General features: G+C 43.0%; 2 protein-coding genes across 3 annotated transcripts; one reads left to right on the top strand and one right to left on the bottom strand.

Annotated features, from left to right (window-relative positions):
* Positions 1-1,085: 1,085 nt before the first annotated feature.
* Positions 1,086-19,892, bottom strand: acmsd (aminocarboxymuconate semialdehyde decarboxylase). 2 transcript variants are annotated; one of them, XM_014165471.2, is made up of 10 exons: positions 19,702-19,892; positions 12,872-12,916; positions 4,338-4,434; positions 4,127-4,176; positions 2,585-2,821; positions 2,293-2,386; positions 2,086-2,181; positions 1,793-1,965; positions 1,520-1,618; positions 1,086-1,403 (listed from the first exon to the last, which is right to left on the bottom strand). In XM_014165471.2, exons 1-10 carry the CDS (start codon positions 19,789-19,791, stop codon positions 1,341-1,343), a joined length of 1,044 nt encoding a protein of 347 aa, XP_014020946.1. In that variant the 5' UTR covers positions 19,792-19,892; the 3' UTR covers positions 1,086-1,340. The 2 variants fall into 2 exon arrangements, with proteins under 2 accessions (XP_014020946.1, XP_014020947.1); XM_014165472.2 differs by having other exon boundaries at positions 2,293-2,335.
* A 1,446-nt stretch (positions 19,893-21,338) lies between these two features.
* Positions 21,339-151,082, top strand: LOC106582396 (transmembrane protein 163a). The gene is made up of 8 exons (XM_014165469.3): positions 21,339-22,054; positions 39,433-39,552; positions 108,330-108,373; positions 109,327-109,418; positions 114,583-114,679; positions 149,124-149,235; positions 149,846-149,987; positions 150,853-151,082. Exons 1-8 carry the CDS (start codon positions 21,868-21,870, stop codon positions 150,911-150,913), a joined length of 855 nt encoding a protein of 284 aa, XP_014020944.1. The 5' UTR covers positions 21,339-21,867; the 3' UTR covers positions 150,914-151,082.
* Positions 151,083-202,487: the final 51,405 nt, after the last annotated feature.

Genomic DNA, 202,487 nt, shown 5'->3' with positions numbered 1-202,487 from the left:
AGTTAACCCACTGTTCCTAGGCTGTCATTGTAAATAAGACTTGTTAACTGACTTGTCTTTAAAAAAAAAAATAATAATTGTACCCCTGCACATTGACTCAGTACTGGTACCACAGGAGGTTGGTGGCACCTTAATTGGGGAGGTCAGGCTCGTTGTAGTCGCTGGAGCAAAATAAGTGGAATGGTATTGAATCCATTCAAGGCATTATTATGAGCCATCCTCCCCTCAGCAACCTCCTGTGTGTGTTAACCTTATGCAACTTTCCAAATACAGAAATCATCTCTGTAGGATGCATACAGGGATGATTTCTGTATTTTGAAAGTAACATATCCTGAAAACTTGATTGTTGACAAGCAAAATATTTTAGACTATGTCAACAATGGACTAATAAAACAAATACCAAAATATTGTTTTTGGGTGGATTTTTCCTTTAAATTAAGACCAAATAGCCAATTTTGACTTTGTGGCTGTGGAATCTGTACAGATTGGAGGCCAGGCAATGACAGTTCATTCAGTTTCTCACCGCTCTCTAATGGTGTCACGACTTCCGCCGAAATTGGTGCCTCTCCTTGTTCGGGCGGCGATCTACGTTTCATTGTCCATTTGTTTTGTCTTTATTGTACACACCTGGTTTCCATTACATTATGATTTATTCCCTATTTAACCCTCTGCTTCCCACATGGTTTTTGTGCGTGTTTGTTTGTTGTTAAGTGTTCACTATTTCTGTGAGCTGGAGTATTTTCCCTGCGTGGAATTATTGTTGTGGTTTATTCGACTAAAGCACGTTTTTTACTCAGTTCTGTGTCCTGCGCCTGACTCCGTCCTACCAGCTGCACTTTGACACTTGACAAATGGTCATGGCTAGAAAGGATACCGTTTTTGTCAAATTAACGTCAAACGTCTTTAGCTAACCCTTTTCCTTACCGTGGCCCAATTCTCCTAACCTGCTGCGTAAATTATCCTAACCTGCTATGAAAAGACTGATCTGACAAAAGCTGTATCCCATTTAGTCAAAATCCTCTCTCACCTGCTGGCTGGTGCAGCTGTTTGTTTGAATTTGAATGAACTGACTGAATATTTGAAGCTGTTTGAAATGGACATTCAATTTTATTTAGTCATAAACAGCAAAAAGAGTGTTGACCACAGATGACTTCCAACAGTGTAAACAAAAATCATGATAAATTATCTAAATAGATGAAAAGTATCTTCGTAATTAAATATTTACATTTTGGTCACACAATAGGTTGTATCTGTTTTATGGTCCTGCCAATACTCAAGAGTAATTTGAAAGTCAAACATTGTTTTCCATTTTTGTTTTGACAGTATCTTCATGCTGTAAATCACTGAAATTGTTCTCTTCTAATCCCCAAAAAGTCCAGTGCATTGCCTGCAAGCAGTTTGTCCTGAAAAGGAAAAGCAAACACATGAAAATTCATAAACCAACATGTTCCCGCTCTTATTCTTTTATCACAGACACTTTTTGCAAGAGAAAGAAAGCACATTCAGTGGGTTACCTTACCTTTAAACCACCATCAAACTCCTTCATGGACTCTATTAACGCTCCTGGCTGCAGCTCACCCAGTGGGAATGGATAGTCTGTTCCTAACATCACCTTATCCTATGGGAGAAAATAATAAGAACTGAGACTGTAATAAACACTTGTGTAAACTCTACCAATACAAACTTCAAACCTTCAAGCCATTTAAACTACTTACTAATGAGAAATATAATTTGTCTAGATCAGTGAAGATAACTACATTGCCATTTAGAAATTAGACACATCACTGCATACCTTTCCAATCACATCAATAAGTAGCTTGAGGGCGATGGGGTCATGCACTAAGGAGTCAGTGTAGAAGGAGCCCAGGTATTTCCGTGGGTTGACTTTGTTATCCACAGCACAGAGGTCAGGACGGACCTGGAACCCATGTTCAATTCGGCCAATAGTGAACGGGAAAGAACCCCCTAAGGAAAAAACGTTGCTTCACACGTCAATCTTTCAAGGGTGATTCTTGGATTCTCCTAATTCATACTTCTACTGTTTACTGAATGTCATTATTTGTTCCTCTATATATTGTAAATTACCTCCATGAGCAAAGCAGACCTTCAACTTGGGAAATCTCTCAAAGACACCTCCGAAGATCATTGAGCAAATGGCCATGGTAGTCTCGGATGGCATACCTGTACAAAAAAATAAATAATGTTTACTCATTTGTGACAATGTCATCCAGGGAGGCTGTGACATGGCATTGATTGATCAGAACAGAGCTGAGTCTTTACCCTCTTACTCACCCACTAACCAGGGGAGCCAGTACTTGGCCATCCTCCCATCGATCTGCATGTCCCATGGGTGTACAAAAAATGAACAGTTCAGTTCCTCAGCAGCCTATAGAAAAGCGGGAATATCACTTTCTTTTCATAATCGACATCATTACACAGTCATGATGAATTGATACTCGAACTTCAAATGTGTCTAGTTCATAGGCCACTACTATCTGGTCCACAAACTATCTTAGGTTTAGTCTAGACGGAGCCAGAGTATGATTTTCAGTAGGGTTTCTATCTGGCTTTGTATGGCTCTTACAGCATAGATTGGGTAGAGTTCGGGGGCGTTAAGATCCCAGGTGTTAATGTGGGAGCCGATCTGGACACCAGGGAAGCCCAGCTCCCTAACACAACGCTTCATCTCCAGCACAGCCAGGTCAGGAGCCTGCATGGGCAGGGTACCCAGCCCCACGAAGCGCCGGGGGTGGAGCGCCACTGTCTTAGCCAGGTCGTCATTCAGGATCCCACACAGGTCCAGGGTGTCATGAGGTTTGGCCTGTCACAACAGGGAAGTGAACTCAACACAACCAAAGCCATAGTAATGCATTGGCAGCTATGTTTACAGTGAAGTAAGCACATCAAAGTCTTAGAAAAGGGAGAAGTGAGGTAAAAAAAAACATGTCAGAGAGTAAAAGTAAGGATATTTTTTTACATTTTTGCATTGTAACTTAAAAAGAATACCATAATATATCGCTAATAGTGGAATGATAGTGTTTCACAGTATTACTTACCCGACAGTGTTTATGATTGGCTGTGATATTTACCTGTTGATTTCTCCCACCAGACTTTTTGGCTGTGTGGTCTTGTGGAAATCGCTCTGTCATTTCCTGGTTGCTAAAATTCTACACTGTTCACTTAATTTCAGTGTGTGGTTGCAACCTGGTCTCAGAGCATTTCTGATTATTTTGTATGTTAATCAGATGATGCTCCAATTAGTATGATATGTTACATTTCATATGGTATGTAATAGTTTGTGGATGTCCATCACCTATTTCGTATAATAAGTTGTGAATTATAATTTGTATGATATTTTACTAATTTATCAAATGTACAATATGATATGAATTTGCTAAATGTATTATATGTTACAAATTTTGAAAATGTACAATATATTACAAATTTGAATATATGTGCAAAACCTATGATATGTTACAAATTCTAGCTAGGTGGCTAACATCGTTAGCAAGGCTAGGGGTTAGGGTTAAGGTTAGGGCTAAGTTTAGGAGTTAGGTTAAATGGTTAAGTTTAGCATTAGAGGAAAGGTTGTTTTCTCACATAAACTGAAATTGAGTGAACAATGTAGAATTGTAGCAACCAGGGAATGAGTGATTTCCGCTAGATATCACAGCCACAAAGCCAGAACAGATTTCACAGTTTGACAACAGATGCTGCTCTGGCGGGAGAAATCAATAGGCGAATATCACAGCCAATCACGACACTGGCGGGTAAGTAATGCCGCATTCAAAACAACCTGGAACTCTGAAAAACAGGAGGTCAAATCATGACGTCAGTGATCTTCAGGTCGGAAAGTCGGAGCTCTAGAAAGAGGCCTGAGTTCCTGAGTTGGAATTCCGAGTAGAAGCTAGTTTTTTCCCGAGTTCCCAGTTGTTTAGAACGCGCTGAGGTCAGAAGTTGGGGATTTCCGAGTTCCCATTTCCGAGATCCCAGTTGTTTTGAATGTGGCATAATAGTGTGAAACTATTAGCGGCAGATATATTATGGACATTTTCTGAAATATCCTATGTGAAGCATCTTTAACAAAAATCTATTGTTTATTTTTGCCACTTGCAGACAGACTTACCCAGTAGTTAAACATGACAGGCACTGTGGACAAGGCTTGGACCGTCACCCCTAAAGTAGAGCATCATCATCATCATCATCATCATCATCAAAACCCACAACATTCCAATACAGACTTACTTTACAGGCAACATGAATGACTCTGCCGTCTTCAAAATATGCTGTCAAGAGGATTTTGACATGAGGATGATATTGGATATGTGTGTATATACCGTGTGCATCCATGTCCCGAATCCTTGCGTCTGCATCCCAACAGTTCTCCTGGATCACACGGAACAACTTCCCGTCTTTCATCATTTTTGCTTCCCCCTAAAATATGGATTGGCACAAAACTCCAGAGAGTGAAGGACACTTGATTTGTCTTTTTTGGTTTCTATGCCTTCCATTGTCTTCATTGCTTCATGCCTACAATTGATGTTTGATGAGCAAGAACACTTCTATGGCCTCCCGAGTGGCGCAGTGGTCTATCTGTGTTACTAGCGATTCTGGGTCCGAGTCCAGGCTCTGTCGCAGCCGGCTGTGACCGGGAGACCCATGGGGCGGCGCACAATTGACCCAGCATCGTCCGAGTTAGGGGAAAGTTTGGCCGGGATCAATGTCCTTGTCTCATTGCGCACTAGCGACTCCTGTGGCGGGCCGGGCGCAGTGCACGCTGACACAGTCACCAGGTGTACGGTGTTTCCTCTGACACATTGGTGCGGCAGGCTTCCGGGTAAAGTGGGCATTGTGTCAAGAAGCAGTTGTGTTGGTTGGGTTGTGTTTTGGAGGACGCACGGTTCTCGACCTTCGCCTCTCCCGAGTCCGTACGGGAGTTGCAGCGATGAGACAAGACTTTAACTACCAATTGGGGAGAAAAAGGGGTAATAAACAATAGAAAAAAAGAAAAGAAAAAAACAAGAATACTTCTATGTCATATAAGAAGCAAATCACTCAAGTGGAATTGAAATGTGTATGTGTAATCAGCCACCTGATGGCAGCAAAGAGAAACATTTGGAAACTAGAGAGGGAGTTGAAAGTGTCTCATTGGCTATTACTTTACATTTAGGTGTCAACACACACAAAAGCAAGTACATGTACGCACACAAGTTATGTTTACAGGCAGCCCAAGTCTGATCTTTTTTTCACTAATTGATCATTTGATTAATCAGATCAGCTCTGAAAAAGATCTGATGTGAAAAGATCTGATGTGATTGGTCAATTAGACCAATTAGGGTAACAAATATTTCAACACAGCCATAGTGACACACAGGGGTGTTGCTGGACCCAGTGGGTGCCAGTGTCTGTATGACATCTTACTGTGCTGCCCACTCACTACCCACAGATGGCACCAAGAGGGAGGCTTGGCTTTGTGTTGGCCTCTCGAGAACCAGGCTTCGAGGCGTGACAACGATGTGATATTTGAGGTATGGCAACACTAGACTAGCTTTGTGTGAATGAGATCTTGTAGAGAGCCCAGGAGAGCCTGAGTAGAGGGCTGGCCTGCTCATTAGGCAGGATTAGGTGGTCGCCTACAGCCACAGATTGACAAGGGCGGAATTTTCTGAGCTAAACTGAACAAGATGTACCTACAACAATACATAAAACCTCACATAATTCTGGCCCAAATCAACAACAATTTCTCTCAACCAGTGGCATGTGGGTTTTTTAGGGGAGCATTGATGCCACGCTGTGATAAGCAGTGCCCACTTTGTCAAAGGCAGGGAGGCAAAATATTTATCTTGTCCATTCTCAGCGCGCCTCTCCAGGGTCCTCTTGGAGAGACACATCGCTGCAGCGCCCTACCAACATTCCGTCAAGAAAAAGAATGTAACATAAATCATGTAGCAGATATAGCATATGGTAGAATAGAGTATGTGGAGATACAATGTAATGAGACGGACACTTTTTACATCATGCAGGTTTCTCCGATCAAATAGCCTAACCTAAATGGCGCCCAATCAAATAAAAAATGCGCTGACATGTTAACAAACAACATATCCTAAAAACAGGACAGATCAAAGTAAAATGAACAATATGGGATGGAAAATCAGGCTACTCAACTGCTGTCCAGGAGTTTCATCCCGTGAGCTAAAATATGATCAGTGATTTCAAGTTTGTATCCTTACATTTTTATCCTTACATCCTTACAAAAAGAAAATACTTCTGCATTTCTCGCTGTGTAAACACATTGCAAACAGGCTCAGGATAACTCCTCCTGATAAAGTTAGGTAGCTGATATTCAGAGCTTAAATAGCCAAACTGATTAGTTACAGGATTCAGGACCAATCAAACCAATTCACATTTTATTTTTCACTTGCGCCAAACACAACAGGTGTAGACCTTACAGTGAAATGCTTACTGACAAGCCCTTTAATCAACAATGCAGTTTTAAGAAAAATAAGTGTTAAGAAAGTTTTTACAAACAAAACGAAAGAAAAAAATATATAAATTAAATTTAAAAAATAAAAATAAAGAAGAAAAATAGAAAACTAATAATTAAGGAGCAACAACAAAATAACAGTAGCGAGGCTATATAGGGGGTACCTGGTCAGAGGCACAGGTTAGTCGAGGTAATTGAGGTAATATGTACATGTAGGTAGAGGTAAAGTGACTATGCATGGATAATAAACAGAAAGTAACAGCAGCGTAAAAATGGGGGTGGAGTGGGGGTGACAATCCAAATAGTCCGGGTGACAATCCAAATAGTCCGGGTAGCCATTTGATGACCTGTTCAGGAGTCTTATGACTTGGCGGTAGAAGCTGTTAAGACGCCTTTTTGTCCTAGACTTGGCGCTCCGGTACCGCTTGCCGTGCGGTAGCAGAGAGAACAGTCAATGACTAAGGTGGCTGGAAACTTTGGCAATTTTAAGGGCCTTCCTCTGACACCGCCTGGTATAGAGGCCCTGGATGGCAGGAGGCTTGTCCCCAGTGATTTACTGGGCCGTACGCACTACCCTCTGTAGTGCCTTGCGGTCGGAGGCCGAGCAGTTGCCATACCAGGCGGTGATGCAACCAGTCATAACGCTCTCGATGGTGCAGCTGTAGAACTTTTTGAGTATTAGAGGACCCATGCCAAATCTTTTCAGTCTCCTGAGGGGGAATAGGGGTTCTTGTGCCCTCTTCACGACTGTCTTGGTGTGTTTGGACCACGATAGTTTGTTGGTGATGTGGACGCTCTCAACTTGCTCCACTACAGCCCCATCGATGAGAATGGAGGCACGCTCGGTGATCACGTTGAGGGAGAAGTTTTAGGCTGTCTCATCGTTGTCGGTGATCAGGCCTACCACTGTTGTGTCATCGGCAAACTTAATGATGGTGTTGGAGGCGTGCTTGGCCATGCAGTCATGGGTGAACAGGGAGTACAGGAGGGGTCTGAGCACGCATCCCTGAGAGGCCCCCGTGTTGAGGATCAGCGTGACAGATATGTTGTTACCTACCCTTACCACCTGGGGTCAGCCTGGCAGGAAGTCCAGGATCCAGTTGCAGAGTGAGGTGTTTAGTCTCAGGGTCCTTAGCTTAGTGATGAGCTTTGAGGGCACTATGGTGTTGAACGCTGAGCTGTAGTAAAAAAATAGCATTCTCACATAGGTGTTCCTTTTGTCCAGGTGGGAAAGGGCAGTGTGGAGTGCAATAGAGATTGCATCATCTGTGGATCTGTTGGGGCAGTATGCAAATTGGAGTGGGTCTAGGGTTTCTGGGATAATGACCAGCCTTTCAAAGCACTTCATGGCTACAGACATGAGTGGTACAGGTCGGTAGTCATTTAGGCAGGTTACCTTGGTGTTCTTGGTTACAGGGAATATGGGGGTCTGCTTGAAACATGTAGGTATTACAGACTCGGTCAGGGACAGGTTGAAAATGTCAGTGAATACACTTGCCAGTAGGTCAGCGCATGCTCCGAGTACACGTCCTGGTAATCCGTTTGGCCCTGCAGCCTTGTGAATGTTGAGCTGTTTAAAGGTCTTACATCGGCTACGGAGAATGCGATCACACAGTCGTCCGGAACAGCTGATACTCTCATGCATGCCTCAGTGTTGCTTGCCTTGAAGCGAGCATAGAAGTTATTTAGCTTGTCTGGTAGACTTGTGTCACTGGGAAGCTCGCGGATGTGCTTCGTCTTTGTAAACTGTAATAGTTTGCAAGCACGAGTTTGCAAGCCTGACGAATCTGGAGGATAGAGTTATGGTTAGATTTGCCAAATGGAGGGCGAGGGAGAGCTTTGTATGCATCTCTGTATGTGGAGTAAAGGTGGTCTAAAGTTTTTTTTCTCTGGTTGCACATGTAACATGCTGGTAGAAATTAGGTTAAGAGGATTGACGTTTCGCTGCATTAAAGTCCCCTGCCACTAGGATCACCACCTCTGGATGAGAATTTTCTTGTTTACTTTTGGCCTTATACAGCTCGTTGAGTGCCATCTTAGTGCCAGCATTGGTTTGTGGTGGTAAATAGACAGCTATGAAAAATATAGATGAAAACTCTTTTGGTAAATTTTGTGGTCTACAGCTTATCATGAGATACTCTACCTCAGGTGAGCAAAACCTTGAGATTTCCTTAATATTAGATTTCGTGCACCAGCTGTTATTTATAAATAGACACAGACTGCCACCCCTTGTCTTACTGGGGGCAGCTGATCTATCTTGCCGATGGACCAAAAACCCAGAGAGCGGAATGTTATTCATGTCGTCGTTCAGCCACGACTCGGTGAAACATAAGATATTACTATTTTTAATGTCCGGTTTGTAGGATTGTCTTGATTGGAGCTGATCCATTTTATTATCCAATGATTGCATGTTGGGTAATAGGACTGATGGTAAAGGCAGATTACTCACTTGCCGTCAGATCCTTACAAGGCACCCCGACCTACGTTCCCAATATCTCCGTCTCTTCTTCATGCGAATGACAGCAATTTGAGCCTTGTCGGTGTCTGAAGTAAATCCTTTGCGTCCGACTTATTATAGAAAGAATCTTTGTCCAGTACGAGGTGAGTAATCGCTGTCCTAATATCCAGAAGCTCTTTTCGGTCTTAAGAGACGGTGGCAGAAACATCATGTACAAAACAAGTTACAAATAACATGAAAAAACACACAATACTACAATTGGTTAGGAGCCTGTAAAACGGCAGCCATCACCTCTGGCGCCATCTTCTCCATCCGTTCTGGACCAGCCTTGATCCATAATAAAGCCAATACAAGGGTCTTTTTTACAAACGGTGGGCCTACCACATGGATGGGCATTCATAAAATTCCATTGAGGGCCAACATGGTAGGCTACACCCCAGTAAGCACGGGATGACGTCTTTGGAAAAGCATTCTTTTTTTTGTGTTTTACAAATGGTAGGCCTACCACATAGATGGGCATTCTCAAAATTCTATTTCAGGCGACACTGTAGGCTATACCTCAATAAGCACAGGCTGACACATTCTGGACATCATTTTTTGGTCCTGTCCGGATGGCCTTGATTTCCACGTCCACGGATGTTGGATTTTGGTACGATCTGACCCAAATAATGAACATATCATAGACGTCTATGTTTGGTTCAGATTCTGTCCGGTCTGGACCAGCCTTGATTTGTCCCAAACATAGACGTCTATAAATTACGGCTATTTAATTTTCTTTCAGAACTGAAAATGAACCTGATTTCAACGTCCGAAAAATACATATTTTCAACTTTCATTCAGAACTGAAAATGTATCTGATTTCGACATCTGGAAAATACGTCTTTTCACTTATAATTCTGATTGAAATTAAACCTAATTTCAACGTCTGTAAAAGTACGTATTTTAGAAGTCTTTTCAACTTAATTTTGCTTACTGGGAGTATTCTAGTAGGGGAGCCAATGTTTTTGTCTCGTCTAGGGAGGCAGAATGGCCAGGACCAGCCCTGCCTGTGTAGTAGCATTGCAGGCCAAGGTAACTGCTGTATGTGGCATTATCACATCTCATGGAACATGGGCAGGCAAGCTCTCATAACAAGGAGTTAGGTCACATCTCAATTCAGTGAGAACAATGTACACCACATACACAAATGGCAAGTACACTACAGCCCCATTCAACTTCGAAAGCTTGCTGATACATGGACTAAATAGGCTGTATGCTTGATACATGGACTAAATAGGCTGTATGCTTGATAAAAAAAAATATATATATTATTTCACCTTTATTTAACCAGGTAGGCAAGTTGAGAACAAGTTCTCATTTACAATTGCGACCTGGCCAAGATAAAGCAAAGCAGTTTGACACATACAACAACACAGAGTTACACATGGAGTAAAACAAACATACAGTCAATAATACAGTAGAAAAATACGTTTATATACAATGTGAGCAAATGAGGTGAGATAAGGGAGGCAAAAAAGGCCATGGTGGCAAAGTAAATACAATATAGCAAGTAAAACACTGGAATGGTAGATTTGTAGTGGAAGAAAGTGCAAAGTAGAAATAGAAATAATGGGGTGCAAAGGAGCCAAATAAATAAATACAGTAGGGGAAGAGGTAGTTGTTTAGGCTAAATTATAGATGGGCTATGTACAGGTGCAGTGATCTGTAAGCTGCTCTGACAGCTGGTGCTTAAAGCTAGTGAGGAAGATAAGTGTTTCCAGTTTCAGAGATTTTTGTAGTTCGTTCCAGTCATTGGCAGCAGAGAACTGGAAGGAGAGACGGCCAAAGGAGGAATTGGCTTTGGGGGTGACCAGAGAGATATACCTGCTGGAGCGCGTGCTACAGGTGGGTGCAGCTATGGTGACCAGTGAGCTGAGATATGGGGGGACGGTTGAAGAGCATGCATTTAGTTTTACTTGTATTTAAGAGCAGTTGGAGGCCACGGAAGGAGAGTTGTATGGCATTGAAGCTCGTCTGGAGGGTTGTTAACACAGTGTCCAAAGAAGGGCCAGAAGTATTCAGAATGGTATCATCTGTGTAGAGGTGGATCAGAGACTCACCAGCAGCAAGAGCGACATCATTGATGTATACAGAGAAAAGAGTTGCCCAAGAATTGAACCCTTTTGCACCCCCATCGAGACTGCCAGAGGCCCGGACAACAGGCCATCCGATTTGACACATTGAACTCTATCATAGAAGTAGTTGGAGAACCAGGCGAGGCAATCGTTTGAGAAACCAAAGCTACTGAGTCTGCCGATGAGGATGTGGTGATTGACAGAGTCGAAAGCCTTGGCCAGGTCAATGAATACTGCAGCACAGTATTGTTTCCTATCGATGGCGGTTACGATATCATTTAGGACCTTGAGCGTGGCTGAGGTGCACCCATGACCAGCTCTGAAACCAGATTGCATAGCGGAGAAGGTGCGGTGGGATTCGAAATGGTCGGTAATCTGTTTGTTGACTTGGCTTTCAAAGACCTTAGAAAGGCAGGGTAGAATAGATATAGGTCTGTAGCAGTTTGGGTCTAGAGTGTCCCCCCGTTTGAAGAGGGGGATGACCACAGCTGCTTTCCAATCTTTGGGAATCTCAGACGGCACGAAAGAGAGGTTGAACAGGCTAGTAATAGGGGTTGCAACAATTTCGGCAGATCATTTTTGAAAAAAAGGGTCCAGATTGTCAAGCTCGGCTGATTTGTAGGGGTCCAGATTTTGCAGCTCTTTCAGAACATCAGCTGACTGGATTTGGGAGAAGGAGAAATGGGGAAGGCTTGGGTGAGTAGCTGTGGGGGGTGCAGTGCTGTTGACCGCGGTAGGGGTAGCCAGGTGGAAAGCATGGCCAGCCATAGAAAAATGCTTATTGAAATTCTCAATTATAGTGGATTTATCGGTGGTGAGAGAGTTTCCCATCCTCAGTGCAGTGGGCAGCTGGGAGGAGGTGTTCTTATTCTCCAAGGACTTTACAGTGTCCCAGAACTTTTTTGAGTTTGTGTTGCAGGAAGCAAATTTCTGCTTGAAAAAGCTAGCCTTGGCTTTTCTAACTGCCTATGTATATTGGTTTCTAACTTCCCTGAAAAGTTGCATATCACGGGGGGCTGTTCGATGCTAATTCAGAACGCCACAGGATGTTTTTGTGTTGGTTAAGGGCAGTCAGGTCTGGAGAGAACCAAGGGCTATATCTGTTCCTGGTTCTAAATTTCTTGAATGGGGCATGCTTATTTAAGATGGAGAGGAAGGCATTTAAAAAAAAAAAACAGGCATCCTCTACTGACGGGATGAGGTCAATATCCTTCCAGGATACACGGGCCAGGTCGATTAGAAAGGCTTGCTCGCTGAAGTGTTTCAGGGAGCGTTTGACAGTGATGAGTGGAGGTCGTTTGACCGCTGAACATTACGGATGCAGGCAATGAGGCAGTGATCACTGAGATCTTGGTTGAAAACAACAGAGGTGTATTTAGAGGGCAAGTTGATACATGGACTAAATAGGCTGTATGCTTGATACATGGACTAAATAGGCTGTATACTGTATGACGTGAAATCTGTTGCTAAAGTCTGTAATAAATCATGCATCAAGTAAAACATTTAATCTCCATTATACTGTAGAATGTGCACATTTTATAAGTATATGGAAAGGTAACAGAAAACATATGCTTCAACATTAAATGTTTTTTTTCTTCTTTTTTTTCTTTCTATTGTGTTATTGACTGTACGTTTGTTTATTCCATGTGTAACTCTGTGTTGTTGTTTGTGTCGCACTGCTTTGCTTTATCTTGGCCAGGTCGCAGTTGTAAATGAGAACTTGTTCTCAACTGGTCTACCTGGTTAAATCAAGGTGAAATAAAAATATATATATATATTGTACTGTACTGTTGAGTAACCTAACTTGAGACTCACCTTGCAGTGATGGTGAAGCTGGATAAATCCATCATATCCATATCTCTAAAGAACAAATAAAACTGTCATTAGAGTGGGTTTATGCCGTCATGATAATGAATAATTAAGTGTTTTGCTAAGCATAGGACATTTTGAATTTCCTGATATTATTTTAATACATTCACAAAGTCATATCTCCTGGCTCCCATATATCGAAAGCTACAACTTTCATTACTTCTCATTATGCACCTTGGTTCGGTTTGTACACAAAGTAGGCCTGCAGAGATAAAAAACAGACCAGCCAATGTCATAAGCCATTTTAATTAGAATAAATTACCTATGAGCCACTTTCACAACAAATGGGAACAGAGACAGAAAGGGAGGAATCGGAACGCAATCAACACCATCCCATTTCAGTCCAGTGATATTTATGTAGGTGTGGCATGGGTCTTGAAAATAAGGGAGAGCCGCACACTCTAGGAGCTCAGATGCAATAATTTTAATATCCAACGTTTGGACAGCCAAGCTGTCTTCATCAGGGTATCATCACTAACACTGCGAGATGACTCGTTTATATAGTGTCAGAAGACACACAGGTGTCTGTAATCATGGCCAAATGCGGCCTAATATCATTGGTTAACTCTGAAATATAAAAACGGCATACAAAAGAACAAATGGATAGCATACGATCATAGATACATTTTAGACTACACAAGCTTACAAACAATTACAATGGCAAAGTCACAAAAATCACAAGAATGGCTTCAAATCAAAGTCTACATTGAGACCGAAGGGAGCAAGGGTCTTTAAATTAAAGATCCAGGCAGCCTCTCGTTTTAACAATAAATGATCAAGGTCACCCCCTCTCCTAGGGAGGGTGACATGTTCGATGCCAATATAACGCAGAGACGAAATCGAGTGGTTTGCTTCCATAAAGTGGGCCGCAACTGGGTAAGTCAAGTTTTTGCACCTAATGGTGCTACAATGCTCTGAGATACGTACTTTTAATTCACGCTTTGTTTTACCCACATCATTTTTACCACAAGGACAAGTTATAAGATAAATAACTGCCTTAGTGGAGCACGCGATAACACCTTTGATTGGGATCTGTTTCCCTGTTTGGGGGTGTTTGAAAGATCTACATTTATAAGTGCCATTGCATTGAGCACAGCCATTACACTTGTAATTTCCATCCAGTAGGGGAGCAAATAGACGTTGTTCAGGAATATCTTGGGGTGGTAAATCAGAGTGTACCAATTGGTCTCTGAGATTTCTGCCCCGCGAGAATACGACCAAGGGAAGGTCCGAAAACACATTACCGAGACTATCATCAGATTTTAGAATGTGCCAATGTTTGAGAACGATTCCCTTAATTTGTTCAGAGCACATTGAATAGCGGGTAGTTAGAACGCAAGAATGCGTCTTTGTAACGGCTGTCTTCATAAATGGACCAAGGCGCAGCAGGTATGTGAATACTCATATTCAATTACTAATAAGGAGTAAAGCATCCACTTAACATTACAATACAGGTGACAACAGCTACAGTTCTGCAGGCTAGAAACGCAGTGCAAAAACAACCACCCACAACCCCAGAGAAAAACACACACACCTATATAGGACTTCCAATCAAAGGCAACTCAACACACCTGCCTTCAATTGGAAGTCCCAATCAACAATACAAACATTCCCCATCCACAAAACTGCCACGTCCTGACCCCAAAACTAAAACAATAGCTCCATCTGCTGGTCAGGATGTGACATTACCCCCCCCCCCCCCCCCTCAAGGTGCAGACCCCGGAATGCACCTACCAACAGAAAACACCAACAAAAAACCCATAAACAATAACCCCTAAACAATAAGGGAGGGAAGGGAGGGTGGCTGCCGTCACCGACGGCACTGTGCTACACCCTCCCTCCCCAACCCACCTATCCTGGAGGTGGCTCAGGTGTAGGACGTGGACCTCGCTCCACCTTCGGCGTCGCCCACTTTGGTGGCGCCGAGCAGACGGGCCACTCGGGCTGACCCTGGCAGATGGACCACTCGGGCTGGGTCGGAAGGCATGCGGGCCACTCGGGCTGGGCCGGAGGGCAGGAGGGCCACTCGGGCTGGGCCGGAGGGCAGGAGGGCCACTCGGGCTGGGCCGGAGGGCAGGAGGGCCACTCGGGCTGGGCCGGAGGGCAGGAGGGCCACTCGGGCTGGGCCGGAGGGCAGGAGGGCCACTCGGGCTGGGCCGGAGGGCAGGAGGGCCACTCGGGCTGGGCCGGAGGGCAGGAGGGCCACTCGGGCTGGGCCGGAGGGCAGGAGGGCCACTCGGGCTGGACCGGAAGACAGGAGGGGCAGTCGGGCCACTCTGGCAGCTCCGGGCAGTCGGGCCACTCTGGCAGCTCCGGGCAGTCTGGCCACTCTGGCAGAACCGGGCAGTCTGGCCACTCTGGCAGAACCGGGCAGTCTGGCCACTCTGGCAGAACCGGGCAGTCTGGCCACTCTGGCAGAACCGGGCAGCTTACGACTGGCGGGCAGCTCTGGCGACTTACGACTGGCGGGCAGCTCTGGCGACTTACGACTGGCGGGCAGCTCTGGCGACTTACGACTGGCGGGCAGCTCTGGCGACTTACGACTGGCGGGCAGCTCTGGCGACTTACGACTGGCGGGCAGCTCTGGCGACTTACGACTGGCGGGCAGCTCTGGCGACTGTTGACTGGCGGGCAGCTCTGGCGACTGTTGACTGGCGGGCAGCTCTGGTGACTGTTGACTGGCGAGGCTGGGCTGACACACTAGACTCCTGATGCGTGGGGCTGGTATTGGACGTGCCAGCCTGGAGACACGCACCTCCATGCTAGTGCGTCTAGCGGGAAACACCGGACCGAAAGGGCGCACTGGCGGTCTTGAGTGCAGGGTTGGCATCACCCCTTCCGGCTCGATGCTCACCTTGCCCTGGCACCTGCGGGGCGCTGGTACTGGGCGAACTGGGCTGTGCGTCCGTATAGGCGAGATGGTGCGTACCTCAGTGTAACATGGCGCCCTCCACCTCATACGCACCTCCCTGTAGTCACGGGTAGCTGGCTTACGGCTCTTCCCTGGCCTGGCCAAGCTACCCGTGTGCCCCCCCCAAAAAAATTATTGGGGGTGCCTCTCGGGTTTCCTAAGCTCCCTTAACTTGTCCTCCCAGAATTGTCTTTCGTCCTGCCAGGTCCATTCCTTACGTTCCTCCTGGCGCTGCTCCTTCCTCTTCCGCTGCTTGGTCCTGGTTTGGTGGGTGGTTCTGTAACGGCTGTCTTCATAAATGGACCAAGGCGCAGCAGGTATGTGAATACTCATATTTAATTACAAATAAGGAGTAAAGCATCCACTTAACAATACAATACAGGTGACAACAGCTACAGTTCTGCAGGCTAGAAACGCAGTGCAAAAACAACCACCCACAACCCCAGAGAAAAACACACACACCTATATAGGACTTCCAATCAAAGGCAACTCAACACACCTGCCTTCAATTGGAAGTCCCAATCAACAATACAAACATTCCCCATACACAAAACTGCCATGTCCTGATCCCAAAACTAAAACAATAGCTCCATCTGCTGGTCAGGACGTGACAGTCTTTTTGCGAGACTGACCTTGAAAAAGGTCATGTCTCATTTTGTTTTGAATTTTCTCAATGGCAATATTAATCTGATCATTTTTGTACCCCCTCTCCTTGAACTTTCTGTGCGTCTCAGCCATATTTCTGTCGAAATCTGATTGTTTTTTACAAATTCTTTTGATTCGACAGAATTGGCTGTAGGGCAAACTATTTTTCAAGGGAAGTGGGTGACAACTATCAGCCCTCAACAAACTGTTACGATCAGTAGGTTTCCTGTAAAGATCAGTATATAGAACATTATTTTCACACAAGATCAGAAGATCAAGAAAACTGATTTGACGTGTATCAGATTGCATAGTAAATCTCAAATGTTCAGAACAGGAGTTAAGAAAAGCATGGAATGCCTGGAGCTGTTCTGCATCACCCCTCCATAGAACAAAAATATCATCAATATACCGTTTCCAAATAATGATGTTAGGCAAGAAAACATTTTTGAGAGGGTTGAAAATGGACTGTTTCTCCATGTAACCCACATAAAAGTAGCATAGTTAGGAGCCATGGGGGATCCCATTGCAGTACCCTCCGTCTGAATAAAGAAATCATTTAGAAACACGAAATAGTTATGTGTGAGTACTATTTCAGCCAATGTTATAATGCAGGCACTGGAAGGTAGTTCATTAGGGTCACGTTGCAGAAGAAAATGTTCCATGGCTTCAATACCGCCCTCGTGTGGAATATTTGTGTATAACGACTCAACATCAAAAGTAACTAACAAGGTATTCTCAGGGAGAGGATAAAGAGATTCAATGATAGAGATCATACTGCTGGTGTCCTTTACAAAGGAGGGGAGCTGTTCTGCGAATGGTCTAATAAAAAAGTCAACAAAAGTCGATAAAGGGGCCGTTACTGCATCAATGCCTGCTACAATAGGGCGCCCTGGAGGTTTTGTAACGTTCTTGTGTAATTTCGGCAAAGTATAGAAAGGGGCAATTTTAGGGTGTTGAATAGCCAGAAAGTCATGTTCTTTTTTGGTTATCTGACCAGAATTTAAATACCCATCTAGGACAGTAAAGATAGTATTCTGAAATTGGGAAGTGGGGTCACTTCTGAGTTTCTTGAAAAATGTGTTGTCTAGCAGCTGTCTATGACACTCATTTACATAAACTGTCCTATCCATGAGTACAACCGACCCACCCTTATCAGCAGGACGAATAAGGACTGACGTATCGGATTGTAAATCAAGCAAAGCTTGTTTTTCATCCTTAGGTAAATTATGGAAAGATTTGGACTCCTGTTTGTTCTGAAGGAGATGTGCAACATCTTTTTCAACAAGTCTGCAATATGTCTCGATAGAGTGATTGCGATTGGCTGGAGGTACAAAATAACTCTTGCTTCTAAAAGGAGTCGGAGTATGTAGAGGTGAGTAACCTACTGGTTCAATAGAAGTGTCAGGATTGGGGGAGCTAAAGTATTCCCTTAAACGGATGTTTCTAAAAAACTTGAACATGTCTACCTTAACATCAAAATCGTTGCACTGGGTTGTAGGCACAAAGATAACCCTTTATTAAGCAAAGAGACATGGGCAGGGCTCAATATCTTGCTTGATAAATTAAAGACACTCAGTCCCGTGGGTTCTGGGACCGTGTGAACGGTCTCCTCTGCCTCTGATAGTCGTTTCTTCTTACCCCATCGGGTGCGGCATCTCGTCGATGCGCGTGCCTGCGGCCACCTGCGCCCTTCCGTCGGCCCAGTCTCTCGTTGAATAAAAAACTGCCACTGGAAGCCGATGAGGCGCTGGTTGTAGAGTGTTGGTCAGACGGGTGTGGATGGAAGTAAGCGTCATCCCTCCTGCGTCTGTCATGGAGAGGAGCAGGGCGTCCTTTGTCAGGGTTTCTCCAGAAGTAGACTTTATCCTCGGCCTTGTCTTTTTTGTCTTGGTTGAATTTCTTGATTTTAAGTTCCTTTATTTCTGTGGACAACTTGTCCTGGAGCGCTTGGTTAGTGGCATGGGTCTTGAACAGGTTGCAGCCGTTTATCTGGTCCTAAGAATAATAGGTCTAACTACAATAAGGGATGGAATGGAATGGGATTTGTTCAGTCATTTTATTCAATGAGTCCACAGGTTGGTGCAAAATGCACAGGGCAGAACACATAACGCCTCTGATGCAGCCATGTTGTTTAATAACACTGTTATAAACATGTCTGTATAATAAACTAGGAGTGGCATGGGTCAATATTTTAATTTATTTTTAATTTTAATTTAACTTTTATTTAACTAGGCAAGTCAGTTAAGAACAAATTCTTATTTTCAATAACGGACTAGGAACAGCCTTGTTAGGGGCAGAACGACAGATTTTTACATTGTCAGCTCGGGGATTCAATCTTGCAACCTTTCGGTTACTAGTCCAGTGCCTAACCACTAGGCTACCTGCCGGCAATATGATGCAATTGGAGTCATGTTGACTACCAGGGTGACTGGGCCTCTGTCCTGACTGACTCCTGTTGTCCTCTGTGGCTTTCTCACCCCCACAAATGATTTTTTTCCCCAGGATAAAACATGGCGTTTGTTCAAAGTGGCTCCCTATATAGGGCACTACTTTTGATTTGGACCATGATTCCCACAAGCCCTAGTGAATGTTGGGAACTGGGTGGCATTTGGGATGCACACATGAACAATCATTAGCTAAGGTCAGGCCTATTGACAGAAAGACAGTCTTTAGAGGACTGGGTCACTGCCAAGCATTGATTAATGTTTAACAAGTCAGTGCAGAGATTTAATAGGGGTGGTAAAACTTTTCACAGGATTTCCTTACTGGCTGCATAGAAAATATAAAAACATTTCTTTAGAGTTCTCGATGATATTCTTGTTAGTTTCAAATGAACAGTCTTCATCAAGGACTTTGGTATTCTGACAAACACAATTATAACATGTTACTTCATTTATTTGAGGCCTTCATGATTTTGCTCTAAAACTAATGATACGTTTTTTTGCCAGATGCGAGGACTCAGTAAAAAAAAACACAATTAGATAACCAGATGTATTGATTGAGACAAGATATAACTCCTAGATCCACCACAGCATGTGCGGTGCCAAGCGGTGACTGTGCATACTGACATTATGTAAATCAAACGTCAGGTAGACTATTAATAATGCACCATGTACCGGGCACGAGAAGTAGCCTGATAGATTACATCCTTTCTATTAAAAAAATGTTTTTTAAAGTTGTCAATGCATCTTGTAAAGTAGTATGGTATCACATAGCCTACCTCTTTCAGATTGGGCCATTCCTTGGGTAAAATGTGATTATGAATATCAATCTTCATCCTGATGAATCTACTATGACAGGTGTTTTTCATACAATTCGCCTAATGTGAGACAGGTAGTAAACGGTGTCTATCATGAGCATTGAGCAAGGTTATTCTCCGCCCTACTGCCCTGCCCCCTAAACACTCCAATGAAAAGCAGGTGAATGACTGACAGGGCATAGTCTCTTCTCACAGACACCGTGCCAGGGACATGGGCGGACTGGGACAAGAAATCTAACACAGCGGACCATTTTTTCCTCGAGACCTCCATTATTAGCCGGATATTGTTGATTTTGAGGAGAAAAAAACAACAACTCAGACCAGCCCAGGGCTAGGGCCAGACCGCTTCTAGACTCACAGACAGGGCACAGACAGGGCACACAGGGTTTTACACACAGCACCCAAACAATAACTGGGGCTGGACAAAGAGATCCAATACATCAAGAAGAGAGGAATGTATGTTCACTTTCCTTTTCATCTAGGTTATCCTTCAATCAGCTTTTATTATCAGTGGGTCATAAATATTTGTGTAGCAGACTTATTGACTAATAGTTCAAATCAAATCAAACATTTGATTTCAACTGTGCACTGGGGACACAAAGGGTTTTGACCCCCCCCCCCCCCATTCTCCCAAATGCAGCATCTGTTGTGCTATAGGCTATCTACAGGAAGTCCTGCATTACAAGAACATGCTGAATCAGCAGGTTATACTATGAGCCTCATTTTGGATCCAATGTATTACAGACACATGCAGTAGTATAGAAAATGGTCAAATGAGTTAGGCTATTGGATAGTCTATAAGTTGCAAAAACAAAACCTATTTTTGGGTTGATGGGTTGAACCAGAGAGAGTATGCTAGTTTATTATACAGACATGTTTATAACAGTGTTATTAAACAACATGGCTGCATCAGAGGTATTATGTGTTCTGCCCTGTGCATTTTGCACCAACCTGTGGACTCATTGAATAAAATGACTGAACAAATCCCATTCCATTCCTTATTGTAGTTAGACCTATTACTCTTAGGACCAGATAAACGTCTGCAACATGGACTCAGGGCTCCACGTAACATAGTAAAGGTAAATCTGTCTCCCTCCATTTCCATTTAGTATGACGTGTTACATTTGTATGGTATGTATTCATTTGTGGATGTCCATCATCCATTTCATATATGTTACAAATGACAATTCGTATATGTTATGAAATGCAATTCATACAAAATGTTATGAATAAGCTATATTTATGATACTTTACGAATTCCAATTTGTTTTGGGTTATGTTGGCTAGGTGGCTAACATTAGCTAGCTAGGGTTATGTTATGGTTAAGGTTAGGACTTTGGGTTAGGGTTTATGGTTAGGGGAAGGGTTTTAGCTAACATGATAAGTAGTTGCAAAGCAGCTAAAAAGTAGTAAATAGTTGCAAAGTTGATGATTAGTTAAAATGCTAAAGTTGTCCATGATGTGATAAAAAAATGTAACCGTTGGGTTGCTAGACAGTCAGTCGTGTTATATGCAGACCCATACTCCCTGACCTTGGCATAAGTAACCTTCTGTCTTATGTAAACACATCAAACATAACATATAATACTGATGTTTTACAGAAAGAAATTAAATACATCGTTTATGGTATCGAAATCCAGGAATTGATTGACAGTTGGGTGTTTTCGAGCTATGTTCTTGCATTCTGCGCATGGTTGCGTGTGATGGAAGGATTTCGAGGGAGGGGTAGAAAAGTTGTCGCGTCAAAAGTCGACAATTTAGCATCACATGGCAGCCTTGTGTCTTTATAGCAAATGCATGTCGATAATAATCAGATCTATATTACAAAACTCAAGTAAATGAACCCATGTATGAATCTGAGCAAATTCACCTTGATTTATAAATCTTCTCACTGCAGTTCCCTCTATCGTGCGAAATCTCGTCGTCAGAGAGAGTGGAGAGAGAGGGGTGTGGCCGTCAGGGGTCTGTTGCTGCTGATGCTGTGGAGATTGCGTTTATCTCTCATCTCCGCCGTCTGCACTTCGTCCTGTCAATACCGGCGTCATTCGCGCCCTGGATGGCTGCATTTGGAACTCCGGTGTGAGTTATTTTTTTTCCCGAGGACTTTTGACTTATAAGTAAACAACCATGACTGACCCAATGACACAAGATTCATTCCCTGTACCGGATCCCACAATCGTGGATCCTTCGGCCGTACGGAACGGCGGATGCGCGTCTAATGCGAATCTATCCAAAATACCGAGTCAGGACGATCCTTTTAATGTGGACCGGGACCAAGAGATGAGAATCACCGACAGCGTTGATGGTCAAGGTAGTAAGTAATTCAGGGATTACAAACTTTATTGTTGTAAAAGTAAATCCTCACCTTGACGTGATTGATGGGCGCTTCTGGAGTTTATTTATAGCATCTGGAAAGTGGTTTTGATCAATTATTAATTTGATAAATTATTAATGTGTTGCTATAATAACTTACCTGCATAACATCAGAGACATGGCAATTTGGCAATGCAACTGGAGATAAATAATAGGCAAGCATCGCTGTCTCTATAGAGCACTCGTATTGTAAACATGTTGTGTCTGTAGGCTATTGTAGGCTATTTCTTCCTGATGATCACCAAAACCCTTATCTGAATTTGTAGAGGTTATCAAACAATAAAACAATGTATGTACATTTTGAGCCCGAACTCAATGTGTGAAATCTTTTTTACAGAGAGATAAGATGCAGTGGTTCTGAAAATGCCCTCAATATTCAGAAGTTTTGTCACACACACACACACACACACACACACACACACACAGGTCATACTAAATGGAAATGGAGGGAGACAGATTTACCTTTACTAAGGTCTGACATAAGGTCTATACATAACCTATGTTATACAGTATACTTGTGATCTCTTTCACAAGTCTTATCATAATCCTTTTGTTATCCCCATGGAGACTTGGATAGGAAAAAAAAACAACATCCCAACATGGATATGACCAAGACCCCAGTCATAACATCCCAACATGGATATGACCAAGACCCCAGTCATAACATCCCAACATGGATATGACCAAGACCCCAGTCATAACATTCCAACATGGATATGACCAAGACCCGTCATAACATTCCAACATGGATATGACCAAGACCCCTATCATAACATTCCAACATGGATATGACCAAGACCCCTATCATAACATTCCAACATGGATATGACCAAGACCCCTATCATAACATTCCAACATGGAAATGACCAAGACCCCTATCATAACATTCCAACATGGATATGACCAAGACCTCAATCATAACATTCCAACATGGATATGACCAAGACCCCAATCATAACATTCCAACATGGATATGACCAAGACCCCAATCATAACATCCCAACATGGATATGACCAAGACCCCTATCATAACATTCCAACATGGATATGACCAAGACCCCAGTCATAACATTCCAACATGGATATGACCAAGGCCCCAGTCATAACATTCCAACATGGATATGACCAAGACCCCTATCATAACATTCCAACATGGATATGACCAAGACCCCAATCATAACATTCCAACATGGATATGACCAATACCCCAGTCATAACATTCCAACATGGATATGACCAAGACCCAAATCATAACATTCCAACATGGATATGACCAAGACCTCAATCATAACATTCCAACATGGATATGACCAAGACCCAAATCATAACATTCCAACATGGATATGACCAAGACCCCAATCATAACATCCCAACATGGATATGACCAAGACCCCTATCATAACATTCCAACATGGATATGACCAAGACCCAAATCATAACATTCCAACATGGATATGACCAAGACCCAAATCATAACATTCCAACATGGATATGACCAAGACCCAAATCATAACATTCCAACATGGATATGACCAAGACCTCAATCATAACATTCCAACATGGAAATGACCAAGACCCAAATCATAACATTCCAACATGGATATGACCAAGACCTCAATCATAACATTCCAACATGGATATGACCAAGACCCAAATCATAACATTCCAACATGGATATGACCAAGACCTCAATCATAACATTCCAACATGGATATGACCAAGACCCCTATCATAACATTCCAACATGGATATGACCAAGACCCCTATCATAACATTCCAACATGGATATGACCAAGACCCCTATCATAACATTCCAACATGGATATGACCAAGACCCCAGTCATAACATTCCAACATGGATATGACCAAGGCCCCAGTCATAACATTCCAACATGGATATGACCAAGACCTCAATCATAACATTCCAACATGGATATGACCAAGACCTCAATAATAACATTCCAACATGGATATGACCAAGACCCAAATCATAACATTCCAACATGGAAATGACCAAGACCCCTATCATAACATTCCAACATGGATATGACCAAGACCCAAATCATAACATTCCAACATGGATATGACCAAGACCCAAATCATAACATTCCAACATGGATATGACCAAGACCCAAATCATAACATTCCAACATGGAAATGACCAAGACCCCTATCATAACATTCCAACATGGATATGACCAAGACCTCAATCATAACATTCCAACATGGATATGACCAAGACCCCAATCATAACATTCCAACATGGATATGACCAAGACCCCAATCATAACATCCCAAAATGGATATGACCAAGACCCCTATCATAACATTCCAACATGGATATGACCAAGACCCCAGTCATAACATTCCAACATGGATATGACCAAGGCCCCAGTCATAACATTCCAACATGGATATGACCAAGACCCCTATCATAACATTCCAACATGGATATGACCAAGACCCCAATCATAACATTCCAACATGGATATGACCAATACCCCAGTCATAACATTCCAACATGGATATGACCAAGACCCAAATCATAACATTCCAACATGGATATGACCAAGACCTCAATCATAACATTCCAACATGGATATGACCAAGACCCCTATCATAACATTCCAACATGGATATGACCAAGACCCCAATCATAACATTCCAACATGGATATGACCAAGACCCAAATCATTACATTCCAACATGGATATGACCAAGACCCAAATCATAACATTCCAACATGGATATGACCAAGACCTCAATCATAACATTCCAACATGGATATGACCAAGACCCAAATCATAACATTCCAACATGGATATGACCAAGACCTCAATCATAACATTCCAACATGGATATGACCAAGACCCAAATCATAACATTCCAACATGGATATGACCAAGACCTCAATCATAACATTCCAACATGGATATGACCAAGAACCCTATCATAACATTCCAACATGGATATGACCAAGACCCCTATCATAACATTCCAACATGGATATGACCAAGACCCCTATCATAACATTCCAACATGGAAATGACCAAGACCCCTATCATAACATTCCAACATGGATATGACCAAGACCCAAATCATAACATTCCAACATGGATATGACCAAGACCCAAATCATAACATTCCAACATGGATATGACCAAGACCTCAATCATAACATTCCAACATGGATATGACCAAGACCTCAATAATAACATTCCAACATGGATATGACCAAGACCCAAATCATAACATTCCAACATGGAAATGACCAAGACCCCTATCATAACATTCCAACATGGATATGACCAAGACCCCTATCATAACATTCCAACATGGATATGACCAAGACCTCAATCATAACATTCCAACATGGATATGACCAAGACCCCAATCATAACATCCCAACATGGATATGACCAAGACCCCAGTCATAACATTCCAACATGGATATGACTAAGACCCCAATCATAACTTTCCAACATGGATATGACCCACTCCCACTTGGTTCGTCGTCTGTGTAACAGTGTGGACTTACACACGTTGGCCCTTTTCCATGCCAAATTATTAACTCAGTTTCTTTGCTTCATGCTGTAGTATTTCTATTTAAGATGAATGTAATGGAAATCCATTACCGATTGGGTCATATGGTAGTGGTGTCAGTTCAGTTAAATCTATTGGGTCATATAGTAGTGGTGTCAGTTCAGTTAAATCTATTGGGTCATATGGTAGTGGTGTCAGTTCAGTTAAATCTATTGGGTCATATAGTAGTGGTGTCAGTTCAGTTAAATCTATTGGGTCATATAGTAGTGGTGTCAGTTCAGTTAAATCTATTGGGTCATATGGTAGTGGTGTCAGTTCAGTTAAATCTATTGGGTCATATGGTAGTGGTGTCAGTTCAGTTAAATCTATTGGGTCATATGGTAGTGGTGTCAGTTCAGTTAAATCTATTGGGTCATATGGTAGTGGTGTCAGTTCAGTTAAATCTATTGGGTCATATAGTAGTGGTGTCAGTTTAGTTAAATCTATTGGGTCATATGGTAGTGGTGTCAGTTCAGTTAAATCTATTGGGTCATATGGTAGTGGTGTCAGTTCAGTTAAATCTATTGGGTCATATGGTAGTGGTGTCAGTTCAGTTAAATCTATTGGGTCATATAGTAGTGGTGTCAGTTCAGTTAAATCTATTGGGTCATATGGTAGTGGTGTCAGTTCAGTTAAATCTATTGGGTCATATGGTAGTGGTGTCAGTTCAGTTAAATCTAGGGTCAAAGTAGGAATTCTTTGGGAAGTTGAAGCTCATTTACCGCATTTCTACACAATTTAAAAACTAAAAGGTTATTTGGAGAACAGCAAAAACAAACAAATATGACTCCAGCCTTTAATGATCACCGCAATATCAGGTTTAAAGGTCTGTGGAACGGCATATACAATGTCAACCACTACTCAACCTCATCATAAATTGACTAATTTACTTGTGGAACGGCACGTACAGTGCAACGTGAAATAAATGCATAATACACTCTATCAAGTCACAACAAGGCCGACTTCTAATGCCAAGTTTGGGGAAGCAATTTTTTTCAGCTTTATAATAAAAGATTGCATGCATCTATCATCGCATTTGCAGACTAATGTACAATATGACATCCATCTAACCTGGAGGAGGAAATTGTGCCCCTCAAATCTTTACAGTGGTACTGGACCAATGATAAAGACAGTGAATATGCATCACTCACTGGGGAAATGGCCGATGTTCTCCGCTGGTGCCTATAAGATAGACTACTGTTCTCTCAATCGGGAATTGAACATTTTGATAACTAGAGACAGATTAGAGTCTTTTCCTTGGCTTCTCTTTTCAGCATTTAATTTGCTTTCTAAACTATGTTTCCTACGATTGTATTTTGAAATATTGTGATAAGCCTAGGGCTATTTAACTGCTTCTCACTGACCGGTCTAACTCAACAATCAGCTAGCCTATTTGGTAGCAGTAACTCAACAATCAGCTAGCCTATTTGGTAGCAGTAACTCAACAATCAGCTAGCCTATTTGGTAGCAGTAACTCAACAATCAGCTAGCCTATTTGGTAGCAGTAACTCAACAATCAGCTAGCCTATTTGGTAGCAGTAACTCAACAATCAGCTAGCCTATTTGGTAGCAGTAACTCAACAATCAGCTAGCCTATTTGGTAGCAGTAACTCAACAATCAGCTAGCCTATTTGGTAGCAGTAACTCAACAATCAGCTAGCCTATTTGGTAGCAGTAACTCAACAATCAGCTAGCCTATTTGGTAGCAGTAACTCAACAATCAGCTAGCCTATTTGGTAGCAGTAACTCAACAATCAGCTAGCCTATTTGGTAGCAGTAACTCAACAATCAGCTAGCCTATTTGGTAGCAGTAACTCAACAATCAGCTAGCCTATTTGGTAAACTCTTTGCTGTGCGCTCTGCCCAAAGTGTGCACTTAAAACAATCCACAGTACATTTTTTAAATAAGCTAATGTGGCCATATCATGCTCTCTGGCGTAGCATTTTGAATGATTTCATTTATTTAAGTATAGGCATGAGTAATTATATAGCTACTTTTGGCAAATGTAATAAAATGTACTTTAGGGGAAGCTTATCATCCCCTAGCCTATTGGACACGCCACCTATGTCAACATCAATGTGAAGGTAACTGGTGAAAATTGCAGTTGCTGGCTGCAAGGCTTACAAGGCCGAGTTCAAATGCTGACATCAAATTCAATTTGTGCACTGCCTAACTGTCTGGCACGTCTCTGCTCTCTGAGAGAAAGGCATCAGGCTGGCAGCTGCTCTCTGAGCTGCTCTCCGCATGGTCCTAAAGCCAGCCTCTAACCAATGCTCTAAACAGCCGTTGTATTTTAATCGGGATTGGAATTATACCCAACTGAGGCCTCTGTCATAGGGTGACCAGAGCAGATGTAATGAGATGGTAACTAAAGAGACTCTATGTAGGAGGATTGTACACTCAGGAAAAAAAGGCGCTATCTAGAACCTAAAATGGTTCTTCGGTGGTCCCCATAGGATAACCTTTTGAATAACCCTTTTTTGGTTCCATGTAGAACCCTTTTGGTTCCAGGTAGAACCCTTTTGGGTTCCCTGTAGAACCCTTCCACAGAGGGTGTTAAATGGAACCCAAAAGGAGGACAGGCGAATAACTCTTTTGGAAGCTTTTTTTCTAAGAGTGTAGGTGCTGAAGCTCTCTAATGAGGCCCAGTCAATGTGTTAGAGAGCCTTAATGATGCTCGTTGCCCATAGGGATGAGTCTGAAACATACCGACTGGAAAGAGATGAGAGAGAGAGAGGGACATCAAGGAGGAAATGTTTTTGAACGGTTTGCATTAAAACAGTAGAGCCCCATACCCCCACCACCACTCCCTCCACATATGCTGCCTCCATCTCACCCCCATTTACATACAAGACTGTAGCCTTGCTGCCTTTCAGAACTGCAGTCATTTGAATATGCCTGTTAAGGCTGAATGCATAGTTTCAGAAGTAGGGCTAGAGAGGAGACTATAGCTTTATGGCACAGATTGTTAGAGCTGTCCATGTTGTTCACTACAGATATGCAGTACATGTTGGATGTAACATCTCTGTGCCTGTGTCTACAACTGTGCCTCTTTGCTTCTCATAGCTTTAACATGAGCTTTCCGAGTCTTCAGAACCCCCATCTGTAATATCATGTGTTACCTGGAATCACCCCAACCAATCAATTCAGTGCTTTGAATAATGTATGTGTTTTTAATTGACAGCTGGCAATATAGGAGACTGTGCGGAGGAGTGGAATGTCAGAGTGAATCGAGATTATGTTGGAACCACCTTTTAAAGCAGGTTGACGTTTATTGTCTTTAGTTTTGTCCTTGAGGCAGCACTGAGCGAGTTCCCCTTAGATTTTTATTTTTATTTAACCTTTATTTAACTAGGCAAGTCTTTATTTAGATAGGCCACCTGCAAAGTCAAAATTGTCTATATTTTAAAAAAGCATGTTTTTTTTGTTGTTGTCTAATTTTAGGTTAGGTTTAGGCATTAGGGTTAGCAGTATGGTTAAGGTTAGGCTTAAAATCAGATTTGATGACTTTGTGGCTGTGCTAGCTAGTGACCACTGAATAGCTGCCTCCAGAACAAGATTCATGATGAAAAATGCTAACCTGTCCTTTTAAAAGGGAGGGTTCCATGTTTTTTTTTTTTGAAAATGCATTAACATTCTATTAGAGATTACAGTCATAGCCTAGAGTGCCATGGGAATCTAATCACATATTCATTAGAGGGCGAAAATTGGAATTACTTCCAATTTGAGTACCGGTATGTTGAAGATTATGAACATGTAGTGAGGTAATCTAGTTAATCCACAAAACCAGCATAGATTGAAAATTAATGTATTTCTATGGGATGAATTAAACACACTCTTAAAACGAGGGTTCTTTGGAAGGCAAGGAGTTCTAACTAAGAACCTTTTTTTGAAGAAATTATCCTTTGGAAGGCAAGAAGTGTTCTACATAGAACCCTTCTGAATCTGAATAAGATTTTTGATAGTATTTTTTTCTTTCTTTTAAATAGTGCCTGAGCATGAGTGTTTACCTCAGTGTTTAAACTTTGAATAATCTGGTCAAGTTAAAAATATGTGTGAGAATGTTTTAAACTGTGGGAATATTTGTGCATGTATCTCGTATTCCCCTAATGATTTTTATGTATACAATACTGACATAGTATATACAGTGCATTCGGAAAGTAATCAGACCCCTTGAATTTTTCCACATGTTGTTACGTTACAACCTTTTTCTAAAATGGATTAAATGGATTTTTCCCATCATCAATCTACACGCAGTACCCCATAATGACAAAGCAAAAACAGGTTTTTAGAAATGTTTGCAAATTTATAATTTTTTTTTGAAAATATCACGTTTACATAAGTATTCAGACCCTTTACTCAATACTTTGTTGAAGGACCTTTGGCAGCGATTAAAGCCTTGAGTCTTCTTGGATATGAAGTTTCTTCTATTCTTCTCTGCAGAACCTCTCAAGCTCTGTCAGGTTGGATGGGGAGCGTCGCTGCACAGCTATTTTCAGGTCTCTCCAGAGATGTTCGATTAGGTTCAAGTCCAGGCTCTGGCTGGGCCACTTAAGGACATTCAGAGACTTGTCCCGAAGCCACTCCTGCGTTGTCTTTTCCTGTGTGCTTAGTGTCGTTGTCCTGTTGGAAACCTTCACCCCAGTCTGAGGTCCTGAGCGCTCTGGAGCAGGTTTTCATCAAGTATCTCTCTGTGCTCTCTCTGTTCATCTTTCCCTCGATCCTGTCTAGTCTCCCAGTCCCTGCCGCTGAAAAACATCTCCACAGCATGATGCTGCCACCACCGTGCTTCACTGAGGGGATGGTGGCAGGTTTTCTCCAAATGTGACGCTTGACATTTAGGCCAAAGAGTTCAATCTTGTTTTCATCAGACCAGAGAATCTTGTTTCTCATGGTCTGAGAGTCCTTTAGATGCCTTTTGGCAAACTCCAAGCGGGTTGTCATGTGCCTTTTGCTGGGGAGTGGCTTCCGCCTGGCCACTCTACCATAAAGGCCTGATTGGTGGAGTGCTGCAGAGATGGTTGTCCTTCTGGAAGGTTCTCCCATCTCCACAGAGGAACTCTGGAGCTCTGTCAGAGTGACCATAAGCTTCATGGTCACCTCCCTGACCAAGGCTTTTCTACCCCGATTGCTCAGTTTGGCCCCATGACCAGCTCTAGCAAGAGTGTTGGTGTTTCCAAACTTTTTCCATTTAAAAATGATGGAGGCCACTGTGTTTTTGGGGACCTTCAATGCTGCAGAATTTTTTTATGGAGCATTGCCTCGACACAATCCTGTCTCTGAGCTTTACGGACAATTCCTTCGACCTCATGGCATGGTTTTTGCTCTGACACCTTATATAGACAGGTGTGTGCCTTTCCAAATCATGTCCAATCAATTGAATTTACCACAGGTGGATTCCAATCAGGTTTGTGAAACATCTCAAGGATGATCAATGGAAACAGGGGCGCCTGAGACACATTTTGAGTCTCAAAGCAAAGGGTCTGAATACTTATGTAAATAAGGTATTTTTGTTTTTTATACATTTGTAAACATTTCTAAAAAACGGTTATTACTTTGTCGTTATGGGGTATTATGTGTAGATTGATGAGGATATTATTTATTTAATCCATTTTAGAATAAGGCTGTAACATAACAAAATGTGGAAAAAGTCAAGGGGTCTGAATACTTTCCGAATGCACTGTATCTTTGTCATTATTTCTTTCTTTCAAATTAGTATTTTCTGTTATTTTATTGAGCAGAGAATAGAATATTAGAATGCAGTCTGAGTGAACCAGCAGTGTATTGTATGGTACACAGAAAATCGGCCAGTGATACCTGTAATGAACACGATGGGAGACAGAGAGCTGGTTTCAAGCGCAGGGCGCAGCAGGTGTTTATTGTTAAAGGACCACAGGAGGAGGCAGGTAGCTGGGTCCAGAGGCAGGCAGAAGGTCATACACCGGGGGTCCAAAAAGGTACCAGTACAGGCAGGGAAAAGGCTATTAACGTAGGTTGATAACAGGAAATCAGATAGTCTAAAGTACAGGCAGGCAAGGCAGGCAAAAACGATCGTTAGTGAGGCAGGCAAAAACGATCATACACGGGAGGATTAAACTATGGGGCAAAACAGAGCTCCGAATAGAAGTGTGTCACAAAACAAACAATACCTCACAATGATGGGGTGCAAAGAACCGAACTAAATAGTGTGTGATAATGACATGCAGGTGTGTGAACAGGTGGTTAGAATTCAGGTGATTAGGATCTGGGGAGTGAGCTGCGTTCAGGGGATCTATGTGTTTAAGAGTGTGAGCTGGAAAGTGGGCTGGAAAGTGAGCTGCATTCAGGGGATCTACGTGTTTGAGAATGTGAGTTGGAAGCAGACGTTACAATACTTAGTTATTTATCTTTGTGTAGCATAAGATCAATCCAGTTTACATCATTTAGGTAGTCTCAATAATCAATATTCCCTACCCTGGCATTTTATCTGAATGCAGGTTGCAGGTGATTAAAAGTTCCAGTTGTTGGATACCCTCACTCTGGCTGGATTCCAATAGGAATTACACATCACTTTGCAAGCCAGCATAATGTGACTTGCAGGCCTGATGTGGCCTGTAAACCAGGAGTTTCTGACCTTCCGGCTCTAGGTAGAACCTTTAGAGGATCAAAGTGTTCTTGGTTGAACTCTTTTTAGAAGGCTCTGGTTAAAACCATTTACAGACGGCTCAATGAATAACCCTTCATAGAGGGTTCTAGATGGAATCATCTGCAAAGGGTTCTACCTAGCACCGAAAAGGGTTGCCTTTTGGCAGCGGTAGGCGACTAGATTCAGATTTTTGTCGTAGCAAAATGGTGGGGGGCTGGAAAATAATGAGAATAATTTGTACACTGCAAATTGACCACAACTAAGCCCAAAAAGAGATTGTATTTGAAAATAACAATAATTTCATATACCTTGATTACATTGAGACACGATCACTAATGTACATGTTTTTATTAAATCTTTTATTTGTGGGAATACTTGGGGACAGATTTCTTATATAAAAACATTGGGCGACCCAAAAATAGTTGTGGCCCGCGAGTCCCCTGTTGCTGACCTCTGCCCTATGGGGACAAACCGAAGAACACTATATGGTTCTACTTTGTAGCGAGTCTACATACTGTGATCTTTACCCTCCATAATTCTGGGAAAAAGAAAGTATGAATCATCCAATGTATGCAGTTTATCATCAAATGTAGGGTCAGTATCTATGATGTGTGTGTGTGTGTGTGTGTGTGTGTGTGTGTGTGTGTGTGTGTGTGTGTGTGTGTGTGTGTGTGTGTGTGTGTGTGTGTGTGTGTGTGTGTGTGTGTGTGTGTGTGTGTGTGGAGAACATCAGGGAAGAATGCAGCTTCGTTCAACTCACATGATCCACATTTAGGATCAGCAGTGGAAGCATATGCCCAAAAACCTCCCTCCACACGCACACACACACACACACACACACACACACACACACACACACACACACACACACACACACACACACACACACACACACACACACACAGAAAGAGAGAGAGCTGTTATTAACTCTATCCTATAAGAACTGTATGGAGCTGGGCCATGTGACTCTCGACCACCAACTAGCCTACTCTTCTTAAAGCTGACCTAAAGACCATAGAGGGTAAGGGGGATTTTGAATTTGACTTTCACCCCTGACTGACTTGTTTGAGACTCATCCCTGAGGACACTTGAACATGTGACTCCCTTTCATTTCCGTTTGGAAGAACTAATGCTGCTGAGACACAGCTTTACAAGCTGATTTCAGATCAGAGGTCAACAAGTTGTCAGATCTGTGTGGTCCTCATAACATTCCTGCCTCCCACTGAACTCAAATCAATGAGTAAAGGGAATGAGATATGAGCTGGTAAATATTTCACTACGATTTTTCCCCCAGGGAATTTCTCCCTTTTCCTCTTGTGGCTGTGACTGTAACACAACAATTCCTTGATTATGTCAATTGGTCGTCAGCGAGACGAGGATGAGAGTACAATGAGAGGAGGGGTTCCCTGTAGTTTTCTTCCATTATGATGTCTGTAGGTACGATCTCCTGTCAGTCAGTGTGTATAAAGAGCTAAGAGTCAGTGCTTATTCACACAAACCCCATGGCAATGAAGAAGGAAGGACTGCCGGATTCATAATCACAACATCTAGTATTGAGTTTGAGTTTAAGTTTATTTTTTATTTTTACAGGGACAGTGCACATTAATCAACATTTCAGTAAAAGTGCCGGTTTTAGCCAACCGGCTAATTTTCAACCGCAGTCCCTGGGCAGGTTTTTAAAAACAATTACAAAACAGACAATCAATAAGCAGTGAGCACACACACAGCAACACAGGACAAGCAAGACATAGCATGCAGACAGAGAAACATAGCACAAAAAGCAACAAGACATTGAGGGTCTCTGTGGTGTAAGTCTCTCTCTCTCTCTCTTTCTCTCTCTCTCTCACCCCTCTCTCTCTCGCTCTCTCGCTCGCTCTCTCCATTTTTTTTTTCAATTCCATTTCAGGGCTTTATTGGCATATGTTAACTTTGCCAAAGCAAGTGAAGTAGATAATAAACAAAAGTGAAATAAACAATAGAAATTAATAGTAAACATTACACTCACAAAAGTTCCAAAAGAATAAAGACATTACAAATGTCATATTGTGTGCAAATAGTTAAAGTACAGCGAAAATAAATAAACATAAATATGGGTTGTATTTACAATGGTGTTTGTTCTTCACTGGTTGCCCTTTTCTTGTGGCAACAGGTCACAAATCTTGCTGCTGTGATGGCACGCTCTGTTATTTCACCCAGTAGATATGGGAGTTTATCAAAATTGTTCTTGTTTTCAATTTCTTTGTGGATCTGTGTAATCTGAGGGAAATATGTTTCTCTAATATGGTCACACATTTGGCAGGAGGTTAGGAAGTGCAGCTCAGTTTCCACCTCATTTTGTGGGCCGTGTGCACATAGCCTGTCTTCTCTTGAGAGCCAGGTCTGCCTACGGTGGCCTTTCTCAATAGCAAGGCTATGCTCACTGAGGCTGTACATAGTCAAAGCTTTCCTTAAGTTTGGGTCAGTCACAGTGGTCAGGTATTCTGCCACTGTTTACTCTCTGTTTAGGGCCAAATAGCATTGTAGTTTGCTCAGTTTTTTTGTTAATTCTTTCCAATGTGTCAAGTAAATATATTTTTGTTTTCTCATGACTTGGTTGGGTCTAATTGTGTTGCTGTCCTGGGACTCAGTGGGTTCTGTTTGTGTTTTGGAACAGAGCCCCAGGACCAGCTTGCTTAGGGGACTCGTCTCCAGGTTCATCTCTCTGTAGGTGATGTCTTTGCTATGGAAGGTTTGGGAATCGCTTCCTTTTAGGTGGTTTTTAAAAGGTCTTTTCTGGATTTTGATAATCAGCGGGTATCGGCCTAATTCCGCTCTGCATGCATTATTTGGCATTTTACATTGTACACAGATTATATTTTTGCAGAATTCTGCATGCAGAGGCTCAATTTGGTGTTTGGTGAATTTTTGGTTGGTGAGAGGACCCTAGACCTCACAACCATAAAGATCAATGGGTTCTATAACTGATTCAAGTATTTTTAGCCATATCCTAATTGGTGTGCCAAATCTCTCAGCTCATTCACAGCGTTGTGGAAGTTGCCTTTGGCGCTGATGTTTAGGCCGAGGTATGTATCGTTTTTTGTGTGCTCTAGGGAAATGGTGTACAGATGGAATTTGTATTTGTGGTCCTGGCAACTGGACCTTTTTTGGAAGACCATTTTTTTGTCTTACTGAGATTTACTATCAGGGCCCAGGTCTGACAAAATCTGTGCAGAAGATCTAGGTGCTGCTGTAGGCCCTCCTTGGTTGGTGACAGAAGCACAAGATCATCAGCAAACAGTAGACGTTTTACTTCAGTTTCTAGTAGCGTGAGGCCGGGTGCTGCAGACTGTTCTCGTGCCCTCGCCAATTGGTTGATATATATGTTGAAGAGGGTGGGGCTTAAGCTGCATCCCTGTCTCACCCCACGGCCTTGTGAAAATAAATGTCTGTGTTTTTTGCCAATTTTAACCTCACACTTGCTGTTTGTGTACATGGATTTTATAACGTCATATGTTTTTCCCTCAACACCACTTTCAATCAATTTGGAGACCCTCATGCCAAATTGAGTCAAAAGCTTTTTTGAAATCAACAAAGCATGAGAAGACATTGCCTTTGTTTTGTTTGTTTATGAATTAGGGTGTGCAGGGTGAATACGTGGACTGTCATACGGTAATGTGGTAAAAAGCCAGTTTGACGTTTGCTCAGTTCATTGTTTTTACTGAGGAGAAGTACGAGTCTGCTGTTAATGATAATGCACAGGATTTTCCCAAGGTTGCTGTTGACATATCCCACGGTAGTTATTGGGGTCAAAGTTGTCTCCACTATTGTGGATTTGGGTGATCCCTTCATGGTTCAAAATATTGAGGAAGATGCCAGAGCCAACGATGATGTGAAAGAGTTTAAGTATAGCCAATTGTAATTTGTGGTTTGTATATTTTCTCATTTCGTTGAGGACACCATCAACACCACAGGGATTTTTGGGTTGGAGGGTTTGTATTTTGTCCTGTAGTTCATTCAATGTAATTGGAGAATCCAGTGGGTTCTGGTAGTCTTTAATAGTTGATTCTGAGATTTGCATTTGATCATGTATATGTTTTTTCTGTTTGTTCTTTGTTTCGGGTCAAAAAGATTGGAGAAGTGGTTTATCCATACATCTCCATTTTGGATAGATAACTCTTTGTATTGTTGTTTGTTTAGATTTTTCCAATTTTCCCAGAAGTGGTTAGAGTCTATGGATTCTTCAATTACATTGAGCTGATTTCTGACGTGCTGTTCTTTTTCCATAGTGTATTTCTATATTGTTTTAGTGATTCACCAAGGTGAAGTATTTGATCCCCTGCTGATTTTGTACGTTTGACCACTTACAAAAAAATGATCAGTCTATAATTTTAATAGTAGGTTTATTTGAACAGTGAGAAACAGTATAACAACAACAAAAAATCCTGAAAAACGCATGTCAAAAATGTTATAAAATGATTCACATTTTAATGAGGGAAATAAGTATTTGACCCCTCTGCAAAACATGACTTAGTACTTGGTGGCAAAACCCTTGTTGGCAATCACAGAGGTTAGATGTTTCTTGTAGTTGGCCACCAGGTTTGCACACATCTCAGGAGGGATTTTGTCCCACTCCTCTTTGCAGATCTTCTCCACGTCATTAAGGTTTCAAGGCTGACGTTTGGCAACTCGAACCTTCAGCTCCCTCCACAGATTTTCTATGGGATTAAGGTCTGGAGACTGGCTAGGCCACTCCAGGACCTTAATGTGCTTCTTCTTGAGCCACCCCTTTGTTGCCTTGGCCGTGTGTTTTGGTTAATTGTCATGCTGGAATACCCATCCACGACCCATTTTCAATGCCCTGGCTGAGGGAAGGAAGTTCTCACCCAAGATTTGACGGTACATGGCCCCGTCCATCGTCCCTTTGATGCGGTGAAGTTGTCCTGTCCCCTTAGCAGAAAAACACCCCCAAAGCATAATGTTTCCACCTCCATGTTTGATGGTGGAGATGGTGTTCTTGGGGTCATAGGCAGCATTCCTCCTCCTCCAAACACGGCGAGTTGAGTTGATGTCAAAGAGCTCCATTTTGGTCTCATCTGACCACAACACTTTCACCAGTTGTCCTCTGAGTCATTCAGATGTTCATTGGCAAACTTCAGACGGGCATGTATATGTATTCTTGAGCAGGGGGATATGAGCAGGGGTATATGTATTCTTGAGCGGGTGCTGCAGGATTTCAGTCCTTCACGGCGTAGTGTGTTACCAATTGTTTTCTTGGTGACTATGGTCCCAGCTGCCTTGAGATCATTGACAAGATCCTCCCGTGTAGTTCTGGGCTCATTCCTCACCGTTCTCATGATCATTGCAACTCCACGAGGTGAGATCTTGCATGGAGCCCCAGGCCGAGGGATATTGACAGTTCTTTTGTGTTTCTTCCATTTGCGAATAATCGCACCAAATGTTGTCACCTTCTCACCAAGCTGCTTGGCGATGGTCTTGTAGCCCATTCCAGCCTTGTGTAGGTCTACAATCTTGTCCCTGACATCCTTGGAGAGCTCTTTGGTCTTGGCCACGGTGGAGAGTTTGGAATCTGATTGATTGATTGCTTCTGTGGACAGGTGTCTTTTTTATAGGTAACAAGCTGCGGTTAGGTGCACTCCCTTTAAGAGTGTGCTCCTAATCTCAGCTCGTTACCTGTATAAAAGACACCTGGGAGCCAGAAATCTTTCTGATTGAGAGGGGGTCAAATACTTATTTCCCTCATTAAAATGCAAATTAATTTATAACATTTCTGGCATGCGTTTTTCTGGATATTTTTGTTGTTATTCTGTCTCTCACTGTTCAAATAAACCTACCATTAAAGTTATAGACTGATCCTTTCTTGGTCAGTGGGCAAACGTACAAAATCAGCAGTGGATCAAATACTTTTTCCCCCCACTGTAGGTCTGAGCTTTTTCAATCACTCCCTTGAGTGCTGTTGCCACACTTCCCTGCAGTGCTCTCAGGTTGTTTGTGCCTGTGTGTATTATTATGTGGCTAGGTGAACCTAGTTGGTCCTCAGACAGAAGGTCTAGGGCGCGCTTGGTTTTTGGTCACTGTGTGTTTGGGAAAGTTTAGACACTGTGTGTTTTGGAAAAAGTGTGTGTGTGTGTGTGGGGGGGGGGGGGGGGGGGGTTGTCAGGAGGGCTATCAGGGTGGCAGAAAGGAGGGGTGTTCAGAGGGGGTGGTATCCCGTGGGCTTGGGTTTCTTCATTTGTCTGTCGAGGCTATGGTCAGGGGCTATGGAGGTGGGCTGTTCTGTTGGCTTCTCTGTGGGGGTGGCCAGCTCTCTAATGGGTTGTTCTCTGCCACACAACATCCCCCTCACCCTCTCCTCCAGCACTCTGATCCTTTCCTCTAGTGCTCTGTTCTTCTCTTGCTCCTGCTGTTTCTCCTGTTGATGTTGCCTCACCACAGTCCAGAGTGCAGATATGTCTCTCTACACCTCCAGCTCTCCGGGTCTGGTTGAGGGTGTGTTGTTGTGTTCACCTGCTGTTCCAGCTCCACCTGTTTTACCTCCAGCTGGGTGAATTTATCCTTCATCCCCCCTCTCCCCCGATCTCTCTCCCCCTTTCTTTATCTCTCTCTCTCTCTCTCTCTCTCTCTCTCTCTCTCTCTCTCTCTCTCTCTCTCTCTCCCCTTCCCCTCTCTCTCTGTCTCTCTGTCTCTCTCTCTCCCCTTCCCCTCTCTCTGTGCCTTCTCTTGTTAGCAGTCTGTCTTCATGGATCGGCAATCACACCGCCACCTGTCAGCACTTAACTACCTTTGCAACAGCAAACTTAATTCACCCTTTATCAGAGAGAACAACAAATTAGTGAACCCTGGTGTCTCCTGAGAAGCTTTTAGTCAAGCTAATTATCTGTAGCTGTGTTGTAGCTCACTGGGATTCATCCACCCTTTACCTTCCTGCAACACTGCAAATTACATCTATAAGTGCTTTCTTGGCTGGCTGGGGGAAGGGGAAGGAGAAGAAGTAACTCCATTGTCGTTTGAAGCACTGTTAATTAGCCCTTGTTGTAGCATGTTGTTTACCTCCTGCCTTTGGCTAGACGTGCATGGGGGTAGCTATTAATCCCAGTTTCTCACCTCTCCACAGGCCTGCTGGAGAGCAGCATGCGACTAAAGCCCCACGAGGCTCAGAACTACAGGAAGAAGGCATTGTGGGTGTCTTGGATCTCCATCGTGGTGACAATCATCCTGGCAGTGGCAGCCTTCAGTGAGTACATACCATTTAATGGTGTCCTTTAATGGTGTTGTTTTATTCACTGTAGCCTGGTGTCCTTCAACAGTCCTATATTGTTAAGTGACTATCCCTGAGTGACTGTGGTTCTGGATGTTCCTCGATGAGCATTGCTATTAGGTTGCTTCAGGCCAAGGTAGTTATTCATTAGGTAGTGCCCTTCATCCAATGATTTCCAATGCATTTCAACCATTGACTAAACATTAGTTTTAAACCAAGTAAGTATAAAGTATATTATATTAAGTATATTTTCTAATCTTGTTACACTAAATTAGAACTCAGTCCAACAAGAAAAAGTTCAAAAGAAAGAATGAGTGGGAAAAAAAGCATTTGAAATCCAAACCAACCAGCTGCTAAAATTCTGGCAGATTGGCATTACTGTAAGAAAACAACAGAAAGAGAACTTGGCTATCAGAAAGAACAGAAGACCAAATCTAACTCCTGTTCATAATATTGTAAATTGTAGTTATTTTGAAGCCTTCACAATGCACTGTGAAAGAAAGCTGGCCAAATCACCTGAAATTCTTGAAAATAAGTTTGCAGTGCTGTCATTCATTGCTAGTCACCACATGTCAAAAAGTTCACTTCATGATGACTCATTCCCCTTGGAGTATTCTGGGGTTTAGATTCAAGAGAATAAATAAGGGTAGAAAAAAATCGTTTTTTTCACTGACAGATGTTTGACTGTAGACTTACAGACTGGCAGACTGACTGCAGACTTACAGACTGGCAGACTGACTGCATGCAGTAAGCCCGGAGCCACTTTGTGATTCACAATGACTGAACAGCAGGGTTAACGTGCTTTAAATGGGCTTGAACATTGTTAGTTTGTTATCGACCGGGGTAATTAATATTCTGTCCTCGCCACACACCAGTCTAAGGACCAGGGAATAGACAGATGAGCCGAGGCAAAGTCGCAGTGCATTATGGGAATTGACGGGACATCTGTGTTCAGCATCTAGGATATGGAAATGGAGTTTGTTGTCAGGGACCTTTCCTGTCCTATGTCCTATATCGCTCTAAGACATCTGCTCTAAGAACATCCTCAAACTGAACCCGTAGAATTCATTTCCCCAAACACCCGTTTTTCTCTGGCAATTGACGAGACTCTAAGTGACTAAATAGACCCAGAAAAAACTACAACTAAACAAAAATGATTTTTCAAATTACTTGACTAAAACGAGATGAGATGAAATTATCTCTGTAATTAAAATCTGACTACTGAATGGACTGGACAAGAGTTTTTGGAGAGATTGAGAGCTTTTCAGTGATAAGCACAATGAATATTAGCAGCACAGATGCGCAGCATGGTTCTGTTCAGCAGTGGGAAGGATACGCCACACCCGGTACACACAGCCTAACATTTATTTGGACTCTCGCCACCATAAGACACGTTCCTGTGTATTCTCACCATACCTGCTTTTTAGTGTAGCCTCATCACACAGCTGTGTGTTTTGTTAAGCTTGTTTGGTCCTTGTGTTGTTAAGACTTGAATTGAAATGGCCTCCACAAAGCTGAATTTCCAAATGGACCGTCCGATAGATAGGGTTTCACAGCCATAACCAAAGGATCACACACAATGCTCATATAATGGACTTGGCTACATACCGTATGATTGAGTGTGTTGTTCAGAGAGGCAAGATGACAATACAAAGATACAATCTGTTCTTGTCAAATGTCACTCTAGGGCTGAATTCTATCATAATTCTTCCATCATATCTGCCATATTACGGTTGATGTTAAATCCTCACATTCTGGATGAAACAGGAAGCATATCAAGCAGAAATTAGAGAGGGACATTTGGATCAAAACAGCTTGATTATCCACATAGTAATGCGTGTCTATGGTGGAAGAAAGTTTATCTATACTGAGTGTACAAAACATTATGAACACCTGCTCTTTCTATGACATAGACTGACCAGGTGAATCCAGGTGAATCCTATGATCCCTTATTGATGTCATTTGTTAAATCAACTTCAATCAGTGTAGATGAAGGGGAGGAGCATGGTTAAAGAAGGATTTTTAAGCCTTGAGACAATTGAGACATGGTTTGTGTATGTGTGCCATTCAGAGGGTGAAAGATTTAAGTGCCTTTGAACAGGGTATGGTAGTAAGTGCCAGGCGCACCAGTTTGTATCAAGAACTACAACGCTGCTGGGTTTTTCACGCTCAACAGTTTCCCCTGTGTATCAAGAATGGTCCACCACCCAAATGATATCAAGCCAACTTGACACAACTGTGGGAAGCATTGCCGGAAACATGGGCCAGCATTCCTGTGGAACGCTTTCGACACCTTGTAATTGAGGCTGTTTTGAGGGCAAAATCGGGGTGCTCAATAGTGTTCCTAATGTTTTGTACACTCAGTGTATATTCTGTTGTTGCACCTTCCAGACTAGTGACATTGATATTGTAAAAATAAAATATATATTGACAAAGAGGCAAATGAGGCAAGGATTTGAAAGGTATTTCACGTCTATTCAACAAATGCTAGGCCTGCGTTAAACTATTGGAGTTTAGCAATGTGTCGTTATTATCATAGACAGTATCTGTGGGATTGTGTGATGCCAGATGATAATTGAAAGCCTTTAAATTATTGTGCCTGATCTATCTTCAATTGTCTATGCCTTCAAAATTTTAACTGAACTTTCTTTGAGACCCACTCAGACACAACATTAACGGAATGGATATCTCATTAACAATATAACACAGAATATTCCGTTGTGCAAAGGCCAGGCATAATAGGTTAAGATATGGTGCATTACTGTTCTGTCTGCTGAGAGAGCATTGTATAATAGCAAAGCTGCTCAATATTCAAAGAGGGTGTTCTTCTCAACAAGCTGATTTAAGATAGCCTACAGCCCTGTTAGGGATTGTAGATGTATTCTGGGGGGTGACAAATGGTGTGCTGCTCGATACATCTGTCCCTCTGTCTGGTTCCATTTGATGTTATGTGAGGAGGGAGAGAGATATGCAGAGAGATAGGCAGAGAGAGAGGCAGAGAGAGAGGCAGAGAGAGGCAGAGAGAGAGGCAGAGAGAGAGGCAGAGAGAGAGGGGGAGAAGCAAGAGAGAGCAGGGAGAGGGAAATGAGAAGGAGAGAGATTGGGATAGAGAGAGGGAGAGACAGAGACAGAGAGAGAGACAGACAGAGTGAGTCAGATAGTGAGTGAGAGAGAGAGAGAGAGAGAGAGAGACAGAGAGAGAGAGGGGGAGAAGCAAGAGAGAGCAGGGAGAGGGAAATGAGAAGGAGAGAGATTGGGATAGAGAGAGGGAGAGACAGAGAGAGAGACAGAGACAGAGACAGAGTGAGTCAGAGAGTGAGTGAGAGAGAGAGAGAGAGACAGAGAGAGAGAGGGGGGAGAAGCAGGAGAGAGCAGGGAGAGGGAAATGAGAAGGAGAGAGATTGGGATAGAGAGAGGGAGAGACAGAGAGAGAGAGACGGAGATGGGGATAGAGGGAAAGAGAGACAGAGGGAGAGACAGAGGGAGAGAGATGATGAATAAAGCACATCAGTGCAGTCTCATGTGACTACTGTTATGGGTGGTCCAGATGATTCCTGTCTGAATGTGGAGAGAACTCTGGTTGGGCTTTAACTCAGTCTGAACACAACCACTGGAGTTAAAAATAAACACTCAACGATTCTGCTTATTGGTTATGCAGTTCTCATTAAAATAACTTTGTGCACACATGCAGGTATAAGGGACATACTCTCACAGGTAGTAAAACAGTTTAATCTGGTAGCTAGTGCAGGCAAATGTTCACAGAAATCTGTATATTAGGGCTGCACAATGAATACATTTTTTATCGAAATTGCAATATTGGCATGTGCAATATCCATATTGCAAGAAAAAAAATATCCATATTGCGTTTAAAATGTATTTTAAACTCCATGAATGTAACATTCAAATCCCCTGTGAAACTCTGACCAGTACTTTGGTTCGTACTCTGTCACAACATTTATGCCAAACAACACCAACCATAGAATCGGAATACTCATTTTAATTATATTATTCCAAAAGTTCACTCAAGTGTTTTGATCTAAATCTAAAATAAAATCTCAATATTTGGGAGAAAAAAAAAATGCTATTATTATTATTTTCCCGTATCGTGCTGTATATTGAACATCGGAAAAAATCTATCCAAAAGTGATGGATGATCTGAAGAATGAATGATCTGATTTGAGACCACTTATGTCGTAGAGGTAACCCTTCAACTGGAATCACTGCCCTCCAAGTTGGTGTGGTTTCCTACAGTATGTTGCTCCTAGACCTCCAGCCTTCCACCCTGGTTTTAAATTAAACATTAGCTGGTTTTCACAATCCGCCGTGCCTCCAGGCTCAGTGCACCTCACCTCCTTCTCCATTCCCTCAGTATTTTCTAATCAACTTTAAATCCAATTAGCTCACTTGCAACCAAAGTGCAGCATCAGAAGTGCTTTTAGAGCAGAGCAGGGGAATGAATGCATTCCCATCTTTAGAAGATTACCAGATTAAAAAAGAAATACATTTTTTTAAACCTTCATTTAACTAGGCAAGTCAGTTAAGAACAAATTCTTATTTACAATGACAGCCAATTGTGCACCACCCTGTGGGACTACCAATCATGGCCAGATGTGATACAGCCTGGAGTTTTTTTTATTTTACCATTATTTAACTAGGCAAGTCAGTTAAGAACAAACTCTTAATTTCAATGACAGCCTAGGAACGGTGGGTTAACTGCCTTGTTCAGGGGCAGAACGACAGATGTTTACCTTGTCAGCTCAGGGATTTGATCTTGCAACCTTTCAGTTACTGGTCCAACGCTCGAACCACTAGGCTACACTGCCACCCAGGTACTGCAGTGACACCTCTTGCACTGAGATGCAGTGCTTTAGACAGCTGCGCCACTCAGGAGCCCCTGATAGCTACAAGATTATTAGTTTTCCATTCTTATAAAATTACATTTTCATATAATATTCTGTTCTTTGTAGTGGATAAGGCATACATTTTCATCTGATGCTATTTTATTGGGTTGGTTTCTAATACAGTTTTTCCCAAGGTTTCTAATACAGTTTTTCCCAATTGTTTACACACTAAAACTGGCCCATGAAGCACAATGACCCAACCTGTAACTCATTTAGCAGAACCATACACCAAATCTGCAATACTACTGGCACATGTTTTGCTTTACACTCAGATTGCTATTCTATAACAAACGTTTGGCAAAACACAACACATAATTCTCTAGCTCCGGCACAACCTTCACAACTAAAATATATTGTGTCGAAATGAAAAGCAACACTGTTCAACAAGCTAAGCTCAATTACCAATTGATCACTTTCTCTCTTCACATGTTCACACACTAATTGCGTAAATGTTCATTTTGCAATCAAACCTTGGGTATGGATAAAAAGACCACAGGTGAGTACTCCTGTGTTTGGAGAACAATAGAAGCAAACTTGGCAGAGAGAGGTAGAGGTGGAGGTGGAGGAAGAACAGGGAGAGTAATCTCGGATGAAATTTGGGCAACTGTGGTGGACCATGTGGTCAACCATTGGTTTGACCTTGAGAGAGGCTGGGCAGAGAGTCCTTCATCGTAGCATCCATCATCAGGACATTCCAAAATGAGAATAGGTATGCACTACAGACATTGGACCTCTCTACTACTTTTACTACTTGACAGTAGTACAACATAAAGCACAGTAAAGACTGTAGATTCCAATACATACTGTAAGGGGAAACAAAGTCAATGTTTCATGTATTACTGTATGTATGAAATTGAGAGCTATACTACTTTGTAACATGTTTATCTTGTATACTGTATGACTGTAGTGTTTACTGTACTGTATGGAGGAAACTGGGAGCTATACTACTGTGTAACATGTTTATCTTGTGTACTGTATGACTGTAGTGTTTACTGTACTGGATGGAGGAAACTGGGAGCTATACTACTGTGTAACATGTTTATCTTGTGTACTGTATGACTGTAGTGTTTACTGTACTGTATGTATGGAGGAAACTGGGAGCTATACTACTTTGTAACATGTTTATCTTGTGTACTGTGTGACTGTAGTGTTTACTGTACTGGATGGAGGAAACTGGGAGCTATACTACTGTGTAACATGTTTATCTTGTATACTGTATGACTGTAGTGTTTACTGTACTGGATGGAGGAAACTGGGAGCTATACTACTGTGTAACATGTTTATCTTGTGTACTGTATGACTGTAGTGTTTACTGTACTGTATGGAGGAAACTGGGAGCTATACTACTTTGTAACATGTTTATCTTGTAAACTGTATTACTGTAGTGTTTACAGTACTGTATGGAGGAAACTGGGTGCTATACTACTTTGTAACATGTTTATCTTGTAAACTGTATGACTGTAGTGTTTACTGTACTGTATGTATGGAGGAAACTGGGAGCTATACTACTTTGTAACATGTTTATCTTGTGTACTGTATGACTGTAGTGTTTACTGTACTGTATGTATGGAGGAAACTGGGAGCTATACTACTGTGTAACATGTTTATCTTGTGTACTGTATGACGGTAGTGTTTACTGTACTGTATGGAGGAAACTGGGAGCTACACTACTTTGTAACATGTTTATCTTGTAAACTGTATGACTGTAGTGTTTACTGTACTGTATGGAGGAAACTGGGAGCTACACTACTTTGTAACATGTTTATCTTGTATACTGTATGACTGTAGTGTTTACTGTACTGTATGGAGGAAACTGGGACCTATACTACTTTGTAACATGTTTATCTTGTGTACTGTATGACTGTAGTGTTTACTGTACTGTATGGAGGAAACTGGGAGCTATACTACTTTGTAACATGTTTATCTTGTAAACTGTATGACTGTAGTGTTTACTGTACTGTATGGAGGAAACTGGGAGCTACACTACTTTGTAACATGTTTATCTTGTGTACTGTATGACTGTAGTGTTTACTGTACTGTATGGAGGAAACTGGGAGCTATACTACTTTGTAACATGTTTATCTTGTGTACTGTATGACTGTAGTGTTTACTGTACTGTATGGAGGGAACTGGGAGCTATACTACTGTGTAACATGTTTATCTTGTATACTGTATGACTGTAGTGTTTACTGTACTGTATGGAGGAAACTGGGAGCTATACTACTTTGTAACATGTTTATCTTGTGTACTGTATGACTGTAGTGTTTACTGTACTGTATGGAGGAAACTGGGAGCTATACTACTGTGTAACATGTTTATCTTGTATACTGTATGACTGTAGTGTTTACTGTACTGGATGCTATTTTGTTTTTGTAGAACTGAAAGACGACCACCACGTGGTGGTAGAACGCGTCTATTTACAGACAAACAGCAGGCTGCCATTGTGCAAATGGTAGTTGAAAATAATGCCATAACAACAGATGATTGAAAACCCTGCCATCTTCCATAACATCAGAGTGAGCTTATCAACCATAGCCCGCATCCTTAAGAAACACCATCTCCGGATGAAGCACATCTACAGAATCCCATTTGAACGTAATTCCCAAAGAGTGAAAGATAAACGGTACTAATATGTGCAAGTAATGTACTAGTATTATACTCTTGAAACATTAGAGACTCACTGATGTTGCCAGTGAACTTTACTATACAGCAATTACAGTATTTACTGTCATTTCAGAGAATCATGGAGTTGGATGTCAATCCCATGCCCCGGGATATTAAATTCATAGATGAGGCTAGATTCAATTTAGCGAAGACGAGGAGGAATAGAGGGGAAGGAGCATCATTGGTCAACGCGCCATTATTAAGGTACCTGGCCAGCGCGGGAAAATGTCACCATATGCGCAGATATGAGCCACAATGGGGTCCTCCACCGCCATGCCACCCTTGGACCATACAACACTGTCTATCTCCTTAATTTCCTAAACACCGTACATGACAATCTTTTTCAGCCAGAGCAGAGAGGTCCAGGTGATCCTGAGCTGCAAATGTATGTTCTAATTTGGGACAATGTGAGTTTCCATCGGACTGCTCAGGTCCGCAACTGGTTCCGTGACCATCGCAGGTTTACAATTCTCTATCTCCCACCATATTCCCCATTTCTCAACCCCATTGAGGAGTTGTTTTCAGCATGGCGGTGGAAGGTGTATGATCGCAAACCCCATGAACGTATGACCCTTCTCCAGGCAATGGAGGCTTGTGTTGACATTCCAGCAGAGTCATGTCAGGGGTTGATGCGTCATGCCAGAAGATATTACCCCCGCTGGCTGGCCAAGGAGAATATCGGCTGTGTTGTTGATGAAAATCTGTGGCCGGACCAAAACAACAATGACTGATTTTGTTTTCTCAATGGAGTATTTGTTTCTTGGCTTATGATTTAGATTGGAAAGTTTCTTTCTCTATTCCATACAATTGATCTAACATACAGTACAGTAGTACAAATAAGACTATTTATCTTGCTTTGCATATGCAAAATATATTTACTGTATGTTTGCATTTTTACTGAATGTGTGCTAACAGTCTGCTGTTTGACACGTATTGAGTCATGTTGAAATATAAAACATACATTTATTTGTGTTCCTTTCTTGTTTGAGTACACAAACAATATACACTATAACAACAATCTTAGTCTTTACACTGAAATAGGTTCTGATAGTAGTGTTTTGAATATGTCACATTAGTGGGATCTCATTTGTCACTAAGTTAGATTCATTACAGTTTACATTTTAGTAATTTAGCAGATGCTCTTATCCAGAGCGACTTACAGTAGTGAATGCATACATTTCATACATTTTTTTTCTTCGTACTGGTCCCCCGTGGGAATCAAACCCACAACCCTGGCGTTGCAAACACCATGCTCTACCAAGTGAGATGTGTGTGTCTCATTTGTATGCAGAGTTCCATCTTGAGCAGTGAGTACATGATTTTGATTGCTGTGTTTCATTTTGCAAGATGTCTGTGGGGTTTGGGGAAATTGTCTAACTGTTTTGTGTTTTGTGTTTGAGAGTTTTGAGTACCTGAGATATAGTTTCAGCGAATGTAATAAAGCTGTACATTCCATGATGAAATTACAATGTTGTGTTGTGAAAAGATTTAACCTTGTGAGAACATGTACACATAAATGTACCTGAGGTCATTACTCACACATTATTCAGGGATTTGACTGTGAGTGAAGAAGGCAGAAGTCTAGCTACCTTTCTGTCTGAAAGCTCCACTTAACCTGTGGTGAATATTACAAGGTGGGTCCCCCAAATGGCACCCTATTCCCATAGGGCTCAGGTCAAAAGTAGTGCACTATATAGGAAATAGGGTGCCTTTTGGGGGTCACAAAAATATATATACACTACCGTTCAAAAGTTTTGGGTCACTTAGAAATGTCCTTGTTTTTGAAAGAAAAGCAATGTTTTTTGTCCATTAAAATAACATCAAATTGATCAGAAATACAGTGTAGACATTGTTAATGAACTGCTGTAGGAAGAGATCAATGTGTTACTGGAAAAGCAGGGAGCAGTGAGCTCAAGGCTGCACAGCTTTAATATTCTAGTGACTTGTGTCCTAATATTGTATTCTTCCACAAAGGCTGCACACGTAATACAGTGGTCACCACCTCTTCACTGGGTTGACCCTGGATGAGAGAATGAAACACTGGCTGTCATTAGAGCTAATGAATTTGACCCATTTCTTGTCTTTTGCTGGGAGTCATTGGAGTGGACTGCATCTCTCTGAGTCGCTCTTTACTGCGGCAGGCAGCCAGGTAGAGCAATACAGACAGATGCAGTGGGCCCTGATCAAAGGCTGTGCTAATGTCTCGCCCCCAGCTAGCTCAGTAGAAAGTAGGAGCACAACTTTGACTGTCTCTTGGCTGCCTGCCGCAGTAATATTTGGTCCTGAACCATGGCCAGGGTCTGGTCTACTGTGGTGGACTGAAAGTCTGTGTGTGTGTGGAAGTATCACTGACTATTCATCTTGATATTATCAGGGTCGCCTCAGAGCACAGATTTGGTGGGGGAGAATAAATAAAAACAAAAAACAAGTAGAAACGTGCCTCTCCACTGTCTCCCGAGGTCTTGTGGTATGAATACCTTTTTGTTACATGTGTCTAGGTGACTGGGCTGTTGGCAGATTGACTGGAGATATCACTCCCCATGAATAGTGATGGGGTGTTGAATACCTTGGATTCTGGCTTCAGCATAAAACAAGCACAGTATCTAATGTGAGTGGTGGTACTTTTTCCACATTTTGTTGTGTTACAGCCTGAATTTAATATGGATTAAATTGAGATTTTGTGTCACTGATCTACACACAATACCCCATAATGTCAAAGTGGAATTTTGTTTCTAAAGTTAATACAAAATTAAAAGATGAAATGTCTTGAGTCAATAAATATTCAACCCCTTTGTTATGGCAAGCCTAAATAAGTTCAGGAGTAAAAATGTGCTTAACAAATCACATAATATGTTGCATGGATGCATTCTGTGTTCAATAATATTGGTTAACATGATTTTTTTGAATGACAGCCCTAGCTTTGTACCCCACACATACAAAAAAGCAGACACTGAATATCCCTTTGAGCATGATGAAGTTATTAATTAGGCGCTGGATGGTGTCTTAATACACCCAGTCACTGCATAGATACAGGCGTCCTTCCTAACTCAGTTGCCAGAGAGGTAGGAAACTGCACAGGGATTTCACCATGAGACCGATAGGGATTTTAAAACAGTTACAGAGTTTAATGGTTGTGATATTGTAACGCCCTGGCCATAGAGAGGGGTTTTTGTTCTTTATTTTGGTTAGGCCAGGGTGTTACATTGAGTGGGCGTTCTATGTTTATTTTTCTATGTTGGTTTGTTTTTTTGGTTTGGCCGTGTGTGGCTCCCAATCAGGCACAGCTGTAGTTCGTTGTTGCTGATTGGGAGTCACACATAAGTAGCCTGTTTTTCCTTTGGGTTTTGTGGGTGATTGTTTTCTGTGTAGAGTCAATCCTGACAGGACTGTTTTGCTGTCGTCTTTTGTTCATTTTTGTAGTGTTCTCTTTTTCAATTAAAATTCTAATGATGAACACATCCTCCGCTGCACCTTGGTCTAATTCTGACGACGGCCATTACAGATATGAGAAAACTTAGGTTGGATCAACAACATAGTTACTCCACAATACTAACCTAAATGACAGCGTGAAAAGAAGGAAGCCTGTATAGAATGAAATAATCCAAAACATGTATCCTGTTTTCAACAAGGCACTAAAGTAATACTGAAAAACAATCTGCAAAGAAATAAACTTTTTGTCCTGAATAGGAAGTGTTACTTTTTGTCCTGAATAGAAAGTGTTACTTTTTGTCCTGAATAGAAAGTGTTACTTTTTGTCCTGAATAGAAAGTGTTACTTTTTGTCCTGAATAGAAAGTGCTACTTTTTGTCCTGAATAGAAAGAATTCAAATCTACACTGGAGTTGCTTGCCAAAACAACATTGAATGTTCCTGAGGGGTCTGGTTACAGTATTGACTTAAATCGGCTTGAAAATCTATGACAATACTTGAAAATGGCTTTCAAGCAATGATGAACAACCAACTTGACGCACTTGAATAATTAAAAAAAATTATAATTGGGAAATATTGTACAATCCAGGTGTGCAAAGCTCTTAGAAACTTAGCCAGAAAGACTTACAGCTGTAATCACTGCCAAAGGTGATTCTAACATGTAATGTCTCATGGTGATTCTAACATGTAATGTCTCATGATGATTCTAACATGTAATGTCTCATGGTGATTCTAACATGTAATGTCTCATGATGATTCTAACATGTAATGTCTCATGATGATTCTAACATGTAATGTCTCATGATGATTCTAACATGTAATGTCTCATGATGATTCTAACATGTAATGTCTCATGGTGATTCTAACATGTAATGTCTCATGATGATTCTAACATGTAATGTCTCATGATGATTCTAACATGTAATGTCTCATGGTGATTCTAACATGTAATGTCTCATGGTGATTCTAACATGTAATGTCTCATGATGATTCTAACATGTAATGTCTCATGGTGATTCTAACATGTAATGTCTCATGATGATTCTAACATGTAATGTCTCATGGTGATTCTAACATGTAATGTCTCATGGTGATTCTAACATGTAATGTCTCATGGTGATTCTAACATGTAATGTCTCATGGTGATTCTAACATGTAATGTCTCATGGTGATTCTAACATGTAATGTCTCATGGTGATTCTAACATGTAATGTCTCATGGTGATTCTAACATGTAATGTCTCATGATGATTCTAACATGTAATGTCTCATGGTGATTCTAACATGTAATGTCTCATGGTGATTCTAACATGTAATGTCTCATGATGATTCTAACATGTAATGTCTCATGATGATTCTAACATGTAATGTCTCATGATGATTCTAACATGTAATGTCTCATGATGATTCTAACATGTAATGTCTCATGATGATTCTAACATGTAATGTCTCATGGTGATTCTAACATGTAATGTCTCATGGTGATTCTAACATGTAATGTCTCATGGTGATTCTAACATGTAATGTCTCATGGTGATTCTAACATGTAATGTCTCATGGGGGTGAATACTTATATAATAATTTATTTTGTGTAGATTGTTGATGACGATCAAAATGACAATTAAATCCCACTTTGTAACACAATGAAATGTGGTAAAAGTCAAGGGGTGTGAATACTTTCTGACGACACTTGCTGAGATTCACAGATCCACATGAAATTGGGAATTTACAGTGTCTCGTGAGGGTCATCCTGTTAACTATGCTGAAACACAATTTTTTTCAATAGTCATCAAATGAATGACACAACAGGCCCAGTCTCCTGATACACATTCCTAGAATGTATTGGGTCGCCCATTAGGATTAGGCCTGTATTGTAATGGTTTACAATGCCTATAGTGAGTAAACCTATGGCTAGCCTATAGCTATCTTTGAAACTATAGGCTATTTTTGCTAAAATCTACATACTAACCACAAAACCTTACACCAAACCGGCAAAACATTATACATCTCTTGAAAAAGCAAATAATTCTTGCAAAACTCTTCAAACTCTTTTAAAAATGGTGTTTTTGCATCAATACAGGACACACAAACCATCATTTGAATAAGCACACGAAGCACTAACTACGCACTGATACTATAAATGAAAAACACTTGTGGCTTTTGCTTTTTCTGTGTGCAGAGCATAGCAGTTTGCAATAAAGTTTTGTCATACATGTAGTAAACACACATACACACAGGTATCCAAATGTGTAAAGTATGGATGTGTATTCTGAATATAACACACTATCAATACAAATACAGAGAAAATATATATTTTTCTTCTCAAAATGTTCTATTACTCCTCAAACAACAAAAGTGCAGTAGAAGAACCCAAAACATTTGTGCTACAAAAAGATGTGGCTACATCTCACCTTTGTGGGTCTGGCCAGAAGACTTCATCCACATCACATGCGATGTTGTCTTGAGTTAGGCAGCGTGGGAAGTATCGCCTGGAGTCCTGTATCCAGGCCTGGCATGACCCCTGATCGATGTCTCCACAAGCCTCCTCCATTGCCTGTAGAGGGGGTATGCATTGGTGGGGCTGGCGATCATACACCTTCCAATGCCATGCAGATAAGAATTCTTCAATAGGATTCAAGAACGGAGAGTATGGGGGGGAGATTGAGTGCGATGAAAAGTGGGTGACCTGTGACCTGTGAACAGACCACAGCAGCCCGGTGGAAACTAACATTGTCCCAGATGATAACGTACCTGGACTGCTCTGGCCCCTGGTCATTAGGGATTAGTCTGTTGTGAAGGTTGTCCAGAAATGTGATAATGTGTGCAGTGTTGTATGGGCCTAGGATTGCTAATAACCGCACACATTGTTATGTTGCCACCACGTTGTCCCGGGACGTTGATGATGGCACGGTGTCTGATGATATTTCTGCCGCGGCCCCTTGTTTTTGCAAGGTTGAAACCTGCCTCGTCCACATATATTAGCTCATGATGCACTGCATCTGCTTCTAGCTCCATGACTCTCTGAAAGAGACAAGACAAAACAATGTAGCACAGTACAAAAAGACAGGGATCAGTCAATATGATGTAGCACCATGCACTTCCAGATCCAGTACCAATGATAGGATAGTATAGCTTACCTGCACATATTCATATCCCAGTTGTTTTACACGGTCTGAGTTTCTTTCGAAGGGGACTGTGTACAGCTGCTTCATCCTAATTCTATTGTGTTTCAGTAGACGAGACAGTGCAAAGGGACTCACTCTGTTGGTGTTTTGGAATATGGTGTTATCTGCCATTATGTGGTCCTGCAGTTCTCGGAGTCTGATGAAGTTATTTGCAATGACCATATTTACAATGTGGGTCTCCTGCTCTGGGATGAACAGTCGACCTCTTCCACCAGATATTGGTTTTCTTGCAGTTCTGTAAAAACATTTGAATTGTTTTAGTGATAGATCCTTCTCATTATGAAAGTACAGTACATATTACTGTACCTGTCACGTCCTGACCAGTAAAAGAGGTTGTTTGTTATTGTAGTTTGGTCAGGGCGTGGCAGGGGATGTTTGTTCAGAGTGTTTCGGGTTTGTTGGGCTATGTTCTTTGTTAGTCTATTTCTATGTTAGTTCTAGTATGTCTATTTCTATGTGGTGTTTTTTGAGTTGACCTTCAATTGGAAGCAGCTGCCCCTCGTTGCTTCTAATTGAAGGTCCTATTTAAGAGGGGTGTTTTTTCTATGGGATTTCTGGGTAGTTATTTCCTGTTTTGTGTTTGTTCACCTGACGGGACTGTTTAGTGTCGTTTGTTGTTTTTGTATACGTGTTTCTTTTGTTTTTCCTTCTTTAACCTCTAGAGGATACAATCCCGCTAAAGTGATTGGTTGGACAACAACCAGTGAGATAGCACGGCGCGAAATTCAAAACAAAATAATCTCAAAATTAATATTCAAGTATTATACGGCATTTTAAAGATACTCTACTCGTCAATCCAATCACATTGTCCGATTTCAAAAAGGCTTTACGGTGAAAGCAAAACATTAGATTATTTTAGCATAGCACCTTAGCAAAAAAATAAAAAATCAATTTTCCAAGCACGGATAGCCATCACAAACCAGATATACAGCTAAAATTAAGCACTAACCTTTGACAATCTTCATCAGATGACACTCCTAGGACATCATGTTAGACAATACATGCATTTTTTGTTCGATCAAGTTTATATTTATATCCAAAACCCCATTTCTACATTGGTGCGTGACGTTCAGAAAATGTTTTCTCCCCATAACCTCCGGTGAATAGGCACATTTAATTTTCAGAAGAACTCATAAACGTTGACAAAATGTAGAATAATTATTTAGGAATTAGAGATAATCTACTCCTTTATGCAACCACTCTGTCAGATTTCAAAATAACTTTACGGAAAAAGCACATTGTTCAATATTCTGAGTACAGAACTTAGCCTTCAATGCTAAGCTATACAGTTAGCCTACAACCACAGCATCGACAAATCTCAAAAAATATGTTCGAAATATTTACTTACCTTTGCTGATCTTTGGCGGAATGCACTCGGATGGGCACCCACTTCCACAAGAAATGTTCATTTGTTCTGCAAAGTCCATCATTTATGTCCAAATACGTCCGTTTTGTTGACCCATCCAGAACACTTTACAATGCCATGTGGCGTGGACGCAAATCCATAGACGAAATGGTCAAAGTTCCATTACCGTTTGTAGAAACACGTCAAACGATGTTTACAATCAATCCTTTAGGGTATTTTTTAACGTAAAATTGCGATAATTTTACAACCGGGCAAGAGGTATTCATCCCAGAAGAAAAATAAAAATCTATGAAGTCATGTGCACGCGCATCGTAAGACACCTGCCCTCAGACTGGCCAGTGATTGACTGAGCCTTCTGCCCGGTAACAGGTGACGGATGAAACCAGTTCCTAAACATTGTTGACAGCCAATGGAAGAGTTAGGAGGTGCAATGTAAATCCTATGTCATCTCCCGTCTGGATTATTGCAACTCGCTGTTGGCTGGGCTCCCTGCCTGTGCCATTAAACCCCTACAACTCCCGCTGCGTTTTGGTCCAATCCCTACGACACCCGTGACAGAACTACCCACCACCAACGGACCAAGCAGCGGAGGAAGGAGCAGCAGCAGAGCTATAAGGAGTTTTGGACTTGGGAGCAGATACTAGCGGGAGAAGGACCATGGAGGAAGGCTGGAGAGGACAGAGAACGCTATGCTGGGACACGGCTAGCAAGAAGCCTGAGAGGCAGCCCCAATAATTTTTGGGGGGGGAGGCACACGGGGAGATTGGCTTGGGCAGGCAGTAGACCCGAACCAACTCCCGTGCTTATTATGGGGAGCAGCGGATCAGAAGAGTGCCGGTGTATGCGGAAGTGCGCACGATCTCGCCCATGCGCACGTACAGTCCGGTGCGAGCGATCCCAGCCCCTCGCAAGTGCCGTGCTAGAGTGGGCATCCTGCCTGGAAGGAGGATGCCTGCGCAGCACATCTGGCCACAAGTGCGCCTCCTAGGCCCAGGCTACCCTACGCCTGCTTTACGCACGGCAGCCATCAGGCCTCTGCACAGCCCAGTTCGCCCTGTGCCAGCACTCCGCTCGTGCAGGGCTACTATTACCATCCAGCCAGGATGGGTTGTGCAGGAGGTGCGCTCCAGACCTCCAGTGCCTACTCATGGCCCGGTGTATCCAGTTCCTGCTCCTCGCACTAGCCCTGAGGTGCGTGTCTCTAGGTTGGCGCCTCCAAAGCCAGCAACACGCACCAGGCCTCCAGTGCGTCAGCCCAGTCTAGTACGTCCTCTTCCCGCTCCTCGCACTAGCCTTGGGGTGCATGTCTCCAGTCTGGTACCTCCAGTACCAGCCCCACGCACCAGGCCTCCAGTGCGTCAGCCCTGTCCAGCTCGCCCTGCTCCTGCTCCTCGCACTAGCCCTGTGGTGCGTGTCCCTAGTCTGGCGCCTCCTAAGCCAGCCCCACGCATCAGGCCTTCAGTGCGCAGTCCCCGTCCAGAGCTTCCGGCAACAGTGCCCCATCCAGAGTGTCCGGCAACAGTTCCCCGTCCAGAGTGTCCGGCAACAGTGCCCCGTCCAGAGTGTCCGGCAACAGTGCCCCGTCCAGAGTGTCCGGCAACAGTGCCCCGTCCAGAGTATCCGGCAACAGTGCCCCGTCCAGTGCGTCCGGCAACAGTGCCCCGTCCAGAGTGTCCGGCAACAGTGCCCCATCCAGAGCTTCCGGCGATAGTGCCCCGTCTAGAGATGGCCCACAGTCCGGAGCCAGCAGAAACGGCCCACAGTCCGGAGCCGGCAGAGAAGGCCCACAGTCAGGAACCGACAGAGACGGCCCTCCAGTCCGGAACCGGCGCAGCCAGAGTCGCCCTCCAGTCCGGAGCTCCCAGAGTCGCCCTCCAGTCCGGAGCTCCCAGAGTCGCCCTCCAGTCCAGAGCTCCCAGAGTCACCCTCCAATCCGAGGTCTCCAGCGACGCGCATCAGCCCGAGGTCTTCAGCGATGCGCCATAGCCCAGAGACTTCAGAAGGGGTAAAATATAATAAGCTTTTAGCGGGGGTGGACAGGTTAGTTTGGGGAGTAAGGCCGGAGCCTGAGCCACCTCCGTAGTTGGAGGTTGGGGGGGGGGTGTAGCACAAGAACCGTCGGTGACGGTGGCCACCCTCCCTTCCCTCCCTTTAGTTAGGAATATTTTTTGTTTTGGGGTTTATTTTTTTTGTGTTTATTTTTGTGTGAGGTGCTTCCGGGGTCTGCACCTTTGGGGGGGGGGGGGGGGGGGGGTTACTGTCACGTCCTGACCAGTAAAAGAGGTTGTTTGTCATTGTAGTTTGGTCAGGGCGTGGCAGGGGGTGTTTGTTTAGAGTGTTTCGGGGTTTGTTGGGCTATGTTATTTGTTAGTCTATTTCTATGTTAGTTCTAGTATGTCTATTTCTATGTGGTGTTTTTTGAGTTGACCTTCAATTGGAAGCAGCTGCTCCTCGTTGCTTCTAATTGAAGGTCCTATTTAAGAGGGGTGTTTTTTCTATGGGATTTGTGGGTAGTTATTTCCTGTTTTGTGTTCGTGCACCTGACGGGACTGTTTAGTGTCATTTGTTGTTTTTGTATACGTGTTTCTTTTGTTTTTCCTTTTTTAATAAAATAAGATGAGTTTACACGTTCCCGCTGCGTTTTGGTCCAATCCCTACAACACCCGTGACAGTACCAGTAAGACTACAGCACTTACAGTTACTTACCGGTTCTCATTTCGAAATATCCGGATGATACCTGCAACAGTATAGCGGCTCAGATTTGGTTGAACCCGTTGCCCAGCTTCCCTCATGCTCATCCCATGGTTGAAAACATGGTCAACCACAGTCACTCTGAATTCATCAGTTATTGTGTTCCTCTTCCTCTTCATCTTCCCCGTTCTCTCCTTCTCCCCGTCCTACTTCACCTCTTCCTTCTCCTCCTCCTCCTCCACCTCTTACTTCTTCATTAAAAAAAAATATTATTTCACCTTTATTTAACCAGGTAGGCTAGTTGAGAACAAGTTCTCATTTGTAACTGCGACCTGGCCAAGATAAAGCATAGCAATTCGACACACAACAACACAGACTTACACATGGAACTCTCCTCGTCCTCATCCTCATCGTCCTCCTCTTCCTCCTCCTCGTCCTCCTCTAGTCCTCTAGTTCTCACCACTGTCCAATATTGGCCTCCATTGTTGTCCAAACCAAATGTTTACCTGTGGCCTATTTATAGTGCTCAAGCTCTGATTTGTAAGTGAACTCATTATCTAAAAGTGTTTTCACATGTGTCAATGTGGAAAGTCAATTGGCGAAATAGTGTAGCAATGTGGAGACCAATGTTTACAGTTTTGCTAGAAGTGTGTTATTAAATTGCAAACTGAGTGTAAAGCAGTGAGTTGTGTTTACAGTTTTGCAGAAAGTGTGTTATAAAATAAAAAAAACTGAGTGTAAAGCAGAGAACGTGCATTCAGTTTGGCACACTTGGTATATGCATTGGCTACAAGTGTTTATGGTTTCAGAGATAGTGTTTCAAGAATCACTGTTAGTGTTTAAGCATTCAGAAAAAACTGTAATCAAACAAGGTAACCCAACTATGTTGAGTTAATTTTAGTAAGTAACAGAAAGTCCCCACTGACACCAAACAATTCCTTATTAAATACCTGGTAAATGTAATGGAAACAGTACTGTAAAATAACGTGATAAAGTGGAACCTAGTCAGTGAAGTAGCTCAACAATCCCAGGGCTGATTCCTGAAGAATGCTAGCCTGGTTAAACCAGACTGAATGAGCAATGTTGAGTGGTTTAACCAGGCTTGGAGAATACTGTGTTAAATAGCTCAACAATGGTTTACAGTGCCTGTAGTAAGTAAACCTATAACTAGTATCTGTTAATCAAACAAGGTATGGTATGATCATCTTGTTAGTAGCTCAACAATCCAGGACTGATTCCTGGATAGTGTAGTGTCACTATTAGACAGACAGACTCTCTCTCAGCTGGTCATCGTTGGAAAGCAGTGACTCAGTGCCCTCGACAGGAAGTTGTTAGCCTGCTCACATGCCAGATGTAACATTTCACAGTTCCCCCTATCCTCTCAGCACACCAAATCAAATCAAATGGTATTTATCAGCTTCGTAAATAAGAGGTGTAGACTTATAGTGAAGTGTTTACTTAAGGGTCCTTTTCCAAAATTGCAGAGTTAAAGATACAGATACAAAATTATAAACACGAGTGATAAATACAAAGTGAATAATAAATAACACTGACAAGTAAAAGTAACATGGCTATATACAGGGAGTTCCCTTACCCAGTCGATGTGCAGGGGTACGAGGTAATAACATGGCAATATACAGGGAGTTCCAGTACTGAGTCGACGTGCAGGGGTACGAGGTGCAGGGGTGCACCATATTATTTATATTTTATCTCTGAACTTTCTTCAAACTACAAATCTACCATTCCAGTGTTTTTCTTGCTATACTTTATTTACTTTGCCACCATGGCATTTTTTTGCCTTTACCTCCCTTATCTCACATCATTTGCTCACATTGTATATAGTCTTATTTTTTTTTTTCTACTGCATCATTGATTGTATGTTGTTTTACTCCATGTGTAACTCTGTGTTTTTGTATGTTGTCGAACTGCTTTGCTTTATCTTGGCCAGGTCGCAATTGTAAATGAGAACTTGTTCTCAACTTGCCTACCTGGTTAAATAAAGGTGAAATAAATAAATAAATAAATAAATAAATAACATGGCTATATACAGGGAGTACCAGTACTGAGTCGATGAGCAGGGGTACGAGGTAATAACATGGCTATATACAGGGATTTCCAGTACCAATTAGATGTGCAGGGGTACGATGTAATAACATGGCTATATACAGGGAGTACCAGTACCAAGTCGATATGCAGGGGTACGAGGTAATAACATGGCTATATATAGGGAGTACCAGTACTGAGTCAATGTGCAGGGGTACGAGGTAATAACATGGCTATATACAGGGAGTATCAGTACTGAGTCGATGAGCAGGGATACGAGGTAATAACATGGCTATATACAGGGAGTACCAGTACCAAGTCGATGAGCAGGGGTACGAGGTAATAACATGGCTATATACAGGGAGTACCAGTACTGAGTCGATGAGCAGGGGTACGAGGTAATAACATGGCTATATACAGGGAGTACCAGTACCAAGTCGATATGCAGGGGTACGAGGTAATAACATGGCTATATACAGGGATTTCCAGTACCAAGTAGATGTGCAGGGGTACGAGGTAATAACATGGCTATATACAGGGATTTCCAGTACCAAGTAGATGTGCAGGGGTACGAGGTAATAACATGGCTATATACAGGGAGTACCAGTACCAAGTCGATATGCAGGGGTACGAGGTAATAACATGGCTATATATAGGGAGTACCAGTACTGAGTCAATGTGCAGGGGTACGAGGTAATAACATGGCTATATACAGGGAGTATCAGTACTGAGTCGATGAGCAGGGATACGATGTAATAACATGGCTATATACAGGGAGTACCAGTACCAAGTCGATATGCAGGGGTACGAGGTAATAACATGGCTATATACAGGGATTTCCAGTACCAAGTAGATGTGCAGGGGTACGAGGTAATAACATGGCTATATACAGGGATTTCCAGTACCAAGTAGATGTGCAGGGGTACGAGGTAATAACATGGCTATATACAGGGAGTACCAGTACCGAGTCGATATGCAGGGGTACGAGGTAATAACATGGCTATATACAGGGAGTTCCATTACCCAGTCGATGAGCAGGGGTACGAGGTAATAACATGGCTATATACAGGGAGTACCAGTACCGAGTCGATATGCAGGGGTACGAGGTAATAACATGGCTATATACAGGGAGTACCAGTACCGAGTCGATATGCAGGGGTACGAGGTAATTGAGGTAGCAATGTTCATAATGGTAGGGGTGACACAACATGGACAAGCAGTCTAGTCATCCTCACACTGTAGGTTATGTGTGGTGGGGATTGAATAGTCAGTGTTTGACTAATGAGTGTGACCGGTCTGGTGGGGCCTCAGGCCTTGTTTCAACAGTACTCGTCGTCATCTTATAACTGTAACTATGTGGTCCATGGTACTTATCTTGGAGCTGTGGTGGAATTGTACCCTCTTCCCCTCCCCCTCTGGTTCTTCTGATTTGAGAACACAGAGGAGCATTCTCTTCCTTTTTTTATTGTAGTTCGATAAATACATCGCCGTCCCTCCGATGATGTGTTTGTACCTATCATATGACGGGTTTATTAAGTGCTTTCTTTATGCATGCTGTGAGAAGTCATGACCATTTTGCTTCAGCCGTGATGATTTCATATTTTCTAAGGCCACGGAAATGTCACAGTGATTAATCACTGTCTTATTTCTCACAGCAATAGACTATTCATAATCTGTTTCCTCTTGAAAGTTCACAGTTGTTCTGCTGCAATAGTCGACACAGTTAGACTTTGGTCAATGAGCTTTAATTTATGCTAAACTCAAACGAATTATAGATAATGGATTTTTGTTGATACAGTATTTAGATCAGTCTAATTGAATAGAAACCAGTGTTAGACCATGTCACTTGCAAATTAGCCAGATTCTGAGAAAGTTATAGAGAATAAATAGAAAAACAACGCTTCAGGTTATTGGTCCTGTTCCGAGGACACCACCAGTTTCCCCCATAGGATCTCATCAGGTCACAGACCAGACCAGCATGACCGGTGTCAAACAGTGGCACAGAGCATCTGGTTACTGTGTAGAGTGGCTATATGGAGGGATTAGGACTCAATCGTAGACCATTTCTAATGGGATTTGGTGCTAGATTGAGACAACATATGTAGCGTTTACTGTGAATGCAGTCTCCTCGGAAGCTGTGACATTGTATTTAAATATAAATTGCTCTAAAGCGCTGATCTTCATGGCTATGGATTGAATCCATCGCTTAGTCTAATGTTGACTTCAAGTTCAGGTCAGGTGAATCTGTATGAATCCTAGCATTTTGATAAGTCATATAACTCATCATTTGACCCTCTCCGCCTACTTAAAGGTTCAATATGCAGAAATGTTTGCCTAATTTCAGTTTATAAAACAAGCAGGTATAGAGAATCATTGTACTATCTAAACTGCTATGAGATATATTTTCCATAACCAACAATATTGTATTTTCAGCTGTTTGAAGCTGGTGGACATAACCGAAAGTAACAGATGCAAAAATGAAATTTAAGCAAGGGAAGCATAGAAATAGCAGACGTTGAACAGATGTACAGCTTCTTAGACTTGCTTTCAATGAGAATGACAGATCTATAACTCATATTTCTATGTGAAATTGTTTGGGTTGCTCAAAAAGTGACATATTGCAGCTGTAAGTGTTTATGTGGCCCTGCAGTCGAAGGTCACTGATGGCAACTGAGTGGACTGAGTGTGCTGATTAGATACAGCAGCTGATTTAATGGTTGGAGGGCTTTAGCGGTTTATGGGATGTAGAGGGGATGTATAGGGGATGTGTTCTTCAATATGTGCTTCACTTGTCCCAATCCAAAGGGATGTACAGCATTGTCTAAGTCATTGTATTAATGTACTGTATTTGCCTATTTATGGTTTATTTGAATAGGGACTGATACAAACACATTGACACATTGAATTAACAATCATCTGATGCATTCCACCATAGTGTATACAGCTTTCCTTCCATCAATTCTGTGTCTCAGTCAAATGCAATGTTCCTCTATGGGACAACACCTCAGTAATGGACACACAAAGAGGGTGGTTAGGACCAGATCATTTTTCCAGCCACACCCTGATCACAGACACTTCTCATGGGATTATGTGTATAATCCCACCACAAATCCACCAGATTGATCCCACCAGACTGTTAAATGCCTAGGTCAAACATCCATAGAGGCCCACTGACCGACCCAGCCAGCTAAAAGGCCTCTAAAAGCACCAAATCAGCCTCTTCATGACCTCCTAGCCTGTCAACTAATGCTAATCTCCTCATGGCAGTCAAAATAACTGCTCCATAATATGTTTTATTCAGAGTTTAAAGCAGATAAAAATAGATGTAATTTCTCTCGGGTTGTCAAAACAACAAAGTTATCTGTCATCAGTGCACAAATGTTCACTCTTATGTCCCTACGATAGGCCTACACCATGTGACTGTGTGTGCTGTGTGGCGTGCTCAGTAGTTCATGAACAAGGTGTATTCACCTGTGTATTCATCTGTATACGACCACCTGGAGCGTGTGTTCTGTACATTTAGTCATTGGCACAGGTGTACATGTTGTTGACCAACCCCTCTTACGTCACAGGTACTGGCAGCTGCTGTGCTGAGGTGAGTGGGCCATGATTTGATGAGTAGTCTGGCAATCCTGATCCTCTCTCTCTCTCTCCCGATAAGTACTCTGGTCAACCTGTTCACACCAAGACAGTGGTGAAGAGGGTACGACAAAATCTGTTCCCTCTCAGGAGACTGAAAAGATTTGGCATGGGTCCTCAGGGGCAGATAGGGCTTAAAGGCAGTTGTCAAGGAGATGATAGGCTATCTGTCCCTCAGCATCAGGAATTGCCAATGTCTTTCTCCTGTCTGAATGGATGGAAGCTGTTGGAGCATTAAACCAGATTTATCTCTGATCTGACATGTTGTTTGTTACGCCCAATTAGGTTTTATGAGGGGCGTGCTGCGATCCCAGTAGGCCCTGGTAATGCTCCTATCAACAGAGAGAGCAGTGCTCTAGCAACATCATCAGCAGTCACTGTCGCTTAGAGAGCTCTGCGTCTAGTCAGGGACTTCCCACACTAACACCTTCTGAGACCAATTTAATGGGAGATGAAAAGTCTACTGTTGACATGCTTTTGGTTGTGCATTTGATAGAGCTAATAATAAATACTGCTATAATGTGTCTTAACGTTTTATAGGATCAGCTAAGCATTGCTTCCTCTTTTATCAGCACAGTCCATATATACCACTCCCCTGCTGTCTGAAAGGAGAAAGTGACAGAGTGGTGTGAAGAGCGATATCTGGCAGAAGGAAGGGTAGGGGGTGAGGATGATGGGGATGGTGAGGTTGCCTAATGAGACCAACATAGCGTGGTTGTGATGGCCCACGTCCCCAAAGAGGAGGTGGTGGCCTTGTTATCACTGGGGCTGTGTGTGACCCTCTCACTCCCAACCAGTCAGCTTCAACCATGCTGGTGACGTTTCTCACTCAGTGAGCAGGTGCTACGCATGTTCTGTATGACGGCTCACATTTCAGTTGTACAACAACTGACTAGGTTTCCACTTTTTCCTTTCCCTTTTTTTCCACCTCCACAGCCACCTTATGCACCACGCTATCAGCAAGAGACAAGCACGTCTTACTCAATCAAATCCAGAGGGAAAGTATAGCTCATTTAAACACCTTTGCCCATATACACTTTGTCACACGTTTCAAGAATAAATGTCTTCTCTCTCTGTGCACACATACAGTTGAAATGTCCCTCCTTCCCTGCACTCGAAGCATCCCACCATGTTCTATGTCTCAATATTTTAGCTTGCTGTGGGAAGAAGATGAGAGTGCATAGAGCCAACTTTCTCTGCATCCACAGATAGATCTGTATAAAACATCCCAGAGAAATCACCAATAGGTATTGATCAATGGGCAGTATATGGTATCCGTTACCAACGGTCTGGTTCAGGCCTTGTGTTACCAATGGTCTGGCTCAGGCCTTGTGTTACCAATGGCCTGGCTCAGGCCTTGTGTTACCAATGGCCTGGCTCAGGCCTTGTGTTACCAATGGCCTGGCTCAGGCCTTGTGTTACCAATGGTCTGGCTCAGGCCTTGTGTTACCAATGGCCTCGCTCAGGCCTTGTGTTACCAATGGCCTGGCTCAGGCCTTGTGTTACCAATGGCCTGGCTCAGGCCTTGTGTTACCAATGGTCTGTCTCAGGCCTTGTGTTACCAATGGCCTCGCTCAGGCCTTGTGTTACCAATGGCCTGGCTCAGGCCTTGTGTTACCAATGGTCTGGCTCAGGCCTTGTGTTACCAATGGTCTGGCTCAGGCCTTGTGTTACCAATGGCCTGGCTCAGGCCTTGTGTTACCAATGGTCTGGCTCAGGCCTTGTGTTACCAATGGCCTGGCTCAGGCCTTGTGTTACCAATGGCCTGGCTCAGGCCTTGTGTTACCAATGGTCTGGCTCAGGCCTTGTGTTACCAATGGTCTGGCTCAGGCCTTGTGTTACCAATGGCCTGGCTCAGGCCTTGTGTTACCAATGGTCTGGCTCAGGCCTTGTGTTACCAATGGTCTGGCTCAGGCCTTGCGTTACCAATGGCCTGGCTCAGGCCTTGTGTTACCAATGGTCTGGCTCAGGCCTTGCGTTACCAATGGTCTGGCTCAGGCCTTGTGTTACCAATGGCCTGGCTCAGGCCTTGCGTTACCAATGGTCTGGCTCAGGCCTTGCGTTACCAATGGCCTGGCTCAGGCCTTGTGTTACCAATGGCCTGGCTCAGGCCTTGCGTTACCAATGGTCTGGCTCAGGCCTTGTGTTACCAATGGTCTGGCTCAGGCCTTGTGTTACCAATGGCCTGGCTCAGGCCTTGTGTTACCAATGGCCTGGCTCAGGCCTTGTGTTACCAATGGTCTGGCTCAGGCCTTGTGTTACCAATGGCCTCGCTCAGGCCTTGTGTTACCAATGGCCTGGCTCAGGCCTTGTGTTACCAATGGCCTGGCTCAGGCCTTGTGTTACCAATGGTCTGGCTCAGGCCTTGTGTTACCAATGGCCTCGCTCAGGCCTTGTGTTACCAATGGCCTGGCTCAGGCCTTGTGTTACCAATGGTCTGGCTCAGGCCTTGTGTTACCAATGGTCTGGCTCAGGCCTTGTGTTACCAATGGCCTGGCTCAGGCCTTGTGTTACCAATGGTCTGGCTCAGGCCTTGTGTTACCAATGGCCTGGCTCAGGCCTTGTGTTACCAATGGCCTGGCTCAGGCCTTGTGTTACCAATGGTCTGGCTCAGGCCTTGTGTTACCAATGGTCTGGCTCAGGCCTTGTGTTACCAATGGCCTGGCTCAGGCCTTGTGTTACCAATGGTCTGGCTCAGGCCTTGTGTTACCAATGGTCTGGCTCAGGCCTTGCGTTACCAATGGCCTGGCTCAGGCCTTGTGTTACCAATGGTCTGGCTCAGGCCTTGCGTTACCAATGGTCTGGCTCAGGCCTTGTGTTACCAATGGCCTGGCTCAGGCCTTGTGTTACCAATGGTCTGGCTCAGGCCTTGCGTTACCAATGGCCTGGCTCAGGCCTTGTGTTACCAATGGCCTGGCTCAGGCCTTGTGTTACCAATGGTCTGGTTCAGGCCTTGTGTTACCAATGGTCTGGCTCAGGCCTTGTGTTACCAATGGCCTGGCTCAGGCCTTGTGTTACCAATGGCCTCGCTCAGGCCTTGTGTTACCAATGGTCTGGCTCAGGCCTTGTGTTACCAATGGTCTGGCTCAGGCCTTGCGTTACCAATGGCCTGGCTCAGGCCTCGCGTTACCAATGGCCTCGCTCAGGCCTCGTGTTACCAATGGCCTCGCTCAGGCCTCGTGTTACCAATGGCCTGGCTCAGGCCTCGTGTTACCAATGGCCTGGCTCAGGCCTCGTGTTACCAATGGCCTGGCTCAGGCCTCGTGTTACCAATGGCCTCGCTCAGGCCTCGTGTTACCAATGGCCTGGCTCAGGCCTTGTGTTACAGGGTTATTTGTTACCTGAAAATGCATTTCACTGTGCTCCAAATTGGCCTCCGGAGAAAACTATGTTCCCCTAATGTACCTGTATGTTATTTTTTGGTTGTTGATATTGAGGAGATGAAAAGACAACGGCAGACCTGAGAGCAGTTTCTAGACAGGATGGATTGATTCCTGTAGAAATGGAAGGTGTATGGGTGGGTATTGTTAGTCATCCAAACAGGTGCAGGCTACTGTCCTTTACTCAGCGCCCCCTCACATATCAATTAAGCTGCTATATAATTGGTTATTCTTTTGTGGCTTGGTAGTTCAATATTCATTTGAGAAATAAGTTTCCAGCTATGGGTTGAGAGAATTTAGAACTAAGGTGAGAAGCAAATGTTTTTCGGAGCCGTCTGAATCCTTGAGACAGTGGCCTTCTCTGACACACAGACAACTGCTCTTGACACAGCACAGTAATTTCCACTCCATTTGAAGGCCATCACTAGGCACCTCTCTCCCAGATAGAGTTAAGGGTCCTTCAGTCCTTCAACCAGGGCTGTGACACATACCTCCCCGATTAGCTTTCAACACGAAGGCACTGGCTATATTCTGTGCATGTACACAAACAATAACCATAGAGATGTTTTATTGGCTCCCATCATGGGCATAATGGGGTCAACAACTGGGTTTACCTGTTACATAGAGACCCTTTCCAGAAAATGGCATTAGTTGAGCTCTATATTTTTAGTGATTAATGTTGATCATGACAAGCCCATGATCAGATCAATGTCAGACCATGGCTAGGCAGAAGATCATGTGGCTGTTGTTATGAGGACATTGTTGTGGTGTGATTTATCTGCCCTGTGGTACAGTTCATTTTAAATGACCATTCTTACTGATACTCCATGCCTCACCACATGTTGTTGACTGAGATTCTCTGAAATGCAGGGTTTGTCTTTGATATTTGACTAAATTGATTTGTTATTCCTTTTTTTTACTTCTCTGACCCTATCTTCTTTTCTTCTCTGACTGTCACTCTCATCCCTCGCTCCTCTTACCCCTCCCTCCTCTTATCCCTCCCTCCCTCCCTCCTCTCATCCCTCCCTCCTCTCATCCCTCCCTCCTCTCATCCCATCCTCCTCTCATCCCTCCCTCCTCTTGTCCCTCCCTCCTCTTATCCCTCCCTCCTCTTATTCCTCCCTCCTCTTTTCTTATCCCTCCCTCCTCTTATCCCTCCCTCCTCTCATCCCTCCCTCCTCTTATCCCTCCCTCCTCTTTTCTCATCCCTCCCTCCTCTTTTCCCTCCCTCCTCTCATCCCTCACTCCTCTTTTCTCATCCCTCCCTCCTCTTATCCCTCCCTCCTCTCATCCCTCCTCCTCGTATCCCTCCCTCCTCTTATCCCTCCCTCCTCTCATCCCTCCCTCCTCTTATCCCTTGCTCCTCTTATCTCATCCTCCCTCCTCTTATCCCACCCTCCTCTTTTCTTATCCCTCCCTCCTATCATCCCTCTCTCCTCTTATGCCTCCTCTTTTCTCATCCCTCCCTCCTCTCATCCCTCTCTCCTCTTATGCCTCCTCTTTTCTCATCCCTTCCTCCTCTTCACCCTCCCTCCTCTTATCCCTCTCTCCTCTCATCCCACCCTCCTCTTTTCTTATCCCTCCCTCCTCTTATCTCTCCCTCCTCTTATCCCTCCCTCCTCTCATTCCTCCCTCCTCTTACCCCTTGCTCCTCTTATCCCACCCTCCTCTTATTCCTCCCTCCTCTTTTCTTATCCCTCCCTCCTCTCATCCCTCCCTCCTCTTATCCCTCCCTCCTCTCATTCCTCCCTCCTCTTACCCCTTGCTCCTCTTATCCCACCCTCCTCTTATCCCTCCCTCCTCTCCTCCCTCCCTCCCTCCTCTCATCCTTCCCTCCTCTCATCCCTCCCTCCACTTATCTCTCCCTCCTCTTATCCCACCCTCCTCTTTTCTTATCCCTCCCTCCTCTTATCCCACCCTCCTCTTTTCTTATCCCTCCCTCCTCTTATCCCTCCCTCCTCTTATCCCCCCCTCCTCTTTTCTCATCCCTCCCTCCTCTTATCCCTCCCTCCTCTCATCCCTCCTCCTCGTATCCCTCCCTCCTCTTATCCCTCCCTCCCTCCTCTCATCCCACCCTCCTCTTTTCTTATCCCTCCCTCCTATCATCCCTCCCTCCTCTCATCCCTCCCTCCTCTCATCCCTCTCTCCTCTTATGCCTCCTCTTTTCTCATCCCTCCCTCCTCTTATCCCTCCCTCCTCTTATCCCACCCTCCTCTTTTCTTATCCCTCCCTCTTATCCCTCCCTCCTCTCATCCCTCCCTCCTCTTATCCCTCCCTCCTCTTATCCCTTGCTCCTCTTTTCTCATCCCTCCCTCCTCTTATCCCTCCTTCCTCTTATCCCTCCCTCCTTTTATCCCATCCTCCTCTTTTCTTATCCCTCCCTCCTCTTATCCCTCCCTCCTCTCATCCCTTCCTCCTCTCATCCCTCCCTCCTCTTATCCCTCCCTCCTCTCATTCCTCCCTCCTCTTATCCCTTGCTCCTCTTATCCCACCCTCCTCTTATCCCTCCCTCCTCTCCTCCCTCCCTCCTCTCATCCCTCCCTCCTCTCATCCCTCCCTCCACTTATCTCTCCCTCCTCTTATCCCACCCTCCTATTTTCTTATCCCTCCCTCCTCTCATCCCTCCCTCCTCTCATCCCTCCCTCCACTTATCTCTCCCTCCTCTTATCCCACCCTCCTCTTTTCGTATCCCTCCCTCCTCTCATCCCTCCCTCCTCTCATCCCTCCCTCCTCTTATCCCTCCCTCCTCTCATCCCCCCTCCTCTTATCCCTCCCTCCACTTATCCCTTCCTCCTCTTATCCCTCCCTCCTTTTATCCCACCTGCCTCTTTTCTTATCCCTCCCTCCTCGTATCCCTCCCTCTTCTTATCCCTCCCTCCTCTCATCCCTTCCTCCTCTCATCCCTCCCTCTTCTTATCCCTCCCTCCTCTCATTCCTTCCTCCTCTTATCCCTTGTTCCTCTTATCCCTCCCTCCTCTTATCCCTCACTCCTCTCCTCCCTCCCTCCCTCCTCTTATCCCTACTTTCTCTCATCCCTCCCTCCTCTCATCCCTCCCTCCCTCCTCTCATCCCTCCCTCCACTTATCTCTCCCTCCTCTCATCCCTCCCTCCTCTCATCCCTCCCTCCACTTATCTCTCCCTCCTCTTATCCCACCCTCCTATTTTCTTATCCCTCCCTCCTCTCATCCCTCCCTCCTCTTATCCCTCCCTCCACTTATCTCTCCCTCCTCTTATCCCACCCTCCTCTTTTCTTATCCCTCCTCTTTTCTTATCCCTCCCTCCTCTTATCCCTCCCTCCTCTCATCCCTCCCTCCTCTTATCCCTCCCTCCTCTCATCCCTCCTCTCATCCCACCCTCCTCGCCTGGGCCTTGTTCAGATCTGAGACGAGACAGAGACTATTAGACAGCAGAGACAAGATGAGACTTGAAAAAGACAAGATTAGACTTGGCAAAGGCTACTTTCATTCTCTCTGTCTCTCAGTTTTCACCCCCCCTTCAAAATTAAGGGCAGAGTATTGAAAAGTGACAATATAATAAAAATACATGTTGCTATGATGAGTCAATGAGGAATGTGCAACTTGAGGTTTGTTTGTGTGAAAGCCTTATGGGTGGGTGGAACACAAGGGTTTGTGATGAAACAATGTCTCAAACTTCTCCAAGTGACTGATTGGCTGCTCTACAACTATGATTGAGTTGAACATCCAATCGGTGTGGAGTAGGGGGCACTGCTTTTTGCTGTTGCCGAGGGAGATAATGAAACTACCTTGGGCTGACAGGATTGGTGTGGCTCAGGTATCAACATGGGAGGCCCATCCTCCATCCTCCAGTTAATCATCTTTCACTTTCACCACTTCAGCAGTTTCTTTGGGCTGCAGGAAAAGGAAGAAGTCAGAATCATCCATTTAGGATGTTAGACGTTTTGATGCTCACTGACATGACTAGATCAGATAGGGTGTATTGCGGATCTGATAGTTAGATCACCGTAAATACAGGTATAACTATATGACAAGACAATTTTGGACTTTAACAGGCTATATGTTATGTTCAACGTCAAAGCTTGCTTTGTAAATGGCCAAACATCGCTAATAAACTGTTAATTTGCATTTATAGCTTGATTTATAGATACTGTAAAGCATTTCATAACGATACATTTATTTAGCTACTCCCCATGTGTGTTCTCTGCAGTGCGATAGATAACCGAAGTGTTGTATTCAATGTTCCCTCTGAGCACATTTTAGGTCTTTGGAAACTTGAACATTGTGAGAATTTTGTGTAACTTCCGGCGTGCGTTTACAGTGAACACTTGGGTTGTACTCTGACAGTTTTAGAGAGTAGCCAATAGGCTATGCAGTCGAAGGCCATGCAGCCAAATCGCGTTGGATTTTGAAAAATGTGTTTCTATTGAACATGCCATACAAATAAAGGCATTTTGATTAATTATGTGACGAGTGCCTTGGTCCTCCTTTCTTTTTGATGACCAATTAACCCCTTTTACCAAAGAACAGCTTCTGTCTACCAAAATGTACTATTGTGTACCTTAGTAGTGCTTCCCTTCCTCCTCTTTCTACAGGCTATTGTGGCTATTTGAGCATAATGTAGACCTACCAACAAAACCAATGGAGTTAATCTCATAACATTTTCACATGGAAATAGCTTTTAATTTCTATGATATAGCCTACAGTAGCCTATATGTGTTCAATGCAGACCTACATTGCATGAGACTTTTAAAAACGTTTTTTACATTATGAAGGGGTTGATATTCAGAATTTTTTACTTGGTCTGTAACACCATGGGTCAAGTAGGTGACTGTAAATGGCATCTCTAGATCCAAGTTGGCGTAGCAGTCAGATGTCTTTTGTCCTCGTCTTGTCTTTTGTCCTCGTCTTGTCGTGTCCTGTGTTTATATCGTGTATATATCTTTTTATATCTGTTTTCTTCACATATATTTAAAAAAATATTTTTCTTAACCTCAAATTCAACATACTCTCATGCAATCCGCCTCACCCAATGTGGTATGGATCTGCTATTTTCTTTACTGCAGAACCGGAACCCCGAACAGAAGCTAGCCAGGTAACTAGCTACTAGCTAGTAGTCAGCTACCTTTAGCCCGGACAACTCTCGCCAGTCTGCACAGCGTGACTCAAACCAGAGCAAATCGGACTTATTTTTCTCCATATCTCCGGATTCCTACTGCAAGCTCTGAACCTTTTTCACCTGGATCATTGCAGCTAGCTAGCTGCTATCCGAGTGGCCACTCCTGGCTAACGTCTCTGTCCCGAAGCAAGAACCAATTAGCCTGGAGCTAGCCTTTGCTATGCCCATCTCCCAGCTAGCCGAAGAGGTCCATAAGCCAATCCTTGGGCTACAATACCTATTTTGCCAATTGGCCTGGACCCCCGCCGAACCATCACGACTGGACTACCAATGTAATTCGCCCGAGGGGGTTTTTCAACTGGCTCCTCCATCCCGACATCCCCTGAATGCCCATCTGCTAGCCTGCTAGCCGTGGCCCGCTAGCTGTCTAGAGCATATCGGACTGTTAGCTTAAGAGACCCATCAGACAACTTTTTTGGCCACTATACCTATTTTGCCAATTGGCCTGGACCCTTTTACCACACGGAGCCCTGCTGATCCACTACGACTGGTCTGCCGACGTAACAGCTCGAGGGGGCTACAACTGACTTCTCCCGTCACGACGTCTCTCTAAGGCGCTTCTGCTAGCTTGCTATCCCCGGCCCGCTAGCTGCCTGAATCGCCGTGTCTCTGGCCCGCCAAGCCACTCACTGGACCCCTATGATTACCCGGCTACGCATGCCTCTCCCTAATGTCAATATGCCTTGTCCATCGCTGTTTTGGTTAGTAATTATTGCCTTATTTCACTGTAGAGCCTCTAGCCTTGCTCAATATGCCTTAGTTAACCCTTTAGTTCCACCTCACACACGTGGTGACCTCACGCTCTCAATTGTTGACTTCTGTAACCGTAAACGCCTTGGTTTCTTGCATGTTAACATTAGAAGCCTCCTCCCTAAGTTTGTTTTATTCACTGCCTTAGCACACTCTGCCAAACCGGATGTCCTAGCCGTGTCTGAATCCTGGCTTAGGAAGACCACCAAAACCCCTGAAATTTCCATCCCTAACTATAACATTTTCCGACAAGATAGATCTGCCAAAGGGGGCGGAGTTGCAATTTACTGCAGAGATAGCCTGCAGAGTTCTGTCTTACTATCCAGGTCTGTGCCCAAACAATTTGAGCTTCTACTTTTAAAAATCCACCTTTCCAGAAACAAGTCTCTCACCGTTGCCGCTTGCTATAGACCACCTTCTGCCCCCAGCTGTGCCCTGGACACCATATGTGAATTGATTGCCCCCCATCTATCTTCAGAGCTCGTGCTGTAAGGTGACGTAAACTGGGACATGCTTAACACCCCGACCATCCTACAATCTAAGCTTGATGCCCTCAATCTCACACAAATTATCAATGAACCCACCAGGTACCGCGATAATTGAGGATTGCAATAAGCATTTTTCTACGGCTGGCCATGCTTTCCATCTGGCTACCCCTACCCCGGTCAACAGCCATGCACCCCCCACAGCAACTTGCCCAAGCCTCCCCAAATAAAAAAATAAAAAATGGTATTGTGTTGTATAATTCAAGAAACTATTTTACAAAATACATAAATGATTATTACCATGCAGAGAATTAGACAATGTAGGGTACCTCTCTGCCTATTGGCTTATTTGCATATTCAAGCCTGTCTCAAAATGCAACACTGCCCCTTTTAATTAAGACATAAGCTTTTTACTTGACTGGCTTTTCAAAAACATCTTGAAATGTGGCCTACACGTTTTGTGTTCTTATAGGAAGTAGTAACTCGCCATGGCTGACCTATACATATCTATAACTGGGCTAATAGATGACTAACTAGCAAAGAATATCAACAAATGTGCATACACGTGGTTCTGCGCTCTGATCTGGATTGATCTGAAAAGCCCATTCACTCGCTGGTGATTGAAAGACTGCTCCTTGGCGCGAATAGAACTGTACCCCATTGCGCTCTGGCTCTGCCTACAACAAAATCACACACTCAATCTTGCAACGTTAGATATGCTTTGGTTTGTTGCATTGAAAAGGGGCTGATATAATTTTGATTCGGTCACAAAAAAAAACACTTTAATCTATATAGGGTAAACTAATGGGGTGAACTCAGTGAAATTAAATCTGTTGCGTTTCTGTGTGACATGGCATTTCTTCTGCGTGGCAGTCCTGGTTGGAGGTGCGCGGCCACCCGCCCACGTGCGCTGTTTAGAGGGAAAATTGGTTGTGTTATATAATTACTGGTACTGTCATCCAAAGGGAAATGAAATGGTCATTTCCAACATTAGGAGGATTCATTTAGACATTGCTGGTGTGATTTAGTGTGTGACTCTATGCTTACAATGTAAGACAGGAAGTGCTGGAAGAAATGGCAGCCGTTTTACGGTGCCTAACCAATTGTGCTATTATATGTTTTTCTTTGTGTTATTTGTAACTTATTTTGTACATAATGTTTCTGCAACCATATCTTATGGCAAAAAAGAGCTTCTGGATATCAGGACAGCGATCACTCACCTCGGATTAGACTAAGATTTTTTTCTTCAACAAGCAGGATGCACAGGATGTACTTCAGACACCCGACAAGGCCAAAATCCCCTTAATTGGCAAGAGAAAGGGATGCAGGTATAGAGGACACAGGGCGGGGAGCCTCGTTAGGATCCGCCAACAACGAGTGGGAAATCTTCCCTTACCGTCAATATTACTTGCCAACGTACAATCATTGGACAATAAATTAGAGAGGTACGATCATGAATATCCTACCAACGGGACATCAAAAACTGTAATATTTTATGTATCACTGAAACGTGGCTGAATGACGACACGGAAAACATTCAGCTAGCGGGATATACGTTGCACTGGCTAGACAGAACAGCACACTCCGGTAAGACAAGGGGTGGTGGTCTGTGCATATTTGTAAACAGCTGGTGCACGAAATCTAAGGAAGTCTCTAGATTTTGCTCGCCTGAAGTAGAGTATCTTATGATAAGCTGTAGACCACGCTATTTGCCAAGAGAATTTTCATCTATTTTTTTTGTGGCTGTTTATTTACCACCACAGACAGATGCTGGCACTAAGACCACACTGAGTCAGCTGTATAAGGAAATAAGCAAACAGGAAACCGCACACCCAGAGGCGGCGCTCCTAGTGGCCGGGGACTTTAATGCAGGGAAACTTAAATCAGCCTTACCTAATTTCTATCAGCGTGTTAAATGCCCAACCATGGGGAAAACAATTCTAGATCACCTTTACTCCACACACAGAGACGCGTACAAAGCTCTCCCTCGCCCTCCATTTGGCAAATCTGACCATAATTCTATCCTCCTGATTCCTGCTTACAAGCAAATATTTAAGCAGGAAGCACCAGTGACTCCGTCTATAAAAAAGTGGTCAGATGAAACAGGACTGTTTTGCTAGCACAGAGTGGAATATATTCCGGGATTCTTCCGATGGCATTGAGGAGTACACCATATCAGTCACTGGCTTTATCAATAATTGCATTGAGGACGTACTACATCGGCTCCGATGCTTGTCGGATGTGGCAGGGCTTGCAAACTACTACAGACTACAAAGGGAAGCACAGCCACGAGCTGCCCAGTGACACAAGCCTACCAGACGAGCTAAATCACTTCTATGTTCCCTTCGAGGCAAGCAACACTGAAGCATGCATGAGAGCATCAGCTGTTCCAGACGACTGTGTGATCACGCTCCCGTAGCCAACGTAAGACCTTTAAACAGGTCAACATTCACAAGGCCACTGGGCCAGATGGATTACCAGGACGTGTGTTCCGGGCATGTGCTGACCAACTGGCAGGTGTCTTCACTGACATTTTTAACATGTCCCTGATTGAGTCTGTAATACCAACATGCTTCAAGCAGACCACCATAGTCCCTGTGCCCAAGAGCACTAAGGTAAGCTGCCTAAATGACTACAGACCCGTAGCACTCACGTCCGTAGCCATGAAGTGCTTTGAAAGGCTGGTCATGGCTCACATCAACACCATTGTCCCAGAAACCCTAGACCCACTCCAATTTGCATACCGCTCAAACAGATCCACAGATGATGAGATCTCTTTTGCACTCCACACTGCCGTTTCCCACCTGGACAAAAGGAACACCTACATGAGAATGCTATTCATTGACTACAGCTCAGCGTTCAACACCATAGTGCCCTCAAAGCTCATCACTAAGCTAAGGATCCTGGGACTAAACACCTCCCTCTGCAACTGGATCCTGGACTTCCAGATGGGCCACCCCCAGGTGGTGAGGGTAGGTAGCAACACACCTGCCACGCTGATCCTCAACACTGGAGCTCCCCAGGGGTGCGTGCTCAGTCCCCTCCTGTACTCCCTGTTTACCCATGACTGTATGGCTAGGCACGAATCCAACACCATCATTAAGTTTGCAGACGACACAACAGTAGTAAGCCTGATCACCGACAACGACGAGACAGCCTATAGGGAGGAGGTCAGAGACTTTCTCAGTGCTATGAAGCACAACACAAAATAAAGTGGGAGATGTGTTGAGAAGTCAATGGTACTGTGACTCATACATTAACAGTACATTCAAATCAAATCAAAGTTTATTTGTCACGTGCTCCGAATACAACAGGTGTAGACCTTACAGTGAAATGCTTACTTACAAGCCCTAACCAACAGTGCCATTTTTGAGGAAAAAATAGCTATTAGGTAAACAACATAAGTAAATAAAAATACATTAAGCAAAACAGTAAAATGACAGTAAAAATAACAGTAACGAGGTTATATATAGGTGGTACTTGTACAGAGTCAATGTGCGGGGGCACCGGGCTAATTAACCTCTTACATCTAGATGTTCCGCTAGATGTAAGAGGGTGTGGCGCGAATTACAAATTCCTAAAAAATCCCAAAACTTCAATTTTTCAAACATATGACTATTTTACACCATTTTAAAGACAAGACTCTCCTTTATCTAACCACATTGTCTGATTTCAAAAAGGCTTTACAACGAAAGCAAAACATTAGATTATGTCAGGAGAGTACTCAGCCAGAAATAATCACACACCCATTTTTCAAGCTAGCATATAATGTCACAAAAACCAAAACCACAGCTAAATGCAGCACTAACCTTTGATGATCTTCATCAGATGACACTCCTAGGACATTATGTTATACAATACATGCATGTTTTGTTCAATCAAGTTCATATTTATATCAAAAACCAGCTTTTTACATTAGCATGTGACGTTCAGAACTAGCATACCCACCGAACACTTCCGGTGAATTTACTAAAATACTCACGATAAACGTTCACAAAAAACATAACTATTATTTTAAGAATTATAGATACAGAACTCCTTTATGCAATCGCGGTGTCCGATTTTAAAATAGCTTTTCGGTGAAAGTACATTTTGCAATATTCTGAGTAGATAGCCCGGCCATCACAGGCTAGCTATTTTGACACCCACCAAGTTTGGCACTCACCAAACTCAGATTTACTATAAGAAAAATTGGATTACCTTTGCTGTTCTTCGTCAGAATGCACTCCCAGGTCTTCTACTTCCACACCAATGTTGTTTTTGTTCCAAATAATCCATAGTTATATCCAAATAGCGGCATTTTGTTCTTGCGTTCAAGACACTACCCGAAGGGTGACGCGCCGGCGTGTATCGTGACAAAAAAATTCGAAATATTCCATTACTGTACTTCGAAGCATGTCAAACGCTGTTTAAAATCAATTTTTATGCGATTTTTTTCCGTAAAATAGCGATAATATTCCGACCGGGAGACGTTTTTGTTCAAAGACTGAAAATGTAAAATGGACTCTTCACGTGCACGCGCACACCCGTTTCATTGTTCTCAGATCGACCACTATCCAAATGCGCTACTGTTTTTCAGCCAATAACTGCAGAGTCATCATTCAACGTTCTGGCGCCTTCTGAGAGCCTATGGCAGCCTTAGAAAATGTCACGTTACAGCAGAGATCCTCTGTTTTCGATAAAGATGCCCTAGAAGGCCAAGAAATGGTCAGAGAGGGCACTCCCTGTATGCAATCTTCTCAGGTTTTGGCCTGCCATATGAGTTCTGTTATACTCACAGACACCATTCAAACAGTTTTAGAAACTTTCGGGTGTTTTCTATCCCAATCAAACAATTATATGCATATTCTAGTTTCTGGGCAGGAGTAATAACCAGATTTTTTATCCGGCCGTGAAAATACTGCCCCCTATCCTAAACAGGTTAAGGTAATATGTACATGTAGGTAAAGCTTAAGTGACTATGCATAGATAATAAACAGAGAGTAGCAGCAGTGTAAAATAGGGTGTTGGCGAGTGGGGGGTGGCAGGACACAATGCAACAGTTCGGGTAGCCAATGTGCAGGGGCACCGGTTAGTCGAGCTAATTGAGATAATATGTACATTAATGTATAGTTCAAATGAGTGGCTTGGGGGAGGAGTGGCGGGACACAGTGCAAATAGTCCGGGTAGCCATTTGATGACCTGTTCAGGAGTCTTATGGCTTAGGGGTAAAAGCCTTTTGGTCCGAGACTTGGTGCTCCGGTACCGCTTGCCATGCGGTAGCAGAGAAAACAGTCTATGACTGGGGTGGCTGGGGTCTTTGACAATTTTTAGGGCCTTCCTCTGACACCGCCTGGTGTAGATGTCCTGGAGGCAGGCAGCTTAGACCCAGTGATGTACTGGGCAGTACGCACTACCCAATGTAGTGCCTTGCGGATGGAGGCATGAGCAATTGCCGTACCAGTCAGTGATGCAACCAGTCAGGGTGCTCTCGATGTTACAGCTGTAGAACCTTTTGAGGATCTGAGGACCCATGCCAAATCTTTTCAGTCTCCTGGGAGGGAATAGGTTTTGTCGTACCCTCTTCACCACTGTCTTGGTGTGTTTGGACCATTCTAGTTTGTTGGTGATGTGGACACCAAGGAAATTGAAGCTCTCAACATGCTCCACTACAACCCCGTCGATGAGAATGGGGGCGTGATCGGTCTTCCATCTCCTTTGTCTACAATAGGAGTCACTATAGAAATATAGTCCACATACCAAATGGCACCCTATTCTGATACGGCTATGGTCAAAAGTAGTGCACTATATATGGAATAGGGTGCCTTTTGGGACACAGCCATGGTGTCTGAGTCTGCTCAACCTGCGACCAATGAGCCTGTCTGCCTGTTACACTCTAAAGCAATCCATAGTGATTTAGCCCTGATTTGAGGTTGTTTTGGCACTATTTCATCTTGGGTCAACCAACCATTTCACTGAGATTAGACAGAGAGCCAAATGTTTCCCCTCAGTTGGGTGTAGCAGCTCTATCGTTTTTTTTAGGTTAGTGGCTGTGGCCTTGCTAAGGGAAGCCAGTGGAAGACTGACTGAGTAGGTAGTGAATTGGTTCAAAAGAGCAGGGTCATTCTGCTCAGAGTCAGACAGTATGATACTCCTATTAGCACTACAGGCCACTGTGTTTTGTTGATATTAATTGGTACAAAAGAGCAGAGTCAGTCGATTTCATACACGTACTGCCAGGCTGAAGTACAGGTTGATAATTATTGTCATGAATCTTGCCCTGGAGATAGAATTGAGCGATTTCTGCAGAGCTGCCTCCAGGGCAAGATTCATAACAATAAATGCCAATCTGCTGGCGAAGGCCACTGTATTTTGTAGATGATATAAATAGCAAGACTGAAGATTTGTACCTCAACTGGGAGTGTGTGTTGTAAAAACCCTTCTAAGGAACTTTATTCTTGGAAGAATGTATGAAACATTGATATGCAATTTGACGTTAACATGACTTATTTAGACAACATTCGCTGTCTGTCTTTGCATATAATATTAACTACCTTAATTCAACATAGTATATTTAAATCAGAGTGTGTGTGTGTGTGTACTATGCGTGTGTGTGAATTGATTTAAAGTGAAACCCTAAACAAAAGGCAAATCGCCATCTTCAATTTGCCCAGGAAATGAATCCTATGTATTACCCAGAGTTACTTTGAATCAGCATCTCTGAAAGGTCAGCCAGGCTAGGTCAGAATGCAAGACAACAACAATGAGGCTGCCACTTTGTATAATTCCAATCATTCTGTGAGAGACTCACAGAGATCCTCACACACAGAGCTCTCTATTTTTCGCCATTCAAGAAGCCTTATTTTGTGTGGTTATGTGAAGATATGTCCACCAAGGACGTATATTTAACATACCTTGCTACATGTGATATTGCTAAGGTTTAATGGTGACTGTAGGAAAATCAATTTGTTCTATGCATTCTGCCCTTGTGTGAGAATTGTGAAATCCAGTCACAGTATTGTCACAATTGTATGGGCCTTAAAGGTCAGCTGGATGACTGTTAACAGCCCCAGCAGATCTGCCCTTGGCTTTCTTTCATTGCATATTTCCCCCATCAACAGACCAGACTGCCCAGAGACCAGTAACCTGAGCAGGTCTGTCAAGTGCTGTCCAGACAGCTATCTACCTTCTGCCCCATTAGAGACCAGTCTAACCATGTTAAGCCCCAGTGCTGAACTCAGGTCAATCCAATCTATTAACCCACCACTGCAGCCAGGCCCCCACCACCCACTGCCACAAGGTTGCTCTTTGATTAGAGGAGAAAGTCTGGGAGTTCCGACGATAGCCGCCATCCTAATGTCAATCAATCAATCAAACCTAATACAGATTAGAATAACAGCTCCTAATACAGTATGCTTTTCTCCCCCTCTGAAACGTGTATCTCTCTCTCTCTCTCTCTCTCTCTCTCTCTCTCTCTCTCTCTCTCTCTCTCTCTCTCTCTCTCTCTCTCTCTCTCTCTCTCTCTCTCTCTCTCGCTCTCTCCCCCTCTCTCTCTCTCTCTCTCCTCTCTCCTCTCTCTCTCTCTCTCTCTCTCTCTCTCTCCTCTTTCTCTCTCTCCTCTTTCTCTCTCTCTCCTCTTTCTCTCTCTCTCGTGAATGACACATCTTAATAGAGACGTTTGTTAAGCTATGTTATGTCAATTTTCTATCAAATTGTGTAGATAACGATGGTCGTGAGGAAGGAGGACATGTCGGTGGCCATTTTAGGACACACCTTAGGACGAGGACCTGAATCATGACATCAGTAGATAAACACACTGCTGGTTCAGCTGCTATGGAAACACAATGACTAACCACGTTAATGTATTCTTACCCTGTTTCTTGCCACTAAAAGCCAGAGCAGCAGCGGGCCCCAGAGCTCCCCTCAGTCTAAAAATAAAAGGATGATGCAGGCCAGCAGGTTTAGACTAGCCCAGCCATCCTCCCTCCTCCTCCTCTGGACTAACCCAGACACACCCCTCCTCAGGAGAGGCACTGCGCTGCCTGCTCCCAGGGCTGGCACGAAGCTGGCACCCACGACCTGGCCACTGATGAAGGTCTATTGACTGAAACATTGGTTCTACGGAGAGATCCATTACATTGTTTGGGGACTAGTCAGGATTGCCACTGTGCTGGAGTTATCTTCTGCTGGTATGTGCCAATCCTTTATCTTGGAGTGAATTATCACTGTAAAACCTTAGTTTGATTGGTAACTTTGGGCCTGTACTCCACCATGGGCTATTCAGTCTGATTGTGTCCTGTCAAAAAGATCTTGTTCTTCAGGGAATCACAGACAAACCTCTTCTCCCACCCCTCCTATGCCCAATGGGTTGGACTGGCTGCTCATATCTCCCTAATCACCCTAAGGAAAGACATTGTAAGCAGATTTCTGCTATTCAGTTGTCTAGGCTGATGGATTGCGAAGCAGCCTTGGCTCCCAGGCCTCCCTAGTGACCTGGACAGAGTCCAGACAGAGAATTCACTGTGTCGATAAACACCGTGTGGAATGTACCAATCGTGCCTCAAGAGCTGGATGAGGCTATAGAAATCTTGTTGATAGTCTGGCTGGCAGGATGCAGTTATATCAATTCAGGACTGACCGAGGACTGATACTTGGTGCTGATAGTCTTCTTATGTCACTCATTTGCCTTCTGGAACACTGCAAATAGAGGAGATTAATAGTATAAGCAGCATTAATAATGTTTTGTAGTAACAGACAAATTAAGGGGAGGGAAGGGTGTGTGTTTTTTGTTTTGTTGTGAGGACCCCAATTTTCAGGTCCTGAATTTGTCCAAATGCTATTTTAACCTTAAGGGTTAGGTTTAGGGTTTTGGGGTTAGAATTAGGGTTAGGTTTTGGGTTAGGTTTCATGTTAGGGTTATGGGGGTTAGGGTTAAGGATAGGGTTAGGTTAAGGGTTAGGTTAAGGGTTAGGGTTAGGGGTTTGGGAAAATATGAGTTTTAATGGTCAAACATTTTTACACTCCAAAAAGTCCTGAGTATAGTGTCCCAGTGATCAGAGCTGTGAATACCTGAGTCTAGTATAGTGTCCCAGTGACCAGAGCTGTGAATACCTGAGTCTAGTATAGTGTCCCAGTGACCAGAACTGTGAATACCTGTGTTCAGCGGATATTTTCCTGGTCAACATGTATGCTATATGTTCCTGGTCAACATATACTGTAGGCTACTGCAGCCACTGTGGATAAACATGAGTAAGAATGAACCTTCCAGGAATGCAGTGAATTGCTAGCCATTTCAGGGTTCCGTAACACCCCTATTGTTTATCAGTATTAATCATTGCTCAGTTTAACTCAATCTTGATAATGTAGGCTATATTTCCCAAAGATTGGAAAGCTGCCGCGGTCATCCCCCTCTTCAAAGGGGGTGACACTCTAGACCCAAACTGCTACAGACCTATATCTATCCTACCCTGTCTTTCTAAAGTCTTCGAAAGCCAAGTTAACGAACAGATTACCGACCATTTCGAATCCCACCGTACCTTCTCCGCTATGCAATCTGGTTTCAGAGCTGGTCATGGGTGCACCTCAGCCACGCTCAAAGTCCTAAACAACATCATAACCGCCATCGATAAGAGACATTACTGTGCAGCCGTATTCATCGACCTGGCCAAGACTTTCGACTCTGTCAATCATCACATTCTTATTGGCAGACTCGACAGCCTTGGTTTCTCAAATGACTGCCTCACCTGGTTCACCAACTACTTCTCTGATAGAGTTCAGTGTGTCAAATCGGAGGGCCTGTTGTCCGGACCTCTGGCAGTCTCTATGGGTGTACCACAGGGTTCAATTCTCGGGCCGACTCTCTTCTCTGTGTACATCAATGATGTTGCTCTTGCTGCTGGCTGCTCTCTGATCCACCTCTACGCAGACGACACCATTCTGTATACTTCTGGCCCTTCTTTGGACACTGTGTTAACTAACCTCCAGATGAGCTTCAATGCCATACAACTCCCCTTCCGTGGCTTCCAACTGCTCTTAAACGCAAGTAAAACTAAATGCATGCTATTCAATCGATCACTGCCCGCACCTGCTCGCCCGTCCAGCATCACTACTCTGGACGGCTCTGACTTAGAATACGTGGACAACTACAAATACCTGGGTGTCTGGTTAGACTGTAAACTCTCCTTCCAGACTCACATTAAGCATCTCCAATCAAAAATGTAATCTAGAATCGACTTCCTATATCGCAACAAAGCATCCTTCACTCATGCTGCCAAACATACCTCGTGAAACTGACCATCCTACCGATCCTCGACTTCGGTGATGTCATCTATAAAATAGCCTCCAACACTCTACTCAACAAACTCGATGCAGTCTATCACAGTGCCATCCGTTTTGTCACCAAAGCCTCATACACTACGCACCATTGCGACCTGTACGCTCTCGTTGGTTGGCCCTCGCTTCATACTCGTTGCCAAAACCACTGGCTACAGGTTATCTACAAGACCCTGCTAGGTAAAGCCCCGCCTTATCTCAGTTCACTGGTCACCATAGCAGCACCCACTCGTAGCACGTGCTCCAGCAGGTATATCTCACTGGTCACCCCCAAAGCCAATTCCTCCTTTGGTCGTCTTTCCTTCCAGTTCTCTGTTGCCAGTGACTGGAACGAACTGCAAAAATCTCTGAAGTTGGAGACTCATATCTCCCTCACTAGCTTTAAGCACCAGCTGTCAGAGCAGCTCACAGATCACTGCACCTGTACATAGCCCATCTGTAAACAGCCCATCTATCTACCTACCTCATCCCCATACTGTATTTATTTATTTATCTTGCTCCTTTGCACCCCAGTATCTCTACTTGCACATTCATCTTCTGCACATCTACCATTCCAGTGTTTAATTGCTATATTGTAATTACTTCGCCACCATGGCCTGTTTATTGCCATAACTTACCTCATTTGCACTCACTGTATACAGACTTTTTGTTTTCTTTTGTTCTACTGTATTATTGACTGTATGTTTGTTTATTCCATGGGTAACTCTGTGTTGTTGTATGTGTCGAATTGCTATGCTTTATCTTGGCCAGGTCGCAGTTGCAAATGAGAACTTGTTTTCAACTAGCCTACCTGGTTAAATAAAGGTGAAATAAAATAAAAAAATAAGAAAATTCAGTAGGAACAGACAAGCAGTCAATGTGTCTGTGGGCAGTAGATAGAGAGAGCCTGGCTTTCTGGGCAGGAGTGAGAGACAAAGAGAGGGAGAGGGAGAGGAAGAGAAACAGAGAGAAAGTGATAGAAGAGATTGCACAGCATACACTGGACTCTCTCTGTGAGATGTGTTGTTATAGAGAGAAGAAACTCACCAGAGACTCTCTGTGGAGAGCTGAAGAGGAGCACTACCGCAGAGAGCTGGCAGACGGTAACTGTTTAAATTTCTTCAAGGGCCACTGCCCTCGGTATAACTGTCAGCTGGGCATCAGCCAGCCAGTAACCAGATGCTGTTATTTGCCCTGGAGTAGGTGAGGGAAAGAGAAGAGTCAAACCCAGCAGAATCTCAAAAAGGGACTGAGAGGAACGATAATAAAGTGGCAGAGAGAGAGAGGGAAGGTGAAGGACAACTGAGGCCAGAAACATGACACATCTGTGCCTGCTGACAGTCATCTATTTGAGACTGACAAACCCTCTGGAGAAAGAGCCGTAGAGTGATGCTGCAAACCCTCTAGAGAAAGAGCCGTAGAGTGATGCTGCAAACCCTCTGGAGAAAGAGCCATAGAGTGATGCTGCAAACCCTCTGGAGAAAGAGCCGTAGAGTGATGCTGCAAACCCTCTGGAGAAAGAGCCGTAGAGGGATGCTGCAAACCCTGTAGATACAGAGCCGTAGAGTGATGCTGCAAACCCTGTAGCTACAGAGCCGTAGAGTGATGCTGCAAACCCTGTAGCTACAGAGCCGTAGAGTGATGCTGCAAACCCTGTAGGTACAGAGCCGTAGAGTGATGCTGCAAACCCTCTGGAGAAAGAGCCGTAGAGGGATGCTGCAAACCCTGTAGATACAGAGCCGTAGAGTGATGCTGCAAACCCTGTAGCTACAGAGCCGTAGAGTGATGCTGCAAACCCTGTAGCTACAGAGCCGTAGAGTGATGCTGCAAACCCTGTAGGTACAGAGCCGTAGAGTGATGCTGCAAACCCTCTGGAGAAAGAGCCGTAGAGTGATGCTGCAAACCCTCTGGAGAAAGAGCCATAGAGTGATGCTGCAAACCCTCTGGAGAAAGAGCCGTAAAGTGATTCTGCAAACCCTGTAGATAAAGAGCCGTAGAGTGATGCTGCAAACCCTCTGGAGAAAGAGCCGTAGCGTGATGCTGCAAACCCTGTAGATACAGAGCCGTAGAGTGATGCTGCAAACCCTGTAGATACAGAGCTGTAGAGTGATGCTGCAAACGCTGTAGATACAGAGCCGTAGAGTGATGCTGCAAACCCTGTAGATACAGAGCCGTAGAGTGATGCTGAAAACCCTGTAGATACAGAGCCATAGAGTGATGCTGCAAACCCTGTAGATACAGAGCCGTAGAGTGATGCTGCAAACCCTGTAGATACAAAGCCGTAGAGTGATGCTGCAAAGCCTGTAGATACAGAGCCGTAGAGTGATGCTGCAAACCCTGTAGATACAGAGCCGTAGAGTGATGCTGCAAACCCTGTAGATACAGAGCCGTAGAGTGATGCTGCAAAACCTGTAGATACAGAGCCGTAGAGTGATGCTGCAAACACTGTAGATATCAAATTTCAATCAAATTTATTTTTATATAGCCCTTCGTACATCAGCTGATATCTCAAAGTGCTGTACAGAAACCCAGCCTAAAACCCCAAACAGCAAGCAAAGCATGTGAAAGAAGCACGGTGGCTAGGAAAAACTCCCTAGGAAAAACTCCCTAGAAAGGCCAAAAACCTAGGAAGAAACCTAGAGAGGAACCAGGCTATGAGGGGTGGCCAGTCCTCTTCTAGCTGTGCAGGGTGGATATTAAAACAGAACATGGTCAAGATGTTAAAATGTTAAAATGTTCATAAATGACCAGCATGGTCAAATAATAATAATCATAGTAGTTGTCGAGGGTGCAACAAGCACGTCCGGTGAACAGGTCAGGGTTCCATAGCCGCAGGCAGAACAGTTGAAACTGGAGCAGCAGCACGGCCAGGTGGACTGGGGACAGCAAGGAGTCATCATACCAGGTAGTCCTGAGGCATGGTCCTAGGGCTCAGGTCCTCCGAGAGAAAGACAGAAAGAGAGAAAGAGAGAATTAGAGAGAGCATATTTAAATACACACAGGACACCGGATAAGACAAGAGAAATACTCCAGATGTAACAGACTGACCCTAGCCCCCCGACACATAAACTACTGCAGCATAAATACTGGAGGCTGAGACAGGAGGGATCAGAAGACACTGTGGCCCCATCCGATGATACCCCCGGACAGGGCCAAACAGGCAGGATATAACCCCACCCACTTTGCCAATGCACAGCCCCCACACCACTAGAGGGATGTCTCCAACCACCAACTTACCGTCCTAAGACAAGGCCGAGTATAGCCCACAACGATCTCTGCCATGGCACAACCCAAGGGGGGGCGCCAACCCAGACAGGAAGACCACGTCAGTGACTCAACCCACTCAAGTGACGCACCCCTCCCATGGACGGCATGGAAGAACACCAGTAAGCCAGTGACTCAGCCCCTGTAAAAGGGTTAGAGGCAGAGAATCCCAGTGGAAAGAGGGGAACCGGCAAGGCAGAGACAGCAAGGGCGGTTCGTTGCTCCAGCCTTTCCGTTCACCTTCACACTCCTGGGCCAGACTATACTTAATCATAGGACCTACTGAAGAGATAAGTCTTCAGTAAAGACTTAAAGGTTGAGACTGAGTCTGCGTCTCTCACATTGGTAGGCAGACCATTCCATAAAAATGGAGCTCTATAGGAGAAAGCCCTACCTCCAGCCGTTTGCTTAGAAATTCTAGGGACAATTAGGAGGCCTGCGTCTTGTGACCGTAGCGTACGTGTAGGTATGTACGGCAGGACCAAATCGTAAAGATAGGTAGGAGCAAGCCCATGTAATGCTTTGTAGGTTAGCAGTAAAACCTTGAAATCAGCCCTTGCCTTAACAGGAAGCCAGTGTAGGGAGGCTAGCACTGGAGTAATATGATCAAATTTTTTGGTTCTAGTCAGGATTCTAGCAGCCGTATTTAGCACTAACTGAAGTTTATTTAGTGCTTTATCCGGGTAGCCGGAAAGTAGAGCATTGCAGTAGTCCAGCCTAGAAGTAACAAAAGCATGGATAAATTTTTCTGCGTCATTTTTGGACAGAAAGTTACAGATTTTTGCAATGTTACGTAGATGGAAAAAAGCTGTTCTTCAAAAGAGAGATCAGGGTCCAGAGTAACGCCGAGGTCCTTCACAGTTTTATTTGAGACGACTGTACAACCATCCAGATTAATTGTCAGATTCAACAGAAGATCTCTTTGTTTCTTGGGACCTAGAACAAGCATCTCTGTTTTGTCCGAGTTTAATAGTAGAAAGTTTGCAGCCATCCACTTCTTTATGTCTGAAACACAGGCTTCTATCGAGGGCAATTTTGGGGCTTCACCATGTTTCATTGAAATGTACAGCTGTGTGTCGTCCGCATAGCAGTGAAATTTAACATTATGTTTTCGAATGACATCCCCAAGAGGTAAAATATATAGTGAAAACAATAGTGGTCCTAAAACGGAACCTTGAGGAACACCGAAATTTACAATTGATTTGTCAGAGGACAAACCATTCACAGAGACAAACTGATATCTTTCCGACAGATAAGATCTAAACCAGGCCAGAACTTGTCCATGTAGACCAATTTGGGTTTCCAATCTCTCCAAAAGAATGTGGTGATCGATGGTATCAAAAGCGGCACTAAGATCTAGGAGCACGAGGACAGATGCAGAGCCTCGGTCTGACGTCATTAAAAGGTCATTTACCACCTTCACAAGTGCAGTCTCAGTGCTATGATGGGGTCTAAAACCAGACTGAAGCGTTTCGTATACATTGTTTGTCTTCAGGAAGGCAGTGAGTTGCTGTGCAACAGCTTTTTCTAAAATTTTTGAGAGGAATGGAAGATTCGATATAGGCCGATAGTTTTTTATAATTTCTGGATCAAGATTCGGCTTTTTCAAGAGAGGCTTTATAACTGCCACTTTTAGTGAGCTTGGTACACATCCGGTGGATAGAGAGCCGTTTATTATGTTCAACATAGGAGGGCCAAGCACAGGAAGCAGCTCTTTCAGTAGTTTAGTTGGAATAGGGTCCAGTATGCAGCTTGAGGGTTTGGAGGCCATGATTATTTTCATCATTGTGTCAAGAGATATAGTACTAAAACACTTTAGTATCTCCCTTGATCCTAGGTCCTGGCAGAGTTGTGTAGACTCAGGACAATGGAGCTTTGGAGGAATACCCAGATTTAAAGAGGAGTCTGTAATTTGCTTTCTAATGATCATGATCTTTTCCTCAAAGAAGTTCATAAATTTATTACTGCTGAAGTGAAAGCCATCCTCCATTTGCAAAGGCTGCTTTTTAGTTATCTTTGTGACAGTATCAAAAAGAAATTTCGGATTGTTCTTATTTTCCTCAATTAAGTTGGAAAAATAGGATGATCGAGCAGCAGTGAGGGCTCTTCGATACTGCACGGTACTGTCTTTCCAAGCTAGTCGGAAGACTTCCAGTTTGGTGTGGCGCCATTTCCGTTCCAATTTTCTGGAAGCTTGCTTCAGAGCTAGTGTATTTTCTGTATACCAGGGAGCTAGTTTCTTATGACAGATGTTTTTAGTTTTTAGGGGTGCAACTGCATCTAGGGTATTGCGCAAGGTTAAATTGAGTTCCTCGGTTAGGTGGTTAACTGATTTTTGTCCTCTGACGTCCTTGGGTAGGCAGAGGCAGTCTGGAAGGGCATCAAGGAATCTTTGGGTTGTCTGAGAATTTATAGCACGACTTTTAATGCTCCTTGGTTGGGGTCTGAGCAGATTATTTGTTGCAATTGCAAACGTAATAAAATGGTGGTCCGATAGTCCAGGACTATGAGGAAAAACATTAAGATCTACAACATTTATTCCATGGGACAAAACTAGGTCCAGAGTATGACTGTGGCAGTGAGTAGGTCCAGAGACATGTTGGACAAAACCCACTGAGTCGATGATGGCTCCGAAAGCCTTTTGGAGTGGGTCTGTGGACTTTTCCATGTGAATGTTAAAGTCACCAAAAATTAGAATATTATCTGCTATGACTACAAGATCCGATAGGAATTCAGGGAACTCAGTGAGGAACACTGCATATGGCCCAGGAGGCCTGTAAACAGTAGCTATAAAAAGTGAGTGAGTAGGCTGCATAGATTTCATGACTAGAAGCTCAAAAGACGAAAACGTCATTGTTTTTTTTTTTGTAAATTGAAATTTGCTATCGTAAATGTTAGCAACACCTCCGCCTTTGCCGGATGCACGGGGGGTATGGTCACTAGTGTAACCAGGGGGTGAGGCCTCATTTAACACAGTAAATTCATCAGGCTTAAGCCATGTTTTAGTCAGGCCAATCACATCAAGATTATTATCAGTAATTAGTTCATTGACTATAACTGCCTTGGAAGTGAGGGATCTAACATTAAGTAACCCAATTTTGACATGTGAGGTATCACAATCTCTTTCAATAATGGCAGGAATGGAGGAGGTCTTTATACTAGTGAGATTGCTAAAGTGAACACCGCCATTTTTAATTTTGCCCAACCTAGATCGAGGCACAGACACGGTCTCAATGGGGAAAGCTGAGCTGACTACGCTGACTGTGCTAGTGGCAGACTCCACTAAGCTGGCAGGCTGGCTAACAGCCTGCTGCCTGGCCTGCACCCTATTTCATTGTGGAGCTAGAGGAGTTAGAGCCCTGTCTATGTTCGTAGATAAGATGAGAGCACCCCTCCAGCTAGGATGGAGTCCGTCACTCCTCAACAGGCCAGGCTTGGTCCTGTTTGTGGGTGAGTCCCAGAAAGAGGGCCAATTATCTACAAATTCTATCTTTTGGGAGGGGCAGAAAACAGTTTTCAACCAGCGATTGAGTTGTGAGACTCTGCTGTAGAGCTCATCACTCCCCCTAACTGGGAGGGGGCCAGAGACAATTAATCGATGCCGACACATCTTTCTAGCTGATTTACACGCTGAAGCTATGTTGCGCTTGGTGACCTCTGACTGTTTCATCCTCACATCGTTGGTGCCGACGTGGATAACAATATCTCTATACTCTCTACACTCGCCAGTTTTAGCTTTAGCCAGCACCGTCTTTAGATTAGCCTTAACGTCGGTAGCCCTGCCCCCTGGTAAACAGTGTATGATCGTTGGATGATTAGTTTTAAGTCTAATACTGCGGGTAATGGAGTCGCCAATGACTAGGGTTTTCAATTTGTCAGAGCTAATGGTGGGAGCCTTCGGCGTCTCAGACCCCACAACGGGAGGAGTAGAGACCAGAGAAGTCTCGGCCTCTGACTCCGACTCGCTTAATGGGGAGAACCGGTTGAAAGTTTCTGTCGGCTGAATAAGCGACACCGGTTGAGCATTCCTACAGCGTTTCCCTCTAGAAGCCATGAGAAAGTTGTCCGGCTGCGGGGACCGTGCGAGGGGGTTTATACTAACGTTACTATCTGTACTTACTGGTGGCACAGACGCTGTTTCATCCTTTCCTACACTGAAATTACCCTTGCCTAACGATTGCGTCTGAAGCTGGGCTTGCAGCACAGCTATCCTTGCCGTAAGGCGATCGTTCTCCTGTATATTATAAGTACAACGACTGCAATTAGAAGGCATCATGATAATGTTACTTAGCTTCGGCTGTTTGAAGTCCTGACGAACCATGTCCAGATAAAACCTCCGGGGTGAAAAAGTTGAATGAAAAAAGTTGAGTGAGGGAAAAAGTAAAAATATGAATGAAAAAAGTTGAGTGAGGGAAAAAGTAAAAATATACGGTAATGAAAAAGTAAAAACCGTCAGGTAGCAAAGATCGGCAACAAAACGCACAGCAGCGTAAACAAGTCTGCAAGTTGTGACCGGAAACCTGGAAACTAATTTAACCATATAGAGCTGTAGAGTGATGCTGCAAACCCTGTGGATATGGACCTGTAGAGTGATGCTGCAAACGTTTCCTTCTCCATCAGACTGATTACCTGATGAAAAAAACAACCTATTGCCTTTTCATCCCTCACACTGGACAACAGATTCACCTGCTGAGCAGCACTGCTGCATTTCAAGATGAGCTGAGAGTGAAATTGGTGTTTTGTGTGTGTGTGTGTGTGTGTGTGTGTGTGTGTGTGTGTGTGTGTGTGTGTGTGTGTGTGTGTGTGTGTGTGTGTGTGTGTGTGTGTGTGTGTGTGTGTGTGTGTGTGTGTGTGTCCTGTGTGTGTGTGTGTGTGTGTGTGTGTTTATGTGGCTGTAAAGAGAGGGTTAGGATGGAGCAGGTGTAGTACGGAGGACCACTGCTGGTCGGTCTGTGTGTAATCTGAGCTCAGCTGAATAATGTTATTCATGAAAGAAAAGGAGGTGACTCCACAGCCAGTCCCAGTTAGTTAGCCTGGTCTCAAGAGGCACCGTGGAACCATGGAACCTACATGGAGCTGGGAGGAGACGGCACTAGGCTGCTGTTAGTGACCTCGATCCATCAGCCCAGATTAGACATGCCAAGGTAGCGCTGGTTACAAAGCGTACCTTTTCACACATCAAGGCAGGCACCAGGCAGCTGTCAGACTCAGCTCTGCACTCAATGGCTTCAACATAGGAACCAAACAGATATATCCAGGGCTCTACTCTGACATCCCCGCATGCGCCTAAATTGAAAAATGTAGGCGCATAGAAGAGATGTTTAGGAACACAATGAACATTTTTTTTATATTAAAGCTAGAATCCTGAATCTTTCCAGAAACACTGGTGCTCCTAAATAAAAAATTCCAGGTCGTACAGCAAAATATTTAGGTGCATATGCAAGTAAAATGGTCGCGCTGTAGAGCCCTGATATCCTGTTCTCATCCTGTCTAAAGGCTTCTTTCTTTTTAATATCCAGACTGTTTAATTACCCTACAGTAATCCAGGATAATGAATCATAAACTGCTTGATATCAGGCTGCGGCAGTGTAAATTCTTGCCACTGGCAAATAAACAGTCCTCAAAGATTTGAAAGCTAATAATAAGTTTGTTTAGTAAATGGTTGTAATGTTGTTTGGCCTTTAATGTGTTGGTGGCTAAGCTGAAATAGCTGCAAGGGAAAGGTGAATGTGTTTGTGTATTTACTACAGACTACAGTCTGTGTGTTTCTTTGTGTGTGTTTCTTTGTGTGTGTGTACGTGTGCTTGTGGGCGTGTGTGCTGGTGTGTATGTGTGTGGTATTAAGTCATTCCACGTGTGGGATTAACATAGTAACAGCAGAGCAACATCACACGCTGTAAGCCTCAACAAAACACTTTAATACACACAGGTCACACATCCTAAACTGTAACTGTACTATGTGTGCCTTTGTTTGAAGAAACCCCACTCTTATTCAGCCCTCTCCCCTTAAAGTTGAATTTATACCAGTGATTTTTCCATTAAACTATCCCACTGGGCACAGTGGTCAATTCAACTGCTATTCCACGTTGGTTCAACGGAAACATTGTTGATTTAACCAGTGTGTGCCCAGGAGAACATGGCACACATAGTTGTAACCATTGGCAGTGGTGGTAACATTGTTAGATCTCTAACCCTCTATTGCCATTGTTTCCAAAGGTTCTTACGGTCAAGGTCTGTCTTTCAGGGCTTTGATGGTAAAAACCAGACTGAGAAAATACACATCAATTATTTCTCTCCAAAATATTTGTCCTGAATTCTCCTAATTAAGCTGTTCCTCTGTTGGCTTCTCACTGCGCCCTCCCTCCCACGCACGGCTCAGTGTAAATGACATCAGTCAGATGCTGTAGATTGGACAGTTCTCCACCGGCAGATCTTTAATAGTGCAAAAATGCTTTTCAAATGGATATAACCGTAATTTGCCAGCTTACTGCATGGATTTGCAATAAGAGAAAACAAAGCAGACAAAACTAAATCTAATGCTGTGAGCTGTATGCGGTAGATGCAGTAGATTACAGTAGGCAGACGCAATCCCACAGGATTGAATTAGTACTGGAGTCAACAGCGAGTGAGTTTGTATTTATTGTAATGAGGTGCTGTAAGCCTTTGCAGACAGTCAATGAACAAAACAACCTGGGGGACTTTGAAAGGTGATGCTGTTGCTATGCTGTGTTTTCCTGAGAGAATGTTCTGAGATGTCCTTCAGCACACGGCATGATGTTACTCAGAGCTGTGAAGAAAATACTGTATATCATATGTACTGACACTGTAGAGACTGTTTTACCTCAGCATATAACATTTGTACCACTTTCCATGTCCTTTTTGTTGTTGTGGGTCAGCGTTGATACCACCAAGGACTGTCTCCTGTAATGTACTGTATATTTGTACCCTGCTTTAGTCCAGACACCTGCACCCCACTTTATTTGGCACAAACTCATCATAACAACAGAAGCCTCGGTGGCAGGCAGCCGAATCCCAGGTGGCACTTCCCTTACTAAAGGAATCGATCGTTTGCACTGAAATCGATGTGGGAGAGAGCCTGGGAGGTGCTGCAGGAAAAAGGGAGGCTGGGGGAGCCAGTGTGGACTGTGGATTGAGAGAGAGGGGGAGGGGAATGGAAGGGAGGGGAAGGCTGAGGGAGGCAGGGCAGGGGAGGGGAGGCTGGGAGGAAATAGGGAGGTGGGGGGAAATAGGGAGGCAGGGGAAGGAGGGGGAAGCAGGGGGAGAGAGGGAGGTGGGTTCTTCCCCTGGTTTTGCAGGCTGTGGACTGGAGTGCTCCTCTTAGCCAGAGCAGAGCCACCTAGTGCTGTAGGGTCTGAATTATTAAACACAACATATTGCAGCTCAGCAGTGGGGGAAAGCCATGTCGGATGTGTCTACTTTTAAATTGGGCCGCTGTGAAGAGGAGTGGTCTCAGGCTCTGTGAAGGGGAGGACGAAGGTGGTGATTTGGGAGGAAGGGGAGCAGTCTGAGCAGTCTGCAGTGGGAGCCTGTTAATTAAGGAGGAAAGAACCGGAAGCCAAGTGCTTTGTTTTAACAAGCTGCTGCTGCACCAGGGATTTAGTTATCTTTATCAACATGAGACAATTAGCTAACAGACCAAGATAAAGGACTAAATCACGTAAAATCAAATCAAATTGTATTTATCACATACACAGTTCACTGCAGGTATAAAAGTTACACTGAAATGCTTGTACGCTAGCTCCCTCAACACTGCATTACAATAATTAATTATTCTGAACAAATAAATTAAAAAATAACACTAAGCCATAGCTCTTAATGACCCTTTTCTCAACCTCACTCTTATGTAGTACATGCAGACGTGCACCAGTACACACACACACACACACACACCTCAGGGATCTGAATATTCATCATTTGGAGTTGCCTGCCAGTGATTTCTAGAGCATTCCCATTTCCATGAAAGTTTCAAAGTCTTCCTCTGAGCTAGATTACAGTTTTTTTCTCCTCATTATTTCAATGGAATCTGTGTTTTCCTGGAATCACAATGGCACTCACTTTGGTGATATGTGTTACATTCTGGGTTTCATTACTCTAATATCATTTTCTCTAAACCACCAAGAGTTAACAAATAACAACCTAGGGACCATTTAAACTACTATAGATTCAAATGCTATAGGATGTTCTCACTGAGATACAGTGTAATAGGACTATACTATAGGAATCAACCTCAGAGCATCAACATTAGCCTGACTAATGGAACAACCAGGCTAGCTAACAGTCTCTCCATGGCAAAGTGGATGAGTTCATGGAAGCAGTGTTCGTATTCTCCCACGTAATATCACTGGCAGTGAGGCTTTTGCCAAGCAGATTATTTCATTTCACATATTCATTGATAGCCATTGAAATCACAAAACCAATTACTGCTGCATTCTCAAGATCAGTTTCTTTCTTTCTTTCTTCTTTCTTTCTTTCTTTCTTTCTTTCTTTCTTTCTTTCTTTCTTCCTTTCTTTCTTTCTTTCTTTCTTTCTTTCTTTCTTTCTTTCTTTCTTTCTTTCTTTCTTTCTTTCTTTCTTTCTTTCTTTCTTTCTTTCTTTCTTTCTGTTCTCATTACATTCAGAGGAGAGTTTATGCATTGTTCTCTGACAGCACTGCATCTATACTGAACAAAAATATAAACGCAACAATTTTCAATGATTTTACTGAGTTTCTGTTCATATAAGGAAATCAGCCAATTTAAATAAGTTCATAAGGCCCTAATCTATGGATTTCACATGACTGAGAATACATACCTTTAAAAAAAAATGGTGCTCACAATGGGGCTCACAATGGGCCTCAGGATCTCATCATGGTATCTCTGTGCATTCAAATTGCCATCGATAAAATGCAATTGTGTTCTTTGTCCGTAGCTTATGCCTGCCCATACCATAACCCCACCGCCACCATGGGGCACTCTGTTCACAACGTTAACATCAGCAAACCGCTTGCCCACATGACGCTTGTGAGGCCGATTAGACGTACTGCCAAATTCTCTAAAACAACGTTGGAGAAGGCTTATGGTAGAGAAATGAATATTCAATTCCCTGGCAACAGCTCTGGTGGACATTCACCATGCCAAAATGCACGCTGCACCATGCCAAATGCACCATGCCAAATGAGACATCTGTAGCATTGTGTTGTGTGACAAAACTGCACATTTTAGAGTGGCCTTTTATTGTCCCCAGCACAAGGTGCACCTGTGTAATGATCATGCTGTTTAATCAGCTTCTTGATATGCCACAACTGTGAGGTGGATGGATTATCTTGGCAAAGGAGAAATGTTCACTAACATTAGAGAGAAGTAAGCTTTTTGTGCATATGGACAACTTCTGGAATTGTTTATTTCAGCTCATGAAACATGGGACCAACACTTTACATGTTGAGTTTATATTTTTCTTCAGTGTAAGATTAGAGATGCTATATGGATGCAGATTGCAGATGACCCTCCCCAATTCAGTTGGACTCTTCCAGGATCATTGACTGGCATTACAGGAGGGCTTGGTGGATCACCCCCGCCCGCCCCGCCCCTCACCTCTACTCCCCTCCTTATCGGGGCAGCAGGTAGCCTAGTGGTTAGAGCATTGGACTAGGTCCCTGAAGGTTGCAAGATCAAATCCCCGAGCTGACAAGGTAAACATCTGTTGTTCTGCCCCTGAACAAGGCAGTTAACCCACTGTTCCTAGGATGTCATTTGAAAGTAAGCATTTGTTCTTAACTGACAATTTGTTCTTAACTGTAAAATAAAAAAAGCCAATAAAAAGTGGCATCACTCTGCCCTGCAACTAAATTTTACACCCAGGAATCTGGGTCTCTCCACGGGAAAGATGAGATGTAATAAAATGTTGTTTTTTTTGCCACAAATTATTCCTGTGACTATTTGTCATAGTAGGGGGTATTATGGATTTTAAATTAAAAGGAGGGAGAGTTGGGGTTTAAAGGGGCGAGATGTGATGCTTGTCCCCTTGCTTTCTGTGACATGTCTGACAGAAATATATTTTGTTCTCATGGAATTAGTATTGATCCCCTCTTAGGGATTTACCCTAGGGTTCATTAAAAGTGCCTAGGACTGGGCACCAAGCAGACCACCACAGTCCCTGTGCCCAAGGAAGCGAAGGTAACCTGCCTAAATGATTACCGCTCCGTAGCACTCACGTCGGTAGCCATGAAGTGCTTTGAAAGGTTGGTCATGGCTCATATCAACACCATCATCCCGGAAACCCTAGACCCACTCCAATTCGCATACCGCCCCAACCTCCTGAACAAAAGGAACACCTATGTGAGAATAATGTTCATTGACTACAGCTCAGCATTCAACACCAAAGTATCCACAAAGCTGATCCTCAACATTGGGGCCCCTCAGAGGTGCATGCTTAGTCCCTTCTTGTACTCCCTGTTCACCCACGACTGCATGGCCAAACACGACTCCAACACAATCATTACATTTGCTGACGACACAACAGTGGTAGGCCTGATCACCGACAACGATGAGCCAGCCTATAGGGAGGAGGTCAGAAAGCTCTCCCTCAATGTGAGCAAGAAAAAGGAGCTGATCGTGGACTACAGGAAAAGGTGGGCCAAACAGGCCCCCATTAACATCGGCGGGGCTGTAGTGGAGCGGGTCGAGAGTTTCAAGTTTCTTGATGTCCACATCACCAATGAACTATCATGGTCCAAACACACCAAGACAGTCGTGAAGAGGGCACGACAACACCTTTTCCCCCTCAGGAGACTGAAAAGATTTGGCATGGGTTCCCAGATCCTCAAAAAGTTCTACAGCTGCACCATCAGGAGCATCCTGACTGGTTGCATCACCGCCTGGTATGGCAACTGCTCGGCATCTGCCCATAAGGCGCTACAGAGAGAAATGCATACGGCCCAGTACATCACTGGGCCAAGCTTCCTGCCATCAAGGACCTATATACTAGGCGGTGTCAGAGGAAGGCCCAAAAAATTGTCAAAGAATCCAGTCACCCAAGTCATAGACTGTTCTCTTTGCTACCGCACGGCAAGCTGTACCGGAGCGCCAAGTCTGGGACCAAAATGCCAAGCCATAAGACTGCTGAACAATTAATGAAATGGCCACCCAGACTATTTACATTGACACCCCCCCATTTGTTTTTTCACTGCCGCTACATGCTGTCTATTATCTATGCATAGTCACTTTACCCATAACTACATGTACAAATGACCTCAACTAACCTGTACCCCCGCACATTGACTCGGTACCGGAACCCCTTTATATAGCCTTGTTATTGTTATTTTATTGTGTTACTTTTTATAATATTTTACTTTAGTAAATTTAGTAAATATTTTCATAACTCTTTAACTCTTTAAAGGCTTGTAAGTAAGCATTTCACGCTAAGGTCTACACCTGTTTCATTTGGCGCATGTGACAAATAAAATTTGATTTGATTCACACTCTAGGATGCAGAGTTCTTCCTTTAGGAGGAGAATGGTTATCTTTCACCAAGAAAGAAAAAGAGGGTAGCTGCACACTCTATCGCTCAGATACAATAGAGTACATTAGATAGCAAGCTGCCTTCATCAGGACATCTTTCCACTAAGCCACTTCCTCTCAGTTCAACAGCTCACTGCGGTTGCCACATTTTGAGACATTGCTGTGGAGTAAAGTTTGTCAGCCCTCAGGACCATCCTAACGGCCACAAGCTGCGCGTCTGGTTCTGTGGATCTGAATGTACAACGTGCGTGTAGTCTGCAGCGCAATAAGCACGTTTTGGAAATGATAGGAAAGTGACAGGCATACCGTAATTCCACGGTTCACATGTGTGTTCATTTGCACACAAAAAAATCGCACAATGATGGAAAGACCTGTAAGTTGTCCTTGTTAATTCAGGCAGAGAAGAGCTCCAACTTCTTAATCATAGCTTCAATTTTGTCCCGTACATTGAATATAGTTGTAATCTGTCCCTGTAATTCTAGATTCGGATAATTCAGGCGAGAAAAAAAACATCACCCAGATAGGCCAGTCGTGTGAGAAACTCGTCATAATGCAAGCGGTCAGACAAGTGAAAATTATGGTCAGTAAAGAAAACTTTAAGCTCGTCTCCCAATTAAAAAAATGTGTCAATAATTTGCCCCTTGATAACCAGCGCACTTCTGTATGTTGTAAAAGTGTTACATGGTCGCTGCCCATATCATTGCATGGTGCAGAAAATACCCACAAGTTCAGGGGCCTTGGTTTAACAAAGTTAACCATTTTCACTGTAGTGTGCAAAACGCCTTTCAAGCTGTCAGGCATTCCCTTGGCAGCAAGAGCCTCTCGGTGGATGCTGCAGTGAACCCAAGTGGCGTCGGGAGAAACTGCTTGCACGCACGTTACCACTCCACTATGTCTCCCTGTCATGGCTTTTGCGCCATCAGTACAGATACGGACCGTTAGTGGAATTCCCGCGAGAGAATAACGGTTCATGTGATTGGATGTTAATTATTTGACTAGGCTACATGTATTTGACATTGTGTTGTTATTTCGCTGAACACTAGATTGTTCAATTTTATTTTTGGAACGAGGCTACTCAGGCGAGAAAAAAACCTTACCCAAGTGTATAGCCCCGTTGGAAAATATAAATAGACTGTTTGAAAATGTGAAAAAAAATGTGAATCACGTTTTTATTTGGCGTACCCCCGGCCGGCATTGCTCGCACCCGTGCCCCAGTTTTGGAATACCTGCGCTAGGGGAACGGGCCTGCCTGTTCTGCTCAGAGTTGAGGAGGAGGAGAAGACAGGTGGAGAACAGAGAGGAGGAAAAACGCAAGGAAATCAAGGTAGTGGCAGCTGCACAAATAACTGGGCTTTGACTTCTCAAACATGTCCGAAAGCTTACACAATATGATGCCCCGTCACCTTATTAATTCAGCCTCTTACTTAGATGAACCACTAAATTAAACTTAGGAGATGCATTAAAGCAGAATTCTGTGTTTTCACGCAGGACAAAAAGCTAAAACACATAAGAACTATCTTGCTACGTTTTGTAAACAGATGTAAAATCCTTCTTTATTGTAATCTCTGCTCGGTATCAGACTAATTTCATGCTTTAGTTGCACTTCTCACTTCTCAGTTGCCATCACTAACATTGAGTGGCTTCTGCCAACATACAGACTCAAATCTCTAGCCACTTTAATAATTAATAATTGGATGTAATAAATGTATCACTAGTCACTTTAAACAATGCCACTTTATATAATGTTTACATACCCTACATTACTCATCTCATATGTATATACTGTACGCTATACCATCTACTGCATCTTGCCTATGCCGCACGGCTATCGCTCATCCATATATTTATATGTACATATTCTTATTCATCCCTTTACACTTGCGTGTATAAGGTAGTTGATGTGAAATTGTTAGATTACTAGTTAGATATTACTGCGCTGTCGGAACTAGAAGCTCAAGCATTTCGCTACACTCGCATTAACATCTGCTAACCATATATATGTGACCAATAACATTTGATTTGATTTGAGCTACTTTTCTCTGTTACTTTTTCTTGTAGCCAGCCTACTTTTCTCCAGTAAAATGCCAAATTAACTTTAAGCAAAACGTTAGGAAATGTAGCCGGTTACATTCTTTCTATGATAAACATTGATAACAAACATGCATCATTTTTGCAGAAAATACTTGCTCTTTCATTGTAAGCTCATTTACTTGTGTGGCTACCAGCCAAATAACGATGTATATCTGTTGTCATCTGATGAAAATTAAGCTATTTTCTGCTAAATGTGTTGCCCTAATGTATTTTCTGTGAAGAAAAATTATAGTTGCATGTCCCTGATCATGCTATTGAAGCAAAAAACACTGTTTACTTTCAATATAAAACACGACCCCTGTCAATACACAGCTGGACTCACCTGCTCACACTGTCACCCGCTGTGTCATTTACAAACAAACACTTGACTGGCTCAACTGTTCTGGGGAACTACGGTAAGCTTCATCATGTAAAATAATGTGACAGGTTAAATGAAGAACGTGATCTGCTTTATCTCCTAACATTGCACAAGTTGACTGCAGGTATATACTTAAAAAGTAGCTACAAATATTAAAATGTATTAAAAAAAATTAAAAGAAATAGATTCAACGGTATTGACAGTATTGAAAAACCATCCAGTGGCTAAACGGTATACGGTATACCACCCAAGCCTAGTGTAGTGTTGCAGCTTGTGTCCCTGGGCTCAGATTAGCCACTCCTGCCAACTGAACGACCCAGCCTTGGCTTGGCTTCCACCCAGTCACAGTCTTTATATAACAGGCTGATAATTAGGACTTTACGGCTGTAGATAAAACCCTGACAGGTTCCTTAGAATTTACATTTTCTCTATCTCAGATCTTCTAGGGTCTTTGCAGGTGTTTAGGGCCAAGTCCGTAATCACTGTCTTTGTGAAGGTAGTCATTACAGTACTAAAATGAGACTTGATTTAATATATCTAAAAATGCAAACTGATTCTTGAGTGTGGTGTGACTGAGTGAGTGAAGGAGTGAGTGAGTGAGTGAGTGAGTGAGTGAGTGAGTGAGTGAGTGAGTAAGTGAGTGAGTGAGTGAGTGAGTGAGTGAGTGAGTGTGTGAGTGAGTGAGTGAGTGAGTGTGTGAGTGAGTGTGTGTGCAGTATATCACCAGATTGATATGTACACATTATGTCACATTACTATACAGTACCAGTCAAAAGTTTGGACACATCTACTCATTCAAGGGTTTTTCTTTATTTGTACTATTTTCTACATTGTAGAATAATAGTGAAGACATCAAAACTATGAAATAACACTTGTGATAACAAAAAAGTGTTAAACAAATCAAAATTGTTTTTATATTTGAGATTCTTCAAAGTAGCCACCCTTTGCCTTGATGACACTTTTAGCCATACATAATGGCACTAATACGGCGTTTATGCACTAGGCATATCACTTCTTCACTATGACTTAAAACATTTCATCTATACACAGCATGGCCTGGAATCTCTCAGTGAAAACTTACTTACTTACTCTAAGTTAATGTCTGAAGTTTTTCAAGATGCTGTGGTAAAGTCGTAGTCATATACAGTACCAGTCAAAAGTTTGGACACACCTACTCATTCAAGGGTTTTTCTTTATTTTTACTATTTTCTACATTGTAGAACAATAGTGAAGATATCAAACTATGAAATAACTCATATGGAATCATGTAGTAACCAAAAAAGTGTTAAACAAATCAAAATATATTTGAGATTTGAGATTCTTCAAAGTAGCCACCCTTTGCCTAAATGAAAGCTTTGCACACTCTTGGCATTCTCTCAACCAGCTTCATGAGGTAGTCACCTGGAGTGCATTTCAATTAGCAGGTGTGCCTTGTTAAAAGTTAATTTGCGGAGTTTCTTTCCTCCTTAATGCGTTTGAGCGAATCAGTTGTGACAAGGTGGGAGTGGTATACAGAAGATAGCCCTATTTGGTAAAATAACTCCATATTATGGCAAGAACAGCTCAAATAAGCAAAGACAAACGAGAGTCCATCATTACTTTAAGACATGAAGGTCAATCTATCTGGAAAATTTCAAGAACTTTGAAAGTTTCTACAAGTGCAGTCGCAAAGACCATCAAGTGCTATGATGAAACTGGCTCTCATGAGGACCACCACAGGAAAGGAAGACCCAGAGTTACCTCTGCTGCAGAGGATAAGTTCATTACAGTTACTAGCCTCAGAAATTGCAGGCCAAATAAATGCTTCACAGAGTTCAAGTACAGACACACCTCAACATCAACTGTTCAGAGGAGACTGCGTGAATCAGGCCTTCACTGTCGAATTGCTACAAAATAGCCACTGCTAAAGGACACCAATAAGAAGAAGAGACTTGTTTGGGCCAAGAAACACGAGCAATAGACATTAGACCGGTGGAAATCTGTCCTTTGGTCTGATGAGTCCAAATGTGTGATGTTTGGTTCTAACTGCCATGTCTGTGTGAGACGCAGAGTAGGTGAACGAATGATCTCTGCATGTGTGGTTCCCACCGTGAAGCATGGAGGAGGAGGTGTGATGGTGTGGGCGTACTTTGTTGGTGACACTGTCTGTCATTTATTTAGAATTCAAGGCACACTTAACCAGCATGGCTACCACAGTATTCTGCAGTGATACGCCATCCCATCTGGTTTGCACTTAGTGGGACTATTATTTGTTTTTCAACAGGACAATGACCCAACACACCTCCAGGCTGTGTAAGGGCTATTTGACCAAGAATGAGAGTAATGGAGTGTTGCATCAGATGACCTGGCCTCCACAATCACCCGACCTCAACCCAATTGAGATGGTTTGGGTTGAGTTGGAAAAGCCAACCAACAAGTGCTCAGGAAAAGCCACCAACAAGTACTCAGCATATGTGGGAACTCCTTCAAGACTGATGGAAAAGCATTCCAGGTGAAGCTGGTTGAGAGAATCCCAAGAGTGTGCAAAGCTGTTGTCAAGAAAAACTGTGGCTACTTTGAAGAATCTAAAATCTAAAATATATTGGATGTTTTTAACACTTTTTTGGCTACTACATGATTCCATATGTGTTATTTCATAGTTTTGATGTTTTCACTATTATTTTACAATGTAGAAAATAGTAAAAATAAAGAAAAACCCTTGAATGAGTCCAAACTTTTGACTGTGTACAAATGTGTATCTGACATGTTGAGAAATGAGGTAAAGAAATGAGATGTGTTTAGTTACCGCTGAGAGTGACACTGCTATTTGTCTCACTTAGGGAAATACCCAGTCACACTTCTCTGATCAGTGTTGGACATAGAGAGAAAGCGAGAGAGGGAGAGAGGAGAAGACGAGAAAAGGCTGTCTGAGTTAGAGGGGACGGTCGAAGATGAGGAGGGAAGAGTTACACAATTTAACTTTGATACTGCGGAGACAGAGGAGACACCTCTCTGTTGACTCAATTTTCTACAGAATACAACAGAATACATTTGATTCAAAACTCTCCTGTATGTTTCCCACAGAAGATGATGTATACATTGTGTGTAAGAATGAATCAGATGTGACTATGTCGATAGTGCAGTCATCAAGCCAACAATGGAAGCAGCCTCTATCAACTATAACAACAACCTCATCTGTATCTTTCTATATCTATGTCCTCTTCCCCAGCTACAGGGCTGCTTGTCTGCCAGGCCTGGTTGACTCCCTGATAAATCTGTATTATCAGCTGAGTACTGTGGTATCTCTCTTTGCTTTTACACTGAACTGTTTTTTTCTGAGATGCCGAGTGCCTCTGAAAGCAAAGCTGAGTAAACCAATTACTAACAGTATATCAGCAACAGAGAATAGAGCGAGATTGATGTTTTCATGTCTTCTCAAGAGTCTTATTCATCCTATAAATACTGAGCGATGTTTCTTCGACTTTCTTCAACTAACCTCACCAAGGCTACACTCATTAGAATGGCTCAATACCCTCACCCACTAGCCCCCTCCCTCTCATCACCCACCAGCCCCCTCCCTCCCTCCCATCACCCACCAGCCCCCTCCCTCTCATCACCCACCAGCCCCCTCCCTCTCATCACCCACCAGCCCCCTCCCTCTCATCACCCACCAGCCCCCTCCCTCCCATCACCCACCAGCCCCCTCCCTCTCATCACCCACCAGCCCCCTCCCTCTCATCACCCACCAGCCCCCCCACCTTCCCATCACCCACCAGCCCCCTCCCTCCCATCACCCACCAGCCCCCTCCCTCTCATCACCCACCAGCCCCCTCCCTCTCATCACCCACCAGCCCCCTCCCTCCCTCCCATCACCCACCAGCCCCCTCCCTCTCATCACCCACCAGCCCCCTCCCTCCCATCACCCACCAGCCCCCTCCCTCCCATCACTCACCAGCCCCCTCCCTCTCATCACCCACCAGCCCCCTCCCTCCCATCACCCACCAGCCCCCTCCCTCCCTCCCATCACCCACCAGCCCCCTCCCTCCCTCCCTCCCATCACCCACCAGCCCCCTCCCTCCCATCACCCACCAGCCCCCTCCCTCTCATCACCGACCAGCCCCCTCCCTCTCATCACCCACCAGCCCCCTCCCTCTCATCACCCACCAGCCCCCTCCCTCCCATCACCCACCAGCCCCCTCCCTCTCATCACCCACCAGCCCCCTCCCTCTCATCACCCACCAGCCCCCTCCTTCCCATCACCCACCAGCCCCCTCCCTCCCATCACCCACCAGCCCCCTCCCTCTCATCACCCACCAGCCCCCTCCCTCTCATCACCCACCAGCCCCCTCCCTCCCTCCCATCACCCACCAGCCCCCTCCCTCCCTCTCATCACCCACCAGCCCCCTCCCTCCCTCCCATCACCCACCAGCCCCCTCCCTCCCTCCCATCACCCACCAGCCCCCTCCCTCTCATCACCCACCAGCCCCCTCCCTCCCATCACCCACCAGCCCCCTCCCTCCCATCACCCACCAGCCCCCTCCCTCCCTCCCTCCCTCCCTCCCTCCCTCCCTCCCTCCCTCCCTCCCTCCCTCCCTCCCTCCCTCCCTCCCTCCCTCCCTCCCTCCCTCCCTCCCTCCCTCCCTCCCTCCCTCCCTCCCATCACCCACCAGCCCCCTCCCTCTCATCACCCACCAGCCCCCTCCCTCCCATCACCCACCAGCCCCCTCCCTCTCATTACCCACCAGCCCCCTCCCTCCCATCACCCACCAGCCCCCTCCCTCCCTCCCATCACCCACCAGCCCCCTCCCTCCCTCCCATCACCCACCAGCCCCCTCCCTCCCATCACCCACCAGCCCCCTCCCTCCCTCCCATCACCCACCAGCCCCCTCCCTCCCATCACCCACCAGCCCATTCCTCCTTCCCATCACCCACCGACCCCTTCCTCCCATCACCCAAAAGCCCCCTCCCTCCCATCACCCACCAGCCCCCTCCCTCACATCACCCACCACCCACCAGCCCCCTCCCTCCCATCACCCACCAGCACCCTCCCTCCCTCCCATCACTCACCAGCCCCCTCCCTCCCTCCCATCACCCACCAGCCCCCTCCCTCCCTCCCATCACCCACCAGCCCATTCCTCCCATCACCCACCAGCCCCTCCCTCCCTCCCATCACCCACCAGCCCCTCCCTCCCATCACCCACCAGCCCCCTCCCTCCCACCACCCACCAGCCCCCTCCCTCCCATCACCCACCACCTACCACCCACCAGCCCCCTCCCTCCCATCACCCACCAGCCCCTCCCTCCCATCACCCACCAGCCCCCTCCCTCCCATCACCCACCAGCCCCCTCCCTCCCATCACCCACCAGCCCCCTCCCATCACGCGTGGTCATGGTTCTGGAATGTAGACAGTCACACTTACAGGCTTACCTTGGTCCCTGACCCATTTCACAAGCAAGAAAGCCTCTCTTGCTGTATTCCTGATGTCCCTCTTCATTACCTCGCATGGTTTCTCTGCATGGATTAATGATTCCTCTTTGAGCCGTAACAAAGATACAGTTGCTATTGTTATAGGCTAGCTGCTGTGCTGGTTAGAAATTCTGCAGTCGGTGGTAAGGCTAATGAGTAGAATCCCTGTAGTGACCTGCTATACTATTAATCTTCTTCTGGGTTCTGTATCTGTTATGAGGAAGTGCCTTAAGTTGTGGCAGCATGCATCCCTGGTTCAGTGTCGCTGATGGTCTGTCTGTCTGCTAGTGTGGGTGCTGTGCTTGCACCCTATTCCCAATACAGGTTACTGAAGACGTGGATATTAATAAACCAACGCTGAGCTGTTAAGGCAGTTGGTGCCATCTGTGTTTCAGCAGAAAGAAACATCACTGTTTTGACCAGGGCACTGTATATGGAATAGGGTGCCATTTTGTGATGCAGACCTGGTCTGGGAGAGGAGAGTGTGGAGCCTAGGCAGGCCTTGACAGGCTATGTTGGCTGGCATCCTGGTGTCTCGATCCAGCCTCCCTCCAGACGGCCTGGGCTGGGAACACACTAAGCCAGGGCTCCCTGTAGAGGACTGGATGTTGACAGTACAGCCAACAGATCCACTCATCCTGCTTCATCCTGTTATGCTGTCGCAGCTAACAGACTGTTGTATCTCTTATGTTTTATGTGCAAGCGACACTGATGTTTTCATGTCTTCTCAAGACTCTTGTACATCCTATAAATACTGAGCGATGTATCTTCGGCTTTCTTCAACTAACCTCACTGAAGGTTACACTCATTAGAATGGCTCAATACCCTCAACCATCCCTCCCTCCCTCCCATCACCCACCAGCCCCTCCCTCCCTCCCATCACCCATCTTCCCCTCCCTCCCTCCCTCCCATCACCCACCAGCCTATTCCTCCCATCACCCACCAGCCCCTCCCTCCCTCCCATCACCCACCAGCCCCTCCCTCCCACCACCCACCAGCCCCCTCCCTCCCATCACCCACCACCCACCACCCACCAGCCCCCTCCCTCCCATCACCCACCAGCCCCTCCCTCCCATCACCCACCAGCCCCCTCCCTCCCATCACCCACCAGCCCCTCCCTCCCATCACACTTACAGGCTCATCTGTCACTCTGTCCTCCGGGTGTCTGTTTGTATTGTTAGTATCGACCTGGCCTACGGTGATGACGGAGGGGATAAGAGGTTGTTGGTATTTGTAATGTGGTGCCAGTCTGCCAGAGTGTCGTACCTTCATGCATCATGGGTCTGTCTGTCACCATGGAACCCTTCACCACAGAACCTTTTTAAGCCTTCTAAGACCCAGACCATCATATCCTTCATGGCAGCCATCGAGTGGTGGATCAAAGAGACTAAGATAAAAACCCTGGTGAAGACAAACAAACTCTCTTCCAGCACAGTTCGCCCTCAGACTGCCCGTCTCCATGGTGATCTTCCTAGCGACAGGGAGTCCTGTGTGACTGTTGTCGACCTGAAAACGAACTCATCATAGAGGAAATTTTAAAGCCCTCAGCTTCACAAGCCAGAAGGAACAGAACACGATGTTGTGAACAGGAGAATATCGGGTCAGAATCAGATGAATAAAGCATGTTATTATAACCAATGAGACTCAGTCAAATGCTACCTATGCACAAGATGCTTCAATGGATAATTCTTCTATTTCATTCTCAACTCTAACAACTGAGCATTGAAAAGGAATCGAATGGAATGTGTTCACAGACCTTTATTCTCAATGCATTTCAAACCTAGGATTATAGCTGTTCAAATCCATACCATTTTTGCTCAGAGATGAGTACAGCAAAGTGCTAGTCTCTGAATAGTTAATGCTCCTCTTAGGTGTGCTGATAATATGAATTATGTACAAACAGAATAGGTTATCAGTGTTTCGATCTTTCTCCCAACCAGGGAAAGAACTCTTACATAATAAAAAGTGTGCGCATGTTTGCCTGTGGGAGAGCAATATTTACATGGATGTTACTGTAATCATTCCTTTTGCTGTTAGAATCCTATGCCTTTTGTTCCCCAGACAATCATTTATTTTCTCTCCCTCTCTCTCTTCTCTCTCTAGCTGTTTCATTCATGAGACACAGCGCATCAGCCTTCGGATTTGCCGTGAGTTCCATTTATACATATTAATTAGTCATAAAGTCATGGTGTTAATTTATTAACGCTGGTTGGGTTTGGACGCGATGCTGCCATCGTCTCCTTGGTAACAGCCAGGGAAGCATGAGAACACATCAGAACACTGTGATAACAGAGCAGTCCCCACAGACCATAGAAATAGAATCCCTTCTGTTTTTATTTATATGCCACAGACACTGTAATAGGAAGCTCTGGTTTATTTCTTCATTTGGATCCCCATTAGCTTTTGCAGAAGCAGCAGATACTCTTTCTGGGGCCACAAAAAAAACATAAAACATAACAAAACACATAACAAAACACTGATACACTGATAGACAAGCACACAATTATTTTATTCAACGATATACAAACAATATAACTACAATATAAAACAAACAAGATTGGCATCTAGAATGCAATTAAAGCACACTATAATTCCATGTCAGGTATACAGGACAGGTTACTGAAGACATGGATGTTAATAAACCAACGCTGAGCTGTTAAGGCAGTTGGTGCCATCTATGTTTTAACAGAAAGAAACATCACTGTTTATGTGTGTTATCCCGCTTTTTCTAAGGAATTGACATCCCAAAGTAATTGTGTGCTAGTTGGTAGCTATAGCTGCATGAAGCCAGAGGGTAGCAGTATGATTACAACCACAGTGAGTGTGTCTGGTAGTGCCTGCAGGCTTGAGTCCGTCTTCAGACTGCCGAGCTGTAGTAGTACTAGGCCGTTAATGGCACCACAGGGGATAGATGTGTTGGTCTCACAGTAAACAATCCTGCAGTTCAATAACCACGCTACTCTAGTGGAAAATATAGGGTGTTTAGGGTAGTTGTGGAATGGATGGCGGGACTGTAGACTTCAGTGAATATGATGTATGTTAATTTACTATTTTACTATTTGATGCATCCCCACTGGAGACCTAATGCCTGTCTTTACAGTTTGACGCCACATTGGACGTGCTATCTTCAATCATCGTGCTGTGGCGTTATAGCAACGCAGCAGCTGTCCACTCTGCCCATAGGGAATACATGTGAGTAAAACGGCCACAAAATTGAATGTTGCATGGTGTTCCCAAATAGAATGTTCCCCGTTCACCAGCATAGAAACAGTTCTCCCCTAGTAGCCTACTGGATTAAATTCAATTTTCCTTGAATCTATATCAGTGTCTTGTACATAGGGCTGTGGGGGTCATGACATTTTGTCAGCCGGTGATTGTCAAGCAAATAACTATTAATATAAACAAATATATAATCTCCTGGCATCCACTCATAGCCTACAAGCCACTGATGCAGACCTTTGGAACATCTACATTTTAAAAAGTCTAATAAATCCATGTAATATAGCCTACACCATCCTTTTGTCCTTATGTTAGGCCCTGATCTGGCTATGCCATATGGCTGTGGGCTACACTAGTTCATTTAGCAGACAAGAATTGCTTAGAATTCTGTGGCATTATTTTATATTATTTTATAGTATGAAGAATAAAATTGAACAAAGCTGAATAAAATAGAAAGGATATTTTCTCCAAACGATTTGAGGGAGTGCGCACAAGCAGCTATTCTGTGTTGGGCGGTTAACAATGAAACAGGTCCTCCTATATGCTTCAATTAGAGTTATTTATGTCAGTTTAGTTGTGATACAAACATTGGGCTATATGTTTTGATTTTTAATACATACTAAGGCTGCATGATGCGACTCTAATGATGCTTTGAAAAAAGTTGCATGAAAGGCATGAGCTCTGGAGACACTTCATCAGTCTCTCATTCACAATTCTACAAACACTTGATAGTGCCTCGAATTTCCTAGCTGCATTCCCTTTGTATGGCCATAATGCACCCTAAAAACATCCTTGCCTTTTGCGGCCAGTGGCTGTTGTGCTCTTGGGCTGAATATAATAATTATAATTCCCTTCTCCCGGCTGCTCGCTCTGAAGCACCTCTCACTCACAAGGCTCTCCGTCACGTGACTGGATCTTTCTCAAAGGCTACAAGTGAAGACAGACACATTGGGGACGCAACTGCCCTCGTCCTCATCCAATTCCGAGGCGCATATTGAAGATATTGGAATAATTGTCCACATTTACTTTTCGTCAGCCAACAAGATGAGTAAGCCTAACGAACAGAAAAAGCACTAGCCTATGTCAATCTACTATCCCCATAGTACAAAGGTTTACCAATTCTATTCTGTGCAAGAAAAAAATATTACAAACATAGTCTGGGACAGTTGTTGGATCTGATAGATCCCAAATTAATACAACCACCAGCCTCAAATGTTTTAAAGTAATGAGGCTGATGCAACAGATCAGAACGTTTAGCCTAAAATGTTGATAAACTATTCAGATATTTCTTCACATTAGAAGCGCAGCAATATGCACACAGCAGTAGGCTATAAGCACAAATGTTCTATTAGCAGGAAAACACCATTCTCAAAAGTGACCGCAAATGTGATTATGCATGTAGTCTTTTATTATAAAGGTGCATTTTTATGGTGAACATTATCTTCCCCAAACTTGAAACTTACCCACTGCACATGTATGCCAGTTAGGCTTTACATCCGTTATAAAGCAGATTAATGTGCTTAATTTTAAGAAGTTATTTGGCCACTTTAGTTGTGATACAAACATTATTAAAACATATAGGCCTATGGGCTAGGCTACATGAGGTGTGTGACTATTATTTGAAAAAGCCACCAAAAATTGCATGCGCTGTTTCTTGTCTTAAGCTGGGCATCATTCACAAGTGATAATATATCATTCACAAGTCATAGTGTGAAATTAGTTAAAATAATATATGTGTGAAATTTGTTTTTCTATTTAGAATGAATCGTTATTATGCACATGTCTCAAAACAGGGAAGGGGAAAAAATCATGGTATCTATGCACTTAAATAGCGCTATTCCCATGGTAAATTTTCATGCCAGCCATGTATGTTATAATCCTGTTGAAAAGAGAAGCAATGTGCTTAATATTAGGAAGGTTGAGAAAAATAAATATAGTATGCCCAGCCTATAGAAAGCTGATGGGATCCTCCTCTTTTTAATAGAGGCCATCACTCTGTTTTCTCACGCAATTGCATAGCCTATAGAAATGTTGCGCAACATGAGCTCATGGGCTCTCATGAAGTGTTTGATTAGATTTTCGATTACATTTGCATTGATGTCAGAGTGATTAGAGGGACAATAGAGTGCTGAGTACCAGGTTACCAGGTTGTTAGCAAGTTTGGTAGGCTAGTAATGACCATCAGTAGCATCAGAGCTTGGAGAAACCTAATTAGCGTGACTAAACGGTCACGTGAAATTTGACTGCCGTCATGACTCGTGATCGCCGGTGTGGCAGTAATATGGTCACCATAACAGCCCTACCATATTGAGCTGTTATTACATGTATTTTTAGTCCAGTCAGCCTGGTAGAACGTCTTCTAAATTACTCAAATGTAAAACATATTTACAGTATATCTTCCACAGAGTTACAGGATACAGTATATCTTCCACAGAGTTACAGGATACAGTATATTTCTTTAAAAAAAAATATTATTTCACCTTTATTTAACCAGGAAGGCTAGTTGAGAACAAGTTCTCATTTACAACTGCGACTTGGCCAAGATAAAGCAAAGCAGTTTGACACATACAACAACACAGAGTTACAAATGGAATAAACAAACATACAATCAGAAATACATTAGGAAAATCTATATACAGCATGTGCAAATGAGGTAGGATAAGAGAGGTAAGGCAATAAATAGGCCATGGTGGCAAAGTAATTACAATATAGCAATTAAACACTGGAATGGTAGGATGTGCAGAAGATGAATGGGCAATTTGACATACTGGGGTGCAAAGGAGCAAGATAAATAAATAAATAAATACAGTATGGGGATGAGGTAGATTGGATGGGCTATTTACAGATGAGCTATAGTGATCTGTGAGCTGCTTTGACAGCTGGTGCTTAAATCTAGTGAGGGAGGTAAGAGTCTCCAGCTTCAGAGATTTTTGCAGTTTGTTCCAGTCATTAACAGCAGAGAACTGGAAGGAAAGGCGGCCAAAGGAAGACTTGGCTTTGGGGGTGACCAGTGTTACAGGATACAGTACATATTCCATGGTGTTACAGGTTACTGTATATCTTCCACAGTGTTACAGGATACAGTATATCTTCCACGGTGTTACAGATTACTTTATATCTTCCACAGTATTACAGGGTACAGTGGTGTTACAGGTTACTGTATATCTTCAACAGTGTTACAGGGTACAGTATATCTTCCACAGAGATACAGGGTACAGTATATTTTCCACAGTGTTACAGGATACAGTATATCTACCACAGTGTTACAGGGGTTCATCCTAGTTCATATCTTGTTCCTGGTTCGACAGCATCTCACTGTTACTTCCTCAGCACTGCAGGTTCTACAATGATAAAGGACACCAACGCCCGTCTACCATCCATCTTATGTATGCCCACTGTAGGGGATGGGAGTACAGGAATGGAGGGGGGAAGGGATGGATGGATGAAGACATTCTCATTCTCAGTCAAAACCAGAGATAAATGGGGAAGTAATGGCGAAGGAAGAAAATGACATCTTTCTCCGGCTCCAAGGAGGCACTAAACTGTGAAGCTGCTGCTGGAACTGTTGCCAGGAACCCAGAGAACTGACACCTTTCACTTTTCTTTAATGTGAACAGATCTCCCCTTCCTCTCTATGCCTGATTAAACCTGTGTTAAAATAGCACTCAAAAACTGGAGAACCAGTACAGCAATTCAAGTGTACCACGGAGAGGTGAAGCTAAAAAAAACTGCAAGGCAATTTGTTAACTTAAAAATGTATTTTAGTTAAGATTTTTGCTTCCATTTTTACTGGATGATGACAAGGGAATCAACCCTCAGTAAACCCATGTAACTCATGAATTATAATTTATACAGTTGTTAATGTGATATCTATGCATATATCATACTACACACTACATAATCCTACATTTACCACATAAAATCTACACTCTTAGAAAAAAACATGCTAAGTAGAACCATACAGGGTTCTTTGGTTTGTCCCCATAGGGGAACCTTTTTGGTGCTGGATAGAACCCTTTGTTGTGTGTACGGTTCTTCAAAGAACTCCCAGTATATGGTTCGACCTAGAACCCTCTATGAAGGGTTCTGCCCAGAACTCTCTATGAACGGTTCTACCAAGAACCATTGTATCATCTAAATGTTCTTCCTAGAACCGTCTGTGAAGGGTTCTACCGAGAACCCTTTTATTCTTTGGAGGATTCTTCCTAGAACCCTCTATGAATGGTTCCACCAGCATTATTATCCTTTAAATGTCATTATTTATGACAGTAGATGACATACTATATATCATAAGGCCTTATTTTCAGGGCCTAGTTATACCCTAACACAGTGTTGTTAAGAATTTCCTGGTTTATAGGCCACAACAGGGCTCATTATCAAGTCACATTATGTTGGCTTGCAAAGTGATGTATAATTCCTGTTGGAATCCATTCAGAGTTAGGATATCCAACAAGTTGAATTGTTAATCACCTGCAACCTATATTCAGAATGACTGCCAGGGCAGGGAAGATTGAATAATGAGACTTCCTCAATCATCTAAACTGGAACAACCATCTCAGTAACGGGTGGAATAAATCAAATTATTAACAGATTGGATTAGTTTAGAAAACAATGTTTTTTATCTTTGTGTAGCATAAAATGTATCAACCAAGCAATGTACTGTACATACAACAACACTGATATTACAGAAAATCTAACAATTCTGAAAATCTCCCTGCAATAGAGCATGCTGGGAAATATTATATATTGTTCTATGTAAAAGCCTTCTTGCCTTCCAAAGAATCCTTCTTGCCTTCCAAAGAATCATCAAAGAACCCTTTCTTCCAAAAATGGTTCTTAGGATGTTAAAGGCTCTTGGTGGAATCCTTTGCCTTACAAAGAACCCTTGTTTTCCAAAAGGGGTTCTTCTGATCAAAACAGTTCTTGGTAGAACCCAATCCCCCCACAAATAACCCTTTTTTCTAAGAGTGTAATGGTATGGTAATAGTATGATAATAGTATGCTAATGGTATGATATGGTAATGATATGGTAATAATAATGGTATGTAATGGTATGGTAACGATGGTAATGGTATGGTAATAGTATGGTATGGTATGCATTATGTGGTAATATGTTTTGGTTTCTGTCTGTCCACAGAGCGTGTGTGGTCCTTGGGGTGGTCTTCATCTTGTCCTCCCTGTGCATTCTGGGAAAAGCCATCCATGACCTGGCCACCAAGCTGCTTCCTGAAGTGGTGAGAGACACCCCTCACACACACACACACGCATGCACGCACGCACGCACGCACACACGCGCACACGCGCACACACACACACACACACACACACACACACACACACACACACACACACACACACACACACACACACACACACACACACACACACACACACAAATAGACACAGCTGCAAACACCAACACAGAAAACCCTGTAGTGAGACATCAGTGTGATGAATCAGTTATAGTAGAATCTTTCCTCAAAGTCGTCACTATGTTTTATATACGAGAAGATGTCTTTTTATAGCCCCCTTTTTCAACCTTGTGATGTCAAAGAAGTCTTCCTCTGTCCCTCTCTGATTCACCTCCCATGTGGTGAAGGGCAAGGCCTGCTGAGGTTAAGGCAAGGCAAAGGAAGCAGAGAAAGGAGTGGCTAGGTTAATCCTGGAATAGTCTCATCTCACTGCTGCCAGGAAATGCAACCTGTTCTACACTTCTGTAGATTGATGCTGCGGTAGAGATTTAAAAAAGTTGCCGCATCAAACCAACAACGTTTCTGTTCTAGGTAAATAGGTATATACAGTATGCAATGGCTGTTATCAGAGCAGAATTAGCACTTTTTCAGACTTGGCCCTTACAATTTATTCCATTATATATAATTAGGTGCACAATCTTCACATATCCAATGTGATAGTACAATAGTAGGATATTGGTTTGAAGGATTAAATGTTTCAATGAATGCAAATTAACCTCAACCCTCACATTTTCTCACACTTTCACATTCTCTCTCTCACTGCCTCTACTCTCTCTCTCGCTTTTGTGCTCTCTCTCTCTCTCTCTCTCACTCACTGCCTCTACTCTCTCTCTCGCTTTTGTGCTCTCTCTCTCTCTCTCTCTCTCTCTCTCTCTCTCTCTCTCGCTCTCTCGCTCTCTCTCTCTCTCTCTCTCTCGCTCTCTCTCTCTCGCTCTCTCTCTATCTCTCTTTCTCTCTCTCTCACACTCTCTCTCTCTCTCTCTCTCTCTCTCTCTCGCTCACTCTCCCTTTTGTTCTCTCTATTTGCTGTCTCGGTTGGTAAATGATGGTAAATGAGTGATTTCTCTCTGATTTGGAGCCAACACCAGTAATCAGTGAGGCTGTAAAGTCTTTTAAGTCTGCTTCATGGCAACGGTGCGCCAACAGCTGCTGTACGATACAACCACTGGTCTGAAAACGACCAATTAGCTGCTCATTACCACGACAGTCAGGAAGTACAGTAGCTGATCCACAGCCCAGCCCAGAGTACAGGTCTTCACGGGTCCAAAAAGTTGGACCCAATATGCGTAAATAGATTTAGAGACCCGTTCCGAATGGAGGGAGAGAGGTGCCACTCTAACAGTCGGGGAGGGGCCGTACTGTTATCGAGTGACATGGGGAGCAGTACACTAATAGCTGCCATAGCTAGGTTATTTATCATCCACTATGATTACGTAGTACCTGTCCTGACTGCATCAAACCGGGAGAAGCTAGTTAAGCTAGCTATATAGCTAGACTAACTGAGGCTGCATGCATTTTCTCATCCTACAGTTGCAAACAACAACAACTCCATTCAGAATATTAAGTAGCAGCCTACCTGTTGGCTCTTGGTCGTTGTAGTCTATCCTTCTCCTTTAACATGGAGTGAGGCTCTATGACTGTAGCCTATTGCTGCTTTGATGACCTATGATTGGCCAATAACAACAACAAGCTACATGCGCCACGCTCATGAAAAGCAAAGAGCAGCAGCATAAATTATACAATTTCTCTCTCTCTACTGCAGCATTCATGTTCTGATCTGTACGGGCCCTTCTGGTCAGTTCAAATTACACATACCTCAAACCCATGACAATCATGTCAGATCCGACCTAGACCTGTGACATTATTTAGAATTCTGTATCCGGGCCTGCTCGGGTCCCGGGTTCCAGGTTCCGGATCAGGTCTCGGTTGTTCGGGCACAGATGGATCCTTGAAGACCTCTAGCCCAGAGTCCAACCTTGCATTGCGTTGTCAGGACAGAGGTGGAGAGAGGAAACGGGAGAGAGAGAGTGGGACTGAGAGGGAAGGGGGGTTAGAGGAAGTGAGAGAAAGAGAGAGAGAGAGAGAGAGGAAGAGAGCGAGAGAGAGACTCAAAGTGAAGAAAGGAGAGGATTGATAGATTAAGATAGAAATTAGTTCTCTCTCTTCCCCTTCAGTCCACCCCCCCTCTCTCTCTCTCTCTCTGTAGCCAGTGAACATGTCAGATGCTGCACTCTGCTCTTTTTTTTGTCTGTTCAGCCTCTTAGAAGTTAATAAGTCCCAAGAATCCTCTCTGCTCCAGTTTAGGTAGCTGCTGGTTGGCTGGCTGGTTGGTTCAGTAGACAAGGGCCTGTAATGGTCAGGGCTTTGTTTGAGACAGAGTTTTACAGTATTAAAGGCAGTAATGAGAGTGATTTTGGTACTGTAGCAGGGGTTCTTAAAGTGGGGTCCGCAGACCAACCGGTACTGCAGGCCAGATGTCAAAATATACCCCAAAAATGTTTACATTAATATTTCTAACAACAATAGATTCAATAATTTTTTACGAGGGATCCGTGGAATAAGTTTAGAGGGTGTAATATAATACAATAGAATATAATGTAATATTAACAACTTACAATGTATGTTCTTAACCCTGGGCAACATGGGCCTGGGAGGCTCACAGTGATCCACAAATTAGAATAGAATACTTACTCCATACTTACTGTATTCCCCCCAATTTGTTGTTAAAATTTTGTACATACAGTTGAAATCGGAAGTTTACATAAACTTAGGATTGAGTCATTACAACTCATTTTTTCAAACAGTCCACAAATTTCTTGTTAACAAACTACAGTTTTGGCAAGTCAGTTAGGACATCTACTTTGTGCATGACACAAGTAGTTTTTCCAACAATTGTTTACAGACAGATTATTTCACTTATAACTCACTTTATCACTATTCCAGTGGGTCAGAAGTTTACATACACTAAGTTGACTGTGCCTTTAAACAGCTTGGAAAATTCCAGAAAATGATGTCATAGCTTTAGAAGCTTCTGATAGGCTAATTGACATAATTTGAGTCAATTGGAGGTGTACCTGTGGATGTATTTCAAGGCCTACCTTCAAGCTCAGTGCCTCTTTGCTTGACATCATGGGAAAATCAAAAGAAATCAGCCAAGACCTCAGAAAAAGAATTGTAGACCTCCACAAGTCTGGATCATCATTGGGAGCAATTTCCAAACGCCTGAAGGTACCATGTTCATCTGCACCAAAAATAGTATGCAAGTATAAACACCACGGGACAATGCAGCCGTCATACCGCTCAGGAAGGAGACACGTTCTGTCTCCTAGAGATGAACGTACTTTGGTGCGAAAAGTGCAAATCAATCCCAGAACAACAGCAAAGGACCTAGTGAAGATGCTGGAGGAAACTGGTACAAAAGTATCTATATCCACAGTAAAACGAGTCCTATATCGACATAACCTGAAAGGCCGCTCAGCAAGGAAGAAACCACTGCTCCAAAACGGCCATAAAAAAGACAGACTACGGTTTGCAACTGCACATGGGGACAAAGATCGTATTTTTTTGAGAAATGTCCTCTTGTCTGATGAAACACAAATAGAACTGTTTGGCCATAATGACCATCGTTATGTTTGGAGGAAAAAGGGGGAGGCATGCAAGCTGAAGAACACCATCCCCATGGGGGTGCTTTTCTGTAGGAGGGACTGGTGCACTTCACAAGATAGATGGCATCATGAGGAGGAAAATTATGTGGATATATTGAAGCAACATCTCAAGACATCAGTTAGGAAGTAAGTTAAAGCTTGGTCACAAATGGGTCTTCCAAATGGACAATGACCCCAAGCATGCTTCCAAAGTTGTGGCAAAATGGCTTAAGGACAACAATGTCAAGGTGTTGGAGTGGCCATCACAAAGCCCTGACCTCAATCCCATAGAAAATGTGTGGGCAGAACTGATAAAGCATGTGCGAGCAAGGAGGCCTACAAACCTGACTCAGTTACACCAGCTCTGTCAGGTGGAATGGGCCAAAATTCACCCAACTTATTGTGGGATGCTTGTGGAAGGCTACCTGAAACGTTTGACCCAAGTTAAACAATTTAACTTCTCTAGGGCCAGTGGGACGATTTCGTCCCACCTACGTAACAGCCAGTGAAATCCCGTGGCGCGTTATTCAAATACCTTAGAAATGCTATTACTTCAATTTCTCAAACATATGACTATTTTACACCATTTTAAAGACAAGACTCTCGTTAATCTAACCACACTGTCCGATTTCAAAAAGGCTTTACAACGAAAGCAAAACATTAGATTATGTCAGCAGAGTACCCAGCCAGAAATAATCAGACACCCATTTTTCAAGCTAGCATATAATGTCACAAAAACCCAGAAGACAGCTAAATGCAGCACTAACCTTTGATGATCTTCATCAGATGACAACCCTAGGACATTATGTTATACAATACATGCATGTTTTGTTCAATCAAGTTCATATTTATATCAAAAACCAGATTTTTACATTAGCATGTGACGTTCAGAACTAGCATACCCCCCGCAAACTTCCGGTGAATTTACTAAAGATTTACTAAATTACTCACGATAAACGTTCACAAAAAGCAAAACAATTATTTTAAGAATTATATATACAGAGCTCCTCTATGCACTCGATATGTCCGATTTTAAAATAGCTTTTCGGTGAAAGCACATTTTGCAATATTCTAAGTAGATAGCCCAGCATCACAGGGCTAGCTATTTAGACACCCAGCAAGTTTAGCCTTCACCAAACTCCGATTTACTATTAGAAAAGTTTGATTACCTTTGGTGTTCTTCGTCAGAATGCACTCCCAGGACTTCTACTTCAATAACAAATGTTGGTTTGGTCCCAAATAATCCATAGTTATATCCAAACAGCGGCGTTTTGTTTGTGCGTTCAAGACACTATCCGAAAGGGTAAAGAAGGGTGACGAGCACGGCGCATTTCGTGACAAAAAAAATCGAAAAATTCCATTACCGTACTTCGAAGCATGTCAACCGCTGTTTAAAATCAATTTTTATGCCATTTTTCTCGTAAAAAAGCGATAATATTCCGACCGGGAATCTGCGTTTAGGTAAAAAGACGAAAGAAAATAAAGCATGGGGTCGACTCGTGCATGCGCCTAAGCCCATTGTCCTCTGATCGGCCACTTGCCAAAAGCGATAATGTGTTTCAGCCTGGGGCTGCCTCGATATCATTCACCTTTTTCCCGGGCTCTGAGAGCCTATGGGAGCCGTAGGAAGTGTCACGTTACAGCAAAGATCCTCAGTCTTCAATAAACAGAGACTAGAAGAACAAGATCTTGTCAGAGAGGGCACTTCCTGTAAGGAATCTTCTCAGGTTTTTGCCTGCCATATGAGTTCTGTTATACTCACAGACACCATTCAAACAGTTTTAGAAACTTTAGGGTGTTTTCTATCCAAAGCCAATTATATGCATATTCTAGTTATTGGGCAGGAGTAGTAACCATATTAAATCGGGTACGTTTTTTATCCGGCCGTGTCAATACTGCCCCCTACCCCCAACAGGTTAAAGGCAATGCTACCAAATACTAATTGAGTGTATGTGAACTTCTGACCCACTGGAAATGTGATGAAAGAAATAAAAGCTGAAATAAATCACTCTCTACTATTATTCTGACATTTCACATTCTTAAAATAAAGTGTTGATCCTAACTGACCTAAGACAGGGAATTTTTACTCTGATTAAATGTCAGGAATTGTGAAAAACTGAGTTTAAATCTATTTGGCTTAGGTGTATGTAAACTCCTGACTTCAACTGTACATGCATTGTAATTTAAATCTAAAATTCTTAGTTGCTACATCCATTTTTGGTATGGAATACCATGATATACCCATTGATTCGTGAGAAATATAACTTAGAAATGCCTCATGGACTTAGTTCTACTGTCGTACCCCATCAGAACATAAAATATAAGCTTGTTTTACGCCAATGTTTGTAAACAGCGTAAATGTAAACAAATACAATATTGCTTCAAAACTTGGATAGAACTATTATTTTGATATCATGGATTGTCAGTCCTTGCATCCATTGCTCTGTCTAGGAATTTGAGAGTGGTTACTGTACATTTCTCCATGCTCATCCCTCAGCTTTTTACCAAATCAGAGATGTTTGGAATTGCAGGAAATTAGCTTGAAAACTGCAACATTTGCTCTCCGATGACAATAGGTGGGCCTTTAAAATGTTCCTTCCCAGGGCCGATGACATGCACTGCCAAAGTCAGAGTAAATCTCCTTGTATGCTATTTCTATCTGACTGGAGTTGTGAGGGAGACCCTGATGAATTTTCCATCACAAAAGGGGTCCCCAACCCAAAAAGTTTGAGAACCCCTGCTGTATAATTAAGCAATGCCAGAGGAGGTGTGGGATATTGCCAATTTTTTGGGGGTCATGCCCGCATTCAGGGCTCAAACCACCCAGTTTATAATACAGTTTAGACTCTATAGTGATTGAACAGATCAGGCTCCAACAGGCCTGTCTTCACATACTCACACACATTCTCACAATCTCCCTCCAACTCTTTCTGGCCTGGCTCTGTCTATTTCACAACATCCCTCTTCATCCTTCTCCCATTTGTCTCTGCTTCTCTGACTCTTAACAGTGATGACTGTGAAGGAAGCGAGTTTAAAAAGAGTCGATACAATCTTTCGCCTGACAGATTTTTACTGCAGTGTCCAAATGTAACTCACTTTCCCGCAGCAATCTTTCTCTAACTCTGGTGTAATTTATACGAAACACAATCTGATCTCGAAGCGTAGACGAGGTTAGGTCTACAAAATTGCACGTCTGTGCTTTTAATTTCAAATCTGTAACAAAGACGTGAAACTTTTCACCTTGCTGTTGTACACGACAGCGAAACACACAACGTTCATATGTCTCGTTGTTCTTAGGTGAACAATATGCATCACAATGATCCATTACCTCTGTGAACTCATCTTAATCCTCCTCATTTCCAAATGTGAAGGTACTGAATATACTGATCCCTGTGGTCCTGCTATAGTAAGAAAGAGAGCAACGTTCACTCCGGGTACCATGCATTACTTTGTGGGTTACATCGAGCACAGACAACATCACCATCAATCATAGCTAACGAGTTTTAAATGTTATTCTGCCATTGACATACATAAACCACAGATGTTGTAAAAGAGTGTCGTAAACCATCACTCAGAACCACATTGACGCAGGTCCAAAGACTAATTTGGCTGGCTCTCCTTCTAAACAGTCTCAGTAGGCTCATCTATAGTTAACCTGCCTGGGCCTGTGGCCAAATCAAACCTACCCCAGGGGTCCATTGTGCTGAACACACACACACACACACACACACACACACACACACACACACACACACACACACACACACACACCTGCCCCTGGGGTTGAGAGGCGAATCATCAGCCTGACAAGATTAACTGGTCCAGGTGCTTGAAAGATATGGTGGATAGAGGTCAGGTCTAGTAAGATACAGTGTATAGTGGATAGAAGTCAGGTCTAGTAAGATACAGTGTATAGTGGATAGAAGTCAGGTCTAGTAAGATACAGTGTATAGTGGATAGAGGTCAGGTCTAGTAAGATACAGTGTATAGTGGATAGAGGTCAGGTCTAGTAAGATACAGTGTATAGTGGATAGAGGTCAGGTCTAGTAAGATACAGTGTATAGTGGATAGAGGTCAGGTCTAGTAAGATACAGTGGATAGAGGTCAGGTCTAGTAAGATATAGTGGATAGAGGTCAGTTCTAGTAAGATACAGTGGATAGAGGTCAGGTCTAGTAAGATACAGTGTATAGTGGATAGAGGTCAGGTCTAGTAAGATACAGTGGATAGAGGTCAGGTCTAGTAAGATACAGTGGATAGAGGTCAGGTCTAGTAAGATACAGTGTATATTGGATAGAGGTCAGGTCTAGTAAGATACAGTGTATAGTGGAGAGAGGTCAGGTCTAGTAAGATACAGTGGATAGAGGTCAGGTCTAGTAAGATACAGTGGATAGAGGTCAGGTCTAGTAAGATATAGTGGATAGAAGTCAGGTCTAGTAAGATACAGTGTATAGTGGATAGAGGTCAGGTCTAGTAAGATACAGTGTATAGTGGATAGAGGTCAGGTCTAGTAAGATACAGTGTATAGAGTTCATGTCTAGTAAGATACAGTGGATAGTGGATAGAGGTCAGGTCTAGTAAGATACAGTGGATAGAGTTCATGTCTAGTAAGATATAGTGGATAGAGGTCAGTTCTAGTAAGATACAGTGGATAGTGGATAGAGGTCAGGTCTAGTAAGACATAGTGGATAGAGGTCAGGTCTAGTAAGATATAGTGGATAGAGGTCATGTCTAGTAAGATACAGTGTATATTGGATAGAGGTCAGGTCTATTAAGATATAGTGGATAGAGGTCAGGTCTAGTAAGATACAGTGTATAGTGGATAGAGGTCAGGTTTAGTAAGACACAGTGTATAGTGGATAGAGGTCAGGTCTAGTAAGATACAGTGGATAGAGGTCAGGTCTAGTAAGATACAGTGGATAGTGGATAGAGGTCAGGTCTAGTAAGATATAGTGGATAGAGGTCAGGTTTAGTAAGACACAGTGTATAGTGGATAGAGGTCAGGTCTATTAAGATATAGTGGATAGAGGTCAGGTTTAGTAAGACACAGTGTATAGTGGATAGAGGTCAGGTCTAGTAAGATACAGTGTATAGTGGATAGAGGTCAGGTCTAGTAAGATACAGTGGATAGAGGTCAGGTCTAGTAAGATACAGTGTATAGTGGATAGAGGTCAGGTCTAGTAAGATACAGTGGATAGAGGTCAGGTCTAGTAAGATATAGTGGATAGAGGTCAGGTCTAGTAAGATACAGTGTATATTGGATAGAGGTCAGGTCTAGTAAGATACAGTGGATAGTGGAGAGAGGTCAGGTCTAGTAAGATACAGTGGATAGAGGTCCGGTCTAGTAAGATACAGTGGATAGAAGTCAGGTCTAGTAAGATACAGTGTATAGTGGATAGAGGTCAGGTCTAGTAAGATACAGTGTATAGTGTATAGAGTTCATGTCTAGTAAGATACAGTGTATAGTGGATAGAGGTCAGGTCTAGTAAGATACAGTGGATAGTGGATAGAGGTCAGGTCGAGTAAGATACAGTGGATAGAGGTCAGGTCTAGTAAGATATAGTGGATAGAGGTCAGGTCTAGTAAGATACAGTGGATAGAGGTCAGGTCTAGTAAGATACAGTGTATAGTGGATAGAGGTCAGGTCTAGTAAGATACAGTGGATAGAGGTCAGGTCTAGTAAGATACAGTGTATAGTGGATAGAGGTCAGGTCTAGTAAGATACAGTGTATATTGGATAGAGGTCAGGTCTAGTAAGATACAGTGGATAGAGGTCAGGTCTAGTAAGATACAGTGGATAGAGGTCCGGTCTAGTAAGATACAGTGTATAGTGGATAGAGGTCAGGTCTAGTAAGATATAGTGGATAGAGGTCAGGTCTAGTAAGATACAGTGTATAGTGGATAGAGGTCAGGTCTAGTAAGATACAGTGTATAGAGGTCAGGTCTAGTAAGATACAGTGGATAGAGGTCAGGTCTAGTAAGATACAGTGTATAGAGGTAAGGTCTAGTAAGATACAGTGTATAGTGGATAGAGGTCAGGTCTAGTAAGATACAGTGTATATTGGATAGAGGTCAGGTCTAGTAAGATACAGTGGATAGAGGTCAGGTCTAGTAAGATACAGTGGATAGAGGTCCGGTCTAGTAAGATACAGTGTATAGTGGATAGAAGTCAGGTCTAGTAAGATACAGTGTATAGTGGATAGAGGTCAGGTCTAGTAAGATACAGTGTATAGTGGATAGAGGTCAGGTCTAGTAAGATACAGTGGATAGAGGTCAGGTCTAGTAAGATACAGTGTATAGTGGATAGAGGTCAGGTCTAGTAAGATACAGTGGATAGAGGTCAGGTCTAGTAAGATATAGTGGATAGAGGTCAGGTCTAGTAAGATACAGTGTATATTGGATAGAGGTCAGGTCTAGTAAGATACAGTGGATAGTGGAGAGAGGTCAGGTCTAGTAAGATACAGTGTATATTGGATAGAGGTCAGGTCTAGTAAGATACAGTGGATAGTGGAGAGAGGTCATGTCTAGAAAGATACAGTGGATAGAGGTCAGGTCTAGTAAGATACAGTGGATAGAGGTCCGGTCTAGTAAGATACAGTGTATAGTGGATAGAAGTCAGGTCTAGTAAGATACAGTGTATAGTGGATAGAGGTCAGGTCTAGTAAGATACAGTGTATAGTGGAGAGAGGTCAGGTCTAGTAAGATACAGTGGATAGAGGTCAGGTCTAGTAAGATACAGTGTATAGTGGATAGAGGTCAGGTCTAGTAAGATACAGTGTATAGTGAATAGAGGTCAGGTCTAGTAAGATACAGTGGATAGTGGATAGAAGTCAGGTCTAGTAAGATACAGTGTATAGTGGATAGAGGTCAGGTCTAGTAAGATACAGTGGATAGTGGATAGAGGTCAGGTCGAGTAAGATACAGTGGATAGAGGTCAGGTCTAGTAAGATATAGTGGATAGAGGTCAGGTCTAGTAAGATACAGTGGATAGAGGTCAGGTCTAGTAAGATACAGTGGATAGTGGATAGAGGTCAGGTCTAGTAAGATACAGTGTATAGAGGTCAGGTCTAGTAAGATACAGTGTATAGTGGATAGAGGTCAGGTCTAGTAAGATACAGTGTATATTGGATAGAGGTCAGGTCTTGTAAGATATAGTGGATAGAGGTCAGGTCTAGTAAGATACAGTGTATAGAGGTCAGGTCTAGTAAGATACAGTGTATAGTGGATAGAGGTCAGGTCTAGTAAGATACAGTGGATAGAGGTCAGGTCTAGTAAGATACAGTGGATAGAGGTCAGGTCTAGTAAGATACAGTGGATAGAGGTCCGGTCTAGTAAGATACAGTGTATAGAGGTCAGGTCTAGTAAGATACAGTGTATAGTGGATAGAGGTCAGGTCTAGTAAGATACAGTGTATAGTGGATAGAGGTCAGGTCTAGTAAGATACAGTGTATAGTGGATAGAGGTCAGGTCTAGTAAGATACAGTGTATAGTGGATAGAGGTCAGGTCTTGTAAGATATAGTGGATAGAGGTCAGGTCTAGTAAGATACAGTGGATAGAGGTCAGGTCTAGTAAGATACAGTGTATAGAGTTCATGTCTAGTAAGATATAGTGGATAGAGGTCAGGTCTAGTAAGATACAGTGTATAGTGGATAGAGGTCAGGTCTAGTAAGATACAGTGTATAGTGGATAGAGGTCAGGTCTAGTAAGATACAGTGTATAGAGTTCATGTCTAGTAAGATATAGTGGATAGAGGTCAGGTCTAGTAAGATACAGTGGATAGTGGATAGAGGTCAGGTCTAGTAAGATACAGTGGATAGTGGATAGAGGTCAGGTCTAGTAAGATACAGTGGATAGTGGATAGAGGTCAGGTCTAGTAAGATACAGTGGATAGTGGATAGAGGTCAGGTCTAGTAAGATATAGTGGATAAAGGTCAGGTCTAGTAAGATAGTGTATAGTGGATAGAGGTCAGGTCTAGTAAGATACAGTGTATAGAGTTCATGTCTAGTAAGATACAGTGGATAGTGGATAGAGGTCAGGTCTAGTAAGATAGTGTATAGTGGATAGAGGTCAGGTCTAGTAAGATACAGTGTATAGTGGATAGAGGTCAGGTCTAGTAAGATACAGTGTATAGTGGATAGAGGTCAGGTCTAGTAAGATACAGTGTACAGTGGATAGAGGTCAGGTCTAGTAAGACACAGTGTATAGTGGATAGAGGTCAGGTCTAGTAAGATATAGTGGATAGAGGTCAGGTCTAGTAAGATACAGTGTATAGTGGATAGAGGTCAGGTCTAGTAAGATACAGTGTATATTGGATAGAGGTCAGGTCTAGTAAGATACAGTGGATAGTGGAGAGAGGTCAGGTCTAGTAAGATACAGTGGATAGAGGTCCGGTCTAGTAAGATACAGTGTATAGTGGATAGAGGTCAGGTCTAGTAAGATACAGTGTATAGTAGATAGAGGTCAGGTCTAGTAAGATACAGTGTATAGTGGATAGAGGTCAGGTCTAGTAAGATACAGTGTATAGTGGATAGTGGTCAAGTCTAGTGAGATACAGTGTATAGAGGTCAGGTCCTGTAAGATATAGTGGATAGAGGTCAGGTCTAGTAAGATACAGTGTATAGAGTTCATGTCTCGTAAGATACAGTGGATAGTGGATAGTGGTCAGTTCTAGTAAGATACAGTGGATAGTGGATAGAGGTCAGGTCGAGTAAGATACAGTTGATAGTGGATAGAAGTCAGGTCGAGTAAGATACAGTGTATAGTAGATAGAGGTCAGGTCTAGTAAGATACAGTGTATAGTGGATAGAGGTCAGGTCTAGTAAGATACAGTGTATAGTGGATAGAGGTCAAGTCTAGTGAGATACAGTGTATAGAGGTCAGGTCTTGTAAGATACAGTGTATAGTCGATAGAGGTCAGGTCTAGTAAGATACAGTGTATAGAGTTCATGTCTCGTAAGATACAGTGGATAGTGGATAGTGGTCAGTTCTAGTAAGATACAGTGGATAGTGGATAGAGGTCAGGTCTAGTAAGATACAGTTGATAGTGGATAGAGGTCAGGTCTAGTGAGATATAGTGGATAGAGGTCAGGTCTAGTAAGATACAGTGTATAGTGGATAGAGGTCAGGTCTAGTAAGATACAGTGTATAGTGGATAGAGGTCAGGTCTAGTAAGATACAGTGGATAGAGGTCAGGTCTAGTAAGATACAGTGTATAGTGGATAGAGGTCAGGTCTAGTAAGATACAGTGTATATTGGATAGAGGTCCGGTCTAGTAAGATATAGTGGATAGAGGTCAGGTCTAGTAAGATACAGTGTATAGTGGATAGAGGTCAGGTCTAGTAAGATAGATTGTATAGTGGAGAGAGGTCAGGTCTAGTAAGATACAGTGGATAGAGGTCAGGTCTAGTAAGATACAGTGGATAGTGGATAGAGGTCAGGTCTAGTAAGATACAGTGGATAGAGGTCCGGTCTAGTAAGATACAGTGTATAGTGGATAGAGGTCAGGTCTTGTAAGATACAGTGTATAGTGGATAGAGGTCAGGTCTAGTAAGATACAGTGTATAGTGGATAGAGGTCAGGTCTAGTAAGATACAGTGGATAGAGGTCCGGTCTAGTAAGATACAGTGTATAGTGGATAGAGGTCAGGTCTAGTAAGATACAGTGGATAGTGGATAGAGGTCAGGTCTAGTAAGATACAGTGGATAGAGGTCCGGTCTAGTAAGATACAGTGTATAGTGGATAGAGGTCAGGTCTAGTAAGATACAGTGTATAGTGGATAGAGGTCAGGTCTAGTAAGATACAGTGTATAGTGGATAGAGGTCAGGTCTAGTAAGATACAGTGTATAGTGGAGAGAGGTCAGGTCTAGTAAGATACAGTGTATAGAGGTCAGGTCTAGTAAGATACAGTGTATAGAGTTCATGTCTAGTAAGATATAGTGGATAGAGGTCAGGTCTAGTAAGATATAGTGGATAGAGGTCAGGTCTAGTAAGATACAGTGTATAGTGGATAGAGGTCAGGTCTAGTAAGATACAGTGGATAGTGGATAGAGGTCAGGTCTAGTAAGATACAGTGGATAGTGGATAGAGGTCAGGTCTAGTAAGATACAGTGGATAGTGGATAAAGGTCAGGTCTAGTAAGATACAGTGTATAGTGGATAGAGGTCAGGTCTAGTAAGATACAGTGTATAGTGGATAGAGGTCAGGTCTAGTAAGATACAGTGTACAGTGGATAGAGGTCAGGTCTAGTAAGATACAGTGTATAGAGGTCAGGTCTAGTAAGATACAGTGTATAGAGTTCATGTCTAGTAAGATACAGTGTATAGTGGATAGAGGTCAGGTCTTGTAAGATACAGTGTATAGTGGATAGAGGTCAGGTCTAGTAAGATACAGTGTATAGTGGATAGAGGTCAGGTCTAGTAAGATACAGTGGATAGAGGTCCGGTCTAGTAAGATACAGTGTATAGTGGATAGAGGTCAGGTCTAGTAAGATACAGTGGATAGTGGATAGAGGTCAGGTCTAGTAAGATACAGTGTATAGTGGATAGAGGTCAGGTCTAGTAAGATACAGTGTATAGTGGATAGAGGTCAGGTCAAGTAAGATACAGTGGATAGAGGATAGAGGTCAGGTCTAGTAAGATACAGTGGATAGAGGTCAGGTCTTGTAAGATACAGTGTATAGTGGATAGAGGTCAGGTCTAGTAAGATACAGTGGATAGAGGTCAGGTCTTGTAAGATACAGTGGATAGAGGTCAGGTCTAGTAAGATACAGTGTATAGTGGATAGAGGTCAGGTCTAGTAAGATACAGTGTATAGTGGATAGAGGTCAGGTCTAGTAAGATACAGTGTATAGTGGATAGAGGTCAGGTCTAGTAAGATACAGTGTATAGTGGAGAGAGGTCAGGTCTAGTAAGATACAGTGTATAGAGGTCAGGTCTAGTAAGATACAGTGTATAGAGTTCATGTCTAGTAAGATATAGTGGATAGAGGTCAGGTCTAGTAAGATATAGTGGATAGAGGTCAGGTCTAGTAAGATACAGTGTATAGTGGATAGAGGTCAGGTCTAGTAAGATACAGTGGATAGTGGATAGAGGTCAGGTCTAGTAAGATACAGTGGATAGTGGATAGAGGTCAGGTCTAGTAAGATACAGTGGATAGTGGATAAAGGTCAGGTCTAGTAAGATACAGTGTATAGTGGATAGAGGTCAGGTCTAGTAAGATACAGTGTATAGTGGATAGAGGTCAGGTCTAGTAAGATACAGTGTACAGTGGATAGAGGTCAGGTCTAGTAAGATACAGTGTATAGAGGTCAGGTCTAGTAAGATACAGTGTATAGTGGATAGAGGTCAGGTCTAGTAAGATACAGTGGATAGAGGTCAGGTCTTGTAAGATACAGTGGATAGAGGTCAGGTCTAGTAAGATACAGTGTATAGTGGATAGAGGTCAGGTCTAGTAAGATACAGTGTATAGTGGATAGAGGTCAGGTCTAGTAAGATACAGTGTATAGTGGATAGAGGTCAGGTCTAGTAAGATACAGTGTATAGTGGAGAGAGGTCAGGTCTAGTAAGATACAGTGTATAGAGGTCAGGTCTAGTAAGATACAGTGTATAGAGTTCATGTCTAGTAAGATATAGTGGATAGAGGTCAGGTCTAGTAAGATATAGTGGATAGAGGTCAGGTCTAGTAAGATACAGTGTATAGTGGATAGAGGTCAGGTCTAGTAAGATACAGTGGATAGTGGATAGAGGTCAGGTCTAGTAAGATACAGTGGATAGTGGATAGAGGTCAGGTCTAGTAAGATACAGTGGATAGTGGATAAAGGTCAGGTCTAGTAAGATACAGTGTATAGTGGATAGAGGTCAGGTCTAGTAAGATACAGTGTATAGTGGATAGAGGTCAGGTCTAGTAAGATACAGTGTACAGTGGATAGAGGTCAGGTCTAGTAAGATACAGTGTATAGAGGTCAGGTCTAGTAAGATACAGTGTATAGTGGATAGAGGTCAGGTCTAGTAAGATACAGTGTATAGTGGATAGGGGTCAGGTCTAGTAAGATACAGTGTATAGTGGATAGAGGTCAGGTCTAGTAAGATACAGTGTATAGTGGATAGAGGTCAGGTCTAGTAAGATACAGTGTACAGTGGATAGAGGTCAGGTCTAGTAAGACACAGTGTATAGAGTTCATGTCTAGTAAGATATAGTGGATAGAGGTCAGGTCTAGTAAGATACAGTGTATAGAGTTCATGTCTAGTAAGATATAGTGGATAGAGGTCAGGTCTAGTAAGATGCAGTGGATAGTGGATAGAGGTCAGGTCTAGAAAGATACAGTGGATAGAGGTCAGGTCTAGTAAGATACAGTGGATAGAGGTCAGGTCTAGTAAGATACAGTGTATAGTGGATAGAGGTCAGGTCTAGTAAGATACAGTGTATAGTGGATAGGGGTCAGGTCTAGTAAGATACAGTGGATAGTGGATAGAGGTCAGGTCTAGTAAGATACAGTGTATAGTGGATAGAGGTCAGGTCTAGTAAGATACAGTGTATAGTGGATAGTGGTCAGGTCTAGTAAGATACAGTGGATAGAGGTCAGGTCTAGTAAGATACAGTGTATAGTGGATAGGGGTCAGGTCTAGTAAGATACAGTGTATAGTGGATAGAGGTCAGGTCTAGTAAGATACAGTGTATAGTGGATAGGGGTCAGGTCTAGTAAGATACAGTGTATAGTGGATAGAGGTCAGGTCTAGTAAGATACAGTGTATAGTGGATAGAGGTCAGGTCTAGTAAGATACAGTGGATAGTGGATAGAGGTCAGGTCTAGTAAGATACAGTGTATAGTGGATAGAGGTCAGGTCTAGTGGTGTGTTTCAGGGTGGTGTGTTTTGTAAAAAGGGTGTTTGATTTAGTAATTCCGGGTTTTGGTTTATGTCTAGGTATTTCTATGTGGAGTCTAGTGAGTGTATGTCTATGTTTGGTTAATTGGGGTTGGGACTCTCAGTTGAAGGCAGGTGTTGTCTATCTGCCTTTGATTGAGAGTCCCATATAGTAGGGTGTGTTTATGTTTGCTTTTGGTGGGTGATTGTTCTGTGTTTAGCCTAGTGCCTTACCAGACTGTCAGTTTGTCAATCGTTCGTGGTTTTTGTTTGTTGTTTTGTATTCATTTTGAAGTGAATAAATGTTCAAAATGAACAATCACATACCTGCTGCGTATTGGTCTACCTTTTCCGACGATGATTTCGTTATATCGTCAGAAGACGAAGAAATCCCTGACAATACTGGATAGAGGTTAGGTCTAGTAAGATACAGTGTATAGTGGATAGAGGTCAGGTCTAGTAAGATACAGTGTATAGTGGATAGAGGTCAGGTTTAGTAAGACACAGTGTATAGTGGATAGAGGTCAGGTCTAGTAAGATACAGTGGATAGTGGATAGAGGTCAGGTCTAGTAAGATACAGTGGATAGAGGTCAGGTCTAGTAAGATACAGTGTATAGTGGATAGAGGTCAGGTCTAGTAAGATACAGTGTATAGTGGATAGAGGTCAGGTCTAGTAAGATACAGTGTATAGTGGATAGAGGTCAGGTCTAGTAAGATACAGTGGATAGAGGTCAGGTCTTGTAAGATACAGTGGATAGAGGTCAGGTCTAGTAAGATACAGTGTATAGTGGATAGAGGTCAGGTCTAGTAAGATACAGTGGATAGTGGATAGAGGTCAGGTCTAGTAAGATACAGTGGATAGTGGATAGAGGTCAGGTCTAGTAAGATACAGTGGATAGTGGATAGAGGTCAGGTCTAGTAAGATATAGTGGATAGAGGTCAGGTCTAGTATGATACGGTGTATAGTGGATAGAGGTCTGGTCTAGTTAGATATAGTGGATAGAGGTCAGGTCTAGTAAGATACAGTGTATAGTGGATAGAGGTCAGGTCTAGTAAGATACAGTGTACAGTGGATAGAGGTCAGGTCTAGTAAGATACAGTGTATAGAGGTCAGGTCTAGTAAGATACAGTGTATAGTGGATAGAGGTCAGGTCTAGTAAGATACAGTGTATAGAGTTCATGTCTAGTAAGATACAGTGGATAGTGGATAGAGGTCAGGTCTAGTAAGATAGTGTATAGTGGATAGAGGTCAGGTCTAGTAAGATACAGTGTATAGTGGATTGAGGTCAGGTCTAGTAAGATGCAGTGGATAGTGGATAGAGGTCAGGTCTAGAACGATACAGTGGATAGAGGTCAGGTCTAGTAAGATACAGTGGATAGAGGTCAGGTCTAGTAAGATACAGTGTATAGTGGATAGAGGTCAGGTCTAGTAAGATACAGTGTATAGTGGATAGGGGTCAGGTCTAGTAAGATACAGTGGATAGTGGATAGAGGTCAGGTCTAGTAAGATACAGTGTATAGTGGATAGAGGTCAGGTCTAGTAAGATACAGTGTATAGTGGATAGTGGTCAGGTCTAGTAAGATACAGTGGATAGAGGTCAGGTCTAGTAAGATACAGTGTATAGAGGTCAGGTCTAGTAAGATACAGTGTATAGTGGATAGAGGTCAGGTCTAGTAAGATACAGTGTATAGTGGATAGAGGTCAGGTCTAGTAAGATACAGTGTATAGTGGATAGAGGTCAGGTCTAGTAAGATACAGTGGATAGTGGATAGAGGTCAGGTCTAGTAAGATACAGTGTATAGTGGATAGAGGTCAGGTCTAGTGGTGTGTTTCAGGGTGGTGTGTTTTGTAAAAAGGGTGTTTGATTTAGTAATTCCGGGTTTTGGTTTATGTCTAGGTATTTCTATGTGGAGTCTAGTGAGTGTATGTCTATGTTTGGTTAATTGGGGTTGGGACTCTCAGTTGAAGGCAGGTGTTGTCTATCTGCCTTTGATTGAGAGTCCCATATAGTAGGGTGTGTTTATGTTTGCTTTTGGTGGGTGATTGTTCTGTGTTTAGCCTAGTGCCTTACCAGACTGTCAGTTTGTCAATCGTTCGTGGTTTTTGTTTGTTGTTTTGTATTCATTTTGAAGTGAATAAATGTTCAAAATGAACAATCACATACCTGCTGCGTATTGGTCTACCTTTTCCGACGATGATTTCGTTATATCGTCAGAAGACGAAGAAATCCCTGACAATACTGGATAGAGGTCAGGTCTAGTAAGATACAGTGTATAGTGGATAGAGGTCAGGTCTAGTAAGATACAGTGTATAGTGGATAGAGGTCAGGTTTAGTAAGACACAGTGTATAGTGGATAGAGGTCAGGTCTAGTAAGATACAGTGTATAGTGGATAGAGGTCAGGTCTAGTAAGATACAGTGTATAGTGGATAGAGGTCAGGTCTAGTAAGATACAGTGTATAGTGGATAGAGGTCAGGTCTAGTAAGATACAGTGGATAGAGGTCAGGTCTAGTAAGATACAGTGGATAGAGGTCAGGTCTAGTAAGATACAGTGTATAGTGGATAGAGGTCAGGTCTAGTAAGATACAGTGGATAGTGGATAGAGGTCAGGTCTAGTAAGATACAGTGGATAGTGGATAGAGGTCAGGTCTAGTAAGATACAGTGGATAGTGGATAGAGGTCAGGTCTAGTAAGATATAGTGGATAGAGGTCAGGTCTAGTATGATACGGTGTATAGTGGATAGAGGTCTGGTCTAGTTAGATATAGTGGATAGAGGTCAGGTCTAGTAAGATACAGTGTATAGTGGATAGAGGTCAGGTCTAGTAAGATACAGTGTATAGTGGATAGAGTTCAGGTCTAGTAAGATACAGTGTATACTGGATAGAGGTCAGGTCTAGTAAGATACAGTGTATACTGGATAGAGGTCAGGTCTAGTAAGATACAGTGTATGGTGGATAGAGGTCAGGTCTAGTAAGATACAGTGGATAGTGGATAGAGGTCAAGTCTAGTAAGATACAGTGGATAGTGGATAGAGGTCAAGTCTAGTAAGATATAGTGGATAGAGGTCAGGTCTAGTAAGATACAGTGTATAGTGGATAGAGGTCAGGTCTAGTAAGATACAGTGTATACTGGATAGAGGTCAGGTCTAGTAAGATACAGTGTATAGTGGATAGAGGTCAGGTCTAGTAAGATACAGTGGATAGTGGATAGAGGTCAAGTGTAGTAAGATACAGTGGATAGTGGATAGAGGTCAGGTCTAGTAAGATATAGTGGATAGAGGTCAGGTCTAGTAAGATATAGTGGATAGAGGTCAAGTCTAGTAAGATATAGTGGATAGAGGTCAGGTCTAGTAAGATATAGTGGATAGAGATCAGGTCTAGTAAGATATAGTGGATAGAGGTCAAGTCTAGTAAGATACAGTGGATAGAGGTCAGGTCTAGTTTGATACAGTGTATAGTGGATAGAGGTCAGGTCTAGTAAGATACTGTTTATAGTGGATAGAGGTCAGGTCTTGTAAGATACAGTGTATAGTGGATAGAGGTCAAGACTAGTACGATATAGTGGATAGAGGTCAGGTCTAGTAAGATACAGTGTATAGTGGATAGAGGTCAGGTCTTGTAAGATACAGTGTATAGTGGATAGAGGTCAGGTCTAGTAAGATACAGTGTATAGTGGATAGAGGTCAGGTCTAGTAAGATACAGTGTATAGTGGATAGAGGTCAGGTCTAGTAAGAGTCAGTGGATAGTGGATAGAGGTCAGGTCTAGTAAGATACAGTGTACAGTGTATAGAGGTCAGGTCTAGTAAGATACAGTGTATAGAGGTCAGGTCTAGTAAGATACAGTGTATAGTGGATAGAGGTCAGGTCTAGTAAGATACAGTGTATAGAGGTCAGGTCTAGTAAGATACAGTGGATAGAGTTCAGGTCTAGTAAGATACAGTGTCTAGTGGATAGAGGTCAGGTCTAGTAAGATACAGTGTATAGTGGATAGAGGTCAGGTCTAGTAAGATATAGTGGATAGAGATCAGGTCTAGTAAGATACAGTGGATAGAGGTCAGGTCTAGTAAGATACAGTGTATAGTGGATAGAGGTCAGGTCTCGTAAGATACAGTGTATAGTGGATAGGGGTCAGGTCTAGTAAGATACAGTGGATAGTGGATAGAGGTCAGGTCTAGTAAGATACAGTGGATAGTGGATAGAGGTCAGGTCTAGTAAGATACAGTGGATAATGGATAGAGGTCAGGTCTAGTAAGATAGTGTATAGTGGATAGAGGTCAGGTCTAGTAAGATACAGTGGATAGAGGTCAGGTCTAGTAAGATACAGTGTATAGTGGATAGAGGTCAGGTTGAGTAAGATACAGTGGATAGAGGTCAGGTCTAGTAAGATATAGTGGATAGAAGTCAGGTCTAGTAAGATACAGTGTATAGTGGATAGAGGTCAGGTCTAGTAAGATACAGTGTATAGTGGATAGAGGTCAGGTCGAGTAAGATACAGTGTATAGTGGATAGAGGTCAGGTCTAGTAAGATACAGTGTATAGAGTTCATGTCTAGTAAGATACAGTGGATAGTGGATAGAGGACAGTTCTAGTAAGATACAGTGGATAGTGGTCAGGTCTAGTAAGATATAGTGGATAGAGGTCAGGTCTAGTAAGATATAGTGGATAGTGGATAGAGGTCAGGTCTAGTAAGATACAGTGGATAGAGGTCAGGTCTAGTAAGATATAGTGGATAGATGTCAGGTCAAGTAAGATACAGTGGATAGTGGATAGAGGTCAGGTCTAGTAAGATACAGTGGATAGAGGTCAGGTCTAGTAAGATACAGTGTATAGTGGATAGAGGTCAGGTCTAGTAAGATACAGTGTATAGTGGCTAGAGGTCAGGTCTAGTAAGATACAGGGTATAGAGGTCAGGTCTAGTAAGATACAGTGGATAGAGGTCAGGTCTAGTAAGATACAGTGTATAGTGGATAGGGGTCAGGTCTAGTAAGATACAGTCTATAGTGGATAGAGGTCATGTCTAGTAAGATACAGTGTATAGTGGATAGAGGTCAGGTCTAGTAAGATACAGTGTATAGTGGATAGAGGTCAGGTCTAGTAAGATACAGTGTATAGTGGATAGAGGTCAGGTCTAGTAAGATACAGTGTATAGTGGATAGAGGTCAGGTCTAGTAAGATACAGTGTATAGTGGATAGAGGTCAGGTCTAGTAAGATACAGTGTATAGTGGATAGAGGTCAGGTCGAGTAAGATACAGTGTATAGAGTTCATGTCTAGTAAGATATAGTGGATAGAGGTCAGGTCTAGTAAGATACAGTGTATAGTGGATAGAGGTCAGGTCTAGTAAGATACAGTGTATAGAGTTCATGTCTAGTAAGATATAGTGGATAGAGGTCAGGTCTAGTAAGATACAGTGGATAGTGGATAGAGGTCAGGTCTAGAAAGATACAGTGGATAGAGGATAGAGGTCAAGTCTAGTAAGATATAGTGGATAGAGGTCAGGTCTAGTAAGATACAGTGTATAGTGGATAGAGGTCAGGTCTAGTAAGATACAGTGTATACTGGATAGAGGTCAGGTCTAGTAAGATACAGTGTATAGTGGATAGAGGTCAGGTCTAGTAAGATACAGTGGATAGTGGATAGAGGTCAAGTGTAGTAAGATACAGTGGATAGTGGATAGAGGTCAGGTCTAGTAAGATATAGTGGATAGAGGTCAGGTCTAGTAAGATATAGTGGATAGAGGTCAAGTCTAGTAAGATATAGTGGATAGAGGTCAGGTCTAGTAAGATATAGTGGATAGAGGTCAGGTCTAGTAAGATATAGTGGATAGAGGTCAAGTCTAGTAAGATACAGTGGATAGAGGTCAGGTCTAGTTTGATACAGTGTATAGTGGATAGAGGTCAGGTCTAGTAAGATACTGTTTATAGTGGATAGAGGTCAGGTCTTGTAAGATACAGTGTATAGTGGATAGAGGTCAAGACTAGTACGATATAGTGGATAGAGGTCAGGTCTAGTAAGATACAGTGTATAGTGGATAGGGTTCAGGTCTAGTAAGATACAGTGTATAGTGGATAGAGGTCAGGTCTAGTAAGATACAGTGTATAGAGTTCATGTCTAGTAAGATACAGTGGATAGAGGTCAGGTCTTGTAAGATACAGTGTATAGTGGATAGAGGTCAAGACTAGTACGATACAGTGTATAGTGGATAGAGGTCAGGTCTAGTAAGATACAGTGTATAGTGGATAGAGGTCAGGTCTAGTAAGATATAGTGGATAGAGGTGATGTCTAGTAAGATATAGTGGATAGAGGTCAGGTCTAGTAAGATATAGTGGATAGAGGTCATGTCTAGTAAGATACGGTTTATAGAGGTCAGGTCTAGTAAGAGTCAGTGGATAGTGGATAGAGGTCAGGTCTAGTAAGATACAGTGTACAGTGGATAGAGGTCAGGTCTAGTAAGATACAGTGTATAGTGGATAGAGGTCAGGTCTAGTAAGATACAGTGGATAGTGGATAGAGGTCAGGTCTAGTAAGATACAGTGGATAGTGGATAGAGGTCAGGTCTAGTAAGATACAGTGGATAGTGGATAGAGGTCAAGTCTAGTAAGATACAGTGGATAGTGGATAGAGGTCAAGTCTAGTAAGATATAGTGGATAGAGGTCAGGTCTAGTAAGATACAGTGTATAGTGGATAGAGGTCAGGTCTAGTAAGATACAGTGTATACTGGATAGAGGTCAGGTCTAGTAAGATACAGTGTATAGTGGATAGAGGTCAGGTCTAGTAAGATACAGTGGATAGTGGATAGAGGTCAAGTGTAGTAAGATACAGTGGATAGTGGATAGAGGTCAGGTCTAGTAAGATATAGTGGATAGAGGTCAGGTCTAGTAAGATATAGTGGATAGAGGTCAAGTCTAGTAAGATATAGTGGATAGAGGTCAGGTCTAGTAAGATATAGTGGATAGAGATCAGGTCTAGTAAGATATAGTGGATAGAGGTCAAGTCTAGTAAGATACAGTGGATAGAGGTCAGGTCTTGTAAGATACAGTGTATAGTGGATAGAGGTCAAGACTAGTACGATATAGTGGATAGAGGTCAGGTCTAGTAAGATACAGTGTATAGTGGATAGAGGTCAGGTCTTGTAAGATACAGTGTATAGTGGATAGAGGTCAGGTCTAGTAAGATACAGTGTATAGTGGATAGAGGTCAGGTCTAGTAAGATACAGTGTATAGTGGATAGAGGTCAGGTCTAGTAAGAGTCAGTGGATAGTGGATAGAGGTCAGGTCTAGTAAGATACAGTGTACAGTGTATAGAGGTCAGGTCTAGTAAGATACAGTGTATAGAGGTCAGGTCTAGTAAGATACAGTGTATAGTGGATAGAGGTCAGGTCTAGTAAGATACAGTGTATAGAGGTCAGGTCTAGTAAGATACAGTGGATAGAGTTCAGGTCTAGTAAGATACAGTGTCTAGTGGATAGAGGTCAGGTCTAGTAAGATACAGTGTATAGTGGATAGAGGTCAGGTCTAGTAAGATATAGTGGATAGAGATCAGGTCTAGTAAGATACAGTGGATAGAGGTCAGGTCTAGTAAGATACAGTGTATAGTGGATAGAGGTCAGGTCTCGTAAGATACAGTGTATAGTGGATAGGGGTCAGGTCTAGTAAGATACAGTGGATAGTGGATAGAGGTCAGGTCTAGTAAGATACAGTGTATAGTGGATAGAGGTCAGGTTGAGTAAGATACAGTGGATAGAGGTCAGGTCTAGTAAGATATAGTGGATAGAAGTCAGGTCTAGTAAGATACAGTGTATAGTGGATAGAGGTCAGGTCTAGTAAGATACAGTGTATAGTGGATAGAGGTCAGGTCGAGTAAGATACAGTGTATAGTGGATAGAGGTCAGGTCTAGTAAGATACAGTGTATAGAGTTCATGTCTAGTAAGATACAGTGGATAGTGGATAGAGGTCAGGTCTAGTAAGATAGTGTATAGTGGATAGAGGACAGTTCTAGTAAGATACAGTGGATAGTGGTCAGGTCTAGTAAGATATAGTGGATAGAGGTCAGGTCGAGTAAGATATAGTGGATAGTGGATAGAGGTCAGGTCTAGTAAGATACAGTGGATAGAGGTCAGGTCTAGTAAGATATAGTGGATAGATGTCAGGTCAAGTAAGATACAGTGGATAGTGGATAGAGGTCAGGTCTAGTAAGATACAGTGGATAGAGGTCAGGTCTAGTAAGATACAGTGTATAGTGGATAGAGGTCAGGTCTAGTAAGATACAGTGTATAGTGGCTAGAGGTCAGGTCTAGTAAGATACAGGGTATAGAGGTCAGGTCTAGTAAGATACAGTGGATAGAGGTCAGGTCTAGTAAGATACAGTGTATAGTGGATAGGGGTCAGGTCTAGTAAGATACAGTCTATAGTGGATAGAGGTCATGTCTAGTAAGATACAGTGTATAGTGGATAGAGGTCAGGTCTAGTAAGATACAGTGTATAGTGGATAGAGGTCAGGTCTAGTAAGATACAGTGTATAGTGGAAAGAGGTCAGGTCTAGTAAGATACAGTGTATAGTGGATAGAGGTCAGGTCTAGTAAGATACAGTGTATAGTGGATAGAGGTCAGGTCTAGTAAGATACAGTGTATAGTGGATAGAGGTCAGGTCGAGTAAGATACAGTGTATAGAGTTCATGTCTAGTAAGATATAGTGGATAGAGGTCAGGTCTAGTAAGATACAGTGTATAGTGGATAGAGGTCAGGTCTAGTAAGATACAGTGTATAGAGTTCATGTCTAGTAAGATATAGTGGATAGAGGTCAGGTCTAGTAAGATACAGTGGATAGTGGATAGAGGTCAGGTCTAGAAAGATACAGTGGATAGAGGATAGAGGTCAAGTCTAGTAAGATATAGTGGATAGAGGTCAGGTCTAGTAAGATACAGTGTATAGTGGATAGAGGTCAGGTCTAGTAAGATACAGTGTATACTGGATAGAGGTCAGGTCTAGTAAGATACAGTGTATAGTGGATAGAGGTCAGGTCTAGTAAGATACAGTGGATAGTGGATAGAGGTCAAGTGTAGTAAGATACAGTGGATAGTGGATAGAGGTCAGGTCTAGTAAGATATAGTGGATAGAGGTCAGGTCTAGTAAGATATAGTGGATAGAGGTCAAGTCTAGTAAGATATAGTGGATAGAGGTCAGGTCTAGTAAGATATAGTGGATAGAGGTCAGGTCTAGTAAGATATAGTGGATAGAGGTCAAGTCTAGTAAGATACAGTGGATAGAGGTCAGGTCTAGTTTGATACAGTGTATAGTGGATAGAGGTCAGGTCTAGTAAGATACTGTGTATAGTGGATAGAGGTCAGGTCTAGTAAGATACAGTGTATAGTGGATAGAGGTCAAGACTAGTACGATATAGTGGATAGAGGTCAGGTCTAGTAAGATACAGTGTATAGTGGATAGAGGTTCAGGTCTAGTAAGATACAGTGTATAGTGGATAGAGGTCAGGTCTAGTAAGATACAGTGTATAGAGTTCATGTCTAGTAAGATACAGTGGATAGAGGTGAGGTCTTGTAAGATACAGTGTATAGTGGATAGAGGTCAGGACTAGTACGATACAGTGTATAGTGGATAGAGGTCAGGTCTAGTAAGATACAGTGTATAGTGGATAGAGGTCAGGTCTAGTAAGATATAGTGGATAGAGGTGATGTCTAGTAAGATATAGTGGATAGAGGTCAGGTCTAGTAAGATATAGTGGATAGAGGTCATGTCTAGTAAGATACGGTTTATAGAGGTCAGGTCTAGTAAGAGTCAGTGGATAGTGGATAGAGGTCAGGTCTAGTAAGATACAGTGTACAGTGGATAGAGGTCAGGTCTAGTAAGATACAGTGTATAGTGGATAGAGGTCAGGTCTAGTAAGATACAGTGGATAGTGGATAGAGGTCAGGTCTAGTAAGATACAGTGGATAATGGATAGAGGTCAGGTCTAGTAAGATACAGTGTATAGTGGATAGAGGTCAGGTCTAGTAAGATACAGTGTATAGTGGATAGAGATCAGGTCTAGTAAGATACAGTGGATAGAGGTCAGGTCTAGTAAGATACAGTGTATAGTGGATAGAGGTCAGGTCTCGTAAGATACAGTGTATAGTGGATAGAGGTCAGGTCTAGTAAGATATAGTGGATAGAGATCAGGTCTAGTAAGATACAGTGGATAGAGGTCAGGTCTAGTAAGATACAGTGTATAGTGGATAGAGGTCAGGTCTCGTAAGATACAGTGTATAGTGGATAGGGGTCAGGTCTAGTAAGATACATTGGATAGTGGATAGAGGTCAGGTCTAGTAAGATACAGTGTTTAGTGGATAGAGGTCAGGTCTAGTAAGATACAGTGGATAGTGGATAGAGGTCAGGTCTAGTAAGATACAGTGGATAGTGGATAGAGGTCAGGTCTAGTAAGATACAGTGGATAGTGGATAGAGGTCAGGTCTAGTAAGATAGTATATAGTGGATAGAGGTCAGGTCTAGTAAGATACAGTGGATAGAGGTCAGGTCTAGTAAGATACAGTGTATAGTGGATAGAGGTCAGGTTGAGTAAGATACAGTGGATAGAGGTCAGGTCTAGTAAGATATAGTGGATAGAAGTCAGGTCTAGTAAGATACAGTGTATAGTGGATAGAGGTCAGGTCTAGTAAGATACAGTGTATAGTGGATAGAGGTCAGGTCTAGTAAGATACAGTGTATAGTGGATAGAGGTCAGGTCGAGTAAGATACAGTGTATAGTGGATAGAGGTCAGGTCTAGTAAGATACAGTGGATAGAGGTCAGGTCTAGTAAGATATAGTGGATAGAGGTCAGTTCTAGTAAGATACAGTGGATAGAGGTCAGGTCTAGTAAGATATAGTGGATAGAGGTCAGGTCTAGTAAGATATAGTGGATAGTGGATAGAGGTCAGGTCTATTAAGATTCAGTGGATAGAGGTCAGGTCTAGTAAGATACGGTTTATAGAGGTCAGGTCTAGTAAGATAAAGTGTATAGTGGATAGAGATCAGGTCTAGTAAGATATAGTGGATAGAGGTCATGTCTAGTAAGATACAGTGGATAGTGGATAGAGGTCAGTTCTAGTAAGATACAGTGGATAGTGGTCAGGTCTAGTAAGATATAGTGGATAGAGTTCAGGTCTAGTAAGATATAGTGGATAGTGGATAGAGGTCAGGTCTAGTAAGAGTCAGTGGATAGTGGATAGAGGTCAGGTCTAGTAAGATACGGTTTATAGAGGTCAGGTCTAGTAAGAGTCAGTGGATAGTGGATAGAGGTCAGGTCTAGTAAGATACGGTTTATAGAGGTCAGGTCTAGTAAGAGTCAGTGGATAGTGGATAGAGGTCAGGTCTAGTAAGATACAGTGTACAGTTGATAGAGGTCAGGTCTAGTAAGATACGGTTTATAGAGGTCAGGTCTAGTAAGATACGGTTTATAGAGGTCAGGTCTAGTAAGAGTCAGTGGATAGTGGATAGAGGTCAGGTCTAGTAAGATACAGTGTACAGTGGATAGAGGTCAGGTCTAGTAAGATACAGTGTATAGTGGATAGAGGTCAGGTCAAGTAAGATACAGTGGATAGAGGATAGAGGTCAGGTCTAGTAAGATACAGTGTATAGAGGTCAGGTCTAGTAAGATACAGTGTATAGTGGATAGAGGTCAGGTCTAGTAAGATACAGTGTATAGTGGATAGAGGTCAGGTCTAGTAAGATATAGTGGATAGATGTCAGGTCAAGTAAGATACAGTGGATAGTGGATAGAGGTCAGGTCTAGTAAGATACAGTGGATAGAGGTCAGGTCTAGTAAGATACAGTGTATAGTGGATAGAGGTCAGGTCTAGTAAGATACAGTGTATAGTGGCTAGAGGTCAGGTCTAGTAAGATACAGGGTATAGAGGTCAGGTCTAGTAAGATACAGTGTATAGTGGATAGAGGTCAGGTCTAGTAAGATACAGTGTATAGTGGATAGAGGTCAGGTCTAGTAAGATACAGTGTATAGTGGATAGAGGTCAGGTCTAGTAAGATACAGTGGATAGTGGATAGAGGTCAGGTCTAGTAAGATACAGTGTATAGTGGATAGAGGTCAGGTCTAGTAAGATACAGTGTATAGTGGATAGAGGTCAGGTCTAGTAAGATACAGTGTACAGTGGATAGAGGTCAGGTCTAGTAAGATACAGTGTATAGTGGATAGAGGTCAGGTCTAGTAAGATACAGTGGATAGAGGTCAGGTCTAGTAAGATACAGTGTATAGTGGATAGAGGTCAGGTCTAGTAAGATACAGTGTATAGTGGATAGAGGTCAGGTCTAGTAAGATACAGTGTATAGTGGATAGAGGTCAGGTCTAGTAAGATACAGTGGATAGAGGTCAGGTCTAGTAAGATACAGTGTATAGTGGATAGAGGTCAGGTCTAGTAAGATACAGTGGATAGAGGTCAGGTCTAGTAAGATACAGTGGATAGAGGTCAGGTCTAGTAAGATACAGTGGATAGTGGAAAGAGGTCAGGTCTAGTAAGATACAGTGGATAGTGGAAAGAGGTCAGGTCTAGTAAGATACAGTGGATAGAGGTCAGGTCTAGTAAGATACAGTGTATAGTGGATAGAGGTCAGGTCTAGTAAGATACAGTGTATAGTGGATAGAGGTCAGGTCTAGTAAGATACAGTGTATAGAGTTCATGTCTAGTAAGATATAGTGGATAGAGGTCATGTCTAGTAAGATGCAGTGGATAGTGGATAGAGGTCAGGTCTAGAAAGATACAGTGGATAGAGGTCAGGTCTAGTAAGATACAGTGGATAGAGGTCAGGTCTAGTAAGATACAGTGGATAGAGGTCAGGTCTAGTAAGATACAGTGGATAGAGGTCAGGTCTAGTAAGATACAGTGGATAGAGGTCAGGTCTAGTAAGATACAGTGTATAGTGGATAGAGGTCAGGTCTAGTAAGATACAGTGTATAGTGGATAGGGGTCAGGTCTAGTAAGATACAGTGGATAGTGGATAGAGGTCAGGTCTAGTAAGATACAGTGGATAGAGGATAGAGGTCAAGTCTAGTAAGATACAGTGGATAGTGGATAGAGGTCAGGTCTAGTAAGATATAGTGGATAGAGGTCAGGTCTAGTATGATACGGTGTATAGTGGATAGAGGTCTGGTCTAGTTAGATATAGTGGATAGAGGTCAGGTCTAGTAAGATACAGTGTATACTGGATAGAGGTCAGGTCTAGTAAGATACAGTGTATAGTGGATAGAGGTCAGGTCTAGTAAGATACAGTGGATAGTGGATAGAGGTCAAGTCTAGTAAGATACAGTGGATAGTGGATACAGGTCAGGTCTAGTAAGATATAGTGGATAGAGGTCAGGTCTAGTAAGATATAGTGGATAGAGGTCAAGTCTAGTAAGATATAGTGGATAGAGGTCAGGTCTAGTAAGATATAGTGGATAGAGGTCAGGTCTAGTAAGATATAGTGGATAGAGGTCAAGTCTAGTAAGATACAGTGGATAGAGGTCAGGTCTAGTTTGATACAGTGTATAGTGGATAGAGGTCAGGTCTAGTAAGATACTGTTTATAGTGGATAGAGGTCAGGTCTAGTAAGATATAGTGGATAGAGGTCAGGTCTGGTAAGATACAGTGGATAGTGGATAGAGGTCAGGTCTAGTAAGATACAGTGTATAGTGGATAGAGGTCAGGTCTAGTAAGATACAGTGTATAGTGGATAGAGGTCAGGTCTAGTAAGATACAGTGGATAGAGGATAGAGGTCAGGTCTAGTAAGATACAGTGGATAGTGGATAGAGGTCAGGTCTAGTAAGATACAGTGTATAGTGGATAGAGGTCAGGTCTAGTAAGATCGAGTGGATAGTGGATAAAGGTCAGGTCTAGTAAGATCGAGTGGATAGTGGATAAAGGTCAGGTCTAGTAAGATACAGTGGATAGTGGATAGAGGTCAGGTCTAGTAAGATACAGTGGATAGCGGATAGAGGTCAGGTCTAGTAAGATACAGTGGATAGAGGTCAGGTCTTGTAAGATACAGTGTATAGTGGATAGAGGTCAGGTCTAGTAAGATACAGTGTATAGAGTTCATGTCTAGTAAGATACAGTGGATAGAGGTCAGGTCTTGTAAGATACAGTGTATAGTGGATAGAGGTCAAGACTAGTACGATACAGTGTATAGTGGATAGAGGTCAGGTCTAGTAAGATACAGTGTATAGTGGATATTGGTCAGGTCTAGTAAGATACAGTGGATAGAGGTCAGGTCTAGTAAGATACAGTGTATAGTGGATAGGGTTCAGGTCTAGTAAGATACAGTGTATAGTGGATAGAGGTCAGGTCTAGTAAGATACAGTGTATAGAGTTCATGTCTAGTAAGATACAGTGGATAGAGGTCAGGTCTTGTAAGATACAGTGTATAGTGGATAGAGGTCAAGACTAGTACGATACAGTGTATAGTGGATAGAGGTCAGGTCTAGTAAGATACAGTGTATAGTGGATAGAGGTCAGGTCTAGTAAGATACAGTGTATAGTGGATAGAGGTCAGGTCTAGTAAGATACAGTGTATAGTGGATAGAGGTCAGGTCTAGTAAGATACAGTGTATAGTGGATAGAGGTCAAGACTAGTACGATATAGTGGATAGAGGTCAGGTCTAGTAAGATACAGTGTATAGTGGATAGAGGTCAGGTCTAGTAAGATACAGTGTATAGTGGATAGAGGTCAGGTCTAGTAAGATACAGTGGATAGAGGTCAGGTCTAGTAAGATACAGTGTATAGTGGATAGGGTTCAGGTCTAGTAAGATACAGTGTATAGTGGATAGAGGTCAGGTCTAGTAAGATACAGTGTATAGAGTTCATGTCTAGTAAGATACAGTGGATAGAGGTCAGGTCTTGTAAGATACAGTGTATAGTGGATAGAGGTCAGGTCTAGTAAGATACAGTGTATAGTGGATAGAGGTCAGGTCTAGTAAGATACAGTGTATAGTGGATAGAGGTCAGGTCTAGTAAGATACAGTGTATAGTGGATAGAGGTCAGGTCTAGTAAGATACAGTGTATAGTGGATAGTGGTCAGGTCTAGTAAGATACAGTGGATAGAGGTCAGGTCTAGTAAGATATAGTGGATAGAGGTCAGGTCTAGTAAGATACAGTGTATAGTGGATAGAGGTCAGGTCTAGTAAGATACAGTGTATAGTGGATAGAGGTCAGGTCTAGTAAGATACAGTGTATAGTGGATAGAGGTCAGGTCTAGTAAGATACAGTGTATAGTGGATAGTGGTCAGGTCTAGTAAGATACTGTGTATAGAGGTCATGGCTCTCATTTCAGACTGGGGAGGACTGGTAGGGAGGAAGTCCTAAACTGAGTCAAAGGTCAGGACAGACAGAGGGCTTGCTGTGGTGGTGGTAGCTCTGTGTGAATGCGTGGATTCCTCTCACGTCCACCCTCCCTAACCCTCAGTGGCCAGTGAGTGGATCCTGATTAAAAATGGAGTAGTTAGATTGGTTTCCCAGCTGCTGTGTGGAAGTGGACTTTTAATTTGAGCCAGGGATAAATGATAGAAAGAAAGGAAAAACACCTTCTGTCTCTCTCTCTCACAACCGCCTCACAGACAGAAGGTGTTTGAGTCTGAACATGCAGAGGGAAGGGAAGATATCTCCATATTAGATAGAGGAACAACCAGTAATGTTGTTCAGTATTGATTCCAGACCGCAGTTTGACTTGGTAAAGGCTTCTGATGTGGGGAGTAATAGGGAACACTCAGAATGTACTGGGGTGCTTTGGGTAGGGTGGTGTGATTTTGTTATTCAATGTGTTTGTATGGGCTAATAGCAGTAAGGCCAAATAAAATGTTTCAGCAAATAATTGTTTAAATATATTTGTTTGATAATTCAAGGGGTCTTAAAATTTCAAATCAAATAGCAAAATTATCCTTGGTATGACCTTAATACAATTACATATAGCTTAGTAGTACCCCCTTCCCTTGCTAAGATAGGGCTTAGACTGTTTAGTGGCAAAAATAAGGTGTTAAATACATGTAAATAAAAAATAACTAATGTTTCCTGATCTTTTTTATATCTCTCAGATATAGGACAGACGCCTCAGAACAAAGTTCCTTTTAATTTTGGGACTAACTGTTGATCCATGTAGTGAATCTGTTATTCAATGCGTTTGTATATGCTGGCTTAGACAGGTCTTAGACTCTTATGTGTTAAATGTTGCCTGTAAAATAGGCCTACCTGGTTGAATGATATATCATGATGGCAGGGTATGCAAAACATTTGTATCTGGGGGCTTAAATATCTGCAGTGAGCAGTACTACCTTCATATGAGTAATACAAATGCAGTTTTTTTGAGTAAGGTATATGTAAATGTAACGCCCCCACTAAGCCACACCTCCAATCATTTCCCAGTGTGCCTTACCTTTTCCATTGAATTGTAGATTTGCCACCAATGAGTGTATTTGTTAGTGACAGAGATTTTCATTTTCAGTCCTGTGGCCTTCACCAAGTGAGTTCCTAGGTGAATATTATCATTATAACTGAACCATTACATATATCATAAGGCCTTATACAGTGGCCTGAAACTCCTAGTTTACAGGCCACATCAGGCCTGCAAGTTGGATTGCAAAATTCCACAAACTTTCACAAACATTTTTCCAGTAATTTTCCAACCAGGATTTATGGAAATACCTGGGAAATGTAGCTGAATTTTGCAACCCTAACTGTAAATCACATTATGCTGGCTTGCATAGTGATGTGTAATTCCTATTGGAATCTAGCCAGCTTTAGGCTATCCAACAGTTGAAATTTGTAATCACCAGCAACCTGCATTCATAATGACTGCCAGGGTTAAGAACAGTGGGAGGAAACTACCTAAGCCATTTAAACCATTTCAGTAATGGGTGCAAAAATGTAGTTTATAAAACAATTATTTTTGTGTAGCAAAACATTTAATCAATCAATCACTCAATGTACATTCAAAAACACAGATATTAGAAACATGTCCAAAAACTCTACCTGCAGAAGAGCATGCTGGGAAAAAAGTTCATTTGTTTTCATATCTTTAAAAAATTTAGTTGGTGTGACTTCCCGTTAGTTTTGAGTCAGCACCACATAAACATTTTAAGTAATAATGACTTTTCATTGAGTTTGAGTACAATTACTAGAAGTATTTCAGTTAAAAATGCCTTGGAGTTTACAGTGGATATACAGCATATTGTATAAACACAACATGTGTCTATACCAAGCTGTTTGTCACCTTTTGTTTCACTAAGGGCTCTATTCAATCCGGATCGCGGAAGGTCAGCGTTACAGCATGATTGGAATTTAAATGCAATGTTCTCGCGTTAGCGGAGACTGCCTTCACGGTAAATGGTCATATTTCGTCTCAATCGGAAATGACTTTTACATTTCTGTTCTATCACTTCAGCGACACAGATTGAATAGAGCCCTAATACTGGATAGGAGGCATCATGTGTTTGTGAAGCAGTGTTTTATCACAGTAACACCATACCAAACATAATGACCTTGTGGAGAGGAGAGGCACATACTGCAAGCCTGGCTGTGCCATATTAATATTAATGACACTGCTGAAAACTTAACAAGAGCACTCCGTAACTATTTCACTCATCTCACTGTAGATTTTCTACCTTTTGTCCTTTCTATTCTCTCCCTCTCCCCTCCACTCTCTTTCTCAATCTCTGTCTCTTTCTCTCATTCTCTCTTTCTCCCTCTCCTCTCCTCTCATCTCCTCTCTCTCTCTCTCTGTCTCTGTCTCTGTCTCTTTCTCTCTTTCTCCCTCTCCTCTCCTCTCATCTCCTCTCTCTCTCTCTCTGTCTCTGTCTCTGTCTCTTTCTCTCTTTCTCCCTCTCTCTCTCTCTCTCTCTCTCTCTCTCTATTTCTCTCTCGCTTTCTCTCTCTCCATTTCTCAGGATGACTTCCTCTTCAGTGTGTCTATTGTCAGTGGGATTATGTGTATTATCCTGGCTGTGTTGAAGTTCATGCTGGGGAGAGTGCTGACCAGTAGAGCCCTCATCACTGACGGTAGGCCAGGAAAGACTGACTCATATACACACACACACACACACACACACACACACACAACACACACACACACATAGACACACACACTCACAAATACTGTACCAAGGGCTTGCACAGCATGCCTACTTGAACTGGAGCCAATTAAAGCAGCAATATAAGGCCTTGTGCCAGGGAGGTGAGAAAAATGGGAGAAAGTCAGAAAAACAAATGATGGTAATACATAAGAGCTGAGGGGGTGGCTGGTGTACGTGGTCCAGCTGTAGACACTCCTCTCCCATGGGCTCAAAGTAGAGCCTCACCCCCTCCCTCCATCCCTCTCTCCCTCGCCCGATACACCCGCTCCCTCACTTGTTGGTTTTCTCTCTCTCTCTCTCTCTCTCTCTCTCTCTCTCTCTCTCTCTCTCTCTCTCTCTCTCTCTCTCTCTCTCTCTCTCCCTCCCCCTTCTCTCTCCCCCCAGGTTTTCACAAAGCAACAATCCAATAAGTCTGAGGTTGCTGTTCTGTTCTCAGACCCTTTTCACTTATTTCCCACCAGACAGACATGGAGGCAGGCACATTACTTTTTAACTCCATGGTGTGTTATTAATGGGGTTCTTCTCTGTGGCTGTAGCGTTTAACTCCATGGTGGGGGGAATCATGGGTTTCTCCATCCTCATCAGTGCTGAGGTGTTCAGACACCACCCTGACGTCTGGTACCTGGACGGATCCATCGGCGTCATCATCGGACTCGTCATCCTCGCGTATGGGGTCAAGTAAGAGAAGTGTAGCCTGCACACACGCACAGACAGACATGTTTGATGTTTTATTTACAAGATTTATATTTGTATAGACTATACCTAATATTGAATAGAAGAAGCATTTGAATTTCACTGAATTAAATTCTATTTCCTTTCATTCAAATTCGAATAGAAATTCTGTATCCTGTATACTACTTCAAATTCAAGAATTGAATTGGAATTTATGAGGCATTATCAATTAAATGTGGAATTGAGCCCAACCCTGACAGACACACATGATACACACCCATTAGTCATAAATAGGACCACATGGTGTATATTGACACACATTCCCCCATGGGAAAAAGAAAGTCACTATCTTATCTTACAGTTAGAGAGGACCACAATGGAAATAAGTCCCAGACTTTATTTAAGCGGTAAGGCACGAGGAGGTGTGGTATATGACCAATATACCACGGCTTAGGACTGTTCTTAAGCATGACGCAACGCGGAGTGCCTGGATACAGCCCTTAGACGTGATATATTGGCCATACACCACAACCCCCTGAGGTGCCTTATTGCTGTTATAAACTGGTTCTCAATGTAATTAGAGCAGTAAAAATAAATGTTTTGTCATACCCGTGGTACATGGTCTGATATACCACGGCTGTCAGTCAATCAGCATTCAGGGCTCGAACCACCCAGTTTATAATGTTTGTTAACCTCCATGACTTTACTCATGTGGATGTGTGTCTTTTTGAAGTTTTATGTGTGCGTGTTTTTAAAATGGTTGATTTAACAATTGTAGTTGTTTTATACACAGTCAAACATTTAATGTGTTATGACACATCTTATCTACTCTTGTATCACATGACATGTCTCTCTTCTTCCCTTCCTCCAGACTCCTGCTGGACATGGTACCCAGGGTGAGACAGACCAGGAACTACGAACGCTTTGAGTGAGCCAGTCACCAGATTAGTGGGATGCTCCGAGGACCAGGGTTACACCTGCCACAGCCCCAACCCCTCCCTTCCGCCTCTCTCTCTCTCTCTCTCTCTCTCTCTCTCTCTCTCTCTCTCTCTCTCTTTCTCTTTCTCTCTCTCTCTCTCTCTCTCTCTCTCTCTCTCTCTCTCTCTCTCTCTCTCTCATCACACACACACACACACACACACACACACACACACACACACACACACACACACACACACACACACACACACACACACACACACACACACACACACACACACACACACACACACAGGCCTTAGCCTGGAAAGACTCGGAGGGCAAAACAATGAAAGACATTAAGATGTTGTCATTCTGAATGCCAACCCCTCAATCAAGCTTTTCCCATCCAACCACCCCACCCCCCCCAACCGTTTCTCCTTACCTCCTGACACATTCTGTCCATCGTTACTACTATCCAGAAAAGGAGGGAATGAAAGGGGTGAGAAAATGACTAGGAAGAGGTTGGCATTAACGTCTGGTACCAGAGAGAGGAGCGTTCCTTTGGCATGTCTATTTGAACCCCTTGCCATTGTTGCTAAGCGACCTGGAAGCCCTGGCATTTTGAAAGGCACAAGATCATAATTTTTATATTGATCCAAACCTCCTGGGATCCTTAGTCAAATGTTCCCTTTTCCTTGCCAACACTGATTAGTAAGACCTGTTGTAGATCATCCATCTCATCTTCTGTGACATTCTAAAACCCCTACGTATTGTTAGAATTTATAATGGGTCTGGCTGACTGACTGCAGGTTCAGAGTGCATGTTGGAGTGGAATCCTGCCACTACTTTCTGCCCTGTCTGTCTCCATTACTCTCTGAAATTAGAAGCTGTGTAACTATAGTATACTGAACAAAAATATAAACGCAACATCCAAAAATGTCAAAGATTTGGCTGAGTTACAGTTCATATAAGAAAATCAGTCAATTTAAATAAATTCATTAGACCCTAATCTATGGATTTTACATGACTGGGAATACAGATATACATCTGTTGGTCACAGATACCCTAACAACAATGGGCCTCACAGTGGGCCCCAGGATCTCGTCATGGTATCTCTGTGCATTCAAATTGCCATCAATAAAATGCAATTGTGTTAGTTGTCAGTAGCTTATGTCTGCCCATACAATAACCACACCACCACCATGGGGCACTCTGTTCACAACGTTGACATCAGCAAACCGCTCGCCCGCATGACGGTTGTGAGGCCGATTGGACATACTGCCAAATTCTCTAAAACAACGTTGGAGGCGGCTTATGGTAGAGAAATTAACATTAAATGACCTGGAAACAGCTCTGGTGAACATTCCTAGAGTCAGCATGCCAATTACACGCTCCCTCAAAATGAGACATCTGTGGCATTGTGTTGTGTGACAAAACTGCACATTTTAGAGTGGCCTTTTATTGTCCCCAGCACAAGGTGCACCTGTGTAATGATCATGGTCTTTAATAAGCTTCTTGATATGCTACAGCTGTGAGGTGGATGAATTATCTTGGCAAAGGAAAAATACTCACTAACAGGGATGTAAACAAATGTGTGCCCAGAATTTTAGAGAAATAAGCTTTTTGTGCATATGGAAAATGTCTGGGATCATTTATTTCAGCTCATGAAACATGGGACCAACACTTTACATGTTACATTTATATTTTTGTTCAGTATATATAAAGAGAGCTATACAGTGAACGGTAGATAGGTCTGTGAGCAGCTCACACAGCTGGAGTCATACACTGGAAATGAATGCCCTCTACAGTGCTTCTCCTGGCTTCTTCTGGCTTCTCCTGGCTTCTCCTGGCTTCTCCTGGCTTCTCCTGGCTTCTCCCGGCTTCTCCTGGCTTCTCCTGGCTTCTTCTGGCTTCTCCTGGCTTCTCCTGGCTTCTCCTGGCTTCTCCTGGCTTCTTCTGGCTTCTCCTGGCTTCTCCTGGCTTCTCCTGGCTTCTCCCGGCTTCTCCTGGCTTCTCCTGGCTTCTTCTGGCTTCTCCTGGCTTCTCCTGGCTTCTCCTGGCTTCTCCTGGCTTCTTCTGGCTTCTCCTGGCTTCTCCTGGCTTCTCTACTGACACAGTCCAGGTGCCAGTAGAGGACACAGTGATACATGTATCTATCTCTATGGTAGAGGACTATGGCCAGTCACTCCACGGTAGTCCTCCACTATCTGGCTTCAGAGAGAAACAAAAGAGAGAGAGAAAGGGAGGCCCAAACAGCAGGGCCAGGCTGCAACTGTAGTTCACAGTCAATCTGGAGGGGTGTGGCTGCCCATTGCTAAGATATAGAGTACTGTACATGCACAGAGCAGACCAGACCAGAGCAGACCAGAGCAGAGCAGACCAGAGCAAACCAGACCAGACCAAAACAGACCAAACCAGACCAGATCAGAGCAGACCAGACCAGATCAGAGCAGACCAGACCAGATCAGAGCAGACCAGACTAGACCAGACTAGACCAGACCAGACTAGACCAGACTAGACCAGACTAGACCAGACTAGACCAGACTAGACCAGACTAGACCAGATCAGAGCAGACCAGACTAGACCAGACCAGAGCAGACTAGACCAGACCAGACCAGACCAGACTAGACCAGACCAGACCAGACCAGAGCAGACCAGACCAGAGCAGACCGTCAAGCAAGGCAGAGAGTAGTTCACAGTCAACATTGACTTCAGGGTTGAGGGCGAAAAGCAAACGGTTGGCATAAGTGAAAATATGGCATTACAGTGTCCCACTGAAAAGCTGAGAACAAAGAACACAAGTCGATCAATCACTAGAAGTACAGAAACACCTTTCTACTTGACAAAGCACAAGTAGAAGCCTATCCAGATGGGAGCACACAGTGAACCAGACTAGAGATAGTTACAGTAGCTACAGTAATACCTCTTCCTCCAGATATGCATGCTGTACCACACTGTTTTGTTCTAGATAACAGTGTTAAATCCTGTCATAATAATGACTGTATCTCTCCACAACCTTGTCTGTGATAACCGTGTCTATATAACTGATAGTCATATGTTTCAGTGCCATACATGCTCAGATTCCTAAACGAAGACAACATTATTAGCCAGCTTGTTTACATGGCATACCTTACTTATGTTTACAATGATATATACTGTATGTATCTATGTCCGTAGAGCGTGAGAGAAAGACTGAAGTCAAGGTTAGAAACAAGAAAGTAACTGGTTCAGGTAAAGTAGTGTATGTATGTACAGAACACTGTATTTCAAAATTGTATTCATTACTTTTTAAACTAAATTAGAATTCTTAACATGCGGTAGCCAATAGATGTGATTATGTGCCATGTTTCACAATTACAATAGTTATATGGGGATACATTCGAGTTCCATGTCAAAATTCAATGTACATGTCCCAACTTAATCTGCCTGTCCTGACAGTATGGACAGTAACCAACATAGAGAGTCAATATTATGTGAGGCCATCAGTCACTATGTACGTCAGTGATCTGCTTCACAGCATATTGGATCACCATCAAAGACAATGTACTTTCTCTTACTGTGTACCTCAGCTTACCCCTCATAGTAGTGATGCTAGCACGTTTCCTGTATACTGTACACAAATGACTGTAAATACAAAACATGAAATGTGTATAAATGTTTAATACACTGTTTAGATAGAGCCTTCTAGATGTAGCAAACCAATAGGAATAGCTAAAATGGATGAATAGTGCTATGTTATTTTCTAAACGATAGATTATTCATATTATATTTAAGTCGTAGTATAAGTCTTTACACTGCCAGTTCTGCTCAGCTTTGAGTTGATACACTGTAAACGTGTAAGTGAGAGCTTTCTTTACCCCCACAAAGATGACAATTGCATAAGTCTTCAAAAAAGAAAAAGCACAGAGTTTAGATCTTAAATTCCATCCAAAGAAGCACAGAAATAGGAAGTTAAAGAAATGTTATACTTCCTAGTGTGTCATTCCTGGTCTTACATTGTTAAATTATGTCTGTGCTTACTGCTTAGAAGAGCAGGATACAGTAACATTCAGAATAACACGGACAAACTTCCTCATCAGCTGAATTTAGAGGCTGTTAAAAAAGATTGTAATTTTCCATGGAATTTGTATGTATGTTCTCATGCCTGCGTATTCATTCCAGTGTATGATGTCATACAACTGAGTTGTGCATACTGTACATTGTAAGTGAGTATACTGTAGATGCTATAGATTGACTGACGTTATAGGAGCAACATCTATTTTGTAACTACTTCACTGTATGGATGTGTTTTCTCCAAAATGTCGCCAGATGACGTCTGGTGAAGTTGAATTCGTGCTAAGAATCTGTTACAGTAATTCCCGATTCAAAGCTGTGAAATCATTTCTAGATATGTGTTTAATGGTGTAATTGGCAGCAATGTGCTATTAATTAATTGGCTCATGCGTTTTACTTCGTAAGCACTGGTAATCAGACAAAGACAGACACAGAGATACATGGAAACACACTGGTAATGTAGGGGAGCAGACACAAGCACAATCTCATAGACAACGTGTGTAACCATAGCGATGTCTTCTACTAATCATTTTATGAAGTTATGCTGTAGCAACAGTAGCCCTTTCCACTGTTTACCTTTGCGTAGGCTGACACAAACCCCAGCGTTCTACAGTATATACTTTTTGCTTTTCTAAAACACACACACACACACACACACACACACACACACACACACACACACTCACACACACACACACACACACACACACACACACACACACACACACACACACACACACACACTCACACTCGTCTAGACACATCATCTTAATGTAAATTACACCTGTGAACAGTTTAAGAGTAGAATCATGTGTCTGATTGTAAATATTTCAATGGTATTACAGATTATGTAAACACTACTGTATGTATATTTATGTAGAACACATATCTGACTATGTGGTACCTCTTCCTCACAGAGGAAAAGTTTTATTGAACAATAAAGTTTTATCCTGCTCATTCATTGAAAATGTTGTAATTCCTTTTCCCCCACCACACAGGGGGAAGCAGAGACAAGCTTATAAAATGTGCGCTCTGCTAGCCTACCAAGAGGAGCTTTTGTCTGGCTTTTGTAGATAACTTTTTTTTTTTTGCCTGGCAACAGTCAAGTACATCAAAGTAACACATGCCAATCTGAACTTAAGTATCTTACAAAGACCTCCCTTCAGTCCCTCTTAGGTTCTGTCTTCCTAAGGTTCACAAATCACTAGAGAAGCCACTTGGAGGCCTATTGTAGCATGTGGTGGGAGTTTAACTGAACCTATTCCCCATTGTGTTGGCAATTGCGTCCTATAGTGACGCAATTGCCCTCATACTTGACAGACACACATACTTGGCGATACACACATACTTGTCAATTTCATTAAACAACTATCTTAACTTGAAATTGGTGATAACTATTTGGATATCTCTCTCATCACCCTACATGTTGTTTCTTTAAATACTGTACTAATGTACCACATGACAAAGGACTGGAGGCTTTGAAGTTATTTTTGGAACAGAGAGGGGGCACAAAGTCCTCTACACGTTTTTTTTTGTTGCACCTGGCGACCTTAAGTACAATAACTATTTTTTCTTTGAAGACTGTTTCTATTTACAAAATCAGGGAGCAGCTATGGGCTCCATTTTCTCTACTGACTATGCATGACTATTTGTGGGTTATCTGGAAGACAAGTTAATTCGGAACAATAACCCTTCCTCCCAACATATACTTAAGTGAAAAAGATATATTGCTGATGTGTTTCTCGTTTGGAAGGGTCACTTCAATGTGTTTGAGGATTTTCTCACTTACCTTAATGATATGATTCAGTCTATCACGTTCACAGCTGAGATTAATCATAGAGAGATACACTTCCTTGATACCCTTGTGCGCCTTGACTCAGGGCCTTTGTCCACCACTTTGTATACAAAGCATACAGACAATAACAGTATCCTACATGCCTCTAGTGCGCATCCCACATTTGTGAAGAAGGGATTACAGTTCACACAATTTCTGAGACTGAAAAGCATCTGTACTGGTTAAACAGGCTATGGAAATGTATAGTCAGTTTGAGGATGCTCTCAGTAGAGTATCTACCACTGCTGAGACCTCAACCAGAAGGGATAAAAGTAAAACTGTTGAAATGTGCTCATGGCCTATCCTGCTTGCCAAAATCTTTTTATTTGACCCTCCTCTCTTTTCACAGGGCCAGGAATGTCAGGGACTTCATTGTTCGGGCTGGCACTCATGTTCCGCCCGAAAATAGATGATGGAAATAGATAATGGAAGACTGGAACGAGGTGACCATTGTTGTAGGGATTCCTGTAAAAAAAAAAGTGAGCGTATTTAGCATGCTCTGCCACTGGCAAACAATACACTATGAAACAGTTCCTCACATGAAGCTCTTCTAGCATCATATACCTTATCTCTTGTCCATGCAATAACATGTATTATAGAACACAAGAGTGTTGTAAGGAGAAATGACCCTAAATCCCATATTGCACATCATTTCTCAGAGGCCGGTCATCCCATCTCCTTCATGTCCTTCTGTGCTATACAGCAGATAAAACGTTCACGTAGGGGTGGTCATCCTGAACGTAGTCTTCTCCAGACAAAATGCAGGTGGATGTTCTATTTAAAAACTCTCAACCCATCAGGCATGAATGAAGAATTGTTATTGAAATATTTTCTGTATCTGGAATATTGCCAATTATTGGTGTTCGATACCCCCATCTAGTGGTATCTCTAGCTCCCTACTCTTTTAATTTTTTAATTTTTTATTGCAACAGTAATAACAATATTACACATCAATACAGTGACATTCCTGTGAATACAATGATGAAAATAATAGAACACCAGGCGAGCACCCAAAAAAAGAACCATTCATATGTGACAAGGCAATGAGACATTAACAGGCATTCAGAGACATGACTTCTACGTGTTTTAAGTTTCATAAATTTGAGGGATTTCTGAAATTGTAACACTTCAAGGACAAAAACTACAAAATAAGGAATTACTCCACCCCATTTACATTTGTGAATATAATATTTGGCCAAGAGAATAATAATGTTAATAAAATAGTTATGATGGGATAGACATAGTGTCATTTACTCCCTACTCTTATAATCCTGTGTTATTTATTCTGTCTAAGGAAATGTTCACATGGTGTATGTAAAGGAAATAATTAATGATATTTCTTTGTCCGATTTTGTATATTTTGTATATAATATAGATCATTCATTCTACTGTACTAGGTAATGATTCATGTCCTTGAAATAGAAGGAGTGTTCCCGACGATTTCCACTGATGAAGGCCTGAGGCCGTTTGTGTTTTGTTTTCACCTTTTTATTTATGAACTTTTGGCACTATTATTTTTTTGTGGCACCATGATGTTTTAATAAACATCTTCATTTTGCATTCAAGCCTCAGTTTTGGATTTATTAATTTTTTGACAGCGTCCGGGTCTGCATCTCTTCCAGTATTCTTATTTTGACTCCTATGCACCCGGAACAGACACTACTGGCCTCATCATTTATGAACCGGGAAGGGGACATAAAGCTATGATTAGAGTTTAAAGCCTCATGTCCACCAGATGAGTTAACTCTTTGGGTTCTGACAGAATTCATTCACTGTCAATTGAGAAGCCACACTAGGCTGCGGTGCGTTCTGTGTTCAAATACTGCGGTGGTACACACGGAAGTTCATCAGTCTAGCCAGTTAGCTAGCAATCTATCTACAAAGCGAAACACTTTGCTAGATAGCTTAACTAAGAAACTGCCAGCACCTAGCTTCCACTTTCAACTGACCATGTAATCCAATCCTATTGGCAGTGTTTCCATGCCGCATTTTTTAGCATGGAGGTCCTGGTAGCAATCGGTGCTTTGGTCGAATACCACATGAAACCCAGAGACATCGAACATGACCATCTCTATACTGCAAACCTTTCTGCAGCCTAGTGAAGCACATGTGCATCAGGTATGGAAAATGCGAACTAGTCATCTGCAAAAAACGACTTAAGGCAAACCTATAGTGCATTTGGTGGACGTACAGCATTATGCCTCGCTTACAAATTGCGTCTTTGCGCAAAATGGTACGCAGCATCATCTGGATATGTATGCAACAAAAGTTAATTCATCTAATGCTCCTATTTCTGTCAACCCTTCTAGGCATACAGTTTGATGCCTATGTTTGATAGAGCCAACGTATGTACCACACAGAACGCACTGCCTCTGCAAATGGAACGCTGCGTTTAATGAATGTACTTCTGATGTACCAGAAAGCAAATCACTGTCGGTGTTAGATCGTTAGGTCGATCGTTAGGTCGTTAGAGTTATAAAAATATGTTTGGTGTTTCCAACTTCAAAACACTAGGTGACAGCATAGGCCAGCACACAGTTTGCTCGAAGCAGGACGGTAACGTCAAAAGCAACACAGCTCATTATACTCATGTAATACAGTTGTACGTAAAATATATATTTTTATACTTTGTTTAAAGTTTCCACTAGAGGACAGTCAGAAGTCAAAGATTGATGCCTTGGTACTTTCATATCTAATTTCTTTGGAATGTCAGAAAGGATAGTATAACTAGTGCCATGAGCTTTTAGCTGTTACTTTTGGATGTACAGATGACATTGAGGCACAGAATCTTCACAGAATTTTGCTAAGCATAGTCTACATATCGCCCTTCTTTATCTGATTATAAAACCATTAATATGATGTGACATGTAATAAAGTGACAACAGTGATAATTAATAGTATAGTATAGTATACCTGCTTAGTATTGTAAAGATAGATGGTTCATTACCGAAATGTCTGCTCTTAGGAAAATGTAATCGTTCAGTCTGTCCTATCCTATTACTTTATCATGTACAGTTGAAGTCAGAAGTTTACATACACCTTAGCCAATTAGATTTAAACTCAGTTTTTCACAATTCCTGACATTTAATCCTAGTAAAGGTTCCCTGTTTTAGGTCAGTTAGGATCACCACTTTATTTTAAGAATGTGAAATGTCAGAATAATAGTAGAGAGAATGATTTATTTCAGCTTTTATTTCTTTCATCACATTCCCAGTAGGTCAGAAGTTTACATACACTCAATTAGTATTTGGTAGCATTGCCTTTAAATTGTTTAACTTGAGTCAAACGTTTCAGGTAGCTTTCCACAAGCTTCCCACAATAAGTCGGTGAATTTTGACCCATTCCTCCAGACAGAGCTGGTGTAACTGAGTCAGGTTTGTAGGCCTCCTTGCTCGCACACGCTTTTTCAGTTCTGCCCACACATTTTCTATAGGATTGAGGTCAGGGGTTTGTGATGGCAACTCCAATACCTTGACTTTGTTGTTCTTAAGCCATTTTGCCACAACTTTGGAAGTATGCTTGGTGTCATTGTCCATTTGAAAGAGCCATTTGTGACCAAGCTTTAACTTCCTGACTGATGTCTTGAGATGTTGCTTCATTATATCCACTTAATTTTCCATCCTCATGATGCCATCTATTTTGTGAAGTGCACCAGTCCCTCCTGCAGCAAAGCACCCCCACAAAATGACACTGCCAGCCCCGTGCTTCATGGTTGGGATGGTGTTCTTCAGCTTGCAAGCCACCCCCTTTTCCTCCAAACATAACGATGACCATTATGGCCAAACAGTTATATTTTTGTTTCATCAGACCAGAGGACATTTCTCCAAAAAGTACGATCTTTGTCCCCATGTGCAGTTGCAAACCGTAGTCTGGCTTTTTTATGGCGGTTTTGTAGCAGTGGCTTCTTCCTTGCTGAGCGGCCTTTCAGGTTATGTCGATATAGGACTTGTTTTACTGTGGATATAGATACTTTAGTAGCTGTTTCCTCCAACATCTTCAGAAGGTCCTTTGCTGTTGTTCTGGGATTGATTTGTACTTTTCACACCAAAGTACGTTCATCTCTAGAAGACAGAACACGTCTTCTTCCTGAGCTGTATGACGGCTGCGTGGTCTCATGGTGTTTATACTTGCGTACTATTGTTTGTACAGATGATTGTGGTACCTTCAGGCATTTGGAAATTGCTCCCAATGATGATCCAGACTTGCGGAGGTCTACAATTTTCTTTCTGAGGTCTTGGCTGATTACTTTTGATTTTCCCATGATGTCAAGCAAAGAGGCACTGAGCTTGAAGGTAGGCCTTTAAATACATCCACAGGTACACCTACAATTGACTCAAATGATGTCAATTAGCCTATCAGAAGCTTCTAAAGCCATGACATAATTTTCTGGAATTTTCCAAGCTGTTTAAAGGCACAGTCAAATTGTCTTTAATTTTCTGACCCACTGGAATTGTGATACAGTGAATTATAAGTGAAATAATCTGTCTGTAAACAATTGTTGGAAAAACTACTTGTGTCATGCATAAAGTAGATGTCAAAACCGACTTGCCATAACTATAGTTTGTTAACAAGAAATTTGTGGAATGGTTGAAAAACGAGTTTTAATGACTCCAACCTAAGTGTATGTAAACTTCTGACTTCTACTGTATTTGGTTCCTTCTTAACACTTTTCATTTCACAAAAACAGTAGTCTCTGCCTGTTTATGTCACCAGGATGATGAATGTAACTTCATACTCCAGTTCAAATTTCATTAACTCCTTCATATTATTAATTACCTCGTCCTCTAACATTTTTCTGGGGGTTTCTCTCGCCATCCTGAGTGAAATGATTTGGGTTGAGGAAATTATCTTGTGCCACTTCATTCTCCTTGACCTTTCAGTTCAGTTAAGTCAAACCAATTATCTGCTTATTATTATTACCCAGAAGACACTTCAGTGGGGAAAGACGTACTTCCAAAATATTTATACCCAAGGTAAGTCAGACGACTGTGGTAAATGTTTCAACTCACGTATTTTATTTTTGAACATAAATGGCATGGTGCTTTGCAACCTGTAGAGTACAGTTTCTATTAAGATGTCAGTTAAGATCCTGTAGTAAAACTGTAACAAATCCCTTCTTCCATAGTCATTGTGACATTCTTTGTCAGAGCTCCTACACATGCACCAGATGCCTTTGAATGCTTGATGACAGTAGCTTTCAGGGACTCTTCTCTTGTGTCAGAAAAAGGCTTGCTCAGACTTGCAGAAGACCAAGCTTAACACCCACAACTTATTGTATTAAGTAATCATTTGAAATTTACATTCGACATTTTACCAGAAGCTCTTATCCAGAGTAACTTGCAGTACACATAAAACATTGCGTATTTCAGCACAGTTTGTTAACATAGGCCTAAATTGTGCAGCTGCAGGGTCAAAATGAATATGTTTTTGCCTTGCTTTGGCACAAGAGGGATAAATTACAGTCAAAAACAACCACGCAACACCATCTATCCCCCAGACCCAATTATTCACAAGAAGCCACAATACAGTGGCATTGTTGAGCTCTGGCTTAATTGCTGCTCTCCATTACATTAAAACCCGAACCACAGATACGATGGGATGACTCGGCTTCTCAAATAACACATCGTCACACACTGTTGATACAGCATTCTCATGGAAACCAATGGTTAAAAACCTGTAAAACAAACACCCATTAAAACTTTGTTCAGAGTTTAGCTTATTAATAATACTTAAAGTTGGATAAAGTGCAAAGAAACATCAAGAATGAAGCAGAATGAGTTATGTCACTTTTGACTACCCATATCAAAGATTTTTCCTAACTCTTAGTGTACCATGGCTTGCTTGCCTTCCTAAATGAATGAACAAAAACACCTTGAATCTCTGACTCATACAAAAAAAGAGAAAGAAAAAGAAAACGATGTTCCCTCATTATTTCAACAGACTATCAAAGTGATCACATGTTTTATATCTAAGAACAGTCATTAAAACACATTGGACTGCTTGCAAATTACTTTCTTACAGAAACCATTTGTCTACCGCCATACCTATGCTTGACAAAGCCACACGAATGCCCCTTCCTCTATTCGTTCAAAATTAGCCCTGATTCACATTCAGAGCACTTAAATAAAATGTTTCCTGCCTGACAGCTATGTCCTATGGCGCATCTTGTTTTCCCTGTGATTTCTGTGCCTACTCCCTCTCAGCCCCATCTCCATCCTCCACCATCTCCATCCTTTCAAGGCCCTAATTGCTTCTGGAGTATGTCAGTGTAATCCCGGGCATGGCATGTCAAAGTACTTATTTTATAGCAATGTGACAGTCCTTTCCAGGAACTGTTAAAAAATACAACAACAACACTTCCTGTTTCACTCTTGGGGGGGGGCTTTCGCTACTGCTACTCTCTGTTCATCATATATGCATAGTCACTTTAACCATATCTACATGTACATACTACCTCAATCAGCCTGATTAACCGGTGTCTGTATGTAGCCTCGCTACTGTATATAGCCTCGCTACTGTATATAGCCTGTCTTTTTATTTTTATTTCTTTACCTACCTATTGTTCACCTAATCCTTTTTTGCACTATTGGTTAGTGCCTGTAAGTAAGCATTTCACTGTAAGGTCTACACCTGTTGTATTCAGCGCACGTGACAAATAAACTTTGAATTGATTTGATATATTTGTCCTATTTCACACATGTACAAGTGCGTATTACATTTTCCAGGAGTTCTTATCCAGAGAACCCTCGGAGAGCTGTGTCTGCCATTGTCAAAAAGGAGGGGAGGGTCGAGAGGGGAGGGGACGAGGAGGGGAGGGGATGAGGGAGGAGGGGACGAGAGGGGAGGGGACGAGACGGGAGGGGACAAGAGGGGACGAGAGGGGAGGGGACGAGAGGAGACGGGAGGGGAGGGGATGAGACGGGAGAGGACGGGACGGGAGGGGAGGAGACGGGAGGGGACGAGGGGATGAGAGGGGAGGGGACGAGGGGACGAGAGGGGAGGGTACGAGACGGGAGGGGACGAGACGGGAGGGGATGAGACGGGAGGGGACGGGAGGGGACGAGAGGGGACGAGAGGGGACGACAGGGGGAGGGGACGACAGGGGAGGGGACGAGAGGGGAGGGGACGGGAGGGGACGAGGAGGCGGAGGGGGATGAGGGAGGAGGGGACGAGAGGGGAGGGGACGAGACGGGAGGGGACGAGAGGGGAGGGGAGGGGAGGGGATGAGACGGGAGGAGACAGGAGGGAAGGGGAGGAGACGAGATGGGAGGGGGCGGGAGGAGACGGGAGGGGAGGGGACGGGAGGGGACGAGAGGGGAGGGGATGGAGAGGGGGAGGAGAGGCGAGAGGAGAGGGGGAGGAGACGAGACGACGGAGGGGAGGGGGACGACAGGGGGAGGGGATGAGATGAGAGGGGATGGGTGGGGAGGGGAGGAGACGAGAGGAGAAGGGAAGAGACGAGAGGAGAGGGGTAGAGACGAGAGGGGAGGAGAGGGGGAGGGGAGGAGGGGAGACATACTGGAATACAGAAATAGAATAGAGAGGAGAGGAGACATACTGGAATAGAGAAATAGAATAGAGAGGAGAGGAGAGGAGACATACTGGAATAGAGAAATAGAATAGAGAGGAGAGGAGACATACTGGAATAGAGAGGAGAGGAGACATACTGGAATAGAATAATAGAATAGAATCACTGATTTGTCTCTGATTTCCTTTCACCATTGTTGGATAGATTGTGCAAGCCAATACACACAAGCCAATACACACAAAAGTTAGGATTGTAGTGATACAGGATGCACCAGACTGTTGCAAACTGTAGGCTGCTTCACAAGAGGACAAACTACTGAAAGTATGATAAAATATGATACTGTGTTTATTTGTTAAAATTACTCTGCTCACCCAGTCATGCACGTCAGGTCGTCATTGTTAATATAAACATGTTCTTTGCGCTCTTACCTGATTAAATAAAGGTTTAAAAAATGATTTAAATAGTTAAAGTATTTAACATGTTCCCTGAAATTCTCCTCCACCCACCTCAAGGTTTCCTTTTCAACATTGTCCTTTCACACCTTCTGCCAGTGGGGATGAATACCGTCCCAGTGGCATTGACTACATTCATGTCTTGTCATGTCAAGACTACATGACTGTCACGTCCTGACCAGCAGATGGAGCTGTTGTTGTAGTTTTGGGGTCAGGACGTGGCAGTCTTGTGTGTGTGATTGTTCTGTGTTGGTCTTGTGACTCCTGATCAGGAACAGCTGGGGATCGTTGTTCCTGATTGGGAGTCATATATGTAGGAGTATGTTTGTCACTTGGTTTTGTGGGTAGTTGTTTTTGCACTGTGTGTTGTGTGCCTGCAAAACTGTTCCTGTCTTATATATATTGTTTGTATTGTTAAGTGGATGCTCTACTCCTTTATTTTTATTAAAGATGAGTATTCACATACCTGCTGCGCCTTGGTCCATTTTTACAGAAGACAGCCGTTACAGAACTACCCACCACCAAAGGACCAAGCAGCGGAGAAGAGGACAGAGGCAAGTGAGGGAGGAATGTTGGAGGCAGCCCCAATAATTTTTTAGGGGGGGGCACAAGGGCTATTTGGCGGGGCGAGATTACAGCCCCAGGCCAGCTCCCCGTACCCTTGTAGGGCAGACTGGACAGGTCCCGTGCTTTGGGGTTGGGGCTGTGGTGAGGCCTGGGATTTTCAGGCCGGTAGGCAAGGTACCAGCGCCCCGCATGTGCCAGGGCGAAGTAGGCATCGAGCCGGAACGGGTGATGCCAACCCTGCGCTCAAGACCGCCAGTGCGCCCTTTCGGTCCGGTGTTTCCCGCCAGACGCACTAGCATGGAGGTGCGTGTCTCCAGGCTGGCACGTCCTATACCAGCCCCACGCATCAGGAGTCTAGTGTGTCAACCCAGCCTCGCCAGTCAACAGTCACCAGAGCTGCCCGCCAGTCAACAGTCGTCAGAGCTGCCCGCCCGTCAACAGTCGTCAGAGCTGCCCGCCAGTCAACAGTCGTCAGAGCTGCCCGCCAGTCAACAGTCGTCAGAGCTGCCCGCCAGTCAACAGTCGTCAGAGCTGCCCGCCAGTCAACAGTCGTCAGAGCTGCCCGCCAGTCAACAGTCGCCAGAGAGGTCAGACTGCCCTGAACTGCCGGAGTGGCCAGACTGCCCTGAACTGCCAGAGTGGCCGGACTGCCCTGAACTGCCAGAGTGGCCGGACTGCCCTGAACTGCCAGAGTGGCCGGACTGCCCTGAACTGCCAGAGTGGCCGGACTGCCCTGAACTGCCAGAGTGGCCGGACTGCCCTGAACTGCCAGAGTGGCCGGACTGCCCTGAACTGCCAGAGTGGCCGGACTGCCCTGAACTGCCAGAGTGGCCGGACTGCCCTGAACTGCCAGAGTGGCCGGACTGCCCTGAACTGCCAGAGTGGCCGGACTGCCCTGAACTGCCAGAGTGGCCGGACTGCCCTGAACTGCCAGAGTGGCCGGACTGCCCTGAACTGCCAGAGTGGCCGGACTGCCCTGAACTGCCAGAGTGGCCGGACTGCCCTGTTCTGCCAGAGTGGCCGGACTGCCCTGTTCTGCCAGAGTGGCCGGACTGCCCTGTTCTGCCAGAGTGGCCGGACTGCCCTGTTCTGCCAGAGTGGCCGGACTGCCCTGTTCTGCCAGAGTGGCCGGACTGCCCTGTTCTGCCAGAGTGGCCGGACTGCCCTGTTCTGCCAGAGTGGCCGGACTGCCCTGTTCTGCCAGAGTGGCCGGACTGCCCTGTTCTGCCAGAGTGGCCGGACTGCCCTGTTCTGCCAGAGTGGCCGGACTGCCCGGTTCTGCCAGAGGTGCCCGCCTGCCCTGATCTGCCAGGGTGCCTGGCCTGTCAGGATCAGCCCGAGTGGTCCTCCTGCCCTCCGGTCCGGCCCGAGTGGTCCTCCTGCCCTCCGGCCCGGCCCGAGGGGCCCTCCTGCTCCCCGGCCCGGCCCGAGGGGCCCTCCTGCTCCCCGGCCCGGCCCGAGGGGCCCTCCTGCTCCCCGGCCCGGCCCGAGGGGCCCTCCTGCTCCCCGGCCCGGCCCGAGGGGCCCTCCTGTCCTCCGGCCCGGCTCGAGGGGTCCGTCTGCCTGGCGCAGCTATCGGCTCCACCGAAGTGGGCGAGGCCGAGGGTGGAGCAGGGTCCACGTCCTGCACCGGAGCCACCTCCAGGATAGGTGGGTTGGGGAGGGAGGGTGTAGCACAGTGCCGTCGTTGACGGCAGCCACCCTCCCTTCCCTCCCTTATTGTTTAGGGGTTATTGTTTATGGGTTTTGTTGGGGATTTTGTTTGTTGGTGTTTTTTCGTTGTTAGGTGCATTCCGGGGTCTGCACCTTGAGGGGGGGGGGGTACTGTCACGTCCTGACCAGCAGATGGAGCTGTTGTTGTAGTTTTGGGGTCAGGACGTGGCAGTCTTGTGTGTGTGATTGTTCTGTGTTGGTCTTGTGACTCCTGATCAGGAACAGCTGGGGATCGTTGTTCCTGATTGGGAGTCATATATGTAGGAGTATGTTTGTCACTTGGTTTTGTGGGTAGTTGTTTTTGCACTGCGTGTTGTGTGCCTGCAAAACTGTTCCTGTCTTATATATATTGTTTGTATTGTTAAGTGGATGCTCTACTCCTTTATTTTTATTAAAGATGAGTATTCACATACCTGCTGCGCCTTGGTCCATTTTTACAGAAGACAGCCGTTACAATGACATAAATCAACCAAGGTAATACAGTTCATTCAGATGGATAACTGCTGTGGTAATCATCATTACATAGAACCCCAGAGAGACAGCGCATGCTGCTTCCACCAAATCCCCTTCACAATGTTCCATCTCCCAGCTTCAAGAACCACTCGACATGGGCTGGGGCTCCCTGGGTGAGTGCAGTGCTGTGGCCATGTGATGGAACAACTCTGACAATGAGGGCTGCGTCTTTAGGTCAGTGCAATCCCATCAAAGTGGGAGAGAGCACCTGGAGAGAAAAAATGAAAGATTTAAGATATGGTTTGATGAAGGCTTCAATCTTATCACAGACTCAGATGTCTCCAGGATAATGTGTTCAATCTGTGCAACTTTAAGTGGGGTGTGGGGGTGGGAGGGGGGCTTGCGTGCGTGTGTGTGTGATTGTTTTTGCATGTTCATGGGTGGAAAACCTTTTTCCTTGTTTAGGTAGAGAGTGGGAACCTTCTTGCCCTGCTGATGTTTATGGTACGGGCTGCATCCTGACATCAGTGCAACCACATCAAAGAGGGAAAGAGTATCTGATTGCACCTAGACATCAATGATACGTTTGGTGAAGGATTTTACACCACAGAGGGTTGGAAGAGGGTCAAGGTGACATCTGCAACCTGTGCTGCTTCACAGTGTGTGTGCGCGTGTGTGCACGTTTGTGTGTGTGTGTGTTTGCATGTTCGTGGGAGGAAAACCTTATTTTTCTTGAGGCAGAGAGTGAAAACCCGCTGTTCCTAAGAGCTCAGTTTCTCACAAAGCAGCTCAATGTTCCTCCACTCAGACATCCTTTGATGTCTCCCAACCTCCTTTTTTCAGCAATTATTTTCTGCATCTTCTCGACTAACTTTGTTATCTTCCTCTAAACAAATAAATATATGTATACGTGGGAGACAAATGGCAGCACGGCTGATACTATAGCCAGTTCCCAGACAGTATTATACAAAAATAACAAACTGACAATCACGTATTCGTTGTAATGTCTTTGGTGTGACCTTAGTCTAGACCAGGGGTGATTGGTGTCACACACAAAAAAACGAATTGCATTCTTAACTGAAGATCATGATTAGGTGATTATTGGAGTCAGGTGTGTTAGCTGGGGCTGGGGCAAAACTGTGGCACCAATCAGGCACCCGAGGGCTGGAGTTGCCCACCCTTGGTCTAGACAAACAGGTTGCTGGAAAACATAGGTGTTACAGTTTATCCTAGAAGGGACAAGAAGATTTCACAAGACATAAAAGGGATTCCAAGGTGCCACATACCGTAGAATCATTCTTATGACAATTGTAAGATTTTGTTTTCCATTATCCAGGTGTTAGCTATCCTCAAGATCTCTGTTGAGTCTTTCCGTCAGACTCTTGGTGATAACAAGTTTAGCTGTGTGTGTCTGGTTGACTGTGGCAGAAGCTGATATTGCTCCCTATTCCCTATAGGGCATCGCTTATGACCAGAGACCTTGTCAGAATTCTGTGGCACACTGCTGGAACACCATGTTCAGACCTGTGTGTTTACTTATCACTGCCTGAAACACTGACCATCCTGCCGATCCTCGACTTCGGCGATGTCATTTACAAAATAGCCTCCAACATTCTACTCAGCAAATTGGATGCAGTCTATCACAGTGCCATCCGTTTTGTCACCAAAGCCCCATATACTACCAACCATTGCGACCTGTATGCTCTCGTTGGCTGGTCCTCACTACATATTTGTCGCCAAACCCACTGGCTCCAGGTCATCTATAAGTCTTTGTTAGGTAAAGCTCCGCCTTATCTCAGCTCACTGGTCACCATAGCAACACCCACCCGTAGCACGCGCTTCAGCAGGTATATTTCACTGGTCATCCCCAAAGCCAACACCTGCTTTGGCCGCCTTTCCTTCCAGTTCTCTGCTGCCAATGACTGGAACGAATTGAAAACATCACTGAAGTTGGAGACTTATATCTCCCTCACTAACTTTAAGCATCAGCTGTCAGAGCAGCCTACCGATCGCTGCAGCTGTACACAGCCCATCTGTAAATAGCCCATCCAACCAACTACCTACCTCATCCCCATATTTGTTTTTGTTTTTCTGCTCTTTTGCACACCAGTATTTCTACTTGCACATCCTCATCTGCACATCTATCACTCCAGTGTCAATTGCTAAATTGCCTTACCTACTTACTTCATTTGCACACACTGTATACAGATTTTCTATTGTGTTAATGACTGTACGTTTGTTTATCCCATGTGTAACTCTGTGTTGTTGTTTTTGTCGCACTGCTTTGCTTTATCTTGACCAGGTCGCAGTTGTAAATGAGAACTTGATCTCAACTGGCCTACCTGGTTAAATAAAGGTGAAATAAATATATTTGAAAACACAATATGAATTACAAATAGCTAATGTTCTGTGGGTCTAAGCTCTCTCTTCAATGATAGACCCAGGGGCTTAGACAGGGATGGGAGGCAGTTGAGGTGAACGTTGAGCAGGTGCCTGAAGTGTAGGATATCCATACCTCAGCTAGAGATAAACAGCTTGCAGCTTATTAAGACTGAGTTCTTATCACATGTTGTAAGGACTCTACGGCAGTTCAGTAATTCAGTCTAAGCTGCTGTGGCTCTCAAGTCACACACTCAGGGCTGATGTCACACTCAGTCAACCTTCTGTAGTGTCGAATGCATGTCAAAATGGGTATCAAATGGATTTTCATTCCTTGTAGAGATCCTCTCCTTGTTGACTGTTGGTGTGTGGTTGAGTCAACCACTAATATATTGAATTGTTTTAAGATGGTCATACCATGGATCATTTACCTATTTGATTTAAAATTTCAGGATCCCTTTAGGTATCAAAAAATATTTACAAATTATTTGATAAATATTGAATTTGGCCTTTACTACTATAGCCCATACAAACGCATTGAATAACACATTGATAAATGGCAAAAAAAGACAGTCCAACTATGAATCATAAGGTTTTGAAGTGTCTGTCTTATACAAGTATATTTTGTACAAATATCTAGTGTCCCACCTGCGGGACACAGCCAGTGAAATATCAGGGCGGCAAATTCAAAAACAACAAAATGTCATAATTCAACTTTCTCAAACATACAACTATTTTACACCGTTTTAAAAATACACTTCTCCTTGATGTAACCACATTGTCCGATTTCAAAAAGGCTTTACAGTGAAAGCAAAACATTAGATTATGTTGGGAGAGTACATAGACAAAAATAATCGCACAGCCATTTTCCAAGCAAGGACATGTGTCAATAAAACCCAAAACACAGCTAAATGAAGCACTAACCTTTGACGATCTTCATCAGATGACACTCCTAGGACATTATGTTATACAATACATGTATGTTTTGTTCGATAAAGTTCATATTTATACCCAAAAACAGCATTTTACATTGGCGCGTGATGTTCAGAAAATGTATTCCCACCAAAACGTCCGGTGAACTGTGCACATCAATTTACAAAAATACTCATCATAAATGTTGACAAAATATATAACAATTATTTAAAGAATTATAGATGACTACTCCTGGATGCAACCGCTGTGTCAGATTTTAAAATAGCTTTACGGAGGAAGCACATTTTTCAATATTCTGAGTACATAGCTCAGCCATCACGGTGAGCTATTCATACACCCGCCAAGTTCGGCGCAACCTAAACTCAGAATTAGTATCAGAAATATTCTCTTACCTTTGCTGATCTTCATCAGAATGCACTCCCAGGACTGCTACGTCCACAAGAAATGTTGTTTTTGTTCCAAATAATCCATATTTATGTACAAATACCTCCGTTTTGTTCGTGCGTACAGATCACTTATCCAAAGGCATAATGCGCGACCGCGGAACGAGAGACAAAGTCAAAATGTTCCATTACCGTACTTAGAAGCATGTCAAACGCTGTTTAAAATCTATCTTTATGGTATTTTTAACGTAAAATTGCGATAATATTCCAACCGGACAATAGCATATTCATTCAAGAAGAAAAAGAAGGAACGGCGTGCTCGTGTGACTGCGCATATCCAATCCCTTTGTTGCCAGGCAGTGTTTTCTATCCAAATCTACTAATAATATGCAAATTCTAGTTTCTGGGCCAGAGTAGTAACCTGTTTAAATTGGGTACGTTTACATCCGGCCGTGAAAATACTGCCCCCTAGCCCAGACAGGTTAACCCCCTATTTTTGTTGGAACAAAACTAGCTCCGTACTTCCATTTGTTTGTATGGGTTACCGTCAGACGAGTCTCATGGGAGAACACCATTGTGTTCTTGAGAGTCTCCCCTTTTCATGGTGGGGTCATATTAGTTTGTAGCTCAAACCACAGGAGGCTGCTGAGGGGAGAACGGCTCATAACCATGTGTTTGATTTATTTGATTTGATACCATTCCACTAATTGCGCTCCAGTCATTACCACAAGCCCGTCCTCCCCATTTAAGGTGCCACCAACCTCCTGTGGCTCAAATGGTTCGGACGCTTCAGACAGAAGTTGACACATCAGAATTACTGACTTCAGATGAGCACCGTGACACTTGTAGGGGTCGTAGAGCAAAACAGCGAGCCAGTTTTGTAGGCCAAACCACTTGGAACCTACAGACTTTTTCGCGAGAAGACCAATTTTCGGGATGTCTCACGGTCTGACAAACACAGCTGTAACTCGGCCACATTCCACCGCCGATGCGGAGGGCCGACATTGATTGGATTGAGACGCAGCCCATGCAAAAACATAAACTGACGGATTTTGATGGGGATTTTTTATTATGTTTCTTAGATTGACTCATGGGTGCATCAATAGACTCTTAAGGATTAATGAGGACGAGCCAACCTTTTGATACAGGATGCAGTAACGGGGCGCCAACCCAGACAGGAAGACCACGTCAGTGACTCAACCCACTCAAGTGACGCACCCCTCCCATGGACGGCATGGAAGAACACCAGTAGGCCAGTGACTCAGCCTCTGTAAAAGGGTTAGAGGCAGAGAATCCCAGTGGAAAGAGGGGAACCGGCAAGGCAGAGACAGCAAGGGCGGTTCGTTGCTCCAGCCTTTCCGTTCACCTTCACACTCCTGGGCCAGACTATACTTAATCATAGGACCTACTGAAGAGATAAGTCTTCAGTAAAGACTTAAAGGTTGAGACTGAGTCTGCGTCTCTCACATTGGTAGGCAGACCATTCCATAAAAATGGAGCTCTATAGGAGAAAGCCCTACCTCCAGCCGTTTGCTTAGAAATTCTAGGGACAATTAGGAGGCCTGCGTCTTGTGACCGTAGCGTACGTGTAGGTATGTACGGCAGGACCAAATCGGAAAGATAGGTAGGAGCAAGCCCATGTAATGCTTTGTAGGTTAGCAGTAAAACCTTGAAATCAGCCCTTGCCTTAACAGGAAGCCAGTGTAGGGAGGCTAGCACTGGAGTAATATGATCAAATTTTTTGGTTCTAGTCAGGATTCTAGCAGCCGTATTTAGCACTAACTGAAGTTTATTTAGTGCTTTATCCGGGTAGCCGGAAAGTAGAGCATTGCAGTAGTCCAGCCTAGAAGTAACAAAAGCATGGATTAATTTTTCTGCGTCATTTTTGGACAGAAAATTTCTGATTTTTGCAATGTTACGTAGATGGAAAAAAGCTGTCCTTGAAACAGTCTTGATATGTTCTTCAAAAGAGAGATCAGGGTCCAGAGTAACGCCGAGGTCCTTCACAGTTTTATTTGAGACGACTGTACAACCATCCAGATTAATTGTCAGATTCAACAGAAGATCTCTTTGTTTCTTGGGACCTAGAACAAGCATCTCTGTTTTGTCCGAGTTTAAAAGTAGAAAGTTTGCAGCCATCCACTTCTTTATGTCTGAAACACAGGCTTCTAGCGAGGGCAATTTTGGGGCTTCACCATGTTTCATTGAAATGTACAGCTGTGTGTCGTCCGCATAGCAGTGAAATTTAACATTATGTTTTCGAATGACATCCCCAAGAGGTAAAATATATAGTGAAAACAATAGTGGTCCTAAAACGGAACCTTGAGGAACACCGAAATTTACAATTGATTTGTCAGAGGACAAACCATTCACAGAGACAAACTGATATCTTTCCGACAGATAAGATCTAAACCAGGCCAGAACTTGTCCATGTAGACCAATTTGGGTTTCCAATCTCTCCAAAAGAATGTGGTGATCGATGGTATCAAAAGCGGCACTAAGATCTAGGAGCACGAGGACAGATGCAGAGCCTCGGTCTGACGTCATTAAAAGGTCATTTACCACCTTCACAAGTGCAGTCTCAGTGCTATGATGGGGTCTAAAACCAGACTGAAGCGTTTCGTATACATTGTTTGTCTTCAGGAAGGCAGTGAGTTGCTGTGCAACAGCTTTTTCAAAAATTTTGGAGAGGAATGGAAGATTCGATATAGGCCGATAGTTTTTTATAATTTCTGGATCAAGATTCGGCTTTTTCAAGAGAGGCTTTATTACTGCCACTTTTAGTGAGCTTGGTACACATCCGGTGGATAGAGAGCCGTTTATTATGTTCAACATAGGAGGGCCAAGCACAGGAAGCAGCTCTTTCAGTAGTTTAGTTGGAATAGGGTCCAGTATGCAGCTTGAGGGTTTGGAGGCCATGATTATTTTCATCATTGCGTCAAGAGATATAGTACTAAAACACTTTAGTATCTCCCTTGATCCTAGGTCCTGGCAGAGTTGTGCAGACTCAGGACAATGGAGCTTTGGAGGAATACCCAGATTTAAAGAGGAGTCTGTAATTTGCTTTCTAATGATCATGATCTTTTCCTCAAAGAAGTTCCTAAATTTATTACTGCTGAAGTGAAAGCCATCCTCCATTTGCGAAGGCTGCTTTTTAGTTAGCTTTGCGACAGTATCAAAAAGAAATTTCGGATTGTTCTTATTTTCCTCAATTAAGTTGGAAAAATAGGATGATCGAGCAGCAGTAAGGGCTCTTCGATACTGCACGGTACTGTCTTTCCAAGCTAGTCGGAAGACTTCCAGTTTGGTGAGGCGCCATTTCCGTTCCAATTTTCTGGAAGCTTGCTTCAGAGCTCGTGTATTTTCTGTATACCAGGGAGCTAGTTTCTTATGACAGATGTTTTTAGTTTTTAGGGGTGCAACTGCATCTAGGGTATTGCGCAAGGTTAAATTGAGTTCCTCGGTTAGGTGGTTAACTGATTTTTGTCCTCTGACGTCCTTGGGTAGGCAGAGGCAGTCTGGAAGGGCATCAAGGAATCTTTGGGTTGTCTGAGAATTTATAGCACGACTTTTAATGCTCCTTGGTTGGGGTCTGAGCAGATTATTTGTTGCAATTGCAAACGTAATAAAATGGTGGTCCGATAGTCCAGGATTATGAGGAAAAACATTTAGATCCACAACATTTATTCCATGGGACAAAACTAGGTCCAGAGTATGACTGTGGCAGTGAGTAGGTCCAGAGACATGTTGGACAAAACCCACTGAGTCGATGATGGCTCCGAAAGCCTTTTGGAGTGGGTCTGTGGACTTTTCCATGTGAATGTTAAAGTCACCAAAAATTTGAATATTATCTGCTATGACTACAAGATCCGATAGGAATTCAGGGAACTCAGTGAGGAACACTGCATATGGCCCAGGAGGCCTATAAACAGTAGCTATAAAAAGTGAGTGAGTAGGCTGCATAGATTTCATGACTAGAAGCTCAAAAGACGAAAACGTCATTGTTGTTTTTTTTTTTGTAAATTGAAATTTGCTATCGTAAATGTTAGCAACACCTCCGCCTTTGCCGGATGCACGGGGGGTATGGTCACTAATGTAACCTGGGGGTGAGGCCTCATTTATCACAGTAAATTCATCAGGCTTAAGCCATGTTTCAGTCAGGCCAATCACATCAAGATTATTATCAGTGATTAGTTCATTGACTATAACTGCCTTGGAAGTGAGGGATCTAACATTAAGTAACCCAATTTTGAGATGTGAGGTATCACAATCTCTTTCAATAATGGCAGGAATGGAGGAGGTCTTTATACTAGTGAGATTGCTAAAGCGAACACCGCCATTTTTAATTTTGCCCAACCTAGATCGAGGCACAGACACGGTCTCAATGGGGAAAGCTGAGCTGACTACGCTGACTGTGCTAGTGGCAGACTCCACTAAGCTGGCAGGCTGGCTAACAGCCTGCTGCCTGGCCTGCACCCTATTTCATTGTGGAGCTAGAGGAGTTAGAGCCCTGTCTATGTTCGTAGATAAGATGAGAGCACCCCTCCAGCTAGGATGGAGTCCGTCACTCCTCAACAGGCCAGGCTTGGTCCTGTTTGTGGGTGAGTCCCAGAAAGAGGGCCAATTATCTACAAATTCTATCTTTTGGGAGGGGCAGAAAACAGTTTTCAACCAGCGATTGAGTTGTGAGACTCTGCTGTAGAGCTCATCACTCCCCCTAACTGGGAGGGGGCCAGAGACAATTAATCGATGCCGACACATCTTTCTAGCTGATTTACACGCTGAAGCTATGTTGCGCTTGGTGACCTCTGACTGTTTCATCCTAACATCGTTGGTGCCGACGTGGATAACAATATCTCTATACTCTCTACACTCGCCAGTTTTAGCTTTAGCCAGCACCGTCTTTAGATTAGCCTTAACGTCGGTAGCCCTGCCCCCTGGTAAACAGTGTATGATCGCTGGATGATTAGTTTTAAGTCTAATACTGCGGGTAATGGAGTCGCCAATGACTAGGGTTTTCAATTTGTCAGAGCTAATGGTGGGAGCCGTCGGCGTCTCAGACCCCACAACGGGAGGAGTAGAGACCAGAGAAGTCTCGGCCTCCGACTCCGACTCGCTTAATGGGGAGAACCGGTTGAAAGTTTCTGTCGGCTGAATAAGCGACACCGGTTGAGCATTCCTACAGCGTTTCCCTCCAGAAGCCATGAGAAAGATGTCCGGCTGCGGGGACCGTGCGAGGGGGTTTATACTAACGTTACTATCTGTACTTACTGGTGGCACAGACGCTGTTTCATCCTTTCCTACACTGAAATTACCCTTGCCTAACGATCGCGTCTGAAGCTGGGCTTGCAGCACAGCTATCCTTGCCGTAAGGCGATCGTTCTCCTGTATATTATAAGTACAACGACTGCAATTAGAAGGCATCATGTTAATGTTACTTAGCTTCGGCTGTTTGAAGTCCTGACGAACCATGTCCAGATAAAACCTCCGGGGTGAAAAAGTTGAATGAAAAAAGTTGAGTGAGGGAAAAAGTAAAAATATACGGTAATGAAAAAGTAAAAAACCGTCAGGTATCAAAGTAAGATCGGCAACAAAAACGCACAGCAGCGTAAACAAGTCTGCAAGTTGTGACCGGAAACCGGAAACAGTACCTTTCTCTCCCCATGTTGTGGGGGTGCTTTGCTGCAGGAGGGACTGGTGCACTTCACAAAATAGATGGCATCACGAGGAGGAAAATTATGTGGATATATTGAAGCAACATCTCAAGACATCAGTTGGGAAGTTAAAGCTTGGTTGCAAATGGGTCTTCCAAATGGACAATGACCCCAAGCATACTTCCAAAGTTGTGGCAAAATGGCTTAAGGACAACAAAGTCAAGGTATTGGAGTGGCCATCACAAAGCCCTGACCTCAATCATATAGAAAATGTGTGGGCAGAACTAAAAAAGCGTGTGAAAGCAAGGAGGCCTACAAACCTGACTCAGTTACACCAGCTCTGTCAGGAGGAATGGGTCAAAATTCACCCAACGTATTGTGGGAAGCTTGTGGAAGGCTACCTGAAATGTTTGACCCAAGTTAAACAATTTAAAGGCAATACTACCAAATACTAATTGAGTGTATGTAAGCTTCTGACCCACTAGGAATTTGATGAAAGAAATAAAAGCTGAAATAAATCATTCTCTCTGCTATTATTCTGACATTTCACATTCTTAAAATAAAGTGGTGATCCTAACTGACCTAAAACAGGGAATTTGTACTTGGATTAAATGTCAGGAATTGTGAAAAACTGAGTTAAATGTATTTGGCTATGGTGTATGTAAACTTTCGACTTCCACTGTAAATGCTGTTACCATAGTCAAGAACTGTCAGGAAAGTTGACTGTACATTCTGCTTCCTGTTATTTAGAGAGAGGCAAGATCTAATTAAAAAAAACATATTTTCTTTTTAACTAGTTCATCAGTATGTTTTTAAAACGTTAAATCCTTGTCAATCCAAATGCCCAGAAATGTATCGGTGTCACGACTTCCACCGAAGGTGGCTCCTCTCCCTGTTTGGGCGGCGCTCGGCGCTCGTCGTCGCCGGTCTACTAGCTGCCACCGATCCTTTTTCCTTTTCGTTTACTCATGTCTGTTTTGATTGTTCACCTGTGTCTAGTTTAGGTTGTTTAGTTGGTGTATTTAATCTCGCCCTACCCATTTTGTTTCGTGCGGGTTTGCGTTTTCCTGTCTTTGGTTTAGGGTGGCGTATATTTTGTTCATTTTTTTAAACAGGTGTTTTTTCCTAGACTATGTTCTAGATGATTTTTGTGGACTGCTATTTAGTCTGTACCTGTTGTGTTTGATGAACTGTTAATAAATACGAACTGTTAATAAATACGATTTGACAATAGGTGGGAACCTGATCGATAGGACAACCATTCAATTAATAAGTATGTAGTCCATCAGAAACATTTTTGCAAGAATTAGAGAACAACATGCATTTAGTCTTGGCCACATTAAGTACAAGTTTTAAATCAACCGGTGCTTTCTGTAAGACAACAAAATCAGATTTCAACTGTAACACCTGGTCTAGTTGGGCTAATGGCATAGGTAAAAGTATTGTCTGCATACAGATGAATATTACAAGTTTTAACAGATAGACCAATATTATTTATGTAAATAGTAAATAAAACAGGTCCCAGTACCGACCCCTGCAGTACACCTTTCATAATATCCAGGAAACTAGTCTTAACACCATCAGAAATCCCACATTGTGTCCTGTCTGACAGATCCTTCTCAAACCACTTGCAAGAAGTCTGATCCAGGCCTATTTCAGTCAACCTTTGAATGAGAATGTCATGGTCAACAGTATCGAAGGCCTTGGAAAGGTCTCTAAATAAGGCAGCACAATGCTTTTTAGGATCTAAGCAATTTAACACATCATTATAAACAAGCGTAGTAGCTGAAAAGGTGCTATGTCCAGCTCTAAAACAGAACTGGTTCACATTAAGAATAGAGTGAGAAGTAAAAAAAAGTTGTCCAAGGATTCTAAAACTTTGGAAAGGCAAGATCATTTGAGAATTGGATGGTAGTTATCCAAGTCAGATGGATCTCCTCCTTTATGTAGGGGGAGGACATGTGCCGGTTTCCAGATCTTAGGGATAACACCAGAAACAATTGTCGAGTTAACAACACATGTAAGGACCAGCGCTGGAGATGAGAATCAGGTATGGGGAGTCAACATTTAATATAGCAAAGACATTGAACAGGACAGGACCAGCGTCAGCACCGGGTAACATAACGACATACAAACATTAATCCTAAAGCTGGCAACAGAGCTTGGGAACAGACAGATATAGGGGAGGTAATGACACAGGTGAGTGAGTCCAGGTGAGTCCAATAATTGCTGATGCCCATGACGGGGGAAGGCAGGTGTGCGTAATGATGGTGGCAGGAGTGCGTAATGCTGGGGAACCTGGCGCCTTCGAGCGCCAGGGAGAGGGTGCGGGAGCAGGCGTATCAATATAGGTCAATGGTTCAGCAATAAGTGGGGCAGAGAGCTGCATTAAGAAGGGATCAAGTGAAACAGCCCTTATGGATTGTTTTAACATCAATCTTTTGCAAAGCACTTTGTACAAGTCTTTTTTTTGCTATCGTACCTAACATTTTAACAGTTTACAACAAAGGATTTTTTTTTTTTAATTTATTTATTTTTTTTACCAGGAACGTGTCTCTCCGGTAAAACATGTACTTTGCCATGATTGTCAGTTATGTAGCTGCTCTACTGATAATCTCAGTGCGTCCTTGCTGGGATGACACAAATCTACTGCCGGAGAATATCTACACCAAACACATTGGTTCACCGATCCACCGGAGCGGACTATACACAGCATACCATAATGTTCTGAATAATAGCCAAGTCTACCTCGCTCCCTATTCCACTGAACCGCTTAGGCGTGACAAACACAAGTCCAACATTTATCGGAAACTGTTAAACTACCTGTTCACTACCCTGCTGCTCTCCGGGGATGTGCAACTTAATCCTGGGCCTAACATCACCGAGCCAGCGATACTCACCGGAGTGGAAAGCAGGGGATGGCCTCGTCCACAGATCATCGCCGCTGTGGAAGTGGGTGAGTGCTATCGTCCCATGGTCTCTCTCAATTCACCCAGCTCCAGGATAGATTTGGACTCTTCAAACATACCCAAGCCGCTATATGCGACCCCTGACTTTGCTTCTGGTACGCAAGCTGTTTTAAGTAGTTCCCCACATCCAGTGCAAGCGGGAGGGATTGTTAATTCCGCTACCGAACTGCCCCTAATCAAAACGAAACAAAACGGCCTAAACCCAGCTGTCAGAAAACACAGAAAATTTAACTTTTTTCAATGTGTCAATCACTCTCGAGTCATCTGGGACCCACGGGCTAAGCCCAAGGGACTACTAGGAGGGCACTTGAACATTCGTAGTGTCATTCCAAAAAGTGATCAAATTCAACATCTACTCACAGACTCCAACCTTGACTTCCTCTGCCTCTCAGAGGCATGGCTCCATACAAACTCTCCATGTGCTGCTTTGATTGTGCCTGGCTACAATGTTTTCAGGAGAGACAGGATTGAAGGAAGAGGAGGGGGTCTGATGATTTACATTAAAGAACATATCCGATGTAAACAAATTGAGTGGTCATGTGATAATGAACTAGAATGTATTGGCCTGAACGTTACACTGTCTCCCCAAATGTCCTTTACCCTTATTGGAATGTATAGACCACCTTCCACCAAAAGTGTGTTTTTTGATCAGTTTAATAACATGCTTAGGGAATGTGATTTTGGGAAGGAGGTCATCTTAATGGGAGATTTTAATATTAATTATGAAGACAAGTCTTGTAGGAAAACCCTCAAACGGATCACTAATACCTTTGACCTTACACAGCTCGTTAAAGGGCCAACCAGGGTGACTTGTTGCTCTAAAACACAGATTGATTTGGTGTTCAGTAATAAACCAGAGAGAGTGACTAAATCATTCAATATGGTTACTGGGCTATCTGATCATAATTTGACACTTATAGCCAGAAAGTTGTCTAAGAGCAGGTTTAAGCTCTCTACTGTTAGAAAGCCGGATCAACTAAGAATACCTAAGAGTGAATTAAACTATTTTGAAAAAGCAATTAATGGAATTAACTGGAATGATCTCTTGTCCTATACAGATGTGGAAGCTGATAGGTTTTTCTATCCACAATCCAGACTACAATAAATGGTTTCCTAAAGAAAATCAAATCCAAACCTGGCCAAAAGAGCACTCTTCCTTGGCTAAATGGAGAAATTTGGAAATTGATGAAAGAACGAGATTATGCTCTAAAAACAGCCCTAAAATCCAAATTAGAGCATGACAGACGTAGGTTTACCATGTTGAGAAATAAGGTGATGAAAGAAATCAGACAGGCCAAGGCAAACTTTTTTATTAACATAATTGGTGAGGCAAAGGGAAATTCTAAATTGATCTGGGAGAATCTAAAAAAGTTAACAGGGAAAGACCATAGTAACACCGCAAAAAGACTAGAAATCATGGTGAATAACAATCTAACACAGGATGCAGTTGAAATAGCAATAGCCTTCAATTCCTACTTTATTGACTCTGTCAAGGTACTGACACAGAACCCCTCCACTGGTTTATTGGGCTCAGTGCTAGTGAATGACGCTCAACCTGTCTTCATCATAAGGGAGGTTTCTGAGTCAAAGGTGAACAAGGTGATTAGCTCACTAAAGAAATCTAAATCCAAAGATGTGTTTGGGCTGGACTCTACCTTTCTTAAAAACTACAAAGAGTCACTCATTGGCCCCATTACTAAGGTCACCAACACATCTATTGGTCTGGGGGTGTTTCCAAGGGTATGGAAGTCAGCCATAATAACGGCCATCTTTAAATCGGGCGACCCTGCTGATGTGAGTAACTACAGGCCCATTAGTATACTACCTGTGGTGTCGAAGGTTGTTGAAAAGTGTGTAGCAGAACAACTGATTTCCCACCTCAACAACAGCCCCTTCACATTACACTCCATGCAGTTTGGCTTCAGAGCGAAACACTCCACAGAAACGGCCAACTGCTTTCTTCTGGAAAATGTGAAGTCCAAGATGGACAAAGGGGGCGTTGTTGGGGCTGTGTTTCTGGACCTAAGGAAGGCTTTCGATACTGTTAACCATGAGATTCTCATCACAAAATTGTCCAAATTCAACTTTTCCCCCGATGCCTTGAGATGGATGAAATCATACCTTGAAGGCAGAACTCAGTGTGTCAGAGTGAGCAATGAGCTGTCGCCCACTCTTAGCTATGATGTGGGCGTGCCCCAAGGGTCAATACTGGGGCCCCTCCTGTTCAGCTTGTACATTAATGATCTGCCTTCCGTCTGCACTGGGTCTGAAGTTCAAATGTATGCAGATGATACAGTGATATATGTGCATGCAAAGAGCAAACAACAAGCTGCACAAGAACTCACTACTGTAATGGTCCAGGTTACAAAGTGGCTCAGTGACTCGTGTTTGCATCTCAATGTGAAAAAAACAGTTTGCATGTTCTTCACAAAGAGGGCAACAGATGCTACTGAGCCAGATGTCTATGTGTCAGGGGAGAAGCTCCAGGTGGTATCTGATTTTAAGTACCTTGGAATCATACTTGATTCCAACCTCTCTTTTAAAAAGCATGTGAAAAAGGTAATTCAAATAACCAAATTCAACCTAGCTAATTTCCGATTTATACGAAATTGTTTGACCACAAAGGTAGCAAAACTGTATTTCAAATCGATGATACTCCCCCACTTAACATACTGCTTGACTAGTTGGACCCAAGCTTGCTATACAACATTAAAACCTATTCAGTCTGTCTACAAACAGGCTCTCAAAGTGCTCGATAGAAAGCCCAATAGCCATCATCACTGTTACATCCTCAGAAAGCATGAGCTCCTGAGTTGGGAATATCTTGTGCAATACACCGACGCATGTCTTGTATTCAAGATCCTAAATGGCCTAGCTCCCCCTCCACTCAGTATTTTTGTAAAACAGAAAACCCAAACATATGGCAGCAGATCCACAAGGTCTGCCATGAGAGGTGACTGTATAGTTCCCTTAAGGAAAAGCACCTTTAGTAAATCTGCTTTCTCTGTGAGAGCTTCCCATGTCTGGAATACACTGCCATCAGACACACATAACTGCACCACATATCACACTTTCACAAAATGCATGAAGACATGGCTAAAGGTCAATCAGACTTGTGAACATAATCCCTAGCTGTGTATTACCACTTTCCATGTTGTCTGTTGTCTGTAGCTTGTGAGGTGTGGAAACACTTTGTTGTTTTTATGGATTTTGTCTTGTTGCTTTTTGTTCTATGTTGCTCTGTCTGTATGCTACATCTTGCTTGTCCTATGTTGCTCTGTCTGTATGCTATGTCTTGCTTGTCCTATGTTACTCTGCGTGTGCTCACTGTTCAATGATTGTCTATATTGTAATTGTTTTTAATAACCTGCCCAGGGACTGCGGTTGAAAATTAGCCGGCTGGCTAAAACCGGCACTTTTACTGAAACGTTGATTAATGTGCACTGTCCCTGTAAAAATAAAATAAACTCAAACTCAAACATCATAGACATTCCAAATGTTTGAAATGAAAATGAAGTATGTGAGTCTGTTAGTGCATCATTCTCTACAATCTGTTTTGAGGAGACTAAAGGACTCCCTCTAGTGGAGTTAGATGCATTTTCAGAGACTATCCTTTCAAACAGGTGGCCAGCTGGAGGTTATTAAATGGTTATTAAATGGTTATCAAAAGCACCACAAATTTCTATTTTGTCTAGTACTGGACCAGAGACTGTCAAAACCTGATGGGGCAAGGAGGGGGTGGAGTTAAAAAAAAAATATTTTACCACTTTCCATGTCCTTGGGAAAATCAAGAGTGAAGAGGAAATTCATCAACTCCTGGAGGACAGTGATCATTAATTGTTAAAAGTAAAAACAACACGTTTCGGCCCTTAACCTCTTACATCTAGACGTTCCGCTAGCGGAACACCTGCTCCAATATCCAATGATAGGCGTGGCGCGAATTACAAATTCCTCAAAAATACAAAAACTTCAATTTTTCAAACATATGACTATTTCACAGCATTTTAAAGACAAGACTCTCCTTTATCTAACCACACTGTCCGATTTCAAAAAGGCTTTACAGCGAAAGCAAAACATTAGATTATGTCAGCAGAGTACCAAGCCAGAAATAATCAGACACCCATTTTTCAAGCTAGCATATAATGTCACAAAAACCCAGAACACAGCTAAATGCAGCACTAACCTTTGATGATCTTCATCAGATGACACACCTAGGACATTATGTTATACAATACATGCATGTTTTGTTCAATCAAGTTCATATTTATATCAAAAAACAGCTTTTTACATTAGCATGTGACGTTCAGAACTAGCATACCCCCCGCAAACTTCCGGGGAATTTACTAACAATTTACTAAATGACTCACGATAAACGTTCACAAAAAGCATAACAATTATTTTAAGAATTATAGATACAGAACTCCTCTATGCACTCGATATGTCCGATTTTAAAATAGCTTTTTGGTGAAAGCACATTTTGCAATATTCTAAGTACATAGCCCAGCCATCACGGGCTAGCTATTTAGACACCCGGCAAGTTTAGCCTTCACCAAAATCAGATTTACTATTATAAAAGTTTGATTACCTTTTGTTGTCTTCGTCAGAATGCACTCCCAGGACTGCTACTTCAATAACAAATGTTGGTTTGGTCCAAAATAATCCATCGTTATATCCGAATAGCGGCGTTTTGTTCGTGCGTCCCAGACACTATCCGAAATGGTAAATCAGGGTCGCGCGCTTGGCGCAATTCGTGACAAAAAAATTCTAAATATTCCATTACTGTACTTCGAAGCATGTCAACCGCTGTTTAAAATCTATTTTTATGTAATTTATCTCGTAAAAAAGCGATAATATTCCGACCGGGAATCTCCTTTTCTGCAAACAGAGGAAAAATCACAAAGACGGGGCCGGCCAGGGCACGCGCCTAAGCCCACAGTCCCTTGATCGGCCACTTGAGAAAGGCGATAATGTGTTTCAGCCTGGGGCTGGGATGACGACATTCAGGTTTTTCCCGGGCTCTGAGCGCCCATGGAAGACGTAGGAAGTGTCACGTTAGAGCAGAGATCCTTTGTAAAAGATAGAGATGGCAAAGAAGTTCAAGAAATGGTCAGACAGGCCACTTCCTGTAAAGGAATCTCTCAGGTTTTGACCTGCCATTTGAGTTCTGTTATACTCACAGACACCATTCAAACAGTTTTAGAAACTTTGGAGTGTTTTCTATCCAAAGCCAATAATTATATGCATATTCTAGTTACTGGGCAGGAGTAGTAACCAGATTAAATCGGGTATGTTTTTTATCCAGCTGTGAAAATACTGCCCCCTAGCCATAACAGGTTAATCTTCATCAAGGTTCTTCTCGTTTCACTTCAGTCAGTTTACTCCTCAATTCGTGCATCTTGGCTGGAGAGAGAAGCAGTGACAGTGATCACTTCCCATTGGGAAAATCAGGATAAAAACATCTTCATTCAAGACCTCTGACTCCAACATTTTAACCAGTTCACATGCATAATGTAGGGACATTTCTGGTCTACTGATTTAAAAAAACCATGACTGGGAAATTAACACCTACCAAACAATGTTTGCCATAAAATTACACAATATATGTCCCAACAGCTTTAAAGAAATGGGTCATTACAATGTTATGACCACATTATGACAGGTTATGACAGGTTATGTCACTTGTTTGACATGTGTTATGACACTCGGTGTCAAGTAAAGCGTTACTAAAATTAACATATGAACTCCTGCTGTATCTATGAGTTTATACAGGCTGTGAAATCAGACTTTGAAAACACCAAAACAAACATAAAAATTCCCTTTAGATAGCTAAAAAGCTGGAGCACAGATTTGGTGCATAATTACCGTTTTAAGCAAAGTTGTACTAGTAAAAGTAAAGCAGCCCCAACGTGATAAATAAGAACATAGTCGTGCGAGAAGTACTTATTACAGAACTGTGACAGAGCAGTTTGCCCAGGCGACTGTAGGCGGGACTGATCAAAGCTTAACACTGCAATTATCTGGTGGGTTCTGTTGGGTTTGGGTTGTGGAGGATATAGAGGCTGTGCAGGCTGGGACAGCACAGTACACCATGTCACCTGCTGGGTGGGGAGATGAAAGTAGTAACATCAGAGGGTTGCACCATGGTTAACACCATCTCATCCAACCATTCGATCGCGTGTGTGTGCATTCAGTGTGGTTGTGTGTGAGAGTGCATCAGCGTGTAAAATCTGTTTCTGCCTGCTTGCGCCAAAAGAACCAAGAAGAACATGTCAGTTTTAGAAACAGCCCAGATGGTATCTGCCTGGGGTCCTTTTCTCCACCTCCACAGGGTATTAGTGTTTAGCTCAGGATGGATCAAGGCTTCTGTAGAATAAGTTTCCAATGGGCCTACAATACAGAATAGAGACTAGAGTATTCCACAAATCAACATGTTTGATTTGCATGGCACAGAAACACTGCTATGTGTTTAAACAAAACAATCTGGCGTGAAATCGAGTTAATACAAAGTGGTAATGTACTCACAGACTTCTCACTTGTGTCTGGACTATTTTTCATCAATGAATGTAAGGAGCTTATCTTTCAATTTGGTGTACTTTGTCACATATTTCAATTTCTCAGCTCCATGTGCTAGAGCTCTTTTTAGGGATGTAAATGCTCAGTTGTGCTACATTTTAGCATATCCTTGACAGCCATTTTGAGTCTTTGGTTTTAGCTGTTGATTTATTGCATCTTTGAGGACAAAAAGCTCATGAGCAACTTTAATGCTAGAAAGACTTCCAAACCCCAAGGATATCTAGAGAGTGTGAAAACTGTTGCTAACCGGCAAGCTTTAAAAGAATATTCAAGTATGTTCTATTTCAGTCTTCTGTGATGTGTCTAAAGTGTAATAATGAGATGCAAACTCAAAATTGAATACATTTCAACTCTATATCTGACCGTGAGCATTTTCCCACTGAAGTCGGTTACAACACCGAACTGCAGTCAGGTCAAGACCCTGGTGAGGACGTGGAGCACGCAGATGAGCTATCCTGAGACGGTTTCTGACAGTTTGTGCAGAAATTATTTAGTTGTGCAAACCCACAGTTTGATCAGCTGTCGGGGTAGCTGGTCTCAGACCATCCCGCAGGTAAAGAAACCGGATGTGGAGGTCCTGGGCTGGCGTGGTTACACGTGTTCTGCGGTTGTGAGGCCGGTTGGACTTACTGCCACATTCTTTAAAACGACGTTGGAGGCGCCTTATGGTAGAGAAACTAACATTCAATGCTCTGGCAACAGCTCTGGTGGACAGTCCTGTAGTCAGTATGCCAATTGCCCGCTCCCTCAAAACTTGAGACATTTTTTATTGTCCTCAGCACAAGGTGCACCTGTGTAATGAACATCTAATTAATATGCCACACCTGTCAGATTGATGGATTATCTTGACAAAAGAGAAATGCTCACTAACAGGGATGTAAGCAAATGTGTGCACAAAAGTTTAGAGAAATAAGCTTCTTGTGCATATGGAACATTTCTGGGATCTTTTATTTCAGCTCATGAAACATGGGACCAACACTTTACATGTTGCGTTCATATTTTTGTTCAGTGTAAGTTGAGGGTTTAAAATTTCTCATAACAAAACACAGAAATACGAATTCCAATTGATTTGGACCCTTACAAAATAATAATACATTAATGCTTGATCCATTTAGTATTTTCTTAGGGCTTGTTCACTTTACACAGTAATCTTGGATGGCCTTGAGGTCAATGAAGAGGAGAGATGTACAAAAATCTTTGGATGATTAAAGTGACTTTGTAGAGGGCATGTGTGGGGTTACGGAATACAGAAGCATTTCTAACACACAGCAAATTAAACCTGTTACCTTCAGAAACACAAATGAACCTATAACAAACTATCGGTGGTTGATGAAAACAGTAGTACACTCATCCTGAAACAGTCACCGATGGTACCCTATTCTGTTTATAGTCCACTACTTTTGACCAGGGCTTCTTGAATAGGGTGTCATTTCGAATGCAATCTATATATTAGCTGCTATTGAATGTTATTACACTGCTAAATACTGTAGATTATTCTATTTAAGAACTCACAACATATAATTTCTCTTTGAATGGAGGTATAAACTTATACAATAACACTTTCAATGCCCTTTGCTACAAAATTGCCAATAGCATCTCAAAGCTTTAATTGTAGCATACGATGGAAAAGGAACAGGCATGCAACGTTATATTATGTAATTTTCAAATCTAATTTCGCTTTGTGGGTATTACAGAATTTCTATGCTTTCCATGTATGCCCATTAGTTTTAATTATGCACATTTCTATCAAATTCTACATCAATAATATTTAGTAACATGCAAGAGAATGTCTGTTCAGATAGAAGGTTTAATTTGCAATTATCAGCACGTGTTCACTGTGAGCAGATCAGCAATGTGTGGATAAATTGTTGACAACAGAGCTCTATTTTCATGTCATCCAACAAATGTAAACGTCTGGAGTTTGTTAAACGGCATTGGCACTTGGATTGGAAATGGTGCTATGGTCAGATGACATGAAAATAGAAGTCTTTGGCTACGCACACCAGTGGTGGGTTTGGTGTTGAAAGAATGATTTACAGTATGCACAGTAAATAACCCATACAGTGATTTCGGAAAGTTTTCAGACCCCTTCCCTTTTTCCACATTTTGTTACATTACAGCCTTATTCTAAAATGGACTTAAAAAAAATCCTCATCAATCTACACACAATACCACATAATGACAAAGAGAAAACAGGTTTTCAAAAATGTTTGCAAATGTATTACAAAAATAAAAACAGAAATACCTTATTTACATGAGTATTAAAACCCTTTACATGAGACTCTAAATTGAGGTGAGGTGCATCCTGTTTCCGTTGATCATCTTTGAGATGTTTTTACAACTTGATTGGTGTCCACCTGTGGTAAATTCAATTGATCGGGCATGATTTGGAAAGGCACACACCTGTCTATATAAGGTCCCACAGTTGACAGTGCATGTCAGAGCAAAAAACAAGCCATGAGATTGAAGGTATTGTCTGTAGAGCTCAGAGACAGGATTGTGTCGAGGCACAGATCTGGTACCAAAATATTTCTGCAGCATTGAAGGTCCCCAACAACACAGTGGCCTCCATCATTCTTAAATTGAAGAAGTTTGGAAGCACTAAGACTCTTCCTAGAGCTGGCAGCCTGGCCAAACTGAGCAATCTGGGGAGAAGGGTCTTGGTCAGGGAGGTGACCAGGAACCCGATGGTCACCCTGATAGAGCCCCAGAGTTCCTCTGTTTGAGATGGGAGAACCTTCCAGAAGGACAACCATCTCTGCAGCACTCCACCAATCAGGCCTTTATGGTAGAGTTGCCAGACTGCCACTCCTCAGTAAAAGGCACATGACAGGCCGCTTGGAGTTTGCCAAAAGGCACTTAAAGGACGATCAGTCCATGAGAAACAAAATTCTCTGGTCTGATGAAACCAGGAATGAATTCTTTGGCCTGAATGCCAAGTGTCACGTCTTGAGGAAACCTGGCACCATCCCTACGGTGAAGCATGGTGGTGGCAGCATCATGCTGTGGGGATGTTTTTCAGCGGCAGGGAATGGGAGACTAGTCAGGATCGAGGGAAAGATGAACGGAGCAAAGTACAGAGAGATCCTTGATGAAAACCTGCTCCAGAGCGCTCAATGCCTCAGACTGGGCCGAAGGTTCACCTTCTAATAGGACAACGACCCTAATCACACAGCCAAGACAACGCAGGAGTGGCTTCGAGATAAGTCTCTGAATGTCCTTGAGTGGCCCAGCCAGAGCCCGGACTTGAACCCGATCTAATATCTCTGGAGAGAGCTGAAAATAGCTGCGCGGCAATGCTCCCCATCCAACCTGACAGAGCTTGAGAGGATCTGCAGAGAAGTGCACTATACCTACTGTAAAATGTGGTGGCGGTTCTTTGATTTTGCTGGGCTATTTTGCTACCACTGATCCTATTAAGGTCAACGGCATTATGAACTTTACCCAGTACCTGACATTTTGCCCAAAACCTGGGTACCTCTACCAGGAAGCTCAAAATTGGCAGCAAGGGAATCTTCCAGCAAGACAATAACCCCAAGCACACATCAAATTCCACAAATAAATTATCAATTGACCACAAATAATTTTGAAAAAGGCTCAGTGTCGTTTTTCTTGCAAGAGGGAGGGTGCTAGAGTATTGAAAACAGGGGTGCCAATCACTTTGACCACTATCTTTTCGAGGAAAAAAACAATTTCTCTGAGCAATTGTATTAGTATAAAATAGTATAATTTCCCAATTTTTTCCAACCAGACAATATACAGTGGGGGAAAAAAGTATTTGATCCCCTGCTGATTTTGTATGTTTGCCCACTGACAAAGAACTGATCAGTCTATAAATTTAATTGTAGGTTTATTTGAACAGTGAGAGACAGAATAACAACAACAAAAATCCAGAAAAAAGCATGTCAAAAATGTTATAAATTGATTTGCATTTTAACGAGGGAAATAAGTATTTGCCCCTCTGCAAAACATGACTTAGTACTTGGTGGCAAAACCCTTGTTGGCAATCACAGAGGTCAGACGTTTCTTGTAGTTGGCCACCAGGTTTGCACACATCTCAGGAGGGATTTTGTCCCACTCCTCCATGCAGATCTTCTCCAAGTCATTAAGGTTTCGAGGCTGACGTTTGGCAACTCAAACCTTCAGCTCCCTCCACAGATTTTCTATGGGATTAAGGTCTGGAGACTGGCTAGGCCACTCCAGGACCTTAATGTGCTTCTTCTTGAGCCACTCCTTTGTTGCCTTGGCCGTGTGTTTTGGGTCATTGTCATGCTGGAATACCCATCCACGACCCATTTTCAACGGCGAGTTGAGTTGATGCCAAAGAGCTCCATTTTGGTCTCATCTGACCACAACACTTTCACCCAGTTGTCCTCTGAATCATTCAGATGTTCAATGGCAAACTTCAGACGGGCATGTATATGTGCCTTCTTGAGCAGGGGGACCTTGCGGGCGTTGCAGGATTTCAGTCCTTCACGGCGTAGTGTGTTACCAATTGTTTTCTTGGTGACTATGGTCCCAGCTGCCTTGAGATCATTGACAAGATCCTCCCGTGTAGTTCTGGGCTGATTCCTCACCGTTCTCATGATCATTGCAACTCCATGAGGTGAGATCTTGCATGGAGCCCCAGGCCAAGGGAGATTGAGAGTTCTTTTGTGTTTCTTCCATTTGCGAATAATCGCACCAACTGTTGTCACCTTCTCACCAAGCTGATTGGCGATGGTCTTGTAGCCCATTCCAGCCTTGTGTAGGTCTACAATCTTGTCCCTGACATCCTTGGAGAGCTCTTTGGTCTTGGCCATGGTGGAGAGTTTGGAATCTGATTGATTGATTGCTTCTGTGGACAGGTGCCTTTTATACAGGTAACGAGCTGAGATTAGGAGCACTCCCTTTAAGAGTGTGCTCCTAATCTCAGCTCGTTACCTGTATAAAAGACACCTGGGAGCCAGAAATCTTTCTGATTGAGAGGGGGTCAAATACTTATTTCCCTCATTAAAATGCAAATCAATTTATAACATTTTTGACATGCGTTTTTCTTGATTTTTTTGTTGTTATTCTGTCTCTCACTGTTGAAATAAACCTACCATTAAAATTATAGACTAATAATTTCTTTGTCAGTGGGCAAACGTACAAAATCAGCAGGGATCAAATACTATTTCCCTCACTGTAGCTCAGTATTTGTATTATTTATTTTAGACAGTCATTTTTTCTCATCTTTATCAAGGGTGCCAATATTTTTTGTCATGACTGTACATACAGACAATTGTAGCAGTAATTAAGCCTTGGTGGGAAGAAAAAAACATTTTTGAAGGTTAATTCCTCATACATTTATCATAACTTATTACAATTACATCTTATCCTGAGAATATTAATAATAATTTATCAGTCAGAGATAATCTCTTCTGAGTGTGAATCACTACCTTGCAGTAATGAAACTGAACAAAATAATTTCTGCTTAGTGACAATAACCTATGAAAAGCTACATTTGCACAAAATGAGAATATTACTTGGTAGTCTTCATAGGTGTAATGAAAAAAGTTTACCTTGTTGGAATGGTATAAAAGAGGTATATCTCTCTTGGAGAGTGTTATAGTCATATCTGTACCCTAGCAGAAGGACTATTGTCCAGGAATGACCATAACCTTTCTGAGAATATGCTTTTCCTCTTATATGGCATTATACTATAATGTTAAGCAATTAATTCATATCAGTCTGGCTGGTGGTGCAATATATTCCAGTGACTCTACTGGAGAATGTTCTGGAATATTTGTTGGGGGTTGTGAATGTATGTAACTCAGATGAAGTGGCTTACATAGTGTACCATATGGATAGATCATATTCTTCTAGTTCCTATTAGCTTCCCTTGTCAGGCGTTTACCAGTAGCTGGCAACAAGGGGGTTGCAAAAGTCTGGTAACTTTCACAGAATACGCAGGTTTTCCAGAAATTATGGTTGCAGGATTTCGGATGTCCACCTGTTTATTCCCTTGTGATTCTGGGATTTTTCCTCTTCCAAACCTGGGAATTTTGTCAGCCCTAATGGTGGGTAACTCTTAATGCCAGCTACCGGTATACACATGACAAGGGAAGCTAATGGGAGCTAGAATAATATGTACAGCTGAGTTACATAAGTAACCAGGAAAGTAACTCAAATTTTGAAATCCTACCCACCATATAGTGCTTTGCCAACCTTGATCTCACATACACTCTTAGAAAAGAAAGGTGCTCAGTAAAACCATATAGAGTTCTACGGATTGGGTTCTATGGATAGAACCCTTTTATCTTTTCTTCCAATTCTGAAAATCAACCCTCAATAGAGCATAATGGGAAATATGATAATGATGGGCATGGTTTTGAGTGTTTTACTCAACACAGAGTAAAAAGGACACAATCACCCTCAACTCTGGTTATTAACAACAACACAACAACAGCACTGGGGATCTTTTACACCACTGGGTGTTAAGTTAATTTAACTCGTGAATCAACACTAGAAATTTTACACTGAAAAACCAACACTAGGCAAAACTGGCAAATTTGCAGTGCACCATTTACTGCAGTACACTGCTGGTCCATATACTCGTTTGAAAGACATAATTCATGGCAAAGATACCATCTATGTCAGTACTGTATATGTACAATTACTAAGGGAATGCTAGATATACAGTGCCTTCGGAAAGTATTCAGACCCGTTTGCTTTTTCCACAATTTGTTACGTTACTGCCTTATTCTAAAATGGATTAAATTGTTTTTTTCCCTCTTCAATCTACGCACAATACCCCATAATGACAAAGCAAAAACAGGTTTTTAGAAATGTTTGCTAATTTATATAAAAAAATTCAAACTGAAATATCACATTTACATATTCAGACCCTTTACGCAGTACTTTGTTGAAGCACCTTTGGCAGTGATTACAGCCTTGAGTCTTCTTGGGTATGACGCTACAAGCTTGGCACACCTATATTTGGGGAGTTTCTCACGATCCTCTCAAGCTCTGTCAGGTTGAATTGGGAGCATTGCCGCACAGCTATTTTCAGGTCTCTCCAGAGATGTTCGATTGGGTTTAAGTCCAGGCTTTGGCTTGGTCACTCAAGGACATTCAGAAACTTCCCGAAGCCACTCCAGGGTTGTTTTGGCTGTGCGCTTAGGGTCGGTGTCCTGTTGGAAGGTAAACCTTCGCCCCCAGTCTGAGGTCCTGAGCGCTCTGGAACAGGTTTTCATCAAGGATCTCTCTGTACTTTGCTCCGTTCATCTTCGCCTCGATCCTGACTAGTCTCCCAGTCCTTGCCGCTGAAAAACATCTCCACAGCATGATGCTGTCACCGCCATGCTTCACCATAGGGATGGTGCCAGGTTTCCTCCAGATGTGACGCTTGGCATTCAGGCCAAATAGTTCAATCTTGGTTTCATCAGACCAAAGAAACTTGTTTCTCATGGTCTGAGAGTCTTTAGATGCCTTTTGGAAAACTCCAAGCAGGCTGTCATGCGCCTTTTACTGAGGAGTGGCTTCCGTCTGGCCACTCTACCATAAAGGCCTGATTGGTGGAGTGCTGCAGAGATGGTTGTCCTTCTGGAAGGTTTTCCCATCTCCATAGAGGAACTCTGGAGCTCTGTCAGTGACCATAAGGTTCTTGATCACCTCCTCGACCAAGGCCCTTCTCCCCCTATTGCTCAGTTTGGCTGGGTGGCCAACTCTAGAAAGAGTCTTGGGGGTTCCAAACTTCTTCCATTTAAGAATGATGGAGGCAACTGTGTTCTTGGGGACCTTCAATGTTGCAGACATTTTTTGGTACCCTTCCCCAGATCTGTGCCTCGACACAATCCTATCTCTGAGCTCTATAGACAATTCCTTCGACCTCATGGCTTGGTTTTTGCTCTGACATGCACTGTCAACTGTGGGACCTTATATAGACAGGTGTGTGCCTTTTCAAATCACGTCCAATCAATTGCATTTACCACAGGTGGACTCCAAGTTGTAGAAACATCTCAAGGATGATCAATGGAAACAGGATGCACATGGCTGCAATTTCGAGTCTCATACGAAGATATTTCTGTTTAAAATGTTTAATACATTTGCAAGAATTTCTAAAACCCTGTTTTTACTTTGTCATTATGGGGTATTGTGTGTAGATTGCTCGGGAAAAAAACGTCATCCATTTTTATAATAAAGCTGTAACGTAACAAAATGTGGATAAATTAATGGGGTATGAATATATTTCGAAGGCACTGTATGTACAAATATTCTCATATAAGTTCAAAACATTCCCATACCTGTCTTTTTAAACTAATCAGATTACTCAAACTCCTGATGTTGAAGTTTAAACATTATTTAAAATAAATAAAATGTAAAAAAAAAATGTAAAAGCTGATTCAGAAGGGATCTATGTAGAACCCTTCTTGTCTTCCAAACAATTATCAAATAACCCTTTATTCTAAACACGTTTCTTAGGATGAAAACATTTCTAGGTAGACCTCTTTGCCTTACAAAGAACTCTTGTTTTCCAAGAATTTTTCTGATAATTAATCTGATAATCTTGGTAGAACCCTATCCCTCCGCAAAGAACCCTTTTGGAGCCCTGTTTTTCTAACGTTGAGCATTGGACATAAAGCATTGCATATACTGTAGCCTGCAGTAGCAATCTGTTATAAGAGCAAAACAACTTACATTGCTCATAAGGGACATTGGACTTAATTATAGTACTGAATATATATTGTAGCTTACAGTGGTAATGTGGTGTGTGAGTTAACTGAGAATTACAGTGAGGTGGACAATAAGGCAAGCAGTCTCTAAGTATAATGACTCACAGTTATAGCTGCTGCCATATTGCACCAAGGCATACTAAGCAACAAGACAAAGGCAAGAACACATGGTTTACCACCTGTTGTCCATGCTTGCGTGTACCAATGGCATGGTGAGTAAAATTAATGGAAGCTGACACATTATTTTTTAACTCCACACAAGCTAATGAGTACAACCTGTCTTGGTGACTTTTAAAGAATATGATTGGGTTAAACTGCCCACACATACACACACTGGGCAAGGAGTGAGGAGCAGCGAGGGAGGGAGAGGGATGTTTTTACTTTGGCAGTGTAAGCACGTTTACCCCTTTGAATGTAATTGAATTGAGAGAGGGAGAAGAGAGAGAGACAGAAAGAGACAAGGAGAGAGAGGGGGGGAGAGAGAGAGAGAGAGAGGGCAGAGAGAGAGGGGGGAGGGAGGAGAGAGAGAGGGGGGAGAGAGGAGGAAGAGAGAGAGGGAGAGAGAGAGAGAAGACAGGCTATGTGCACACTGCCCATAAAAAGAGGTGGAAACTGAGCAGCAGTTCCTAACTTCCTGCCAAATGTATGACCATATTAGAGACACATATTTCCCTCAGATTACAGATCCACAAAGAATTCGAAAACAAACCCAATTTTGATGAACTCCCATATCTACTGGGTGAAATACCACAGTGTGCCATCACAGCAGCAAGATGTGTGACCTGTTGCCACAATAAAAGGGCAACCAGTGAAGAGCAAACACCATTGTAAATACAACCCATATTTATTTTCCTTTTTGTACTTTAACTATTTTCATATCATTACAACACTGTATATAGACATAATATGACATTTGAAATATCTTTATTATTTTGGAACTTCTGTGAGAGTAATGTTTACTGTTCATTTTTATTGTTTATTATCTACTTCACTTGCTTTGGCAATGTTAACATATGTGTAACGATGAGCGAGACACCCTCCAGACCAGCGAGACACCCTCCCAGACCAGCGAGACACCCTCCCAAACCAGCGAGACACCCTCCCAGACCAGCGAGACACCCTCCCAGACCAGCGAGACACCCTCCCAGACCAGCGAGACACCCTCCCAGACCAGCGAGACACCCTCCCAGACCAGCGAGACCCCCGGAGGATCTGCACAGAGAGGATGCACATCAAGAGGACCTACACCAAGACCACAGCACCACCAGCCACATTCCCACCCCAACCAGTCAACCCATCCCCCAACAAACTCTAGCCACACCCTATATAGGCCCCCCACCAGATCAGACCTATGCCCCTGCAGCAAGGACCTCAACATGACAGTGGCACAAATGCCCAGGCTGTGAGCAGACCAGCAGGAAGAACCCCCACTAATACACCCAACCAAGCACCATCCTGCGACCTAAGAGGTATGTATCAGACGCTCAATATGCTCTGCTCACACCTACTGTATTGGTCTGAGTCTAAACCACAGGAAAACAACACTAGACACTATGGAACACAAAGCTTTTATTGTCTCACCTTGGAAAATACAAGGTCTGAGGTCATCTGCCTTTGGACTAAAGAGTAGGAACCCAGACTTCATCAAATAAATTGGAAATACAGACATTGTCATCCTACAAGAAACATGGTATAGAGGAGATGGACCCACTGATTGCCCTCTAGGCTACAGAGAGCTGGTAGTCCCATCCACCAAACTACCAGGTGTGAAACAGGGAAGAGACTATGCTAATTTGCTAATGAGCAGACCCCTCTATTAAATTAGTCAAAAAAGGAACATTTTACATCTGGCTAGAAATGAATAAGGAAATTATCTCAACAGAGAAAAATGTCCTCATGTGTGCTACCTATATTACCCCAATAGAATCTCCATACATTAACGATGACAGCTTCTCCCTCCTAGATGGGGAGATCAACCATTTACAGGCCCAGGGACATGTACTAGTCTGTGGCGACCTAAATTCCAGTAACCTGACACTCTTAGCACACAGGGGGACAAACACCTACCTGGATGTGACAGCATTTCCTCCCAAATATGCCCCCCTAGACACAACTATGTCAAAACAACCAACAAAAAAGGTTCACTCCTGCAGCTCTGTCACATGCGGGGTCTGTACTTATAGTCAATGGTAGACTTTGAGGGGACTCTTACGGTAGGTATGCCTACAGCTCATCTCTTGGCAGTGGTACTGTAGATTACTTTATCACTGACCTCAACCCAGAGTCTCTCAGAGCGTTCACAGTCAGCCCACTGACACCTCTATCAGATCACAGCAAAATCACAGCCTACTTGAACAGAGCAATACTCAATCTTGAGGCATCAAAGCCAGAGGAACTGCATAATATTAAGGAATGCTACAGATGAAAGGAAAGTAGTGTAGAAACCTACCAAAAAACAATTAGGCAACAACAAATTCAATCCCTTTTAGACAACTTCCTTAGATGAAACGTTTCGGTATATAGACAATTGAAATGTATTAATGTCATTTGTTGTTGTTATTTATTTCACTTTGTTTATGATCTATTTCACTTGGTTTGGCAACGTTAACATATGTTTCCCATGCCAATAAAGCCCTTTGAATTGAAGTGAGAAAGAGAGAGAGAACATTTATCTTTGTTCAAACGAGCCAGTGGACATTGATGATATTGTAGCCTACAGTGGCAATCTCGTGTGTGAGCTACCTGAGAATTACAGTGAGGTGGACAATAAGGAAAGTTGTCTGTAAGTATAATGACACAGTTATAGCTGCTGTCATATTGCACAGAGGCATACTAAGCAACAGGACAAAGGCAAGAACACATGGTGTAAAACTGCAGGGTTGGGGAGTAGTGAACTACATGTAGTTCAACTAGTCATTTACCCACATTTTGCAGTAGCTTGGTGGTAGTTGAGCTCAATTCAAATCTTGTGTTTTTAAGTGTTTTTAAGGGTGGAAAAGGGTGGTGATTGGGCAGCGGGCATACATTTTTTTTTCAAAATTGTTATACAAGCAAAGAATCCTTACTTTACGAGACCTTTCTTCCAAAATATATATATTTTTCCAACTACTGGAACTACACACTAATTTTGTGCAAAAATAAAATATGGGTGAAGTAGGCAAGAACATCGTTTTTGTATTTAATATGCTAAATTACACCTTCTGTTACCATATGATGCCAAAGTGACCTGTTCTTGCTATTTTTTGTCTATGACATTACAGATTTAACTATGATAATTTTTCACGAAGTAGTTTGCATATAGTGAACTACTTTTTCAGTTATTTTAACAAAAAAAACTATATTTTTATTAAGGGTGTTTTTAGTGTAGCCGTCACGTCTGTCAGAATGATCAGACCAACGCGCAGCATGGTTGTAGTACCACATGTTTTTATTTATAGTGAAATGTTGCAATACACCAATTAACTGAATATACAAAAACAACAAACCGTGATGCAGAGAGGAAAACACACTACTCAAAATTAACAACCCACAAACCCAAAAGGCAAAACCCCCTACTTAAATATGATCTCCAATCAGAGGCAACGAGGACCAGCTGCCTCCAATTGGAGATCAACCCCCCCCCCCAGAAAAACCACAGAAATAGAAAACCTAGAACACAAAACCTAGAAATAGAAAACAAGAAAACCAACCAAACACCCCCTGTCACGCCCTGACCCATCTAGTATAGAAAATGACCTCTTACAAGGGTCAGGACGTGACAGTACCCAATTTTCATAATTGAGTAAAAGTAAAGATACCTTAACAGAAAATGACTCAAGTAAAAGTGAAAGTCACTCAGTAAAATACTAATTGAGTAAAAGTCTAACAGTATTTGGTTTTAAATATGCTTAAGTATCAAAAATACATGTAATTGCTAAAATATACAAAATATCAAAAGTAAAAGTAAAAGTATAAATCATTTCACATTCCTTATATTAGGGAAATCAGACACCACAATTTTATTTTATTTAATTGTTTTATTTAAGGATAGCCAGGGGCACACTCCAACACTTAGACATCATTTACAAACAAAGCACTTGTGTTTGGTGAGTCCGCCAGATTAGAGGCAGTAGGGTTGTTCTCTTGATAAGTGCGTGAATTGGACCATTTTCCTGTCCTGCTAAGCATTCAAAATGTAACAAGTACTTTTGGGTTTCAGGGAAAATGTATGGAGTAAAAAGTACATGATTTTCATTAGGAATGTAGTGGAGTAAAAGTCAAAGTTGTCAAAAATATAAATAATAAAGTCAAGTACAGATACCCCCCAAAACTACTTAAGTAGTACATTAAATAATTTTTATTTAAGTACATTACACAACTGACAATGCTAGGGATTACCATTGTTTAATTGTATGTAAGTACATATATTGTCCAGATCAGAATATGAAGTGAAGTGCAGTTGCATTGATTGTGTTGAGAGGATTGATGATTAGATCTTTAGGGGAACTGATGCTTTAGCAGGTATTCCCAAACTGGGGTATACGTACCACCAGGGGTACGCGCAATGCTGTCGGGTTTACGCCAAATATGTGATTGACATTTTTTTATATATATTTAAAAAAGACATTTACCATTTTTTTTTTATTATTATTTTTACATTTTCAAACAATCCATTTAGATTTTCCAACGGGGCTATACATATGAATGAGTTTTTTTTCTCGCCTGATTAGCCTCGTTTTACTGCCAAAAATAAAATGAAACCATCTAGAGTTCAGCGAAATAACAACACAATGTCAAATACAGGTAGCCTAGTCAAATTATTAACATCCAATCACAATAACTGTTACTCTCTCGCGGGAATTCCACTAACGGTCCGTGTGTAGCCAAACGTAGCTTCTGCTCATTCCGTTTGCTCGAAAATGTATTAATGGTTAAAGAAAGTCAGGCCCGCGTGATCTGAATCTAGGATTACAGGGACTCTCTGTAACTATATTCAATGTGCGGGACAAAATTGAGGCTATGTTTAAGAAGTTGGAGCTCTTCTCTGTCTGCATTAACAAGGACAACACACAGGTCTTTCCATCATTGAATGATTTTTTGTGTGCAAATGAACTCAAGCTTACGGACAATGTCAAATGTGATATAGTGAAGCACCTGAGTGAGTTGGTGCACAATTATGCAGGTACTTTCCCGAAACGGATGACACAAACAACTGGATTCGTTTTCCCTTTCATGTCCTGCCTCCAGTCCACTTACCGATATCTGAACAAGAGAGCCTCATCAAAATTGCAACAAGCGGTTCTGTGAAAATGTAATTTAATCAGAAGCCACTGCCAGATTTCTGGATAGGGCTGCGCTCAGAGTATCCTGCCTTGGCAAATCGCTCTGATAACATTTACATTTAAGTCATTTAGCAGACGCTCTTATCCAGAGCGACTTACAAATTGATGGATTCACCTTATGATATCCAGTGGAACAACCACTTTACAATAGTGCATCTAAATCTTTTAAGGGGGGGGGGGGTTAGAAGGATTACTTTATCCTATCCTAGGTATTCCTTAAAGAGGTGGGGTTTCAGGTGTCTCCGGAAGGTGGTGATTGACTCCGCTGTCCTGGCGTCGTGAGGGAGCTTGTTCCACCATTGGGGTGCCAGAGCAGCGAACAGTTTTGACTGGGCTGAGTGGGAACTGTGCTTCCTCAGAGGTAGGGAGGCGAGCAGGCCAGAGGTGGATGAACGCAGTGCCCTTGTTTGGGTGTAGGGCCTGATCAGAGCCTGAAGGTACGGAGGTGCCGTTCCCCTCACAGCTCCGTAGGCAAGCACCATGGTCTTGTATGGTGCTAAGTGATAAGATACTGATGCCCTTTGCAACCACGTACCTATGTAAGAGTGGATTCTCGACCCTCACTAGCATGAAAACTAAATACAGGCGCAGACTGTGTGTGGAAAATGATGTAAGACTGAGACTCTCTCCAATACAACCCAACATTGCAGAGTTATGGACGTCCTTTCAAGCACACCCTTCTCATTAACCTGTGGTGAGTTATTCACAATTTTATATGTAAAATGGCTAAATAAAGAGCAAAATTATTAATTATTATTATATTATTATTTGTGCCCTGGTCCTATAAGAGCTCTTTGTCACTTCCCACGAGGCGGGTTGTGACAAAAACTCACATTTATTCTTATGTTGAATACATTTATTCAACTATTCTTATGTTGAATAAATGTATCGTATAGTGTGTGTGTGTGGCAGGCTTCCAATGATGGCAAAAAACAATATTTGAGAGTGTGCTGACCCTGGTGCTAGAGAGGGTACGCAGCTGGAGGTTTGGCAACTACTGGGGGAACTGATGCTTTAGGGTGACTGATGCCTGTGCATTCCCACTCGCACTGTGCTGATGAGAAACCTCTTAAAAGACAACATCTGCGGAGTTCAGGACGAGTTTATTCTGTTCTTTTACCATCAGGTGGAAGATGGAACAGAATCAAAAGAGAACCCCCTCTCACACGCAGTTTGGAGACAGCAGTAACACAGACTGTGTGTTTTCCTGTGCGATTATTGATGTTTCACTTTCCTCTTCTTATCCTGCCTTCAACCCAGGTCATGAATAGGTTCCCTACTTCCTGCTCTGCACATTATGTTTCTGAAGAAACAAGTAGTGGTGCCAGGTGTTATATTTGAATTAGAATTGATAATTGGATGCTGGGAGGGTGCCATGACAACAAGATCTCATAGTTTCCCTTAGGAATTAGACATATTATTAATGACGTCTATTTTCTGACACATTCATTCGCATGAACAACTCAAAGGTTAAAAGAGTTTAGGCATTCATTCCCAGTGGTTAAGGTTAGGGCTATGGTTTGGTGAAGGCTTTGCAAACCAACTGACCTCATACCATCAAGTATCATCAAGTATCCTCACAGCTTGCTAGAGCATTGTGAACTGTGGTGTCGCAGTAGTCTGTCTGAGCAGCGCGCTTTGGATCCAAGAATCATGAGTTTTGCGCCCAGTGCTGGTCAATCTTTTTTATAAAATGTTTTGTTGAGTGCTGAGGAAGGGAAATATTTACGTTCTCTGAACCTTTTCAAATGTCCAAAATCTACAAGGAAAAGGATGGTTTAGTGTGATGCGCACACATACACATGAATGTATGGAAGCACTCACCCGCACACATGCACACACACCACACACACAGAAGCTCACACATAAGTGTGCACACACACAGTTCAAAGATTGAGTAGCTTCTGCTCAGAGTCTACTTGCACTAATTACCAGCTGTTGTACATGCCTGCAGTGAGGAGCTAGATGGGGAGGGAGAGGAATGTTTTTCTCTGGAAATGTCAGCACATGCTTAACCCTTTGAATTTCATTCTAATTGAGAGGTGGAGGGAGAGAGCGAGAGGTGGGGGTAAGAGAG

This window comes from Salmo salar, chromosome 21 (genome assembly GCF_965601325.2).
Source record: "Salmo salar chromosome 21, fSalSal1, whole genome shotgun sequence".
Lineage (NCBI taxonomy): Eukaryota > Metazoa > Chordata > Actinopteri > Salmoniformes > Salmonidae > Salmo > Salmo salar.
This window is presented reverse-complemented; position numbering and strand designations above follow the sequence as displayed.

Bases quoted from the DNA above. Each gene is read 5' to 3' on its own strand.
- acmsd (XM_014165471.2), bottom strand. From the start codon at position 19,791: ATGAAAAACACCTGTCATAGTAGATTCATCAGGATGAAGATTGATATT. The intron at 12,917-19,701 runs GTAGGCTATGTG...TTTGTTCTTTAG, and splicing joins AATGGCCCAATCTGAAAGAG to AGATATGGATATGATGGATT. The intron at 2,822-4,126 runs GTAAGTCTGTCT...CTGTTGTGACAG, and splicing joins CTGTCATGTTTAACTACTGG to GCCAAACCTCATGACACCCT.
- LOC106582396 (XM_014165469.3), top strand. From the start codon at position 21,868: ATGACTGACCCAATGACACAAGATTCATTCCCTGTACCGGATCCCACA. The intron at 149,236-149,845 runs GTAGGCCAGGAA...CTGTGGCTGTAG, and splicing joins TAGAGCCCTCATCACTGACG to CGTTTAACTCCATGGTGGGG. The intron at 149,988-150,852 runs GTAAGAGAAGTG...CCCTTCCTCCAG, and splicing joins ATCCTCGCGTATGGGGTCAA to ACTCCTGCTGGACATGGTAC.